Genomic DNA, 208,352 nt, shown 5'->3' with positions numbered 1-208,352 from the left:
AAAACAGTATTTTTAAAGAGTTAATTCTGAGTAGACCAGATGCTTAGATTTCAGGTCTGGAGCAGATAATGCCTAAGAAATTATAGAGGGCTAGGAAGGTGGCTCAGTGGTAGAGCGCTTGCCTTGCATGCATGAGGCCCTGGGTTCGATTCCTCAGCACCACATAAGCAAAAAAGAAAAAAGCCAGAAGTTGCGCTGTGGCTCAAGCGGTAGAGCGCTAGCCTTGAGCTGAAGAGCTGAGGGACAGCGCCCAGGCCCAGAGTTCAGGCCCCATGACCGGACCCAAAAAAAAAAAAAGTTATAGAAAAATATTGAGCAGAAAGGAAGCTTTTTGTATACACAGGAAAGAAAACGTTACAAAATATCAAAAAAGGGAACTGGCCCTGGACCAGGTAATGCTAGGCAGGGCAGGCCTAACCTGACTGGTTAAGTGGGGACTAATGTGTGGACAAGTAGGACAGGCCACTGAAAAGGGAGAGGAAGTGAACTGTGACCAGTGGACCAGCCAGCAATGTTAGGAGCAGAGCCTGGGACCTAGTGTTTACATAGAAACTGTAGGATTGTGGTTTCAACTTTTACAAAGTTTACCAGCTCTGTCAGCTTTCTTTTTGCTGTGACAACAGACCTAACATACACATAGCAGTTAAGGTTCATTTTAGCTCATGGTTTCAGAAGTTTCAGTCCATAGTCCTAGGCTCTGTTCATTCTGAGCTTGTGGTGTGGCAGAAAATCATGGTAGCTGGAGCATGTGAGAGATTGCTTACCTCATGGTGGACAGGAAGCAGAGAAAAATGAAGAGACTAGGAGCCAGGTATAACCTAAACCTCCACTGGTCTACTTTCTCCATCTAAGTTCTATCTCCTAAAATTTCCACCATCTCCCCCAAGGTAGTGGCAACATATGGGGATGAGTGACCTAATACATGAGTGTATGAGAAACATTTCATATTCCATAGCACCTACCAAGGACACACAGGCAGCTTAGCAAAATATCTGACTTAGGATGAATGACTTTTGTAAAAGTTGCTGCTGTCTCTTGAGATACATTGGAGTATTGCTTCTCTAAGAACCACAGCTGACTGAAATCACACACTTTACTAAGATTCCGATAGGAAGATTCTGTCCATCAGTCCTGGAAGTCACAAGGAGAAAGCTGAAGCCTGGACAGGACCATCACATGCAGATGTGTAGACTCTCCATTTGCTGGGTTGACACTGGTGGCTCCCCATTTAGGTACAATGATCTCATGGTAGACTTGAACCCAGGTAGAGGAAACATTATCAGAACTTGGAGAGGAAACAGCCGTGAGATGGTAGAAGAACTGAATACCCATGGTGGCCAGACCTGCAGGTAGCACATACAAATGAGGGTCAATGGGAAACAGAGCAGATGGAGACTAACATGGATCAAGATTGTGGACAGTGAGCTCCTGTGGCTTTCTTTTCATGGTAACACATTCCAATTGCCAGCAAGGTGCTAGGGAGAGACAGATGACAACTCAAGCTCCCATTTGAAAAAGGAAGTACATAGTTCAGAGAGGAAGTCCATTGTTCCTTGATTTATCTGCCATAAGAAGGGAAGCTTTTCAAGGCCTATCCATTGTCATGTTTCTTCCATATTGCAAGAAACAGGAGATCCTCTGGATTTGCTCAGTTACTAAGAGCCCATGGCATGCAGTGGGAATGAAGTCCAAAGAACATAATAAGCACTGTGGGCACAATGAATCTTCTTTGTGTAATTAACATATCCTAATAGAAAAAGATTAAAAATTAAATAAAAATTTTAAATGAACAAATCCATGGCTATCCCACTGCATAGTTTACATGCGGTGATTAACTCAAAATGAGTTAATTAGTTGCTCCTACAATTCATTTCCTGTAAAACCTTGACAACTAGGGCATTTCTTTTATAAGTCTAAATATCCTTTATATTCTGTAGAGTCATGTCCTCTGTTAACATGATTTCTTCCCCTGAATTGTAGAGAGGAGGCCACTGTGAAATGAGAATGCTATACATTGTCTGGGATGTTTATCTTTGCCCTTGTACAGTGGGAAAGAAGCAAGATAGTCTAAAAGAGGAAAGGTCCAAATCCTATCAATGCAAACCCAGCATCAACAACCAGTGATCTTTGACACCTAGTGGCCATAACTGGAACTACATCAAGATTTTGCCATAATGAAACAGGGTGACCTTGAGGTCTACACGGTGAGCAACATTGCCAAAATATGGAGACTACTTCTTAAGAAATTAGAGAGGAAAACAATATACACCTTGGAAAGAACTACATGGTAATGATAAAGTCAGCCTTGAATTTCCAGTCTAGGCTCTGCCAGGTTGATGAGTTCGGTGATCTTGAACAAGAAACTTAGCATCTCCAAATTATGATGATACTTTATTTCATAAAGCCAGTATGAGGACAATGTGAAATTCTTGATGTGTTAGTATAAAACATAGACAGTTCTATTTAAAAAGTTAGTATCTATTATTTCAATATCTTCAGGCTCCTAGACACTGGATTTGGTATCATTAATACACTAATCACTCAAAAACAAGTTCCTCTTGCTTGGGTCCTTGAAAGTTCACCTTTCTCCCTTATTTCTGGAATTGTTCATCAGTTCTAATTGCTACTTTCTGGTGCCATTTTGGCTGAGGGCCATGGCAATGCCCACTTTACCTCTACCTGGAGTTACCTGAAAACTGGCTCACTTACATTTTACAAATGCTGCCATAAAGACTGGTGAAATGTCAGTAAATTTATCTAATAAAACAAACAAACAAAAACATCCAGGCACTAGTGGCTCATGCCTGTAATCTTTGCCAAACAGGAGGCTGAGATCTGAGGATCACAGTTCAAAGCCAGCCTGCAGGAAAGTCTGTGAGACTCTCATCTCCAATGAACTACCAGAAAACCAGAAGTGGCACTGTGGCTCAAAGTGGTAGTGCATTAGCCTTGCATGAAAAAGCTCAGGGACAGCATCTAACATCTTTTTGTATCTCTCTGGCATTCTATTTTTATGTCAATCTTTTTTTTTTCCTAATTCTAGTTTGGACACTCTCTACTCTCCTTGGTTTTATTCTTTTCATGGTAAGCCTATAAATTATGATATGCATACTGATTTTTCAATGTCTCAAATTAATAATTTTATTTTCCTCCCATCCCAAACAGGGATCTTAGAACATATAGTTACTAACAGAAATACTAGAGATAGAAAGAGATCCAGACAATTCTTTCTCATGGTTCTTCATTGGCAACCAGCTGCTTAGAGATGAAGTGGCATATCTCTCTGGCCATTGCTTTAAATGGAATTTGATAATAAATGCAGCATGTACCTTTTTTTTTGCAAAGTATATGCTGATAAGGCTCTGAGTGAAAAGTGGCAAGGTGATATGTCCCTAATCAGTGCTAAGGACAACAGACAGAGTTTCTCTCTGAAAATAGTCTGCTCATATTAAGTAAGGGTATTCTTGCTATGGACTAAGGAGATCTGTAGAAAGAAAGCACAAGTCTATTCAGGATTGCACTGTGAATGTTGGTCTGGTTGATATCTCAGGGTTTTTTTTTTTTGGTTTGGTTGGGTATTTGTTTTTTAAAGGAAGCTGGGCACTGTGGCTTACACCTCTAATGCTAGTTACCTAGAAGGCTGAAATCTGAGTATCATGGTTCAAAGCAAGCCCAGAAAGAAAAATCTTGGAGACCCTTATCTCCAATAAACAGCAAAAAGTCAGAAGCAAAAAGATACTCAAGTGGTAGGGCTCCAAACAAAACCACTTGAAGCCTAAAAGAGCTAGGAAAATCCATCCTTTTCAACCCATGATGTCTGCCAGTGTGTTGTGAGAACATTCCTGAACAGAGAAGGTAAAAAATCTGGAACAAAATGCCCACAATTTTTACTCTCATTATTCCATACATCTGAAAACTCAAAATATCACCACATTGTAGCCAGGTTCCAATTGCTCGCATGTATAATCTCAGGAGGCTGAGATCTGAGGATTACAATTCAAAGACAACCTGGGCAGTATAATCTGTGAAACTCTTATCTCAAATTACCTACCCATAAAGCCAGAGATAGAGCTATAGCTCAAGTGGTACAGCACTAGCCATGAGCAAACAAGCTTAGGGACAACACCCAGACCCCAAATTCAAGACCCAGGGGCTGTCACAAAGAGAGACAGACAGACAGACAAACAGACAGATAGACAGACAGAGACAGAGACAGAGACAGAGAGAGAAGGAAGGAAAAGTCTGTAGAAAATGCTAAACTTTTGAAAGATATCAAATAAAAATTACCAGAAGCAGGTTGCTAACAGGTTGCAAAGAGATAGAGACTTTCAGTTCTGAGAGATGGCAACTTCTGAGTCTCGTCAAAAATAAGATTTTCTAAAAGTAACAAATAACTGAAATCCAACTTATAAAAGGAGGGAGGGAGAATAAAATAATCTACTTTTTGTGAAAGACAACTTTAAAAATACAGCTAGTCTTCCATATTCATAGATTCCACATCCACAAATTGAACTAAGAGAATTGAAAATATTTGTCTAAAAATTACATCTGTACTGAACACATACAGACTACTTTCTTCTCATTAATCCCTGAACAACAGTCTAACCACTAGTTACATAGTATTTACATTGCATTAGATATCATAAGTAATATAGAAATTATTTAAAGTTTGTGTGACAAATGCTGGAGAGGATGCGGAGAAAGAGGAACACTATTGCATTGCTGGTGGGAATGTACACTAATACAACCACTTTGGAAAGCAGTCTGGAAAGCTAAATATAGACCTCCCCTATGACCCAGCCATACCACTCTTAGGCATCTACCCTGAGCAACAGGAACCAGGATACAAGGACACATGCACTTCCATGTTCATTGCAGCACTGTTCACAATAGCCAAGATACGGAAACAATCCAGATGCCCCACTACTGATGAATGGATCCAAAAATTGTGGTACCTATATACAATGGAATATTATGCAGCCATTAGAAAGGACAAAATAATGACATTTGTAGGGAAATGGATGGAACTAGAAAAAATCATGTTGAGTGAGGTAAGCCAAGAGCAAAGAGATAAACAGCACATGGCCTCCCAGATATGTAGATGTTAAATCCAAAATGCAATGAGATACAACAAAGTAAAACAGGACTCCAGAAACAAAGGACCTCCACTCATCTTGTGGTATCATTACTAAATGACCCCATGTTGTTGACCACATATATGGTATATATGTATGTGTGTGTGTATGTGAAAGAGAGAGAGAGAGAGAAAAAGAGAGAGAGAGAGATCATCTGAAGGAAACTGGGAGGAGGACACAGAAACAGAGGGAAACAGGGGAAAACATACAAACAGAGGGGCCCATCAGCTGCACTGGACATTGATGAAAATGACTAAACAACTCAAGGGCAGTGATGGGAGAGAAGGTATGAGAGGAAAAGAGGGAACAGCTTACACTAAACAAAAGGAAAGAAATGTACATATCACCCAATGTGGAAGAGTTGTATTGTCAAAGCTCATAGAATTCACAAAGTTTATAGACCACGATAATGACAATTGCCTCATGAAGGTTAAAATGTGTTTGTGATTTTAAGTATCATTATTTCACAATACTGTGAAATTTATGTAATCATTTAATCACAATAAAATTATTTAAAAACAGAATAAATAAATGTCCATGTGGAAGTTATGAAAAATAAAGTTTATGGAAGGTAGTGTGTAGGCTGTGTGCAAATGCTATGCCACTTTACCTAAGGAATTTAAGTGTCTATAGATTTTGGTGTCTTCAGTGAGTCTTGGAACCAATCTCCTATGGATACTGAGAGATAACTGTATAGGAGAGAGCAATGTATTAAAAAAAATCCTCCCAAATATAAAACCAACAAATTTTATGAATGTAAGAGTTGCATATGTATGTCACAATTATTAATGAGAAGAGAGTCTCTAAGGGAGTTGGGTTATGTGGTTATCCTAGTGAAGTCTGGCACTCAGTTTATGACTTCCATCCAGCTTCAAGGAAACTTTGGCCTTTTTTCCAGATCATTGTCTTCTGCTCACAATATTAGTATTATATTAGGATATAATGTAAGTAGATCTAGGACAGTTGGGGTACCCAACATGGGGACCAACACATCCAATCTATAGGCAACATCCTAATTCCTAGAGGGAGGACATTGTACACTGCTATAAGTCCACAGATTTTTGTTCTAATGCTCTATTTCTGACTTGTTCTGATTCGAACAGCCCCTAGCCAAAAAAATTGAAAAGTAGCACTTCCTAGACATGCTGGACAGATATGAAAGAACAGACCTGCTGAAGGCCAAATCGCTCACTAGAGGAAAATGGAAGGGACTGGCTGGGCTACTCCCCTAAATTGTCTTGACTCTACTTTTTTTTTTACATCATCAGTAGGGCTTGAACAGGGCCCTTATATTCTCACTTGACTTAAGTGTTCAAGGGTACACTTGAGCTACACCTCCATTTCTGCTTTTTGCTGGTTAACTGGAAATGAGAGTTTCACAGATATTTCTGCCTCCTCTAGCTTCAAACCATGATCCTCAGGTCTCAGACTCCTGAGTTAGCTAGAATTACAGGTGGGAGCTACCAGCTCCTGGCTGTCTGATTCTACTCCTCATTCTTTATTCACATAAGAAGGCTGAGAGAAAAAAAGAATTACCTATCTATGGGGCTGATAGAGGTCTTTCCTTGAGAATTATGACATTGAAAGAGTTCAAGAACTCCTTAGCTGTCTTGTGACAGAGGGAGGGAGGAAAATAAAGTGATATAGCACAAGGACATAATTCCAAATATTGTCTGAATCCTTGAGAAATATTGTTTTGTTTGTATTAAAGTAAATGTAGGTCAATGACAAATGAATTCAAGTCTTTCTTGAGTTTAAGGACTTGTAAGTTTCTCTGCACTATTCTGATCCCATCTCTGTTGTATATTTCTATTTTTCTCCACAGTTGTAAAGAATTTATTTAACAAAGAGAAAGTAAAGGCTACTCAAGAGAGTGAGCAGCAGACCCAGAAACCTGTTGTCCCTGTGTTGTATATCTTTATCTAACCCACTAACAGGTCCCTAATGCCTGAATTGTATCTTGACCCTATATCTCCATGCTACACAAACACATGCATATACATCTATTCATGCATATACACACTCAGACAACCATGCCTGTGCACATGTGCATGTGTATGTACACACACACATACACACTACACCTTGAATACATAAAACCAATATCTGCCTCTTCTTCTCCCATAGTAATTTGGGCCTCTTGCTTGTTCCTGCCTGCCTAAGGGATGTGGGGGGAGGGAATCAAGGAAAACTAGAGAGTACTTATCTTCAGAGAGTTTGAAAAGAATCAGGAATATGAGAGGAACAAATAGCAGGTGATGATTTTGTTGTTGTCGTCTTTGTGATGGTTTACCTTGATTGACAACTTGATTGGATTGAAAACTTTGATTAGTAACTTAATAATGAAGTATACATCTGCTTATGTCTATGAGAGCATGTCCATATAGCAGTCAATAAAGGGGCAAGACTTGCTCTAAATATGGATAGATCATCCCCTAGTCTGGAGTCTGGGGTAGAATAAATAGGGGAAAAGGAAAAAGACAGCTAGTGCAGGCATCTGTCTCTGCTTCCTGTCTGCCAGGAGACGAGAGGGTCGGCAGTGTGCCACCACCACGGTGTTCAGTTTTCACCTTAGGCCAACAGGGACCATGGGGCTAATGGACCGTGGTTGACAAACCCTGAAACTATGAGCCAGAATAAATCTGCCTGCAGTCAGATTAAACCTTTCTTCCTCCCTGAGATATTTGTCTCAGCACTGGAAAATGTAATACATTTAATAATTTTCTCTATTTCCCAAAGTATTATCTTTTTCTTTAATTATATATGTACACACTTACACAAATGAATACGCATACATACATATATATGTAAATTTATACACACATACATATGCATACATACAAATACATGCTTTATGTAAATATATAGTATGTGTGTATATATATATGCTATGTATATTACATAATTATTTCTTGATTTCTCCAACATTGGCCAGGATTATATTGTGTGCTATATGATATGTACAGACAGTTGCTATAATATCATAGATAGTTATGTTTATATCTGCATCTCTCAAAAACAAATGCCTGGAGCTATATTCTTGCCTAGCCACTGCAAATCCACTCCCCATCCTCCAATCCTCCTGTGCTGATGTAGGATGGCATCCACAGGCTACTACTCTCAGCTTGTAACTGACTGTGACCCATTATTGTAGTATAAGGGGCAGTGGCAGGTGACAGAAAGAATGAGAGGTTAGGGTATTCATTCCCCCTGATTTTTCCCTGACAGCTGCTGAAGAGTGTCTGTTTTACCTCAGACCACCACTACTGCCATGGTCAATATCTATCCTACCCTCAGTGGATGCTAAAATGCATCCCTTCCTCTTCCCTCTTCAGGCCCAGGCTGGTGAAGTTCAGCTTGCTGCTAGCTCCAGGATGGCATTTTGCCACAGTCCTGGTTTTCTTGCTGGCATCTTTGGAAACAATTCCTTACTTAGCTCTCCTTAATCATCCCCATAGGAGGGAGGCTATTTCTTTCCTAGAAGATTATTGACTGATACAAATGTATAATGTAAATACCCTGTTTAAAAGCCCTAATAAAATTAAAGTGGAGCTTCCTGATTGGTTGGGCCTGTTCCTCCTTCCTTAGGGTCATCCCGTTCTTGAAGGTGATCACAGATGATTAATCACATTAATTTTGCTGTTGGGAATCTTTGCTTCACCCTTGTTTTGGGAAAACCAACCAATCAACAACCATGATGAGCAACTTGTTCCCCAGTCTCCAAACATCCACAGAGATATGCACCCTTCCTTCTTCCTTTACCTTTCACTTGGCCAGAAGACCCCCTTCCCCCCACCCCAGGTAGGTACAGACTCTAATTCCCTAGAGCCTGAAGTCTTTCTGATATTGTGAATGGGCTCCTGTCCTTGGCCTAGAATTTCTGCTGATTTTTCACATTCACTGACATTCACAAGGTATCTGAGCACATGTTTCTGCCCCATTACATTTGGTCACCTTGGATGAATTTAATACCCACAGCAGAGATAACAGCACCTCCTGGGGGACCCAGTGAAAAATGAAAATGGGGGCCAGGAGCCGGTGGCTCATGCCTGTAATCCTAGCTATTCAGGAGGCTGAAAGCTGAATATCATGGTTCAATGCTAGCCCAGGTAGGAAAGTCTACAAGACTCTTACCTCCAATTAATCACCAAAAAACCTGGAAGTTGGAGCTGTAACACAAGTGATAGAACACTAACCTTTAGCACAAGATTGCAGGGACAGTGCCAACCCTTAATTTCAAGGAAAAAAGAAAAAAAGAAACGAAAAAAATGGGGAGGTGGATACCTTGTTCAAAAATTTAAAAATACCATTAAATATGCTAAAATGTAAAGCTTTTCTCTTTAAAAATATCTTACTGCTTATCAAATATAGTAATGACTCACAAGCAACAATATAAACTTACAAATTGCAAAAAGATTCTATTTTGGTTTCCATTTTATACACTGCATAAACAATGCTAACTAACACATTTGCTTGATTGATCATATATTTCTGTTTTATATTTCTTTAAATTCATTTATCAGGTCTTCAAAATGTACAGTTTTAGTAACTTTTTTAAAAAATCAATTTTCAAGCCAGGTGGAGTGGTGTATGCCTGTAATCTAAGCACTAGAGAAACTGAGGTAAGAGGATTATGAATTTGAGGCCAGCCTGAGCTATAATTTGAGGCCAGCCTGAGCTATATGTGAGCTTCTGCTTCAAAACAAATTAGTACAACTGAAAGTATCAGTTGTTCTTGGCAAGTGAAAAATACAAATATATTGTTGGTGTTTAAATTTTGAGAAGGATCTCTCTGCCAATACAACCATTATTGGAACTACTGGTATTTGATAGGTTATGACAGCAGGATACATTTCAGATAAATTATTTCAAAATATAAATATTAGGGCTGATGTTTCAAGGAACAATTTTTGTAGAAAGATTTAACTATTTGTACAAGTCAGTTTCGTGTAACTTGTATAATTTGAAATTCAAATGTATATAACGGCATTTTAATGTTTCCTGTGACATTTCCTGTAACTTGTAGAAGTTGAACATGAAACTAAGTAGTTTCATGATTTGTGGATAATTCAGATATGCATAATGGCTATAACATAGTATCTTGCATCACCATGAAAAGTGAATTAAATTTTTTCTTTCCTTATTAATAATTGGTTTGTCAGAAGCTTCTTGGGAAAATGGTATTCATTTTCATAGATTATGACACTGATTCATCTTCATTTCTATTTGTATAGGCCTGTGGCAATTTACATTGCATTGTGGTAATACATTTTAAAAAGAATATAAACTCTAAAAAAAAAGTTTAATAGCTTCCTTGATTGAATTTACCAAAATGTCTGGATTCCATCTTTATTTTGCAGTGAGAGTACAATTTTATAGCTACCGCTGCCTGCTGCCTGCTAATAGTTTCGATCTTCCAAAAATCCTTGTTTGTTTGTTTTTTTAAATTATTTATTGTGAAAATACCATACAGAGGGGTTACAATTACATTGGCAAGGTAATGAGTACATTTCTTATCAAGCATTGTTGCTTCCTCCTTTGTTTCCCCTTCCCATCTCTTCCCATCACCCCCCTCGCCACCCCCCCTCCCGACTCATCCCCCCCACCGGCCAAAGTTGTAAAGTTCGTTTTTCAACAGAACGACTTGTACATCTCATTGTTACAATGGGTCCACATGTATCCCTATTTAAAGTTTGTTTTTGCCCTTCCCCTCCACAAATTATACCGACATCAAATATAATGAAAGCAGAGGTTATACCGTGGGGGACACTGAAAACATTACAGGATGGAATAGGAGAAACCCTAGGTCTCCTTGGCTCAGGCCGAAATTTTCTTAATAGAGACCCAGAAACACAACAAATCAAAGAAAGGTTGGACAAATGCGATTGCATGAAATTGCAGAGCTTCTGCATAGCACAGGACATAGCTAGCAAGATCAATAGAAAGCCCACGGAGTGGGAGAAGATCTTCACTAGCCATATAAAAGACAAGGGTCTCATACCTAAAATATACCTGGAACTCAAAAAATTAAATCCCCCAACAACAAATCCTCAAAGAAACAACTGCCCAATAAATAAGTGGGCTAAAGACTTAAAGAGAAACTTTTCTGAAGAGGAAAGAAGAACGGCCAATAGACACATGAAGAAATGCTCAACCTCTCAAAATCCATGTTAAAGGCTAAGAGCAGCATTATTTTGAGTTCAGTAACCTTTAGAAGGTGGGGCCTAGTGGAGGTTGTTAGGTCATTGATGTGTGTCCTTAAAGAGGTTTACAGAACCCTAACATCTTCTTACCCTCTTTTGCTTTCTGGCCACAGGATGAACAGATTTGCTTTACTAAGTGCTCTACCTATGATGTGCTACCTAGCCAAAGGCAAAAGGCAACAGGGCTAACTGATCGTGGACTGGACCCTTCAAAATTAGCCTTTCTTCTTTATAAATTCAATGTCTCAGGCATTTATTATAGTGAAAGAAAGCTGACTAACACACTGCCTGAGCATGAGCAGTAATCAGGACCTGGACTTCAAGCCAAGAGGTGATATTTGTACACTGGAATGGGCTCTGGAGATTTATAGAAAGATAGCTCCACTGGTCCCCTTCATATCTCTTGTTTCTCTGACCATGATTTTCATCACTGCATCTACTGATGGTGCTGCCATTTCTAACACAAGTTTGGGTTCATGTTCTAGCCCTGATTGTCCCTTCAGTATCACACAGTGTCTCAGGATGCTCCAGGTGCATGTATGTGCAGGCTCCTGCTGGATATTCATGTAGGCTTAAGCCCATGGTGAGAATGTTGCCACCTGATCTGTTTCTCTGTCCATACAAATACTCCAATGTCCCATCAGTCTTTATTCCTGGAATACAACTTCAGTGATGAAGCTGTGAGAATTTCAAAATGGCAGCAAGAAACCAAGCAAGGATCTCCTCTTAGAGACAGACTCTTGTCTGACTGCATAGATCATTTGATCCTTAAAGCCAGGCCTGGTCTAAGGAAATGATGAATTAGAAAAGTGGCTATCTTATTAGTCATTCAAACCTGGACAACATCATTAACCATTAATCATCACACTGCTGTGATATTTGTAAACTATCTTGGACAACTGGGGACATCTGGTCAACCACTATTTATACTGAAAGGCTCACAGTTCCTTCTCTCTGACTGCGAATGACTTTCTCTCCTGCTATCCACCAACCACACATCTTCTAGAACAGCCTGGTGAGTGCTTCACATCAGAAACTTAAGCTGTGCTATCTCAGCCAATTCCTCTCTGTCTACCTCCTTCATGAATGTCTTCATGGATGCTTTCAGTTGTAAAAGGCCCACTTGTTCCCTGTGTGAATTTTAGCCTAGTATCTGTCTTCTACCAACTTCATTACACTTCCTGTGCAGCATGTGTCCCAGCATCCTTACCCTGAGTGTCTCAAGGGTACTTTCAACTGCATTGAGCTCCATCTTCCCACTGCACTTGCCTAGAAAAATCTCAGCTCCTGGAAACATTTCTGAAAGTGTTGTCTGTTTTTCTACCTAAGTCAACAAGGATTCTAGAGAAATGCTTACAATTCTGTCCTTGTGAATCCGTGGCTTGCAATCTCAGCTGAGTGCTATCAAGAATCCTTCAGCTCACTGTTTACCTTTTTATCCTTAAATGTCTTGCCTTAGAACTATAATATACAGGTCTGTTGAGGGTGGGAAAAATCTAGTGTCATGACTAATTTCCACCAGCCCCACGGGAATTCTATTTAGTGTGTTTTCTAGTATTTTTTTCCTCTTTTGCCTAAAAAAAAATCTATATATCCTAGACACTAGCTCTTAAGTTTTTGTTTTCTCTCTGGTTTGTCTCTTTCAATCCTACCCAGTCTTCCTCTTGAGATAGCTATCTAAAAAAATCAGAGGAAATTCTACTTCCTAGGCCTGATGCTCTGCTATAAGTTCAGAGAGAAATAAATGTTCAAATCTGGTCTCATTTATGTGATATCATCTTCTCACTAGGGCTTCAGACAGTCTCCATCTGTATTGTGGCATGCTCTTGCTTGGCTTCAGGATAAATGTAGCATTGGGCTAGGTCTTGCCTTTGAGAACAAGCTATTTATGACATTCCTATAATTCCTGCTAAGGACAGAGAGAAATTCTCTGTTTTGCAAAGACTGAAAGCAGCAACCACATTTTGGCTTTTCAAGTAAAGAGAATAGAGCAGAAGTACAGGAGGAGGATAAGCTGGAGTTTGTGTTTTGTTTGTTTGTTTTTTGTGTCAGTCATTGTGCCTGAACTCTGGGCCTGGGTGCTGCCCCTCAGCTCTTCAGCTCAAGGCTAGCACTCTACCACTTGAGCCACAGTGCCACTTCCAGCTTTTTCTGCTTATGTGGTGTTGAGGAATCGAACCCAGGGCCTCATGCATGCCAGGCAAACACTCTACCACTGAGCCACCTTCCCAGCCCTGGAGTTTGGGTTTGAGAGTTTGGATCAGTGCTGCTAGAAATTAATATCTCTCCTGCTTGGATTGTGTATCCCAAGCATCCACAGGAGTACAGAGTGCTTTGGGTTCAGAAGGGAGCAGTCACTTGTTAACAGCTGTTTAAATGTTTAACTGTCCCTTATTTTTAAAGGCCACACATTGGACAGTTTCCTTTGTCTTTTCCGAAGTCCTGTTACCAACTCTCTTCCATCCACTTCCCACTCCCATATCTGGTCTGGAATGGGACTGACCGACTAGCCATGCCAAGCTTTTAGCTGGTAATAAATTCTACATGTTTTCAGTAGGAAGAACAATAGCCCCTAATAAATGAAGCTGTTACTGCTCAGGAAGAACAATAGACCCTCATAAATGGAGCTGTTACTGTTCAGGAAGGTGTTCTGGGAGACGAATTAAAGAGCTCCTGAAAATTCCAAATTCTATATTTCAAAATACTATATTCTATATTTAAAATACTTTTATTTTTCTTAGTGAATCCCTAATAATTGTATATATTTATGGGCTTCAATGTGGTATTTAAAAACATATATACAATATATACTAATCAGATCAAGGTACTTTATATCACCTCAAACATTTATCATTTCTTGTGTGTGGGTATATGTGTGTGCATACACGTGCGCATGCGCTTGTGTTTATGTGTATGAGTCCCAGGGCTTGAACTCAGGGCCTGTCCCTTACCTTTTCCACTCATGTCTAGACTCTACCACTTGAGCCACAGGTCCACTTTCAGCTTTTTAGTGGTTATGGAAATAAGGGTCTTACAGACTTTCCTGTCTGGGTCAGGTTTTAAACCAACATCCTCAGATTTCAGTGTCCTGAGTAGCTAGGATTAAGGGCATGAACCCACCAATGCCAGACTCATTTATCATGTCGATGGTGGGAACATTGCAAATCCTCTCCATTAGCTATTGTGAAATAGACAATTTATTATTGTCAGCACAGGAGGAAAACTATCACATACATTTATAAATATGTGAGATGTTTTTTACTGCACAGAGGTAGGTAGAAGCTGATAACGATAGCTGCTAATGAATCCAGATCTGTCCCTGTTACACAAAGCATGATGTTAAGAGCATCACAGAACTGGGCATGAAACTTTACAGCTTTGTTCTTGGCAACACCCCTCACTTCACCAGTGCTCTGAGAGTTCAATTGTCTTCTTCCTTGTCTTTAACTTTTCTGATGGGTAGTTGAAGATATCAGCCAGGATCTCTGCCTGTCTACTCTCCTCAGAAACCCTTATGCATATTCCTTGTCATGTTGACTTGAGATCTCTTTACAAAGTGTTCCTACAAGTGGTCTCCTGGTTTTCCTTCCACACCCCATGGCAACTCTGTCCTGGGCCCATTCTGTTCCTTATGACTACTCAATACTGGAGTTCCTCAGGCCTGGCTCCAAGCTCTCTTCTGTTGCTGTTCACTGCCCTCTCTTCTTCAAGCCTGGCTAACTCATCCATACCCAAGACTAAGAGTTGGCATGTCTCTGTGGGTGCTTCATATTTAGCTGAATTTATTTCTTATTTAATTGGATTCACTTCTAGTCTAGCTTTGTCTATCCACCCACTAACTTGGCATCACTTTTAGGCAACTCAAAACCCTCTAAACAACCTGCTGTCAAGATCTTCCCACCCCAGCATGGTCCTCTTCCCAAATCAGCATCTTAGTAAACCAAAACCAACATCCAGCCTTGGCCACATGCCAGACCCTTAGGAGTGTTCCTGAAGATTCCCTCACCTTCACTGCCACCCACCCATTACTTGCAGAAACTGAAAGCTCTGCATAGGGGGGTCTCCGAACTGGGTCTCAGCTCATTTCATTTGCTATTTCTGTGACCCTGCCCCAGACCAAGTCTCTACTTGCTATCTAGACTACTCTTACATTCGCTTAGCCTCCTTCAAGAAGAAATATTTTCTTGACATCACCTTGGTCTTTTCAAGAAATTATTTTTCTACGTAGATGTGGTGGTACACATCTGTAATCCCAGATACTTAGGAGACAAAGATAAGAAAGATCAAGGTTTGAAGCTTGCTTAGGGGAAGGGGACTGGGGATGTGACTCAAGTAGGAGAACACGTGAGGCTCTGAATTCAATCCTCACTATGAAACAAGCAAAAAATACAAGCAGTAAAAAAAAAAAAAACACTGACAACGTGGTTGGTTTAGCTGTTCTAGGTTTGACCTCTTTACTATTTTTAATTTCATCTTGGCCTTTCTAACAAAATTGGACACTCTTCAATTTCTCCAACTCAGGCTTTTATCATGGGACATTTGCACATCAAGTTACTTCTATCTGAAATAATCTACTTAGCTGGGTGCCAGAGGCTCACACTTGTAATCCTAGCTACTCAGGTGGCTCAGATCTGAGAGTTGTGGTTCAAAGCCAGCCCAGGCAGGAAAGTCCATGAGACTCTTATTTCCAATTAACCACCAAAAAGCCAGAAGTGAAGGAGTGGCTCACTAGCCCTGAAAGCTAAGGAACAGCATCCAGGCATGCACACACAAATAGTAATAATCATCATCTTCAACATCTTCATCATTGTCATCATCATCATCTCTCTAGTCTAACCTGTTCACAGCTCAAGTAACAGTTCCTTGGACCTTTCCTGGCCTGATTTTAATTGTATCTATTAGTTTCATAATACTATGACTCTTTTTAAATTTGCATTATAACCTTGATAATTTAAAAAAAATTTGCAGTTATTTTCATATAATCATGATTAAATCTGTAAGCTCCATTGCATTAGCAGTGCTAGAGCACTGTATGGCAGAGGTAGGCATTCATTAAATATTTATTGGAGAAATTAAGGGAGAAATAACTAAGCCTGAGAACAAAGGAAGAACTGAAGAGAGAATGAATGAATGGATGAGTGAATACTTGCATGTGCTGTATTTAATTATAACTAGAAATATGGCAGCCCTATGTGTAGTGATAAAGTAGTCTACCAGAATTTACTTATTTCTTCAACAGGTAGTGTGTGTGTGTGTGTGTGTGTGTGTGTGTGTGTGTGTGTGTGTGTGTGTGTGCATAGCAGTAATGGGGCTTAAACTCAGGGCCTAGGCATTGTCTTTGAACTTTTATTATTATTATTTTTTTTGGTTAGCCGTGGGGCTGGAACTCTGGGCTTGGGCGCTGTCCAGTTTTCTAGTGGTTAATTGAAGAGTCTCCCAGACTTTCCTGCCTGGGCTGGCTTTGAACTGTGATCCTCAGATCTCAGCCTCCTGATTACAGGCATGAGCTACAGGTGCCCGGCTGTCTTTGAACTTTTTTTTGCTCAAGGTTGGTGCTTTACCACTTGAGCCACATCTCTATTTCTGGAGTTTTGGTGATTCATTAAGAGATAAATGTGTCTTTGCTGCTGGGGCCAGCTCTGAACTGTGATCTCAGCCTATTGTGTAGCTAGAATTACAGGAGTGAGCCCCGGAGGCCAGCTATGTATTCATTATTAACTTATCTTTAATGAATAACCTATTCACATAACTATTTCTTTTCAAAAGCAAAGTCAAAGAGAATGCAATCACCTTTCACTCCACAGTCCGATGCTGAACCACTGTTAGGATAATCCAGTTTTAAAATGTGCGCAGCCTGTATGCAAACATGCATGTGCACAGACACTGTTCATGCGTGGACTCATTCCCCACACGCGTCTTCCTCTTCGGGACACAGGGTGTGCATTTCCCCTTGTCCGGAGGAATTGCTTCGCACGGGTCTTTTTACCCATCGCTGGGTATTTACCTCTGCGGTAAATCAGACCATGCAAAGAAGCCGGGAGGAAGTGGCTTTGGAGAAAGCCGGAGGCCGCTTTTCCTAGGGAGCAGCAGGAGAGAGCATTTCTCCACGCAGGTGCCTTCAGGAGGAAACATATGGCCAAACGAAATAGCTCTCAGGTGCGCAGGCTGGCAGGTGTGCCAGCTTGGCGGCAGGTTCCACCTAAGCCACCTGACCTTCAAACCTCGGGGCGCGGAGCCCTGAAGGCCTTGGCTCAGTGGAGCCCAACGCCTCCTCCCGGAACTGCATTCCCAGGCCACGCGCCGCCACGTGCCAGCGCAGGACCCGCCCCCTCACTCCCAGGCCACGCCCCCTCGCAACCAGTCTCCTAGGCTCTGCTCGGGGTCCCGCCTCCAGGCGACCTCCGGGAGTCTAGAGGGCCGGCTCATGAAGCCCCGCCCCCGGACGGCTGGCCCCGCCCCCGTAATCCGGGCCCTGGGGCCGCTCGGGAGGCGCGGGGGCGGGGACCTGCGCGATGACGTGGGCGGGCGTGCGCGGTGACGGCCCGCGTCCCTGTTACTCAGCGGAGTGGACGAGGCCGGACGACGCGGCCCGGAGCACGGAGCTACAAGCCAGCGCTGGGTAACGGCCACGGCGACTGCCCGGACGGTGCGAGTCTCCGCCGTGTGTTTCCCCGTCGTCGTCTGCCACGCCGCGGGTGAGTCCGGGGGCCGGTGCCGGGCCCGGGGTCGGCCGGCGGCCCCGCCGTGTTTATGTTATTGTTGCAGCCGCCGCCTTCTCCACCGTCGTTACCCCCTCCCGGGAGCGGGGGCGCGCGGGGCGGGGGCGCGCGGCGGGCGGGGGCGCCGCGGGAACAATGGCAGCCCGGAGGCCGGGGCCGGCCGAGGGGGCGTGGGGCTGCGGGAGACCCCGGCCGCCCGCCCGCCGGCGCTCGCTGGGCCCCGCCCGCCGCCGGGACCTCCGCCCGCCGGTTCCCGCGACCCCGCCTCCGCGTCGGGAGAGGAAGACGGGGGCGGCAAGTTCTCCGCACCGGGTCGCGGGGCGCCCCGGCTTGCGTCCCCCTCCCCGGGGAAGAGCGCCACGGTCACCGGGTCCCCTCGCCCGCGCGGTCCCCGAGACCGTGTTGTGTTTTTCCTGTGACTTCTTTGTGCTAACGTTTTCGGGCGGACGCCGGCAGCGGCGCTGGGTAAGGCTGGGGTGTCCCTCCCGGCCCCCCCCCCCCCCCCGCCCCGGCCTCGCGGGCCGGCCAGGGTCCGAGGCCTGGCCGCCGCGCTGTGTGCCAAGCGCTCGGAACCAACTCCGGGAGCCCGCGCGCGCTTCTCTGGAAGGGTCATTCGGTGGCGATGACCTTTTGACTTTTTCACCCCACCCCACCCCACCGGCTCTTTGTCTTGCTCTTGGGCTTCCTTGATCCAGAAAATGGTAGAACCAAGTCCCATTTTAAAGTACTGTCAGGCACACTTTTGGCTGTTACCTTTTCTGAAAGTTACCCCTAATGGGATCATGAATTTAGTAACCCGTTGGCTGAGTACATGGCATCCGTGTCCATTGGTTATTTACTGACTTTTACTCCCGAAACCCAGTGATCTTCCCAGTAAATTGTGGTCTGTCAAGCCCATTGTAAATCAGGACAGCTGTTTGTTTCATTCATTCATTCATTCAGCAGAGGCAGCAACTTGGTACTGTATCCAGATGGAGAGGTTTAAAGGAAAAGAAGTATCCTTAAATGGTGGAAGATACATTGACGTGTAATAGCTGTACCTTTGAACGAGATAATTACCTGGAGATGTATGTTACAACTGGTAGTTTATTCTCTGGGTCATTTAACCATTTGTTTTTAAAATTAGTAATGTATCTGAAACTTCAAAAGCAATACTAGGAAATCAAATTAGATGGCCTCTAAATAACTACCTTTATTCTTGAATTTGACATTTTTTCCAGATTTACAGGCATTTATAATGTTTACTCCAGATTGCCCTGCTATGGTTAACCTTACACTTAAGAGATCATGCTGTAAGGGAACATATTTAGTGCTGTGCCTGACAAAAGTAATCACATTGGGATTTCCTTGAGGGCAGGCTTGTCTTAATATCTATTTCTTAACCACCTAGCCTGAAATATATTAAGTGCTCAGTAAACTGTCACAGGATTAACAGCTTTTCATAATTAGTTCTATTAAAATCCAAGGCTTCAAAAGGAACCTTCCAAAGTTCTCCATGAAGTTTCATGGTCACATCCAGATGGTTAATTGATCAGTTCAGATGGTACATTATCTGTAAAGATATTACAGGCCTTAGAATTATTTCAGCATGAATCTTTTCCTTATATTTCAAAGCCATTATCCTAAAAATCTTATCTAAATGTTTTTTAATACGATAAAGTCCTGTAGATTGGGAAGGTGTATATGTATATGTACATATGGGTTGAGCATCTTAATCTGAACATCAGAAATACTCTGAAATTTGAAACATTTCTTGTCCAAGTTTTATTTCTCAAATTGTATATACATACACACCCAGACATAGTAGGAGTCCAAAATACTTACATTTCCCTTTTTATTTTGGCTATTACTTTGCATAGAAAAAATAGATAAAAGAAATAACCTGTCTATATGTATTATTATAAATATTTGAATATAACAATATTTTAGAAATTGCTAATGCTTTAGAAAAGCTTATTATAAATGTTAATTCTAAGTTTTAACTTGTTTTAACTTATGTGCATACAATTGGCAAACCATTTGGGTATAAAACTCAAGATTAACTTAGTTACAGCACAATACCACTACTTAAAGTATTTGGCATTTGTTTTGGATATGAAAGAATTGAAGGTGGGCTTATTTGATGTGAAGTAAAAATAAATAAGAGAATAGTAACATAAGAGACGAAATCTGGAGTCACCAAACTTTTTTGCTTGATTGCTTTACCTAGTTACAGCATGCTAGATTGTAGTAAGGCTATTGATAAAAAATTCTTTGGGATATCTTATGTCATGCTGTGTACAGAACTTGCTATGTGGTTTTATTTTCTAAGTTTTGTAAAAAGACTATTGAGATTTAATTTACATATAAAACTCACCCTTACCATTAATGTACCTTTGAGTTGTCTTTAGTGTATACCCAAAGTTGGGCATCGATCACCACTAAATGACTGCAGAACATTGTTATTGCCCCAAGAAGAAACTCCATGCCCATTTCTGGTGATTTCACATTGCATTCCAAACTGTGTTTTAAAGAGTGAGAACATGGGTTCTCTATAAAACATTCCTGTAATGAGTTAAAAGAGCACCTTTAATTGTCCTGCCAGAATCGGAAGCTGTATCCTTCATACTCACTTTGGTTCTTAAGGATCCTTAAGGAATTCTGTCTTGGAAAGAAAGGATAAGAGTAAATTGTACCAGAATTAATAGGTAGAATCTTAACTATTTGCTTCTGCATAGTATTATGGAAATGACCTTGAGAACATACTAGATGTTCAGTGAAACAACTTCAAGTAATTTGTTACTAAAGACGAGTCATAAACCATCCTAATGGTAATTAAGAGGTTGAATAGGATCTGCTTCTACTGTGTTTTGCTTTGACAGTAGTTTGAGTTTTGACATAGTTGAGTCATCTGCATGGTTGAGATGTTTTGTTGCATGTGGAGAGATATGATGTGTGACATTAAGATGTCACCTCTGGAGTTTTCTGGTCAAGTCAAGGGCTACTTGCCGTTCTGATTCATGTGGTGTACAGAAGTCATCATAACCATGTGGCTTCGCAGATGAATCACCTGTGGGTTGTGGTGCTTATTGTCTTAGTCACAAGCTTTTTACCTGAATATTTAATAGCTTTGCATTCTTAAGCTAATGTAAGTTGTCAGAACTTCGATTTCAGAAATGTGTTCTAATTCAAGCAAATCTATTCTTAGAATTCAGGAGTTTTGAAATATCATTCTCTAGGAATTAGATCTTGGTTCATTCTGTACTTCCCCATCAACAGTCTTGGGCGCTTTGGGCAAGCAGCTAATCCTTTTTGGCTTTAGAACTGTCAACTGAGGCTGTCAAACAATAGAAAATAGGACTCCATGGGTGAGTATGGGAAGTCCTAGTCAAAAATAATCAAAATTAGACTCCTGTAATTTCCAGAAACAAAACAAATTGTCAACTTTCTTTGCTCTAGCATGCAGACTTAAAAAGGCTTTACCATAAGTTAAAGATTCTTTGACTAGTAGATGATACTCTTTTTCGAAAATGAATATGTTAGCTCAAGCTTATGGTCAAGGGTGGAACTTAGGGCTACGCAATGATTTTAATGCTCTTTTTAAACATGGTAGGTCTCTCCTACCAAAAAAGCACACTGTAAATCTCTAAGTTGCTATATTTAATTGAAATCTATTTGGAAAACCTAATAGTTGCTATTCTTTCACATTTATGATGGACTATACTCAAACCTTGCTGATATATCTGTCTTTTGTTTCCCTTTAATAGTATATGAGATTTTGTCAAAATCTGCTGGTTTTTGGAAACCTAGATTTGAGAGATAGCCAGTGTGACTCCTCGGGTCAATCCTGAATTCTCATTCATGATACAAGTCCAGGCTTTTGAGGGAAAATTTGTATCAGGTTATATAACATATTTGGGCCTGTTTTCTTTTCTGCTGAGAGTGGTAATAGTACATAACTTTATAAGCATTAAATAATGTGACCTGGGACTGGTGTGGTTCTTGGGTGGTAGATATAAGCATTCAGGAAAATTTAATGGTTGCTTTTATGTAGTATTTTTAACTGAACAAGTGCAAAATACTGAGCAAATCTAAAATCACTGATGTGTAATATACATGTGAATTCCCCAGGACATGCCATTTGTTTCCCTTGGCATCTCTTACAGGGTTATTAAAATTTAGTAATCTTATGTAATCTGAGATTGTTAGCATTTCGACTGGTAATCCTCTCTCCTTTAAAAATTTGCATAGTTCACCAAATATTGAAAGGAAAGAATTTGCCACATTCCCTGATACAACATTCTTTCACTGTTTCCCAGACAGAATTGCCCAAAATTTTCTAGGCTTAATTTGTCAAAGCTAAAGGAATAGAAATCTAGGAACAGGAAAAGTTTACAAAGAGACATTTGAAGAAAATGAGATGCTGTCACAACCTTCAAAGTTTTATCTTACTGGGGTCTTCAAAAGGCTGTAGATTTGTTAGAGGCCTAAGGAGTCACGGCATTAAGCATATTCTGTGTGGTTTCTGTGGGTATAATAGTACAGAGTTTTTGGTTTCTCTTTGAGAATACAGTCCAGACTGTATTTATGGAGAACTTGCTATGTAGTTACCACTGCAGGTGGTAAGTAGTGGGAGCCTGATGTCTACACCAAAGTTAGACTCTTATCTTCAGTTGTCTGAGTGTAACTTGACCAGAGATAAGGACAGGAGCATATGTGTCTTTGTTCTAACACAGAGAAGTAAATATTGTTAGCCATTATCAGGCACTTGGGGACTTGCAAATCTTAACATGTCTTGTCCTGCCTTTCAAAATAATGCTTAGAAATTACAGACACTAAGATGTCTTTTCTGACTTCTGATTATAGTTGAGACTGTGGTATAGATTAAAATCCAAATCATAAAAAGGCAAACATTAAAGTCACCTCAAGTAACATTCTGAAATACAACAGAATATTGAAATAAATATATGAAAAGTAATGTGTTTGTCTCTCAGTGATAACACATGCTGGTAGCTAAATGAAGATAAAGTCTCATGGACTTTCCTGCCTGGGCTGGCTTTGAACTATAATCCTCAGATCTTGGCCTCTTGAGTAACTGGGATTACATGTGTGAGCTGTCAGTGCCCAGCTGACTCTTGAGTTTGAGGTAGCTCATCCTTATGAAATTATATGATAACTGATTGAAAATGCTTGGCTGATAGGGATCTCATTACTTAATGGAGATTACATCCTTTCTACGTCTCCCATCTTTCTAAAGAAAAAAGCTGAAGAAATTTATTAAAGGACCTATACATTTTGTTAAGCTAGAAACAGAAGATTAGAACCTAAGGGAAAGCAAAAAATACAGATAATAGTGTTGCATAAGTAAGTTGTTTAAAAACATTCCATGGTTGCCATAGGCACTTTTATTCCCACTTTATAGATGAGGAAGCAAACACAGATTATGTGGGGGAGTAGTTGATGGCGCTCATGAAGAGTTTCATTAAGCTAGATTGAAGTTGGTTAAAAGCAGTGCATGAAGGTTGTGTGAGTGTGTGTGTGGAGGTTTTTTGGTTTTTTTAAAGAGAAATACAGACAGAATGAATGCAGAAGACTTTAAAGATAGCTCTGAAGTATGAAACAAATAGGTTTGGTAGATAAAGGAAAATGTAGGGTCTGAAAAATGAGAGTGAAAATGAGACTGCATTGGAAAGGGGAGGTAGAGTGCAAGGGAGCGTTTGGCCCTCGTTAGAGGAGAGAGATTGCCCATTGAAAAGGAGGAATCAGAAAAGTTGTTCATCCTTTCAAGGAAGTTTGGTGGTTAGAAGATAACCATATTGGTAGCTTTCATCTCTTGTGGTTTCGGTTTTCTCAATGAAACAGAAGCTTCAGGAGAGCAGAGTGAGATGGGAGTGTGGAGAGTTTGAAGCAATTTGCCAGGAGTATTTATTGTACATTTAAGGTTTGGAATCTTTAAAGTAGTATCAAGCAGTCTGTTTTTGTGATCTCCCCCTGGGTTTTCCCGGCTTTAACTTACCTACTAAACACAGCTAAGGCACAGAGTTGGGTTTATAAACCAAGGGTGAGGTTTTGCCAGACTTAGCAGTTAGAGTTCTTCAGAGGAATAAAACCTATGGGAAATTTAGACAGATGTATAGCTAGATAGAGTGACATTTCAGAAATTTGCTTTTATGAGTGTTGGCAAGTCTGAAGTCTGTAGAGAAGGCAGGTAGAGAATTCTTTGACAGGAGCTAATAGAGTAGTGCTGAGACAGAAGTTCATCTTCCTCAGGAAACCTGCTTTCCCTCTTAAAGCCTTTTATCTTTTTGGAGCCCTGCCCACATGAGCAAGAATAATCTGTACTGATTATAGATATTAACCACATCTTTAAAGTACCACTCCCCCCCATGACAACACCTGGAATTGTGTTTGATTAAATAATTGGGTACTGCATCCTACCCAAGTTGACACACAAACTGCCTATCACACCAGGTCAATACAAGAGAAAGAAAGGGATTCCAGAAAGGAAACCTCTAAAGGTGTGTTTGGAAAAGCAACAATAAATGATAGTCTGAAGTGTGCAGGAAGGAAGGTAGGGTGAAACATCTGCTAAGAGTTATTGTGGAGGCTGGAGGATTAAGTGGACTCTTATGGATTGAGGGCTTGGAACTGGAAGGAAGGGTTAAAGTGGAGTGGCTGAGATTTCCAAGAGTAATTGTTATTAGCATTGATAATGTCCAGAAAGACCTCAATTATGGACTTTTGAGGAATTGAGAGGCAAAGTTATGTTGACCTAAGATGGTGAATGAATGAAAGAGAGTGAGGATGGTGGGTATAGCTGGGTGGTGGAGTGCTCTTCTAATATACTTGAGGTCCTGGGTTCCATTCCCAGAACTCAAAATGAAAATGAAAAAGTGAGATACAAAAAGAGTCAGCCTATATATGAGTGGTGAAGACAGCAAATGATGACCAGAGTCAGGATGCATAATATTATAACATGAACCATTTGAGAGAAGATGAGTAGTACAATGGGCTGTTTGCTTGTTAGGAATTACAGATTTCAGAAGATGAAATGGGGAATATAGTAAAGAAAGAAGTGAATGAAGGGATTAAGGAAATAGAGGAATAAAAAGGGATAAGGAAATGGGTAAAATGAAGAATGTATAAAGCAGTGTGGCAGTGCACAGTTGGGGAATAGTAGAGTTGAACTTTTTCTGATAACTAAGATAATAGGGTTGTGAGGTGAGATGAGATTAATAGGAGATGGTAGCTGTCAGGTAGGACTCATTGACAGTGTTTTCCAAATAGTGTTGTAGAATGAATTTAAAGGGTCATAACTTGTGTTGTACTTTTATGTGAGATGAAAAAGAAAATATTGTGGATTTTTTTCTTTTTTAGAAAGGAGCTAAGTATTTAACAGTTTCACTGGAGTTTATAAACCACTCAGGTCACTTACTGAAGTATACAGTTTAAAGGCTTAAATCACTATGACCTAAGTTTAGAAATGTTATGCCAGAAAGAAATCCCCTCATTAGCAATCGCTCTTCTTACTCTACATACCTCCACCCCATTCCTGTACAACTACCAATCTACCCTCTTCTCTTAGATTCCCTGTTCTGCATATCTGAATGTGAGCTGAGTATATGTCATCTGAGGACTGGCTTATTCCACTTAGCATAATGTTTCCAAAGTTCATTTATCATGTATTAGTGCTTCATTCCTTCTTATGGTCTAACAATGTCTTAGTATATGGATGAATCACATTTAATTTATTGCTCTTCAGTTGATGGGCCCTGGATTGTTTCGACTTTTGGGCTAATGTTGTAAATATTTGTGCACAAGTTTTTGTGTTATGTCTTCATTTTGCTGGGTCATATAAATATCCCATGTTTAATATTTTAAGGAACTGTCAAGCTGTTTTTCAAAAATAGCTGCACTATTTTTTATTTGTACTAGCAAGGTGTAAAGATTTTAATTTCACATCCTACTCTTTGTCTTCTGCAGTATTGATTAGCAATTCTTTAATAGGTAATGTTGAATATATCCTTATGTGCTTATTGGCTATTTTTCTTGGGAAAATATTCTGAGATTGGGTTCTTTTTCTATTTAGTTTTAAGAGTTCTTTATATATTGTATTGTCAGATGTAAGATTTGTCGTCTGCAGTGCACAAGGTTTTTTATTTGTTTTTGGTAGTACTGGGGTTTGAACTTGGTCTTGAGCTTGCTACACTGGCCAGGATATGCACTGAATCAGGCCTCCACCCTATAAGGTTTTAATTTTAATGAAATAGACTTTATATACTTTTTAATCTATTTTTTTTTCTTTTTGATGGATGTGCTGGTATTTTGTGTAAGGAACATTACCTAAGTATTTTTTCAAGAGTTTAATGGATTTTACTTTTACAGTTAAGTCAGGGATCCATTTTGAGTTTGGAAGGGGAGAGAAAGCTATAGATAGATGAAGAAGGGGTTCAGTTATATTCTTTTATATGCAAATATGTAGTTGTCTTAGCACCATTTTGTGAAAATATCAAATTGTCCTTTTTGCTTAATAAAAAGTTGGGTTTATTTCTGGACTCTTGCTTTTGTCTATCCTTATGTCTGCTACCTTGTCCTGTTTACTATAGCTCAGAAATGTTTTTGATAAGTTGTGTTTCAATTAAGTATTTGAATTTACCTGAAGATAGATACACAGAGATGTATATGTAAGAGGTTATGGTATATGTTTATTTGAGCTACAGTGTTTCCTAAAATAGTTCATTCTTGTAGCAGTTTAATGAGGCATTCTTTCTTGCAGAGAATGACACATTGGGCAGGTTAGAAAGCCTGTGTCTGGATGAATGGATTTTTCTGTAGATTAGGTAACTGATTTCCTTGCCTCATCTTTCCCTTCCCACTCCCTTTCCTCTTCTTCCCCTCTCCCCTCTCCCTCCCCTCCTCTCTCTCTTTCCTTTTTTCTGTCTTTCTTTCTGTTTTTTGGTTTTTTTTTACTTTAATAGAAAAGGTTTCTTTGTGGGCTCATGTAGTTGAGGGCATAGAATAGCTGGGAATTCCTAAAGCATCAATAAGAATGAATGTAAGAAAGCCAGGCACCAGTGGTTTACTCCTGTAATCCTAGCTACTCCTGAGGCTGAGATCTGAGGATAAGGTTTGAAGGTAGCTCAGGCATAGAAGTTTAGGAGACTCCATCTTTAACAATTCACTAGCTAAAAGGCTGAGTTGGAGACATAGCTTAAATGGTAACGTGCCAGTCAAACAACCAAGCCAGAGCAAGCATGAGGCCCTGAGTTCACCTGAGTTCAAATAACAATTTTAATAAATTTATTAAACCTGCCCATTCGATAACTTAGAGGCTTTTGTGTCGCTTGTGTTATACTGATCTCATAACAGCAATGTTTTGTTTTTATTTTTTTAATTATCCTTAGTAGTTGCACAAAAGGGTTTTAATTCAGCATGTCAGTTTGTGAGAACATGTATCTTACTCAGTGACACCCATATCTGGTTTAAATTAGGACATTGCATGTGCAAAACATAGATAATTTTGACACTAAATCATGGATCTCCCTTATCCAGGGAGATCCTAGCCTACCTAGATCATCTCAATCTGTGAAGAGTCAAGATGTTTCAAAGCTAGGCTCTGGAGTCTGGAAAGTTTTCTCTATTTAACCTCTCTTAGAATATTACCTTTTGGTGTCCTCACATAAAAGCCTATGGTTTGACTTTTTAATTACAATTCTTAGTCTTCCTTTGCCTTGTAAATCTGCTTACGTTTCTTAGCCACCTTCTAGGCAGGCCCTCTTAGGAGAAAATGGCCCCATGATGCCAGGCTACTATCTGACATCCCCTACTGTCCCAGGTCCCAGATCTCAGTCTTCTGGTGCACTCGTATGATAGCTTTTTTTTTTTTTTTTCTGTTACGTTTTTCTGTTACGTTTTTTCTGTTACTTGGGAGCTTGGGACTGTGTCTAGTTTTTCTAGGTGCTCCCAGAAAGTTGATCCTTATTACCTAGTTTATCATTATAGGAAAATAATTCGTTATCTTGATGATGTTTTATGTTATTAGATTCCATGTTTCAAATTTTACCATAGGTGGTTTTAGGCTTTTCTCAAGGTGAAATGTTGAGTACTAATTTCTGTGCAGTATTATTAAAAAAGAAGATAGTAGGAAGAAAAAATGGAGGGATATGACAGAGAGAACTAGATTTTTTTTGTGCAAAGATCAAGAAAGACAAAAGGAGAGTAATATTTTTATGTCTGTTAGTGTGGAAAGGGCAGTCACATATAAAAGGGGCTGGCATATTTGTTGGAATGTTATTGTTGAAGTTTAAAAAGCTCCAGAAGCCTGGTGGGGTATTTTGAAGGAAGTGCAAGAAGCCATGGTTAGTAAAAATTTAAAAATGCTTTCACCAAGAAACTTCAGAATATCCTTTGAGTTATTAAATAGGAAAGTTAACTTTGAGGCTGGGCTAGTGGTTATACCTTTACAGCAGTATCTGCAGCACAATATATATGAGGGATTGCAGAGAGAATTTAATTCTGTAGAATCATATACATACAAGTTAATAATTGGATTTAGTGTGCCATTACTACCTTCACATATGTATGTAAATGGTTTGTGGATCTTTATGAATTTGTTGATTTTTTGATCTTCCAGCCAGTTCCTATATTTCCTAAATTTCAAAATTGTAAATTTGCCACCACTCTCAGCCATTGCATTTGAAGAGGGAAGTTAATTCTTATATAGCCTTTTTGTCTTCTTTTGAGAAATGAGAGATGTCTACCAGGGTTGTTAGTTTCAGTTGATAAAAACTTTGGGAATTATTTCTTAATTAAAACTGGTGACCTTTGTTTCATGTCCCTAACTCACTAATGCTCATGCAGTGCTTGGGCCATGGGAGGCTCAGGATCAGTGTATTTCTTCCTCAAACCGGTTCATGGAATCAATCATTGTTTAGAGTATTAGTGAGTACTTGTATATACAGTCACTATACTAATTGTTAGCATTTTATCCTTATTGTTTGTATCTCTCAAAAGATGCTGTTTTGTTGTTGTTATTTCTGGGTGGCATTTGGCCTAGAATGCTTCAGTTTGCAAGCATCTTTTCCAACATGCCTCATATATGCATAATAAACCCTTAACACAGTGTGTGTTGAAGTTCTTCCAGTTGTTCTCCAAAAGGTTAGTTTGTACTGAAGCCAGATACTGTGATCCCTTACCTGGTTTTTTGGCTCTCATAAGGATATTTTCATGCATGAATAGTTCACAGTGGTTTTGGGGGTAGGTACTACACCCATTGAAGAATCCTGTTTCACTATCTTGTTTTGCACCTTTCCCCACAAAAGGTCAGTCCAACTCATGGCCCCATTTCTCCAGTCAGGGCTTATTCAGAACTCATGCATTTTACTGTTGGTGTGTTAGTTACTTATAAACTATTTCAGTTGTCCCCACCTCCTCCTTTCTTTCCTGATACTGGCTTCTTGCCTATTGCTTTAGAGATTATTACTACATTTTGTTTTCCTGAGGTGTTATTTGTGTCTCTAGGTACTGTGTTTCCTAAATACAGGTTAAGAGTAAAGGCTGCATTATACTTAGGATTTGGGGCTTATCTGCTTCATGAGTTCAACCCCAATACTGCCTTTAAAAAGTTACTGAGAATCTGAACTACACCTTATTAGAAATTATGCCCATAAAATATTGATCAATTAGTTCAGTTACAACAAAAGCAACATTTTGAGAAAAACAATTGTTTTCTAAAGGAAAACACTTCAACCTGTTATGATATTGCAGGTTGTTTAGCCTTTGCAAAACTCACTGTGCGCTTGTGGGAAAATGACAACGAAAAGGGCAGGTGAGGGCTGGGAATGTGGCTTAGTGGTAGAGTGCTTGCCTAGCATTCATGAAGTTCTGGGTTCAGTTCCATAGTACCATGTAAACAGAAAAAGCCAAAATTGGTGCTGTGGCTAAGTGGTAGAGTGCTAGCCTTGAGCCAAAGAAACTCAGGGCAGTGCCCAGCCCCCTCGTTCAAGCCATAGGAACTGGCAAAGAAGAAGAAAAAAAAAAAAAAGGAAAAGGTAAACAACCCTTCTAGATCTTCTTAGCACTTGTTAAGCTGTTGTTCCTACTTTCCTGTCTGTCCTTCACTTTCCAGCTGCAGCACTCCTTGTTCTGGTTTCTTGCTAAGCTAGTGCTGTGATCTTCTCCTTCAGCTGCCTTCGTTATTGTCTGCTAGGCCCTCATCAAACAGTGGGGATGTTCTCTGACAATTACAAGACCCAGGAGCTAGTGTACAGGCTCTGCCTGGAGGGAGAGGGCGAGGTGGCCAGTTGGACAGGGTAACCTTCATGACACTAATGGAATGCCACTGCCTCGGGGCTGGAAAGAAACTGTATGGAAAGCATAAGAATCATTGCTGTCATGAACAAATCACCAGATGCAGGAAACCAGCTTCACAAAAAATGCCTACAAGGAGATACATGAAAGATTACATGAAACCAGGTGCCTGAAATACTAGCTCCTTGAAGCTGAAGATCAAGGAATCCCAGTTTGTGAGCCCAGACTGGGCATGAAAGTTTGTGAGCCTCTGTCTTAGTGGCTGGACATGATGGCCTATGTTATCCTAGCTATGGAGAAGTACAGTGGCTGGGCACAGTGGCACGTGCCCCCTAGCAATACAGGAAAGTACAAATAGAGAAATCACAGCCCTAATGGTCCTGAGCATAAAGCCAGACCCTACCTCAAAAACAACCAAGGCAAAGTCAGGTGCTGGTGGCTCACTTCTATGATCCTAACTACTTAGGAGACTGAGATCTGAGGATCATAGTTCAAAGCCAGGCCCAGCAGGAAAGTCCACGGGACTGATCTCTAGTTAAGCAAAAAGCTGGATATGGAGCTGTGGCTCGATTGGTGAGAGTACCAGCTTTGAGAGAAAAAGTTAAGGGACAGAGCTCAGTCCCTGAATTCAGGCCTTAATATTTAGGCATGTATGTGCACACATACACATATACAATTAAGTTTATCTTTAGGGAATTGGAGGCATAGCTCAAGTGGTCCAGTGACTGGATAGCAAGAGGAAAACCCTGCTGAGTCCTGAATTTAAACCCCATTACCCTTCCATCCCCTAAAAAACGATTACATAAAATCATTCAAAGGCAAACTTGAAAAATAGAGTCCAGGGTAAAATCTTTATTTTTTCAATAATGAGCTTCAAGTGAAATAAATAAGCACTTGAGCATTCTTTTTAAATGTCTTTATTAGTGGACACATCAATCCAGACAGTATGGCTGACCCCCTGGATTGCTTTGAGAGATTTTCTCTAAAGATGGTTTGTGGTTTCATCTGTTGTCATAACTGGCTGCTGCCTGTCCTACACACCACACTAGACTGAAAACTAATGCCAGTGATGCCATTTTGACTGCTTTATTTTGATTTATTTGGAATAGAAGTTCATTTTAAAAAATGTTTTTGTCTTACATAGTTTTAGACCAGAAGTTTATGCTGACCTTTTATCCTTAGTTCTGGGTCTTATAGCCCCCAGGCATCTGTCTTTTGCCTCATATTTGGAAGATTTTGTTTTACACATGTATGGAGGAGAACCACAGGAGGAGATCATTGTGCTGATTTCTGGAGCCTGTTTTCTTCTGAGAACCTTCCTTCTGTCTGTATTGCCCTACAAATTCTAGTTACTTTGACTTTCTCATCTGTCCCCTCAACTCCATGAAGCTGTTGTGCTGTTTTGCTGTTTGATGTGGCTCTTTCTCCACAATGTTCTGAACACAGATTTAGCGAGAAAAGCAGAGCAGTTACAGAGCTCACCTAATTTATTTTCTTTTTTGTTTGGGAGTGATGAAGGGGGGGGCTGGTGGTACTATGTCTTGAACTGAGGGCTTCACACTTGATAGATAGCTGCTTTACTACTTGAGTCACACCTGGCTTTAGTTATTTTTCAGGTATGGTCTGGATTTTGCCTAGGCTTAGCCTAAGATCATGATTCTCCTTCCTATAACCATTTACCATAGCTAAGATTACAGGCATGTACCACCATTCTCCACTTTTTTGTTCAGAATTGTCTGAATTGGCCTCCAACCTCAATTGACTTAATCTATACCTTCCAAGTAGCTGAGATTACAGGTATGAGTCACCATGTGCAGCTCCTCTCTGTTTTTCTTTTATCAGGGATTGCAACTCTAATCACTTTTTGGTCCAATGTTTCACTGACAGTTTCATATATTTTGCCCACTTTGTTTCTGTAATACTATAAACTATAAATCTGATCCCAGTTCCTGACACTTGATTTTTAAATAATTTTTATTGTACTTGATTGCATAAAAATCACAAATTTCACAGTATTGTGAGATAGTGATACTTAACGTCACAAACACATTTTAACCTTCATGAGGCAAATTGTCATCATCATGGCCTATAAAGTTTGTGAATTCTATGAACTTTTACAATACAGCTATTTCTTCCACATCGGGTGGTAGGTACATTTCTTTCCTTTTGCTTAGTGTTAGCTGTTCCTTCTATCCCTCTCAATTCCCTCCCTCCCATCACTGCCCTTGAGTTGCCTAATTCATTTTCGTCAGTGTCCAGTGCAGCTGATGGGCCCCTCTGTTTGTATTTTTCCCTCTGTTTCTATGTCCTCCTCCTAGTTTCCCTCAGATGACCGCATATATATATACCATATATGTAGTCAACAACATGGGATCATTTAGTAATGATACTACAAGATGAGTTGGAGGTCCTTTGTTTCTGGAGTCCTGTTTACTTAGTTGTATCTCCTTGCATTTTGGATTTAGCATCCACATATCAGGGAAGCCATGTACTGTTTATCTCTTTGCTCTTGGCTTACCTCACTCAAAATGATTTTTTCTAGTTTCATCCATTTCCCTACGAATGTCATTATTTTGTCCTTTCTAATGGCTGCATAATATTCCATTGTATATAGGTACCACAATTTTTGGATCCATTCATCTGTAGTGGGCCATCTGGGTTGTTTCCGTATCTTGGCTATTGTGAACAGTGCTGCAATGAGCATGGAGGTGCATGTGTCCTTGTATCCTGGTTCCTGTTGCTCAGGTAGATGCCTAAGAGTGGTATGGCTGGGTCATAGGGGAGGTCTATATTTAGCTTTCCAGACTGCTTTCCAAAGTGGTTGTATTAGTGTACATTCCCACCAGCAATGCAATAGTGTTCCTCTTTCTCTGCATCTCCTCCAGCATTTGTCATTGGCTGAATTTAGGATGTGGGCTATTCTGACTGGGGTAAGGTGGTATCTCAGGGTTGTTTTTATTTGCATTTCCTTTCCAGCCAGGGATGATGAACATTTCCTCATGTGTTTCTTTGTCATTTTTATCTGTTCTTCTGAGTAGTCTCTTTAGTTTCCTTGCCCATTTCGTAATTGGTTTGTTAGGTTTGGGAGGGATTAGTTTCTTGAGTTCCCTGTGTATAATGGGTATTAGACCCCTTGTCTGATATATTGCTGGTAAATATTTTTCCAAATTAGTTGGCTGTCTTCCTAGTTTGGTTGCTATATCTTTAGCTGTGCAGAAACGTTTTAAGGTAGTCCCATTTGTGGAGTCTCTCTCCAATTTGTTGTGACCCTGGGACTCAGTTCAGGAAGTTCCTGCCTGTGCCTATAAGTTCAAGTGTCTCTCTTTGTCTGTCCTGCAGTAGCTTCAGAGTTTCAGGTTTGATGTTAAGGTCTTTAATCCATTTTGAGGTGATGTTAGTGCTTGGGGTCCACTTTTAGTTTTCTGCATGTGGCTGTCCAGTTTTTGCAGCACCTGTAGTTAAAGAGGCTATGCTTCTTCCACTGTTTGTCTCTGGCTCCTTTGTCAAATATCAGCTGACTGTAAGTGTGTAGTTTTATTTCTGGACTTCTAATCTGTGCCAATACCAAGCTGTCTGTTATTACAGCTCTATAGTAGAGTTTGAAGTCTGGTATCGTGATCCCTCCCATGTTGTTTTTGTTTTTTCCTAGAATTGTTTGTAGCTATTCTCGGTCTTTTGTCGTTCCATATGAATTTTTGGATTGTTTTCTCTATTTCATTAAATATGTCATTGGGATTTTAATGGGAATTGCATTGAATTTGTATATCAACTTTGGCAGTATGGCCTCTCTCACTATTAAGTCTGCCTATCCGAGAACATGAAATGTCTTTCCATTTCCTGGTATCAGCTATGATTTCTTTCTTTAGGCTTTTATAGTTTTCATTAAATAGTTCCTTTACATCTTTGGTTGGGTTGATTGACTGGGGTTGTTTCTTTGATTTCTTTTCTGCTTGTATGTTGTTGGCATACAGAAAAGCAACTAATTTTTGTGGGTTAATTTTGTCTCCTACTACTTTGCCGAAGTGGTTTATATGTTCTAAGAGTTTGGGGATGGAGTTTTTAGGATCATTGAAGTATAATAGGCCATCTGCGATAGTTTAACTTCTTCCCTATGCAGATCGCTTGAATGTCTTTTTCTTGCCTTATTGCTCTGGCTAAGGATTCCAGAACTGTATTCAAGAGGAGTGGTGAGAGTGGGCATCCTGGCCTTGTTCCTATTTTTAGGAGAATTGGTTGTAGTTTTTCCCCATTAAGTATAATATTGCCTATTGGTCTGTTGTATTTGGCTTTTATTGTTTTAATGAATGTTCTTTCTATTCTTAATTTCTGCAGAGCTTTTAATAAATGGGTGTTACATTTTGTCAAAAGCCTTTTTTGCATCAATCTAGATAATGGTTCTTGACCTTGGATCTGTTGATGTAATGAATTACATTTATTGATTTACATATGTTAAACCATCCCTGCATCTCTGGGATGAAGCCTGCTTGATCATAATGTATGATTTTTTTATATGTTTATGAATCTGTGGGCTATTGAGTTTTCCATCTGTGTTCATCAAGGAGATTGGTCTGTAGTTCTCTTTTTTTGTTGGGTCTTTGCCTGGTTTGGGGATGAGTGTGATATTGGCTTCATAGAATGAATTTGGGATAGCTCCCTCTGTTTCTCAGAAGAGTTTGAGGAGTATGGATATTATTTCTTCTTTAGATGTCTTACAGAATTCTGTAGTGAATCCATCTGGTCCTGGACTTTTCCTTGTTGGAAGACTTCTGATTGCTTCCTCTATCTCATTGTAAGTTATTGGCTGATTTAATTGGTTTATTTCTTCTTGGTTAAGTTTGGGCAGTTTGTATTTCTCTAAAATTCATCCATTTCTGCTAGGTTTTCCTTCCTTAGTGAGTACAGATTTTGGAAATATTTCTTTATAATCGTTTGGAAGTCTTGGTATTTGTTGTAATTTTTCCCATGGTATCCGTGATGTTATTTATTTATTTATTTTTTTTTTGGTCAGTCGTGGAGCTTGAACTCTGGGCTTGGGTGCTATCCCTGCGCTTTCCAGCTCAAGGCGAGCTTTACTGCTTGAGCCACAGCACCACTTCCGGTTTTCTAGTGGTTTATTGGAGATAAGAGTCTCATGGAGTTTCCTACCCGGGCTGGCTTTGAACCTCTTCAGATCTCAGCCTCCTGAGTAGCTAGGATTACAGGTGTGAGCTACCGGCACCTGGCTTCCCTGATCTTATTGATTTGGGTTTCCTCTCTTCCTTTTTTTAAGTTAATCTTGCTAGAACTTTATCAATTTTATTGATTTCCCCCCCCCCCCAAACAGCTTTTTGTTTTATTTTATAGTTTTCTTAGTCTCTTAGTCTCTATCTCATTAATTTCAATTCATATTTTGGTTATCTTGCTCCATCTAGTAACTTTTTTTCATGCTTTTCTAGCAGTTTTAGTTGCAACATGAGATTATTTACTTGGTCAGTCTCTGTTTTTTTGATGTGTGCACTGAGAGCAGTAAATTTGCTCCTCAGGACTACTTTTGCTGTGTCCCACAGGTTTCTTTGTGATATGTATTCATTTTCATTGAATTGTAGGAACTTTTTAATTTCTTCTGTGACCCAGGTGTTGCTCAGAAGTGTGCTGTTCAATTTCCATGTATTTGAGTAATTTCTATGATATGCTTTGTAATTGAGAACTAGCTTGATTCTACTATGGTCAGATAGAATACAGGGGATTATGTCGATCCTCTTGTATTTGCTTAAATTCCTTGTATGAACTATGATATGGTCTATTTTGGAGAAGGTTCCATGGACTACTGAGAAGAATGTGTACTGGGTTGTTGTAGGGTGGAAAACTGGGTACATGTCAATTAATACCACTTGAGATGTGGCATCATTTGATTTGGAGGCTTCTTTGCCAGTCCTCTGGGTAGACTGTCCTTTGATGAGAGTAGAGTATTAAAGTCTCCTAGTATTATTATATTTGGATCTATTTTATTCTGTAAGTCTTAGAGTATTTGCTTAACATATTTGGGTGTACCAATGTTTGGGGAATATAAATTGATAATGGTGATATCCTCTTCTTGGATTGTTCCCTGTATTAATATGTAATGCCCTTCTTTGTCTTTCTGTATTGATTTTAATGAAATGCTTATTTTGTCTGCTATCAGGATGGCAACTTCTGCCTTCTTGTTGGGAGCATTTGCATGGTAGATTTTCCTCCATCCCTTCACTAGGAGTTTATTTTTATCTTTGGCTGTGAGGTGGGTCTCTTGAAGGCAACAAATGGATGGATCTTGTTTTCTGATCCAATCTGCAGTTCTTTTTCTTTTGATTGGTGAATTGAGCGCATTAGTATTTATGGTTATGAAAGAGAGATGCATTGTGTTTCCTGTCATTTTCCTGCTTTCCTAAGTTTTTCTTCTTTCCTTTCCTCCTGTGCGTAGTAAGCTCCTGTGTGTAGTAAGTTGGACTTCTAGTGATATGGATCCCTGATCTTGATTGTTTTCTTCAGTTTGTATTCCCCCTCTTAATATTCTTTGTAATGCTGGCTTATTATATATGAATTCATTTAGTTTTTCTTTACTATTAAAAATTTTACTTTCTCCATCGAATGTGAATGCTAGCTTCGCTGGGTATACCAGTCTGGGTTGGCAGTTATTGGTTCTCAGGGCTCGGATACACCTGATATCTTTAGAGAGTATTTTTCAGACTGCCACACAAAGGAGGAGAATGACACAGGATTCCATTGATGAAGGGGGTATATATGATGCTTCTGTAAGAGCCAATCATATGTGTATTGGAAAAAATGTCTCATTGGTAAAGAGACTTGTTTGGGAGTGAGAGAAGCCAGTAGGTGCTAAGAGTGAATAAGATAGCCAAAAATTATAAGGTTTTATTTTTAATATTGCTTCTGTAAAGAGAAGAAAATGATGGGGACTGCAAGTATGAAGAGAATAAAGAAAATTTCAAATGAGCTAGACAGTAGAAAGTAATTTTAGCAACAAAGAGGCCACTTATTGAATTGATAATGAAATGATAGATTATTTATCTTGTTAGGTTACTTTCCCATTTGAACTAGGATGCAGTATGAAAAAAGCAGCTGAGTTCTTAAAGGAGTTTTAAGATATTGATGAGTTACTTTGGGTTCTTTTCTTTTTGTCCAAGAATAGGATTCAAATTCAGTTTCTGATGCTTGCCTTTGCTCATTGGCTAATGCTTTACAACTAGAGCCATGCCTCCATAGTAAATTTTTGTTGGTTGTGGGGTTTGAACTCAGGACCTGGGCACTGGGCTTTTCTGCTCAATGCTAGTGCTCTACCACTTTGTGCCACAGCACCACTTCTGGTTTTCTGATGGTTAATTAGAGCTAAGAGTCTCATGGACTTTCCTGCCCTTTGAATCAGAATTCTTAGATCTCAGCCTCCTGAGTAGCTAGGATTACAGGCATGAGCCACTGGTACCCCCGCTCTGATGAGTATTTCTAATAGGATAGAATATGAAATTTAAGTTGCCTAAGAAATGATGGGGGAAAGGTGAAAAGTCAAGGCACTAAAGACCTTCTGAAGTCAGTGTTCATATTGGTGAGGTAAAGACGGCTGCTGGAAAATAGATAGTATGGATGTGAGTGGCCAGGGATACATGGGTAGATCATTACAGATTATGTCAGAGAACTGAAAGTCCTGGGTGAAGAGGAAGACTTCAGTATTAGAAGTTCTGTCTGTGAGGGGCCTGACTAGGAGACTGGGAGACCATCATAGAAAGGAGACCTGGGTCTTAGAGTCCAGTAACATGGACTTTAAAATAGCAGGTGTCTGGTATAACTCCTGCTTTCACTATATATTATGTTGGTATATGTGGAGGGGAAGGGAAAAAACAAATTGTTAAAACAGGGATACAGGAGGACCCATTGCAACAATGAGATGTACAAGTCGTTATGTCGAAAAACGAACTTTACAATTTTGGTGAGGGGGAGGGGAGGGAGGAGGATATGAAGGGATGGGAAGGGGAAACAAAGCAGGAGGCTACAATTGTTGATAAGAAATGTGCTCATTATTTTACCCATGTAATTGTAACCCCTCTGTACAGTGTTTTCACAATAAAAAATATATATTAAAAAAAAAGAAATGGGGTTTGCACATCTGGTCCAAAAAAAAAAAAAAAAGAGCATGTGTAGTTGGGAATACTGCTTGTAGCAAGATACTTTGTAGCACCATTTGAGAGCAAAGCATCTTTAGTTTATTAACATTACTCATCTAGAATAATCTGGCCATGTATCCCTAGCCACCTGTACCCATGGTCACTGCCTGGAGCTAGTCATCCTCTGAAACTGGCCCACTTATAGACATCAATCACATGACCTGCTATAACCACTATCTCTTTTTTGGGTAGTTTACTTTATACCACCAGTATGAACACTGATCTCAGAAGGTCTTTAGTGCCCTGACTTTCTTAGGCAACTTAAATTCCATACCTTGATTGTCTTTGAGATAACACAAGATTTCATTCAGAGCAAATAAGCAAAGCAGATGCTTGAAAGAAAACAATTAGAATTAGAGGGATTTGTAGCTCTGGTGACTGTAGAAATGTTTGGAATGATCAGAAAGGAGTGGAGGCCTGGGTTAAATTCAAAAAGTGTAAGGATGGGGATGCTGTGGGCCATGGATTGAATATTAACTTTTTTGATGAACTTAAGACTAAAAGTGATGATTTTGTCTCATCCATTTAACACACAGCTCAATGTCCAGAATACTTGAGTAATGGCGTAAATGAAAGCTTCAGTTGAGTGCAGATTCAGCTTGCCTTGGCAAGCACTACAACTTGTGTATGTCTTTTTGTTTCTACTATTTTTGTTTGTCTTGTTTTTGTGCTGGTACTGGGTTTGAACTCAGGGCCTTGTGCTCTCAGCTTTTTTTTTTTTTTACTCAAGATTAATGCTCTACTACTTGAGCCACAGCTCTCCTTCCAGCTGTTTTGTGGTTAATTGGAGATAGCGTCTCACAGACTTTTCCTGTCCAGGCTAGCTTTGAATTGTGATACTCAGATCTCAGCCTCCCAAGTAGCTAGGATTACAGGCATGAGCCACTGAAACAGGCTGTTTCTACTGTTGTCAAGAGAAGACAGTAGACGACAGGAATGTGGAAATGAGATAGAGAATAGAAGGTGGTGCATACATAAATAAATGTGAGCATATGTGCCATGGATTTGTCAGCTACAAGCCTGGGTTCTTCCTTATATGTCTGTGCATATTATTTTTGCATCCTAGACTAATTACCCTTGAACATTTCTGGTGTACTATAATACTCCAGAATTAATTAGCAAATTAAATACCTGGCAAAACAAGAATACTAGAGTGATATGTTTTCCTCTGAACTTGGATCCTGTCTGTGACTACACAGGCAACTGTAGTTGGTCATCACTGGCAATTGTTACAAGTAAAGATGGTCCAGTGAAGCTTCAGAAGTTTAAGGCAATGGATTTGCTTTTTCTCTGTATATTTTTAAAACTGCACAAAATTTGTGAACTGCTTTGGATTCACAGATTCTATCTATAATTCCCTATTGCCTTTATTCCTAAAGAGCTACCCTGTTTAAGGCTGTTGCTGGATTGGCCATCTGCTGTTTGTTGTTTCCCAGTAATTATTTTTTCATCATGTACTTAACCAAAGCACTTCTCTCTCCTGTTCATTCCTGCCTTGGGAATATGAGGACTGCATGAGACACTGTTGGGTATCTTGGTAGTGGTTGTTTCTACACCAGCAAACTGTTTGCTTGGATTTCATTGTTAATATATTTGCTGGCTTCCTAATGCTGCATGATTAATCATCTTCACTAAACTCAAAATATATTTTTAACATCATATATAAACAGTGCAGCATGTTTTAGTTTGGGAAATTTTAGCAAAGTAAGCAGAAACTTTCTGCTTTACAGATGTCCATAGTTCATGGAAAGAGAGCATATATGCCAAACTCATGTAGTTCTAATCACTGTGAGACAAGGAAAGTATACAGACTATGAATGTAGGAATTGTAGTACTGAGATAAGATTGTGCATATGTCTCCTATTATCCTATATTCTCACTGAAAGCCACATAGAATCAGGAGAAAACTCTAGGTAGATGGCTTCCTAAAAGAAATCTTCTAAAAAGTTTAAATTTTTATTAAAAAATTCATAAACTTGGGGCTGGGAAGATGGCTCAGTGGTAGAGTGCTTGCCTTGCATACATGAGGCCCTGAGTTCAATTCCTCAGCACCACATAAACAGAAAAAGCTGAAAGTGGCTCTGTGACTCAAGTGGTAGAGCACTAGCCTGAGCTGAAGAGCTGAAGGACAGCGCCCAGGCCCAGAGTTCAAGCTCCACAACTGACAAAAAAAAAAAAAAAAAAGAAACTAAGAACAAAGCATACTTTTTCAGTTGATTAATGGAGACTACTTGTGTCTCAGAGTATACAGAGAATGAACAAGATCATAGAGATAGATCTAAATTTGTTTGCAATTCCCCATTCATGGCCCAGTCTAATAGTTGTGTCAACTGTACACTTTTTTTGTGGTTTACCCTTTTTCATAAGTACTGTGTGACTTCACAGTTTGATCAGTGAGTTAGCCAATACATAGGTTTTGACTTCTTGGTCATTTTTAACTAGCATATAGTTTTTTTTTAAGGCTTATTTGTCTTTTTTCCCCTTGAAAGGCAATACTACATGTTTTGTGAAGTAAGCAAATTAATAAAATGAACCAGGAAAATTTCTCTGAGTCCCAGATCCAATTCTTTAACACATAATCTCCCTGAAGCTTAACTATGAAGAAAAATAAAACTTAGAAATGATAGTACAGACCACCACCTCCAAAGTATTCAGCTAAAAACCCTGGGTAATATGTAAAACCTACCTGAGAAGACTGAAAAATGGAGAGAAAAGGGCAGGGTTTTTGTAATGCCAGAAATAATCCAGAATGGGTGTTGAGAAGATAGCAATCCAAGAAAAATCTAAAAATACAGAAAAGTTTCAGAAAGGGGCAACAAACACACACACACAGAGAGGGAGAGGGAAGTTTCAGAAAGGACACTCACACACACACACACACACACACACGGGCAGGTAAGAATCTAGACTTTCAGAAAGGACACACACACACACACACACACACACACACACACACGGGCAGGTAAGAATCTAGACTTTCAGAAAGGACACACACACACACACACACACACACACACACACACACACACACACACACACACACACACACACACACACACACACACACACACACACACACACACACACACACGGGCAGGTAAGAATCTAGACTTTCTCAACATTTTCAGATTGTAACAAGGTAAATCTTCCTACCATAAGATCAGTAGAGGAAAAGTGGGAGGAGAACCCATTGACCAGGAGCTTGAATGCCCATAATCCCACTGTATGAATTACTTTTTCCCTTCTCTGTCCCCACCTCCTGCTCTCCTGCAGAAGCCTAGTAGGAAGCTGCTTCTGTCTGGCTAGGTTGTTCATCACCACAGTAGTCTCAGCGGAAGCCTGCTGTGATAGAGCAGGTGATTTAAGTAAGATCCCAAATCTCTTAATATCCCAAATATCCAGGTTTCCATATGTAATCTTTCATACCAAGAACCAAAAAATGCCTCAGCTTGACTTACAAAAGATAATTCATGCTCTCAGTGAGGTAACACAGATGGTAGAACTATCAGATAGAGATTTTTAAGGCAGCCATGAAGATAGCATTTCATTCAACAATGGAAAATTCTCAACAAAGTCTCTGCAAATAAAATGTAAAGTAGAAGCTTGAAAATCTTACAAATGGAAAACATTAAAAATGAAATGGGCAATATTTTAACAAAACTGACCTCTCCAGAAGAGAGAAGACATGATTTAGCGATATATGGGTCGTGAAGTAAAATATACAAAGGAATACTGTAAGTAACTACATGAATAAATTTGACAAAAAAAAATTTTGATGTGATGGATTAATTTCTTGTGATGTACAAGCTACCTGAGCTCACTAATACAATCTGAATTAGAGAAAGTTAATTTGTAGTTTTAAAATAAAAACAGCTTCAGAAGCTGGATGCTGTGATGCATGCCTGTAATTCTAGCACTTAGAAGGTTGATGGAGGAGTATTGGGAGTTGAAGGCCAGCCAGGGTTATATAGCAAATTTACTGTAAAAGAAAACTTAAAAAAAAAAAATCCCTGCTAAAATATCAGGTAAAAGAGAAAGAAACCAAATAAAGGCATAGTATCTCTGGAAAGTTCTCTTCCACTTAAAATTGGCTTTTATCTGAAACAAGGAAAACTTGAGTTTTCTTTCCTCCACCTCTGGGCGCATAGAAGCAGTAAGGGAGTCTTTATGGAGGATGGTTTTTGACAAGTTTCCTCTTCCCTTTAAAAGTTGAGTCTCTGAAGCTTCTTGAGAAAAAGAAATCTCATTTAAGCCTTATTACAGAAACTAAAGTTAGGAAGTCTTCATTTAAGGAAATCTTGAAAAACACTCTGGCCAGTGTCACCATCACCATAAGCACTGCTTCCCTGCTGCTGCGGATGGCAGGCCTGATGGCCACAGTCCACCCAGTGCTGCCCATGCTGGGCTGGGAACTAGTAGTCAGCCATTTTGCTGTTTTCTCTGGAATGGTTCTAGCCACACTACCATTGTCCTTACCTCTTTTTCTCTCTCTCTTCTCTTTGTTTTACCAGCTCAGCTGCTCTACTAATGATGAGAAATCAAAAATAGACAAGGAAGACCACACAAGAGAATTCTTTATTGGACCCACCACCCCAACACCAGGGGCAGCACAGGATTGGGTGTCTTCTAGCTGCAAACCAAGTGAGCTGAACACATGCTCTGCTTGAGTAGTGAGAAATGAGATGTGACAAGGGTGTGTGTACCAGTCATAGGAGTCTCCTCATATAAGTGAAGGAGTATGTTGGCACCAGTCAGTCCTTTTCCCCAGTATTTATGTAAACAAAGGACTTAGGTTTGCACCAGTTACAGGTCTTTTCCTTCTCTTTTGGTATGGAAATGGCTTACAAGGTCTTCTAGAGTTTAGTGAGGGCTATGACAGCAAAAGTCTAGAGCAGGGTGCCTACTGGAACACTCATTCCCTTCTGGAGCTAGAACTGTGCTTTGGGATCAAAATAGCCCAGTCAAGACTCCAGCAAAGGGTCTAACAGCTGTCAGTTCATGAGTCAGATCTCCCCAACCTCAAGGTCTTAGAACATTTAAAGGAATATATAAACTGTATAAGAAGAGATATTTACAATGAAAGCTTGCCATCCACATCAACAGTACATTAATTGGATTTGATAGCACTCTTGTAGTGTTTAACTTCTGCCTCTATGTCCCAAGCAGTGTGGGGGTCCCTACTATCTGATTAAAGGAAGCATATTTGAAACTGGTAACTGAGAAAAGCTTATTATCAATAATATGTAGAGAACACTGGCAGAGCAATTAGGAAAGAACTTCAAAAAGAAGAAATCTGACTGGTTAGTAGACAGAAATCTCATTAATATTTGTAGAAGTACACATTGAAATTGGGATATTCTTAGTCTGTCAGTTCTAGGAATTGATATTACACCTTTGCAAACTCATTGTCTTATCAACTAGTAAAGTATGCTTATCCTGTGACCCAGCCAGTTACTTCTAGGTACTCTAGAAAATAAGGTAAATACTTTAAAACAAAAAACATGAGCAGATATGTTTGGGTAGCATCTGCAAGCACGGTTGTAGTAGGTAGTACCTACTGTCATACCCCAGCAGTAGTATAGATAAATCAGTGTATATTCACACAGTGGACTATAAAATACCATTCCAAAAGAATACTCTATACTACACATACCTGGTCATAATTTATAAAATCAAGTGAAAGAAGCAAACCACAGTGAGCATATTTATACCAGGTTCTTTTATATGAAAAATATAAAATATGAAAAATATAAACATATGAAAAATATCACCTGGATCAGAACCTAGATAATAAAACTGTAGAGGAGAAAGGCAATGATTTTTTAAAAACTTTGAGATAGCCAGGCACCAGTAGTTTACATCTATAATCCTAGCTACTCAGGAGGTTGAGATCTGAGGATCACAGTTCAAAGCCAGCCCTGGGCAGGAAGGTCCCTGAGAACTCTTATCTACAATAAACTACTCAAAAAAGGCTGGAAGTAGCTCAAGTGGTAGAATGCTAGCTAGCTTTAAGCACAAAGAGGCTCAGAGGCCAGGTTCTGAGTTTGAGCCCCAGGACAGGCACCAAGAAAAAAAAAAACTTTCAGATAAATAGCTCTTTTTTTAATTATTATTATTTTTTAAATTGTTCAGGCTTGAACTGAGAGCCTGAGTGCTATTCCTGAGCTCTTTTGCTCAATGCTAGCAATCTATCACTTTGAGCCACAGTTCCATTTCTGGGTTTTGAGTGGTTAATTGGAGATGAGTATCGGGACTTTCTCCCCAGGCTGGCTTTGAACCTTGATTCTCAAATCTTAACCTCCTGAGTAGTTAGGATTACAGGCATGAGCCACCTGTGCCCAGCAAATAGCTATCTCATCTTTCATGGTAGCAGTTAAATGTAAAATGAGAATATACTGACACAAGTATGGCTTCTGTGTGGTTTTGTGTCAACACTGCCTTTCCCTGCACACAGGAACTTCTTCCATTTTAACTTCTTGTGCATTGCTTATACATCCAGTTGGCATGTACATCCTGTGGATTCTTGCTCAAATTTTACCTTACTTCCATTGAGTTGACCAGGTTCATTTGCCTGTCTCAATTCTCATGTGGTTCTCCAGGTAAGGGGTGCCAGAATAGATTCACCTTTCCTTTCTGACCTGTTTCCAGTAACTGAAACCTGTCTAGCAGCTATCTGACAGTTGCTGATTTTGCTCTGTTCCTTCTTAACCACAACTCACTCTCCCATCTCCCCATTCTTTACCCTCCTTCACCTCCTACCTACACAGTGAATCTCAGAAAGGTACATAGGCCAAAGTTATCTGCTGTTTAGGCTAAATTCTCAGCCTGTTATTGCATTTCATCTGTCTCTTTTCTGACCTGACCAATATTTGTGCCTTGCTGTAAAATAAGCAAGTGTCTTGTTTTTCTACCTGGTTTCTCTTTTGGTTGGAGTCAGTCATCTGTTTCCTCTTCAGAACTTGTAGTACATTCTAATGTTTATGTGACTTAATGGAGAAAAAAAACCATGCATTTTCTTTTTACTAATCTCGTTTCATGCTTAAAGCCGTTCAATTTTAGAGTGAACAGCAATCTTAAATTCATTTGTTCCAAGGCTGTAGTTTTACAGATGAGAAGTGAATGACACAAGATCGTATTTCTCAAGTATTTTGTAGCTTCTGAAGTTTTTTATTTAACCTCATTTTCTCACTTTGAAAGCAAGCGTTTTAAGTTTTCTGCATTCCCGAAAGACCTCTGGTTCCTTGGTTTGCCTTCTTGCCTGCAGGGGTAGAAGGCAGACCATGGTGATCTTGAATGAGAATCTCCAAGCCGATGGGAGCCTCTGTTTCATTTTTATTTCCTTATTTAGACATGGGGCTTGAACTCTGGGCCTGGGCACTGTCCCTTAGCTCTTCAGCTCAAGGCTAGCGCTCTACCACTTGAGCCACAGCGCCTCTTCCAGTTTTCTGGTGGTTTATTGGAGATAGGAATCTAATGGACTTTCTTGCCCAGGATGGCTTTGAACCGTGATCCTCAGATCTCAGCTGCTTCATTAGCTAGGATTACAGGTGTGAGCCTCCAACACCTGGCTCATTTTATTTTTTTTAATTTTTATTTATTTTTTATTGTGAAAAAACTGTACAGAGGGGTTACAATTACATGGGCAAGATAATGAGTACATTTCTTATCAAGCATTGTAGCCTCCTCCTTTGTTTCCCCTTCCCATCCCTTCCCATCCTTCCCCCCACCCACCGCCCCCCACCTAATCCTCCCTACCCCCCCACCAAAGTTGTAAAGTTCATTTCGACATGACAACTTGTACTTGTCATTGTTATAACGAGTCCACCTGTATCTTTATTTAAACGACTTGTTTTCATTTTATTTTTTTAAACCTTTTTTTTTCATTAGCTTCTCAATCATCTGGAAATAAAACATTCTTGAGCAACATAATTAAAAATAGTTCTAATAAAGCACAGTCGCTACTATTATAAAGCCAGGTATAAGGAATTGTGTACTCACAGAAACATGACACAACACTGTCCTGCATCTATTATACTAGAGGGTACAATTTAGAAAGAATTATTTGAGTGAGACTTGATTCTTCTTTTTAACCCCATACAAACTCACAGGCCCATTTCCCTGTTCTTTCTCCAGCAGCTGCCTGCCCTCTTACTGTCCGTTGCTCTTGGCTAGTAGGAAATCTTTCTTCCTGTATGTCTTTTACACATTGAGATGGGCTCTAATGATTATATGATTTTGGAGGGAAAAAAAAGCATGTCTTTGGTTTCCATTCTTTAGTTTCCATAAACACTAAGTTCCTCTCACACAAATTTGTCATCTCTTTATTTATCCTCCTTATTTCCCCAACATTTTGATTCTCCACTATCTTTTATGGAGTGTAATTTACTGTTGTTCTTAATAACATGTTCCTTATTACTGCCTTTGCAAAACTACAGAATTCAGGTCACTTTTTCTTTTTCCCACTAGATGGCACACATGCACCACTTTGGCAGCCTGTTTTGCAAGTGACTTCTGCCCTGAGTATTGCTTGCTTTTAAACTAATTGAGCCTTATCTGGACCCATTATTCTGATGACTTTCATGGATATATGATGGCAAATTTCTTTATAGAATCTGATTGTTTAAAAACTACTGAGTATCAGCTCATGTTCAGATCAGAATTAAAGACAGCATTAAAATATTTAGATGATTCTATTTCTTGAAAGAACTGTTTTGGACTTGGATTTAATTGCCAGCCTGTACATGCATTTCCTCACATTTGACACAGAATGAATAACTCATCTTTTTCTTTTTTTATTGTGAAAATACTGTACAGAGGGGTTACAATTACATGGGCAAGATAATGAGTACTTTTCTTATCAAGCATTGTAGCCTTCTCCTTTGTTTAACTCATCTTTTTCTTGGTGCCTCCTGGCTGGTCATTTTGAGTCATTTTCTAGGATATTTTGCTGCTTTTGTTTTGAGGCACTATAAAATAGTACTAAGTGTATATGCCTGTAGTAGAATCCCACAAGGCAGTTGGGGAAATACTTGGATAAATAAAATAAGGCATGTTAAACAGCCATATGTAACAGCAAATCTCTAACATTGTTTTCCTTGAGTTTGAAACCAAGTAATGAGTAGAGTGAAATGGCTAATGGAGATTATGTTTATAACCAAGCATGAGGAGAGTTTTAGTTTTGAAATTATCTCTGTTGATAGTCTATAAATAAGAACTTTTAAACTGTGTTGTTCTTTAAGAAATATCTTATGGTAGGTTAAGTAAAAAAGAAACAGAGCCAAAATTTGTTGAATACAATCATTTCAGTTTCTTAGTCTGTATTATTTAATATAATAACCTGAGAGACAAATATAAATATTGCCATTTTACAAGTGAAATGAGAAATCAGGTTGGTTATGTAAGTTGACCAGGATCAAAAAACTTGTAAGTAGGAAGGGGAAATGTTTGGATCCTTAACAGAGCCAAAATCCTTGCTCTTTCAGGTGTCCTTGTGAGCTCCTAGGAAGATAGTGCTTGTGCCTGAAATAAGGCACTGTTCCACTCTGGGGACATAAAAGAGTTGTTTAAAAAATATTTTTTTTTTGACTAGGGTAATATTGTTTCCTGAAACATCAGGAATACTTTTAATTGTTACATCATGGCAGAAAACTCCAAACACAGGAACGTTTTCTTTTGGCAGTTGATTTTTTGAATTGTATATTTAATATTATTCAGTTGTTTATAGGGGTTACCATTCAATATGTCAGTTTATAAGTACAGTGCATCTTGATTGGTAGCATCTCTTTCAATTGATTTTTAAGAGATTATAGTAATAGAAAAAGGTCTTCTTAGCCGGGCGCTGGTGGCTCACGCCTGTAATCCTAGCTACTCAGGAGGCTGAGATCTGAGGATCGCGGTTCAAAGCCAGCCCGGGCAGGAGAGAACGTGAGACTCCTATCTCCAATAAACCACCAGAAAACCAGAAGTGGCGCTGTAGCTCAAGTGGTAGAGCGCTCTCCTTGAGCTGAAGAGCTGAGGGACAGTGCCCAGGCCCAGAGTTCAAGCCCCACGACTGACAAAAAAAAAAGAAAGAAAAAGAAAAAGGTCTTGCAAAACTGGAGCAGTCAATCATACTTTCGCTTTGACAGCTAACCTTAGAATGAGGGTAAATTCTCTAAAAATTTCTTGATCCAGAAAAATTGTACCTTGTAATCTATGTATCAGATTTATAGTGGTAACTAAGCTATTGCCATCAATTTGGAATAGTATCTGATTTAAAGGAAGTAGCAAGCTATTAATGAAAAATACACAAATTTATTAACAACATTGAAACTAGATAACTGTCTCTATAAAACTCTTTCTTCTCTTTGTGTCAAGGGTCTTTGTAGCTAAGCTATAAAATCAGGATATGTGAGGTTTGCCAGAACTCTTCATCTGCCTAGTTTTCTTAAGAAAACGAGTGAAATAAGGTGAAACAGTTTAAAGATATTATTTAGAGAGTTATCAAACTTTTTATGGCTGCAAGATCATTTGTCTAATTTTTTGTATTTGACCTTTTGCATTGTCAGAAAATGGTTGCCATGTATTTCTTCAAAGTGTTTGAAGTTGCAGGTGTACCATCATAGCTGTAGGCTAAGTGCTAGTGGTTTATGCCTATAATCCTAACTGGTGGAAAAGGAAAAATAAAGAGGATTGTAGTCCAGGGATGTGCCTGGGCAGGAAGGGAGGCAAGTTAAGTCAAGCAATGGTGACTTACATTTGTAATCCCAGTTGTGTGGGAAGCTGAGAGCTAGAGGATCATAATCTGAAGCTAGCCAGGGAAGAAAAATCTGGAGACTCCATCTCCATTTCACCAGCAAAAAAGCTGTTCTAAAGGTGTGGGATTAGTGGTGGAGTACCAGCTAAGCAAGAGAGAGACTCTTCAAACCCCAGTACCAATCAATAATGCAGCAGCACAGAAAAAGAGCTCAAGGTGTGTCTCAGTGGTAGAGTACCTGCATTGCAAGCATAAGATCCTGAATTCAACCCCAGTATATCTCCCTCTCAAAATACAGGCTGAGTGTATTGTCTCACACCTGTTGTTCTAGTTTCTTGGGAAGTGAAGACCTGGAGGGTTACAGCTTGAGGCAACTCTTGAGTAAAAAATAAGATCCCATCTCAACAAATGCACTGTGTTTGAAAGTGCATGCCTGTTAGCTCACCAACATGGGAAGTATAAATAGGAGGGTTGAGGTCCCAACTGGCCTTGGCAAATAGAAAGACCCTTTTCAATAAATAACTGAAGCAAAAAAGGCTTGCACTGTCACCCAAGTGGCAGAGCATTTACTTAGTGAGCATGAGACCCTGATTCCAAACCCCACTACTATTTGAGTAAATACACATACATGCATATACATACATACTTATGTGCATACATAAAAAAATAGAATTGGTAGGACACTATGGTGATAGAGAAGGCAATTCTAATGAAGTCAACACTATTGGACAACTGATTGAACTAATCATTCAAACATAATGAGTTTCTGCTGTACAATTTTGGGAACAGAGCTGTGAGCAAAACATATGCTCTTGTGCTCTTACAGAGGTTTTAGTCCAATGGGGAGCTTAGGCGTTTTCAATGAACAGTAATGTATACTAGGGAGAGAGGCCAAGTGCTCCTGAGAGTGAGTGCAGTGACTACTGAACTTGAAGCCTTGCATGTGAATGTGCTTGACTAGGGAAAGTGTGTGTGACTAGGGAAAGCCTGTCTGCTTGCAGGTGAGACAGAAGATTGTGCTACATTTGAACGCGTTGACTGTGGCTAGATCCTGGAATTGGAAAGGCAAGAGAATCTAGTAAGGGAAGATATTGGAGGCATACCCTCCAGACCCCTGGAATCCCTAATGAAGGTTTGGGCAGAGGAGACTGTGTTATGATGCATTGTAAGGGAGAGTTAGGACTTAGAAAGTTTACTCAAGAAACTGTTACAACACGAAACTTAACCAAAAGGCAAAGAAAAATGATTCAGAGAAGTGCAGCATATGCAAAGGTAGAAGTTCAGTGAAGCTGGACTAGTGCCAGACATATGAGGTGTTTTCCTCAACTCTCTCCTACTTCCTAGGGGGTTCATCTTTCTTTCTGTCTGTGAGTTTCTTTCCTACTTCCAGATCCCCTGGAGAGATTCTGAGCCACTTCTTAGGTCAGTTGTTTATCCTTCCTCTAATCCACTTTAGTTAAGGGGCATATAGCATAATCATAATTGCTTTCGAGCCACCTCCCCCCCTCCTCCTTAGTTAAGAGGGTGCAGGGAGTTGTGGGTTGGGAAGATTTGCCAGAAAGCGTAAACTTTAGAAGATCATTCTGGCTGCAAAATGTATTGGGAGCAGAGAGAACAGAAGTGTGAGGGAAAAGGAGGTGAATCCAGTAATTTAGACAATAGGTAATGTTAATCTGAGCAAGAATGGTGACTAGGAAGACGAATTGATGATAAAGCTTGAACCTCTTTAGTGCATAGTAGGTTGGATGGGTAAGCATGAATAATACCTTTCTGGCGTGAGTATCTGACAACAAACAGCTTTTGGGGGGGAAGAAATTTGGTGAGAACTGAGGGAAATGAAGGATTTATGATTGCATGTGCAGTTTGAGATACCTTTGAGATGTATAAGTGATGACTGATAAGACTTTACAATGTGTGTATCTTGAGTAGAGGGGAAAGCTCAGTGATAGAAAATGTTGAAAATTCTTAGGTGATAACTAAAGCTATAAGGGTGGATAAAATTACCCTGGGGAGACTGGAAATGTGTTTGCCTATCATGCAGGAAGCCCTGGGTTCAATTCCTTAGTACCACATAACAAAAAGCTAAAAGTGGTGCTGTGGCTTAAGCAAAAGAAGCTTAGGGACAGTGCTCAGGCCCTGAGTTCAAGCCCCAGGACTGGCAGAAAAAAAAAATAAAAAGAAAAAATGTTACCCTGGGAAAAAGGCCAAGACAGCCTTGAAGAGAAAACCCTTTTGAGGGTTGCTGGGGAGGAGCCTATGAGGGAAGTTGGAAAGGAACAGAAAAGGGTGATCAAAATCAGTAGCATGCAGTGGTTTTAGAAAGCCAAGGGAAAAATGTTTTTGCAGGTACTGCTGAGCAGCAAGAGAAAGGGAAGTTCTGTGAGTTTCAGAGCAAGGGGCTTGATGTGCAGTTTCAGTTTGCTGTATTGGGTGAAGAGGGAGGGATGCTGGTGTGATGTGGTATTAACTAACAGACTAACAGACCATGGAATGTAACCTGAGGAGGGGAAGCAGTGATGAAAGAAGACTAAGAGGGAAACAGCTTTAGTCATTAAAGCCCTGTGGTCTTTATGGCAAAGTGAAAATAACTCACTGTGATCCTAAAATGACAGTGATGCTAAGAACAAGCCAGCAGCTTCTTGCTGTTGAGAAGAGAAAGAGGTTTAGAAAGAAGAGCAGGTTTGTTTTAGAAGGAAGAAAAGTTGGATTTCCCCTCTTTCAAGTTTGAGTGCCTATGGTACATCCATACCGAGGTGACCAGGAGACAGGTGAAGATAAGAGAGAGGATGGAAGAGGGAACACAGTGTAGAGAACCATAATTTAAATTATGAATTTACCAGGCAATATAGAGTGCTCAGGTCTTCTGAGCCACATTTAAAGGAGTGGGAAGTAGAAATGGTCAGAGAAAAGATGTTGTCAAGATCTGAGCAGGTGTTCAGAGAGAAACTCAAGAGAGGTTTAAAAAGGTCAGTGAGCAGACCACCTGATTGGGGAGTGTGGAGTGGCTCTCCACTGGGCTCAAGAGATTGGGGAGTGTGTAGGAAGATGAAGGTTTGAAGTAACTAACCTCTTGGCGATATGTGTATATTATGATTTATACACTATTTTTATCTTCATAATACACTGTTAATAATTCTTTTGAGTTGCCTTATAAGAATTAATGACTGTGTTCTGGTTTCCTGAATTGAAATATGCTGGTTAATTTTTAATACCTTGGGAGGGTTACAGTTATATTATTCAAGACTATGCAAAACTAATGTGACCATTCTTGTGGGAGTAGTTCCATTGTGCTGTGGTTCAAGCTGCAGTCTTTCCTTCACATAATGTATTAAGCCACTTGATAATAGTTATTCAGAATGTCTATTTCCCTGAAAGCACTTAGTTGTGTTATAGTTAAAAATTCAAAGGGAACCCAGTGCTGGTAGCTCACTCCTATAATCCATTTTAGGCTCAGATCTGAGGATCATGGTTCAAACCCAGCCTGAGCAGAAAAGTCTATGAGACTGTTAATATCCAATTAAGCATGCATGCATGTGTACATGCACAAGTTCAGGGCAAAGGTTTTGCTTGCATTAATTTACCTTTTATACAAGGTTTCATGAAGAATACAGACATATCACCTTTACAATAAAATTTAAATTTTGAAAAATAAAACAGATGGAAGAATGAGGTTACCAGTGGCTGTGGGTTGATTGGGTAAATTTGGTGTGATACAGGAAGATGTTGTTGAAAAGCCACAGAGTATTAACTAAGAAAAATTTTCCTGTGTATCTACTGTGTGGCAGGTTATGTTCTTACCATAAAAGATGTGTGTGTGTGCACGCGCGTGTGGGCACACCTGTGTAATTTGATAGTTCTTTAAGCTGGATAGAATTATTCCACTATATTGTGTGTATACTATCAAAATAACACTTTTCCTTACCCTGTGGATATGACATGTAAAGACATATGTTTAAAATAGGAAACACGTTTTGAGAATGAGTACTTCATCTTTAATTCTAGCTAAACTAAGCAAATGATGAAAATAACATTTACCAAAAAAAAATACAAATGCACAATTACACGGAAGAGATGTGCAGGACAATGAACTGGGATGTAGCACTTTCCTCTAGAGCACTACTTTCTGGGTAATTTCAGCTAAACTGAAACCTCTAAAACTCAGTCCTTCTAGATTTTTATGTAAGCTTTATTAGCTAAGTATGATTGATTAAAGCCTTGTTTGTTTGTTTTTTATTAATGCAACATGAAATCCCTCTATCCTCTTTGAGGTAGAAGCAGGACTGAAAGCTCTGGCCATTGGAAAGTTTCAACCACTGGTTGGTTCCTCTGGCAAAGTCACTCAGAGGTTATCTAAGAGTCCTACTTGTGAGCCAGCTCATTAGCATACATTAACCCTCTTAGTCTTTTGGAGATTCTAATGATTTTGTAGGTTATATGCCAGAAAGAGGGGGCCAGACCCAAATGTATTTTATAAATGCACTTATGATTAACATTACTGAGATTTGTGAAAAAACAGAGCTAGAAAACCAAGCCACTTTATCACTTCTGTTGAGCACCCATACTGCGTTTAAATTGTCTTGAAATAATTTCATAAGCTTTTTTTTTTCATATGTAATACTGAATTTCAGAAAGTTTTAAATCTCTTTAGTGGGAAGAGGATAAGTGAGACATAACTTCATAGACAGATTTACATAGGAAAAAGATCGGTGATTTTAGCCTCTAGACTTCATTGGTAATGAAAAAAGATAAGGTTCAAGTCTATTCTGTAAAGGTCAACTTGAAAATGAGATAGAACATAAAATTGAAGCTATTTTTGAATTATTAGTCGTAGGTGGGTAGGTGCACGTTAAATTTTGTCCTAACCTTGCCAGTTTTCAACTTAGCTTTGTCACATCTGGTTATGGCAATCAACTGTAAATGCTGCCCCCCTCATTTTGATGAGCTGTTCTATTGGTATCATTTATCATATGGTGTCATTTGGTATCATATGGAATCCTTTACCCTAAAACAGTGATTGGGGGTGGGGTTGGCTAGGGACAGATACTTAACTACAGAAAGCTATTTGTCATGGAATCATTTTCTTGTAACACCCATGTAGCACTTATAAAAAATTATGATCATAATTACATTGCTGGCAAGATAAACTAATGGTAATTACATATGAAATTAACTGATATGAATAAAAGTCTCGAAGATGCATCTGGGGCACTTCTCATTTGCTAGTTTTAATTTGTGATTTAGATTTTAGGCAGTATCTCTCTGGTGATAGTTGAATGTATTCAACATTTTCTTATGAGCCCTGAGAATCTTAGTAATTGGCAAAAAATATTAGAAAATATCAGTATCCAGAAGTGAATTCTTTTGTGAGACTAATTTTTTGATAGGTGAAGATTTAATCCAAAAGCTAGGTGTTCTCAGAGCTGATGCCAATTTTGTCCCCATACTAGGTCTTTTCTCTCTCTAGGAATAGTGGAACCAATAACAGAAGGAGCTTGATCTAGCATCAAAGGAGACCTTCATTCTTAGCCAAGAGTAGAAGGGGGAGATAGACTCAGAAGTCATAGAATACAGGTCATAGATGGAGAATAAAGAAATGAGAGGGGAGAGGGAGGCTAAACAGGGGAGGAATAGTCATGCATCTTCTTGGGAATAGGCAGAGATTTTCCAAGAAATTGGATTTCCAAATCTTGTTACTCTTTCTTGTCATCAGTGGCAACTGTTATGGCACTTGGTAGGTGTGTCATTCAGGGTGCAGGTGGGTGACAGTGAAGTTAGAGGTTGTCTGGTGGTCACTTATATAGTCATCTTAGGCCCACCCAGTTCACTAGCCTGATGAAGAGGAACTTCTGGTCTACTAGGTCAAATAGGCAAAGTAAGATGAGCACAAGGTAACATGGGATGTAACTCAATGGTAAGGGCACTTTCCTAAATATGCATGATGCCATGGGTTTGATCCCCAGCATTTGCAAAAAGAAAATAAAAATAAAGCTGTGTCCTTTCCTGTATAAAAATAATGCATTTTATAGAAATACAAATGTTAATTGTTATTACATTTAAAATTACTTTTTGAGTACCTTGGGAGTAAGTATATTCTTGCACATTAGGTCACCTGTTTTTATTTCATTAAACATCATTTTAAAAGTTGCACTGCTTTTTTTTTAACAACTAGCATTAATAATGTAGATAAAGTTGAACAGCCTAAACAAGCTGAGATTTTTGCATTTTAAGTACAAAGTAATTTTAGACTCTGGATACCAGCTTACTTAAGTGTTAGGGTAATAGCACATCCATATTGTATTATTTAAAGTCTGTCTCTGTTTCTCTTTTAGAAGTCTTGATTCTCAATGAGAAAGAGAGATTTGGAATTAACTCTTTGAAGCCAATGTGGGCCAAAAGTTATTTCAAAAACTAAATAAACAAAAAGCCAGGTGGGGTTGGTGCCTGTCCTGGAGCTTGAATTCAGAGCTTGGGCAGTGTCCCTTAACTTTTTTGCTTAAAACTAGTCCTCTACCACTTGAGCCACAGCTCCACTTCTTGCTTTTTTATGTGGTTAATTGGATATAAAAGTCACAAGGACATTCCTGCCCAGACAATAACTTTAACTTACCTGTATTCCATGTATAATATCAATTGTGAGATAATAAAGTAAAATACTTTTCATATGCCTTGGTTGAGAGTAGAGTAAAATTCTAGTTTTCTTAGTTTGCTTTTCTAGTTTCTTAGTAAATAGGACTAAGGTTCTGCTCTCCTGGTAATCATGGTGACTGAAGCATACTGAAGGGGTCTCACTCTGCGTCTTCTAGTGTGGTGGACCAGGAGTGGCTTTGCATGGCTGTACTACTATACTATAAAGGAAGAGCCACAAAAGCCAAGGTCTAGTCAGCCATTTCTTACGTTTTTGGAAAGGAGGAAGGAGAAGCCACCCTAGAATGTACCCTGTGCAGGAAATATAATTGAAAATGCAGCTTTGAAAAATATATAGAATTGGAATGAGTACATTTATATAGTGGTGGCTGAGATCTGATCCACTGGTCAATTGAGGGCTCCTTCAGGAGTGATGTTAATGAGAAGATCACTTACAGTGAAACAGTGACTTTAGTATGAGGTGAAGAAGTTGTTTGTATGTTCAGAAAGTTGTCAGACTACATTAGTTATGCCTGACTTCATAGTGCCCACTATATGCAGAGCTGACATTTTGAAGGTTATTATCTACCTTCTGATGAAACTGTTCATTAGCTGGAATGCAGCATGTGGTTCTGCCACATTGGCCATAAGATAGTAGACAGGCAGGCCTCTAGCCACAGGGTATGGCACATGAAGTGGTCTACATAAACTAACAATGGTAATGGAGATGAAAGTAAGCCTATGCTTTCTATCCTGTGAATTACTTCTAGGCCAGAGAAGAATGACAAGAAATTCATAATTTGTTTATTTGTTACTCATACCCATTTGAAATTGCAGATAGTACTTGAGACTTTGTTAACTTATTCATGAACAGAACAGAGTGTGCTTTTATGGAACTTACCTTTGAGTGGGGCAGATAATAAGTATGTAAGTGAATGCCAGTAGTGCTAAATGTCATGAGAAACAAGCAGGTGAAAGAGAATGATGAAGTGTACATTTTAGATAGGCTCATGACCTAAGGCATCAAAAGATTTGTATTAAAGAATTGACTTACACAGTTTCAGAGGCTCAATAGTCCCCAGATAAATGTTGGTGGCAAGGAGGAAGTCAAGAGAGCTGGTAGTGAGTTCTAGCCCCCAGATCCCCAATAGGATTGAGACGCAGGAAAAGCTGAAATGTCTTTTTACATTCAAATGCTTGGTAAGACCAGTATCCAGTTTGAAAGTAGTTTGGCTGGAGGAGTTCCCTCTTATTCTCAGGAAGGCCAGCCGTTGTCCTTCTGTTCAGACTTTCCACTCTCTGGATGAGACTTACCCACATAATGGGAGACATCAGATGTATCAACTTAAATATTCTTATAGAAACACAGAATAACATTGGACCACATTTCTGGATATCTAAGGCAAGTTATTATTATATTAACTGTCACATAGAGGGTTATGTAGAAGCAACAGAAGTGGAACTAAAGAATGACAACATGCATGTCACCTCAGTGACTTAGTGGTAAAATGAGGGTTGAAAATGGTTCATGAAACTGAAATGAATCCATCTCTGCTGGGGGGGGGGGGGGACGGAATATTGATAGAAATGTAATGTTCTTCCTAGAAGGGTAGTCAGAGCTGAAGTTTGGAAAGTAGGGCTGAACCTTAATATTCTAACCCTTAGTTGCAAGTTAACCCTCTGGAGCCTTAGTTTATTCATCTATTAAGTGGGACAGTGATACCTAACTTTATTCCTTAATAAGTACAGCCAACATCTAAAACTACCTTCTTGTTTTAAGATTAGAGGCCTTCATGCATAGGGAAGTGAATCACATCCTCTTGAGAGAACACCATCCTTTCTAAATGCCTCAGTGTCCAGGGCTCTTACCTTGGAAATTGTTCCTCTATCTCAGTTTTTCAATGATACTTTTTAATGGCTATGCCATACCAGTACAGGGCTGTTCATAGCTCTGGGTCTCATTTCTTTTCAGCCTCCCAGAGATAGGCCATTTGGAATGCCTGTGTGTGTTCCTCTAGTTCCACCTTTCACCTCTTTCTTGGATCCTTTTCATTATCATGTAGATAGGTGTCAGTTGTTAAATATGTTATGCTATGTTATGTATCATGTATCATCTGCTCCATCCTCCTTTGTCTGTTTGCCTTTCTTTATCATTTTCCACTTTTATCTTCTTTGCTAGTTTACTTAAAAGCTATGCCAGCTTTCACTATTTCCAAAATTGTGTCCTCCCTATGCTTTAGCCCATTTCACTCTAGCTTCCATTGCTACCATTCATATGGCTTCACATTCAGTGCCATTGAATGATCTTAGTGATCTTTAAAACACCCTCTTTCTTTGGCTTCTCCAGTGTGTTCTTGTTTTTCTATCTCCCTCTTCCCCTTTAATAACTTTTTTTTTTTAGTGTGTTTATGTGAAAGTAGCCAGTACTGGGGTTTTAAATCAGAGCCTCACACACTTGCTTGGATTTTTCACTCATGGCTAGGCTTTGCCACTTAAAGTAATGTCTCTAGTTCTGGCTTTGTGCTCTTATCTAATAAGAGTCTTGGATCTGTCTGGTTATACTGGCTTCAAATTGCAATCCTCAGATCTCAGCCTCCTGAGTAGTAGAGATATAAGCCACTGGTGCTCCACGCTCTTTATTCTTGCTTTCAGTATAAGTCTCTGGCTATATCTTCTGTGAGTACTTCAATTAGCTTATCTTTCTCTAATTGCTCATTAAATATGGATCTTTACAAAAATGAACCTTGAGGTTTTTTTTAAAGCTCTGTCCTTTTCTTGAGTAATTTCTCAAATCACATTGCTTCAAAAACAAGGATGTCTCACATTATCTTTCTCCCATATTTTTCCTCTGAGGTCTTATTCTATGTCTAGTTGCCAACTTGACACTTCCATTTGGGTGTCTCAGAGATAATACTACTTATAACTCAATTAAGACTTACAACTTCTCTTCATCCATAGCCTCTTTACTGCCTCTTTACTATATTTTAGACTCAAAGTGAAGAATTCACTTTACTTTGGAACTGTAGACAATCTAGATTTAAATTTCATCTGTAAAATGGAAAAACTATGGTATCTATCTTCACATAAGGAAGCATCAAACAAAATTAAGATAGAGGTTGTAACTCTTCCAATTAAGATAAACTAGCAGAAGAACATCTGTAGAGCTGTTAGGAAGATTAAAGGAGTTAGTATTTATAAAGCACTTAAAACAGGTTCCTACATACATGAAGCTCTTTATTAAATATGATTATTCTATTTTTTAGAGGCTGGTCATTTTTCTTTTCATTTTTGGCTGAGACTGGGGCTCAGACTTTGTACCTACACTTTCGCTCATTTGCTAGCACTCTACCAACTGAGCCACACCTCCAACCCTTGTTTATGCTAACATTGTAGTATGAAGCTAAAGTAGTACTACTAGGGTAAATTATAGTAGTAACTGCTTCTGTTATTAAAAACAGCTCTCAAGTCAGTTTTCTTAAGCTTCTGTTTTAAGAAATAGCAATCCCAAAAAGCCAAAAGAAGGATATAGAACAATAGAAATCTTTGAAATTGTAAAAGTGCAAAACCATGAAGAAAAATAAACAATCTAGTTTTTTGTCATTTAAAAATTTGACGTTGTTAAAAACTCTCATTAAACTAGAACTTGAATGGATCTTTGCCATACTGTTAAAAGTACAATTAGTAAAATCTTAAAATTATAATCGTAAATTGCTTAGCAGTTCAAGACTGAATGACTTTTCCCTTATGCTACCAATCAGCTGGCTGAGTTGTGCTCTACCTGGATAGGTAGCCATGGATATGGCAAGGAGAAGCTCTTCCATTTTACTCTGGGACCTTAGCAGGCTTTTGTAATCCTTAGCAGTTATGGTGGGTAACAGCAGACAATAAAAGGTAGCACCCTCTAGTGTCACAGCTCGTTTAGAGCCCTGAATAGTGAGGCCCTTAGACCTACTATAATTCATGTTAGGTACATCTCCTATGCCCAGGAAGTTGGCACCCAAGGTGTCAAGTGATTGGCAGTGGAAAGGGCTTCTGCACCTCAAGGGTTAGATCCTGGGTGCTTTGTTAAAGTAAAAATGCATGTAAAATGAAAGTACGTATAGAAAAGTTGAACAGAATTTCACAAGGCCTTTATGTTGGATGTTAAAAGAACACTGCTGAGAAAGCATAAAAGAAAACCAAATACGTAGAAACAAGTATCACATCATGAATCAGAAATTCAAATTTGTTGCATACATTCAGCATCCCAATCCAGACATCATCATCATCATCATCACCACCATCACCATCATCATTATTTCTTCTCCTCCTCCCCCTTTCCCTCCTCCCCTTCTTCCCCCTTCCTCTCCCTCCCTTTCCTTCTTCTCCTCCCCCCACCTTTCCTCCTCTCCTTGGGCCGGGGCTTGAACTCAGGGCTTGAGCACTGTCCCTGATCTTCTTTTGCTCAAAGCTAGCATTCTACCACTTGAACCACAATGCCACTTCTGGCTTTTTCTGTTTATGTGGTACTGAGGAATTGACCCCAGGGCTTACTGTGTACTAGGCAAGCACTCTACCACTAAGCCATACACCCAGCCCTACATTCTTCTTGATGCCAGTACTGTGGTTTGAACTTGGGGCCTAAGTACTGTCCCTTAGTTTTTTGCTCAAGGCTGGTATTCTACCACTTTAGCTACAGCTCCATTTCTGTTTTTTTTTTTTTTTGTGGTTAATTGGTGATAAGAGTCTTACATACTATCTTGCCCAGGACAGTCTAAGAAATTAAAGCCTAAGAAATTAAATTTTAAGAAATTAAAACATGTGAATCTACTAACATAATTGTAAACTGGAAACCATGTAAACTTTCAAGTGGTACATCACACAGTAGAATATTACCTAGTAATAAAAAGGAATGCAGCAAAGGTGACTCAGAAAAACATTAGGACTGGATGTGGTGGGACATGCTTGTAATTTCAACACATAGTAAGCTGAGGCTGAAGGCTAAAGTCAAAGCCAGCCCTGGTTATAGTGAGTTAAAGGACAGTCTGAGGTTCGAAGCAGAAAGAGGAAGAAGAAACATTCTAAGCAGTTCTGTGGTGGCAAGAGCAAAGGAATCAGGCAGAGATGGACAACAGAACAACATTTTGAGGTAATAGAAAATACCCTATCATGATTTTGATGGTGGCTGAATATAGAGAATAGTTTAAAGTGATAGAAAATATTCTCTGTCATGATTTTGATGGTGGTTGATTACATACTTACATGCATTTATCACAACTCAATAAGCTGTTTGGTTAAAATGGTGGGTTGTTTTTTTCCTGGTACTGGGGATTGAATTTGGGCCCTCGCATCTCTGGGCAAGTGTTCTTTCTACCACTTGAATCACACTCACAGTCCAGTTTATGGTTATTTTTTCAGGTAGGATCTTGAGTTTTTTTTTTTACCCAGGTGGCTTCAGGCTGCAATCCTTCTATCTCCACCTCTTGAAGAGTTAAAATAATAGGCATGAGCCACATTTCTGGTTTGGTGAATTTTTTAGAGCCTTTTCTTGTGCTGGTTCTTCTACCTATAAAGCTCCCTTCTCTTCACATCTAATTAGCTCATTCAGTATTTAGATCTTGCTTACATATTGTGTTGTAAGGGAAGTCTGTATCAGTCTAGAACATCAGGATTCTCCTTAATCAGTTTTGGTTACCATCAGTCACATAATACTCAGCTTTATGGTCTTTACGTAAATGCTGGTTCCTGATGTGTCCATGGTGCTTGAGTCTAAGTGAGTAGACAATTCTATCTCCTGTTGTTAGACATGGAAGCTGGGGTTTCTGCGAAGGGAGATCACCACTGGCTGAAGTGTCCTACTTGATTTTGGCAGCTGTCTCCTACTCCTCTCGGGAGTCATGATGACTATGGATGTTTAGTTGTCTCTGTGGCTTTATTCAGACTTCCTGTGTACTCTTTGAATCCTCTTCCTGTTTCTGGGCCATTCTGTTCTGAGAATAAAAAGAAGCATTTCTTCGCTATTAATTCGTTTAACAGAAAGGGAACCTGCCCTACGAGTATGTTCCTAGATTTACTCAACTTTTTCTTAGATATCCAGCAAATTGGGAAATTGAAGCAAAGCGTTTTGTTACCTACTTTGGTAATAGTTATAAACTCCTGTGAAGCACCCAGAGTCATTCTCTCTCTGGATCCTAATCTTCAGGAGAGGACTACTACTCCTGGGTACTTTACTGCTTTAGAATGAAGCTTGTGTAACTTTCCAGAAGGAGAAAACAGCATCAGCTCAGTGTTCAGCCTCTGATCATATTTGACCATTTGACCATTATTATTGCAAATCTCTATTCCGTTGGTGAATCCAGTTTCCAGAATAAACTTATTGAAGGGCCTGACACCCAACATTTGCTTTTCCTTTTATCACTTCTCTTCTTGATTTGGTACTATAGTCAAAAAAATGTAATTCATTGAAGGTAGGAAGTTGATTAATCATTCTGTGAGCATAGCTGAGCATTCCATGGTTGCTCCTATGGCTTGTCTACTTAGGCAGTTTGAGATGTCAAGTTAGACAGTCCTCACCTGGAGCATTTCCTCACTAGTCCAGTTACTGACTTTGGAATTTTCTTTGAAAGTTTGTGTAATTTATCAAAGCTGATTATTTAATGGCTTCCCATTTATGTAGTTTATACTGTTTGGACTCCTTTAATTTTGATTTTACTACATTAGAGTTTATGAAGACTACTATGTACTGTTAAATGCTGTTAGAATTTTTGGTTCTGTGCTGAGTTTTTGTTAAGTCTTTATTGTAAATACCTTTTATATGTTCTCTGTGAATGATTAAACCTGCCAAGAAAAAAGTGGTTTAACAGACTCTTCCCTTACGCCTGGCAGGGAACTATCTGCTAAGCAGCCTCTTTACTGGTACTTACCCAGTTCTCTCTCATGGTAGCCTGTTTTGGATTTCACAGTCACTTTGAGGACACTAAGCAGCTGTAGAAGACCATTATAACATACATGGTTGAAGACATGCTTCAGTTATGACCACTCTAGATACCATTTGTTAGCCTTAGAAAGCTATGCTTGAAGCAGGCCTCTCATTGGTGAAGACATCCTTGCAGTACTGTCCTTCTAGTTGCATAACTAGGCTTACTTTAGGCACTTTTCTAGATACCATCGTAGGCTATTCACCTGGTATTCTAAGAGGCTCAGTATAAATCTTTATGCCTGCTTTTGATTTTTTATTGCAAGCAGCGAGGCTGAATTGATATCAAAGAGGAATAACAGAACAGCAGCAGTGGCAGTAGTGGCAGTGGCAGGAGGGAGGCTGAAGTGATTCAAAGTGCTGTGGGAGCAGTGACAGCAGGAGTTAGAGATGGCAAAGATGACAAAAAAAAGTTATAGAAAGCCAAGACAAGCTGAAAACAATGGGCTGTAGGCCTCGGTACAGAAATAGCTCCAGGCAACTGTAAGCCTTAAAGAGCTAAGGGTCCTGATACCTCGGCCTAAGAGCTGCAGCACTCAATCTGAGTCTTTATACCCAAGGCTCAAGAGCTGGGACACTAGCTAGCATTGACTGCTACTAGCTGCTGCTAAGAGCTGAAGATTACACTAAGTGCTGAGTGCTGGGACACTGGCAAAGCCCAGGCAGTAAGCTTCCAACCTGAACACCTGGTGCTGTAGTCTCTAGCATCTAAAGCCTGGAACCACTTCTCAGGACTCACTTCAAAGCTATAAGCCTCTGAATCTAACAACCCAGCCCAATAAGCCTTTGGCATTTAAGGACCCAGGTCTGTGGACACTAGAAGAGCTACTGCTACTTGTCTATTTAGGATTTCTGAGTAGAGCAAAAAGACTCTGAGTAAAGCTTCTTTTCTGTCAATCTTGTGAGAATTGTTTTTCTGAAAAATTCCTGCTTTGGCCAGGTGGCTTGGCTCTAGTTGATTGTATCTATTCCTGCTACACTTTAAGAACTCCTGTTAAAAGCTCTTTGAATTTTAGTTACATCTCATTTCTGTTAATTAAGACTTCCGGTTCCTGTTAATTAAAGACACATCCTATTGCAGATTGTGAACCTGAGTTCAGCCAATTCAGTTATTGGGGCAGGGTCTGCTTTCTTAGGGATAACAAAGGAAGCAGCCTGCCCCCTCTATGTGCTTATTTGCCAGATTTTGGGCGATGGCAAACAGTTCTGCAGAAGTAAACTTTGCCTTATTGAATTCCTTTTGAGTTAGTCTACTTAATCCTATATGACACTCCCAACAGTCCCAAAACATATATAACAGTACCCCAGCCAACTAACTGGTTAGGCTTTCATCTAGATTATTATAGTAGCTTCTCTAGTTTTCGTGTCTCATTTCTTGTTCCTCCTTCCTTCTGGTAGATAATCACCGCATACCAAAGATCTCTTGCTCTTCACCATCCATCTCACTATGGAATTCCCCTTCTTACCATACTTTCTGACCTGCCCTGCATATGTGTACAACACACAGCAGTTCTTTAGACCGATCAGGATTTATGATTTATTGGATTGGTGGATGTTCAGTTAGATCAGTCTTGCATGTATTTTGTTTGCTTCATTGAACTCTTGGGTGGAGTACCAGAACTCTAGATGTACACCACCATGCCCTGCTACCTGTATTTTAGAATAGACTACTTTCATCTAGTAAGGATGGAAGGAAAATAGGTTTGTCAGTGTCCATCACTCAGATAAGCAAAAGAACCACTGCCTTGATTCTTGACAGGTAGAACTGTGGTCAGAAATTAGAGACTGCCTTTGATATTCCAAACTTGTTAGAAGAACATTGTTTGTATACTACTATACTAAATGCATCTCTCTCTTCCTGTTTTTGATTTTGTGCCTTCTACCTTGTTTCTCTCAGCCATTATGACCTCAGCATAAGCATTACACTAAGAAGTCACTGTAGGAATCAATGGATCCTTCACAATGTGGGAACTTACTTATTAGGCAGCTACAATATGACTTCATTATTTTGTAATAAAAGTTTATCAGTTTCTCACAAAAACAGTTTTCAGTACTCTTTAATAAAAAACATAAAAGGACTGGTTTGCATTTTAAACTGAAGATGACTTTTAGAGCATGTTTAATTATAATTACTTGCTTTTTCTGGTTACTCTTTCAATTAGATTTCCAGACTGGAGAAACTGTTTATTCTATTAAAAAATGTTTCAAAAGGGAATTGCCAGTCATTTACTTAAGAGTGGCATATACTAATAACCCAGGGCTCTGTGGTGTTTATTCTTAATATGCTTAGTAATGAAGGACCGCTTTGAACATAACCTAGCAGTCTTTATTAATATCAATGAGCAGTGAGTAAGGACTTGAATTTTTAAAAAGGTTAAGTTTACATTTTGCTCATTTTGCAGCCTCTTGGTGAACTTTTGGATGAAGCCATTAAATTAATTGCTTGCCATCATGAGTAGAAGCAAACGTGACAACAATTTTTATAGTGTAGAGATCGGAGATTCTACATTCACAGTACTAAAACGATACCAGAATTTGAAACCTATAGGCTCTGGAGCTCAAGGAATAGTATGGTAAGTTTTTAAACTATAATTAACTTCTTGGTCATAAGCCATCTAGAGACAGATGTCTATATTAGTAAGTAGTCAATGGGGTTTTGTTAATTTCCATGTACACATGTCTTCACATAGCTAATTAGTAAGAACATTACTAAATCATCACTTTGATACTTTAATAAAACTAGGACTTCAGAAATCTTATTTCACACTAGGGAATGAAGTCAGCTAATATCATTTCACTGTAAAAATCATATATATCTTTAAAATTGATTTACAAACTAATTTCTATAAGAGGCTTAGTCTTCATAGATCAGCATAATTCCTCATAAAGTAAAATGTAAAACATTCTCCTTGGGATAGTTCTGTTAATGGTTCAAAATCACTAAGTTAGCATAATAAGCTAGTGTTTGGGGGAATTCTAAGCTGCACTCTAGCATAATTATATCTTTATTATGTCTTCTTGAACCAAATTTGTTTGAAAATCCATTTAAAAATCTGAAGTGTTTATGATCCAGCATTTCTGCTAGGTTCAAGAAAAACTTGCACATGTGAAGCATCTATTACAATAGCAAAAATTAGAAAGAGCATTATCTAACAACAGGAGAATAAGATAGTCTTGACATACTGTACAACATTTTGTATCAACAAGGATAGTATCAGAAATGTAGAATTTAATGTAAAAGCAAAATGGACATTATTGTACCATTTGTAGTTTAAAATGTACAAAACAATACCATATGTTTATGGATGTGGACATATGTTGAAAAAATGAAAATGCTTACCAAACTAAGGGTTTTTCTTACCTCTGAGAACAAAAGGGGGCTTTACCTATAATATATTTATTAAAACAAATCAGAGCAAATGTGGTGAAACATTAAGGTAAAGCAGACTTGTATATGGAAACGTACTCATTTTCTTTTCTATATTCTTGAAGCAGTTATAATTCCAAAAGTTGTAGAAATTTGAATCATTTTATAAACTAGTCAACTGTATTTTATTTATGTGTTCATTTATTTATTGTCAGTCTTAGGACTTGAACTTAGGACCTGAATGCTGTCCTTGAGCTTTTTCAAAAACACTTAAGGCTAGCACTCTACCCTTTTGAGCCACAGTACCATTTCTGGTTTCCTGGTGGTTACTTGGAGAAAAGAGTCTCACTTCTTTTCCTGCCTGGTCTGGCTTCAAACCACCATTCTTATATCTCAGCCTCCTGAGTAGCTAGGCATGAGCCATTGGCAGCCAACTTCAACCATAATTTTAATCAACTACATTTAACCAACCATAAATTAGAGAAATGTTATTAAATGCTACGTAGTCAATACTAGGGTTCTGAACACTAGCCGTTTGGTTAGACTCTAGGTCTGTAACTAGATTGGTGACTTAGCAGATTAACAGTTCAAAGCCTGCTTTTCACCTAGAGTTGGAAGGAACATGTTATTTATGAAGTATTAAATGATATTTTAAAGTATATTAATGCTTCTGTTCCTTCACTTATTCTCTGGTAAGTACAATTTGAAATCTTCATACCAGAATTAAAAAGCAAAACTTTGCTTTAGAAGGGAGCTTAAGTCCTGTTGACCAGCTGCTAATAACTGCCTAAAGAATATCTGTCTTCCAATTTTCACTTTATTATTTAATTTCCTCAAATGATTTTTTATGAAACAGACAAATATTAAATGTGAAAATGTCAAAACTCATTGTCAACACAAACAGAAGCAACAGAAGAACTTAATTTATGAATAAATGTACTGTTATATATTACAGACTGTGGTAGACAATTTGCTCCAGGGAAGTTAGAATGAACTTGTGACTTTGAAATTATGTAATCATTTAATCACAATCAAAAAAAAAAAAAAAAAAAAAGAACCTCGGGGAAGGAGGGGATGGTAGGGGGAAAACAATGGAGGGGGTAACAATGTTCAAGAGGAAGTGTACTCATAACCTCACTCATGTAACTGTAACCCTCTGTATAGTAGCTTTACAATAAAAAAAAAAAAAAAAAAGAACAAAAAAAAAAAAAAAAGGCTCATTGTGGAACCCAGCTTACATATAATAAGGTGGACTGGATCTGGATTGGGTCTGCAGAAGCTTCGTGTATTTTTCATATCTTCACACTAATAATAAATAGTACTCACTTCCGCAGCATATATGCTAAAATCAGTGATTTGAGAAGGCTAGCATAATCCTTGAAAAGGATAGCATGCAAATTCATGAAACATTTCCTTATTTTTTTTAAAAATGAATAAAGAATTTAAAATATTTCCTTGGATATGAAATGGTAGAATCTGCACAGGGCCTGGGCTGTAGTGTAGGTACACTCTGTGGGGTAAGTTTACTCTGCCTCCTCTTTCCGTTCAGTGTAAGAACATAGCCTGTGGCAGGCACCAGGAAGCCTACTTAGATACTTGTAAACCTTCATAATTTGAGATATTCCTTTGATTTAAGAGGTAAATATTAATAATGAATTTAATGACTACAAATAAAACCTCGCTTACATGAACAGCCAAAATTTCTAATAATTTGCATGTGGTTTTATTTTTTAAATAGGACATTTTTAAAGTAAAAACTGTATGCACATACATTTATATGCAGTAGTTATGGTACACATAGAATGTGTACAAATACCTATTGTAAGCAAGGCACGAGTGGCTCACACCTGTAATCCTAGCTACTCAGGAGACTGAGTATCTCGGTTCAAAGCCAGACCTGGCAGAAAAGTACCCCTGAGACTCTTTTCTCCAACTAACCACTGAAAAACTCTTAAGTGGTGCTGTGGCTCAAAGAGGTAGAACACTAGCCTTGAGCAAAAAGAGCTCAGGGGCAGCACCCCAAGCCCTGAGTTCAAGCCACTTGACTGACAAAAAACCAACAAATATCCATTATATTGTACCAGTACCTTTATCCATATCATTCTGTACTGTATTTCATATGATGAGATAGCTACAATGCAGATCCAAATTTTCAGTCAGTCAAGGAACTAAATCAATGTAGGGCTGGCCTTCAAGTATTGCATAAGCAGGAATAGTCTTTCATAAAGATTCTAATGTTAGATAGCCCAGTATGTCTCCTACTCTCAGTGTTAGTTTCAGCTAACTTTGGGCAAGTTGCTTAATTGTTGACTCTATATTAAGCAGTAATAAGTCTTTCAAGCATAAAATTAATTACTTGAAAAAGTTACTTTATCTTGACTTTACTTTCTCTGGTCTGTCATATCCCAGAGGTGACATGTAGTCACTGCCATGGGGTACAAAGAAAGACTTGAAGGGTAATGAATATATTGTTTATGTACATCCATGTTATGAAGCATCCTCTGCTATCCTGGTCAGGTTTAAGTTTAAAACTCACCAATTTTATTTCCTCCTTCAAAAAAGTTACATTTTTAATTACAAAATAAATATTGGGGTACATACTTCTGTATGTACCTTTTTCTTAGTATTTTTTTCCTGTGTCCAGAAAGATTGAAATATTTATGTAGAGTTTGGAGTTTGTTTTTTTTTTGTACTCAAAGTAACAAGTATTTTGAGTAAAACTTGTGACTACATGTTTATTTTGCCTCTCCAGCTTTTAAGCTATCTAGTGGACCCAAACACTATGCATGGGTACGTTCGGTGCCTACCTGTTCTGGGGAGGTCTTGAATGACACGCAGTGAATAAGCAAAGGTTTTGTTCTTCTCATTCAGTTGTCTGTGTGAATCAGTAGCATTTTAAGAAAGAGGTATAAGGATAGAGGACACAGGTTGAGCAATGCAAAATGGTGAATGAACAGTTGTATTTACCTTTAAGGAAGTGAAATAATATGCATGAGTATTTCATCAGTTCAGTTTTATGGGCTTTTACTCAAGTGTTGTTTTTTAATTTCTTGTTACAGTGCAGCTTATGATGCCATTCTTGAAAGAAACGTCGCAATCAAGAAACTAAGCCGACCATTTCAGAACCAAACACATGCTAAGCGGGCTTACAGAGAGTTAGTGCTTATGAAGTGTGTTAATCACAAAAATGTAAGCGGATTTCTGAAATGAAATGAAATTAAGATTTACTTATGGATGCACAAATATTAACGTACTATTTTTAAATATTAGGGTCTTTAAATTGGTTTTCTGGTTTGAAACATCATTTCAGAGGTATGTGTATGTGTACATATGTCAGACATACACATCCAAAGTGTACGTTTGTCCCTCAATTTTGGTAAATATTATCAAAAGAAAAATGGCTTTTGAAATTTAGATTATGTAACTTCCCAACATAGACTTCATAGAAGGAGTTTTAAAGAAATGTGTTAGAAGAACTTCATACTTAAGCTCAGTTTTTGCTTCTCTATAAAGCTAGCATTTCAGAAAACTAGACAACAGAGATGAAATTGTTTCCATTTTACTTTGCCCATGGTGTGTGGGATACACAATTCTGATCACTTCTTCATAGCTCTGCCCATCTCCTTAAGTGATGTCAGTACTCACTGATCACTTTGTGTTGAAAATAACCAGAGGTGTGTGTGTGTGTGTGTGTGTGTGTGTGTGTGTGTGTGTGTGTGTGTGTGTGTGTGTGTGTGTGTGTGTTGGCTTAACTCAGGGCCTGAACACTATCCCTGAGTTTCTTTGCTCAAGGTTAGTGCTCTACCACTTGAACCACAGCTCTGCTTCTAGCTTTTTTGGTGCTTAATTGGAGATAAGAGTCTCAGACTGGGCTGACTTCAAACTACAATCCTTAAATCTCAGCCTCTTGAGTAGCTACCAACACCTGGCTTAATAAGAGATTATAAAGCAGTTAGGTTAAACTTATAAAAAAAATCTTTAAAGAGATTTAGGAAAACATTCTGTTATATTTTCTATTTTACACTAATCATACTGATACTTTAATGATTATTTTAATGGAATAATTGGTCCAAGCCAACTGGAAATAAACTAGGAGAAAATTGCATCAATGATAGTTTTATGAAGTACTGGACCAGACACATCTGGCTGAGGATGCCCTTCTTCTTCCAACAAGAAGCCAGACATGTTTGTCCTGCTCGCTATGGCCTGGTGACTCTTGGGTGTAGCTACTCATGGTCCTGTCACCTGTGGACTCAGTTTTACGAGGAGGGCTGATGAGGTGTTAACTTAGTTTCTCCTTCCTTGAGGTGTCCAGTCCCTCCTCCCCACCAAGCCTAGGTGACTGTCAAGAAGTGGAAATGTGGGAAGCATGTATCACATGATTGCTACTCTTGGAAGGAGCTGTTCAAAACATGCTGATTGAGTGTCTTTCATGATGAATTTGAGTTTCTCTTTTAGCCTGATCACTTCCCTTTGTACTTTGATCAAGTTCTCTGATAGGAACCGGCACTATAAGCATTAAATGATGTTTAGAAATCATGTCACCATTTCACTCACATGGTCTTAACAAATAATTCTTTGTTGGAGGCCTGCTAGCAAGTAATGCCGCATCCATCATTTTTCCTTTTTTTTTTCTTTTTTGGTTTTAGACAACTTATTATTAGTTTGCCACCTTTAGATTTCAAAGGTAAAATTTAATTACTCTCCCTACAATATGAGACATTGCTTTTTTTCTTTGACTCTTCATTTATTGGGTCTACTTCCCAGTTTTGCTCAGTGTATCTTCATCATAGCTGGAATTTGGGGGCATATTACAGAAATTATGTGTGAAGCTGTCAAAAGTATCCCTTATTCTGTATCTTATTCATGTGAATGTTATTACTGGAGTCGTTTTCATGAAATCTTAGGTCGTGGGGCCTGAACTCTGGGCCTGGGCGTTGTCCCTCAGCTCAAGGTTCAAGGCTAGCCCTCTACCACTTGAGCCACAGTACCACTTCCGGCTTTTTCTGCTTACATGGTGCCGAGGAATCAAACCCAGGGCCTCATGCATGAGAGGCAAGCGTTCTACCACTGAGCCACCTTCCCAGCCCCTCTAAATTCTTCATATAATATATCTAGTTGCATTTTTCTCATTTATTGATTCTGGTTTTGTTGATTTTTGTCCACAGAAGGAATCAATGACTTTGTACTCCTCTCTGATAATTATTACTTCTCCCAAAGTAATCCTATACCACCTACTAATCAATACATGAATTTTTTCTAGACTATCCAATCTATGATTGATGGTTTCTTTTATTCCCATTAGAAAAAAAACAGCAAGTGACTGACTTTTGTTTTTGTTTGTTTTTATTAACATGGATTAATTGTACAAGTAGGGCTTTATTGTGACATTTCCATACATATATACAATGTAGTCCAATCACCCTTTCCCCTTCTATACTCTGTCCCATCCCACTCCCTCTTAAAACAATTTCAATTAGGTTTCATTGTTCTATTCTCATACATGCAAATAAAGGACTTCCATCATGTTCATCCTTGTGCACTGTCTTTGTTAAGCCTTCCCCCTTCTAGTCTGCCATCAGAGTCTGTTTTTAGTGTGTATTAGTTGCAACCAATAAGTTTTACTATGGTATTTCAGATATGTGTTTATTATATTTTGCCCAGAATAATCCTCTTTATTTCCTTCTCTCCCTTTCCTCCATCCCCTGTTAATTAGTATTTTGGGGGCTAGGGACAGTATTGGGATTTGAATTCAGGTCCTCAACTTTGCTTGACTTGCTTGCTTCACTGGCACTCTACCACATGAGTTTCCACCCGACTTTTTGCTGTTTATTTTTGAAATAAAGTCTCATAAGCTTCTTTGCCAGACTGGCTTAGAAACAAGATCCTCAGGATCTCAGCCTCTGGACTCATACTCTTTATGATTTTAATATTTCATGGTGTATGTGTACATTTTTTTTTACCCATTCATCTGTTTTTGAGCACCTTAGCTGATTCTACCATTTATTTGTTGTGAACAGCACTGCAATAATAATAAGCATGTAGGTACTTTCTTGTATATTGATTTACACTCTTTTGGATAATGCCTAAAAGTACAATGGGCCTAGCTTATGATAGGTCTATTTTTAGTTTTGAGGAACCTCCATACTAATTTACACTAGTTTACATTTCAGTAACATTTTATGTGGGCTCCTTTTCCCCTGCATCTTTGCCAATAATTATTACATTTTCTTGAAGATTGTCATTCTAACTGGTGAAATGGAATCTTAGTATATTTTTACTTTCCTTTATGACTTAGGATGTTGAACATTTCTTCGTGTGTCTATTAGCCATTTGTATTTCTTGTGAGACTTTCCAAGTCACTTGCCCATTCCATTAATTGCTCTATTTGTTTTTTATGTTCTTTTTTTTGATTGGTCGTGGGGCCTGAACTCTTGGCCTTGGCGCTGCCCCTCAGCTCTTCAGCTCAAAGTTAGTGCTCTACCACTTGAGCCACAGCACCAGTTCTGGCTTTTTCTGCTTATGTGGTGCTGAGGAATCAAACCAAGGGCCTCATGTGTGCAAAGTGAGCACTCTTCCACTGAGCCACCTTCCTGCCCAGTGTTCAATTTTTTTTAACTCTGTAATTCTGGATATTCATCATTTATTTATTGAATAGCAGGCAAAGATTTTCACTCATTCTGTGGTTGTGTCTTGTTTCTGTTGTGCAGAGTTTTGTTTTTTGTTTTTTTGTCGGTCATGGTTCTTGAATTCTGGGCCTGGCGTTGTCCCCAAACTCTACAGCTCAAGGCTAGCACTCTACCACTTGAGCCACAGCGCCACTTGCGGTTTTCTGGTGGTTAATTAGAGATAAGAATCTCATGGACTATCCTGCCCAGGCTGGCTTTGAGCTGCGATCCTCAGATCTCAGCCTCCTGAGTAGCTAAGATTTACAGGCGTGAGCCCCCAGGGCCCGGTGGGCCGAGAGTTTTTCATTTGATGCCCAATTTTCAATTCTTGTTCTTGTTTTCCGGAAAATGGGAATCCTATTGAGAAAACTTGCAGAATTTTCCCTTTGTTTTCCTGTAGTAGATTTAAAGTTTCATGTCTGACCGAATTCTTTGGTCCATTTGTAGTTGATTTTTGTACAGGGTAAGAAATGGGGTGGGGGTCAAATTTCAGTCTTCAGCAAGTAGATGGCCAGTCTTCCCAGCGCCATTTGTTAAAGAGGCTGACTTATCTCAAAAGAAAAAAAAAAATAGAAAGTAAATGGCCTGTAGCAGTCTGAGTTTTCTATTGTAAAAGTGAGAGCATGCTGAAGAACATAAGGGGCTTGAATAGAAATGAAAGTTGTGCCTTAATTGCATGAAGTCCATGTAAGTGGCAGTATGTATCTGAAACTCTGAAGCTACGCAAAGGTTTCCAATGCGTTTGGGGGAATTATTTACATATAGATGTTTGGAGATGATAACATAGATAATTTCTTTCATGGGATGGGTAGAAGAGAGAAGAATATCCTTATAAAGATGGTAGTGAGAAAGGGTATGCCTGTGTATGGATCACTGAATTTGACTAGAAATGAAGGAAAGTGGGAAAGTGCAATGTTATTTAGAACTAGAAAAATAACAGATTTTTGTCAGGAAATGACAGATTTTGTAGAAATAAGTGGGGTAAAACTGGTAGATGTGTTTAAGATTTCCTGAAAAATAAGTAGATAATTGTGTAATACTAGTCCTTAATAAAGTGCTCATAAATATAATAGACTATAGGGGAAAACCTTCTGTTGATAGGGTTTTTATTTTTAAAACTTTCAAAACAATTTTAGATTCATAGTAAAATTAAGAGGAAGGCATAAAGAGTTTTCATACAACTCTCACCTTTCCATATATGTACACCATCCCTCAAATCAATGGCCCCTTACCAGAGTTTGTTAGAATTGCTGGACCTACAGTAAAACATCATTATCACCTAAAGCCCATTGTTTACATGTTATAGGTTTACTTCCCCCAAACCTAGTGCAGGAAATCAAAGCCAGCCAGGCCCTGGTGCATGCTAGGCAAGCACTTTAGCAGAGAGCTACATTCCTCAGCCTCAGTTCACTTGGTGTGGTGTACTCTATGTGTTTGAACAAATGTATTATATATATATATATATATATATATATATATATATATATATATATATATATGTACAAATATATATATACATATATATGTGTATGTACACACACTTTTCTATTATCCATTTTCACTACCCTGAAGATCTTGTAGGTCTCTAGTCCTTCCTCTTCCCCAATCCCTAGCATATGCTTTACTATATAAAATAAATTTATTTGAATTTACAACATAAAATTTGAAAGATTTTAAACTAATAAATTTTTTATGTTTACAGTTTCCAAATAAAGTATTAGGAGGTAGCGTCTAATTTTTCTTTTTGCCTTTACCATAGATAATTGGTCTTTTGAATGTTTTCACACCACAGAAATCCCTAGAAGAATTTCAAGATGTGTAAGTATGGTAATTAAAATTTTGTTAGTATAAAATTTTGTTATTTTTCTTAAGATTGTTGCTGTATACCTTAGCTGTCATCTTTTTCCACCTATGAAGTTACATAGTAATGGAGCTCATGGATGCAAATCTTTGCCAAGTGATTCAGATGGAACTAGATCATGAGAGAATGTCCTACCTTCTCTATCAGATGCTGTGTGGAATCAAGCACCTTCACTCGGCTGGAATTATTCACCGGGTTAGTAGAAAATTCTATCACCATGTTCTCATTTTAATCATTGAGTTGAAATTCATACCACAGAATGAACTGTTTTAAAGTATACAGTTCAGCGCATTTAGTCTGCTCATAATGTACACCAAATGTTGAATATACTATCACCCTGAAAGAAAGCCCATATCCTTTTTTGGCAGTCACTCCTCATTCCTTTCTCTCACCATGGTGCTGATCAGCTTTCTGTATCTAAGGGGTTACCTGTTGTGGAGATTTCATACAAGTGGAATCATATGAAATATTACCTTTCGTGTCTAGTTTCTGTCACTTGGCATGTTTTTAAGATCTTTCTGTGTTATAGCATACACCAGTACTTCTTTTTCTTTTGTGTTCTGTTTTACCACTTTTGTCCATTTATCCATCAGTGGACATCAGTAGACTTCTGCCTTTCAGCTGTTAGGGGTTGTGCTGCTGTGAAATGCACATACAAATGCTTGTTCAGATAGCTGTTGATCATTTCTTCTGGGTATGTACATCAGAAGTAGAACTGCTACATCTTAAGGTAATTTTATGGTTAACTTGTTAAGGAGTAATAAAACTTTTCTAAAGCAGCTATACCATTTTGCATTCCCAGAAGCAGTGTACAAGGTTCCAGTTTCCCCACTGCCTTCTCAAAACTTTTCAATTCAGAGTGGATATCAGTATTTCATTGTGGTTTTGATTTGCATTTCCCTAATGACTACTGATGTCTACCATCTTTTTATGTATTTGGTGGCAATTTGTGCATTATCTTTGGAGATAGCATGTAAACCTTTTGCTTCTTAATTGGACTGTTACTCTTTTTTGTTGTTGTTGAAGTTCCTTATTTATTATGTATAATAGATCTTCATCACTATATGATTTAGAAACATTTTCTCCCGTTCTATAAGTTCTTTTTTCATTTTGTTGATGTGTTAATATGTGAAAAGTTTAATGTCATGAAATCTGGTATTGTTTTTCTTTTGTTGTATGTGCTCTGGTGTTATATACAAGAATCCATGATCAAATTCAGAGTCATGACAACTCATCTCTTTTTTTTTTTTTGTGAGATCTTTTTTATTCCTTTGGGCTTGTTTTATGTATGGTGTAAACCAAAATAGGGGGTCAATTTTATTCTTTCATGTGTCTCAGCTCTAGCTGTTAAGAGTATTCTTCCCCCAGTGAATGATCTTATTGTTCTTGTCAAAAAACAAAATAAGCAGAAAGAACCCAGCTGGCTATAGATTCATGGTTGTATTTCTGAACTCTTAGAATTTTTGTATCTGGCCATATATTGGTACCACATTTTTCTGATCCCAATAGCTTTATATTAAATTTTTCTATAAGAAAGTATGACTCCTCCATCTTTGTTCTTTTTCAGGTTTTTTTTTTTTCACTATTTGGGGCTCATTGTGGTTACATAGGAATTTGAGGATCAACTTTTCTCTTGGTTTAAGGATTTCATTAAATGTATAAATTGAGTAGTTTTGTCACGTTAAGAATATTTGATATTCTAATTTGTGAACATCTGCTATCTTTCCCTTTCCCTAAGTCTTCTATGCTATAATAAAATATAAAAGATTGTGTTAAACAAAATTTTTTTTTTAATTTCTTCAAGTTCTGGAATCTAAAAATCCTCCATCAAAGTGCCAAAAATTTGGCTTCTGGTGAGGCCTAAAGCTGCTTTATAGTCAGCCATCTTCTTGTGTTAAATGGCCTTTTTTTCTGATGGCATGAGAATTTTAAAACGCCATACTTTTTTTTATTATAGGAGCATCAATTTATTTGGATTAAAGTTTCAGTCTTATGGCCTTGTTTTAACCTTAATTACTCTCTAAGGACCCTGTCTCCAAATATGGTCAACAATGAGGCTTGTTGCTTCAACGTAAGAATTGGGGCATGAGCCTAGTGTAGTTGCTCATTTCTATAATCCTAGCTACTCAGGAGGACTGTAGTTTGAGGTTAGCCCCAGCCAAAAGTAAATGATACCATCTCACAAAGTAAGCCCAAGGAGGTGGTGCATTACTCTCTGGGAGGCTTGGTTAGGAAAATCATGATCTGAGGCTGATCCAAGGAAAAAACACAAGACCTTACCTGAAAAATACCTAAGCAAAAAGGGATGGGAGTGTGGCTTATATGGCTAAGTCCTGTTTTGTAAGGATGAGGCCCTGAGTTCAAACTCCAGCACCCTCCCCTTAAAAAAACAAAAGAGGCAAGGGAAACAATTTAGTTCATTACATGGGACTTCTGTTTATGGTTTTAAGTGTTTATTTATTTTGCCTTAATAGTTTATTCCTAGGCATTTTCTTCTTTTTTTTTTTGTTGGTTGATTTTCCTCAGCCAGTCTTTTTTTTTAAATTTTATTTTATTTTATTTGAGAACATACTGTACAGAGGGGTTACAATTACATGGGCAGGATAATGCATACATTTCTTACCAAGCATTGCAGCCTCCTCCTTTGTTTACCCTTCACCTCCCTTCCCAGCCTCCCCCTTCCCCCCCACCCAATCATACCCCCCCCCCCCCACACCTACATTGTAAAGCTGGTTTTGACATGACATTTTGTACTTCTCATTGTTGCAACAGGTCCACCTGAATCCTTAAACGACTTGTTTGTCCCCGTCTCCTCCACATGTTATACTGACATCAAATATAGTGAAAGCGGGGGTTACACTGTGGGGGAGGGACATACAAAGCAACAAAGAAATAATCTTATAAATGCGTTAGAAACACATGCATGAAAGAAACAAAAACATTAAAATACATATTTGAGGGTTCGTTTTCCTAACATCACATTCTCTGACTTTTTCCGCTTGACTCATACAGGCATTTTCTTCTTTTGGAAACTATTATAAATTGAATTATGTTCTTTTCACAATTATTATGTAGAAAACGAATTGGGGTTTTTTGTATATCGAGCTTATGTCTTGCAACTGTGATGAATGTATTAGTTTTATAATTATCTTACATGTATTCTTAAAGCAATTTTCTATAATATAAATCTTAACCATCTACACCCAAGTTTCACTTCATGACTTTTTTACATTTCACTACTATGAAGTGATGAAAATAGTAGGCATCTTTGTCTCATTTCTTTCCTGAAGGTGAAGACTTTCAGTCTTTTGCCTTTGAATTAGTTTGTTTTCCATTGTTCACAGACTTTTCTGCCCAGACTGATTTTGTACCTTGGTCCTCTAGGTCTCATCTGAGTAACTAGGATTCCAGGTGCAAGCTGGCTTTTAAGATTGGGAGTGTGTGTGCTTAAACCGTGACTTAAACTCAGGGTTTTGTATTCTTGCTTAAATTCTTGTTCATGGCTGGCACTTTACTGCTTGAGCCACACTTACAGCCTCGTTTGATTTTTTTTTTTTTTTGGAGGGTGCGATCCCTGAACATTGCTATGAAGCTCCAGCTACCCTCAAACTCCGATCCCCCTGCCTCAACCTCCTGATTCTCAGTGTTGAGATTATGGGATGGGCCACTATATTGGGTATAATAGTTTTATTTGAGCTTTAAGATGCCTTGTAAATCTTTTTTTCTGTTACCCTTTTCCCACCAAATCATTTACTATGTTTGATCAGAAATTTCTAGTTAGAAATGATTTCTATGAAATAAGGCATGATTAACTTCTGTGATAACTTCAAGTTTGAAAAGTGGCTTAAATCTGACCTAAGGTTTACCCATTTATGATGAATCTGTGTAGTGACATCATAGAATAATGAAAAGTTAGGTTCACTTGTTTTTAAATTCCAAGATAACTCCTTGTGAACTGCAAGATCATGATGGTATGTGTCTTAGCAATCATTTTTTTTATTTTTATGTTTTGAAGGACTTAAAGCCCAGTAATATAGTAGTAAAATCAGACTGCACTTTGAAGATTCTGGACTTTGGCCTGGCGAGGACTGCAGGAACAAGTTTTATGATGACCCCTTATGTAGTGACTCGCTACTACAGAGCGCCTGAGGTCATCCTAGGCATGGGCTACAAGGAGAACGGTCAGCACACACATCTTTGAAATACTCTTCTCGTACTCTTGCTTTCTTTTGTTAGGTTTCTTACATAATTAATTGAAATACACCTGAGTTATCAGGTGATAATGCACTTGAGTATCACTAGGTTTTATGCTAAAAATCTGAAAAAATATGAGTCTTATTTACTTAAATGCTAACACTATTCACATAAGAATCCATTTCTACATGAGAATAGAATATCTGCCCTTTACTTGCCTGTAACATGAAACTGAGTATGTACTTTGGTATACAAGGAGGCAGGAAGTATGAGTGAAAGTCTCAGTGGCAGTCTTAGCATGCTGTAGTGGGTTCGCCCATATTTCTAACACCTGAAGTGAATGCTAATATCAGGAACACTTTCTGTAAACTTGGAGAGCTGCAATAAGGCCATTCTGCTTGATGGATAATTAAGGTGATCTCTCAGAGAAGAACAGTAATGTTTCATCAAAGCTTGGTTCCAGTCTTAATAAGATGCCTTTATAGTATTATTATAGTCAAGTGGTGCATTGGGTTAAACTGGTTACTTAAATTAATCCCACATACTCTGTAGAATAAGACTTCCTTAGCTGGGCGTCAGTGGCTCACACCTGTAAACCTAGCTACTCAGGAGGGTGAGATCTGAGGATCGCAGTTTAAAGCCAGCCTGGGCAGGAAAGTCCATGAAACTCTTGTCTCCAGTAAACCACCAGAAAACCGAAAGTGGCTCTGTAGCTCAAGTGGTAGAGCCCTAGCCTTGAGCTGAAGAGCCGAGTGCTCAGGCCCAGAGTTCAAGCCCCACGACCGACAAAAACAAAAAAGACTTCCTTTTTCTAGGAAAGAAACTGAAATCGCAGTTCACTTTGAATCCAGAAACTTCATTCACTCTAGTTTTTTATTAAAATATCATTGGAATTGGGATTTTAACTATTTTGCTATTAATATTTTGTTCTTAAGTAACCATACTCTTCTATTTTTATACTCTATACCTAAAATTTGAAGGTTTTGTTTGATCGATACTTTAAATTGATACTTGAAGTAACTGGCATGAAGTTTTTGTTTTGCTGTGAAACTTAGCAGTTGTCACAGATACTAACAATGTGTTGTGTCCTATGAATATGACCATGGGGTAGCTTCATATCAGAAATGTACACTAAGAAAATAATATCATAGCGCCAGCCCCAGTGGCACTCATGCCTGTAGTCCTAGTTATTCAGGATGTTGAGATCCAGAGGTTGAGAGCCAGCTGGAGCAGAAAAGTGAGTCTCAGTCTCCAAAACTACCAGCAAAAAAACCCAACTGTAGATACATGGATTAACTGGTAGACTGCCAGTCAAGCAACACAAGCAGTTGTGGCCTTCAGTTCCTATCCTAGTACTGGAAAAATAAGACACTATCATGAAGAAGTTCGATAAGAATTAGACTGATAGTCTTAATTATCCCACCACCACCAGAAAACAGTAAAGTGGAATACTCACTCACATTCCTGATAACTGTGTTAATGAACAAGGGTAAATAAATTAAACACTTGTCTTAGACATTCCCCCCACATGCCTAATTTGCCACTAAATGTCTTTTCTAGCAGGCTACTTAATAACATTTTGAACAGTGTGGAGCAATCTAATGTAATTTTAACCAGTCCTTTGCAGCAAGTTTTTATGTGTGAATAAAGCTTATATTATCAGTCTTCACTAACCCTAAAAATAACTTCTCTAACTTGTACCTTTCAAATTCTTTTTGTTTAGAAATATTTTTGAAGAATCCCAGCGTAAATTGTGTCCTTCTTTAACTTATTTGCCATTTTTTTTAATAAAATCTATAGAGAAAGTTTATTCTAATTTATTTTTGTGAAAAAAATGAAAACAATGGAAAAATATTTTCTGGTAAGCTAATATTTGAGTATTAACTTCTCTAGATTTGTTTCCTTGAAATTGGATCCTGCTATAAAGAGAAGTTTGTGCATATTCTAATATGAGATTTTAGGGAAATCTCAGTTACAGAGGATTTCGGGAAGTTACTTCCAGTTTAGCTGCAGTGACTGCAGTCTTCGTTTAGCAATGTACTAGGAAGCAGCATCTTAAGTTTTATAAGTTCACCAAAGTGGATAAGGGGTAGCTAACTCAGCTAGGTGCCAGTAGCTCATGCCTGTAATCCTATCTATTGAGGAGGTTGAGATCTGAGGATCTCCATTCCAAGCCATCCTGTGCAGGAAAGTTTGTAAGACCCTTATCTCCAGTTAACCACCAAAAAGCTGGAAATGGAGCTGTGCCTCAAGTGGTAGAATGCTGGCCTTGAGCACAAGAGCTCAGAGATAGCACCTAGGACCTGAGTTCAAAATTTTAAAAAAGGCATCACTCTCTAACATCTAATCCTACCCTTTTCTTCTTAAAGAATCTAGATCTTCATACTTAAAGCCAAGTTTTTTAAGGCATTTCCTTTTCAATACTTATTTTCTCACTTGTCTTCCTATTAAACTGCAAATACCTTCTCTTCTTTTAAAAGTCAAACCCAAAGGTATAAATTGACTCAATGTGTGATTAACTTTAGAAAACAGGAAGAGATTTCCAAATTGTCTATTTCTATGTATAGCGGGTTCTTTTTAGCACTTCTCAGAGCTCTTTAAAGTTGGCAGGAGACTCTTGGTAGATAATAAATTTATAGGCATTTGCATACTTTGTCCAGCCAAAAGGAACTTCCTCAACTCATACTACTTTGGTTTTATGAGTCTTAAAAACTAAATAGAAAGTATATGAAATACATGTCTGTTTATTAAATTTTCTCAATAGATTGTTCATCCTCTAAGCACTTGTTCCTTTAGGAGTAGTGGTGTAAATGAAGTAGAATGATGTTGCCAAGAAAATAATTGACTTCAGATTAAATTTGTGATATCCGGTTTGAAAATGTCTAAAGAATTCTTTAGATTAATATCTAAACTATAAAAGTATAGACACTGTTTTTGCTAAATCTTTTAATATGCTAAATTGTTTCTGCTCATGCTTTTTTTCTTTTATTTGACTTAAAGAGAGAATAATGCACAGTATAATGCAGTTTAACCACAAGATAGTATATTTTTTGTAGTTTTACTACAGTATGTTACATTTTTAGCTTTGCTTACAGGTTCATTGGGTTTACTTCATATTTAATCAAATTCTCAGTTTTAAAGTGTACAGCTTTATTAAATTCATTCAATCTGTGCATAACTCTCACTTTAAAATTAGATATATAGTTAAAATGCCACAGTTTACATTTTCTTTTGTGAACCAAAGCTTTTTGAAAAATACTTTGTTTTGAATTATTCCATTAGCTAAAATTATAATCATGGTTTTCTGTGATGCTTTGCAGTTTTTATATAACACAATCATATTATGCTTCTTTGATTTTAATGACCTTTTGCTTTGCTTTTCCTTCTTTCGTGCTGCAAACACATAGTGGATTTATGGTCTGTGGGGTGCATTATGGGAGAAATGGTTTGCCACAAAATCCTCTTTCCAGGAAGGGACTGTATCCTTGTGCTGCTGCAGCAGATTAATTAGTTAGGAGATGAGCTTCCTTATGTTCTCTAATGAAAATGAATATGCTACATTCATACATGGAGGTGTTTTTAAGCTGATGTAAAGTTTGTGGCTGTTATAGTTCCAAAACCCATTGAGCTAAGAAGCTGAACTATTTGTAGGCTGCATCTGGCAGTAGGACATACAGTCTCTGCTGGTAGTCAGAGCACATTCACTGTCACTTATTTTTATTTTGTACTGCTTTCTATGATTTTAAAGTGTACATGGTGTGCGTGGTTTTTTTAAATGTTTATATAGTTTCTTTTTATTTTAACCAAAATCTTTATGTTAATGTCATTGCATTTTGTTTTCAGTTGACATTTGGTCAGTTGGGTGCATCATGGGAGAAATGATCAAAGGTGGTGTTTTGTTCCCAGGTACAGATCGTATCCTTATCTTTGGCCTAAAATGTAGTTTCTAAAGGTCAAAATGTACGATAGCATTTCAGCCTGGTCAGGTCCACTGTATTGTCTCTCCCTAATATAAAAGTATTATTAACTTACTCTTTCAAAATACCACCACTATTTTATATAGACTTTTCCTTTCCCTCATTTATCCTTTCATATTGCTAATTCTGAAAAGGCTCAAGTGTGATTATCTATAGTTACTGGCTGGCTTTGAGTTGATTGACTTAACCCAAATAAAATGCCATGGCTTGCGTTAAAATTTTCTAATCATTAAACACTTGAGTAAGTCTAGAAATACTGAGGACTTAATATGAAATTTGGAATTGTCTGGCCCTCCTTCTCTTTTTGTTTCCCACCTCCTTTTTGTGTTAATGTTCTGTGTGTTTTGTGTCTTGATTGTTGTCTTATCACTCAACATAACATCTGATTCTTTCTTGTAGAATTTCAGCAGTGATAGTTTTATATGGTACTGAGTAGATTATTAGACTTTTCATAATTAACAGTGTCATGCTTTCAAGGAATAACATTTAGAATGGTTTTTAGGAGGAAGAATTCACTAGATTACAGGATGAGAGGTTTCAAGATTAAAGACTAGTAGGAAGAAGATCAGGTAATCATACAGAACCTGACAACTTACAAAACAATTCAGTCTTTTTATGCATCTCAGACCTTTAAAAAGAAGGTCTGTTGATATAAGGTCAACAAAGAATGGCAAAGGAAAGTGCCACTTTTATTAGTTATCATTTTTGATGCTGTTCATCATCTTTGTTAGGTAGAAAATTCAGAAAAGCAGGACAGGTTATAGAAATACTTCTTATTCTTTAGAAAATGTACTCAGATGTTCTGACTGGTTGGAAAGAAGGCACATTTTCTGTATTGCAGTTCATGACTAAGAGTTCCTATGGCTAGTAATGTTCATTTCTTACTGAGTTGCTTACGATTTATATTCAGAATTTCAGAGTTTAAGTTTCCATTTTTATGGTAAAATTACATATGCATTCACATTATACATATACACACGATAAATAAGGTTAACAAAGCTTATTTATTGATCATTTGTATCCACCTACAATCATTGCCTTTTGCAGAGGTGGCTGCGAGATACAAATTTATAACTGCCACATTCTTTCTTAGAATTTCTACCTTTTCCACCTGTGTTTTGATATGGATATAATGTGTTGAACAGTAAATATGGAGTATTTTTCTTAGCTGCTTGATATTAGATATTGATCAGTGGAATAAAGTTATTGAACAGCTTGGAACACCATGTCCTGAATTCATGAAGAAACTGCAACCAACAGTAAGGACTTATGTCGAAAACAGACCTAAGTATGCTGGATATAGCTTTGAAAAACTCTTCCCTGATGTGCTGTTTCCAGCCGACTCAGAGCACAACAAACTTAAAGGTAAGTTACACACACACACACACACACACACACACACACACACACACACACACACACACACACACACACACACACACACACACACACACACACACACACACACACACACACACACACACACACACACACACACACACACACACCTACCTAAGTATGCCGGATATAGCTTTGAAAAACTCTTCCCCGATGTGCTGTTTCCAGCCGACTCAGAGAACAACAAACTTAAAGGTAAATTACACACACACACACACACACACACACACACACACACACACACACCCCACCCCACCCAGGGGCTGGTTTTTTTTTCATATTCTTACAAGATAAAACTAATATTATCTCTGAGTAGTTTAGCAAAGCGAAGTCTTTGTTATTTTAACATTTCATTTATATGTTTTTAAGTAATAAATTGACCTTGTTTTGTGGTTTAAAAAAATATATACTTTTGGGCTGGGAAGGTGGCTCAGTGGTAGAGCGCTTGCCTTGCATGCCTGAGGCCCTGGGTTCGATTCCTCAGCACCACATAAGCAAAAAGAAAAAAGCCGGAAGTGGCGCCGTGGCTCAAGTGGTAGAGCGCTAGCCTTGAGCTGAAGAGCTGAGGGACAGCGCCCAGGCCCAGAGTTCAGGCCCCACAACTGGACCCAAAAAAAAAAAAAAATACATTTGTTTAAAAGATAATCTCACCAGGCGCTGGTGGCTTGCCACCTGTAAGCTGCTTAGGAGGCTAAGTTCTAAGGATCGCCAGCCTGGGTGAAAAAGTCCATGAGACTCCAATTAACCATCAGAATACTGGAAGTGAAGGTATGCTCAAAGTGGTAAAGCACTAGCCTTGAGCAAAAGAGCTCAGGGGCAGTGCCCAGGCCCTGATTTCAAGCTCATGACTGGAAAAAAAAATAATAATAATCTCAGCTTTGAAACATTATTGATATTTGAGAATCTACACACATGTGCATTAATATCATTGTCTTTGCAGCCAGTCAGGCAAGGGATTTGTTGTCCAAAATGCTGGTGATAGATGCATCCAAAAGGATCTCAGTGGACGAAGCTCTGCAGCACCCCTATATCAACGTCTGGTACGACCCTTCCGAAGCAGAGGCCGTAAGCACTTTCCTCAACATGTGCAGAGTGCATTGACTGCATTCTTAGAATTAACACTTAGATGTGGAGCATACCTTGTGATTTAAAAAGCAATGTAGATGATACTGGTGCTCTCCTACTTATGCATGAAAAATTCGTTACATTCATGAACAAAATAAGCCCCTCTTTCACAAAGTCACATCACCTGTCAGGGTTTCTCACCTTCTTACCTTAATCAGAGGAAGTTGAGTGTTGTATGAGATTGTATGATAGAAGTAAAACATAACAGTTTCAGAAGGCTGAAGAAAAGAAAAATGTCTTCCTGTAATAGAGTAGTTTCTCTTCATAAGAAGACTGTGAGTAGTTGTCGGTCTATGTCTCATGGTGCCCTTCTGCAAATCTGTCAGGCTGATTTAAAATAGTTATCAATGAATTCGTGTACTTCTTACAAAGAGATTCAGTTATTTATCACCTTTTATTTTTCAGCCACCACCAAAGATCCCTGACAAGCAGTTGGATGAAAGGGAACACACAATAGAAGAGTGGAAAGGTAATGTTCTCAGACTTAAGAAAGAGCTCTGGCTTTTTGTGATGATTTGTCCTTCATGTTAGGGAAATTAATGATATTTCTGTTTCTATAACTGATATTTGGTAATGTGATTATTTTTATAAAGGCAAAAAGTAAGTCTCCTTCCCTCTCTAATTTTATTTCTCCCAATAGTGCTATCACATGTTTTCCATAGTCTGTTTATACACCCCATTATGTCTCCCACTCCTTCCCTCCCTCCCTCCCTCTCTCCCTTCCTCCTTCCCTCCCTTTCTCTCTCCCTCCCTCCCTCTCTTCCTGCTTCCTTTTCTTGTTCCCTTATTCCCTCCTTTCCTTACTTCTTCCCTCTTTTTCTTCCTTTCTTTTACTCTTTTTTTTTTTTTTTGTGGGGCGGGGGGGTGCAATACTGAGGATTGAACTCAGAGCCACATGCTTGCTAGACAAGCACTCTACCACTTGAGCATGTCCTTATTTCTTTTACTTCAATTATTTTTTCAGATAGGGCTTCATGCAAAATTGACCCTAACATAACTCCCTTTTTATCTCACTTTAAAATGGAAATAGAAGACCTGTTTTGAAGATTTGATTGGGTAAATACTTGGAAAAGAAAAAGGGACTAGAGATGTATAAATCTGCACAGATAACCTCATCTGTAAATTTATTTGGGGGAAAAAATTTATTCTTAGATATAACCAGACAGTTTTCTCTGCATTGATCTTGAGAGACTCATGACTAGCAGAGCCCAGCAGAATAGACTTAGGTAGAACCTTAGCAGTTCTGAACAAGTAAAATGTTTCTACCCATTAATTTACAGTAGACTTGTATGATATTTCATAGAATCATAATAGGAAATACTGTCTGTTGTATTGCACTTTAAGGGGGCAGGGTTTAGAGTCACTGTCTAGCTAGGCTGGCTGTGAACTCACAGTTCTCCTGAGTGACTGGAATTGCATTGCACAGATACACCACTGGGCCTATCTAAGGATCCTATTTATTTTATACACTTTTTTTTTTAACAGTCTCATTACATAGCTCAAGATGAGCTTGAATTTACTATGTTACCCACTCTGACCCTAAACTCTCAATCTTCCTGCCTCCCAGGCATGGACCACCATGCCCAGCTTGAAAGTAACCTCTTAAGTAGATGTTCTAACTCACAGGCATACACCCTCAGTATCAGAATCACCTAGCAGAATTATGCTGTAGGAGGTGCCTACACCAAAAGGCAACACCTTGTGTCTCTTCATAATGATCCATCCTCACAGTGTTCACTCTTGTTCCCAAGCCTAGTACAAAGATCAATTCCTGTGGAGGAGTGGTCTGGTGGTGATAGAATGTCATGTTGGGTTACTCGTAAAAAAACCAAAGTGTATAGCCACCTGCTAAGTTCATAAAAATTTGTTTATATTCCATTCTGACTAAAGAAGCTTCCACATACTCTTTTTTGTTTAAATATTTGTAATACCTGATTGAGCACATCTAGTGTACCAGTCAGTAAGAAGTAGAAGTAAGACAAACATGTTTGTCCAAGCCCTCACTGAAACAGTATTAATCATTCATAGAAGAGAATGCTGTGTGGCATGATACGGTGTGGTAGAATAAAACGATAAGGCTTATAACCCTCACTGTTCTTAAACCAATTTAAGAAACCATTATCACCAATTTTACTTTCTTTGAGTATAATTTGTAGTTGAGGTTCAAAGAATTCTTGTTAATACCCAGGAATCCCAGACTGATACTTACAGACCCTCTGTTATTATAAGAACACTATTTGAAGTACTTAACCTGTGTAAAACTTTTGACGTAAAAACATATCCCTTAGCCAGATACTGGTAGCTCATACCTGTAATCCTACCTATTCTGGAGGCTGAGATCTGAGGATTGTGGTTTGAAGCCTGGGCAGGAAAGTACATGAGACTCTTACTCCAGTAAACTGCTCAGACAAAGCCAGAAGTGATGCTGTGGCTCAAATGGTAGAGTGCTAGCCTTGAGCACAAAATGGCTCAAGGACAGTGCCTAGGCCCTGAGTTCAAGCCCCAGGCCAGCATATATATATATATACATATATGTATATGTGTATATATATGTATATATATATGTGTGTGTGTGTGTGTGTAAATGTATGTATATATATGTGTGTATATATATGTATGTATATATCTATATCTCTATCTGTGTATATATACTTTTCCAGGAGGTGGTGGCTCATGCTTGTAATCGTAGCAACTCAGGAGGCTGAGGTAGGAGGATTGCAGTTTGAAGCCAGCCTGGGCAAGAAAGTCTGAAAGACTTTTATATCCAATTAACAACCATAGGGCTGGAAGTGGAGTTGTGGCTAGCTGTGGTAAAGTGCTAACCTTGAGCAAACAAAAAGCTCAGGGACAGCATCCAAGCCCTGAGTTCAAGCCCCACTACTGGTAAAATAAAATAAAATCTTGAAAGTCTGGGGGTTCCTCAAAAAAACTTAAGCATAGACCCTCCAGCCATACCATGACCCAGCCAGTACCACTCCTTGGCATCTACCCTGAGCATCATGAGCCAGGATATGATAATGACACATGCATATCCATGTTCATTGCTGCCTTTTCCACAATACCCAAGATAGCGAAACTATCCAGATGCCCCACTATAGATGAGTGGGTCCAAAAAATATGGTACCTATATACAATGGAATTTTACACAGCCATTAGAAAGAATGACAAACAGCTCATGTTCTCTCTGATATGTGGAAGTTAGATCTAAAACATACTGGGATTTGACAAATTACACAGAATTCCAGATACTCAGATACAATGAGACCAAAAGAGGATAGTCTTAGGAGAGAATCACAAAGGTGCAATATCCAGGCACCTCTTCTGATGTATATAAAACATATACCGAAACGAACTCCAGAGATCTTTTTTCTTAATTTGTTTATTCATTTGTGGATGACTGTTTTATTTACCTTACATGAGGTATATTCACATTCACATTTGGGGAGGGCCGGGGGAGGGCACAGAATCAGAGGAAAAAGTGAAGTGCAGCAGTGGAGCTACTGGCTGCACAGGCCATCAAGGAACGTGAACTATGCAATGTGTGGATGGAGAGAGGAGGAAGAGAATAGGTGTGAACGGGGGGACAGATGATACTATACAACAGAAAATGTAATTAACACCTGATACATGTAAAGGTAACCATGCTGCATACCACCTTTAAACAATAATAAAGTAATTTAGAAAAAAAGTCTTGAGAATACTAGGTCTCAGACTTTGAAGTTTATTTTTCCTCTTCTCTTTTTCAGAATTGATATACAAGGAAGTGATGGATTTAGAAGAGAGAACCAAGAATGGAGTTATACGGGGTCAGCCATCTCCTTTAGGTTGGTTCCAATAGAAGCTTAGTTGAGATTTCAGTTCTGTTCTTGTGTTGTAATCTTTTTTTAATTTATTTTATTTTATTTTATTTTTAATTAGCATATGTTAATAGTACAAGGGGATTTTGTTGTGAGAGAAAAGGTCTGGGCTTGCCTGCCTTCCTTCCTTCCTTTTATGCCAGTCCTGGAGCTTGAACTTGGGGCCTGTGCGCTGTCCCTGAGCTTCTTTTGCTCAAGGCTAGCACTCTACCACTTGAGCCTCAGCACCAGTTCTGGCTTTTTCAGTTTATGTGGTAGTGTGGAATCAAACACAGGCATTCATGGATGCTAGACAAGCACTGTACCACTTAACCACATTCCCTTCCCAGCTCTTGTGTTATAATCTTTTTTTTGGGGGGTGGGGTCATGGTGCTTGAACTCTGGGCCTGGGTGCTGTCCATCAGGTCTTCAGTTCAAGGTGAGCACTCTACCACTTGAGCCACAGTGCCACTTCCAGTTTTCTGGTGTTGTAATCTTTTTTTTTTGGGTCCGGTCATGGGGCCTGAACTCTGAGCCTGGGTGCTGTCGCTCAGCTCATGCTCAAGGCTAGCACACTACCACTTGAGGCATAGCACCACTTCAGGCTTTTTTTTTTCTGCTTATGTGGTGCTGAGGAATTGAACCCAGGGCCTCATGCATGCAAGGCAAGCACTCTACCACTGAGCCACCTTCCCAGCCCCTGGTGTTGTAATCTTTAATGACCTGAAACTTGCAGTTCTTTTCTCACTATCATTGTTTTTCAAATTATAACTTAGCTGTCTAAATTAGAAAACATCATTATCACAATACATTGTGCTGATAAATATTGGTAATTGACTTCATAAAATGCTTATCTTCTGTGATAACTGACATCCTATTGTAGAAATTGAAAACCTGTTTTCAATACACTTCTTTCTATAATTTTAATAGTCTTTACTTTGAATAAGACAAATTTCTCTCCAAAATTTGGTACATGTGATACCCAGCACTGCCATTTTCTTTTTCATATATTTAATTTGTTGAGCCAAGACAGTAACATGAAGCCACTGCTACAAAGTGTTCATTCTCAAAAGGAAAAATCTGGTTTGAGGAGTTAAAAGATTTTTTTTTTTATAAACTGATCTTAATCTTGACACACATACAAAGAACAGAGCAAAAAAATATTAAATGGCAAGTAATATATACATATTAATGGACATGTCACATGACAGACACTGGTACTTTATTCACTCCTCCCCTAAAACCTCAAGATAGGGATTATTATGCACACTCTACAGATAAGAAAACTAAAGTTCATAAAGAGAGCCTAAGGTTAAGATTGCAAACCAGTTCCTTGGAAAGGTTCATACAGTGGCTTCCAAGTATGTGGGGATTCTCATAGCCCCCTCTGCCTCTGGCAGCAGAGAGGTTTCTCTGGCTACAGAGGTTTCGGCAGTTTGGTGGACTAGGCAAAACGGAGTTGAGCTTCAGAGGCTAATTTTTTTGCCAAAAGATGCACTGATCTCAAACTTAGTCCTCATGCCTCAGTCTTCTGGGCATGAACCACCATGCCCAGCTCTCAGATTCTGTGTTTTTCAACAACCTCATCAGATGCTATATAGAAAGTACTTTCAAGAAACATTCCTATGTGAAGTGTATTGGCACCCACTTCTCTTATTGCTTATTATTAACTCATTGTAATTATCCACTTGCCTTCTACTGGCCTGTGAGCCCGTCAGAGCTTTTTTTTTTTTTTTTTATGCCAGTCCTGGAGCTTGAACTCAGGTCATGGACTCTGAGCACTGTCTCTGAGCTTTTTTGCTCAAAGCCTTCTACTACTGAAGCCAAGAATTTTATCCTAATCAATTTTGATTCCCAGGACTAAGCATATTTTTTGTACCAAAAGCAAGAATATGAATAAATCTCCTTAATATGCAGTGTTCCTGAATGCCAATGTTCCTTAATGCTTCAAGATTTCTCACTGGGACATGAAGAAAATAAAATTACAAGGATTAAATGGGGGGGGGGGGGCGTTTGTTGTTGTTTTGTCAGTAGTGGGACTTGAATTCTGGGCTTGGGTACTGTCCCTGTGCTCTTCAGCTTAAGGCGAGCGCTCTATGGCTTGAGCCACAGCGCTACTTCTGGTTTTCTGGAGGTTTAGTGGAGATAGGAGTCTCATGGACTTTCTTTCCTGGGCTGGCTTTGAACCCTGATCTTCAGACCTCAGCCTCCTGAGTAGCTAGGATTCCAGGCATGAGCCACCAGTGCCTGTTTTAGGATTAAATTTTTTTAAATACATACATGTCTTAGCCAGTGTGCTAGCACCTGCATCCTGGCAATGCCTGGAATCCTAGCACTAGGGGGCTGATGTAGGAGGATCATGAGTCAATGTCAAGCTCGATAGAGTGGGACCTTGCCTCAAAACAACAGAAAATTAACTGATTTTGAATATAAAAACTATGTTATTGGCTGGGCACCCATGGCTCACGCTTGTAAACCTAGCTACTCAGGAGGCTGAGATCTGAGGATTGCAGTTCAAAGCCAGCCCGGGCAGGAAAGTCTATGAGACTCTTATCTCCAATTAACCACCAGAAAAGCGAAAGCGCTGCTGTGGTTCAAATGGTAGACTGCTTGCCTTGAGCTGAAGAGCTCACAGACAGTGCCTAGGCCCCGAGTTCAAGCCCCACAACCAAAAAAGCCAAAACCAAACAAACAAAAAAAAACTATGCTATTTTGACCCATGTAAAAACTCTCTTCTACATTCTAAGAAAAAAAATACCATCTCTAGCATCTTGTTTATGGATAAGACTTGTAAGTATAGTTTCCAATGCTTATTTGTTTTGTTATAAGCATGACTTTAATTTTAGTGGCCTTCTTTTGATATTTTGGTTATATTTTTATTAGAATTGTGTATTTTAACTCCTTCAAGTGTAGTCTTCTGAATCTCTTAGTGTAGATCCTGTTGAAAATATAAATTGGCTTAACAGCTTTCTCCATTTTGGAAATGGCCTTTCCTCTATAATTTCCTTATAACAAATTAAAATCCAAATTACAAATTGAACTATGGTAGGGATTCGCTGGTGCTGCATAGTAGTAATGTAAGTGAATTATTTGTGGTGGAAGCCTGAGTAGGATGTAGAAGGCCCATTATTTGCAACAACTTCATACTTGGGCATACTGTCCTGGTGAGCAGCACAATCTGAGGCATAAGCATAGTGGTCTCATGGGATAGACAGAGTGGGTGGTGTATACCTTCTTAATTTGGAAGTAAATAACTTGAATCCTAGATAACACTTTCTTATGGTCATAAAGTCAGTGGAAAAGACTGGACTTGATGTTTTCTGTAAGGGTGTTTGTAATTTATGCTGTTATCAGAGTATTCAGTTCTTATCTGCAGAACATGAGAAAGAACAACCTTTGATAAAGCAAGTGTCAACTAGTCATAGTACCATGTCCACTTGACTTTAAAAAAAATGATTACCTGCCCTGACTATGTAAAGAGTAACCCAAGAAAGAAATGGTGAAAGGGCCTGAGACTAAGGTTGTTCCACATTATGATAGTTCAGACATTTGGGAGTTTATTGTGTTGCTTTAAAGATCAGAGAATGCAAGTAGTTTTCATAGGTATTTATCATTAAAATTCATTTTAAGAATTAATGTTTAGCTGAGCACCAGTGGCTCACTCTTTTAACCCTACTCAGGAGGCTGAGATCTGAGGATCTCAATTTGAAGTTATCCCAGGCAATTAACCACCAAAAAAAGCTGGAGCTGTGGCTCAAGTGGTAGAGTTCTAGCCTTGAGCACAGAAGCTCAGGGACAGTGCCCAGGCCCTGAGTTCATGCTCCAGAACTGGCACCAAAAAAAAATTAATAATGAATTTTTTAAGTTAATGTTTACTAGATTAAGAAAGCTAGATAAAATGAAAAGGATCCTGAACTAAAAACCTATGTAAAAAGTATATATAGAAGAATTATTTCTTATGGTTTACATGTTTATTGTAAGCCTTAGAAAATAGCTATGGTGGGGCTGGGAAGGTGGCTCAGTGCTTGTAGAGCGCTTGCCTTGCATGCATGAAGCCCTGGGTTCAATTCCTCAGCAACACATAAGCAAAAAGAAAAAAGCCGGAAGTGGCGCTGTGGCTCAAGTGGTAGAGTGCTAGCCTTGAGCTGAAGAGCTGAGGGACAGCGCCCAGGCCCAGAGTTCAGGCCCCACGACCGGACCAAAAAAAAAAAAAAGGAAGAAAGAAAACAGCTATGGTGCACTATGTGTAGTACAGATAGACACTTCCTCATTTTAGCTCTGGTTGGGGACCACATGGTCTTCCCTGGAGCCAGCAGATTGCCACCCTTAGCCTCTTTTCTATCAGAATTCAAGATACTGTTTCCGTCTCATTTTATTCTGACCCTTGTAAGTCCTATTTCTTCTATTTTCACAGCTCTCACACTTTTTCCTATCCTCACTACCTCACCAATTTCCTTGTTGCATTTAAAGACTAGTTCTCAGAGAACCTTTCCTATCTGGCTTTTTGCTCATCACCAGATGGAATGAGCTATGATCTCAAACCGTGAGATTATTGAGTGAGGAGGCTGGGTCTCCTTGCACATGTTTGCTTTCAGTGTCTCTGTGTCTGATCGTCATTCTTGAGAATTCTGTTTAGTGTTTGATTTATACCAATGCTGATTTTGAAAGCTTGTGTAAGTTATATTATTCTCATTTTGAATGACCCTTACTTAGTGGTTCCAAACTTCTTACCTAACATGTTAGATATCTTCTACACGTCTCCCATCCCCAGTGTGAATCAAACCTCTGAGAAAATTTCTCTGTCCAGATAAGATCCAGTAAGTGCTGATAAATGTTTGTCCTATATCTGTTTAATAAGTCCACATTTGGATATATGTGGATTAATTTTAGAACTAAAAGAGACTTGAGTTTACCTGCCTTGGCCCCTTGAGTTACCCCAGTAAGCCAGATAATGTAAGTAGGGCAGTGAACTAAGGTCCCTCCCAATGAAAATGATTTAATTCTTGTGTTAGCTTTTGCTTTACAACAAGATGCACCACAAGTATCATTTGGACTTCTCCTTTTTGTGTGTGTGTGAAAAGATACCATAGTCATTTTTTGTAAAGAACTGATTTTTTTAACTTTTATTAGACACTGGTTGAATGAGATCCCCTCTCCAACAAAGTAAAATCTAGACAGCTTTGTGTGTAAGTTCTTAAACTGAAAAACAAGTTAGTGGGAAGGACAAGACTGTAGGTTTCTAAACACTTTTGGATTCTTACATAGAAATGTGTCTGTGTGTGCGTGCATGTGAATGTTGCATTCAGGATCCTTTGTGGTGATCTTTGAGCCCTCTAAACTCAAGAGAAATATTCTGTAGGTAGTATAGCATAAGAAGCTTGATCTGCAATTCTCTCTGCAACTGATTTGCTGTTTTGTTTCTCATAGCACAGGTGCAGCAGTGATCAGTGGCTCTCAGCATCCATCGTCATCGTCGTCTGTCAACGATATGTCTTCAATGTCAACAGATCCGACTTTGGCCTCGGATACAGACAGCAGTCTGGAAGCCTCAGCTGGACCTTTGGGCTGCTGTAGATGACTACTTGGGCCTTGGGGGAGGGTGGGGAGGGATGGGGAGTCGGTTAGTCATTGATAGAACTACTTTGAAAACAATTCAGTGGTCTTATTTTTGAGTGATTTTTCAAAAAGTAGAATTCATTTTTTTAGTAAAGTAGTTTATTTTTTTTAATTTCAAGTGATGTAATTTAAAACCTAAGTTGTATTTTAAAACAGCAACAAAACTGTATTGTATTTTTTGCTGTAATTAAGTGTATAATGTAAACCTAATTATTTTATCATGGTTTAAATTTTTTGCATATTTGCTTTATCTTATGCTGCTGATTTTTTTTACTGAATTTGTAAGATTTTGTTTATCAAAGCAACTATTATGTGGTGACTTGCCTATATCATGACTTATTTAAGATTTTTATAGTTTTTTTAATTAGAATTTATTTCATATGTTTGTTCATGATGCTATCCTTCAGGGTTATGTGCATATCAATGAAGTAACCCAGAAGAGTGAGGGAAAATAACCTGTAGCCAGTTATATTCAGGAATAACTACTGTAAATGATGAACGTGTCAAGAGGCCTCCAGTTACTTGCTACTTGCCCATCCTGGTTTAGTTAGAAAATAATTGGTAGGCAAGCCTACCTAAATTTTGGTAAAAGCCCCATCGTTTAAATGCAGAATAACTCAGAGCATGTCTTTAAATGAGATGCTAGGCACATGTGACCACCTTCTTGATCTTTTCACCCCACTAACAAGAAGTCAAGTTGAGGAATATGGTGTATTCTGCACATTTGTGGCATGCTCAAAACTTAAGATCACATAAAGTCAAGAGGATACTTCATGAATAATACATTTCAACGCAAATAAACAGATGGTTCCCTTCTAATAGCTATGAGCCTGTTTTTGTACACACTAGAGTTAATTTCCTCAGGCCGTAGGTCCCAGCAGTGGTCTTAGAGTCTGGTCTTTTCTCTTTAGTGCAGCCTCAGGCCCTTGGACCTTTCTGGTTTCCTACTCTACTTGGAGGATCAGTCAGTTGAGTACCAGTTTTCATGGTGTTCTGGCCAGCTGATTCTACCTGTAGCATAATCATATTTACACTAGCTGTCAGGAGGTTCCAATGCCTACTGCAATTTGTGTAGATGACACATCAAATGAGCAATATATCGTTCATCTGAAAATAGTAGCACACAGCCATATGTAGGATATCATTTTCTAAGGACTGTTTCTTCACATTGAGCAGAGCAGGCATAAATGGTGGTCATTTAGTCCAAGTCTTTAATTTTTTTTATACCTGATTTTCGATAGAACATGCAATGTGGGTGTTGAGTAGTGTAAGAATGAATGGTGCTGCTCCTGACAAGTGTGTGTTAACTGTTTACATTTTATATCAGCAGATTTATTTCTCTATAACTGAATTTTTCCTAAGTCTTGTCATTGAAGTCTCATAATGTCTAAAGTAATGTCTGTAATGGCCCCAGGCACCTTTTGTGGTGTCTGGAACGAGAGGGATTTTATGTAATGAACCGGGAAATGCATGCGTACATGAGTAGCAAGGTTCTAGGCAGAAGCCACTGGAACATGTGAGTAGCAGGAGTAAGGACAGGTGCAGCTCAGCAAATGTCTTAAAAGCTTGCTTGGTATTTTATTTCTGTAGTTGCAACAAACTTCCTTCTGAATAAGATACTTTAGGTCATTGTCAATGTGCAATATGTAAGGTGAAAATACAGTAGCCTTTTTATATATGTTGAAATAGCAAGTTTGTCTTTGATGGTTTAAAACCCTGACTTTCAGCCTCTTGGTTTTTGTAGAGATTCTTTGTGCACTCCTACAATAGGGTGTGTTCATTTTACTAGGAAATTTGAGTTTTGAGACTATGGTGCAAGCTGGAGAATCACAGGATTTGGAGTCTTGACATTAGCAGGAACTTGAACATGAGTCCATTCTTATTTTCCACTAGTTTCATAGTTAATTAGCTTTGTCCTCTCTAGGATACGTTGTCAGTGATTGCACTTTAGCAGCTGACATGCTTTCAGAGGTGCCCTGGTGTTTTATGTTTGGTTACCGCTAAATCATCTCTCTCAGTACAGATTTTGGTGAAGCAAGGAAAGCAGTTCTGACGGTGTCACTTGTAAATGCCAGCTCCCACTTGCCAACCACGATCTTTCCGTTGAATTCAAAGGAAACAAACTCACTACTTAATGTAAACTAAAAACAAAACAAAAAAAACAAACAAATTATGTCGTGAAAGAAAGGTCTGCTTATGAAAAGCTGCGTGCTATACTTTTAAAAAGAAAAGTGTTGTCTAATACACCGTCCCTTTTTACTTAAAAATGTTAATATATATTTGGTACTTTTTTTTTTGAGTCTTCAAGCATCTTTTTAAACATTTGTTTTTGAAAAGAAATTACAAATAACATTTCTGTCAAGCAGTTTGTGTTAAGCCACCTTTCTTATAATTTGGGTTTTTAATTTTATATTTCTTAATATGCCAATTGTCTTACTATCAGAAAAAGTATAGTAGCCGTTAATTATTGTTCAGCTTCTGTAGATTAGGAAAGATGCCCATTCTTTGTACATGCGTCTCTTGTCCACTAGTGTATGCTGACCATTTGTAAAGATCCTGTTGTTGAGATTGCTTAATTGTAACGTACATGAACAGAGCACCTCAGCTCCTTCACACAGTTTGCCGAATGGTTTTCATCGTGCCATGAACCTTAGGCTGCTGACCCCCCCCACCACCACCACCAGGCCAGAGCAGGCACAGCATGCTCTTGGCAGCTCCCACGAGAAGCAGCCTCCTGCAGCCTTCCGAACAAGAAGGGCCTTCAGCCCCCACAGGCGGAAGAGATTGGTGGTGTATAGAGGAACATTTTTCTGGGAGTTTTTCTATTCCTCTGTCTGGGCTGATTGCACCATGTTGTTCAAATAGATGAAGGTGAAGCAGAACTGACCCCAGTCTCTTGAGAGAGTAATCAGCAGTAGGCAAGTGAAGCCAATTTCCGGGTTACAAATCCAACTTGGTTTACACTATTGACTAGTGTCTGCTACACCACCAAGACTTAACTCTAGTCAGTGTTGCCTAGGCACTAGCCTGCACAACGTTTTGAGGTTAAAAACATAGTATATTTTCAAAAATACTGTTGTAATTTGTGAGTGTTGTTCATTAGTCACACATTCGTTAGTGTTCGAGTATCTGCATGCTGCCCCTCGACCTGGTGAGTAGAAGACGGAGCACCACTCTGCCCGTCGTTAGTAGCCCTGTCCATGTTGCCTCCATGGCCTGTTGTGTTTTAGTGTGCATCGTGTTTCTACTGAGCTCTTAGGTTTACCTGAGTTACAGGAAATTCATTTGTCTTCAATAAATTGCAAGAAAGATGGCAACATTAAAGGGCATTCAAGCAGAAATGTATAGTCTGGGGTAAGATTGGAAAACTTGTCAGAAAACCAACATCCTAATTATTTCAGAGTAACTGCTCTTAGTTGGAAGTGCTCTTAAGGAGAGTTTAGTAAGAGTTAACACTTTTCTGGCTTAGATTCTCGTCGTTACTGAAACTTCTGAGAACCTACTACCTGTGGATTCATTTTGCACAATGTTCTCTTCTCACGATGGCTTAAATTAAACTAGGTTTTTATTGAACTACCTCACACTAATTTTTCTATGCTTTCTGGAGCAAGCTGTTGCCCTTCCTGTTAGATCTTTACCGAGTGTGACGTTCACTGTGTGTTGAGTACTTACGTTGACAGTACCTACCATATAGACAACCTTGCATCAGTAGGAGACGCTCACATGTAAAACCTGTCACTGTAAACCTTGGAAAGTTGTGTTAGATGTGCTTGTGGACATCGTTACTGTCTGTTTTTGTAAGTAGAAACCTGCTCGTGATATCAGTCCATTCTTTGCATTTTACAAAAGGAGTAAATCTTAGTAAATTTTACGAAGAAATAAATTACTTTTGTAGGCCCAATATTTGGTATATTTTTGAGAAGCTGTTAATCTTTTAGCTGAATGATGAAGTTAAGCTGAAGTAGCTGTCTACCTGGACTGTGACATCTATTTTCTCATTGCAGTCTTTTTTTCCTGTCCAACAGGTCTTTGAACCTGAAGACCCAAGTATGATCCTTGATGTTTGCTTTTCTCTCAGTTTGTGTCATTCTTTCCTCATCCCTCCCCTTCCCTCTGTTCTGTTTCTTCCCCTCTCCTGGCCTCCCTCTCCTGTAGACAAAACAGAATGGGGCACTTCGTAGGGAATGCTGAGATCATTATTGTGGTTTTTAATCATTCATGCCCTAGTCATTAAACATGCACCACTGGAATGGAAACAATGTTATCAAGTATGTCAATTGGTTATATTATTTTAAATAAAAAAGACAAAAGTGGTATGAATATTACGAAATTAAGAGTTTTTTCATTGAATACTAAACTTGTAATAAGATTTTTATTTATTTTTTGATGATTTTAGGATTTTCTGTAGATTGGGATAGAAAAGATCTTGCCAAAGCAGATTTCTTAGATTGGAGTTTTTATACATGCTGTAAAGTCATAATTATTGGTATTGTTTTTGGCTTGATTTTTTTTTTGGGGAGGGGGGGTCGGTCATGGGGCTTGAACTCAGCCTGGGCGCTGTCCCTCAGCTCTTGAGCTCACGGCAAGCACTCTACAACTTGAGCTACAGTGTCACTTCAGCGGATTATACCTTGCTTTTCTAGTGTTTGCAGTCACTGTAGAAACTTCAAGAAAGGAACTTTGCTTCTGTATCCTTAACCTAGTAACTGTATGGCTGCTTGGCAAAAATAAGGATTTAAAACTGGGATCTTTGAAAACAAGCAGGGAGTTTTAGCTTGGAATGTGCTCCGGGTTTTCACCGCGCGACGGTTGGATGCGCTGTTAGGTGGGCATGCAGAGTCCCTGGCATGCCACTCCAGCCTGCTCCACACAGCCTTGGCCTCCACTCCTTTTGTCTGCTTCCTGCTGCGGTGCTTCCTTCCCCCACCAAGAGGGAGGGATATTGCTCTTCTAAGTAGGAGAGCCATCCTCCTGGGTAGGAGGGAGCCTGCTGCTCCATCGCTATGAGGTTGCTCACTGGATGTGCACTGTTCGATGCTTATTGGAGCTGCAGAAGCATCCAGCACAGTGTTGCATTGAGTTTAAATCTGTTTTTATTTGAATGGCTTAAAGTTGTTCCACCTCACTATAAAATGGAGTTATTCATGCTTTTGTTATAATGTAGGTACTGTTTTAAAAATAAAACATGCCAGGCACCAGTGGCCCATGCCTGTAATCCTCACTACTTGGGAGGTTGAAATCTGAGGATCACAGGCAGCAAAGTCTGTAAGCACCAAAAAAAAAAAAAAAAAAAAACTCAGGGACAGTACCCAGGCTCTGAGTTCGAGCCCCAGGACCAGCACAAAACTAAAGGTATTGTCCCTAACTTGGGTTGTTAATCTTAAGAATAAGGATTGCTTTCTAATCTCACTTTGAACATGTGGCTAAGTCTGCTGGGAAATGGAGGTTAGGAGACGAAACGGGGTGAGAGTCCACTTGACCTCGTTGAAGTACACAAGTAGCAGAACAAGGATGATCCCGAAGGGACACGGGTGGGGGCTGATGAGTGTGATGCAAACCATGCATTTTGTGCTTTTCTATAGGGAATATTTGGAGAGGAGTGGGTTCCAGACCAAGTGCATGGGCAAGACATGGGGTGGCCTGGCACAGTGGGGGGTATGGCTGAGAAGTTGAGGGCCCACACTGGAAATAGGAGGAGTCCCTTTGTCCTTAAGGCAGTGGAAACCGTCAGTGGTGAACAGGGTCACTGGCAGTGGGAGCAAGTCCAGGTGGGCTGGAAATTGGTGGCTGGAAGCCAGACTTGCTCCATTGAGAGAAGCAATGGAAAAGTGAGGCTCTCTTACAATGCGTCTCCATTCCACAGGTGGCCATGCCAGGATTAGCATTTGGAGCTCCAATGGTTGGGCAGCCAGAACAAGGGGTGTACAATTTGCACGACCCAGTTGCAGAGCCCAAGGCAGAACACAGGACATATTTTGTCTTGACTTAGCACTTTCAGTGTCAGGAGTAAGAGAAAGGGGACACTTGGCTCTAGCTGGCTGCCCGTGGGCCTCTTCGGGTGTGTGTGTGTGTGTGTGTGTGTGTGTGTGTGTGTGTGTGTGTGTGTGTGTGTGTGTGTGTGTGTGTGTGTGTGTGTGTGTGTGTGTGTGTGTGTGTGTGTGTGTGTGTGCGCGCGCGCGCCTAAGTGCTGTCCTTCAGCTTTTTCACTCAGGCTGGCACCCTATTGACTCCACTTTTGGCTGTGTGTGTGTGTGTGTGTGTGTGTGTGTGTGTGTGTGTGTGTGTGTGTGTGCGCGCGCGCGCGCCTAAGTGCTGTCCTTCAGCTTTTTCACTCAGGCTGGCACCCTATTGACTCCACTTTTGGCTTTTTGTTCTTTGGAGATATGTTCTTTGGAGATAAAAGTCTCACCCATTTGTCTGCCTGGATGAGCTCCAACAAGAATCCTCAATTAGGAGTGGCATGAGCCACAAACTCCTAGAAACCTCTTCAGTCTCGTAGAGTTTTCTGCTGGGGCCTGTGTCTGGTTGGACCTTAGTTTCCCTGCGTGGATGGGTAGGAGGAGACGCACAGCTGCCTGATAAGTGGGGTGTGGGCTGTGATTGCTAAGGATCAGCATGCGAATTGGGTGGTGCAGGCACTTGTGAAAATTGGGCAGGAAGTGGAAGCCATGGTGGTGTCTGGAAAGAAGGGGTAAAATGAGGTGTGGGGGTGAAAAAAAGAAGCCAAAAGTACTTATGTCCTCAGGAGATGAAGCCTGAAGACAGGGAAGTGAGGTCGGTCCTCTTAGGACAAGTTTCAACTGCCCTGAGCCGTGCTCCTCTGCTTCATGCATCACATGTGTGGGAGCTACTCTGTTAGTTCAGGGTTTCTGTACTGATGAATTTGGTGAATGTTCATGAAGATAAGCGTTAGGGTAAAGGCAATGGAACTGCAGATGAGGGTCTTGGAAACAGATGGCATGGAGAAATGAGAAAGATGCAGTTTGGGTGGTCTCAAAACTATGCTCTGGCTGTGTGAACCTACATAGAATAGTTCGTTAGGAACCAAATGCTTCCCGTTGGTTTGATGTACTGGGAAGAAAGATCCTTTAAACCTGGAACCCACTCTTCCCAAACTGCAGTAGAGCCAGAGAATTTGGATGTGGCATCCCCAGCCCGATGTGGCCTGGACCCTGCCCTTGGTTTCCTTTTCACAGTCATTGACAGATACCAAAGCTTCCTATAAGCCAAGGGAAGTCGCCATGGACAGTCCAGCTTCACCTGGTGCACTTGACCTGGCCATTCTGGAGCCAGCTGTGGGTTGGGCAGGGAGCTGGGGGGAATGGGCCACAGGCTCAAACCTGACTCCAAGGTGAACTGCCTGGCTTGTCTTAAGATGGCAATACCCAGGTAATTGCCAGCAAAATTGACCTGTCCTGGTCAACAATTCTCAACTGTCAGCTTGCTGAACACCAGGACCAGCACTAACAGTGAACAAGTGAACTCCAGTCTTCATTCCGGACCCACTGCCTCCATGTCCAGAAAAACTTTGTGTGAGCAAAGCATCCCCTGGTCAAACACAGTTGCAGGATGCTACTTAAGGTAAGCCTGCCCCTCTTTCTGGATGTCAGGGTAATGTGCATTTCTCTAAACCCATCTGATCCCTGTCTTCTCCAGGACACCCTCTCCTCTTGCAGACTTTCCTTGCTAGATAGGGTCCGTCTTCCTTGTCAGTCTGAACCTTCTAAGCCATGTCAGCAGCTCCCCTTGCTGCTTCCATACTCCCTGCCTCTGCCCATTCTCATGAGAACTCCACGTCTCCGCTCACCCTGCCTTCCATCCATCCTCTGCAGTCTCTGGGCTCCCTCTTGGATGATTGTCCCATGCCTCTGAGTTCTCTCCACCCAGTAGCCAAAGAGCCATGTTAAAACATTGTTTGGAAGCTCTTGAATGCTTCCTTACTTCTCCAAGAAAAAAATATATCTCTTACCATGGGCTCTGGGTCCTGTGGTCCTCTGGCCAGCACTACCTGACTGACTGTATTCTGCCTCTTTCTGACTACTGGTCAGTTTTGCATCACTTCTGTGAAATGCCTGAGACAGAGAAAAGGTTTGGACTCAACACTTTTGGGATTTTCTATTGCTACCTTGACCAGGTAGCAAAAGACAGGAAGAGAAAGGAACTGGGTCTCATAAATAGTCCATCAGTAACCTAAAGACCAAAGCCCCTCCTTAAAGGATCAATCTTGGGCTGGGAAGGTGGCTCAGCGGTAGAGTGCTTGCTTTGTATGCATGAGGCCCTGGGTTCAATTCCTCAGCACCACATAAGCAGAAAAAGCTGGGAGTAACGCTGTGGTTCAAGTGGTAGAGCACTAGCCTTGAGCCGAGGAGCTGAGGGACAGAGTTCAGACCCACAACTGCCAAAAAAAAAAAAAGGATCAACCTTCCCGGAGCCTTTAAGACATGGCCCTTGGGGGAAGTTGCCAATCCATACTACTGCACCAAACCAAGCTCCCTCGCTCAGGACCCTAAGCACTCTCACTTCTGTACAGTTCCTCTTCCTCCTGGGCCCGTACCTCAGCTCTCCACTCACATGGCTTCTTGGAGAAGGCTTTCTGCCTATCCCCTACTGGGATCTTGACTATACTGTGAATGTATCTCGTCTCTTATTACTCCACTAGAAGGTAAGTTCTATCAGAAGCCATGACTTTATGGTCCTGTTGCCTCTAGCCCACATGGATGGAGAGCCTAGTAGACATATGCAGGAAGGAAATCTTGACCTGAAACAAATGTCAACTTGTTTCCATTCTTTCTTCTTTGCCCATTTTTCCATCAGCACATCTTCCTTTCCCCCACCCCTATCTGTTGTGGTTTCTGTTGCAGCAGTCCTCTGGCTTCCTGTCCATGGCTCCATCTGCACCATGACTACACTGTCAAGCCAACATCTTCAATGTGGACAGTGAAGGAATGGAGGCTCAGGTAGGCTGCCTGGTTGGAACTAGTCTCTCTGGGGGCTGGGTCCCTAAGTTCCCAATATTTCCATCATCAGAGACGTTCCAAGAATGTTACCTACACCCTAAGGAGCAAGTGGTATGTGTGTGTGTGTGTGTGTGTGTGTGTGTAAAATGGCTTCTTTTAGACAAAGGCCTCAAGAGCTCAGCATCCCCATCTCATGGCTGTGCAAGGACAAGCCAGGCCCTTTGCACTCTGACCAAAGCTTCACTCATCTGGAGACTGCATGGGCTCAACTGTGGGCTTGGTGGGCGATAACAAAGAGTAGCAATGTGCTTGGTGGAAAGCTATGATTCCTGGCCCAGGTGGTGAGTTAACCCAAGAGGTGGCAATGGTGGCAGGGCCAATGCCATGGCTTCCATAGAAGTCTCTCCATTGGGAGGGTCTGCCAGGGCTGAGGTGCCAATGTCCAAGCAGGGCAGGGTCTATAGACAATGCCAGAACTGTTAGCAACCCCACATGATCTTATCTGGCACCTGTTCCAGAATTTAGTTCATGGTTGATCATTCAAAAGACAAGATTCCTGGCTGGGAAGGTTGCTTAGTGGCAGAGTGCTTGCCAAGCATGCATAGAAGCCCTGGGTTCAATTTCTCAGTACCACATAAATAGAAAAAGCCAAAGTGGTGCTGTGGCTCAAGTGGTAGAGTGCTATCCTTGAGCAAAAAAAGATCAGGAACAGTATCCAGGCCCCAAGTTCAAGCCCCAGGACTGGCAAAAAAAAAAGTGTGTGTGTGCAAGATGCCATCACCTCCATACCTCAGAATTGTACCCACCCCCCTCTTTTTTTTTAAGTGTATACATTAGTCAGAGGTGGTGGTGCAGGCTTGTAATCCTAGCTACTGTAGAGGTGGAGGTAGGATGGTGGCAAGTGTGAAACTAGTAGGCAGCTAGTGATACCTTCTCTCCAAAGTACAAAAAGGTTGAGGTTATGGCCCGAGTGGTAGGGCATTGGCCTAGGAAGCCTCAGATTCCAGGTTCAGTCCCCAGTACAGTTATTTATTAAGATTGGTGGGTTTGGATTTGTTATTGTTTTCAGTATTAGAAGTTATACCCATTTGTCAGACTTCTAAGCTAACTTTGTTGTTGTTGTTTCATGGACTATTTCTGACTTACAGGGGTTTGGGGTGGTTTTTGCAGTGCTGGAGAACAAAACCCAGGGCTCTGCCCCTGTTAAGACAAGCCCTCTACCAATGAACTATCTCACAGCCCTTTTCAGGGCTAGTTGTCTCTCTCTAAAGCCAAATGCTAAAGTTAAATCACTTCCTAAGAATCTAGGGTTTTTTTCCTTTTCTTTTTTCTTTTTTGCCAGTCCTGGGGCTTGAACACAGGGCCTGGCACTGTCCCTAATCTTTTGTTCAAGTCTAGCACTCTAGCCACAGCACCACTTTAGGCCTTTTCTGTTTATGTAGTACTGAGGAATCGAACCCAGGGCTTCGTGAATGCCAGACAAGCACTCTACCATTAAGCATATTCCCAGCTGGTTTTCTTTTTCTTAAATCAACTTCTCTTTAAATGACTCATACTTTAGTACTTCAGTGACTTTCTTCTGTTGCCTTTCTAAAATACTCTATTCAGTCCTGGGCTTGAACTCAGGGCTTGGGCACTGTCCCTGAGCGCTTTGCTTAAGGCTAGCACTCTACCACTTGGAGCCACAGCACCACTTCTGTTGTTTGTGTTGAGTGGTTAATTGGAGATAAGAGTTAACCGGAGACTTTTCTGCTCAGCTGGTTTTGAACCATGATCCTCAGATCTCAGCCTCCTGAGTAGCTAGGATTACAGGTGTGAGCCACCAGTGCCTGGCTCTTTTTGTTGAGGTTGTTTTTGTCAGTTGTTGGGACTTGAACTCAAGTCCTAGGCTCTGTCCCTGAGCTTTTGTGCTCAAGGCTAATAATGCTCTATCACTTTGAGCCACAGCTCTATTTCTGGCGGATATCCTCACTGCTTTTCTTGCCTGGGCTGGCTTCAAACTTGATCCTCAGCTCTCAGACTCTTGGGTAGCTAGGGATACAGGAGTTAACCACCAACACGCAGCCGCAAGTTTGTAAGAAATTATTTTCCTATCCATGTTTGTAATTCATAAGTTCATATCAAATGATGTCTTAATGGTAACAGGCCCAACGATTTGGCAACAGTTTTGGTAGAAGAAAATGAAAAAAGAGTCAATGCCAGAACCCCTGCCACTGTGAGTTATGGACACTCAAGTAAGATGTCTTTTTAGAAAAGAGTCTAGAGCGCTGGATTAGCCAAGATTGGAGAACAGAACTGAATAGTGCTTGCAGATCCTAATTTGACCAGCAGGTGGCAGAGGTGGCTCACAAATCCAGGGACTTGGCAGGCAGCTGGGTTTATGCTAGGATTCGTGGCTATGGACAGCTATCCTTTTCTCCTGTGGTCCTCTGTAAGAGACTTTGACCTGCTCCTTTAACTGCCTGATGGCATTATGTCCAAATTAAGGTGAAAAAAATCCCTCCTCCCTTCTCGATGAAGAAATGGGCAGATGCCCATCTTAGAGGGAGGGCTGTTATGAGGAATCAGATGCCCCTCTTCTCTCTCCTTGAAGGGGAGGGAGGGAGGCGGGTATTTTACACTCAGGGAAGATGGCCATCCTGCCACTGGCCCCTGGGAGCTTCAACAACACCCTCATCTTGTCCACTGGGGCTGTGGTGGTGATTTAGTGCACTTCCTGGGAGCACTACAACCTGTTTCCAACATGGCCCACTTACCAGGCCACGTATTGCCAGAAGTGATATGGAGAGCTTGGGACTGAACTCCCCAGATATACCAGTCAGAAACTGGGTGCTTTGGTGATCATCACTTCCCCCAAACACTGCCTGGGGGGAGTGAGAGGCCATGTGTAAGTCAGAGCAGGGGAATGGTGGTTGCGTGGCAGGGGGTGGGTGGAAGGGGGGATGCCTCGAGAGATGAGGACTGGGGGTGAGGACAGGCTGGAGAGGGTGAGTGGGCATGGAAGGCATGCCCCCCCCCCGAGACCCCACTTGCTTAGCTCTCCTGCAGACCTCACCTGCTTGCCTGAGTGCACCAGTGCCCATGTGGCCTGTACCTTGCAGGCTCTGACCCGCCCAGAGGAAAGCAGGTGATGGGGTGACCAGAGCCCCAAGAAGGAGAGATGGGGAAAAAGCAGTGGGCTTTGAGCCTCAGATGATGGAGCCACAGACAGAGCCAAAACACAAGAGTTGGCCGGGTGCCATGGCTCTAGCCTGTAATCCTAGCTACTGAAGAGGCTGAGATCTGAGCATCATGGTTCAAAGCCAGCCTTTGGGCAGGAAAGTAAGACTTTTATGTCCAACTAATGATCAGAAAAAGGCAGAAGTGGAGCTTCAGCTCAAGTGGTAAAACGCTAGCCTTGAGTAAAAAAATCACAGGGACAGTGCCTAGGCCCCGAGTTCACATCCTAGGATCAGCACACACAAAACCCCACAGAATTGCATAAATCTGTGTTTATGCACATACTAGGTACCCCTTAGGGAGCTTGCCACCCCTCCCCAGGGTCCCCAGGGGACTTCTGGCCCTGTGAGAAGCCGAACACATCACTTGGTAAGCCCCACTTGGAACAGCCACAAAGAACGAGGCCTGTGAAGCACCCTGCTTCCATAGCACATTTAATCATGAATGCAAAGTTCTGGTTGGCTGCCTGGCTCTTGAAAGCCACCTCTGTGGGTGGGCATGGGGACTTTTCCTAGGCAAGGGGCGAAATGCTGTTCTTAGCATTGGCATCCACTAGGCCCTGAGAGCAGCACCCAGATCACACCTGGGCAAGTGGGCCTCTGACAGTCCCCACGGGGGTTTCCGGAGCTCTTTCCTCTCCAGCGGCAATATCAGCTCCTTTCATTTTGGGGTCCCGGCGCTTTTGGCCCCCATGGTCAAGCTTCCCAGGGTGGAGAAAAACTCCTCCATCTCCTTCTGCAGCAGCTGATTCCTCCTCTCAGCATCCTCCCGGGCCCGCTCTGAGTTCCGCAGCTTGATTTCTAACATGGCACATTTCTTCTTCTCCTGGTCCAGCTCCTCCTCTAACTGTGACGTCTGTTTCCTCAGGTCTGCACTGCTTTCTTCAATGCTTTAAAAAAAGAATCGAGAGACTGTCAGATGCCACTTTGCTGGGTTGCTTCCGTGCCATCTCCGGCAGGTACAGCCCTGGCAGTCTCCCCAGGGCTAGTCAGACCTGTCCCACAGATAGAAGGGACCTCACGGGCCTTGGCTGGTCCTGGTATACGCCAGGGAGCCAATGAAGACATCCCACCAAACGGTAAAGATGTGTGGGGCACCAGTGGCCCACGCCTGCAGTTCAAAGGACTGCAGTTCAAAGCCATCTCTGGAAAGAAAATCTGTGAGTCTTAGCTCCAATTAGACACCAAAAAATCCAGAAACGGATTATCTCTCCCAGTGGTAGAATGTTAGCCTTGAGCACAAAAGCTGAGGGTCAGAGCCCAGGCCCTCAGTTCAAAGGATGGCGCCTGCTCTCCCCACTCACACCCACGTGCGCTCTCTCAGCACTGGGGTTCCAGACCTGTTCCCTGCTCTGAGGGGTCATCTGCCCTGCTCAAAAGAAGTTCCAAACAGACAGTCTTTCAGGCTTGCTTTCCACCTCCCACCTTACACGTCTCCCTTGGTCTAGCTTTCCGTCACCCTCCGTGAGGCCGCACCAGATCCCACACCACACCGTGCCAAGGTTGGCATACACATCTTTTCCCACCAGGTGGCTAGCTCCTGCCTAGGCCCCTTGGAGCTTGGCCAGGGTAGGAGGGAAGCGTGACAACAGCCCAGTCTCTGAAATGTAGAGCGCTCCAAAGGGATTCGGCTCCAACAGCTCTGCAGTCCCCGTGGACAGGGACACTGTGTAGCCACGGCTATCAGTCCCACCTGCCAGCCAGCCAGGCCTCTTCTGAGTCACTGAGCACAAAGGTGACATCCCTTCACCACAGCATGGACAGTCTCACCTTCAGACCCCACGGAGGGTGAGTGACACTAAGGTTCCACCCACTTCTCTCTGTCCCCAGGCCTCCTTCCTTCCTTGGCCTAAGCTGCCCCGGCTGGAGCGACCTTGGTGTCCAGTCTCTTGACCCTACGCCCCTCCGTGACTCTTGGCCTGTCTCAAGAGCATCTCTGACTTGACCTTCTAGCCAGGTGTCCCTGCAGCTGGCCAGCCACAACCCTAACGCCCTCTGGCAAGTCCCACAGCCCATCAGTGAGCAAACAAGCCCTCAGCGCAGGCACAGCATCTGGCTGCCTTCCATCTCTACTGCTGCCCCGGGGCCTGTGCCATTCTTGGAGCCTGGGCAGCCAGGTGTACTTCCCAAGGGGACCAAAGTGCCCGAGAACCTTCACCAGCTTCTCTGTTTTCATGTCCCTACCAGTAAGACCAGAGCACCACTGAGGCTAAAATGGCATATACTGCCTTACCCGCCTGCCCAGGGCTGGTGTGGCTCCAAGGCCTTCCACTCCTCACACGCCCCCCAGGCCCCCCACCCCGCTCCGCCCCGTGCTTGAGGGTTCTCTGACATGCTTTGTTCACAAGCTCTGCCCCAACCCCTTAAATGAGGAGGAGAGCAAGGAACTGGTGACTCATACCTGTAACCCCAGCGAATCAGGAGACGTAATACCCCTTCCCGTGCACAGACCCCCACCAGGGCCAGCACAACAGCCTAGCCACCCAGCTAGCAAGAGACAGGACCTCCTTGTTCTCTGGGAATTTGCTTCTGTGGATCCATGGAGCCATGGTCAACACCCAGTAGCAGAGGCTGGTGAGCCCACCCAGGACACACATCATCAACACTAGTGGAACTGTGACTTGAACCAGGAGAGTCTGAGACCCGGCCTACCATCCACCATCACCCATCCTGAGGATGCAGGTGAGAAGTGCCACAAGTTGGAGGGGAGGGGGTGCTCACTCCAGGCCTCTGTAGACAGCTTGGTTGTCCCTCCTCCCACACTCAACGGCTACCAGCTCAGGTCAGAAGTTCCCACCCACTGCCTGGCTGATCTTGGAGCAGGACTTACAGGTGAGGTTTTCCCCCTGCCTCCTTTCTCCTCTCTGCAGCAGCCATATCCTATTGGCGCTTCGTGACCTGGTCAGGCACTGCCCACCATGACCTACCCTGGCAACTGCAGATGTGGTCCAGAGCAGCGAGGCCACTCACTGCCCTCCCAGCTCCCTGTGGAAAGCCTCAGCAGGAAGCAAGAACGTTCCATGAGCACCACCAACGGAGGCACTGGAGAAAGCCAGCCTCAGATCCACACGCAGGTCTGATAGGGCATGGGACCTGGGCTTACAGCTCAAGAGTCTGCTAACAGGGGGCCTGAGATGCTGACTGAAGCCCTTGCCTGGCTGTTAGTATGGTCTGCTTTGACTTCATGCTGACATTCCCAAATTTTGAGTGAGCCTTTATGGGGCACCAACTATATGCAAGGCCTTCCAGCTCTGAGACTATCAGACACAGGACCTGTCCCAGCCCTCCCCTGAGCTCCTCCCCTGAGCCATGTTGCCGCCTCTGGGCACATTCATGGCTGGCAGCAATCATAGCATCAGAAGTTCTGGCCTGGCCCCAGCCCTTTACCTTCTCAGACTTGTCTGGTACTCAGTCCTCTGCCGGCAGAGCTCTGCCCTGAGCTCAGCCACCAGGCCCTGGAGAACTCGGCAGCGGTGGGCCTGGTCCAGGGCAGGACTTCCTGGGTTGCTGGGCTCACTGCTGTGGCTGCTGCCACCACCACCGTGTCCGCTCGTCTCATCCAAACTGTGGCCCAAGTCTGGGGACCTATGGTCCCCACTGCTGGGCAGCGGGGATGGCTCCAGGGCCCACTCGGTGTGCAGGGAGCTGCAGGTGGACGAGTCGCTGGCCCTGTGGGCTGTGCAGCTGCTGACAGAGGCCTCCCTGGAGGATGTCGTGACAGACCATGTGGTGCTGGCCGTGCTGGGAAAGAGGCTGGCCGGAGGCACGTTGTCGTAGGTGGACAGTCTGTGTGGGGAGCCCGAGTCCTTGAGCCGGTCCCCTGAGGAGGCTCGCCGATGATGGCCACGCAGAGAGGACAGCCCGTTCATGAGCCAGTTCCCACTGGACGAGAGGCTGGGCACCTCGAGGGAGGACGTGCCTCCCTTTGGGCTCCCTGACCGGGATCCTGGCTGCCGGAAGGAAGACTTCCAGCTGGGCAAGGTCTGTATCCCTTTTCTTGAGCCAGGGGCTGCAGGATGGCTCTGGCTGCCCCGGCCAGGGGGGGAGGTCCTCGAAAGCACCACTGCAGCTGGCCGGTCTAGAGATGAGGTCCTGTGGGTGGGCAGGCCAAGGCCGCCAGGCTCAGCTGGACTGTCCCTGCAGGCCTCCTCAGAGACCCAGCCCACTGTGCACTGTGGGGCCCCGGCCGGGGAGGCAAGTCCTTCTGGGACCGTGGCAGTGAACAGCTGGCTGTGTTTGCGGATGAGGGTGGTCATCAGGTGCTGGACTAGGGAAGTGCCTGCCAGAGAGAGAGGGGGGGCGACACGGCTGTGAGTGACCCCAGCCCAGGTGCGGGAGGAGGGACTGCGTCTGTGAACCTGTTTTAGGACATGGAACCTCAAGCCAGGAGGCAGCAGGGAGAAGGGCAGTGATGCAGACATGGTGTCCATCAAGGCAGCAGATGGGCAGGTGGCTGCGGGACTGGAAAATAAAACTGGGAAGGTGGGTGCCCTCAGCTGCATCTCCATGGCTGTGCCCAGCTGTTCACCCTCTTGGTGCACAGGAACCCGGGGCAGGGAAGAGAGCTGCCTCCTATGTGGGTGCACACAAGCTCCTTTCTGTAGACACAAGGCCTCACCTCCTGTCTGCAGTCCTAGCTACTCAGGAGGCTGAGATCTGAGGGCTGTGGTTCCATGCCAGCCCAGGCAGGAAAGTCTGTCAGTCAGACCACCAAAAAAGCCAAAACCAGAGCTGTAGTTCAAGTAGGTGAGTGCTAGCCTTGAGCAAAAAAAGCTCAGGGGCAGCACCCAGGTCCTGAGTTCAAGCCCTTGGACTGCACAACAACAAAAGAGACATAGCTCCCCGATTCTGGGCGCTCAGCTCCTGTGGCAGTGAGTGGCGTTCCTCCCACATGCCAGTGGAGATGGCTGGATCGCAGAAAGCCTCGCTCCCTCTTCCACCCACATCGAAGGCCAGAAGGTGGAGTGGTTCACTGGGGTGATAAGGCTGACATTGGGGGAGGGAGGGCCTCCAGTGAACAGAGGAATCTAGCAAAGATTCTTGAACCAGAAAACACTGGGGGAAGCAGGAACTGAACTCCAACACCCACTCCTCCTGGGTTTGTGTCCTGGGGCAGGAGAAGGGCCAGAGAGCAGCACCCTTACCATGGGCAGGGTGGGGTACAGCTCTGTAGTGCCCACACATCTTCCTCACATTTACAAAGGAACTCAGCCCACAGGCTAGAGTGGAGCAGCCTGGATCTGCCAGTGTTTGTGATTGTGTGAGTCTTGGCCAATCCCTCCCTCCCTCCTGTACTAGTAACTAGGGCCTTAACCCAGGGCCTTTTTATGCTCAAGGTTGGCATTGTACCACTTGAGCCACAGCTCTACTTCCGGCTTTCTGGTGGTTAGTTGGAGATAAGAGACTCCTATACTCCTGCTTAGACTGGCTTTGAATGGCGATCCTCCGATCTCGGTCTCCTTAGTAGCTAGGATTACAGGCACAAGCCACTGGCATTTGGCTCTGGTTAGTCTCTTCACCTAGGACCTTGGAGTCCCTGCCTACTTCTGTTTCCATGCCCGCCTCCACCTGTGCCCTCTGGCAGGTGTGGCTGTCTGTCCTCTGGTGGCCCCCTCACAGCTCCCTCAGCCTCTGTTTCCTTGCCCTTAAGTTTTGTTTTGTCTTTTTTTCCTGGTATTAAGGCTTGACTTCAGGGTCTGGGCACCGTCTCTGAGCTTTTTTGCTCAAGACTAGTGTTCTACCACTTGAGCCACACCTCTTCTTCTGCCTTTTTGGTGGTTACTGAAGGCTCTCACAGACTTTCCTGCCTGGACTGGCTTTGAACCTCGATCCTCAGATCTCAGCCTCCTGAGCATTTAGGATTACAGATGTGACAAAAAAAAAAAAATCACTATCATAGAAGAGAACTGCACAGCTCTGACATCCAGGAAGCCAGACAAGGAGGTGGGCTCAGTGAAGACATTCACCCCTCCGTTTTCCCAGGCCCTTCCTCTGCACTAAAGATTTAGCCATTCTAACCTCATCTCATCACCCACTGCTACCAGCCACAGAGCTGACCTCATTAAGGGGAGGGCCAGGAGAGAGAGGCTCCTGAAAACTTCTAGGGAGATGGAGATGAGCTACCTGAGCCCTCTACCCTCCCTGGGCCTGGCTTGGCTGGGATGGTTCTGAGGGTCATGCCTGGGACCAAGATGAGCCCCAATCCCAAGAATAATGGAGTTGTGTCCCCATCCCCCGTTACCTTCCATGATGGTCACTGGGTCCTCGATCTGTGGACGCAATATGTTAGGTCCAAATACCGTTGCCAGGTTCTGGACGCTCATCTTGTTGATACTTGAGTGGGACTGAACTTCATCCAGAAACCTGCGGAGCAAGGAAGAAGCAAATTTTGAAGTCTAATCTATGTCAGCTGCCAGGTCCTTTCTGGCCTGCCCTGCCCACACCCCTCACAGGCCACACCCCCACACCAGCAGCCATCTGGTCAGGCCTGCCTGCGATTTCCAAGGGTTGCTGGCCATGACCAGTCCAGCTCCAGTTGCAAAACTTGGATCTCAGGTCTGCGAGGGCCACCAGAAACAGGCCAGTGTGACAAGGACCCATTCCCCTGGCCTGGTATTCCCGCTTGCCCCCTGCCAGTGCCTACGAGGGACACTTGAAGGGTTATGATTAAAGAGAGAAAAGCTAGGGCGTGGGGAGGGGACACAACAGGTATCCAGGAGGGCAGAGGACATATCCTTGCTGAAATGATCCACCAGGGACGATCCAACAGAGCCCTAAAGCTCCAAGCGTTCAGAGTCTGATCTGGGTTTATTTTATCCTCCCTGCACAGATGCTCGGTGAGGCTGGCTGGGAGGATGACCCAGACCCCTCTGGACATGGAGAGGGAAGGCAGGAATGCGTGAAGTCAGAGCCGACCTGTGTCCCACTTACTTGCAGATGTATCTGAGCAGATTGTAATTGGCCTGAGGAAGGTTGCTCACTTGCTTAGCCAACTCCAGCGTGCCCTTGGGAAGGAAGGAAAAGATCACCGTTTCAGACACCAGCAATGAGAAAGGAGGAAAGGCTGAAGGAGAAGGGAGGTTGGGAGTCAGGTTGGGATGAGCCCTCCAGTGGAGACCGAGTTCTTTGCTGGGAGCTGGTGTAAGGAGTGAGTCTCTGTGGGGCCACGGAGGAATGTCTGGGCTCTCTTATCAAGGCACAAATATTTACCAGATAACAACCTTCATCTCCCACACAGCTGCAGGGAGGGCAAACAGCCATCCCCAGCCACCGGCTGCAGGGCTGAGAGAGGAAGAGGGACTAGACCCTAAGCCCTTTGCCCTGGGAGCTGTCTCCATTTTCTCTAAAATAATACAAGACAAAATGGCCATGGCAGACCTGTAAGCTGGATTAGCAGGATTTGCTTCAGGAGAGAGGGGCCTTCCAGATAGGAGGTACACAACAGATGCTGTGGCCGCCTTCCCCTCCCCACCACCCACAATCAGCAGGAAGCTGGCTTGCATCCATGCTGCCATGGAGAAATCAAGGTGTTTTTTTTTTGTTGTGGTGGTGGTGGTTTGTGCGGGTCCTGGGACTTGAACTCAGGGACTGGGAGCTGTCCCAGAGCTTCTTTTGACCAGTTAGTGCTCTACCACTTTGAGCCACAGCCCACTTCCAGCTTTTTGGTGGTTAATTAGAAGAGGCTCATCGATGTTCCTGCCCTGGCTGGCTTCAAACGTCCATCCTCAGATCTCAGCCGTCTGAGCCACAAGCACCTGTCTTTTTTTTGAGGGGGGAGGGGTATAATCATGATTCCACGTTCCCACCATTCCACCAGCCCACCCCCAAGATGGGTCTCCTGGAGGCACTGACCTCCCCCTCGTCCTTGGTGAGCAGTTGGGCGCAGCTGAGGAAGTCCTCGTACCTGGCGAAGGGGATCACAGGCTCGGGGAGCTCCCGCAGGTACAGCTTCAGGAGGGAGGCCACCGTGTGCACGTCCGTTGTGCTAGAATGCAAGAGGGGACATGTAGCAGCCCTGCAGGAACAACCCCTGCTAACCACATACTGCATACTCTCCCAAGGCTGGGAGAGGGGAAAGCACGACCCTGCAACTAGCTGCCCTTAGTCACGGTGAGGCCCAGAGTGCCTTTGGCTACTGTAGTCTGGGCTCCCGTGGGGAGGAGACAGAAGCTAAGGGCCAGGAGCCCCAATGCTGTGCAGATGGTGTTGGGATTCAGGGACCTGGTGGCGGTTCCCATGATGCTCTGGGTTCCCTGCAGGATGATGAGGGCCTGCCTACCCCCGTGAGGTAGAACAGGCATCCTCCAGGCTCCACTGAGCCTAGCCTGAGCCATGTGTGAGAAGAACAGGCATCCTGGGCACCAAGGTCTGGGCAGCTCATCCTTATCTGTATGGGCACTTTGAATGTCTGGGCTTCTTTCTACACCCCGTGCCCCCCCCCCCCCGCATCTCTAAAACCCTGTGTTGTTTACTGCGTGCCTCAGTCTCTCAGGCAGAGGGGGCCTGCAGGGCACAGGGGCGGCATATCCTGGGCTTGCTCACTCACCCTGAGCTTTCTGGTCTACAGCTGGCCTTTCCAGCCACACCTGGGCTCCAGAAGGTTTTCTCCACTCCTAGCACCTGGCTTTCAGCCCCAAGCTGAAGACAGGAGCCTGGAGTATTCAAATGTCACAGGTCCCTTCTGGCAATGACATTTGCAATTGTGGGGTTCCATGATGCTCACAGGTTCTCCAAATCCACCCATGTGAGCCTTCTGCTTTGCCTCAGGCCTGATGGCTTTGAGACTGGCAAGGCTAAAAGTCTCCCTGCCCTGCCTGCCTTGCTAACCAGGCTGTCTGCTGAGCCATTTTTCCTATCCACACTCCTGGGCAATTATGGTCCCAGCAGGTACCACGCTGAACCTAGCGCCTCTGCAGGTCCAGTGGTGGCAGCTGCCTGAGCAGAAGCCTGGAAAGAATGGGGAGTAAGGATGAGAAGCAGGGATACCCTCAGGGTGCCAGGAAGAAAGAGGAGTACAGCAAGCAGAATGGGGACAAGGCCAGCTGACATTGTCTTTCCACAGGTGAGTGATGGAAGCGGCCTGCCTTGGGCCTTCCCTCTCCTCCCCACCCTCCCGCTCCCTGTACCGCTTTCAAGACTTTGCTTCCTCTTTTCCCAGACTTTCCCTCCCACACCCTCTGTGCATCCCATCCTAAGCCCACGTGCACCCACTGTCAGCACACAAGGGCACCCTCCAGCCTGAGCCTCGGAATGCACAGAGAAGGCTTCTGGCAAAGGGAGGATGGGCTCAGTCATGGAGCTAGGAAAGGAGATCTGCAGACCTGCTGCCCTTGCAGATCGGCCAGGAGCTGAGATCCCTCTATCTGCAACTTCCTATCCTTGCTTCATTCCTGAGGATTTCTTTCTTGCTCATATCAGCATCCCTCTGTCTGTCCATGTCTGTCTCTCACTCACACCCCACCCTGTTGGCTTCTGGTCTTCCTGCCCAGCCCCTACCCCTGGCTCTTCATTCCTGGAGCCTGGTGGAATTCCAATCCGAAAATGCTCTCACTCCAAATGCAGCCACTGTTGAATTTAAAGCGGCCTGGGGGCCTTGCAAGGCTTCCTGAACAGAACTTTTATTTTATTTTTTTGACTCTCCACTGCCAGGCTAGCCTGATTCCCAAATTCATTTGCTTGTTATCTTACCTGGCCCTTAGCAAGGTAGCTACAAGAGGGTCCTAGCCCACTCCACAGCCCCCCAGGCCTCTTGGCTACGGGCAGGTTCTGAGGACAGGAATTGCCCCTTTGAGGAGCCCTGGCACAGAGGTGCCTCGTTGGCACCTGGCAGCAATGGGGACAGTGTCAGGAAAGCTGCCACAGCCCCTTACATGGGTGGCCTTCCCAGAGGGAGATGGGCAGGAACATAGGAGAGGGGACTTGCAGTGTGGTTAGGGCTCTTGCTGGCAGGCTGTGGTGCAGCCAGAGCCATGCCCTCCAGCCTAGGAGAGGGAACTGTGGCCTACACTCCTGGAAAAGAGTGGGTGGGGAGGGGAGCCTGGGCACCCTGTTGAGTTAGGCACAGGCCAGATGGAGCTACTATGGGAAAGGTAGAGAATATTCTGAGACTGCTGGTGAAGTTTCTAAAGGGGTTTGGGCTGGGAGAAGAGGGTATCCAGGGTAGCCATGTTGATATGGGAGGACACAGCTGTGGGACACAAGCCTGAGATAGGAGGAGGGGGGAAGGTGGTGAGGACAGTGGCCTGAGTGTGCGGGAAGTCATCCCACAGCCAGGAGGCTGGCATGAGATCTGCAGGTGGGAGCTTAGCAGGGGGGCAAGGCTGGGAGAGGAGCTGGGCTGGCCCCAGCCAGAACCACAGCTTAAGCCCAGTGCCTGTGGTTCACGCCTGTAACCCTAGCCAGTCAGGAAACAGATCTGAGGATGGAGATTCCAGGCCAGCCTGGGCAAGAAAGGCTGTGATTCTCTTGTCTCCAATTAACTAGCACAGAAGCAGAACAGTGGCTCAAGTGGTAGAGCACCAGCCTTGAGTTTAAGCCCCAGTGCTAGCACAAAATGAAACAGAACACCTTGGACAAGCAGTTATATCATGACCCCAAGGGCCAGGCCAGGAAGCCTCATACTGTACACGGGGTGGCAGAAGTAGATTTAAACGTGCAGAAACCCTTCCTCCAGCAGTATTTACAGTACCAGGCAGTAGGGCAGTGCATCTGACCCCGCTGTGTTTCTAAAATGCCAGCTTTCTAGAACCTACACAGGCAGTATCTACCTGAAGCAACCTCTACCCTGACCCCAGGCCACAGGAGTGGCCTGGCTGGCAGAAGGTCAAAGTGAACCAGAAGCTCACCGAGGATCAGCCTCAGGATGGAGACACGAGGCTCCAGACGAGGTGACACCAAGGACTCCCTCAGCTCTGCATCTAAGGAGGCGGCAGGCCCCTGGCTGTGGTTATGCAAGGAATGAGGCCTTTCTGCTCCTGAAGAGAGGACCAGGGCTGTCCTGAGTACCTTGGTGGTTTCCTATGAAAAACTTCCCCATGATGGATGGAATCCTGTCTGGGTAAAGAGAGCACTGCACCCTGAGTAGACATGGAACCTGAGCTGCTGTACCACTCTGCCACTGATGGAGTCTGGGGTGGATCATCCAGAGGAGGTAGAGTTATGAGGCAGACCCTGCAGAGCAAGCCTGGAGTCCTGAATGCAGCTGTACCTGAACCAGTCACCTGGCAGCCTGCAGAGTCCTTTTCTCCTGCCTGGGTCAGGTTTATGATCTGTGGCAGCTGCCCCAAAGGGACAGAGGGAGTGGGCCTCATCTGCGGCAGACATGATGCATGCCCCACACTCTGCCTGCCATTCGGGGCAATGTGGGCAAACAGTCTGCCCATCATCAACCTGGTTGAGACCCCAGCTCTAGTCACTGGCTGGTCCGTAGCTCACCTGTCGAACAGCGGCTTCTCCCCGCAGTCAAAGGAGTCCTGCAGGTCTCTTACTAGGTTGGCCTGGCCGGGCATTCGGAAGAGCCCCTCCTCGGTGAGCCCACGTTCCCGGATGAAGTCCACACACTGCTCCACCAGCAAGGGTGCCAGGCGGGGACCATACTTCCGCTCATGGTACACAGTATCCTCCAGGCGCTGCCCAAAGATCCCTAGACACAAAGAAGAGCTGGTCATACCCTCTGCCCCCAGCTCAGGGTGGGCAGAGGACTCTTGGCACAAAGGGGAGAGGGCGTACCATAAGGGCCAGAGGAGGCTCTCCCTGAGGAAGGAAGTTAGACTCTAGGAGTTCACACCCAAGAGTCTGGGCCCTAAGCCAGAGAAAATGGTGGGCTCCCGGCCTGGTCTATGGAGCAGATAGCCCTGGAAAAGCACACAGTGCATTTGTGTGTGTGCTGATAGTACTGCGGGTGAGCAGTACTGGCACACAAAATTAACATGTCAGGCATTGGTAGCTCGTGGCTGTAATCCTAGTTCCTTGGGAGGCTGAGATCTGACTATCGCAGTTTGAAGTCAGCCTGGGCAGGAAAGTCCATGAGACTCCTATCTCCAATTAACCATCAAAAAGCTGAATGTGGAGCTGTGGCTCAAGTGGTAGAGTGCTAGCCTTGAGAGAAAAAGCTCAGGGACAGCATCTGGGTCCTGAATTCAAACCCCAAGGCACCCCCCCCCCCAAAAAAAGTTTAAATTCAATGCTGATGACATATGTATTCCATAGCTTTGAAATCAGGGTCTAGGTTGGCTTTCTACCACTTGAGTCACACCTCCAGCCCTATTTTAATACGGTCTCATTACATGCTCACGCATATACCGGAACCATGATCTACCTACTCCAGGCTTCCTCTCCTCCCTGGGACCACAGACATTCACCCTCCACATCCAATTTCTTTCTGTTGAGATGAATTCTGCCTGGGCTGGCCTGTAGCTACGATCCTCCTAACTTCAGCCATACCTTAGGATGACAGGTACACACCACTGTATCCAGCTATGAATTATATGAAGGTCTCATAAACTTTTGTCCCAGCTGGCCTCCAATTGCCATCCTCCTATCCTAAGCCTCCCAAAGAGCTAAGGTTATAGGTGTGAGCCCCCAGCGTCCAACTATATTGGGCATATTTTATGAGATGTTTAATTGGGGGGGGGGAGTTAGTTGTGGGTCTTGAACTCTAGGCCTAGGAGCTGTCCCTGAGTGCTTCAGCTCAAGGCTAGCTCTCTACCACTTGAGCCACAGTGCCTCTTCTGGTTTTCTGGTGGTTTACTGGAGAGAAGAGTCTCAAGGACGTTCCTGCCCTGGCTGGCTTTGAACTGTGATCCTCAGATCTCAGCCTCCTGAATAGCTAGGATTACAGGTGTGAGCCACCAGTACCCAGCTTGAATTTTTTTTTAAGTATGATTATAAGCAAAAGAAACCAGGTCTAGAGTACACACAGACTCCATTTGTATAAAGTTAAAAATGAGGCCAAACTGAGCTCTGCTGCCAGCCAGGGCATGGCAGTGGTCAGTGCAGAGGTGCTGAGGACTTCTAAGCTGCTGGTGCTATTAAGCCAGTTGTGGAACTGGACACTTAAGATTTGTACACTTCTCAGAATGTCAACTTCAGCAACAAAACCCACCCATTTGGCCAGGCACCAGTAGCTCACGCCTGTAATCCTAGCTACTCAAGAGGCTGAGATCTGAGGATCGAGCCCGGATAGGAAAGTCCGTGAGACTCATCTCCAGTAAGCCACCAGAAAACTGAAAGGGGCCCTGTGGCTTAAGTGGTAGAGCACTAGCCTTGAGCTGAAGAGTTCAGGGACAGCTCCCAGGCCTAGAGCTCAAGCCCCATGACTAACCCATAAACAAAAACACTCATCCAGAAAAGATACAGAACCACTCGTCTTGAACAAAACATCACACAAGAAAAAAACTAATGACAAGCTGGACATGGGTGGTTCACACCTGTACCCTAGCTACACAGGAGGCTGAAATCTGAGGACTGCAGTTCCATGCCAGCCTAGGGAAGAAAAAGTCCAACAAAAGTTGGAAAAGGAGCTGTGGCTCAAGTGGCAAGAGTGCCAGCCTGGAGTGAAAAATTTAAGAGTGCCCAAGCCCTGAGTTCAAGCCCCAGCAGTGGTACACATGCTTCTGACAACCAGATAACTAGCTGGGCTACCAGGTTCCTGAAGTTCTTTGCATAGGGAAAGAACACAGATAGTGAGATGTGCAAAGTTTCTCTCTCTCCCTCCCCCCACCTTCTCTCTCTCACACACACAATTTAGCAGCTGGCGAAACAGCCTCACCCAACCCTAAGCTCCAGGACTTTGGGATGCCTGACCTGATTAGCATCCACAAATCACATTTGTCCTGGCAGGGCAGCTTCTGGAGTATGCCAGGGGCACCATGCCAGAACACTGCTGTGTCTGGGCATGTGGCTTCTCGGGACCTGGATGGTGAGCCAACCAGCTGGGCCCTGGGGTGGGGGTGGGGGGGTAAGGCAGGAGGTCATTGCCCTAGCACAGCCAAACATCAATGAAAGATACACTAGTCCCTTACACAGTGCCTGGCACACAAAACACTGGGAACTTCCTTCTGGGAAACATAACTGGGATAGGCCTTAGGCACACGGGTACTGAGTTTGGGCTTCTGCTCATTTGTGTGAATGTGTACACTAAGGGCCAGCCTGGAATCAAATCCTCCACTAACAGTGGCCATACAATCTGCTCCCTCGCTCCCCAACTTGGGTCACAAAATCACCCATACTTAATGAGGGTCTTCAAATGCTCCTACTTACCAACAATATTTGCGACATTTAAAAGAAATTGTTGTTGAAAACCAAGAGATTTCATAATCTGAATTCTTAGCTTCTTCCCTGCCCCTCTCTGCTTGTGAGCATACCCAGGGCCTTGCAGATTCTAGGCAAGCACTCTACTGAACTATGTTCCCGTCCCTAATGTTTTTCTTGTGTGTGTGCCGATACAGGGCTAGGGCTTGAACTAGGCACTGCCCTTGAGCTTTTTTGATCAAGGCCCTACTACTTGAGCCCTAGCTCCACTTCCAGACTTTTAATGGTGAACTGGAGAGAAAAGTCTCATGGACTTTCCAGCTGACTTCAAATCTCAATTCTCAGATATCAGCCTCCAAGGATTACAGGGGTGAGCCACTGGTGCCTTGCTTTCTAAATACCTTACTGTACTTTTTGTTTAAAGACCGTGAACATCTGAATTGCTAGAAACACTCTTCAGAGCCATAAATTAATGAGGGTGACGGCACATAAACTCTGACATACCCTGACAGTTGAGCTGCTAAACCAAGATGGCTCCCAAGTGACTGACAGGAGGGTAGCCTATACTGTAGTGCACGCAACCCAATGGCTCACATCCCAGCCAGGACAGAGCAGGAGGACCGTGAGATTCTGAGATGAACATCTGCAGAAGAGTGCACTTAGGAACGCGCTCTGCAATTTCTCAGTGTTTTCAGGCTGCGGAGCACTGTGGCATCGTGGGTAAGGGAGACAAATAAGCTAAAGTGACTCAGCGTGGGCCTCGCCATGGCCTCCTCTGCCCACAGTGCTATGCCCATCCCCTGTCCACAGGATGAAGTCCCACGTGGCAGGCGGCCCAGCCCTGAGGTGCAGAGCCAAGGCTGAGGCTTGTTCACACCCCCCCAGCCTGGGTGGCTAGGTCTGGGTTGGCCCCTTCCAAGCCTGGCAGGACCCCCGCCTTTCTGGGGGTCTCCTGAGCACTCTCTCTACTCCCCAATAGGGGATGATAGAGTGGGGAGGAAGGAAAGGGCACAGAGCATTTCTAACTAAAAGAGGGTCTAAGGAGGATGCCATCTTTGACCCAAAGAGTAATAAGGTAAGGCAGGTAGGCAGGGGTGGGGTGCAGAGGACCCCAAATTGGGAAGGCAGGAGCTGGGCACAAGCGGTGCATTCCTGCAGTCCCAGCTATCTGAGGATAGAGGTTCGAAAACAGCCCTGACGGGAAAGTCTGTGACACTCATCTCCAATTCACCACCACAAAACTAAAGTGGAACTGTGGCTCAACTGGTAGAGTGCGACCACTTGAGCGCAAACGCTCAGGGCCAGCACCCATCTCTGAATTCAAACCCCAGAGCCGGCACAAAAATAAATACAACTAATAAAGATAAAAGACTGGAGCGTGACTGGGGAAGAGGCTGGATGTAGGACAGTGCCCATGGTCAGAACTCACTCCACCTGTCACCCGGACTCCAGAGGCCCTCAGGTGTGGACCATCTCCCTGCCCTGTGGGCCTGGACACAAACGATGATGTGCAAGGGCCTAAGGGCCTAGAGACAGAGGCTCTGAGTGGTCCCCAGCACTGATCTGTGTGCATATCCTGGATGAACCAGAGGACAGCAGTGACCCCCTGTCCTGGGCCTTTCCATCTACAGAAGAGGGCAATCCATGGCTTCAGAGGCTGTTTATGAAGACCAGACTAAGACTCTGGACTGAGCCCACAGCACCACCATGAAAGGAGGCCATGCACAGGGCTGAAGACGTCTGTCTGCTGCCCCTCCCTGGAGCTGTGTGGGGAACCCCACAGGGAGGCCTTGCTCCAACTCTGCTGTCTCCCTGCCAGAAGGTATCTTACATTAACCTTTGATTCTAGTGGCCTCCCTTTCCAGGGAACCAGACCAGTACCCTCCCTCCCCACCCCCCCCCCCACACACACACTATGGTCCCTCTGGTAGAAGCAAGCTGGCCCTGGCCAGCTGGCCCCAGCAACCTGAACTCCCTCTGCCCTCCTGGCACGTCTTGGAGGGCGCTTTGCCAAGAACCAGTTCCAGTAGGTTTGTCAGATCTTAGAAGCACAGCCAATGTGGGTTCCTCGAGATCCCAACCCACACTTCACAAGTACCGGCTGGGCTACCACGAAGGAAGCTGGCAGAGGCTGCTGCCTGGCAGAGCCAGCCTCCTGTCCCTGTCTTCCAAGTCCCTGTGGGAATCACGAGAGAACCAAGTGGCCTAGTCCCAGCTGTGCCCTGGGTGTGGATGGCTGACACTGCAGGGCGCTGAGTGTCCCCAGGTAAGAACATCACTCCCCACCCACCCCACCCTCCGCTCCCCTCCCCTTCTGGCTTTCTCCTAGCCCTCCTGCCCTGGGGAGGGAAGCTCTGCCAGGGCCTGAGCCTAGCCTCCCCACCCCCTGCTCAAAACAGGAGAGAGAGGCTGGGTTTCCCTCTTGGAGCCTCTCCCAGGGCTGATAGGCCAGGTCCACTTTGCCATCCTGGAAGGCCTTGGCCAGAGAAGGAACAAGGAACCACGCTGTGGTTCAAATCCAGCTCCCCTCTTGGCCTCTGGTCACCACACTTGCCATCTTCTCCCTTCTTTTATGCATCTACTCATGCCGGATTGTCCCTCTGTCACTCCAGGGGACCCTGCCTGGTTCCAGCCAGTCGCAGAACTGACTGGACAGCAAAAAAAAAAAAAGAATCCTTTCTGCTCACCCTCCCGGGGTGGAGGCCTTCCAAAGGCCAGGGGGTGGGGGAGGGCAGACCAGAATATTCTTGGGGCTCAAGTCAGAGGCTGGGGCTCTCCGCTCACCAGGTCCCCTTGGCGGTGGGGGACAGGGAAGGGATCTCTTGCAAGGCCCCTCCCAGCCTGTGTTCCCATTTCTCCACGCAGGCGCCCCCCCCCCCATCCCCGCGGATCCGATCCCGGGAAGATCGCGCCCACCTCGGCAGCTCAGCGTCCTCCCCCTCCCCCGCAAAATGCACCCCGGTCGATCGGGAGGCGCTGCGCCCATGGGGACCCCCCCGCACCCCGTCCTGCCCCTACCTGGGGCGGCGGCGGCGGGTGCGCAGCAGGCGGGCAGGCGGCAGGGCGGCCGCGGACAGACGCGGCCCCAGGAGGAGGCCCGCGCGGCCGGCATCAGGCCCATGGCGCGCCCGGGCGCGGCGGCGGCGGCGCCAGGAATGCCCGGCACGCGCGCAGGTAGAGTCTTGCCCGCCCGCCCGGCCCCGGCCAGCGCCACCCGGGGCCCGGCCCGCGGGAGAGGGAGGCCCGGGGATCCGAGGGCCCCAGAGGCTGCCGGCGCGGGAGAGCCGGTCCCCAGCAGCCTTCTTCCCAGGGGCGCCGCGCTGAGGAACGCAGTGACCCAGGCCTCGGGCCGGAGGGAGGGAGGGGGCGAGGAGCTGCAGGTGGGGCCACGAGGCCCAGAGAGGTTAGGCAATGGGATCTGAGTCACCCACTGGGTGTAGAGCTGGGCCTCAGTGGGTACCATGGGCTCCGGGCCTTCGGGGAACCTCTGTCGGGGGCAGGGGCGGGGAACAGCACCCTGGTGCCAGGGACAGAGGTCTGTATTTGCACTCATCTCCTGAAGCAGTTCTCAGAGGTTAAGAGGGGAACTCCCCATTTTACAGAAGAGGCGATAACCAAGGCCCAGACACGGTGATGCGGTTGGCTCAAGGTCATGTTGGCTGGAAAGTGACCATGGGCCCACTGCAAATTCATTTTTGAGGGCGGGGGGGGGGGGGGGGGGGTAAGGATAGGTCATGGGGCTTGAACCCCGGTCCCCAACACTTTTCCTAAGCTCTTTGGCCCCAGGCTAGTGCTCTACCACTTTAACCACAACTCTATTTACTTTTTTGTGTGTGTGTGGTTAATTGGAGATATGAGTTTCACAGACTTTCCTGTCCAGGCTGGCTTTGAACTGTGATCCTCAGATCTCAGCCTCCCTGAGTAGCTAGGATTACAGGTGTGAGCCACCAGCACCAGGCCGTAAATTGTCTTTCTGTAAAGCCAACAGGAGGATTCTGAGTCCACAATCTCACCTGGAGGAGGGTGGTGAGGAGGATGGATGGGTGGATACTCAGAGTCAGACCTAACCCAGCAGGGCAGCTGGTCAGAGAAGCCAGCCATGCCTCACCAAGCAGGGAGGGCAGTTCCCAGGGGGGCCCAGGCAGAGTTCTGCAGGGATGTGCAGACAATATCTGTGTCTGGCTATCTGGCTATCACAGTACTTTAAGAATAAAAATCAAGGCAAAAAAAAGCCAGTGGATCAGGAGGCTGAGATCTAAGGATTGCATTCAAAGCCAGTCCTGGCAGGAAAGTCTGTGAGACTCTTATCTCCAATTAACTGCCAAAAAAGCTGGAAGTAGAACTGTGGTTCAAGTGGTTGAGAATTAGCCTTGAGTACAAAGGCTCCAGGACAGTAACCCAGGCCCAGAGTTCAAGCCTCAGGAAAAGCATAAGTGTGCACGTGTACATGCACAGAATCACACACATGCACACACAAAATCCATTATTTTTAAACTTTTTTTTTTGGTCTTTTCTTTTTTGGTACTGGGGATCGAATCCAGGATGTTGCACTTACTAGGCAAGCGCTTTGCCACTGAGTTACATCCCAGCCCCAAATCCATGATTTTTTTTGTTGTTGTTCTTGTCTGTCATGGGGCCTAAACTCTGAGCCTGAGTGCTGTCCCTCAGCTCTTCAGCTCAAGGCAAGTGCTCTACCACTTGAGCCACAGTGCCACTTCTGGCTTTTTCTACTTATGTGGTGCTCAGGAATCGAACTCAGGGCCTCATGCATGCAAGGCAAGCACTCCACCACCAAGCCACTTCCCAGCCCCAAATCCATGATTTTTAAAAACCCAAAATGTTAAAGATATATCTTGCTGCTGGGTGCCTGTGTCTATACCTTACACCTGGCTACTTAGGAGGCTAACATTTAGAGAATCGAAGCCTGAGCAGAAAAATCTGCAAAACTCCATCTCTGGGTTAGCAGCAAAAAGCCTTGCTGGAGGCATGGCTTGAGTAGAAAAGCACCAGATGAGCAAGCAAGCTGAACAAGTGCCAGGCCATGAGGTCAGCAATGGTATCGAAAGCAAGCAAGCAAAAGCACCAGGCCCATGTTCACTCCTAGACCTGGAAACTTGAGGCATACCCTCCTGACCCATAATCCCTCCTACACAGCTGTCTTCAAGTGGGTATTTTGTCTATTTTTGTCTATCGATCATGATGTGTGTGGCCCCAGAACATCCTTGTTCTCAGCACCTATGCCTGTAACCTCACACACGCACAGACTCGGTAGAGGTGGCACAGAGAAGCAGATATGGAGAGGTTTCCTGGGTGCAAAGTGGAATCAAGAGAAAGGCAGAGGGAAGCTGAGGCAGGGAGGAGGGCAGGGCTGAGCCTGGGCCATAGCCCCAGACACCAGCAACTCTAAGAGGTGGGGAAAAGGCAAGGACCAGAGGCTCCCTCCCTTAGGGCCTCCAGAAGAACCCACCTGGACCACCCCATGTGGCTCTACCTGGCAACTGGACATCTCAGAGGACAGATGCTAGTCTTACCTCTCACCACAATAACTCAGTGTACTAAGCTAAGTTGGTAGCAAGTTATGGGAGTAGCAATAGGAACAATGGAATGCTTTGCAGTCATTTTCATTTGTAAAAAAGACTTCAGTTGCTGGGTTCTGGTGGCTCATGCTAGTAATCCTGGCTAGTCAAGGAGCCTGAGATCTGAGAATTGCAGTTTGAAGCCAGCCCCAGCAGGAAAGCCTGTAAGATTCTTATCTCCAATGAACTACTTGGAGAAAGCCAGAAGTAGTGCTGTGGCTCAAGTGGTAAAACACTAGCCTTGAGTACAAAGAGGCTCAGGGACAGCACCCAAGCCCAGAGTTCAAGCCCCAGGACCGGGGGGAAAAAAAAAAAAAGCAAAGCAATTGTGATTCCTGGGCACTCACACCAATGGTTCATACCTATAATCCTTGCTACTCAGAGGGCTTAGATCTGAAGATCGCAGTTTGAAGCTACCCAGGCAGAAAAATTTACGAAACCTCTCTCCAGGTAGCCACCAAAATGCTGGAAGTGGAGCTATGATTCAAATAGTAGAAAGCTAGCGGTGAGCATAAAAACTCAGGAAGAGCACCCAGGCCCTGAATTCAAGACTCAGGACTGGTGCGCGCGCACACACACACACACACACACACACAACACACACACACACACACACACACACACACACACACACACACACACACACACACACACACACACACACACACACACACACACACACACACACACACACACACACACACACACACACACACACACACACACACACACACACACACACACACACACACACACACACACCCGCAGAATTTGTCTCAATTACTGAGGGAGGTATGTGCCCGGTGAGGCTACTGGTCCAGGCTCATGCTGCTAAGTATGTGTCAGGGGTTAAAGTCCTCCCGTGGCAGGGCGTCATGTGGCGTGGGAGAACAGTGCTATGATATGAAGGTGGGAAGGGCAGCTCAGGGCCCCAAGTCCCACTGCATCTAAATAGCTCTGTCCAGCTGGCACTGAAGGCTCAGGGGTACCTACCCCTCAAGGGCATGTGGGACCCCCTCAGGTGGGCAGGCATGCTTGAGGGCCAACCTGCCCTCTCCTCAAGTCTCAGTGTCCTCACCTATGTGGTTATCAAACCAAACCTGCCCGTCTAGGGAGTCCCCAGTGTACAGCTGCCACCCCTCAGGGCTCTGACTGCATGACCCCAATGAGCTCCAGGTGATAACCAGGCCCTGCTAGCGCACGGCCCTCATGGGGGAGTTTCAGCTCTGTGGCCTGCTGGGGTGGGTGCATAGAGGGGTGGGGGAGGATTCCTGGAACAGCTCTCTAGGGCAGGGCCAGGGAAATGAGAGAAACCTGAGGTCTGCCCTCTCACATGAGCAGCCTGGTGACAGGTGAGACCTTCGGTGTAGGCTGTTGCTTGGCAACCACATCCTGGGATGCGATCACCCTGGAGAATGCCCTGGCTCCTGCCTGGCTGTCTTTTGTGCTGTCAAGGCCAAGCTGCCCAGCCCCTCTAGTACCTTATGCTCTCCTAAGACCTCTCAAACTCCAGGCAAGAGGAGCCCATGGTAAACATGGGTTGCCTTCTTTCCTGAGGGCTCATGTCCTCTGGGTGCTGAAATCCTGGACAACAGGCCACGTGACAACACCTGAGCCACTCCATGTTATGCTCTCCTGAGACACTGTCCAATGCCAGGACTCAGGGCTCCAGCAGTCCCGTTGGGATGCCACTTACTTTGTAATAACTGTGACAAAGCATGGGGCCTCAGCCTGGCATAGGTGCCTCATTCCTGTAATTCTAGCTACTCAGGAGGCTGAGATCTGAGTGTCAGAGGTTCAAAGCCTGCCCAGACAGGAAGGTCCATGAGATTCTTATCTCCACTTGGCAAGCAGAAATGGAGCTGTGGCTCAAGTGCTAGAGTGCCAGCCTTAAGCCCTTGATAAGGGATAGTTCCCAGGACCCTGAGTTCAAGATCCAGTACTGGTTCATAGAGAAAACAAATGGTCCAGGCACCTCCCTGAGGCTTTCTCCTAATACAAAGGGATGGGAAGGGACTGACGGCACAGAGCTGTTGCCAGGCTCCGGGGAGGCGCAGCCCAGTCCCGGGACTGGCAAAGGGCTGACTAGCAAGGCAGAGCCAGAGCTGAGGCCCCCACAGGTTCTACCTGGGGCCCAGGCCCCAGTTCAGCAGTGACCAGGACAAGGCTGCTTGGGTCCTAGGTTCTGTGAAGCATACAGGTGGCCATGTGGGAAGAGAGAAGGACCAGAGGGAGAAACCAAGCATCAAGTGGCGAAAGGTGGCTGAGCAGAGGGTGTCCTGAGCTGTAAGGAACACAGACCAGCCCAGTGACCTCCTGAGAAATGGCTACTCTGGCCTCTGCTCTCCTAGCACATAGCCCCCAGAGCTCCCTAATTGTATTATTCCTTCCCTCCCTTCAATTTGGGGGTCCCAGCATTCAGCACCTGAGCCTCATGAAGTGGAGAAGCCTTGGGTGCTGCAGGGAGGAGGCGATGAGGATGCTTTGGGCCTAATCCTACCCACATCCAAGGAGTCTGTATTGTCTTCCCCTCCTTGCCCTGGTATGTGGACACAGCTCACTACAATGGGCAGAGGGCATAAGGGCCCAAGTGTTCCATCTGCAGACTCAGCAGTCCCAGGCTCCGTCTTGGGCACACAGGCCAGACCAGCTGACATGCACAGGAACAGCTGGGCACTGGTGGCTCACGCCTGTAATCCTAGGTACTCAGGAGGCTAAGATCTGAAGGATCATGGTTCAAACTCAGCACCAGGCAGAAAAAGTTTGCCATCTCCAAAATAACCAGCAAAGGCAGGGCTGCAGGCAAAAGGTCCCAAGTGGTACCATGCCAACTGACTGAGCAAGCTGAGGAAGGGCTGAGCAAGCCTTTAGTTGAGACCCCAGTTCCAAATCTTTTTCAGGCTCTATGGAGCAAAGAATGCTGGGAAGAAGTGATACACGAGGAGCTCAGGCTCCACCACTGCCAACAGTGATCCTGCACTTGAATGCAGCTGTGCCTCCAGGGGCTTCTCTCTGGAGATGCCACTCCAGCACCTGCCTTGAGCAAAAGCAGCTGAACACCCAAGCCCCGAGTTCAAGTCCCAGGTCCAGCACGCATGCACAAATGGTTGTTACACTGTATTGTGTAGTGGGCAAAAAGCAGGCACACTAGTTATTACTGTATTGTGAGGGGGTCAAAAGCAGGTACATAATCAGGAAAGCTGAAATTATCTTTTTTCTAATACTTCTAATCAGGCTACAGAACTTCATCCGTGAATCCTGGGCCAGTGCCCTCCCATCTCTGCATCACTGGTACCACTTCCAGAGAATTATTTCAGGCTCTGCCGCTTGTCTCCACAACCCTGAGGTGTCAACCAGCTGGCCTCCCTCCACCTTCCTCCCCTCCTGCTCCAGCCATGCTGGCCTCTTGGCTGCTCTCCTGCAGGTCTCCCTCCCTGTGTGGGCTCCCAGTCCTTCACTCAGAAGTCATGCAACTCCAAGCCCCGCCCACATGGCACCCAAGCCCCACCCACTGGCCCTCCAAGCCCTGTCCACCTAGCCCTTCAAGTCTGCTCCCTGAGTTTCTCTGCTTGCTTGTCATCTGTCTCCTCTTGTAAAATGGAGGTTGTGTGGGGGGAGGGCCTGTCTGCCTTGTCCATGCTTGTCTCCCCAGCCTCCCAGAAAACATCCATGAGGCACATAAGAGGCACCCCTGGGCAGGCCACAGGCAGTAGTCGCTGGGTGCCTGCCTTCTCTGTGGACACACTAGGGTCCCCATCCATAGCAGCCATATTTCTGCTTTCTGAGGAGTCTGAGGCTGCTTTCTGCCTCAGCAAATTTGCTGGAAAAGGCTTCCAACTGAGGGGGAAAAAAAAAAGCAAGAAGCAGCGTGTTAATGACTCACACCTATTATCCTGGCTACTCAGGAGGCTGAGAGCTAAGGATCAAAGTTCAAAGCCAGTCTGGGCAAAACCAAGATTCTGTCTCCAATTAGCCAGCAGAAAGCCACATAGTAGAATGACAGCCTTAAGTAAAAAGCTTAGCCAGAGTGAGAGGCTCTGAGTTCAAGTCCCAGCACTGGCACCCATTACCCCCTCCGCCTCCCTATAAAAAGCCAGCAAGAGCAGCTCCGATCCAGTAAGTCTCTCTCCCAGGGGACTTAGGCTACCAATGGCTCTGCCAAGAAGTTGGAGGCCCGCTGAGCCTACCTGCAAGCTCTGAGCTTGCCTGCACATGCCCAGGCTAGCTCGCCTGGCGTGGCTGCATCTCCTCTGCACATCTGGAGATAAGGGCCTTTGATGCCAGTTGGTTCCTGTTTCCCATCCTCCAATTCCTCCTTGGCCAACACAGTCCAGGGAGGGCCATACTGCCACCAGGGCCCACTCCAAGCGGGCAGAGAGGGAGGGACAAGAGAGACTTGGTCGCAGAGCCTGGTTTTGTCACGTTGGACCTCTGTGGACTTTTAGTCTTCTACGCAAGTGAAATACGCATGCGTGCTGAACAGCACTGGAAGCACTAATGTGCAGGCTTGCACTACTGTTCATGTACAATCAGCAACCCTGTGTTCAAGCTACAGGACATGCAAATTCCCACCTGAAAGCTAGAGAGAACATTCTGGATTTTTTTTTTTTTTGGTGCTGGTCCTAGGGCTTGAACTCAGGGCCTATACACAGGCCCTGGTCTTTTGTGCTCAAGGCCAGTGCTTTACTACTTTTGAGCTACAGCTCCTTTTTTGGTTTAGTCTTGTGGACTTTCCTGCCAAGGCTGGCTTTGAACCGCAATCCTCAGATCTCAGCCTCCTGAGTAGCTAGGACTGCAGGCATGATGCCCGATGATTCTGGAAATTTTTTTGATGTCTTTCCATCCTTCTTTAACCTCTTACTTCCTTTCTACTCTCCTGAGGGATTTTTGTTGGTGGTGGTGGTGGTCATGGGGCTTAAACTCTGGGCTTGGGTGCTGTCCCTCAGCTCTTCAGCTCAAGGCTAGCGCTCTACCATTTGAGCCAAGCACCACTTCCGACTTTTGAATGGCTAATTGGAGATAAGAGTCTCAAGGACTTTCCTATCTGGGCTGGCTTTGAACCACGATCCTCAGATCTCAGCCTCCTGAGTAGCTAGGATTACAGGCATGAGCCACCAGCGCCTGGCTTTCCTGAGGCTTTTTTGGTTGGTGGTATTATTTTTTTGGTAGTAGTAAGGTTTGAACTTAGGGCCTTAGCACTCAAACAGCAGCCATTCCTCCAGCTCCTAAGCTGAGTTTTACAACATTCGTTGCTTTGCTTTGTGTTTTTGCTAATTATCCATTAATCTAGATAGAAATCCATAAATGGTTCAGTCAGCTTGGACAGAAAAGTCTGTGAAACTCCATCTCCAAAATAACCAGCCAAAAACAGGCTGAAGGCATGATTCAAACAGTAGAGCACCAGCAGACCAAGCAAGCCAAACAAGTGCAAGGCCCTGAGTTCCAACTCAGTATGGGGGAGGGGGGGAGCTGTGCTGCCTCCCTTCAGCCAGACTTGATGACACCATTGTCATGATGTCACACAAATACCAACATTCAGGGCAGCAGCTATGCATGGCTGGAGTCAGCTGTCCTGTCTTTCCCCACTCGATTTAGATCTGGGAAAAAAAACAACTGACAGATTGTGCTCACCGCTTGTCCCAAGACTGTACCTGCCTCCTATGACTACTCGTCTCTTAGGTCCATGGAGCAAATGGAAACCAGAGGACTTTGCACTTGTCTGTTATGCTGGTATTGGGACTTGAATTCAGGGCCTGGGTGCTGTCCCTCAGCTGTTTTGCTCAAGGTGGGCACCAGTGGCTCATGCCTATAATCCAAGCTACTCAGGAGTCCAACATCTAAGGATCATGGTTTGAAGTCAGCCTGGGCAGGAAAGACTGTGGGACTCAAATTTCCAATTAACCACCAGAAAACCAGAAATGGTACTGTGGCTCAAGTGGTAGAGCACTAGCTTTAAGCACAAGAGATCAGGGACAGCACCCAGACCCTGAGTTCAAGCCCCACGACTGACAAAAAAAAAAAAAGCGTCTCACAAACTTTCTTGCCCAGACTGGCTTTGAACCATGATCCTCAGATCTCAGCCTCCTGAGTAGCTAGTATTATAGTGTGAGCCACCAGTGCCTCATAAATCTAAGTCAGTTCCCGTCTGTCTCCTGCTGGGTGCTCTGCTGATGTCACACTGCATCCAAAGTAAAATTTCAAATTCTTGCCATGCCCCCATTACCTGGTCACCTTTCCCCATGCGTACCCCCTCAGACCTACTGGTCTTCCTGATCTCCTAGCTCATTCCTACCCCCAGGACCTTTGCACTTGTCAGATTCCTCTGCCACTGCTCTTTCCCAGCATTTCTGGTTACTTTATTGGCCTGCTGGAACCCCTCACCGTTCCCTGAGCCTTCATCTTGCTTCCCGGCATCCCTCACTCCTGGGCATTAGCAGACATGTGTTCTTGCCTGCTTCTGTCCCTTGGGGAGGACAGTGGGGAAGGGAGAGTAGAGTGAGGCAGTTATAGTCAGTGTCATTTAGGCACCCACTAAGTGCTTCTGAATAAAAGAAATGAGAGAGAATGGAAGATCAGAAAGACAGAGGAGGCTAAGCGGGGGTGGGGTGTGAGGATAGGATCCTCATGTGTGAGTTCCTCAGCAGAGGAGAAGGAAGCAGAATTGAGACACTGGAGGTGGGCGCCAGTGGCTCACACCTATACTCCAAGCTACTCAGGAGGCTGAGGTCTGAAGATCATGGTTCCAAGCCAGCCTGGACAATAAAGCCTGTGAGACTCTCATGTCCAATTAGCCACCAAAAAAGGCTGGAAGTGGGTCTGTGGCTCAAATGGTAGAGCATTATCCTTGAGCAAAAAAAGCTCAGGACAGCATCCAGGCCCTGACCAGCACAAAAGTAAAATAAAAAGAAGTAGGGTGCTGGTGGCTCACACCTATAATCCTAGCTATTCAGGAGGCTGAGATTTGACGATCACAGTTTGAAGCCAGCCTGGGCAGCAAAGTCCATGAGACTGTTATCTCCAGTTAACCACCAGAAAGCCAGAAGTGGTGCTATGGTTCAAGGGGTAGAGTGCTAGCCTTGAGCACAAAAGCTCAGGGACATTGCCCAGGCCATGAGTTCAAGGCCCTCCTGCCTCTGTCCAGCTGGCCTCAGCACATCTGTCTGCAGGGCGGCTAGCAGGCAAAAGCTACAGGCCTCTGATGGCAAGAGATGCTGTGTGTCCATGTGGACCTGGTGTCTCCCTGCCAGGGCCCACGTGGTACCCGTTGGGAGGAGTCATGGAGGCAGCAGTGAAGGGCCAACCTGCTATCTGAGAAGCAAGTCCTGAGTCAGGATTCAGGGCAGGGGTGGATTACCTGTTGGCAAGGGTTTTAGAGGGTGGGCATGCGCATGCGAGCTACGGGCAGTACCTCCGCGCAGCGGGGCCCAGATCGCCCGGCGGATGGCCTGCACCCAGTCCTCCATGTCGCGCTGGGAGCTGGCCATGAGCAGTAGCGCCTCAGGGTGGGATGGCGCCTTCTCCCGCTCCCCGGAACCACCTGCAAGACAGGGAGACAAGGCTTACCAAGGGGGTCTCCGTGCAAGGGGGCAGATCCCCGCCCCCAGCAATCTGGCTTTTTCTGTTTTGTAACCTCTTTCTCTCACATCTTATGCCTCTGTCTTTGAGAGGTTGTGTGGTTTCCTTTTTCCAAACTTAGTCTGTCCCCCCCCACACACACACTTTTTTTGTTGCCAGAGATTGGTACTTGAACTGGGTATCTGATGCTTTCACTCACTGGCTGGCACTCTACCACCCAAGCCATGCCTCCAACCCCTCCTAACTTAGTCTTGCTTTGTAATTTTTTTTTTTTGTCAGTTGTGGGGCTTGAATTCTGGGCCTGGGCACCATCCTTGAGCTCTTCAGCTCAAGGCTAGCACTCAGCATCACTTTTCTGAGTGGTTTATTGGAGATAGGAGTATCACCGACAGTTCCTGCCTGGGCTGGCTTTGAACCCAGATCCTCAGATCTCAGCCACCTAAGTAGCTAGGATTACAGGCATGAGCCACCAGTACCCAGCTTGCTTTGTAATTTTTTAAATATCAAAATAAAAATTGTTGCTGGGATTATTTACCATAGCTAAGAGATGAACCAACCCAGATGCCCCTCAGTAGATGAATGGATCAAGAAAATGTGATATTTATACACAATGGAATTCTATGCCTCCATCAGAAAGAATGACATCGCCCCACTTGTTAGGAAATGGAAAGACTTGAAAAAAATTACAAAGTGAAGTAAGCCAGGCCCAAAGAAACATAGGTCCCATGGTTTCCCTTATTTGCAATAACTAGTATATGTCTGAGACAAGCAGAAATGGTCAGATAAGATGATGTTAAGCGAAATGAACCCCAAGATAGGGACACAGTGTTTTTTTTCTTTCTTGCTATTGTTTCTAACGTATTTATAAGGTACCACATGATTTTTTTTTGTTGCTTTGTATGTCCCTCCCCCACGGTATAACCCTTGTTTTCACTGTATTTGATTTTGGTATAATTTGGGGAGGGGAAGGGAAAAAACAAATTGTTTAAATAGGGATACGGGTGGACCATTGCAACAATGAGATGTACAAGACTCTATGTTGAAAAATGAACTTTACAATTTAGGCAGGGGATGGGTTAGTGGGAGGGGCGTTATAGCTGAGAAAGTGGGAAGGAAGGGATGGTAGGGGAAAAACAGAGGAGGAGGCAACAATGCTGGATAAGAAATATACTCATTACCTTGTTTATGTAACTGTAACCCCTTTGTACAGTATTTTCACAATAAAAAAAAAAAACTTTAAAAAAATTGTTGCTGGGCACTGGTGGCTCACGACTGTAATCTTAGCTACTGAGGAGGCTGAGATCTGAGGATCAAAGTTCACAGTCAGCTCAAGCAAGAAAGTCTGTGAGACTCTTTATCTCCAATTACCCACCAAAAATCCAGAAGTGGAGCTATGGTTCAAGTGGTAGAGTGCTAGCATTGAGCAAAAAAGCTCAAGGACAGCGCCCAGGCCCTGAGTTCAAGCTCCAGGACTGGCACAAAAAAAAAATCATTGAAAGGGGTACTCTTAGAAAAAAAAAAAAAGGCCATGCTGATTCTAGCAGTTCAGGGAAGCTGTGTCCCTCCCCCCTCCACTGACTTGTTTCATTTAAGTCAATGTCACTGAAGTGCACTGAGTGTGTTCCACCATGACTTTCGTTTTGTGCTGGTACTGGGCTTTGAACTCAAGAGCCTGGGTGCTGTGCCTTTAGTTTTTTGGTTTTTGGGGGTTTTTTGCTCCGGGCAGATATTCTACCACTTGAGCCACACCTCTACTTCTAGCCTTTTTGCTGACTAACTAGAAATAAAGAGCATCTCAATCAAATGTGCAAGCTGGCTTTGAACTACAATCCTCAGATCTCAGCCTCTTGAGTGGCTGAAATTATAAGCTTATGCCACTAGTGCCCAGCTATCTTCCATGTCTTTTAAACCTGCCAGCCTCCCCTGCCCACTGAGGGCCTGGATGCTGTCCTTGAGCTTTTTTGCTCAATGAAGACGGGAGTGTTTACAGGGACTGAATGTTAAACCGGAATGGAGCACAGGGCCCTGAAACTCCCCACTGGGCCACGCGCTAGCCTGATGGGAGCTTATCAGCTCACAAACCAACTTTTCACTCCAGCAACTCAAGCTTCTGCAGGTAAATTAATTCATTTTGGACATCAGTCATTTTGCAAAACCACCCAGCTTGGTGGGTGATTTAAGGGAACTTTAAGAATGAGCAGAAAGCCAAAAGCACTGGTGGCTCATGCCTGTAATCCTAGCTACTTGGGAAGCTGAGATCTGAGGATCATGGTTCAAAGCCAGCTCTGGCGTGAAAGTCTATGAGATTCTTATCACTAAGCAACCACACACACACACACAAAAAAAAAAAAAAAAAAACAGAAGTGAAGCTATAACTCAAGTGGTAGAGTTCTAAACTCGAGAGAAGAAGCCAAGTAAGAGTGAAAGGCCCTGAGTTCAAGCCCAGGCTTCACAAAAGTGAAGCAAGAACAAATGCAAAAGGAAAAACAAAAGCAAAGAAAAAGAAGGGGGAAAAAAAAAAAAGAAAACGCCTGTCTAGGCTCACTACACTCCGAGTCTGGAATTGCCAAAGTCCCTACCTATGACTGCCTTGCTGCAGAGTGAGCCCCAGGGATAGATCCATCACCTGCAAAAAAAGAGGGGGGAGCAAGAAGTGCCAGGAGCACCAGCCCACAGCCACGGAGGGGTACAGCCCAGATACTGTTCTTGAAGTCCTAAAATGCGCCCTATGTCTTCCTGTAAACAGAGCCTACAGCCAGCCCGTGGAGGAGGGGCAGCTCAGTTCTCCCTGGTACTGGGAGGGGGCAGCCCAGTCCTCACTGGTACTGGGAGGGGGCAAGGTAAGGGTCTGTAGATTGTTCTCCTGGTGTGCTGGGGGTGGAACCCAAGACCTCTCACTTGCTAGGTGAGGGTTCTAATGCCAAGCTATATTACCAGTCCCACATATCCATCTTACACGAGGAAAATGAAGCACAGAGTGACTGAGACACACACACACACCTTCGAAGTGGTGGAACACACACACACACACACACACACACACACACACACACACACACACACACACACACACACACACACACACACACACACACACACACACACACACACACACACACACACACCTACCTTCGAAGTGGTGGAACCATGGGTTCCAGGTCCTGCCTATGGGATCGTAGCTACTTCATACCTATTTGTTGTTTTGTTTTCTTTTAATCTTGCTGGTCCTGGGGCTTGAACTCAGGGCCGTATACTCTCACTTTACTTACTGGCAGCATTCAACTGTCCATGCTTAACTTTTCCTCTACTAGTTAGGAAAGACTGATACTAACTTTAAAACTAAATTTTAGCTGGGTGCTGGTAGCTCATGCCTGTATTCCTAGCTTCTCAGGAGGCTGAGATATGAGGATCGCGGTTCAAAGCCAGTCTGGGCAGGAAAGTCTGTGAAACTCTTATCTCCAATTAACCACCAGAAAACCAGACGTGGTACTATGGCTCAAGTGGTAGAGCACTTGCCTTGAGCTCAGAGCTCAGAGACAGCGCCTACGCCCAGAGTTCAAGCCCCATGACCAACAAAAACAACAACCATCAAAAAAAAAAAAAACCACACAACCAAATTTTAAACTAAACTTTAAAGCTAAAATTATGACAGCCAATCTTCAGGAAGAAACTTACCATGAAACATGATGGTCTGTTCTGCTCTTTCCTGTTTCTTTTCTGAGCCAGGCTATGCTTCCAGCCCATCCCAGTGTCTCCCAGGTGCTCAAAGCCCACCCTGGGCATAACTCTCAGTTCCACTGCACAGAGTGCAGAAAGTTAACCAGAGTCAGGCCCTAAAGTCAGTCAGCCCCTAAAGCATGAAGAAGTGGAGATCCCCTTGGATCAGCACTCTTCAATGTCTTGATGAAACCCGCATGGAGGAGAGGATTCAGACTCAGTGCTACGGATGTTTTGGGCCAGATGCATCTTGGGAGGTTGGGGGGGGGGGCAACTGCCTTATATATAGTAGGATGTTTAAGTGTCCTGGTTTGACTCCAATGTTCCCCCCCACACACACACAAAGGTTGTATTAAAGGCTTTGCTGTCAGCTGCTGGGGCTTCAGGGATGTGATCAGATCTTGTAGACTTGGATATCATCAATGGATCTGTCATGGTGATGGATTCAAAATTGAATGGACTATTGGGAGGTGGTGGAAACTCTGGAAGGTGAGGTCTGATTGGAGGAAGAGTAGCTGGGATCGGGACTATGAAGGGTACATCGCTTCCCCAGCCTCTTCCTCACTTAGTCTCAGCTTCCTAGTCACCATGAGGTAAACAGCCTCCTCAGCCCCACACTCCTCACCATGCTCTGCCTCACCTGAGGCCCAAAGCCATGGAAGCAACTGAACACTGACTGATGTTTCCTGGAAAGTATGGGTCAAAATACATCCTTCTTCCTGTTTTCCTCAGGTATTTTGCTACAGTGATGGAAAGTGCCAATCAAAAACAGCATCCCCCCTCCCCCGCCCTTAGCCAGGTGCTGGTGACTCATGCCTGTAATTCTAGCTACTCAGAGGATCTGAGGATTGCAGTTCAAAGTCAGCCTGGGGTTGGAAAGTCCATGAGACTCTCATCTCCAATAAACCAACAGAAAACCGGAAATGGGGCTGTGGCTCAAGTGGTAGAGCGCTAGCCTTGAGCTGAAGAGCTCAGGGACAGTGTCCAGGCCCAGAGTTTAAACCCTACGACTGACAAAAAAACAAAAACAGCACCCCTGGATTCTACCCACTGGATGCCAGTAGCAGCCTCTCCCTCCCTCCTCCTTGCCCTCCTTGCCCCTAGAAAAATGGCTCCCCACATTAGTGAATATTTCTTGGTGGGCAAAGACAGGAACCATTGATAGACAGCAATGAGATCTACACTGCCTGACAGTCTAAATGGATGTTAGAATTTTAGTCCTGTGACATCCCACAAGCACAACATGGCATGTCCAAACTAGCCACTTGTTTTGTGTTCAACTATCAGTGCCTCAGGAAGAGAGCTGGGAGAGCTGCCCACCTCCTCCTCATCTCCTGTTCTCCTCTGGAGGGTGCATCCGATCCCAGGCTCTCCGGATTCCCTGCTCCACTGCCTCTGCCAGCATGAACCTGTCTCCAGATGTAGCTACACCTGCTCTGCTGTCTGAGGGCAACTCTGCCTTCCAGTCACTCAAGTTAAAACCAAACAGGTGTTCTCGGCTTCACTGCCACTCACACCTCCCATCTATTCTCAACAGTAAATTCCACTGGCTCAAGTACACACTCAAGATTGGGCGCTGGTAGCTCATACCTGTAATCCTAGCTACTCAGGAGGCTGAGATCTGAAGATCATGGTTCAAAGCCAGCCAGAGCAGGAAACTCTCTGTGACTCTTATCTCTAACCACCAGAAAACTAGAAGTAGACCTGTGGCTCAGTGGTACAGACAAACCTTAAATGAAAAAGCAAAAGAGGCAGTGCCCAGGCCCTGAGTGCAAGCCCCAGTACCAGCACCAATCACTTGCCACCATCATTTTTCATCCAGAGGATGGGGATGGTCGCCAGGCCCCTCTCTAGCCCTCTGAGATCTCTTCTCCATATGGCAGGCTCAATGGCCCAGTTAAGACTCAAAGCAGCTCTCCTGCCCTGTTCAACCTTCTCTGGGAGCCCTCCTTTTTGGCAAGGCCTGCACACTTCCAACTCTTGTGCCTTCAGCTCAGGCTGCTCTTCTTCTGCATTTTGCCATACCTCACCCCCCCCCCAGGATACACTCCTGACTCAGCCTTTGCAGCTGGCTCATCCTTCACTATTGCCCCGGATTCTAGTAAGACTGGAACTCTCACCTCCTTCTCATCTTTCCTGGAAGGTCACTTTGGGGATCTTTCCTGATTGCCTTGCATGGCCCACCCCTTGTTCCTTTCCGGCGATAAGCCCACCCTCACTTTGTCTGTTTTGCGTGTAAGTCCAGCACAGCAGCAAGCTGAGCTGGCACAGGCAGCCTGTGATGGAGAGATCAGCAGCAAGAGATCTGCTGAGGGGATCCACATATGTAACACCCACTGCAGGCAGCCATGCTGTCGGCAACCTCAGAGCCAATGGGAGTTTGAACTCTCCCAGAATCTCGAGAGAACTGTGTATCATTTCAAAAGCAAGGAAACTGAAGCCCAGTGATGTTAAGAAACATATCCAAGCTCTCAGTTGATGAGTGGACGGATGACAGTGAACCAAGACATCCAGGCAAGCTGGCTTCAACCCTGATGTCTCACCAGCCCCAGGTGAGTGAGTCAGGACCCAGCCCACCTGTCCTGTTCCCGCCTGAGCTCCTGAGCTACAGCACGCACCTTCCTTCTACCCAAGCAAGGAGGCTCTGGGGGAGAGCAAGTGACCTGACATACAATAGATGCAGGCAAGTCCCAGGATAATTTTTTAAAAAGCAAATGAATGACTGGCATCATTGCAACCCATGAGGTGCACCCTGTGACAGAAGAGAAAGCTAGCCATGTCTGGTGGCTCATGCCTGTAATCCTAGCTACTCAGGAGGCTGAGACCTGAGGACTACAATTCTAAGCCAGCCCAGGCAGGAAAGTCTGTGACTCTCATCTCCAATTAACCTCCAAAAAGCAGAAGTAGAGCTGTGACTTATGTGGTAGAGCACCAGCCTTGAGCAAGGACAGTGCTTATTCATACATATACATACACACACACACACACACACACACACACACACACACACACACACACACACAGAGCAAAAGCTGTCATTTTGAGGGACTTAAAGTACACATTTGATACAGCCTTCCTCTGTCAAAGTTTATGAAAACTGTGTGTGTTGTTTCTTTAAAAAAATGACCATTTAAAAATGTCACCAGGGGCTGGGAAGGTGGCTCAGTGGTAGAGCACTTGCCTTGCATGCATGAGGCGCTGGGTTCGATTCCTCAGTAGCACATAAGCAAAAAGAAAAAAGCCGGAAGTGGCGCTGTGGCTTAAGTGGTAGAGTGCTAGCCTTGGGCTGAAGAGCTAAGGGACAGCGCCCAGGCCCAGAGTTCAGGCCTCACGACTGGACCCCCCCCCCCAAAAAAAATTTTTTTTTAAATAAAACAAATTTTAAAAAATAAAAATGTCACCAGTTGTGATGTCATCTGTTATAGTGCTGACTGCCACCGTGATGGGATGTCCTAGGGGGCTGGGACCCCAAGAGCAGGATTCCCAGGGGTGAAGGGCATAATCAAATGGGAATATAATATGAACTATTTGTACAACTTTAAATGTTGTCATAGCTGCATTAAAAAAATAAAAATAAAAAGCTTGGCATCAGTGGGCTCACGCCTGTAATGGTAGCTACTCAGGAGGCTAAAGTCTGAGGTTCAAAGCCGTCCTGGACAAGAAAATTCATGATCCACCAAAAAGCCAAAAGTGGATCAGTGGCAATGACCTTGCGCATAGAAGCTTGGGGACAATGCCTAGGCCCTGAGTTCAGGCTCCAGGACTAGCACACACACTCATTAAGAAAAAAAAGAGAGAGAGAAAGAAAAAGAAAGTTGAGTTTGAAATACATTTGCATTAAGTCTCCAAAATCTGGCACACAGTTAACACTAACAGTCCATCTTGATTGAGATGAGTCTTGGTCCAGGGGTTTAGCAGCCCCACATGGCCAGTGGCTGCCACAGAAACCTGTGTGTGTGTGTGTGTGTGTGTGTGTGTGTGTGTGTGTGTGTGTGGCCATAATCCAGCTGAAACAGACATGTCGTGTACCTGCATGGAGTCCCAAGGGCAAGGCTGAATCTGCCTGTGGGTCCCCTGCCCTCCATTTCTTTTTTCTACTCCCCTAGAAGCCATAAACACCACTTCCCCTCCCCTGGGGGCCAGCCTGGTATCCGTACAGCTGCCTAGAACCCTGGCTGCCCACTTACCCCTAAGCAGACGCCTGCTCCTCTTCAGATGCTTGGTGGAGCAGAAGGGCATGGCTCAGGGAGCCGAGGGAGCCACGAGGCAGGAGAGAGGACAGGGACAGGAGGGACCCAGCACTGAGGTAGGGACAGCAGCCCAGCACTCACGGCAGGGAGAGCCCAGGCCACGGTGCACTCAGCCTGGGGCCTCCTACTGTGTCCCTGGGGAGCACTGTGCATTTCTCAGTGCCTCAGAGCTGGGGATGTCCAGGGTGGTGGGGAGATGAAAGAGGAGAGGAGGGCTTGTGGGATCTGGGATTCCCATGGGGGTGTGCCCTGGGTATGCAGATAGCTAGAGGGGACAGATCGGGGAAATTCCAGAATGGTCTGGGCCTCCAGCTGGTCTCTCTCTCTCTCTCGGTTCTGGACCCCTGAGTGTGGTAAGTACCCAGGATAGACTTGAGAAGGGAGGATCAGGCAGAGGGAATACAGACGGGGAACACAGGCTCCAGCTCAGTGCTCCTCACCAGACTGGCTGAGACTAATGAACACACCCGAAGTCACAAGTGCTCCCTGGACATGGGGTTTCTGGCCAGTTACACTATGTTTTCTTTGCTTCATCAGCAAAATGAGTCCCTCAGGGGCCTTAGCTGCTCAGGTAGAAGCCAGGGTGAGCCTGGCACATGCACATGGTACTTGAGGCATGCCCTTTATCCTCTCAGGCGGGCAGCATCCATGCTCCACAGACAGGAAAGCCAAGGTCCCCAGAAGTTTACCCCTCCCCTGGGCCATGGCACAACCAGGAGAGATAGAGTCTTTCCATCAATCAACTGCCCTCAGCGATGGGCGTGGTCCCTGTGCCCAGCCTGCATGCCTGTCCTGCAGTGGGGTCCAGTCCTCTTCGGGCGCCGAGTCAGAGGCCGGCCCAAAGACACTTCCTGAAGTCTTGGCAGACAGCAGGTCCCAAGCCCCAGTCAGCAAAGACACAGCAAGAGACCTCCTGTTTGAGGCCAAAACATTTCTTTGCCCACACCCTCTGTCTTTCCCAACAAATGTCCACTCTTCCCTTCAAAAGAAAAAGCAACTACTGAGAGCTGGTGGCTCAGGCCTATAATCCTGGCTACTGAGATCTGAGGATGGAGGTTCAAAGGCAGCCTCTTATCTCCAATTAGCCAGCAAAGAACCAGAGCACCAGCCTTGAGTAAAAAAGCTAAGGGACAGTGCCCAAGCCCTGAGTTCCAGCCTCAGCACTAAAAAACTCACACACCTACACCCACCCCCAACCCCACCCAGCCCCATTCCTCCCCCATACACACACAAGCAATGTTAGCACAGAACGGGGGCTGAGAGTCCCCTGACACTTGCCTCTTCCCCACAGTGACCACATGGCCAGGTCACACCTGACATAGCAGTGCATGTGCCAGTGCCCAGCAAGCCCCATGGGCCATCCCTCCTCCTCCAGAGGCAGCTGCTCAGAGTTCTTTTATCTCTAGATAATCAATCAAGGCCCTGAACAGACATGAGCTGGGTGACCATCTATTAAGGCCTCATAGCCCCTCTTCCCCACAGCCAAGAGTCCTGGAGCCTCCCCACCCCACTCAGGGACCAGCCAGCCCTGTGACCCATGGCCAGCCCCTCTAGATATCCTTTAGAGATTGCTCACACTCTGGCCTAGACACACCACAAAGCACCATTTGAGGAGCTGGAGCCAAATGTGACATCCTGGCTGGTCTATGAGAGATTGGTGCCAGTGGCTCACATCTGTAATCCTAGCTACTCAAGAGGCTGACATCTGAGGTTCATGGTTCGAAGCCAGCCTAGGCAGGAAAATCCATGAAACTCTTATCTCCCATGAACCACCAAAGGCTAGAAGTAGAGCTCTGGCTCCACACATATATTCATGTGTATGGATCTAAAAATACAAATCACAGGCAATTAAAATCCCAGTTAGCCAGTTGCAAAATTAGTTTATAGAAATCACAACTTATTTGTAAATCCAAGGAAATAGAATTGCCAGGTATGTGAGATGCAACATGATAAAGATGCCAATTCCTCTTTTTATTTTATTTAATATTTTTCCAGTGCCGGAGCTTGAACTCTGGGCTTGGGTGCTGTCCCTGCACTCTTCAGCTCAAGGCAAGTGCTCTACCGCTTGAGCTATAGTGCCACTTCCGGTTTTCTAGTGGTTTTATTAGAGATAAGAGTCTCACAGACTTTCCTGCCCGGGCTGGCTTTGAACCGTGATCCTCAGATATCAGCCTCCTGAGTAGCTAGGATTACAGGCATGAGCCACCAGCACCCAGCTTGCCAATTCTTCTTGATGTAGTGAACAAATTTAGCACAATAAAATACTAATAGCAGTTCTTTTTGAACTAGGTAAGTTGGTTCTAAAGAAAAAGAAGCAGATACATTAAAAAAAAAAATCCAAGCAGGCTCTCATCAGCTATAAAAGTACAGAGCTACAATGTTTAAAACCACATGGTTTTGAGAAAAATGACCCTATAGACTCAAAGAGCAGTTTTGAGCCAGGTGCCCATAGCATACACCTATAATTCTAGTAACTCAGGAGCTGAGATCTGAATTGTACAGGTACAATTTTTCATGGGGATATTTTCAAACTACAGTCAGTTGAATTCAGGGATGGGGAAAATCACAGATACGGAAGGCCAACTGAACTACTAAAATCACATATATACACCCAAGCAACAGAACGTGGTAACACTCCGTGGTGTGCCACGTTGTACTATACCCTATTATATAGTATTCTATACTGTGTATTATGTGGCAGTCCGTGGGGAAAGCACACTACAGGAAACAACAGGCACCATGGTGTGGTGGCACTTCTGCAGGGACAGGCCGGGCATGGGATGGGTTTCAGGAGAGGGATGGTGCAGGCCCAGGCAGGGGGAGAGAGTCTGTGAAGGGTCACTGTGTGTTCTCAAGGGGCACGAGCTTTTCTTTTTTTTTGTACTGGGCCTTGACTTTGGGGCTTTAGCACTGTCCCTTAGCCTGAGCCACAGCTCCACTTCAGGCTTTTTTGGTGGTTAAATGGAGATAAGAGTCTCATGGACTTTTCCTGTCCAGGCTGGCTTTGAACCATGATCCTCAGATCTCAGCCTCTTGAGTAGCTAGGGCTATAGGCATGAGCCCTTAGCACCAGGCCTAGGAGGCTCTTAAATAAAGACTGAGTTTCTCTTCCTCGTTAAGAACAACCACAGCTTGGTGTGAGAGAAGCTGGGCCTCCCCTATGCTTAGACAACTGTTAATTTTAGGAAATCTGAAATTGGCATCTCCCAGGAAATCTCTAGCGATTTGGGGGACATGGGGGTGGATGGCCTTGACCTGGGGGCAGGAGAGCACCGTGGGAGCGCTGCACTGCCACGGCGATCTTTTTCCCAGGGACGATTTGCAGAAGCCATGGGGCAGGCAGGGGAATGCCAGGCAGGGCTGCATGGGAAACCCCATGCATTTGAACACACATACATCTTCCCTTTTCCCAGCCAGGATCCCAGCCAGAGGCTCTCTGGGGTCTTCAGAACCTGCCCCAGTTACTGCTTCCTAGAGTGTCCTCCTGGATCTCAGAGTGAGAGCCCTTCACAACCCAGACAGCGACTGTCTATTCCCCAGACACTTGAGTATTGGGCCTGCTTGCTTGTCACGCACACGTGTGTGTGTGTGTGTGTGTGTGTGTGTGTGTGTGTGCGTGCGCGCGCGCGCGCTTGCGCACTGGGGCTTGAACTCAGGGCCTTGTACTCTCAATTAGCTTTTCCACTAAAAGCTGAAGTTCTCCCACTTGAGCCACACCTCCAGTACTGGCTAGAGGTAAGTCTCAGATTTGTCTGAGACTCCAAATTGTGCTCCTTGGATCTCAGACTTCTAAGTAGCTAGGATTACAGGCATGAGCCACCAGTCTGGGGCTCCATGCATTCTCCAAGACCTGGCTTCTTAAAAATTCTTTCCACACCTCTCTCAAAGTTTTCCTTCTCCCCTTCTCCTCTCCACAAGGAATTACAGAAGGCCTGTTATATACCAGACACAGAGCCATGTGCTGGGGACACAAACCAATGCCAGGGAGAAGGGCGCCCTCTTTTGCTGCTGTCACCATGACAACCATGCCACCACTGGTGCTACCCCTAAGCTCCTGGAGAGCCACATTATCATCAGGGCTTTGTGGTACTTCCGGGGTTTGGAGAGGAAGGAAGAGTTGAAGCTGCAAGCTGGGCACCGGTTGCCATTCCTGTAATCCTAGCTATTCAGGAGGCCGAGATCGGAAGATGATGATTCAAAGCCAGCCTGGGGAAGGAAAAGTCCGTGAGACTCTTACTTAACATTAACTAGCAAAAAAGCTAGAAGTGGAGGTGTGGCTCAAGTGGTAGAGATCAGCCTTGAATAAAGAAACCCTAGGGTCGGCTGGGGCCCAGGTCCTGAGTTCAAGCCCCAGTACTGACACATACAAAAAAAGAAACCCAAAACCCCGAGATGGGAAGGGTACTGGGAAAGAGGGTGCAGTGACTGAAAGAGGTCCATGAACACAGATCAGCCCGGATGAGTGGTGCCCAGACAGGCAGAGGGGCCCCGCTAGTGGGAGAGGGTGCCCCAGCTGCCACCACACCCTGCTTCCCCCTTGTCTCCAGAAACTGTATGTTTAAGATTCAATAAACAAAAAACACTCAATACTTGTAGACATCCAATTTTTTTAATGCTGGTGGTGTCCGCTCCCACCCCACCCCCCCAATCGTTCCCCAATGATGGGAAACTGGCCCAGCAGCTTAGAACCACAAATGGGGCCCTACCCTTAGTCCCCCACTCTGGCTCCCCCTGCCCAGGGCTCCCTGTGCCCCGCCCCCCGCCCCCCCCGCCTGTCCTCAAATGAGGCAATGAGTATAAGGCAGGAATTGTCTGTCCATCACCCCAGGAGCCTAGGCTGGGTTTCCATGGATACAGCATCCAGCCAGGAACCTGCATCTGCATCTCCAGGTACCTGGTGTGGGGGGGGGGGGGGGGAGGAGAGGGAAGGGTCCTCTGGTTTGTCCCCAGCGGCCAACAGCAGTGCCTGACACTGTGCTGACAAGATTCTGGGACTGCAGGCACTATGCTATGAATTTGTGACACAAAAATGATGTAGGACCAGGCACTGGTGGCTCACACCTGTAATCCTAGCTGCTCAGGAAGCTGAAATCTAAAGATCGCATCCGGTTTGAAGCTGGTGGGTCGTGAAAGTCTTATCTCCAATTAATCACCAGAAAACTGGAAGTGGAGCTGTGACTCAAAGTGGCAGAGCAGTAGCCTTGAGCAAAAAAGCTCAGGAACAGAATCCTGGCCCTGAGTTCAAGCCCCATGACTGGAAGAAAAAAAATGCTGTAAGTATGGCCCACGCCTCAGCAAGCCATCAAGGCTACCAGAAGTAATGACACCACTACATTCTCCTGATCTTTAATCAGCATCAGGAAGTTGTGGAGACCCAAGTTTGTCTTTCTGCCCTTGTTTTATGGAGTTGGCAGTAGATTCCTAGGCCCAAACCCAGGGAGATCCGAGGGTTATGGTTCAAAGCCAGCCCAGGGAGGAAAGTCTGGGAAGGAGGTCCCTTCCCCAAGCATCATGGGATCTCCTGAAACGCTTGCATGGATGGGGGAGGGGAACTGGCTGGCCATTCCCAGCTCTTCCCCACACACTTGGGAGTGGTAGAGAGGACATGAAAGGGTACACGGTTTCTACTTGACTTGGCCTACTTCCCAGCAGCCTGAGGTGGAGAGATGGGCAGGCCAGGGACTGCACAGAGCCGGCAGCTGGACAGGCCAGTTCTGCTGGAGCTGGGGCCAGGGGCAAGTGGTATGTCGCACAGCAGAGATGACAGGCCAGGCCTAGGGGCTCTGTGGACACTGCGCTCACTCCTCCCTAGCTGAGCATGCAGCCGGACAGGTCCTCCTGATTTTTTTTTTTTTTTTTGGTCTGGTTGTGGGGCCTGAACTCTGGGCCTGGGTGCTGTCCCTGCGCTCTTCAGCTCAAGGCTAGTGCTCTACCACTTGAGCCACAGCACCACTTCCGGCTTTTTTTTTCTTTTTGCTTATGTGGTGATGAGGAATCGAACCTGGGGCCTCATGCATGCAAGGCAAGTGCTCTACCACTGAACCACCTTCCCAGCCTCAAGGTCCTCCTGAGTTGAAGGGGCTGAATGCATCTGTCACTGCAACTGGCCAGATGTGGGGAGCTGTGTGGACACCTCAGAGCTTTACCTGACTTATACCCACACATTCTTTCTCACCCAAGCTATCTGTTTTTTTTTTTTTTTGGGTGTGTGTGTGTGTGTGTGTGCTCGCATGCGTGTGCGCATGTACATGCACATTAGGGCTTGAACTCAGGACCAGGGCAATCTCCCCTAGCTTTTCTGCTCAAGGCTGATGATCTGCCATTTGAGCCACACCTCCACTTCTAGCTTTTTGCTGGTTAACGGGAGATGAGAGTTCCGTGGACTTTTCTGCCTGGGCTGGCTTCCAACTATGATCCTCAGATCTCAGTAGCTGGGATGACATGTGTGAGTTACCAGCACCAGCCTATTGTGAGTTCTTTAAACAAACAAATAATAAAAAGATGCTATTTTTCTAAGTCACCTCCTCTCTGGAGGCCAAGTGTACAACCGGCTTAAGAAAGAAGTCTTCTTGCTAATGTCAAGTTGGAAGTTTAACATGTTGGGTTCCCCAACACCACTTCCTAGCACCAGACCAGGAGATAGCCATTCACACTGTAGCCTAAGTGGACACAGCACCCCCTGGAGGCAATCTTTCACACTGGAGCTGTCATGAAAGGCATTCTCACCTTTATCCTCCAGGCAGGTCATACCCTTCCACCTTTGCAGGTCTCCCAGCAAAAAGGTTGGAGCTGAGATTTTCTTGCTTCCTCTCAGCCCAGCATGGTCCCCTTCAGCATGGCTCCCCCTCAAAGGGCTGCCTTTCCTCCTCAGTCTCTGCTGCAAGTAAACTGCTCTGCAAAGGACCTTGTTCCAAGGCCCTGCACCACCCGCCCAGCCCTGGCCAACCTCATGTAAAGGGCCAGAACGTGCAGACACAGGACAACCGCCAAGCTGGGCGACAGCCTGTGGCTCCCACACAGAAGTACTACACAACCCTCTTCACCCAGAACGCGCTTGCCTGCCAGTCTCACCCAACCTGGGGCCCGGGAACCATATCAGGTACAGGCCCCTCAAGGCCTCTCTTGGGGCCCCGTTACTTTATTTTGCTCACATTCCTCTCATTGAATCCATGGTTTGCAGCTGATAGATCAAGTATTTAAAAAGAGAGTTGGCTGCTCAGGAGGCTGCGATCTGAGGATCATGGCTAAAAGCCAGGCCAGGCAGCACAGTCGGTGAGACTCTCATCTCCTATTAACCACAAAAAGTGAGAAGGGTAGATGTGCCTTACCTGACAAGAGTGCTAGCCTTGAGTACAAAACCTCAGGGACAGCACCCAGACACCGAGTTCAAGCCCAGGATGGGCGTAAATAAAAAAAAGGGGGGGGAGGGAGTTGGTTGCTGGGTGCCAGTGGCTCACACCTGTAATCTTAGCTCTGTAGGAGGCCTAGGATCAAGGTTTGAAGCCAGCCCAGACAAGAAAGTCTGTGAGAGACTCTTCATGGTCCAATCCAGTTAACCAGCAAAAAAGCTGGAAGTGGAAATGTGATTCAAGTGGTAGAATGCCAGCCTGGAGCGCAAAGACGGCACATGTGGGTCCTGGCGGGTATTGCTGCTGCTGGCTCCTGCCAGAGAAGACACCCTGTCAGCCACCCCCAGCCACACTACAGGCTCTTGTCCTCAGTGGCCAGCTAAGCCACCCACCTCCTTTGGGAGGAATGTTTTTCTATGCCAAGTCATGGGTAGGTCTGGTGGAGAACAAGCACCTCAAATGTCACCCAGCTCCTTGCACTGACAGCCATGGGGCTGGGGGCTCTAGGTACACAGCGTCCTGCAGGGGCACCAAATGTCCAGTCAGGCAACACTGAGGAAAGGCCTGGGTCATGAACCAGGCCAGAGGGACAGGGTACCAAAAAAGCTCTGAGACATTCAACAGCAGAGGCCACCACATTCCACTCCGCTCACCTGGACTCAGCTGTCCCCAGAGCCACCATACCCCCCACCACCAATGGGGACACCTACCAACACCCATCATTCCAGATGCCCCTTCTGCCAGGGCCACTAGCTCATGCCTGTCATCCTAGCTACTCAGGAGACTGAGACCTGAGGATCACAGTTTGAAGCTGGCCCTGTAAGAGTCTAATCACCAATTAACCAGCAAAAAGCCAAAGTAGAGCTGTGGCTCAAGTGATAGAGCACTGGTGGTTCAGTGAAATAGCTAAAGGACAATGTTTAGATCCTGAGTTCAAGCCCCAGTACACACACAGACACAGAAGCCACTCCTGAGACTGTCCCTTTTCTCCTGGGGACCACTGAGGCAGGAAGTACCACCTGTCTATCAAACGATGAAATGGCATGTCAGAAGAGACACCGCCAGACAGGGTCGAGGCTTTGGTTCTAGATGCTAAGGGCCTTCCCATCTGGCTTCCTAAGCACCTGGAGCTGTCAGGTGTTGCCAGCTCCAGATGAGGCCTGATGTCAGGGCAGAGGATGGGAAGAGGAAGGTGACACAAGTGTATGGACAACCAGAAGGGCCAACCTCTCCCTCCAAGAGAGATGCACACCATCTTGTGTTCCCCAAGCCCCTGGCCAGCCCAGGCCTGCTCCAGGCCAGCACGGGAGGCGTGGGAGGCGGCAGCAGAGTCTATGCTGGACCCCAGAGCTTCATCTAGGAGCACCCAAGACAGGGGGCTCCAGTACCCTGGTCAGTGGATGGCAGCAACTTCCCCCTCCCCCAGGCAGAGGCCAGGACAGGAGTGGGCACAGCGGTGCTTTGTTCTGGTCCCGCCGCCGCCGCTCTGTGAATGGTGCTGTTGTGATATTTTAAGAAAATTCTACAAATAGCACTCGCTCAGAATGGGCCTGAAGCTGGGACATAAATGCTGCCTGGGAGTGCTGGCCAGGACAATAGAGGCCCACAGGGGCAGGATGCGGAGTGACCCCGGCCCATTTGGGGCTCACAGCCTCATCCCTCCCCCATCATGCCCCAGCCTTCCTAGTGGCTCTGGGGACTTTATTGGGAGCAGCTCCCTGGCCTCTCTGAAGAATGGGAAGGCCTGTGGCTCCCTTTCTGTGCCTGCCACTCCACATTTCCAGGGGCTTCCAGGCTCTGAAGATGTCTCATGAGTCAGAGGAGAGGGGGGCGCAGGACGGAAGGAAGGAAGGAAGGCTGGATGTTCCTCATTAAAAAATTACTTTATTAGGTAGCCAGAAGAATCTCAAAGACTCATTGTCTTAGAAGTCAAGGACCATTAATGGCAATCTTTCTAGAAGAATCTATTCCGGAGACTTGGAAGACAGCTGAAGGAAGGAGAAAAGAACAGATTTTGGAGTCAGTAGAGCTAGGTGGAAAGGCAGCTGTCCCCGGCCCTTGGGGTAAGTGACTTACTTCACAAAGTCTCTAAATCTCACCCCTTTGCAGCTAACCTGAGGCGGTGTGGAAGGCACAGCACACACTAGATGACTCAGAAAACACTTGGCCCTGGAGGCCGGTGGCTCATGCCCATAATTCTATCTACTCAAGAGGCTGAGATCTAAGGATCCTGTCCAAGCCAGCCCGGGCAGGAAGGTTGTGAGACTCTCCATTAAAAGTACCAAAATAAAGGGCTGGGAAGGTGGCTCAGTGGTAGAGCACTTGCCTTGCATGCCTGAGGCCCTGGGTTCGATTCCTCAACACCACATAAGCAAAAAGAAAAAAGCAAAAAGAAGTGGTGCTGTGGCTCAAGTGGTAGAGTGCTAGCCTTGAGCTGAAGAGCTGAGGGACAGCGCCCAGGCCCAGAGTTCAGGCCCCACTACTGGACCCAAAAATAAATAAATAAACAAATAAATAAACAAAAGTACCAAAATAAAAACAAAAAAAAATAAAAAAGCCAGAAATGGACCTGTGGTTCAAGTAGTAGAGTACTAGCCTTAAGCAAAAGCAGATCAGGGACAGAGCCCAGGGTGTGTGTGCATGCGCGCACGGCACGTGTGCTCACACACATGCACACACACATACACACACACACACACACAGCACGCTCGCAGGCACGTGTGCTCACACACATGCACACACACACACACACACACACACACACAGCATGCTCGCAGGACAGACAGACACACAGACACACACACCCTAGCTACTCAGGAATCTGAGGATCCCAACTGAAAGCCTCCATGACACTTTTATCTACAGTTAACCACCATAAAAGGCAGGAAGCGGAGGTATGGCTCAAGTGGTAGAGTATCCGCTTTGAGAAAAAGAAAAAAAAAGAAGTTAAGGGACAACGCCTAGGCCCTGCGCACAAGCCTCAGTACTGCCATTAAAATAAATCAATAAAAAGAGATGAAATTAAAAAGAACACACTTCATCTGGAAAATTCCAGGCTAGGAACTGTCCAAGAAACACCTGAGCCCGCGAGTCACAGACGCCAGCAGCCATGGGGTCGGTGTAGTGAGAGAGGGCCCCTCCTACCTCCCTGTTCCTCCAGGGGAAGGGACCGGGAGGAGAAGGCTGGGGGCAGGCCGGTGACTCTGGATGTGGCAGGCAGGGACTCACTAGGTTAGAAAGTTCTGGCATCACCAAGGCAAAGCTGATGCTTGGTGATGCTGGACATGGATCCTACCCCAGTCCCTCCCTCCTACCCTTGACACCTCATGGTGGCCCCAGGACACTGTGCTCAGCCTGCCAGGGGGACAGAGGCCCAGGGAGCGCCAGCGTATGCCCAGAGGCTGGTGGCATGGTCAAGGACTTAAGTCTCGACTCTAAGGCCATCCATGCTGCTGCCATCCTGCACCTTCCACGCGGGCCCAAAGAGTTGACAGGCCATGTGCCCTCAGGAGCACCATGGCACCTCCGGGCGCTCTCTCCCTCCACCTGACTCTCACGGGAAAACAAGGAAGTAGAACCACCTAGTACGGCTGATGTCTCCTCACTCCTCATCGAGGGGTTCTGTGCCTTCAGAGGCGGGCGATGCGCCCGGGGCCCGAGTGAAGACTTCCACCACGGCTTTGGAGGAACCCGGGCGCTTAGGGCTGGGACGAGGCATCACGCCCCAGAGTATTCTGGGTGGCCATGCTGAGCCAGGCACAGAGGATTCAGGAGACAGACAATGGGGGTGCGGAGGAGCCCCAGGGACGCTGGGGCAATAGCGGAGGAGAATATTCCAGCTTCGGACCAACCGCCTCGCTGTCCGGCTGAAAGCCATCTAAATCGCGGGTGAGAGCACCTGTGGGGTGCAGGGCCCTGTGGGGGAGGAGGGGGGCTTGAGCTGGGGTGACTGAGAACAGACACCAAGGTCCCACACTGTGCTCTGCACCTGCACAGTGCCACATGACAGAGGCCACTGTGACATCACTGGTGACCGGCCTGCTGAAGTCACAAAAGACTGGGCGTAGCCAGGTGCTGCTGCTCACACCTATAATCCAGGACTTAGCCAGGTAGGGTGGCTCACACCTATATTCCTAACTACTTAGGAGGCTGAGATCTGAGGATCTCAGCCTGGGCAGGAGACTCTTATCTCCAAGAAACTACCAAAAAGCCAGAAACAGATTTGTGGTTCAACACACACCTTGAGGGGAAAAAAAGAAAAAACAATTCCCAGGGCTTGAGTTCAAGGCCCAGTACTGGGGCGGGGGGGTGGGGGGGAGGGGGGGTGCGCAGTAACAGGAGTGGGAGACAGGAGATGGCCCAGGGTAGGTGACTTTTTATACAGCTCCAGTGTGCCACTGAGTTCTCAGGGCCATGGCAGCTGGTATACACCTGGAGATTTGTTGTGAGGGCCAGCAGCACACAGCTCCCACTACTCTCTACCCGGTCCTCAATCTGAGCAGACCTGAGGGACAGGCACAGGCCACCTCCCAGGGGAACTTAGACAAGGACAGGCCCCTCAGTATGATGCATCCTCAGAGAGGAACCTGGCTGACTAAAGCCACAAAAGAGAAGCTGGTCGGCACCTGACCTCTGACCCCACCCAAACTGGCTGTGATGGGGGAAGCCCAGGCTTTGATGTCATGTTTTCTGAGCAAAGGGTCCATGCTGCTTAAAGGGAGCTGCACTAGCCTGAAATAAACATGGTGTGGTGGCTGGGAGGAGGGGGGTGGTGGAGGGCAGGCAGGGTGGGTGAGCATCCCAGCTCACAGTAGCCCCTGGTGGACGAGTCTGCCCTTCAGTTTCCTCATCTCTAATGAAAACATTAATAGAATGTTTTGTTTTGTCAGTCATGGGGCTTGAACCCTGGGCCTGGGTGCTGTCCCTGAGCTCTTCAGCTCAAGGCAAGTGATCTACCACTTGAGCGCCACTTCCAGTTTTCTGGTGGTTAATTGGAGATAAGAGTCTCACGGACTGCTCCTGCCTGGGCTGGCTTAGAACTGTGATCCTTATATCTCAGCCTCCTGAGTAGCTAGGATTACAGGCATGAGCCACCAGCGCCCCCGGCTAATAGAATATATTTTTTAAAAACAAAAACAAAAGCAACGCTACATACCCACATATAAAGAGAGTGCTTGGCCCATAATGCTGGATGGACTGTAAATGCAATCAGGTCAACAAAGCAACCATGACTGAGCTTGGAGGATTGTGGCTCACAGCTAGTCCAGACAGGAAAGTCCATGAGACTTTTATCTTCCATAAATCACCAGAAAGCCAGAAGTGGAGCTGAAGCTCCAGTGGTAGAGCACCAGCCTCGAGCAAACAAAGCTAAGGGATGGTGCCCAGGTGCTGAGTTTGAACGCCAGTGCCAGCCTACACACATGTCCAAAGCATGATCATAATGTGAGCTCCTTCACCACGCACTAGGTGGGGAGGAAGAGGTCCCTTGCTCACTCTTTGGGGAAAATCATTTCCAGGGTATCTGTTGGAAGAAGCTAGCAATAATTCCTTAATGTTACAGCCACAGTGTCAGCTGGGGCCTACAAGGGCTTTGTATAAAGAGGAAGATATCCACTGGCACAGTCCTGGAGATTTACAAGGCCATGAGTGTGAGGGAGGGGAGGCGAGTCTAATGCACAACTGTCATAGTATTACCCACATTGATCTCCCCCCCTTTATAAACAAAGATTACAACATTCAGAGAAACAGGCAAGTCTGGCTCAAGCTCAAGGGGAAAAAAGCAACCAACCAGGAGACAGTGGCTCACGCCTATAATCCTTGCTACTTAGGAGGCTGAGATCTGAGGATTGCAGTTCAAACCAGCCCAAGAAAGACTGAGAGACTCTTAGCTACAATTAACCACCCAAAACTAGAAAGTAGAGAAGTGGTTCCAAGTGGTAGAAGATAAGCCTTGAGCAAAAAAGCCAAGTGAGATCATCATCAGGCCCTGAGTTCAAGCCCTACTACCAGCACCAGAAAAATAAAAAGTGATCAACAGGAATTGTCCTTGACCCTCCTGTTAGACTTACTAAACAAAGACTTCAAATGAGCTACTGTAAATATGCTCAAGAACTCAAGCAAATGATGTGGGAAGAAGTGAAGGTAACACTGGTAGCCCACACCTATAATCCTAGCCATCCAGGAGACTGAGATGCAGAGGAGCAAAGAGCAAAAGCCAGCATAAGCAGAAACACCTACTAGACTCCCTCTCTAGAGAGCCAGAAAAATGACTGGAGACATGGCTCAAGTGGTAGAGCACCCACCAGCTGAGAGCATAAAAGCTGGGCAAGAGGGATTCTGAATTGAAGCCATAATACCAGTACAATATAACAATAATAATAATAATAATAATAATAATAATTGAAGGCAAAGATGACAATAGTATCTCACTAACAGCAGAATATAGAGAGGGAAACTATTTTAAAAGAAAAGAGGAGGAGGAGGAAGAGGAGGAGGAGGAAGAGGAGGAGGAAGGAGGAGGAGGAAGAGGAAGAAGAAGGAGGAGGAACCAAATAAAAATTCTGTTTTTTGGTTGTTTTTTTTTTTTTTTTTTTTTTTTGGGGGGGGGGGTCCGGTCGTGGGGCCTGAACTCTGGGCTTGGGCGCTGTCCCTCAGCTCTTCAGCTCAAGGCTAGTGCTCTACCACTTGACCACAGCGCCACTTCCGGCTTTTTTCTTTTTGCTTATGTGGTGCTGAGGAATCGAACCCAGGGCCTCATGCATGCAAGGCAAGCACTCTACCTTCCCAGCCCCAAATAAAAATTCTAGAATTGAAGATACAGTAACTACAATGATTAATTCCACTATAGGAGCTCAACAGTGGATTTGAGCTGGCAAAAGGTAAAAACTATCAGTAAACATGAAATTAGGTTAGTTGAGGATATTGTCTGAGGAGAAAAAATATGAAGAGAAATTAGACCCCAGAAGCCGTTAAAACACCATCAGATCGCCCCATAAAAACAAAGGGAAAAAGCAGCAGAAATGACAAGTCCCCAAATTTAAAAAATTATTTAAAGAGAACATCCCCAAACTTGTGGGAACATATGCACCCAAGAATTTCAGTGACTTTCAAGAAGGATAAACTCAGAGATTTACACTTGGGACATATCACAGACCAGCTGTTCAAAGCCAAAGAATTCTGAGAGAAGGAAAAGAAAATGGTCTTCCACATACAGAATTCTCAATGAAAAGAACAGCTGAGCTAGTGCCATGGCTCACTCCTGTAATCCTGCGTTCAAGCCCCTGCACCACCAAAAAAAAAAAAAATTGAAGAAAGAAAAAATGCAACTAGTCTTCTACGTATCAGATGACTTCAATGAAAAGAAACGGCCTTTAAAAGACAAACTACTAACACAAACGAGAAACAGAAAATGTAGAGTTTGGATTCATAACTGACATATTCCTCCCAACGTACTGTACCAAGGGCTCACTGGCAAAGTCTACCAAGCATTCAAAGTCACTGGGCACAGTGACTCACACCTGTAATCCTAGCTACTCAGGAGGTGGAGTTCTGAGGATTGTGGTTCAAAGCCAGCCCAGGCAGGGACATCCATGAGACTCTTAACTCAAGTAACCCACCAAAAGGCCAGAAGTGGAGCTGTGGCTCAGTGGTAGAGCCTTAACCTTGAACAAAAAAGCTCAGGGATGGCACCCAGGTCCTGATTTCAGACCCTAGTATTGGCACAAAAACAGAAGTAATATCAATTGTTACTAAACTATTCAAAAAATAGAAAAGGAGGAACAGTTCTCAATTCCTATTATGTAGCCAACAGTCCTCTGATAACAAATACAAAGGTAACTGCAAGAAAACAACAGACCTATAGCATTCCCTATAAATACAGATGCACTAGCAAAATAGGGTTCAAGACAAGGACAAATGAAACATGGTCCATTCACACTATGGAATACCATTCTGCCATAAAAGAATAGAGTTGCTGGGTGTGGTGGCAAATACACCTGTTTTCAGCTACTTGGGAGAGAGGAGGTTTGTGGTTCGAGGACAGATTGGGTAAAAATTAGGTCCTATCTGGTATGGTGGCACATGCTTGTGGTCCTGGTTATTCTGGAGGCAGAGACAGGAGGATATCAGTCCAAGGCTGGACAAGAAATAGCATAATACCCTCTCAGGTAAATAGATTAAAAGCAAAAGGACTAGATATGTGGTTCAAGTAGTAAAAAACCAATCTAGTAAGTGGAAGACAACTCAATCCAGTACTGCCTAATAAACACATACATACATACATAAACACATAAAGTAACAACATCCTAGTGAACCATGAAAATACTATGCTAAATGAAAGAATTGATCACAACAGGCCATACGCCAGGGGAAAGAGGCTGCAGACATTGCCTGGAGCGGCAGGACGGTGCAGGGTGTGTAAGGGAGAGCCCTCAGAAATGGGAAGTGAGGGGCTGGGAAGGTGGCTCAGTGGTAGAGCGCTTGCCTTGCATGCCTGAGGCCCAGGGCTCAATTCCTCAGCACCGCATAAACAAAAAAGAAAAAAGCTGGAAGTGGCACTGTGGCTCAAGTGGTAGAGCGCTAGCCTTGAGCTGAAGAGCTGAGGGACAGCACCCGGGCCCAGAGTTCAGGCCCCACAACCGGACCCCCCCCCCCCCAAAAAAAAAGAAATGGGAAGTGACTATTTAGGACACTGAGATTGGAGGGTCTCCATGTAAAACCATCCTGGGCAGAGAAACTAAGAGCTTCTTTATCTCCAGTGAAGCAGCAAAATGCTGGAAGTGGAGGTATAGCTCAAATGGTAGAGCACTGGCCTTGAGCCAAAAGGCTAAAGTATTGGGACCTGGAGTTCAAGCCCCAGTGCTACCACACACATACACACACACAAAAAAAGGAAGTGACTGCTAAGGGGCATGAGCATTCTTTCTTTTTGGGGTAATGAAAATGTTTGAAGTTAGTTTGTGGTATCGCTTATGTAATTCTGTGAATATACTAAAAATGGCTGCATTCCATGCTCTAAGTGGGCAAATTCTGTGGTCTGTGAACACAGCTGTTCCAGAGTACAGTGATAAAAAAGTCAGGAGCCCGGGACTCACACCTGTAATCCTAGCTATTCAGGAGGCTGAGATCTGAGGATCATAGTTCAAAGCCAGTCTCTCCAGGTAATAAAGTCCATGAGACTCTTATGTCTAATTAACCAGAAAAAGCCAAAAGTGGAGCTTGGTGCAAGTGGCCTTGAACAAAAAGGATCAGGGACAGTGCCCAGGTCCTAAGTTCAAGCCCCAGGATGGTCACATATGCAAGGCGCGCGCGCACACACACACACACACACACACACACAGACAGAATTCAATGATGGTGTTGGGCAGGAGAGGCATTCAAAAGCTACAAATCCAGGCAGGACTTGTTTTAGCTCCAGAGTCAGGCATAGTTAGTGAGGAAAAGGGGAGTGTTTTTTGGGGGGTGAATGTTCCCTCTTTTGGTCCAAGGATTCCTGGTCAAGGGTCCCTAGTGGGTACAAGAACCCCCAGACTAACAAGGTGAGCAAGCACACCTTCTAGGATTTCTGTCCCTTTCTCTGAGAGTTCAGAGCTCTGAAGCAGTCTGGAGGATTTTAGTCCTAATAGCCAATGTCCGGGACCTTCCTAGGTCCTAGGTCAGCCTTCCTAGGACTGGTTCTTCTTGGAGTCCTAACAGCCTAAACCTGAAGGCCAACAGAGCTGACCGTAGGCTGATTGAACCCACCGGGCCCTTGCAGCCCTCTGGGGATGCTGCTCCCTGGGCTTGGGTCTGGCTTCGCCCAGACGTTGAACTCAGCTATCCAAGCTGGTCCCCACAGGGGAACCTCCAGCCAGAGTCTCCCCAAAGGATCATCTGAGGGCCAAACCAGCCCAGGACCTTCGAGATCACCCAGGTCTGCCTGTTTTCCTCTTTTTAGATGAAGAAGAAACTGAGGCTCCAGCAGAGCTAAGACTGTCACTGGCTTTCTGAGAGCCCTTGTGGGGGTGGGGGGGAGCTTATTGAAGGAGGGGAGTGCAGGGCTCCCATTTTGAGGAAGCCACAGGGCTGCTGCCCATCACACAAATGGGGAAGAGGTAAGGGAGGAAGACAATTCTCAGAAACAGAGAGAGGCGTGTGCAAAGCCAAGGGCAGAAGGGGTGGCTTCCACCCCCCACACTGCAAGGCTAAGCCTCCCCCATCATTTCCAGCCTTCCCAGCCTCACCTCAACACTTCAGCTCTCCTTTGCCTGGAAGTCAGACACCACCTCCCACGCCCACCCCGTCTCCATCAGCCCTGTCCAGCAGTGAGTACACACAGCATCTGCTGTCCCTGCTTTGCCTGAGCAGTTAGCTAACTGGGACAGGGCCCCGACTGTTATGTATGCACTGTGACGGGTTATGTTCAAGGAAAAATATACACGGGGGGGGGGGGGGGAGGAGAGCTCAGAGAAGTCTCTGATGCCCTGAAGGTGCCCCCTGCCCTAACCTTTGTGTTAATCCTTAATCCTCAGTAAAATAGTAAGTGAAGCCAGGCACAGCTGGCTCACTTCTAGGAGGCTGAGAGATCTGTGGATCACTGGCATTTAGAATGCCAGTCCAGAACTGGAGCTGTGGCTCAAGTGGTAGAGCACCAGCCTTGAGTGGAAAAAGTGAAGGGACAGCACCTAGGCCCTGAGTTCAAGCCCCAGTATCAACACACACACACACACACACACACACACACACACACACACACACACACACACACACACACACACACACACACGTCCTGATTTAGCTAGGCTGATGAGCGCTGCTCAAGCACTGGGCCAGGCCATCAGCAAGGCACTGCTCTCAGTGCAATGAGTGGGCAAAGCCGAGGAAAGGGCAAGACCCTGCAGGGGACAAAACCCTAGGGCCAAGTCCTCCCCACCCCCAACACAGGAGCAGCAGCAGTTGAGGAAGGGGGTGTCCTCCCATCTCAGCCCAGGGCTCCTCTTGGAGCTGAAGGCCTTTCTCTTCTCCACTGGGCTGGCCCTCATCCTATGTGACCTTTCTCACACATCCTGCTCTGGACTTTCCCCTCAGCCTAAAAGTCACATCTGCTACCTGGAGTTCTCAGGCTCCAAGGAGTTAGGGGCAGACCCTGTGCCTTAAACAGCCATTTTTTTCCCTCCAGTACCTGGCACAAACCTGGCCTGGAGTGGCGGTGTGGCAGACGACAATGAAATGTATAGACAGAAGTCTGAATGGCAGCTGCTCGTCAGCAATGGTAAAAGGCTATGTGAGAGATGGAACCTTCTCCAGAAAGGAACACAAAGGCGATCTGGGAGTTCAGAGCCAGGGGGCCCCGGGCTCACACCTGTAATCCCAGCTACTCACTCCAAAAGGTGGTGATCTTCATCAAGGGCCTTTTCACACATGGACAGATGCTAAAACATTCTGTTGTGAATGCTTTGATTCAGACACATGTGAGCCAGTGGCTCACATCTTTCATTCTAGCTAGTCAGAAGGCTAAGATCTGAAGATCTCAGTTCGAAGCCAGCCTGGACAGAAAAGTCTTTGGAATTCTCCAGTTAACCACCGAAACACCAGAAGTCATCCAGTGCCAGTGGCTCACACCTATATTCCTAGCTACTCAGGAGGCTGAAGTCTGAGGATTGTGGTTCAAAGTCAACCGAGGCAGGAAAAGTTTGTGAGACTCCAATTAATCACTAAGAAAGCTATGTCTCCAGTGGCAGAGTGAAAACACTCAAGGACAGGGCCTAGGCCCTGAGTTCAAGCCCAAGACTGATAAACACACAAAAAAGAGAAACCAAACATCCTTGGCTTGAGCCATGGACTCCTGTCCCAGCCTCCCCGGAGTCTCTCCTTCCTCTGCCAGCACCTGGCTGGCCCCTGGACTACAGTGCGTCCTTCTCACCCTGGACCTGACCAGCCCTGCTCACTTCTATGGCTACAGATCCTTGTGAGGTCCTAACACTTGGGGTGGGCAAGAGGGTGAAAGGCTGCTTGGATATAGATGACAGGCCGGGCATGCTCCTCACCCAGGTAAGTGCAGCCCAGCCTTCAAAGTTAAACTAACAGCAAGCAAGGCTCTTCTGGGGTGCTTACTAACTAAGCCAAGGCTTAACCAAGACTTTTCACTTCCACCCTTGTCCCTGAGACACAAGCTCACCCCTGGCCTTGTTTACTGAAGTGGGGGTCAGGAAGCACTGAAGCTCTCACCCAACCCCCACTACCAGTGCAGTCCTTCCTGCACTGGACTCTGCCCTGTCCTCAGGGAGCATCAGAAAGCCCTGGAACCCCACTGTTGCCCTGGCTACCTGGCCTCAGCCCCTCCCTCCTCACATGTAGCCCCAGAGCATTTGAAAACCAAATCTAGCCAGGGGCCAAGTGCTTGAAAGTCTAGCTCTTCAGGAAGCTGAGATCTAAGGATCACGGTTCAAAGCCAGACTCAGTAGGAAAGCCCATGAAACTGCTAGGTCCAATTAATGAGCAAAATGCCAGAAAGTAAAGCTGTGACTCAAGTGGTAGAGCACCAGCCCTGAATAAAATAAAAAAATTTAAAAAAGGGGGGGCTGGGAATGTGGCTTAGTGGTAGAGTGCTCGCCTAGCATGCATGAAGCCCTGGGTTTGATTCCTCAGTACTACATAAACAGAAAAAGCTGGAAGTGGCTCTGTGGCTCAAGTGATAGGGAGTGTTAGTCTTGAGCCAAAGAAGCTCAGAGGCAGTGCCCAGGCTCTGAGTTCAAGCCCCAGAACCAGCACTGAGAAAACTGTTGCCATGGAAAAGCGAAAACCAAGCAACTCTTCATTTGGTTCTGGCTTCAGAGACACCATCACAAACACTATCCTGGCCTGTATAGTTAGGTCTTCTATATTTCGTTGTTATATATGATGTAAGCCACCTCAAATCATTAGTACAAAGTTGGACACCTGTGGCATCTTTATCACCTTTACTAAGTCCTAGCTGCTAGCCATGTTTGTGTCTCTTCTTTACAGTCTGTAAAGAGAACAGAACCTGGGGCTCCCACTTAATGGAGATTGCCTTGACCTGAGGGCTCCCAGGCTGGGCTGGTCATAAGTGTTGCTTGGGGCACTCCTGAAACACACGGCTTCCAGGCTCCTCTCCAGAGGCGATGGAGCAGCTAGCTGAGCACCTCTGCAGGCCAGCCTGGGGTCAGGCAAGTCCTGCGTGGGATAAAGGCAAAACCACACGAATGGCTCACACCTGTAATCCCAGCTACTCTGGCTCTGCAAGATCCAAGTTCCAAGCCTCTCCAGGCAGAAAAGTCCCGGAGACTACACTCTCCAATTAACCCAGCAACAGGCTGTACGGGAGGAAGGGAGGGTGCCAATGGTGGAGGCCCAACTGTGAGTGATCGAGAACGCTCAGCCAGAGCGCAAGGCCCCGAGTTCAAGCCCAGGTGGCAGCAGGCACAAACAACACCAGGACACTTTAAATAAAAGGAGGCGCCAGCTGTGTTTTCGGCGAGGCGAGGGTTAAGCTGCGCGGTGGGGCCGCTCGGGAGGAGGCCGGGGCCCGTCCCGGGCGGGCGCACTGGGATCGTCGGGCGCTCTCCAGGACGGCCGAGCGCGTTCCCCGCGCAGCCCGCCCGCCGGTCGGCAGCAACTTCGGGAAACTCTCGAGCCGGAGCCTCGGTCCCAGCCGCGAGCCGGCGCGCGGGAGCGGGGACGGACGGCGTCTCCCCTCGGGGGCGGATGAACCGCAGGGACGGCGCGGGCCCCGCTCGCTGCGCGGCCGGCGGGCGCGCGGAGATCCGGGGGCCCTGGCCCTGGCCGTGGCCCCGGCGGACCCACAGTTCGTGCTCCCCACCTCCCCCCGAGGCCCGATCCCCCTCGGAGCCCCGAAGCGCCCGCCCCAGCCAAGGGGAGCCCGCAGGACGCGCGCCCGCGCTAAGGGGAGCCCCCCTCAAAGTGAGGGGGTCCCGGGGAGCAGCCGCCGGCGCGGTCCCGTCCGAGGCCGGGGCAGGTGCAGGCCGCCCGGGGGGGGGCGGCGGGCCGGGGGCGCACGTGCGCGGTTACCTGGGGGCGCTCGCAGGTGTCCTCGCCAGCGCTTGCAGCAGCACAGCCCCATGGCCGCTTCCCGCCCGCGGAGCGCGGGGCGGCGCGGTCAGCCGGGGCGGGGCGGGCGCCGGCCCCCAGCAGACGCGCTAATCAACTGCGGAACGCCGAGAGCGCGCCGCCCGCTCGCTTTTATCTCCGCGTCGGCCGCGCCGCCGGGCGCCCCCGCGCCGGCTCCTTGCGCCCGCTCGTCGCGCCCTCCCCACGGCCCCGCTACTCGGCCCGGGACTCCCGGTCGCGCTCCCGCGAGAGGCCGCCAGGGGGCGCGGCGGCCCAGGCCGGGCCCCTCCTCCCTGGTCCTCCGGGGCCTGGGGCCGGGGCCGGGGCCCGGGCCGGGGGCGGAGGCGCCGCCCGCCCGCCCGAGACCCTGGGGCTCGCTCTGCCCAGCTCACCCGAACCGAGTCCCACAGGAAAGAGAGCGCGCCACCAAGCCGGCTAGGCTAGCTAGGGACCCCCGTGGGTAGGTCGCACACACACTCCTGAAGCTCTTCCCTCATCCTCAAGTCCCCACAGCACCATTGAAGCGGAAGGTCTGATCGCAGTCGACCTACTGGTCTACGAACAGGACGCAGGAGGCTCGCGCGCAGGTTGGCTGCCGGGACGAAATGAGCTGATATAAACTAACTACTAGCACAACCTGTGTGTTGCTTAGTACTTGAAGAGGCAAACTACCAGCTTCCGGTGGCCTCAGTGGGTAGATCCTTTTAACGGGACGGGGTACTAGGTGTAATCACTCCGAAAGACAGCAAGGGTGCTAGGTATTAAGACTAAAACACTATAGGTACCAGTGCGATAATGCCTGTAATTCTAGCCACTCAGAAGCCTGGGATCTGAGGATCCTAGTTCGAAGTCAGCCAGAGCAGGACAATCATGAGACTCTTATGAATCTTTTATAAATCATGAGATTCTTATCTCCAATTACCCAGTAAAAAGCCAGACATGGAGGTGTGACTCAAGTGGCAGAGCACCAGCTTTGATCAAAAATGCTAAGGATCAGCCCAGTCCCTGAGTTCAAGCCCTCATACCAGTATACACACACACACACACACACACACACACACACACACACACACACACACTAAACCATTCTACATTTTAACACCCTGGGATGCATGGACTCCATTTCTCCCCGTGCACCCCACAGGAGACACGTGCCCAGGACAGCTGTGTAGGGATTTTCCCTGCACGCAAAACACTGGAACCACCAAATCCAAATGAGTAAAGGAATGATCAAATACACAGTCATTACAAAGGAAGGAACTAGGGCTGAGCATTTAGACTTACATGGACTTAGCACTCACGTGAAGATACGTGCCATAGAATATTGCCCTGGGGTAATATCATTCTCTGGCCAGGTTCTAGGCACCTGGGGCTGGAAATACATAGGAAAGTAGCAGTGGGTCCTTCTCTGGGGGAGGGGTGGGAGAAAAGAACTGGGCAAAATGAATGTCCAGAGACTTTATTTGGACTCAAGACCTTACACTTGCCTGGCTGGTGCTCCACTACTTAAGCCATATTTCCATCCCTGATTTTTGCTGGTTATTTTGGAGATAGAATCTAGTAAACTTTCCTGATCCTGGCTGCTCTCAAACTGTAATCCTTTGGATCTCAGTCTCCTAAGACTTTTTGGCTTTTACTGTTGGTCACAGGACTGGAACTCAGGGCCAACGTGCTGTCCCTGATTTTTTTTGCTCAAGACTAGCACTCTACCACTTTGAGCCACAGCTCCACTTCTGGTTTTTGAGATTAATTGGGGATTAATTGGAGATAAGAATCTCACAGGGACTTTTCTGCTCCAGCTGTCTTCAAACATGATCTTCATATCTCAGCCTCCTGAGCAGCTAGGATTTCAGGCGTGAGCTACCAGCGCCTGGCAATTTTGGCTTTATTATAGTGATTAATTTTGTACTTTCAAGGAAGACATGTTCATATGTTATGTAAACAAATGAGAGAAATTATGTTTTTCTCTCTTCTTTTTGTTGGTCATGGAGCTTGAATTCTGGACCTGGGCGCTGTCCCTAAGCTCTTCAGCTCAAAGCGAGTGCTCTACCACTTGAGCCACAGCACCACTTCCAGGTTTCTGGTGGTTTACTGGAGATAAGAATCTCACAGACTTTCCTGTCTGGGCTGGCTTTGAACCTCAATCCTCAGATCTCAGCCTCCTGAGTAGCTAGAATTACAGGCAGGAGCTAATGGCACCCAACGTTCTCATATTTTAAGAGGCAGAGAGCTCTGTTTGTGCTAGTACTGGGGCTTGAACTCAGGGCCTGGGTGCTGTCCCTTGTCTTTTTCTGCTTAATGCTAGTGCCCTACCACCTAAGCCACAGCTCCACTTCCACCTTTTTACTGGTTAACTGGAGATGAGTCTCCTAGACTTTTCTGCCCAGGCTGGCTTTGAACCCTGATCATCAGATCTCAGCCTCCTGAGTATCTAGGGTTGCTGGCATGAGCCACTGGCACCCCACTGGCAGACCACTCTTTACCTTTGCTGTTCTTCTTCTGTTTTAATGGTAGTCCTGTTTGAGCTTGGCACGTGCTTAGTACTTGTGTCAGGCCTCCAGATCTCTTCATGTTTTTTGTTTGGGTGGTGGGTGTAAATAGGGCCTGGGCAAACACTACCCTCCCCCTTGCTCTCCCTCCCTCCTCTTCCTACTCCCCACAGGGTTCTTAATAGGAAGTTATTTCTCCAAGCTGCTCCTAATCCTGGCTGTGGTTTTTGGATAAACTGGGATTCCTGCACCCCTCAGCCCTCATCAGATCCCAGCCCCCAGCTCCAGAGCAGAAGTGGTCTGGGGTCCACTCGAGGGAGGTAGGGCTTGGCTGGAAGGCAGAGGCTGAGAGCTGAAAAGTTCAATTAAAGCCGGAGGCCTGCACACTTGAGAGCTGGAAAGAGGTTTTCCCAGGGGTTTGGCTTCATTCAAAGGGAGATTAACACGGGTGAGGCTGATCTGCTTCCCTCCCCACCGACTTCCCTAAAACCATCAGGCTGAGGCCTGGGCAGATACCCGTTTCTTGCTGCAGGTCAGGAAAGAAAACTTCAGGACATGGAAGGAGGAAAAGTGACAAAGAGAGTAACAGAAAGAAAAAGAGACTTGGCTGATGCCAAGTCCTTTCAAACAGAGTACCGGGCAAGATCACTTAGTCACTGCAGCCGCAATGAGGCGGGAAGGGCAGGCTTGAGTAGCACACTGGAGTGGAGGGGGGAGCGCATCCTCTGAGGGGGAACCCCCCCTCCCCGCAGGGTGCAACCGCCAAAGCCAAGTCTGACATTTGGGAAGCGAGATTTAAAAGAAAACATTGCACCAGCCATTGCTGGACGGCTTGTTTTTTCAAACGAGCCTATTATAGACAGCCAACGTCTCCACCGAGCCGTTCAAATGTATTTTGGGATGCTCAACTCTTCACATTGGCTTTTTTGAAAGCAAATCCCAGGGCAGTTCTCCAGACAGACAGGAAGGCAAAACCTTCTAGTAATTTTGCCTTATGGTTTCACACTTTTTTTTTTCTTGGTGCTGGTCCTGGGGCTTGAACTCAAGGCCTGGGCACTGTCCCTGAGCTTTGTGTTTTGCTCAAGGCTAGCACGCTACCAATTGAGCCATAACTCCACTTCTCACCTGTTAGTGGTTAAATGGAGATAAAGAGTCTTAAGGACTTTCTTGCCCAGGCTGACTTTGAACCTCGATCCTCAGATAGGAGACAGCTTCCTAAGTAGCTAGGGTTCCAGGGGTGAGCCACTGGCACCTGCTGATTTCACACATTTTCAATTCCCTATTATACATTGTGTGTGTGTGTGTGTGTGTGTGTGTGTGTGTGTGTTTTCCTGTTGCATCTCTTCCTCAAATAATATTGCCTATGTGATCCCACCAGGTGCCAAGAAGTCACACACATTAGTACCCCCACTGAACCACAGGAAGGGGGAAGAAGAGCCAAGTTCAGGAAAAAGGTAAAGAGAGCAGCCCTAGGTCAATGAGGTGAGATGGGACAAAGCAAGGAGGAATGGTCAGGTGGATGATGGATGGATGCATGTATGTGGATAAGTAAGTGAGTGGATGGATGGTTAGATGTGGGTAGATAGGTGAATGGACGGATGGATGGATGGATGGATGGATGGATGGATGGGTAGATGGATGGATGGATGGATGGATGGATGGATGGATGGATGGATGGATAGACAGGCTGTAGGCTGGCTGGGTGGCTGGCTAGCTAGATGGGTGGATGGATGGACTGACGGATGGGTAGATGGATAGATGTGGATAGACAGGTAGGTGGGTGAATGGATCAATCAATGGATGGATGGGTATGGATAAGTGGGAGAATGTATGAATGTGTGTAGATAAGTAGTGAATGGATAGATGGATGATGGGTGGATAGATGGATAGATGTGGATAGACAAGTGGATGGATGGATGGCTGGTTGGGTGGGTGGATGGATGGATGATGGGTGAATGATATTTCCCATGTCTGGTCTAGAACCTTGGGCTACACCTGAGAAAGAATAAGGATGGAATTTGCTTGAAAAATCAGATTTCCTGAACCTCTCATTGCTCATGACCCTAATCCTATCTAGAATTGACCAAATACATGAGACCATTCAGAACTGCGAAGCTCTAGCCGAGCTCAAGCCACCCCACCCCAGAAGGGAGAGGTGGGAATTGTTGGGGCATTCATCCAGGGCCACCTATCCCAGGGGAGGGGCGAGGTGGGGAAGGCAGCTAGTGGGCACAGAGGGCTCTGGAGGAGGGCTGCACAGGGCTGGGTGGCCCCTGACTTCCCCTCCAGCAGCTTCATCCATTGCCCCAGAAGACACGAAGATGAGCATGCAGGAGTCTTTGTAGAAGAGGCTCTTTCTAAAATGGTAGCTTGTTGAACAGCAACCTGGAAGCTGAGCCCCTAATGTGCCCCAGCCCATCCAGGGAACACTTAAGAGCCCCAAAACTTGATGTTCATAGCTCTTTGGCAGGAATCTGGATTGTCCCTCCCTGGACACCCAGGGCCAACTTCAGGGTGTGAATGTAGCCCCAGGCTGGCTGGAGGAAAACAAGGCCCATGTGACCAACAGGTGTAGCTTTGGGGGCCGATGACTCTGGTCACTCATGAGCCTACACCCTAAGAAGGCTTAGCAGCTTCAACTTCATCTTCAGAGAAGCCACCCACAGTGAATCATGAAACCAGCCTGAGTCTACCATATTGCAAGAAACCTTGTAAGTCTAGCTCTTCAGGAGGCTGAGATCTAAGGATCATGGTTCAAAGCCAGGCTCAGCAGGAAAGCCTGTGAAACTGCTAGGTCCAATTAATGAGCAAAAAGCCAGAAAGTAGAGCTGTGACTCAAATGGTAGAGCACCAGCCTTGAATAAAAAAATTTAAAAAAGGGGGCTGGGAAGGTGGCTCAGTGGTAGTGCACTTGCCTTGCATGCATGAGGCCCTGGGTTCTATTCCCCAGCATCACAGAAGCAAAAAGAAAAAAAAGCCGGAAGTGGCGCTGTGGCTCAAGTGGTAGAGCGCTAGTCTTGAGCTGAAGAGCTGAGGGACAGCACCCAGGCCCAGAGTTCAGGCCCCACGACTGGACCCAAAAAATAAATAAATAAACAAATAAATAAATAAAAACTAAGCAGGCTGGGAATGTGGCTCAGTGGTAGAGTGCTTGCCTAGCATGCATGAAGCCTGGTTCAATTCCTCAGTGCCCCATAAACAGAAAAACCTGGAAGTGGTGCTTTGGCTCAAGTGGTAAAGTGCTACCCTTGAGCCAAAGAAGCTCAGGAACAGTGCCCAAGCCCTAACTTCAAAACTGGCAAAACAAAACAAAATTAAGTGTATCCAGGCCCTGACTTCAAGCTTCATTTCTGGCATGCAAGCACACATGCACATACATGCACACATGTATACACACACACACACAGAATTGTTCCCATCCACAACACTGGGCAGCGAGAAGATAGAGAAAAACCCCCACCTTTGGGCTAGTTGTTAGGAGGTACCAAACAGGTCACTGAAACAGAAAGTATACCTGTGGCACTCGTGGCTAACATTGCCCGCTTTGGCCATGTGCCAGGCCACAAGCCTAACAGGTACACATTCACTTTGAATTCACAACAGCCCCGTGCAAGCCTTTCATTGTTATTTCCACTTTAATGTCCTCCAGAGGGCAATGATGCACAGAGAGGTCGAGTAATTTGTAGGAGGTAGCAGAGCTAATTAGTGGCTGAGTTCAGAAGGGAACTCAGCCCATCTTGTGTTCTCAAAGACTATGATTAAATACCTTTCAGGGAAAGTGGTGATGGATTAGATGATCAGTGAGTCTAAAACACATATATGGAGACTTCTGACGGAAAAAACACAATCCACTAAGCATGATGGTATACCCTACACACCTGTGATCCCAGTGAGTCAGGAGGCAAAGTTAGGAGAACCATGGTTCGAGAACAGCCAGGGCAAAAAGTCATCAAAATCATCTCAACAAATCCACAGAGCATGGTGGTGAAGGTATGTCAGCTCAGTTACATTGGAGGCAGAGACAGGAGGATCTCAGTCCAAGGCCTGCCCAGGAGCAAAAAGTATGACACTTTATCTGAAAAACAAATGAAAGCCCAAAGGATTGGGGGTGTGGCTCAAGTTGTAGAGGGCCTGCCTGGAAAGCAAGAGGCCAGAGTTCAAATCCCAATACCTCAAGAAAGAAAGAAGGAAGGAAGGGCTGAGAATGTGGCTTAATGGTAGAGCACTTGCCTAGCATGAATGAAGCCCTAGGTTTGATTCCTCAGTACCACATAGACAAAAACAGTCAGAAGTGGCGCTGTGGCTCAAGTGGTAGAGTGCTAGCCTTGAGCAAAAGAAGCTCAGGGACAGTGCTCAGGCCCTGAGTTCAAGCCCCAGGACTGGCAAAAGGAAAAAGAAAAGAAGGAAGGAGGGAAGGGGAAAGGGGAAAAGAAGAGAAGGAAGGGAGAGAGGGAGGAAGGGAGGAAGGGTCTGAGCAGGAGGTGGAACACTCAAGGTCACCTAGTTTGTAGGTGATAAAAGTCTGTTTATAAAGCCTAGCATCAATGGCTCATGCCTATAATCCTAGCTACTGAGAAGGCTGAGATCTGAGGACTGCAGTTTAAAGCCAGCCTAGGCAGGAAAGTCCATGAAAATCTTATCACCAATTAAACACCCACAAGGCCAGAAGTGGAGCTGTGACTCAACTGGTAGAGCACTAGCTTGAACATCAAAACTCAGGGACAGTGCCCAGGTTCTGAGTTCAAGCCCCAGGACTTGCATACATACAAAAAAAAATCCAAAGAGTATCTTGATGAATCTGGGCAGTCCAAAGCCACAGGCCACCGCCTCCTTACCTACCAGCCATTGCCCACCTGCTCTTGGTGGGGAGGGTCTTCCCTGGGCCACAACTCTCCCTTCCCCTCCTGTCATGGCTTTCAGCTGGGCTTAAGAGTTTCTGCAAACCCACCATACACTCACATTCTGGAACTGGAAGGGCCTCTGTGTATTATTAACACACCTCATAGTTCATGCGGTGGCCAATCCCCCATCCCAGTGTGTGTGTGTTTGGGGGGGGGGAGGTGTATTTGTGTATGCATGCATGCCAACACTGGGACCTGAATTCATGACCTTCCTCTCACTCACCCTTGGCTTTTTTTGCTGAAGGCTGGTGTTCTACCACTTAAGCCACAGCTCCCCTCCTAGCTTTTCACTGGTTAATTGGAAAGTCTCATGGACTTTCCTGCCTGGCCTGGCTTTGAACCTACATCTTCAGGCTTATGTCCAACCATGATCCTTAGATATCAGCCTCCTGAGTAGCTAGGGTTACAGGTGCGAGCTACTAGCTTCTAGCTCCTTCTAGCTTTTTGAAGTGTACAATTCATTCTTGTTACTTAATGAAACTATTGTACAAAGCCCACAAAAACTACTTATTTTCTTTTTTTTCCGTGTGGTACTGGGGATGGAATCCAGAGCCTTGCACAAAGTGCTCGACCACTATACCCCAGCACACATGAGAATTTCTCACTCCCATTTAGCTTATTTAGCTTATTTCCAAACGTAGTTCAAGCAAGAGTTAAGAAGCGGGCTGGGTCTTCCTGCCGCTCATGGATCTCCGTGGCTCTTCCTAACTGTAGTAAAGCACAACAGCAGGAATGCTATGTAGCTGAGAAGAAGGCAGGTCAGTAGAGTCTACGCATGTTGTAAAATAATGAGTGTTTACAGTCACCTTCTTCAGCGAAGTTTATTCTGGAGCTGATAGTACTCCATCATGTAGACTTACAACTTGGCTAAGTGGTTTTTAGATTGCTTAATTTTTTTTAAAGATTTTAAAAGACATGCAAGGTTAAATTTGCAAATATAATGGAAATGCTGTATGTCTTTTTTTTTTTTTTGGTTGGTCATGGGGCTTGAACTCTGGGCCTGGGCGCTGTCCCTCAGCTCTTCAGCTCAAGGCCAGCGGTCTACCACTTGAGCCACAGCACCACTTCCAGTTTTCTAGTGGTTTATTGGAGATAAGAGTTTCACAGACTTTCCTGCCCCAGCTGGCTTTGAACCGTGATCCTCAGACCTCAGCCTCCTCAATAGCTAGGATTACAGGCGTGAGCCACTGGCGCCCCGCACTGTATATCTTTTGACGTGATAAAAATCCACTTTGGAATTTTAAAGCAAATATGTTGTAATAATGCTGTTATAAGTAATATTTTCCTGTCTCTCTCTGCATGTTTTCTATTTCAGCACAAACATTGTGGTAAATGTTCATAGCATTATAACTGTTTAGCCACTGAATGATAAATATGTTAGTGGAAATTGGAAGATCTATGAAATTATGCAGAATTCATTTTTCTATTCCCAATATTTGCTGAAGTTAAATAAAAATTTTCAAGCCATTGATGTAATTTCACAAAAAGAAGAAACAGGCTGGGAATGTGGCTCAGTGATAGAGTGCTTGCCTAGCATGCATGAAGCCCTGGGTTCGATTCCTCAGTACCACATATACAGGAAAAGCCGAAGTGACACTGTGGTTCAAGTGGGAGAGTGCTTGACTTGAGCAAAAAGAAGCTCAGGGACAGTGCCCAGGCCCTGAGTTCAAGCCCCAGGACTGGCAGAAAAAAAAAAAAGGATTAAGCGGTTTTTGTAAGGGGCAGATAATAAAGGTATTTCCATTGCAACTCAACTCTACCCATGCAGCCACAGGAACTGCATAAATAAATGGGTGTGTCTATGTTTCAATGAAACTTCATACACAGTTGGGCACTGTGACTCAAGCCTGTAATCCCAGCTAATTAGGAAGCAGAGGTCTGAGGATTCAAAGCCAGCCTGCCAGAAAAATCTGACACAGTCTTATTTCCAGTTAACCACTGGATGGAGGAAATGCAAAAAGGAAGTGGAGCACTAGCTTTGAGCACAGTCGGGGTCAGTGCCCATGCCCTGAGTTCAAGCCCTAAAACGAGCACCCCCCCAAAAAAAAGCCTACACACACACACAAAAAAAAACAATGAAGCAGAGAGAGAGAGAGAGAGAGAGAGAATTGACAAGTGGGATTGAATCAAGCTAAGAAGTTTCTGCATGGCAAAGGACATAATTAACAAGCTAAAAGAGAGCCTGAAGAATGGGAGAAAATCTTTGCCAGCTAAGTCAGATAATGACCCAATATCCTTAATATGCAAAGAGCTCAAGAAACTAAACCCTCAAGGAATCAACAACCCAATTAATAGATGGGAAAATGAGATGAATAGAGACTTCTCAGAAGTAAAAATGGTCAACAGACACATGTTTAACATCACTGCATTTCAAAAAAAAAAATCCCCTGCAGATCAAAACAACACTGGAATTCCATCTCACCTCATTAGAATGGCCACCATCAAGAATACAAATAAGAAGCCAGGCGCTGGTGGCTCACGCCTGTAATCCTAGCTACTCAGGAGACTCAGATCTGAGCATGTACATCACAGCCAGCTTGGGTAGGAGGTCTATGAGACTCTTCAATAACCAAAAAGCCAGAAATGGAGCTGTGGCTTAAAGTGTTAGAGCACTAGGCTTAAGCACAGAAGCTCAGGGACAGCACCTAGGAGTTCAAGCCCTAAGACGGATACAAAAACAAAAACAAAAGATGGCAATGTGGATTGTAGTTTGCACAGTTTGGAAAGAATTTTGGGATACTTGGGAAAGGGTTTCCTCTTAAGCTAAGATGTAATTGTTTTTGAAAAACAGACAAATGGTCATCCCCGAGATGACAGGAATTCTGCCTAAGATGTTCTCTGCTGCCAAGTGACAGAGTGGGAGGAGGCAGTGGACGACCAGCCTGGACCACCTAGCTTTCCAGAGGCACTGGCCCTGAGGCCCTGACAGCAGGCTGTGAGGTATGCGCCGCTGGCCAGAGCTCAGGGCCAGCACATGGCCAGTGCCCACTCCTGGGAGGGGCAGCGGGGTGGAGGGGCGGGGCCAGCCAGGGCCCAGCTGCCAAGAGCTTCCGCCACAGTGGATGCTGCTGGTGGAAGGAATGTGTCTGCAGCTCCAAATTCCCACAGAGAAACACAAGGGGGGAATGGCTGCAGAGAAATTCCTGGGCTACATTTTTCTTGCAGTTCATGTGGCCTGAAGCCATTGAACTTGGCCAGACTGCCCAGGGAGAGATTTTACAAAACCCATTGTCCTAGTCCCAAGTCTCACCCCCTGCCCTACATATACCCCTGCCCCCACCTGCTCTTTCTGCTTTTCTTTCCTTTCTCCCCCAACCCCAGGACCAATGGACAAATGCTGCCTGGGAAAGAGGGGTGTTTACCAGAGTGAGAACTAAAGGCCTTTTCCTGCCCACGACAGACAGGTGCAGGCAAGGCATTTCCAGGTGACTCTGAAGAGATACACGCAAATACACATGAAAGCACATAAGCCCAGCTCGGGTGGTTCACACCTGGAATTCTAGCTAATTAGGAAGCTAAGATCTGAGGATCATGGTTCAAAGCCAGCCCAGGCAGAAAAGCATGTGATATTCTTATCTCCAATTAGCCACCAAAAAAGCCAGAAATTGATTTTCAAAAAAAAAAAAATAGCTAAGCAAGAGCACAAGGCCTTGAGTTCAGACCTTGGCACTGGAGTACCCTGTATGCACACACATATGCACACACAGAGTAACACATCTTATGTGCCTACTGTATGCCAAGCACTGTTCTAAGCATTCTATATAGATGACCTCGTTCATTCTTATGAGAATTCTATCACCACCTGTTCTACAGATGGGGAAACGAAGGCACAAAGGGATTAAGTGGCTTACTTGAGGCCCCACAGCTAATAAGCAGGAGAGCAGAACCCCAAGCGAAGTGTCTGGCACCAATATGACAGTCCCCCGCTGTCTGAGTCTTTCCAGACGCCTAGCAAGTATCTCTGAAGTTATACACATCCCACCTACAAAGGCTGTGCAAAAGCCAGGCTCTGGTGGTTCATGCCTCCTAGCTACAATGGAAGCTGAGATCTAAGATCACAGTTCAAAGCCAGCCCAGGCAGGAAAGTCCATTTGACTCTTATCTCCAATTAATGAGCAAAATGGCAGAAGTAGAGCTATGGCTCAAACGGTAGAGGGCCAGCCTTGATTGAGAAAGCTAAAGGACAGTGCCCTGAGTTCAAGCCCCAGAACTGGCATGTGAATGTGTGCGTGCACACACACATAAACATACACACTGATACATAGACACAGACACAGACACACAGACACACACACACACATACACACACACACACACACACACACACATACACACACACACACACTCCCATGCAACCTACCATGAACCAGGCCTGTCTGGGGCTGGGCCTGCTTAAGGCACCTAGTATTCACTGTGGCTGCTGCTACAGCCTCCCCATAAAGGCACGTTGGTGATTCCAGGGGGTCTGGCTATGTGCTAGCCCCTACAAGTTTACTAATGTGTTAACTCTGTGTCCCTTACTCATGTACAAAGAAGGAAACTGGTTCATGAAAGAGATGACTAGCACTGGGCACAGGAGGCTCACGCCTAGAATCCGAGCTGCTCAGGAGGCTAAGATCTGAGGACCACAGTTTAAAGCCAGCTAGGGAAAGGAAAGTCTGTGAGACTCTTATCTCCAATTAACCACCAAAAAGTCAGAAGTGGAGTTGTGGTTCAAATGGTAGAGTGCTAGCCTTGAACAATAAAGCTCTGGGACAGTACCCACGCCCTGAGTTTAAGCCCCAGGTCTGGTACAAAAACAAAAACAAAAACCCTAAAAGATTAAACATTTTTTAAAAGAGAGAGGGACATGACTAGGCTTGCTGCTGTAACAAGTAGTTCTGTGACCTTAGTGGTTCAGGCCACTCCACTCCCCGTAAGTAACGGTGAAGGAAGGGGCAAGGCAGAATGGTATGTTAGTGTTCATGCAGGGGCTCCTTCTGGGACCTTAGTGTCCTCATCCGTGTGCTCTGCATTTCCACAGAGCAAAAAGAGGGATCAGGGAGGCCTGCAGGGGCAGTAGGGGCATCTGATGCCCAAGTGTGTCCACTGGGACCACCCTGCCTTGACTGAGCCTGACTCCAAAGCTGTCCCAATTGCTCACCATGTTAAAAGACCATCAGACTGGGACTGCAGATCCCCGGGGCTGGGAGCATCAGCCGTGAAGCTGACAATGGTACATGGGCAATGCCCAGTACCCACTTTTCCTTTCTTGGCAGATCTGTGGCAGGGGTGAGCAAGGGAGTGGCCTCGTGGACCGGGACCTGCAAGGTCAGTTAACACGGGAGGCATACCATACTTGCTGCTGCCACCTAGTGTCCGTATGGGAAAGGTGCAAGGCATCCTTCAGCCACAATGTCTAGGTCAAGTTCGTCCTGTCGGAGGCTTAGCAGGCTGCCTAGCAGCGGCTGCCTTGTCTGTGTTTTCAAAGCACAGATGCAAGTGGGCGGGTGAAGCCCCTCTTCCCTTGGGATTTTGCCACAGTAACTGTGATTCTTCAAGGTCTTACCTTCGAAGAATGTCTCGGCATTCCATTCAGTCTGGAAAGGTCTCAGCTAGATAGGGGTGTCAGGGATGAAGGGCACAGGGTGGGTTCCTTCCAAGCTGACCTTGGGGTTGCAGGGAGATAATAGCACTTCAGAGGTGGGCTGCTGGAGGCTGCAGGGCAACCCCTTTCAAGGGGAGGGACTGGGCTGCCGGACCTCTCCAGCCTTGCCATCTCTGCGTGGAGTGGAGGAGGAATATACAACCTCCTCCAAATGTCCCTTCCCCCATTTCCAGGGGGTATGTCAACCAAGAAGGCCCTGTCACACCCAGCTCTCCTATTACCTAACTCCTGGAATACTGTCATCCCTCATTCCCCAGGTACTCAGTACTAGATAGTACTGAGGTGGTATTGAGGTGTACCCCAGGGCTTCAATTTCTTGAGGGCCCTGAGGGAAGGGGGCAGGTAATCACAGACTAGAGCACTCCAGAGGTACTGCCTTTAGAAAAAAATACACTTTTGTCCCACTCCTGATTCTGTGTGGGTCTAAAGCCCTGCATTGGTGCCTGTATAATCCTAGCTATTCAGGAGGTTGAGCTATGAGGACGAAGGTTCAAAATCAACCCAAGCACACATATCTGAGACCGTTATTTCCCATGAGCAGCAAAAGAAGAAAGCCAGAAAGGGAAGTGTGGCTCAAGTGGTAGAGCAGTAGCCTTGAGTGAAAAAGCCAAATGAGAGCGTGAGGTCCTGAGTGCAAGCCTCAGTACTGGCACAAACTAAAGAGAAGAGAGGAAAAACTGTAAAACATTGTTGATCTTTAAAAAAAAAAAAAAAAGCGGGGGGGGGGGGCTCTTTGCACAAATCAATACACCAAATTTTCCATCTTCTCAATTCTCCCAGCCAATGACTCCTCTGCTGCTGGCCATAGAAGGACACAATCCCCAGCAAACCACTCCAAAGAACATAAAGCAGCAAACCCACCACCTCCAGCCACAAAAGCTCCTGTTATGTCCGAACTCCTGAGACCCTAGTCTTGTATTTGCATATCCAAAAAGACTACTTAAGTGACTCTTCACAGGACAAAGAAGATCAGCTTCTCACAGAAGAGAAAAGCCTTCTGGGCCCCCACATTCTTTGGTAGGGACCCTCACTGCAGGATAGTCCCAGCTGGCTGACACTTTGAGCCTCCTGCTTTTTGCTTCGCCAACATTCTTCCTGTGGAAGTGGGGGGCGGGGGCGGGGAATGGGAACACTGCCAATCAATCATAGCCTTCTCCGCTGGACTCCCTTCTGGGCCCTGGGCTGAGTTCAGATGATAACCCTTGGTTCTGCTTCCTGATCCAGCCTCCTTGTGTGTCTCCCTGCCCCATTCAGCCCGGCTTACCCAAGCTCCTTCTGGAAAGTCTGATTCTCTAGGATGCTGGGATTTCGCAACAGGGATGCTACGGTTTGAATGTGTCCCCAAACCAGCGATAGTTGGAGACTGATTGGTTGGTTGGTTATTACCAGTCATTCCTGAGGCTTGAGCTCAAGGCCCCAGCAATGTCTCTTAAGTTTTTGTTTGTTTGTTTGTTTTTTGCTCAAGGCTAGAGCTCTACCACTTGAGCCACAGCTCCACTTCTGGCTTTTTGGTGGTTACTTGGAGATAGGAGTCTCACAGATTTTTCTGCCCAGGCTGGCTTTGAACTGCGATCATCACATCTTAGTCTCCTGAGTAGCTAGGATTACAGGCATGAGCCCCCATGCGCAGCTCCTCTGCTGGATATTTAATCTGCAAATTTAGATGTTAAGCATATTTGGGAGGTAGCTAAGACTGGATGAAGTCACAAGGTGAGTTCCCCATGAAGGCATAAGTAATTATTCAGTAAGAAAAACAAGAGGCCTGAGCTGACACACTCACTCAGTCTGCCATGTTATGATGCAGCCCAAGGCCTTTACTAGGTACTGAGCTCCAACTCTCAGCCTCCAGAACCACAGACCAAATAACCTTCAATTCTTTATAAGCTACCAAGTCTCAGGGTCCTTTGGTATAGTAACAGAAAGCAGACTAAAACAGGGAGGTTCTCAGGCTTATTGACCACCTATTAGATGCTAGTCCTGGCTTATCTGCAACTTGCGAGGAGGATTTGCAAAGGTCATTGTTGTCACCATCCCAGGCAGCACCGGAAGCGAAGGTCACCTTCCAAGTGTCCTGACCAGGAAGCAGCTGGACTATCTTGGGCCCCTCAAACTTCTGCATTTTGATTCCTCCTGACCCCAGGAGCAACACCATACATCCTAGGGTTGTACTTCATGCTAAGAGAGTGACATGGAATGGCAGAGGTGTGGTACAGAGCAGGGATGTAGGAAGGTAGCTTGGGTATAACCATCTGAGGACTCCTGTGCTGGAATGTCAGTCTTGAGTGGCAATTTCAGAGCCTTTCAGAAGTAATGTCTCAGAAGGAATTAATGTCATTCTCTTGGAACCTGTCCATTCCCTTGGCAGCGAGTTATTATAAAAGCCTAAGTTTGGTTCCTGAATCTGGGGCTTCTTGTCTTGTCAGGTGATTTTTTTTCCCTTCTCACATGTTTCAGTCATGAGGCTATCAGCTGTGACATAGCCCAGAGGGATCCCCATAGAAGTCTAACAGATGGGGGCCACCCAATCTTGGACTTTCGGCCTCCAAACCTATAACTTACATAAACCTCTTTTCTTTAGAAAGGCTCTGCCCTCAGGCATTTTGTTACAGCAACAGCAAACAGCCTACTACAAGGAAGAAAAATGCCAAAATGCCTCCATCAAGCATAAAATCTTATTCAGGTCCAAAGACTTATCTAAAGCAGTGATATTCCAACAACAACAACAACAAAAAAAAACAAAACGGGGAAATGCCAGGCACTGGTAGCTCATATGTGTAATCCTAGCTACTACTCAAGAAGCTGAGATCTTAAAATCACAGTTGAAAGCCAGCCCAGGTAGGAGGAAAGTCTGTGAAACTTTTATCCCCAATTAACCGCAAGAAGCTAGAAGTAGAGCTGTGGCTCAAGTGGTAGAGCACTAGCTTTGAACACAAAAGCTCAGGGACAGCACATAAGCCCTGAGTTTAAGCCCCAGAACTGGCACCAAACAAAAACAGAAACTGGGAAATACCCTAGGTGCCCCATGGGAATCTTTACTTTCTCTCCACAGCATTGGAGAAAGGAAGACAAATCAAAACTCTTTAAAACAAAAAATAAAATCATAAACAGATATAGTTCATGATTAATAAGAGATGTCCCTGACAACAACAAGGAGTTTTTTTTTTTTTTTCCTTTTTTGGGTCTGGTCATGGGGCCTGAACTCTGGGCCTGGGCGCTGTCCCTCAGCTCTTCAGCTCAAGGCTAGCGCTCTACCACTTGAGCCACAGCGCCACTTCCAGCTTTTTTCTTTTTGCTTATGTGGTGCTGAGGAATCGAACCCAGGGCCTTGAGCATGCAAGGCAAGCCCTCTACCACTGAGCCACCTTCCCAGCCCCAACAAGGAGTTTTTTAACTAAAAAATATTTTTAAAACTAGCCTTTATCTGGGCAAAATAGCATATAGCTCATACCAAGTAGCTGGTTCAAGGTCAAGTTGGGCAGAAAAGTCCATGAGAGTCTTATCTCTGCCTAATCAGTACAAAGCTAGAAGTGGAGGTGTGGCTCAAGTGGTAGAGCACCAGCCTTGACTGAAAAAGTGAAGCAAGAGCCCTGAGTTCAAACCCTAGTGCTGGCATACAGACAGACACAGACACAGACAGACAGACAGACAGACACACACACACACACACACACACACACTTCATAAACCAAATAAAACATGTCTGCTGGCCAAAATGAGCCCATGGGTGAGGAAGCCATGGTTTGCAACTCTATTATCAGCTTAGTAATTAGACTTCATTTCTTTGCCCAGCTTCGTCTTACTGCTTTAGAATGATTGCACCTCCTTGTCTTCTTTTACCAAGCACCAGTCTCTAAATGCAGGAATCTAAGCCCTTCCTCCAGGGGCTCACAGAACAGTCCTAGTTAGATAGCACTGCTCTTTGAACATTCTGCACACACAGATGGCCATGGCAGACTTCCTGCTACAGGACACGGTGTGTGTCCACTGGCCGGGCAGATCAAGCTCTGGAATGATGCTGACATGGCTGACCCACCAGCCTCACTCCATCCAAACAGCAGCAGCTGTCCAGGGGCTCCTGAGCTGAGACTCCTGGCTGGAAGAGCCCTGTATTCACCCTCAACTCCCAGAAGTGACCTGGTTCCTCAACCCTTACCCACTAATCCCCACCGCAGTCCACCCCACACTCTAATTTATCTAGGGACTTAGTGGGGTTGAGATCACTCCTAAAGAATTTTATCTCCATCTTCATTCAGTGCTAGCATTGAGCACGCCTCCGTCCCACACAGCCCACCGCCCCTCCCTGTACAGGTCACTGTCTTCCCTCCAGGGGGCTCCGCTGCTGCCACCATTCCTGTCTCAGAACCCCTGTACCCATCCAGCCCTGGCCAGTGGGGTGGGGGTGGGGGGGCTTCTGCTGGCTGAGGACAAAAACATGGGAAGGACCGGGGACACTGTCATAGTCGTGAGACACTGGACAAGTGACCTTTCTGGGCCTCAAGCTGCACACAGACAGCACCAGAGCCTGCTAGCTAGTCTGCATGCATCCTCTCCAAGGAGAAACACAAGCAGTCACCTGAAGAATCACAGGCTTAGCTCACAGGTGGCTCACGTCTATCGTCCTAGCTACTCAGGAGGCTGAGATCTGAGGATTGTGGTTCAAAGCCAGCCTGGTAAGAAAGTCCTTGAGACTCTTATCTCCATTAAGCCACAGAAGATCTACAAGTGGAGCCATGGCTCAAGTAGTAGAGATCTAGCCTTGAGCAAAAAAGCTCAGGGACAGTGCCCAGGCCCTGAGTTCAAGCTCCAGGACCAGGAAGGAAGGAAGGAAGGAAGGAAGGAAGGAAGGAAGGAAGGAAGGAAGGAAGGAAGGAAGGAAGGAAGGAAGGAAGGAAGGAAGGAAGGAAGGAAGGGAGAGAGGGAGGGAGGGAGGGAGAGAGGGAGGGAGGGAGAGAGGGAGGGAGGGAGAGAGAGAGGGAGGGAGGGAGGGAAGGAGGGAGGGAGGGAGGGGAGAAAAGAGAAGAGAAAAAGAATCACACGCTTGCATACTAAAGAAGATAGGAATTAGGGAACCCATCTCCATTGCTCTCCCAATAAGATGATCAGTGATACCGGAAGGAATTAATGGGGACTCTCATCCCATCCATCAGCAGACACATACTCAGGCCTGGCCTGGTGTGAGGAAGTGAGGGGGCGCCCCCAGGAAGGCAGGCAGACTTCTAAGCAGCTACTACAGATGGGTGATGACTCACCCGGATGTCTGCAGACTCAAGAAATGGAAATGACACTGTCTAAATATTCAAGTGATTGCTTGCTGTGTTTCCAGATAAGTCCTTCCAAGAATCAATGATCACTGACAAGATCCAGCTGACAACAAGCAAATGTGTCACAGAGAATCTGAAACACCATGAGGTTCACAAGTATAGTCTTTCTAGGCTTTTAATTTTTTCTTTGTGTCTCTACTGGGGTTTGAACTCAGGACATGAGCACTGTCCTTTACCTTTCTCGCTCAAGGCTGATGCACTACCACTTGAGCTATAGCTCCCCTTCTGGCTTTTCGGTGTCTAATTGGATATAAGAGTCTCATGGACTTTTCTTGCCCCAGCTGGCTTTGAACTGTGATCCCCAGATCTCAGCCTCCTGAGTAGCTAGGATGACAGGTGTGAGCCACTGGTGCCTGGCCAGATGAGCTCTTCTAAGAAACAATGTCCAGGTGACACAAAGCATATATGCCACAAAGGGTCCAAAACTCCATGAAATTCAGAAGTACCACTGTAGTAGGCTTTTTAAGAGATAAAGTAGACCTACTGCTTTAAACAGAGAGGCATTTTATCTCCAAACATGTGAGGAATGGTGGCTGCAGAAAAATACACTAGACATACTATTTGAAAGGTCACTCATAAACACTTTGAAATCAAGTTGGATATTTCTCAATCCTCAGATGCTTTGCTGTAATAATTGCTAAACTTTACTGAAGACTTAACACAGGCTGGGTATTATCCTAAGATAAGATACAGAGGACCACAATACTATGGAATAGAGGATTTCAAAAGAATGATGAGTTTATTTTGTGTGCCCGTAATAGGGCTTGAACTCAGGGCCTAGGTTCTATTCCATAGCTTTTTCACCTGAGGCTGATGCTTTACCACTTGAGCCACAGCTCTACTTCCAGCTTTTTTTGGTGACTAATTGGAGGTAAGAGTCTCACAGACTTTCCTGCCCAGGCTGGCTTCTAAGCTGTGATCCTCAGATCTCAGCCTCCTGAGTGGCTGGGATTGTAGGCACCTGGCTTCCAGGCTGGCTTCTAACCACAGTCCTCAGATGTCAGACTGAGTAGCTAGAACTATCGGTATGAGCTACTGGCACCCTGCTTTGCATTCCATTTTTATTGAGTGCTACCCTAGAGCTTGACTTTGGCTAATGGAATCAGCTACAGGCTCTTCTTCAGTGTCTCCTGTTCAGGGCACCCCCAGTTCAATGTTAGGCTGAGAAAAGTCAATGTAAGGCAGAAGGAGGGTAGAGGCAGGAGGACCTTGAATCCCAGGCCAGCCTGAGCTACAGAGTGAGACGTGGTCTTCCTACTACCCATCAAAATATGGAAGAAGAATGCGAGGAACTGGTGGCTTATGCCTGTAATCAAGAGGCTGAGATCTGAGAATCATGGTTCAAAACCAGCCTGGACAGGAAACTCTGTGAGACTCTTATCTCCAGTGAGCCACCAAAAAGCTGGACGTAGAGCTGTGGCTCAACTGAGTATGAGCTTTGAGTGAACAAAACTAAAGGATGGAGCCTGAGTTCAAGTCCCAATATCTACACATTAAAAAAAAAAGTGGGGAGGGGGCAGGAGAAGGCCAGACTACAAGGTGGGAAATGCAAGCAGCCACTTTTGAAGGTGCTGCCTCTCCCGTTCTTGGCAATGGGAGTTGCTAAAGACTTCTCAGCTACGCTCGTTCTAGTCATTACCCATCGTCTGGCGCTCTGCGAGCAAACTGAGGAGCCTGGGGTCAGGCTGAGACGCAGGCTGTCTGGTACCAAGTGCCAAGATAGTTCCCTATCAGCCTCCCTCCTAAGGCAATGGCTAATTTGATCAGGATGCTTTCTCTGGGCAGGTCTGCCCTGCACTATCTGCTTCCAGTGAGAGCAAGCGGCGGGTGCTGGCTGTCATTCAAGGTCAGGCCTCAGAGACAGCAGGCAGCAGCCTTCCTGTCTGCTCCAGACTGCAGGCTGAGGAAGGACAGGTGGCTACAGGCTGGGCGCCTGAGGGCCACACTGCAGAATTCAACCCCTTCCTACCACAGGACATGGTCCCCAGCTTTGCTCCTGGCTTCTAGATCCCTGAGCAGCCCCAATAGCCACCCATTTCCCATGAGCCCCCTCTCCCCATTTGTTGTAGATTCTCTCTGTGGAACTGTAGGCCTTCTGGGAAACTTCCTCTTAGGCAAAGGACCCAGGGGTCCTGGGTTTCTAACTTTGAGAAGGAAAACATCAGGAAAGAGAAAAGCATGAGCCAGCCAGTCGACACTATTAACACTCCTTCTCCCCCTCCTTCTCCCCCCCCCCCAATCAGATCTGGGGCTTGAACTCAGGGCCTGGGGGCTGTTCCTGAGCCTTTTCACTCAAGGCTAGAGCTCTACCACTTTGAACCACAGCTCCACTTCCAGTTTTCTGGTGGTCAATTGGAGATAAGAGTCTCATTGACTTTCCTTGCCCGGGTGGATTTCAAACTACAATCCTCAGATCTTAGCTTCCTGAGTAGCTAGGATTACAGGCATGAGAAATGGGCACCCAACTGGTTTTATTTTCAAAACAACTCTCTCCCATATACCCTTAGCTTCCTTTTGAGTACAGCTCACTGAAAGTAGCTCACTGTGGACTCCACAGTTTATTACTCCATTTGTCAAGTCCTATTTACTCCTGTTCCTCCCCTTCCTCCTATCCTCCTCCTCCTCCTCCTCCTCCTCCTCCTTTGGACTAGGATTCACTGTGTCACCTGGGATGGCCTCAAACTCAAGATCCTCCTACTTCTGCCTCCTAAGTGCTGGGATTACAGAAACATGCCAGTGCACTCAGCTTCACTTAGGTTTTCAATTTTTGGCTTTGTTTACTTGAATCTGCTTCAAAACTCTTTTTTGGAGCCCAGAGTGGTAGTGGATCTTGCTTCTCAGTCTTTTCCCTAAACTTCACCCAGGCACTGGGGCAGGCAGGGGACCAGGGGGAAAGACAGACATCCCTGCTCCTGGTCATCTCGTGTGAGTTCTAGTCTTAAGTCCCAGTGGACTCCCTTCATGCCCCCTGCATGGAAGCATCTTTACCCCTGAGGGTCCTGGCAAGTCTGTAACCCCTCCTCATCCTCTTCTCCATCAGCATCTGGGCTGTGGTCAGAGAGAGGCCTTGGAGTCTGTTTTTCATAAGAAATGGATGCTGGGGGCTAGATGTGTGCCTGGGATCCACTGCCTAGCAAAACTCCATTTGCTATCAGGTTTCAATGTGCTTTTCCCTGTCTTGGAACCTTGGAATGAGCCATATAAACAACTGTCTGAGCCAGAGGCTGCCCTGCACTTTATAACTGGGGTACCTGTGAGTGCCTATGGCTTCCGAGAGTCTTACCTCCATTGCTCAAACTCTTGGTGCAACACAGAGTGATGTGTGTGGGTGGAGCCGGGGGCTGAAGCCCTAGGAAAAGAAGAGGAGTCTCCTTTTCTGAGCCTTGCTCAGTGGCCAGATGTGCTTGATAATAAGCACAGCATATTATCAGATGCTCTGGAATTGGGTGTAGCCGGGCTGGAAGGGTAGGAGGTGAGCCAGAGGGCCTACACTATCAGGTGTCTCCACTAGATGGCAGGCTTGGCATATTTTGTTTCATTTTCTGGATCGATGGTCACCTTTTAAAGGGTTGGAGAACCAAATAAAGCTATGACATTTATGTAGATGACTTGGTGTATGATTATATTTGGAGTTCCACCACATTTCTAGGAGTTGTCAGGTTTTCTTCCTCTTGGGAGGGGCACTGAATGGGGAGTAGGAATGGTCACCTGACTGCTGGGCGAAGCTTGCTGTGTCAGTTAAGTCACTGAGTCCTTCTGCCCTCCTTCCTGTCCCATCATGGACTCCCTGGGCTCTGGCCTGGACACTGGGCTCTTCTGTTAGTCTTCCTCTTCCTGGGGTTGTGTATCGTTGTGTGTGTGTGTGTGTGTGTGTGTGTGTGTGTGTGTGCACGCATGCATGCATGCCCATGTGAACGTGTGCACACATGCACACACAAGTATTAGGGCTTGACTGCAGGGCTGGGTAATATCCCTGAGCTCTTTTTCACTCCAGGCTAGCCCTCTACCACTTGAGCTGCATGTCCAGGCTGGCTTTGAACAAGGATCCTCAGACATCAGCCCCCTGAATAGCTAAAGATTACAGGCATGAGGCACTAGCACCTAGCCACATGCCTTTTCTTCTCCAGGTTTTAGGGGACCATTGCTTAGATCTATGCCTCAGGCTCTGCTTCTGGTGGAAGCCCTGCTGGTCTCCACCACAACCTGGCTCTGGTGTGATCAGCTGGCCTCAGAGCCAGACCCTGGCTTAATTCAGTAATAGCATCATGGCAAAACTTGGAACTTAAAAATACTTGTCTTGTAACTGCTCACAGGATAGCAGTATTAGAGCTAAATTCTTTTCCTTCTTTCTGTCACATCATGATTGTGATGTGTGCATGTGTGTGTGTGCTTGCACACGTGTGCATGCATGCATGTACTTGGGGCTTTTGTTTTTGTCTTTTCGTCTTTTGGTACTGGGGATTGAACCCAGGAAGTTGCACTTGCTAGGCAAGTGCTTTGCCACTGAGCTCCTGCTCAGTCCATGTGTACTGGGGCTTAAACTCAGGGCCTGGGCTCTGTCTCTACCTCTTGAGCCATGCCTCAACTTCTGGCTTTATGCTAGTTAACAGAGATAAGAGTTTCACAAACTTTCCTGCCTAGGCTAGCTTTGAACCTCTACTCTCAGATCTCAGCCTCTTAAGCAGCTAGGAGTAGTATAGGTACAAGCCACTGGTACCTGTCTCTAATTTTGGTTTATTTTATTTTATTGTCAGTCCTGGGGCTTGAACTCAGGGTCTGGGCATTATCCCTGAGCTCTTTTGCTCAAGGCTAGTGCTCTACCACTTTGAGCCACAGCTCCACTTCTGGTTTTCTGGTGGTTACTTGGAGATAAGAGTCTCATGGACCTTCCTGCCAGGCTGGCTTCAAATCACAATCCTCAGCTCTCAGCTGCCTAAGGAGCAAGGATTACAGGTGTGAGTCGCCAGCACTACGCTCTAGTTGTGTTTTTAGATTCACAGTAAGCCTTATTTTAGCCTCTGAGTCTGTATTAAGATTTCATTCAAACTTATTTCCAATATTTCTGTTAACTGGTTCATTTACATGCACCCATAAATCTAAAAAAAAAAATCTACATTTCCTCAAACCCAAGAGCTAATCATCCAGATAACTGATTAAATTTTCTAATCTCTTCCCTAAAGTTTTCTTTGGTTTGGTGCCAGTCCTGGGGCTGGCCCTGAACTTCTGTGATCAAGGCTAGCACTTTACCACAGGAACCACAGCTCTGGCTTTTGGTGATTAATCAGATATAAGAGTCTCATGGACTTTCCAGCCCGAGCTGGCTTCAAACCACGATTCTCATATCTCAGCCTCTTGAATAGCTAGGATTACAGGTGTGTGCTCCCCAGCCCTCCTGGCACCTGGCCCCAAATCTGCCTTGATTTGGCCCACATTTCCCAGTTGTGCTTACAGGTCAGGGCCAATGCCCTGCAAGGAAACAGAAGTAGATGTGTGGTGGGGGGGGGGGGGGGGCGGGGAAGGTAAGATGCTATCTCCACCTGGGCCACATGCTCCTTTAGTAGAACTAAGTGATGCTTTGGCCTACCTGGGCTGATCTCAAAGAGGTGCTTTCCTGGGTCCTCTGGGTCAGGAAGAAACTCAGTCACCTGGGTCCCTTGTAGAGAAATAAATCCCTAAAATGGAGACAAATGCAAACAGGAGACATGAGATGGCTGGGTAGGGCTCTTGCTGTTAGTCCCTGGAGAGAGGAGGGCAAGGGACTATGAGGAAGGTGCCAGTTGCCCAGGCCCTGGCAGAGCAACTGGGTGATCCCCTCCACAGCAGGGGACCTGGCACGGAGCGTCTCCCCTCCCCCAGGGGTCTCAGGTGGGGGGGGGGGACACTACCACCAGCATGCAAGGGTTAGGGGCTCTGTCACAGGTTGGGCCAACAAGACTCAGCATAAAGCAAGGAAAGGCAAGTCTGAGGCAGAGAGGAAGGTTCTCAGCACCCTTACCTCCCATGCCAGGGTGCCTATGTGTGGTCTTATGGACCAGCTGTGCAGTGTCAGGCAGAGGAAGGCTGGCATCCTGGGTGAGGCTCCTGAGGTGACTTTGGGACAGCCCCACTGATGTGCAGGCCCCACTCCTGACAGGAGAGGAGTCCCATCTTGGTTTTATTCATGTATGTATTAATAAGTATGTATGTATTAATGCTGGGGTGGAAGCCAAGGTCTTAAGCCTGCCACCAAGCTACACCCCCAACTACAGGATTCACTTCTTCCTCCCCCCTCTTCTTCCTCTTCCCTCCCTCCCTCCTCCTCTTCTTTGTCTTGGTACTAGGTCTTGAACTTAGGGCTTGGTAGTCTCCTTTAGCTTTTTTAGCTCAAGGCTGGTGCTCTACCACTTGAGCCACAGCTCTACTTCTGGCATTTTGGCCATTCTTTAGAGATTAGAGTCCTCGGGGCTTTCCTGCCTGGGCTGGCTTTGAACTGTGGTGCTCAGATCTCAGCCTACTGAGTGGCTAGGATTGCAGGTGTGATCTTTAGTTGATTGGGTGTGGATATAGGATCCTGAGTGGCTAGGATTGCAAGTATAATCTGCAGTTGGTTGGGTGTGGATATGGGATCTTGGAACACGAGTGTCATTTATGTGTGTACTACACACTCGACACTCTGCCCTATGGGCTAATGCTGAAACCTGATATCCAGATAGGAAGACACTGGGACAGGGAAGATGTGTAAGACTCACCGAAGAAAGAAGTAATATCCAGCATGTAGGAACAGCTCCAAAAATTAAATGTCATAAGAACAAAACACAGAATTTAAAAATGGACAAATGAGCCAGGCATTGGTAGCTCAAACCTATAATCCTAGCTACTCAGGAGGCTGAGATCTGAGCATCAAGGTTCAAAGCCAGCCCAGGCAGGAAAGTCTGTGAGACTCTTACTCCATTCAACCACCAAAAGCCAGAAGTAGTGCTGTGGCTCAACTGGTAGAGCACTTGACTTGAGCAACAAAGCTCAGAGACAGCACCTAGGCCCTAAAATGTTTCTTGTTTGTTTGTTTATTTTTGCCAATCCTGGGGCTTGAACTCAGAACCTGGGCACTCTCTGTGAACTTCTGCTCAAGGCTAGCACTCTGGATGGGAAGATGGCTCAGTGGTAGAGTGCTTGCCTTGTAGGCAGGAGACCCTGGGTTCAATTCCTCAGCACCACATAAGCAGAAAAAGCTGGAAGTGGCCCTGTGGCTCAAGTGGTAGAGTGCTCACCTTGAGTTGAATTGCTGAGGGACAGCTCCCAGGCCCAGAGTTCAGGCCCACGACCAGCCCCCCCCCCCCCCCAAAAAAAAAGGCTAGCACTCTATCCCTTGAGCCACAGCACCACTTCCAGCTTTTTCTGTTTATGTGGTACTGAGGAATCGAACCCAGGGCTTCATGTATGCTAGGCAAGCACTCTATCACTAAACCACATTCCCAGCCATAGGCCCTGAGTTTAAGCCCCAGGATAGGCACAAAAGAAAAAAAAAGAGGTAAATGAATTGAGCACAGTTCTTCTCAAAAGGAAATGTACAAATGGTCAATATATGCATTGAAATGTTCAGTATCCTTATCCATAGAATAAATGCATCACAATTATTAAGCCACTAAGGTTGGCTATGGGACAGTAACACTGAGGTCCTGGGAGGGCCCACACACCATGTTCCTGCTGAGTACCCCACACCAAGGGACCAGTGTAAACTTGCTGACTCGTGTTCCCCACCCCCAGGCTTCCGTGACTTTGGTCTCTTCGGTGAACCTCCTTCAACTTGTTTGGACTTAGTGTCATGCAACTCATGGAAACCCTTTTATAAAACTCCACCCTATGCAGGCAACAGCCTGGGTTCAAATTCTGTCTCAATGACAGATAAGTCTCACTCTCTCTTTTCTTCTTATGCTGGTCCTGGGACTTGAACTCAGGACCTATGTGCTGTCCCTGAGCTCTTAATGCTATACTACTTGTGTCATAACTTTACTTCTGGCTTTTTGGGTGATTAATTGAAGATAAGAGTCTCATAGACTTTCCTGCCTGGGCTGGCTTTGAACTGTAGTCCTTAGATCTCAGCCTCCTGAGTAGCTAGGATTACAGGCATGAGCAACTGGCACCCTGCTAGTGACAATTTGTGTGTGTGTGTGTGTGTGTGTGTGTGTGTGTGTGTGCTGTTCCTGGTCCCTGAGCTTTTTTTGCTCAAGGTTAATGCTCTACCACTCAAGCCATAGCTCCACTACTCAAATAAACCTCTTAATCTGAGAATTTTGTGAGGCGTAGTGAGCATCAGATGAGTTAAGTATTAGATTCTTAGAGGGTAGCCTGGCATGTAATAGGAACTGTGTTAGTGTTGTCTACAAGATCTATCAGCGTTACCCAGGCTCCACATCAGGTAAAGGACCAGTAGCTAGCACCTGTCCTTGCCTGGATGGCATCATCTGTTTTGTCAGATTGCCTCCGGCCCCATCCCCATGTCTGCTTGCACTTCCTTGCTGGGCAAGTACTAGTTCATTTAATGCTCACAATGGACTATTAGTGTTCCTGTTGTATAGCTAAGGAATCGGAGGCACCCAAGACTATGCATTTACCTACAGCCAAGCCAAGGCTCTCTCAGACAAATCCTTGGAGGAAAGGGGGAGGGGGAGCCCCCCACAGGGCCGCTGACATCTTGGGTGGTGAGAACACGTGCAAATTTGCCCTTTTCTCATTTGAGCAACAACAGACAGGATGTCTCTTTCCCCGCAGATGCTTGCTCTTGAGAAATTACAGCAAGAAACCAGAGACGCAGCTGGTAATCCTTGTAACTGAATTAACAGTTACTGTCTTGTTGGGAACCTGGAGTTACTGGGTAATAAGTGAGGACGTAGCCAGGGAATAGGAAAGCTACTTATTAGCAGGCGTGGTGGGATGCCTTGCTGGGGAACGGGGTACAGCTCAGGCATTTGCTGCATCAGTGGGTCCATGTAAATCTGGGTACTTGGCTTATTTTCCCCCATTAATTTTTTTTTATGCTTCTGTTTGTCATCCATTAAAATGGGAATAAGAATATTGGCATTGATCTTTCCTTCTCTCCCTTCCTCCCTCCCTCCCCTCCACTCTTTCCCTCTTTCCCTCCTTCTTTCTTTTTTTAAATCTTTTACAGATGCTTGCTCTTTCTTGTCTTTCCTTCCTTTTCTTTCTCTCCTTCTCCTTCCACCCCCTCCCCCTCCCCCATCTATCAGGCCTGATCTGTCCCTGAGATTTTATGCTCTACCATTTTATTTATTTTTTATTTTTTTTTATTGCTCTACCATTTTAAGTCACAGTTCTTCTTCTAGTTTTCTGATGGTTAACTGGAGTAAGAGTCTCATGAATTTTCCTGCCTGGACTGGCTTTGAACCACAATCCTCAGATCTCAACCTCCTGAGTAGCTAGGATTATAGGTGTGAGCCACTGGTACCCTTTCTTTTGTGGTGCTGTGGCTTAAACTCAGGGCTTCAAGTTCTGGGCAAGTCCTGTAGTGTAGAGTTCCACCCTAGCCCTCAGACCAAGACATTGTGATAAAACCTTACAAGCAGGCTGGGTGCTGGTGGCTCACATCTGTAATCCTAGCTACTCAGGAGGCTGAGATCTGAGGACTGTGGTTCAAAGTCAGCCAGGGCAGAAAAGTCGGTGAGACTCTTATCACCAATAAGCTACTCAGAAAAAGCCAGAAGTGGTGCTGTGGTCCAAGTGGTAGAGTGCTACCCTTGAGTACAAAAGAACTTAGGAGCAGTACCCAGGCCCTAAATTCAAGCTCCAGGACCAGCAAAAAAAAAAAAGAAAGAAAGAAAGAAAAAAAAAGAAAAGAAAAGAAAGAAAAAAAGATAAAAGACAACCTACCTAATAGAAAGATAGATGATAATAAGAAATGAATAGCTCACCAGGCACCGGTGGCTCACCCCTATAATCTGAGCTACTCAGGAGGCTGAGATATGAGGATTACGGTTTAAAGCCAGCCCAGGCAGAAAAGTCTGTGAGACTCTTATCTCCAATAAACCACTAGAAAACTGGAAGTGGTGCTGTGGCTCAAGTGGTAGAGCGCTCACCTTGAGCGCAGGGACAGTATCCAAGCCCAGAGTTCAAGCCCCACAACCAACAAAAATAAAATAAAACAAGCTAAATGAATAGCTCAATACACATGTGTTGAAGTCTGAATGCTCAATCCCCCAGAATTCTTTTGTTGGAACTTTAGTGCCCTACGTGGCAGTGTTAAAACATGAGAGCTTTGGGGAAGCAACTGAGCCCCGAGGAAGCCCTCCAGAAGAGGGTCAAGGCTTTATAAAGGGATGGGGAGTTCCTCTGTTATGTAGGGGCACAGCCCTAAAGGCCATCTAGAAAGCAGAAAGAAAAAGAAGGCTGGACACTGAATCTGTTGGCCATTCCAGCTTTAGCTTTACAGTCTCCAGCCATGAATAAGACAGTTCTGTTGCTTATAAATTACCTAGTCTATGGTTGTTTTGGGTTGGCAGGTCAAAGTGAATTAGGATAAAGATTTTCAAATTGATGTCCCGCTGAGCACTGGTAGTTCACCCTTGTAATTCTAGCTATATAGGAGGCTGAGAGAGAACGAAGGATTGCCTTTTGAAGCCAGCCCAGGCAGGAAAGTCTGTGAGATTCTGATCTCCAATTAACAATAATAACAACAACAACAAAAGTGGAGCCATGGAAGAGTATCAACTTTGAGCAAAAAGCCCCAGGACAGCATCCAGGCCCCAAGTTCAAGCCTCAGGACTGGCACGAGAGAGAGAGAGAGAGAGAGAGAGAGAGAGAGAGAGAGAGAAAACAAAACAAAAACCCATCATACTGATGTCTATTATTGAAAAAAAAAACCAAAAACATTCAGGAACTCATTCTCACACACACTTGATAGAATAGTAACTTTATACAGAATAATATTATAAATAGTAATGAAAAAAATGACATAGAAACCTTACACTTGGGGAGTAGTAAGGAAACTTTTATGTGCTACCCTGTAATATGTGCATCCAGATAAGAACATTTAAATACCATGAGAGATAACAGCAAAAAAAAAAAAAAATAGAGGCAGATAATTGTGGAGTGGAGCTGAGCCTGAGCTATGGGCTGCTGGCATGTCTCCCCTCCACCTCCCACTGGCAGAGCCCTACCAAGCTTCAGGGCCCGCCAGCCTGCTCAGCTCCCCTGTGCTTGGAATGTCCGTCCATCACTCCCAAGCTGGCTGGGTTTCTCCCCCTCCTTCCCCACAAGCATTCAGTGTGGTGGGCTTCCTCCAACTCACACCCATTGGCAATTATTCCCCAAGACCTCTGACCAGGGTCCATGCAGGCGCTGCCCTGCAGGGTGGCTCTGCTCAACATGTCTGTTTTGCAAACAAGGATGGGTTAGGGGACATCTCCCAGGGCCCCAGACAGTCCAGAAGTCTCAATCCTGACCAAGGGGCAGGAGCAAGATTAGCAACAGCAACAGCAATGAAGAATTGAACTGTGCATGAGTCTAGTTACATGTCTGGTTAAAACCAGAACCTACTCAAACTGCAAAAACAACGAGCAAGGGCTGCATTTGAAATCGAGACGATGTTTGACCAACATGGACCCTTCATAGGTCAGCCTCAAGCCAATGAGCTTTCAATCCAGACCCCATTGCTCTGTGTGTGTGTGTGTGTGTGTGTGTGTGTGCGTGTGTGCGTGTGTGTGTGCGTGCGTGTGTGTGCGTGTGTTCCAGTCCTGGGACTTGAGCTCAGAGTCTCATGTTCTCACTTGGATTTTTCACTCAAGGCTAGTGCTCCACCACTTGAACCATGGCTCCACTGCTAGCTTTTTTCTGCTTAATTGGAGATAAGAATCTCAGGTGTAGCCAGGCATTGGTGGCTCATAACTAGCTACCCAGACGATCTGAGGATCAAGATTTGAATCCAGCTCAGACAGGAACGTCTCTAATGAATCACCAAAAAGTTGTAAGTGGGGATGTGGCTCAAGTGGTAGAGTGCCTTTTGAGTAAAAAGGCTAATAACACCCAGGCACTAAGTTCAAGCCCAGGAAAACATAAAATTTAAGGGAGAGAGAGAGAGAGAGACAGACAGACAGACAGACAAATGGGTGGGCAGATTGTTCTGGCTTCAAACCATGATCCTCAGATCTCAGCCTCCTGAATAGCTAGGATTATAAACATGCTCAGCCAGTTTGCAGTTGTCTTGAGGACGTTGACATCTGAATTCAGCTCTGTCTCCTACCCGACAGGAGGCAGTTCTCTAGGAAGCCTTCATATTTCACCAGATAAGGTAAAAGGAGCAAACTGTCTAAAGAAAGAACTTCTGAAACATATTGCCTTAAGATAAGATCCTCCAAAGGCAGCATCTTAGAAAACTGCAGGTTCACTTTAAAAAGCAATTGCTCCATTTCCTTATCTGCTCTGAGTCTGATGGAGGGCTCAGATCCATCTTACAAAGCTCCAGCCAGTTGTCACTGGACCAGGAACTGAATGTCTCGGAATTTTACATAAATAATACAAATCGGGAAGGTCTCTGCCAGAAGGGAGGATCCTCCTCAGCTCCTTATCACACAAGCCTGCAACCAGAAGCCCCGGCCTTCCAAAAGGCAGACTAGGTAAAGGTTGGAAACAAATGAATTTTTGTAAGCTATGCCTGCCCCATGCAGTAGAGACAATCTCCCGACCAGCTCTTCCTCCCTCCTCCCCTCTTCCCCCACCCTCTCTTCCTCCCTCCTCCCCTCTCCCCCACCCTCTCTTCCCCCACCCTCCCTCCCTCCCTCCCTTCCTTCTTTCCTTCCTTCCTTCCTTCCTTCCTTCCTTCCTTCCTTCCTTCCTTCCTTCTTCCTCCCTTCCTCCCTTCCTCCCTCCCTCCCTCCCTTCCTCCCTCTCTCTCTTTCTCTCTTTCTCTCTTTCTTTCTTTCTTTCTTTCTTTCTTTCTTTCTTTCTTTCTTTCTTTCTTTCTTTCTTTCTTTCTTTTCTTTCTTTCTTTCTTTCTTTTCTTTCTTTCCTTTCTGTACCAGTATCAGTCCTGGAGCTTGAACTCAGGGCCTGGGCGCTGTCCCTGAGCTTTTGTGCTCAAGGCTAGTGTTCTACCACTTGAGCTACTGCTCTACTTCTGGATTTTTGGTGGTTAATTGATATAAGCATCTCATGGACTTTGCTGCCAAGGCTGGCTTTGAACCATGATTCTAAGATCTCAGTCCCCTGGGTAGCTGGGATTACAGACGTGAGCCACTAGCACCTGGCTCAGCTCCTCTCTTTGTGACTGGGCTTGAGCTTCTGGTCCCATGGTGATGCTGTCACCGTGGCCTCCAATGTCCTGAGAGATTTTGTGGAGGTTTTGTGTGCTGGCACTTGGGCTTAAACTCAACTCCTCACATTCTCCCTTAAGCCTTTTTTTCTCAAGGCTGGTGCTCTACCACTTGAGCCACAGCTCCAGTGATAGCTTTTTGATGCTTAATGGGAGATTACAGTCTCTCAGATTTGTCTACCTGGACTGCCTTTGAACCTCCATCCTCAGATCTTGGCCTCCTGAGTAGCTAAGTCTACAGGTGTGAGCCACTGGTGCTCAACTGAGGATTTCTTGAATCCTCCAATGTTTATCTTGCTGAGGAAGAAGTCAGGCAAAGTACATGCTGTTTATAACAGACCTGAGGGCAGTTACCCATGTGGACCCGTCTTGGGGGTAGGGCTGCGGTGGAATGCTGCTGTGTTTCTGAGGCTCCTGAAGATGGGCCACATGATGACTCTCTGGCTAGTGGGGCTGGATGGGAGGACTGCATTCCCACCAGGTCTGGCCGTGACTTCAGTTTCTTTCTCCGACTTCCGGAGTCAAGCTGGGAGGCCAGAGGCAGCCCAAGCCCTGGCCCACAGCGGATGTTGCTCCAGGGAGAGGTAAACTTCTGCTATGCTTAGTAGGGAGAGACTGGAGGACATTTGGCAGTTTATTTTTTTAACGAATTCGCTGTTGTTTTAGGAAAATAAATATTAATGTTGCGTTAACCTGCTCACCCAACCGGTTCCCCTTACCCCAAACTGTAGCACGATTAGCCAGGCACTGAGGACTCACGCCTGCAATCCTAGAGACTCGGGAGGCTGAGATCTCAAAGTTTAAAATCACCCCGGGCAGCAAAGTTCATGAGAACTCTTATCTCCAATGAAGGAGCAAAATGATGGAAGTGGAGGTATGGCTCAAGTGGTAGAGCACCAACCTGGAGCAAAAGGCTAATTTTTGCAGCCAGGCCTTGAGTGCAGCCCCAGCAGTGGCACTTACAAACACACACACACACACACACACACACACACACACACACACACACAGCACCACCACCACCACCACCACCACCACCACCACCAACAAACATGGTAGGCTGTTTTACACTGGCTCTCCCTGCTTGTCTGTGGCAGGTCCATCTGCTGAGCCACCAGTTGCCTAGGAAACCTGGGCATTTTGCTGGGGAAAGCATACCCTCTCCTCCATTTTCAGCCAAGGCTGCAGGTCATTCAAGAAACTCCCATCATTCTTGGTGGTGTGGGGAGAGGCAGCGCCCATAGAAGCCACACAGCTCTCCTCTCCTATCACGTGGTGAACCATAGCTAATGAGAATGCCCCAACTGGAAGGAAAAGAAAAAACCGTTCCTCTACATCATGAACAAAACATTCCCCCTGCTGAGTGAATGTCATTCAATTCATTAATTTTTTTCCCCTGCCTAGTAATTGATTAAACTTCGAATCTGCTAATCAATCTTCCAGCTATTACTGGAAATTAACTGTGTTCAAAGGACGGATCTATTCTCAGTGGAAAGACGGGAGGCTTCTAAGCTGGTTGGTGAGCTCCCCTGGGTCAGTGGGCCCCCACAGCAGCTCATCACACAGACGTGGATGACCAGAACACAGGAGAGGAGGATGTCACTTTTAGAAGGTAAAGTTCCATTTTTACATCAGGCCACTTAGGAATTTGATTTCCATCCACTGGGACAGTGTCAAAATATTGCCATATAGCTGGTAACTCATGCCTGTAATCCTAGTCACGCAGGAGGCTGACATCGAGGATCAAAGTTTGAAACCAGCCCAGACAGGAAAGTTTTCCAGACTTTTACCTCCAATTAACCAGCAAAAATAAAACTCACAGGAAGTGGAGGTGTGGTTCAAGTGGCAGAGCTCCAGCATTGAGGGAAAAAGCTAAAGAAAGCATGAGGCCCTGAGTTCAAACCTCATTACCCCTCCTCACAATGCAGAAAAGAACATTGCTATGTAATGAGTCATTAGTCATACTTGTTCCCATATACCACTAATTCTGCCACTGAAGGCAGCAGAGAGCAGTTCAAGGTGAGCTTTGGAACACATTTTTGGATAATCACTTCAATCTCCTATTTTTTTTCCCTGACATTACACATGTGGAAGAAACTTACTAAATTCATTTCTATTTTTTAAACTATTTCTCTGGGTTGAATTCACATTTCATTTGTTTGGTTTTTTTGCTAGTACTGGGGCTTGAACTGACAGCCTAGCCACGCCACTTCATTCAAAACTTGTGCTCTACGACTTAAGCCACATTTCCACTTCTGGCTTCACTTCTGGCTTTTTTGGTGTCTGGGCCTGGGTGCTGTCCCTCAGCTCTTCAGCTCAAGGCAAGCACTCTACCATTGGAGCCGCAGCACCACTTCCGGTTTTCTGGTGGTTTATTGGAGATAAGAGTCTCATGGACTTTCCTGCCCGGGCTGGCTTTGAACCACGATCCTCAGCTCTCAGTCCTCTGGGTAGCTAGGATTACAGGCATAAGCACCAGCTCTGAGCTCAGAATTCACATTTTGATCTGCTAGCAGATGAGAGTTATAGTTCTCATAAGGCTGCAAAAAATATGGGACATCCTCGTTTTTAAATAGATACAAATATTCATATTAGGGCCTTAATAACTACAGCTTTTCTTTCTCTTCTTACCATATTTCAATGACTAATTTTTCACAAAAGCAGCCTCTGAAATTGTCCCCAAAGGCATTTTAGAAAGAGCTACTAGTGTTGTCATTTTATGTAATGCCAATGGAATGTGACTATCAGCCCCCAGTTAACCCTCTGTGAAGGCTAACTTGCTGCAAGGGCATTATCACAGCAGCCACTGAGGAGCCCTGAGGCAGGCTTTCCTTTGCTCCTACTGAGCTGAGCCAGATGGACTGGAATTTGCTATTCTAGGTCTGTGGTGGTACTGGGGAGGTAATTCCTGGCTTGCTCATCTGTGGTGTAGACGGAGAGATGCAGATGGTGAGGAGGAAGGAGGAAGAGAAACAGGCTCTTTGGGCTTTTCAGGAGCAATAAACAAATTCACTGAGACAAATGAGATGCTTGAAGCCCCCAGCTGCCAGGGCTCAAGGCTTCAAGTTCTGTGTGCACTCCTTGCCCTGCCAGCAGCAGTGTCTCCACAGACCTGGACCAGGCCCAGAGTGAACCAGGTTCTAGACTGCACAAAACATAAACCAGCATGGTGGCTCAGGCTGGCCTGAATTTTTAATTTTCCTGTGTCAGTCAGTTCTGGGGCTATAGGCTGTTATACTTGACTCATTTTGACTTTTTTTTTTGCAGATATAAGGCTTTGAACTCAAGGCCTCATACTTGCTCAGTTGGTGTTCTACCACATGAGCCACACCTCCAGACTTTTTGTTGGTTATTTTGAAGATGGAGTCTCGTGGACCTTTCTGCTCAGGTTGGCTTCAAACCTTGATCCTCTGGATCTCAGCCTCCTGAGTAGCTAGGAATGTAGGCATATGCTCCCAGTGCTTGACTTTGTACCTGCTTCTTGTATTTCATGTTGGAAGCCTTCTCAGGCTTCTTGGAGGCTTTTTATTTCAGCAACCTTGTGAAGATTACACAAATCTTTTCTTTAACTGTCTGGACGGCACTGACAATACCACCGCCACACCAACTTTCATTTGTCCAATGCTTCCTACAGCTAAAGCTCCCAGACATTATAAAAGTAGGAGCCACAGCAGCTTCAGTGATCTGCCCAAATCTGCCACTAGAAGCTGGTTTCTGTAGAAATGAGACTTGAACACAGTGCTCTGTTCATGTCTTTAGATTAGTCTCTGAGCTCCTATCCTCTTTTTCTGGGCCTCATTTTTCCCCACCTGTTCAACAGGAATTCATCTGCCCTTTGTAGGGTTGCTGTGAGGCTCAATTGTGAATGTTTATTTAGATGTATTTATTGAGCTACTCCTATGTGCAGGTACTCTGTGGACACTGAGACACAGGTATAAATAAGACAGCATTCTGACGGTAATAAGCTTACATTCTACCAGAGGAAGAAGTCCATACACGCCTGGACAATTCTCAGGCATATTATAAAATCGATGATTTCTTTGGGGAGTGGGAGGTGGGGAGGCTGTCAGTACTGAGCCTTGAGCTCAGAGCTTAGGCACTGTCCCTGAACTTTTTCACTCAAGGCTGGTACTCTACCATCTGAGCCACACAACCCCACTTCTGGCTTTTTGGTGGTTAATTGGAGATAAGAGTCTCACATATTTTTCTGCTCAGGCTGGCTTTGAACCTTGTTAGTCAGATCTCAGCCTCCTGAGTAGATAGGATTATGGGTGTGGATTTTGTTTTGGATGTGTACATTTAGTAAGTAATAGCCCATGGGGAGGGGAAGGGCCCTGGCTGCCTGCTGGAACATTTCCTGTGACCTGCATTGGATTCCATGACCTCTTCTTCTTCCCCTGGGACCTTGTTTTTGTTTCCCTTAAAGATCTGATTTCTGATTGTCCAGTATTAATGTTCACTCTCAGGAGCCCATCTGTTTTCCCATCCATCTTGTCTTCCTCCTTCCAATCCTTAGCTTTTACTCTAAATTAAATCAGACTTTTAATCAATCAAGTGCTTCTTATTGCTGAGCCTCCTGTCACTAGTCGCCTGGAAAAAAAAGAAGAGGAAGGGAAAAAAAACCCCAAACAACAATAAAAACACAGCATGCTCTTTAAGTGGCTTTTAAATGGTCTCTGCTAGAACATGCAGCTATATACCATGGTAGGTTCCACTTACAAACCCCATCACTAGCTGAGGTAGGGTGGTGGTGGCTCACACCTGTGATCCTAGCTACTTTGGAGGCTGAAATCTGAGGATCATGGTTTGAAACCAGTCTGGGCAGGATAGTCTGTGAGACTCTTATCTCCAATTAACCACCCCTCCCAAATAAATAAATAATAAAAATAATAATAAATAAATAACAACAAATAAAGCCAGAAGTGGAGCTGTGGCTTAAGTGGTAGTTCATCAGTCATGAGGAAAAGAACCTAAGGGTCAGTCAGTGCCCAAGCCCTGAGTTCAAGTACACACACACACACACACACACACACACACACACGCACACGCACACACACACACACACACACACACCAATAAAATCTCTGTATCCTTCTTTCACCTCACTTCCAAGGATCCAAAACCCTGTACTTGGAGGAATGAGAATCTCAGCTTCTCCTGATGTTAGAACAGCAGCCCCATCTAAAGGGTTTTTGAGCCTCTTCCCTCCCTACTCCCATCCTTGCCTGTACTGTTACAGGATGAATTCCCCTTCCAGCTCAGTTGGTTGTTGATAGGATAAAGACTTAACTAGTACCCAGTGCTGCTGGCTCATCCTACAATCCTAGCTACTCAGGAGGCTGAGATTTGAGGATCTCAGTTCAAAGCCAGCCTGGGTAGGAAAGTCTGTGAGACTCTTATTTCCAATAAACCACCAGAAAACCGGAAGTGGTGCTGTGGCTCAAGTGGAAGAGTGCTTGCCTGGAGCTGAAGAGCTGAGGGACAGCGCCCAAGCCTAGAGTTCAAGCCCCACAACCGACCGGAAAAAAAAAAAAAAAAAAGACCTAGCTAGCTACTGAGATACTGAGATTGACACTCCAGTCTCTCCACAAATGGCAAAATTACAGCTTCTGGTCCCCAACTGTAATTTGTATTCCTGCCCATAGAAACTCACACCCTGTAAATACAGGGAGTCCAGGCACCTCCCTAGTGTGGACTGCCAGACCAGCACTGCCCACAGGCTTCCTCTTACCCTGATGCTTTTTCTTTTTTTTAATTTCTTTTTTTTCTTTTGTTTTTTAAATTGTGAGAATACCATACAGAGGAGTTAGAATTACATGGGCAAGATAATGAGTACATTTCTTATCAAGCTTTGTTGCCTCCTCTTTGTTTTCCCTTCCCATCCCTTCCCATACTCCCCCCCACTTTCCCCACCTGATCCTCCCCCCCTCCACCACTTCGTTTTTGACATAACATCTTGTACATCTCATTGTTGCAATAGGTCCACCTGTATCCCTAGTTAAATGATTTGTTTTTGCCCTTCCCCTCCACAAATTATACCAACCTCAAATACAGTGAAAGGAGGGGGTTATACCGTGGTGGAGAGACATACAAAGCAACATAGAAATCATCTTATAAATATGTTAGAAACAATTGCATGAAAGAAAAAAAACACTTGAATACTTATCTTGGGGTTCATTCTCCTAACATCAACTTATCTGACCTTTTCTGCTTGACTCAGACATATACTAGTTATTGCAAATAAGGGAAACCATGGGATCTATGTTTCTTTGGGCCTGGCTTACTTCACTTAATATAATTTTTTCCAAGCCTTTCCATTTCCTAACAAATGGGGCAATGTCATTCTTTCTGAGAGGCATAGAATTCCATTGTGTGTGTGTGTGTGTGTGTGTGTGTGTGTATATATATATACCACATTTTCTTGATCCATTCATCAACTGAGGGGAATTTGGGTTGGTTCCACTTTGTAGTTATGGTGAATACTGCTGCAATAAATACAGTTGTGCTCATAGCTTTAGTATGGCCTTGTTTGTGGTCATTTGGGTAAATGCCCAATAGTGGGATTGCTGGGTCATAGGGGAGCTCTATGTGGAGTCTTTTGAGGAACCTCCATACTGCTTTCCAAAGTGGTTGAACAAGTTTACCCTCCCACCAACAATGTAGTTTAAGCTGGCACAATGACTTGAACTCAGGGCCTGGGTGCTATCCTTTTTTTTTTTTTTTTCATTCAAATAGAGCCACAGCTCTATTTCTGTCTTTCTGCTGGTTAATTAGAGATAAGAGTCTCCCAGGGCTGGGAAGGTGGCTCAGTGGTAGAGCGTTTGCCCTGCATGCCTGAGGCCCTGGGTTCGATTCCTCAGCACCACATAAGCAAAAAGCCGGAAGTGGCACTGTGGCTCAAGTGGTAGAGCTCTAGCCTTGAGCTGAAGAGCTGAGGGACAGCGCCCAGGTCCAGAGTTCAAGTCAACCCAAAAAAGTCAACCGACCCTCCCCCCTCCAAAAAAAAAGAGTCTCCTGGATTTTCCTGCTTAAAAAACCACCAAAAACTCTTACGAACCAGGAAGGCCTGTTGTTCAGTGGCCACTACAGGACTCAGTAGCCCTCACTGGCCCTGTCTAGACAGTTACCAAGTAGAAGAAAGTTCTAAGACTGTGGCTATGTTGCGTTTCTCTCCTTTTTTTTCTCCTTTCTTGTTTAGATTTCAAAAACATTTTAAAATATGTACCTCAAGGCATCCAGGGTCACTGTGACAAATTAAGATAATATAGATAAAGCTCAGGTTGCTTGTTCTCATGGTTGCTCTCCATGTCCACCTTCTCTTCATCTGCCCCATGGCTTTGAGTAGTTTTGTTTATATCCTCAAAATCCCAACTTGAATTCTTCTCTTTTTTCCTCTCCTCCCTTCTTTCCTTTTCCCCCTCTCCCTCCCTCCTTCCCTTCCTCCGTTCCTTCCTTCCTCTGCTCCTTCCTTCTATTTTGTGCCAGTAACTGGGGCTTGAACCCAGGGCCTCACGTTCTTGCTTAGCATATTTTTGCTCAAGGCTGGCACTCTACTCCTTGAGTCACACCTCCCCTCCGCTTCTACCATTTGTTAGTTAATTAGAGATAAGAGTCTCCTGGACTTGTCTTGGCTGGTTTCAAATAACCTCAGATCACAGCCTCCAGAGTAGCCAGGATTACAGGCATGAGTCACTGTGCCCTACAAATTATTTTTATTTCCTTTGTATCTTAAGTTAAAGATATGCCCACACCTAATTGAAGGAATCAATATAGTTCTCTACAAAGGTAACAAGAGACAGCAATTTCTTCTCCCCACCACCACTGAGTCTGCCACTACTTTCAGTTTATCTTAGATGAGCTTTTTTTTGGGGGGGGTGGATAGTTACTTCCCAGTAGCATGCTCATGTTACTGATTCTTGATTTAAAGCTTTGGACACTGCTGGAGCCCCCAGCATAGGTGAGCTTGCTTCCTGGGCCTCCTCCCTCCTCCCGCCCGCACCTGGCTTCCTGAACCTCCCCAGTAATTTCAGTGATGCCAGTTGTCACTCTGTTTATGCTTGCACCCTGTAAGTTTAGTTGCAACCTTTCTCCAAGGGCTCTTTCCCTTTCTCTCATCTCCCTTTCTAGAATTCCTCTATGCAGATATTGAGCTAGTTCTCTTGTTTTCCTTTCCATTTTTTTTCTTTCTTCTTCCTTGGAGGGTCAAGATTTGGGTCCAACTCTTCTTTTAGGTTTTTCATTTCTGAAATCTCATTTCTGACTTCTAGGGAGTGTTTTTTTTTGCTCTGCTCTGCATTTACAGTCTCCCTCTGAGGATGTTTTAAGAGAGTTGTGTGTGTGTGTGTGTGTGTGTGTGTGTGTGTGTGTGTGTGTGTGTGTGTGTGTGTGTGTGCACCAGTCCTGGGGCTTGAACTCAGGGCCTGGGCACTGTCCTTGAGCTTTTTTGCTCAAGGATGACAGTCTCCCACTTGAGCCATAGCTCATTTCTGGATTTTTGGTGGTTACTTGTTGATGAATCTCACAGATTTTCCTGCCCAGGCTGGTTTAAATCTTGATCCTTAGGTCTCAGCCTCCAGAGTAACTCGGATTACAGACTGAGCCACTGGTGCCTAGTTCTCACTGCTTTTTTTTGTGTGTGTTTTTTGCCAGTCCTGGGGCTTGAACTCAGAGCATTGCTCCTGAGCTTCTTTTGCTCAAGACTCAAGCACTTTACCACTTGAGCCACAGAGCCATTTCTGGATTTTTCTATTTATGTGGTACTAAGGAATTGAACCCAGCACATCATGCATCCTAGGCCAGAACTATACCACTAAGCCATATTCCCAGCACCTCACTGTTGTTGTTGATTTTTTTTAACTTTCAGCTGGTGCTCTTGCTCACTGCTCCTCTTTGGCCCTTACATACAGAGAACTGTCTGCTCCCACCATTTCCTGGGCCTCTGGGTAGTTTGGCTTTGCAAGCTAGACAACTTCTGTGCACTCCCTAGTCATGGCTGGGAACTCAATGGGCTGAGGTCAGCCAAATGGATCACAGGTTCTCTCCCCTCTCCTCGGCATGCAGAAGGCTGCCTCCCTCCCTCCCTCAGCTTCTTCCACACTAGATGTGTTTACAGTTTCAGAAACATCTCTTCAGTGCTTTTTCATGGAAGAGCCAATGTGATTTTGAAAAAAAATCTGTCTACCTAAACTAGCAGTTTGTATATGAAGTATGCATTTGATTACTATGTGAATAGATCTTCTCTCTTACACACATATACACATACTCCCTGGATATCATCTTGGATATTAGTTGCTGTCTCTTTTCCTTTTGCAATACTGTCAGTGATCATGCCTCGTGTGTGTGTGTGTGTGTGTGTGTGTGTGTGTGTTTGTACATAGGTACGGGGGCTTGAACTCAGAGCCTGGGTATGTTCCTTAGCTTTTTCCCCCAAGGCTGATGCTCTACCATTTGAGCCACAGCTCTACTTCTGGCTTTTCAATGGCTCCTTGGAGATAGAGCCTCACAGACTTTCCTTTCCAGGTTGGCTTCAAGCCGTGATCCTCAGATCTCAGTCCCCTGAATAGCTAGTATTACAGGCATAAGTCATAGGTGCCAGGCTATGATCCCCCCGACCCCTCTTTTTTTTTTTTTTTTTGAAGAAAGGTGCATGCTTTGAGGGAGTAGTGGAATAGAGGGATGAGAGTGTAGCTTGGTGGTAGAATGCTTGCCTAGCATATAGGAAACAAAGTAAAACACAAAACAACATGGAGAGAGACAGATAGAGACAGACACAGAGACAGAGAGGAGGGAGGGGAAGGCAGAGAGAGTGAGTGAGCAAGCGCGTGATAGAGTATCACTGTTCCTGGTGTGTTTTTGAAGCCATGTTCCCGTTCTGAAGCGGGTTGCTCTCCATACTATGGAGCCATGCGATCGCATTCTCCTCCCTAGTCATTACAAGCTTGGATCCAACTTCATTTGCTGTTGTTGCTTAGTCTTTCTGCTCATATTGGCTAGTGTATTTGCTTTTCAATTTTTTGTTGATGTTTCCTTTTTTTTCTTTTGGACTCAATCTTCTACTTTCTAAGGGGGATATTAGTGTGGTCATGTTTATCATGACAGCTGAAATGTGATCTGCTCTTGCTTTGTTATTGCTTCTTTTCTTGGAGGTGTGTGTGTCTATGTGTGTATGGGAGAGAGAGAGAGGGAGAGGGAGAGGGAGAGGGAGAGGGAGAAGGAGAGGGAGAGGGAGAGGGAGAGGGAGAGAGAGAATGTTCTGGGCCTTGAACTCAGGACTTCATGCTCTCCCTTAGCTTTTTCCAACCCTCTACCACTTGAGCCACAGCTCTACTTCTGGCCTTTTCTTTTTCTTTAGTAGCTTTCACTGGAGATAAGAGTTAAGAGTCTCACAGACTTTCCTGCCCAGGCTGGCTTTGAACCACAATCCTCAGATCTCAGCCTCCTGAGTAGCTAGGATTACTGGGGCCCAATTTACTGCTCATTTTCTACTTTCCCTTCTTGTTTTTTTTTTTCCTTTCTCCCTATTTGTTTTTCTCCATTATGTTGAGCTGATCAGATTTAATTTGTTACATTTTTCTTTTCCTGTCTTACATTTTGGAAATTAGATGTTCCAGTTCTATTTGGTTCCATTTCTATTCAAATCAAAACCAAGACACACACACACACACACACACACACACACACACACACACACACACACACACACACACACACACACACACACACACACACACACACACACACACACACACACACACACACACACACACACACACACACACACACACACACACACACACACCCCGAGGCTGCTGGATAAGGCCTAGGAGGCAGGGGACTTTTCATGACTTGAGGAAACGTTTTGAACCTTCGAACAGGAGCTGGAACCATGCAGCGGGGGAAATCTGGACTCCTTCGTTTGTGAGCCTTCAGGGCCAGGTCAGGGAGAGGCAGAGGGAGGAAGGCAGCTTTAGGTTCAGTTGTCAAAAACCTCTGCTCTCTGTACTCTGTGCGTAGCTGACCCTCCATGACTTCAGAGCTCTGGGCCACATCACAGGTGGCTGGACATAAGTTCCCTTCTTGACATCTGAAAGGAGGTGCTGGCATGCTGGCACTGGGAACGGTGAACAGGGTATATTCTTCCAGGAACCAGAGATTTAGAATTTGTTAATTACATGTCGTTAAGGCAATGAAATAGAAAATGTGTGAGTTATTGTGCCAGCACTTTTAGGATCATATTGTAGAAGAGAAGTGATCAAACAAAACCCAGAGCTGCCTTGAAATTGGGAACCTGGCAATGCAGGCCTATGAGAGGGCCAGGTTTTGTTGGGAGTGGGGGAATGATTAAATCCCATGTGGCTTTGTGAGTGTCATTTGTGTCCAAAGAAGGCACAAGAAAGGGTCCTAGACAGCTGCTGCACATGCTAGGAGAGGCTGGCTCTTTTTTTTTTTTTTTTGTCGGTTGTGGGGCTTGAGCTCTGTGTTTGAGCACTATCCCTCAGCTCTTCAGCTCAAGACTAGGGCTCTACTGCTTGAGCTACAGCATCACTTCCAGTTTTCTAGTGGTTAATTGGAGATAAGACTCTCATGGACTTTCCTTCCCTGGGCTAGCTCTAAACCATGATCCTCAGATCTCAGCCGCCTCAGTAGCTAGGATGACAGGCGTGAGCCACCGGCACCTGGCTAGGCTGACTCCTTTTATAGCTCCACCTCCTGCTCTGGAGAGCCCTGAGCTGGCCTAGGTAGTAAGTCTCAGGGTTGCTTTAGCATCAACACTCGGCCTCCCCCAGCATCGCAATTCTGGACTCCCAGAAGGCAATGCTACAGGCTGGACCAGGCGATGACTGTCCACAGGAAACACAGGCTCAGTGCTGTTTTGTCATTTTGGTACCAGTACTGGGGCTTGATCTCACTTGGCTTTTTCTCTCAGGCCTGGCACTCTACCACTTGAACCACAACTCTACTTCTGGGTCTTTTTTTTTTTTTTGGATCTGGTTGTGGGGCCTGAACTCTGGGCCTGGGCGCTGTCCCTCAGCTCTTTAGCTCAAGGCTAGCGCTCTACCACTTGAGCCACAGAGCCACTTCCGGCTTTTTTTTTCTTTTTTGCTTATGTGGTGCTGAGGAAGCGAACCCAGGCCTCATGCATGCAAGGCAAGCGCTCTACCACTGAGCCACCTTCCCAGCCTGTACTTCTGGGTCTTTACTGGTTAAGTGGAGATAAGAGTCTCATGAACTCTTTTGTACTGGCTGGCACTAAACCATGATCCTCAGATCTCAACCTCCTGAGTAGCTAAGATGACAGGCATGAGCCACTAACACCCAGCTACAGCATGTTTTGAAAGGCTAGACATCCTAGAAATTTTGATCAAGGTCATCAGAGTTCCTGGTCACTAATAAGAAAGCCAAGACACAGTTGCATGGCTCAGGAGGCCGGAAGAACAGCACTGAGGAGCCAAACACCTGGTGCTTGGCTTGGGAATCAGGCTCAAGGGCATAGCAGGGTGGGAGAAAGAGGAAGGCAGGGTAGAGGGTACATGAGCTAGGATTTCAGAATCCACCATGCTAAAATGTTCCCTCAGTTATGCATTTGTTATATTATTTAATTCCTGGTGTATCCATGTGATACACTTAATATCATCTCATTTTATAAATAAAACCTAAAGTTAGAAAACAACAACCCCCCCCCCCCCCCACTCCCATCCCAAGCCATATAGCTAGCATGCTAGATCTAACTCAGATCTGATTCCAGGGTCCCTGTCGATTCTACTTCACTTCTCTGTGGGCTATTTTCCTTCTTTATATCTTTATAAACCAAAGAGACTGGATAAGATCAGGCTCTCTTAATCTTGCTC

The 208,352-nt window shown here is 44.7% G+C and overlaps 2 protein-coding genes and 1 pseudogene across 10 annotated transcripts; 1 reads left to right on the top strand and 2 right to left on the bottom strand.

Moving 5' to 3' along the window:
* Window positions 1-17,873: 17,873 nt before the first annotated feature.
* Window positions 17,874-99,220, top strand: Mapk8 (mitogen-activated protein kinase 8). Of its 6 annotated transcripts, none has more exons than XM_042690149.1 (13): window positions 17,874-18,033; window positions 43,046-43,175; window positions 65,251-65,421; window positions 69,275-69,404; window positions 74,643-74,701; window positions 74,801-74,939; window positions 78,760-78,925; window positions 82,782-82,853; window positions 84,098-84,280; window positions 85,254-85,378; window positions 85,844-85,907; window positions 89,185-89,262; window positions 94,707-99,220. In XM_042690149.1, exons 3-13 carry the CDS (start codon window positions 65,300-65,302, stop codon window positions 94,850-94,852), a joined length of 1,284 nt encoding a protein of 427 aa, XP_042546083.1. In that variant the 5' UTR covers window positions 17,874-18,033; window positions 43,046-43,175; window positions 65,251-65,299; the 3' UTR covers window positions 94,853-99,220. The 6 variants fall into 6 exon arrangements, with proteins under 6 accessions (XP_042546083.1, XP_042546084.1, XP_042546089.1 ...); XM_042690150.1 differs by lacking the exon at window positions 82,782-82,853 and adding an exon at window positions 82,346-82,417; XM_042690155.1 differs by lacking the exon at window positions 82,782-82,853 and adding an exon at window positions 82,346-82,417 and having other exon boundaries at window positions 94,702-99,220.
* On the bottom strand, window positions 67,661-67,800 carry LOC122116616 (annotated as a pseudogene).
* An 8,270-nt stretch (window positions 99,221-107,490) lies between the features above and the next one.
* On the bottom strand, window positions 107,491-207,968 carry LOC122116490 (rho GTPase-activating protein 22-like). 4 transcript variants are annotated; one of them, XM_042690148.1, is made up of 9 exons: window positions 207,961-207,968; window positions 187,789-187,876; window positions 134,300-134,428; window positions 118,499-118,706; window positions 114,917-115,049; window positions 113,996-114,069; window positions 113,307-113,428; window positions 110,453-111,344; window positions 107,491-107,955 (listed from the first exon to the last, which is right to left on the bottom strand). In XM_042690148.1, exons 3-9 carry the CDS (start codon window positions 134,373-134,375, stop codon window positions 107,727-107,729), a joined length of 1,734 nt encoding a protein of 577 aa, XP_042546082.1. In that variant the 5' UTR covers window positions 134,376-134,428; window positions 187,789-187,876; window positions 207,961-207,968; the 3' UTR covers window positions 107,491-107,726. The 4 variants fall into 4 exon arrangements, with proteins under 4 accessions (XP_042546082.1, XP_042546081.1, XP_042546079.1 ...); XM_042690147.1 differs by lacking the exons at window positions 187,789-187,876; window positions 207,961-207,968 and adding an exon at window positions 163,808-163,859; XM_042690145.1 differs by lacking the exons at window positions 187,789-187,876; window positions 207,961-207,968 and adding an exon at window positions 142,371-142,524 and having other exon boundaries at window positions 134,246-134,428.
* Window positions 207,969-208,352: the final 384 nt, after the last annotated feature.

The sequence above is a fragment of the Dipodomys spectabilis genome, unplaced genomic scaffold (genome assembly GCF_019054845.1).
Source record: "Dipodomys spectabilis isolate Male_0828 unplaced genomic scaffold, ASM1905484v1 ptg000136l, whole genome shotgun sequence".
In the NCBI taxonomy this organism is placed as follows: Eukaryota; Metazoa; Chordata; class Mammalia; order Rodentia; family Heteromyidae; genus Dipodomys; species Dipodomys spectabilis.
Note: the sequence above shows the minus strand (reverse complement) of the source record. Positions and strands in the feature narration are given on the sequence as shown.

Bases quoted from the DNA above. Each gene is read 5' to 3' on its own strand.
- Mapk8 (XM_042690152.1), top strand. From the start codon at position 65,300: ATGAGTAGAAGCAAACGTGACAACAATTTTTATAGTGTAGAGATCGGA. The intron at 84,281-85,253 runs GTAAGTTACACA...TTGTCTTTGCAG, and splicing joins AGAGCACAACAAACTTAAAG to CCAGTCAGGCAAGGGATTTG. The intron at 85,379-85,843 runs GTAAGCACTTTC...TTTATTTTTCAG, and splicing joins ACCCTTCCGAAGCAGAGGCC to CCACCACCAAAGATCCCTGA.
- LOC122116490 (XM_042690145.1), bottom strand. From the start codon at position 142,422: ATGCCCTTCTGCTCCACCAAGCATCTGAAGAGGAGCAGGCGTCTGCTT. The intron at 114,070-114,916 runs GTCAGTGCCTCC...TTCCTTCCCAAG, and splicing joins TCACCAAGGACGAGGGGGAG to GGCACGCTGGAGTTGGCTAA. The intron at 113,429-113,995 runs GTAAGTGGGACA...CTTGCTCCGCAG, and splicing joins CTGCTCAGATACATCTGCAA to GTTTCTGGATGAAGTTCAGT.